Genomic DNA, 236,943 nt, shown 5'->3' on the forward strand with positions numbered 1-236,943 from the left:
AATACTGGGGGGTGAAATTGATCAAATTATATTTTTCTGTATGTATATACAGAATGTGTCACAGAGAATCCCACTATTCTGTATAATTAATATGCATCAATAAAAATTTAATCCAGAATAAAATATTTAGAATATTATTAAGTCAAATGTAGTAACTCTATTGGTATAATTTACCATGTTAACTAAATAAACGAGAATAATATCTATGATCATCTCAATAGAAGCAGAAAATGGACTTCATAAAACTCAGCCTCTGTTCTTGATAAAATTTTTAACCAAACTTGAAAAGGATGGAAATAATTCAATCTGTCAAAAGACTAACCTTTAAAAATCCAATCATGATGATTAAATATCGGTGATATTATGTTTAAGTAAAGAATGAGAAAAGAAACCAACTGATATTGTTTATGTTCATTATAGTACCAGAGGTACTATGTGAAGTACATGGAGATAAGAAAAATGAAAAAGTATTATTATTGGAAAAGAACAACAGAAATACCATAATAGACTAACAAAATAAGACAACTTGCAAATTATAAAAATCAAGGAGAGTTTATTAACAAGAGCTGGTAACATAACAAATAAGGGTAAGCTATTCAAATGGTAATGTGATAATTGATAAAGGATATTTTAAAATATATCAAACTGCCTCATTTTCTACACACACACACACAAAAACAATTCCAGATTGTTTAAAGTAAAAAGTGTGAGAGAGAAAATTCCTACACATTTAGAAGAAAATTTTGGAGAACAATTTTATGATATCCAGGTAGAGAATGGTTTTTCAAAGACAGAGTACAAAAAGCTCAAAGCTTATTAAGAAAAAAGTGATGAATTCAAAAATTAAAATTAAGATCCTTGTATCAAAAGACACCATGAAAAGGGTAAGAAGGCAGGACATATATATGACCAGCCAAATACTTATAAATACAATATAAAACATGCTTCTAAAATTTCAAATGAATACAACTACTTCAAAAAGAAAATATGGGCAAAGGTCATAAGCAGGGATTTAATAAATGGCTGATAAACACACAGAATATTTTCAATAGAAATCTTAAAAATGAAAACAGCTTCAATGTTATAAGATTTTTAACTCACTCAATTGGTAGAAACTAAAAATGTGAAAAAAAAATCAAGTGTTGGCAAGGGCATAAAACAACACAAATTCTTATTCACTCATGGTACAAAGTTTGAAATAACATTGGGATTTTTTTTTAATACAAGCACATGCATCCTCCCTATTTCAAGGGATTAACACTTAGAGAAACTCCTTTTGAATTTGCCTCTAAGACCTTGTATGGCCTCGTATTAGTAAAGACAAAAGGAAAATCCAAGTATACATAGAAGAATAGAAGAACAATTTGTGACAGAAACAAAAAATTGGAATGTTACACAGCAGTGAAAATGAATTATGGCTTCACATACAATTTGGCTTAATTTCAGAAACAGGTTATGAGTAAAAAGAACTCAAAAGACTAACTGAAAACCATGTGGTATGCTGCTCTGATTTCAGTGACTGGGGAGGCTGAGGCAGCAGGATTGAAAGTTCAAGGCCAGCCTGAGCAAGTAAAACCCTCAGCAAGTTAGTGAGAACCTGTCTGAAAATTTGAAAAAAACAACTTTAAAGGCTGGGGAGTAGCTCAGTGGTAAGGGGTCCCTGCGTTCAATCACAGTATTGAAAAAAGAAAAAGGAAAAAAGAATCATAAAACTCAAAAACAATAAGACATTTTAAAGTATTTTTAAATAAAGGCACATTTAGTTGATAAAACTATTATGTTTTAAAAACCCTGAACCTAAACACAAAGTCTAGGGTAGTTTTTACCTCTGGTTGAAGGAGGAGACAGAAAAAAGTCAATTTATTTTATTGGTGCATATTAATTATATGAAATGATGGGTTTCATTGTGGCATATTCATGCATACATTAAACATAATTTGATAATTTTACTCCCAAATTTCTCTCCACTCCCCTCCTCCTCCAGCTTATATACTCCCTCCTCTCTTCCTTCTACTTCTATGTCTTCCTTTTTTATTTTCTTGTTTTTTCCCTTTAGTTTCCACATATGAGGGGAAAAAATATCATGTTGGTTTTCTGTCTGGGAGAAGGAAGTTAGAAAAGGCACACTTCTACCTCAGGGAGTACTGGGAATGTTGTAGTGCCTGTACTAGGGATTAAATTTTTAACATTATTTCATAACCGTGCCTGATTTTGTACAGATTCATTACATTCATTAACATACATAAAATGTTACATAGTAAAATATTTAAAAATATTAACTGATTCTCCCATCAGGTTGAAACACAAATTCTAACCATTCTCAGTTAAATGTACAAAAGACTTTCTTCTGAAAGTTTATACCTCCTTAACCTCTGTACACTGGTAAGACACAAAACACACACACACACACAATAAAAAAAAAAACCTGAGTTTTGCAGCAATGTAATGTTAATGTTCTTCTGGTGGCTTTCATCTCCATTAACTAATATCAGTACCAGACTTTTTGAAAATGAGCTTGAAAAACATAAAAACTGCCATTAAATTACTCATGTAAAGTAAAATTGATCAAATTATGTTTTAATGTATGCATGAATATGCCATATGAAACCCATCATTTCATATAATTAATATGCACCAATAAAATAAATTGACTCTTTTTGGTCTCCTCAACCAGAGGTAAAAACTACCCTAGACTTTGTGTTTAGGTTCAGGGTTTTTAAAACATAATAGTTTTATCAACTATTTATGCCTTTATTTAAAAATAAATATGATCCCATGTTGATCATGTTGATCAAATGTGTCATTAAAGAAACCAAAAACCTTTGTCTCTTTTTAGCTCCCCCGTGTGGCCACCAAAGAAAAAGACAAGTTTTTTTGGTAATTAGAGATACATTATTACCTTCACAACTATCTCTATGGAATTTCCATGCACCAGTATCAGGTTTATTTGATAGGTGAGAGCATGTCTTAATTTCTTCCATTTTATTACTGAAGTTACCAACAAGAAAAAAAAAGTAAAGCACATTGCATAAGATAGAAAAGAAGAAAATAATTCTCAAGCAAACCAGTGATGCCTATGTTCCACAGAATATTTATGCACAAGATGTTCCTTGGGGAAGAAAAAATATTTCATGTTAAAATAAATTTGAAAAATTCATCATACTAGTCACACATTATTAATATTACAGTGTGAATAGTATGCTGAATTTTTCAAACTTATCATACTATGTGTAAGTGAATAGTATGATGAATAAATTATACAGCATACTAAATGGTAAAGTGTCTGAAAAGTCCTACAGTTAAAAGTTTGTTTAACTATTTAATTTAACATTATACTTTCAAGGAAAGTTCTGTGAAAGTACTTTTACACCTCATATCAAGATATGCTAAAGTAAAACTTACAATTCAGCGGCTCAATCGAAGGTATGGTAGTTCGATGAATAGAAGGATGAATCAATCAAGTGCAGAGAATAATGAAAACCATTTATGTAGAATCCAAGTCATCTATGAGACTTTTCTAATCCATTGTGCATGTTTTGGCAAAGAGCTATTTTAGTCTCAGCCACGAATCTCCTAGTTAGTAAATGATCATGATCATCTCTACCCTAGTAGCTATCAGCTAAATACAACAATAGTGATGTATTTCAGATCTTCTTCAGATTAAAGAAAAACCTGTGTTTACAATGTTTGAAGTTTATATTTGTGTCTGTTTCAATGTAAAATTGCTGTCACATAAATTACATAGAAATGATTACACATCTGCTGCTCACTTTGTGTGGGGAAAAAAAATGCACCTGTAGTAGTCCCATCTGCTTCCTTCTACAGTCATGTTTTAGAATACTCTCTGAGAGTCTTTCTATTAAGAAGTGAGTGGCTGGATCTGGTGGTGCCTGCCTGTTATCTCAGCTATTCAGGGGGCTGAGGCAGGAGGATCTCAAGTTCAAGGCCAGCCTCAGCAACTTAGCAAGACTCTGTCCCAAAATAAAATAGAAAATAAGAAAATGAACTGGGAATGTAGCTCAGTGGTATAGTGCCCCAGTACAGGGGGAAAAAATTAATTTCATCTTTCAAAGAAATGTTTGTTTTAAGAGTATGGTAGATTGACTCTCATTTACAAACCTACCTTATTATTTTCTGATATATGAAAATATTCTCTCTTCAAATATAAGACATTTTCTTGTATCTCTCATAAATTATAGTATATTTTCTTATTTTCATGTATCTATTCCACTAAAAATTTTTGTTAGATGATGAGCATTCTAAGTTGTCACAACAGCCTCTGGGAGGTAATCCCACTCTAACTCTTTGGGTTGTATCAATTGAAGGCAGGTTGCTCAGATTCAGGCAGTGAGAAATCAGTTATTTCAGTAAAACATTTATATTGCATTCTTTAAAATATTTCGGCTTTGATACAAAGAAATTGTATTAATCAAGATTCTCCAGAAGAATACAACCCATGGAATACATATAATTATACGAGAAGATATATTATAGGAATTGGCACAAGTGACTACAGAGGCTCAGAAGTCCCATGATATTCCTTCTGTATACTATAAAATCAGGAAAGTTGGTAGTATAATACAGTGAGAGTTTGAAAGCCCAAGAACCAGAAGCTTCACTATCCAAAGGCAGAAAAATGTCCCAGCTCAAGAAGAGAAAGACAGAATTCACCCTTTCTCCCCCTCACCTTTTGGGCTCTTGATAGACTGGATGATACTCACCTACAATGGTAAGTGTGGATCTTCTTCACTCAGTCTACTGATTCAAATGCTAAGCTCTTCCAGAAACACCCTTATTTCTGAGACATGCCCAGAAATACTTTATCAGCTATCTAGGGATTCCATAGCTCAGTCAAGTTGACACATAAAATTAACCTTCTTATAATGATCTACAAAGTATTATAGGTTCATCTTTGAAATTTCAAATAAGAGTATGTTTGTCAACCTAGCTGTCCTTCAATGGATAAAGATGAATGGATAAAGAATATACAATGGAATATCACTCGTCCATAAAGAAGAATGAAATAATGGCACTTGTCAGTAAATGGATGAAACTGGAAAATATCACAGTAAGTTAAATAAATCTATCCCTAAAAACCAAAGTCTGAATGTTCTCTCTGATTTGTGGATGCTAACTCAAATCAAGAGAGGTTGGGGAGGGGAATAATAGAAATCCATTGGATTAGATAAAGGGATGGGAGGGGGAGGGAATAGGAAAGACAGTATAATTAATTGGACATAACTTTCCTAGCCTTGTATTTGAATATACCACCAGGGTAAATCTGTATCGTGTACAACCACAAAAGTGGGATCATAAATAGAATAAGTTATACTCTATGTATATATAATTTGCCAAAATACAGTCTACTGTCATGTATAACCACAAGAACAAATTTTTTTAAAAAAGAGTAAGTTTGTAAACTTATCCCAGACAAGTATGGTAAGCTCTAACTAATAGTTAAAATGAGAAAATTCCTCACTTAAGGACTACATGTACTCCTAGAACAACATCTAGTTGTACCCATAAGTCTCTTTTTTTGCATAGAACTAGACTCCCTAAATAAGAATTTATTCATGAATAAGACTTTTTCAAATACAAAGTTGAGCACACAACAAGAAAAACCAAGTTTCTGAAGAAAACAGAAAGGACTAATAATCAAGGGGAAAGGTATTGTAGTAGGTTTTAAATAAAACAGAATAAAAGTAATTTAAAATAAGTGGAATTGACATTCTCAGAGTACTCTTAAAGAATAAGGCATTCTTGGGCTGGGGAGATAACCCAGTGGTAAAACTTTTGCCTAGCATGCATGAAGCCCTGGGTTCAATCCCCATAACTACACACAAAAAAATAAACAACAACAATAAAATTATTTTTAAAAAAGAATAAGGCATCCTTGAAAAAGAAATTACTAGAAACCTTGGAAATTTAAAATCTGATTGTTGTCCTCAACTCAGTCGTAGAACCAGGAAAGTTGGAAGGTAATTCAGAGTTTGAAAACCCGAGAACTGGGAGATCCACTGTCCAACAGAGCTCAAGAAGATGGACAGAGAAGGTGAATGCCTCAGCTCAAGAAGAAAGAACAATTCAGCATATGAGTTGACTGCATAGTAACTAAAAATGAAAAGCAAATCAGCAAGCTGGTCCATCAAACAAAGTAATTACCCCAGAATATTGTGAAATAGACAAAGAGATGTAAAATGAAAAGAAAAAAAAAAGACCTTTAAAGATACATTCAGAAGTTTCATTACCTGTACATATGTTGACAAGCATTTCACAAAGAAAAAGAGAAAATATAGATTTTAATCAAAGAAAACTTCAAAACTGTAGCAAAGCATACGTCTGCAATTTGAATGGCTCCATCAATGCCAGTCATAATGAATAAAATAATTTATACCTGGGCACATCATTGTTAAATTTCAAAATATCAAGAGATATTTAAAGAGAAAATTTATAAAGAAAATATATAAAGAAAAAATTATACAGGTTTCCAGAAAAAGGGAAAACGTTTTTTATAAAGGAAAAGTTTTCCAATTTGTATGAGACTTTTAAAGAGCTACAATATATGCTAGAAGACAATAGAATGATATTTTGAAGACCTGAGGGAAAAACTGTTATTTAACCTATAATCCTATACCCAGCAAAAGTAGAATTAAGTACCAAGGGCAAAAATCATTCCAGATATAAGAATTGAAGAATTCGTTATATCAGAAAAACTTTTCCTGGGGGAAAATAGAGAATGATGTGGTTTTAAAAACAAAATGCAGTGAGCAAAGATACAAATCAATCATGTGAGTCTAACTAATGGTTGATGAACAATGTTTAATAAAATTATTAGGATACATTTTTAAAATTCTAGAAGACTGCAAAATGTAAGACAGGAATGGAGATGCATTATACAATTTCCTTGCTTATAAAGAATATATAGAAATGAATTGATGTTAGATATAAATTTCTAAATGTATGCCAAAATATTAGGGGCTATAACAAGAAGAAGAAAAATAAAATATAAAGTCTGAACTAATAAGATCTAAAGAACTAAAAAGAGAATGAAGTAGAGAAAATTATCAACTCAACAGAGAAAGGGGAAGAGAGAAAGAGGGAAAAGAAGTAGGAAAGGGGCACCAATCAGAAAAAGGAGAGAAAGACGGAGGGGGGAGAGAGGGGGAAATCAAAGGGCAGAAATATGGTAAAGAGATGAAACAAAGTAAGTGGTTTACCTTCCCTTATCCTTCTACACTATATAGAGGTAATAGCTAACATTATGGTTTTTTTATATAATTACAGAGTTATTAGATGAAGAAGAGGAAGAAGGAAGAGGAGAAAAATAAATGATAGAATATGATATGATAGCTAGATAGATGATAGATAGGATATAGATAACAGGTAGATAGGTCTAGATTTTCCCTTTTGTTTTTTCTTTCTGTTATTCCTCTCCCCTGCAAGAGCTCAATCAAATGCACTTTTTAAAAATTCCTAGAGAAGGGGCTGGAGTTGTGTCTCAGTGGTAGAACACTTGCCTAGCAGGTGTGAGGCACTGGGTTTGACTCTCCATACTGTGCATAAATAAATGAATAAAGGTCCATCAACATCTAAAAATATTTTTTTAAATTGCTAGAGAAAAGATTACCATTTTATTCCAAATGTAGAAAGAATAATATATAAACTTACATACCCTCATTATCCATTTTCAACTATTATCAGCATTTTATCAATCCTGTTTCATCTATCACATGTTTTTATTCTGAAACATTTTAAAGGAAATTCTAGATCATCTACCATTTCCATCTTTAACCACTTTATTTGGCAACTCTAACTGATATGAAAGTCTCTTCTCATCCCCACAACCTATACATCTAACAAAATTAAGAATCTCCTAATCCCATCCAATATGCAGTCCATATTTAAAATTTCTCTAATTATCTTAAACATTTTCTTGTACATTGGTGTGTTTTTGTACATTTAGATCAGAGAAGGTCCTTATAACACAATTTTGTTGTTTTTCCAGACCCTCTGCAATAATGGATATATATTTAATACCTGCCAAACAACATGAAAAATTCATCTTTTGATTGTAATTTCTCCAATTTGAGGTTAAATATATTCTCATATATTATAGTATTCTTTTGTGACTTGCCTGACCATTTTTTTTTGGCCAATTCTAGTATTTTCTTCTCTTCTGGTAATTCTTTTTTATTTTTATTGTGTTGTATTTTCTCCTTATCTGCCTTTTGTTTATATGACTTTCTAATTTTCATACATGTATCCATTTTCTCCTATATGACCTCTGAAGTTGACTTATATTATACTAAAATGTTGTCCAAAACTACCTTTTCTTTAAGCTAGAATCAAGAATGTTGTCTAATAAACTCCTTCCCCAGATTGTTATTTGGCCTAATTTCAGACCTCAACAATAAGAAGACATTTGCAAATGATGTTAGACATACAAAGTTTTACCTTCTACGGCACACATAGAAAGATAAAATTCCTTAGCCTCATTTCTACATTGTCTACAAAAAAAAAAAAAATGACCATCTTTCTTTGACAGAAAAAGTAGCTCACTGAATACAAGCAGTCGGGAAATGATAACATTCCAGAACAACCCAAAACCATGTCAAGCAGGCTATGGAATATGCCCTAAAACGGAATGTTGGTTTTCCAGGAATATTCACAATGACCTCATGCTCTTTTTATCAGAAGAAGAGTTCGAGGAGATTATATTTAAGTGTATCCTTGAAATTTTACCTCATGAAACCTAGAGCTCTAAAAGTCAAGCCTGAGCCCTGGCTACTATCCGTGCACACAGGAGGAAAACAGCATGACAATTTTTGAGGCATATTTGTAGAATACTCTTTTTATGCATATTATTTCTAGTGAGGGTAGAACAGCTGCAGAGGAGAAAGAAAGAGAAGAGAATACCCACTGGGCAGTGAGTAAAAAAATCATCTCAACTAAGATTTGGGACAATTTATGCTTTTGTTCTTTCTTTGGCTTTAAGGAATAAGCTGTTAACATCTCCTCTCTATTTACTCAGACAACTGTTCTATTGTTTACTATTTGGATCAAGAGTTACAGCCGTACAGGGTAAGATTTCAAGGCAAAATGTGACACAAGTAAAAATAGCAGTTTCCCCAAGCGAGTCAGTGTCTTTCTGTTGTTCTTCTTCTCCCTTTGGCTTCTCTAGAAACCTCTCTCCCTCTCTTTCTCCATAGATTCCATGTCATAAGCCTTGAATCCTGGAAGCTACTCTTTGAAAGCATGTCATACACCCCGTGTCCAAGTACGGTCAGTGTGAGGGAGCTGTCACTGAGAGCCCTTGTGGAAAATTGATGGCTAACTACAGAGGGCAAAATGATAGGACAGATGGCTCTGTCACCACCGCCAGCCCGAAAAACTTAGAGAAATTCAGGGTCTGGGCAAATACCACTACATTTCATACACTTGCTCCTTTGTTAATCCAAGCTCCCTGTCAGCAGCTGTCCTTCATTGTTTGATTTGGGGGAAGGGATGTTTCATTTTCTACACATATTTTCTATTTGTTCCAATTTGTTAATGACTCATAGAACACATTTCAGAAATTCCTTGAGACATCTCGAACCAGAATGGGGTCTTCCCTTTGGCTTCTTTAAAGAATAGTGAAATTTCTATTTTTGTACAATATGAAGAAAATATTTTTATGGAATACTGAACTTAAATCCTTTAAGAAATTCTGCTGGAAAAAAAAATCAGCTGAAGATACTTAAAATCCTAAGGGTCTATCCAGCTAATACCAACACACAATTAGGTTAATATAGTAAGGTGTACAAGGGTCAGTATAGCAAAATGTACACTAGCATGATTGAGTGATTCATAAATTTTGTATTTTTCAAGGGTCTTGGTGTGAATTAAATTATCCTTTTGTGTTTTTTTTTTCCAGTTGAGCTTCCCAACCAAGAAAAGATGACATAAACAAAGTTGCAAGATGTTCACATAACCTTTTTATTCTTTCTCCATCTTCTTAGCCAGCTTTAAGTCTCATTTCCCCTTTGTCAGGACACCTCTAGTGTTAACAGCTGACTTCAGAAAAGAGGCCGAGAGGTTCACCTTCTCAAGTGGCAAGGTCATGCCCAAATTGAGCAACACAAGGCTATGACTCAGAAGAGAAACTCACCTGCTTTCTAGTTCCTTTATAAAAGGCTAAACATGTCTCCTTACCAGGAAAATTCTTTGACACATAAATTCTTAGGAGTTCCATCAGTGTTTGACACTCCTCCCTTCCCATTGCTTAAGTCTGATTTTTAACCAATGAGTTATAGTCACTCCTTTGACTCTGAACAAGGACTGACCATAGATTTCATGCAAACATTGCTGGAGCCTCAGTTTTCCTGTATAGACTTTTCTTATGTTTTTCTAAATTAACAGTCCTGGAGCTTTGGGAAGTCAGTTGGCACTTTCACAAACTTTTTGAAATGCTAAGAAGGGTCCTTACATTTGCATGCCTTCCCTACAAATGGTGTAACTAAAACAAATCCATGACTTAAAGTTGTCACATACTCCATAAAATACTACAGAGCTTTTCATTCCTATTTATAGGAATTTAGAGAACCTCTCCAAATCCACATATCCGGTTAGCAAGCCTCTCATCTGGCTTGTTAGAAGTCCATGTTGAAGGACTTCCTAGAGGGAAGAGCTTTCCCATTGAAACCTGGAATTACATAATCGTAACAGGATTCTCTCACCAAATGATCCGATTCATAGCCCTTCTGCAAAAGCCATTTGTAAGGGAGTTCAGGAATACCTGTTACCTGATATCCTGTCTTTTTAGACACTACATCCAGCCATACAAAATATGAAGGTACCCTAATAGCAAATCAACTTGAGATTTAAAAGTGATTGAAGGGAAAATAACTCTACAAGTTTTCATACCCACCTTGCAAGTAAGTCATGACTCATAAGATCTTACCAACTTACTCCATGATCCTGAGCCTTAGTATTATATTGACTGAACATATTTTATATTAATCCATCAAACACTGCCCCAAATCCATCCTCCTCTGCATTCTCTTAGGCTCTGCAACCCCAGCTTTCTCCTGCCATGGCACAGTGTAATGTAAGTGCTCTATATTCTTCTCATCCCTGCCCCCCCCAACACACACACACAAACACACACACACACATTAACTGCTTCACAGAGTAAACCACTGTACTTCTGAACTGGATGGAAATTGATGGGTTTCTGTACGTTTTTATGTACAAGAATAATGAAACAAAATCACAAGCAGAAGAATTAACCATTTCAATTTCTATGAGTAAATAAGTTTAAATTGAACATTTATCTGGAGCCCAGTACTAGGGGAGAATAAGAAGAGTATAATATGAACAAAGTTCTCAAAATGTGCTTCTGGGAATCCTAGGGTTCTCTGAAACCACTTCAGGGAACTCTGTGAAGTAAAAACTATTTTCTTAATTTTACTAAGATAATTGTCCTTTTCATTCTTACTCTAATATGATTGAACAGTGGAGCTTTCTAGGAAGTAATGGCATGTGATAGTGGCATAGATTAAATACAGAAACAGGTATAATGATCTTACTGTCCTTTGTTAAGCCAAATTTTAAAGAGACTTAGAAAAATGTAAAGCAATGCCATTCTTCTCACTGAAATAATTTCCATCTGGAAAATCAAGTTATATTTGACAAAAGTACATGATTTGTGTCAGCATATAAGGGATTTATTATTTTTAAGAAAATAGTAAGTGAATATTCCAAATTTTTCAATATTTATGTCTAGTATGATAAATATCAATAGATATAACAACACAAATAAAAATTCTTGGGGCTAGGGTTGTAGCTCAGCGGTAAAGCATTCACCTAGCACATGCGAGGCCCTGGGTTTGATCCTCAGCACCACATAAAAATAAATGAAAAGAAATAAAGGTATTAAATAATAATAATAATAATAAATAGATAAATAAAAGTTCTTTGGTGTTCTCAATAGTATTTAATAAAGTAAATGCATTCCAAAACTGAAAACCGAAATCAATGACGTATGAAAATAACTTCATTCCATGTGACCAGGTGTTGGTCAGTATGGTATACAGTCAAAGTGAAGAGTGTCGTAAAAGAGGAGGGTGGGGAAGAGATAGCAAAAATAATTAGAAGGAGAGGTGATATTCAGAATAATTTACTGATCTGTTTGTCAAGGGCACTGATTCATCTGACAGATTCTAGTTTATCAACAGTGGTTGGAATGGCCCGTCAGGGGCTTGAGCAAGGCCTTGAAAAAAAACCCAATGTCTTAAAAGGATAACAAAGATGGTGGAGATGGGGGGTGGGAGAGCTTTCCATGGCAGCAGAAACAGTCAATAGAGAAAATGTGCAGCTAGTGAAGAAATGGGCCTGAGGGAGGGAAGGCAATCTATGTAAAAGGGAATTGGACCAGTAGGATTGTTGTCCAAAAACATAGAGCACGCCAAACTCCTGAAATCCACTCCTGAACACTGGGACGATTTGCTTTTCATTCTGTTAATAAGTTTATGTGGATTACCAACATGAGCTTCTTTGAGCATCAGTTTCCTGAGTTATAAAAATGATATTCAAAATGTTTTACAGATAGTGAGGTTTAAATGACTATAAATATCAAAAACACTTCAGAAAAACTCTGAAATGCTGAATGCATCCTAAATAAGATTTCTTTTTTAAAAAAATAAAAATACCTTTTCAAGGCAACAACAGTCACTATTTTGTAAGAATTCAATTAATCAGATTCGTTTTTCTCTAAAATTCCTAGTTGAGAACCAACACAGTAAAGGAATGGAAACTCTGAGGTCAGAGGAGGACATTGTAGGGAGTGAGAGGCAATTTGGGGGCACAATACACCTCAGTGGCATAGAGAGCCAAGGTCATCCAAGGGCCCTGGTCCCAAGGGCACAGAAGATGCCAAACACTAATGGTGGCAGCACAGCTGGTGGTGAAATGAAAGACTCTCCTCAATGCCTGGCTTTGACATTTGATAAATACATGATATTGAACAAACTACTTAAAGTTTTCTAAATCTTTGTTTCTTTATCTATGATATGGAGATTAACAAAATAGTAGCTACTTCTTTGAGAAGAGGCCTTGCTCTTGCCCCATGGAAATCCCATGAAATCAGAGATAAAAACCTACCTGAAGAGTCTTGCCAGTTCTACTTCTGTATCCCCAATATCTAGAACAGAGCTTAGTGTGCACAGGTGCTCATTCATAGTCTGAATGAGTGTTGATACTGTGACAGCAAATGTGCAAGATTAGCAGAGAGAGTTAGACCTTACTTGAATGGTTTTATTAGATTTGCTTAGAATAACACATATGCCATTACAAGTTTCTCTCAAAACTCATATAAAATAATTTTTTGACAGCATAACTAGTTGGGTCTCACTTGGAGTTAGTAGAACAAATGTTAATTCATTGTGAGTTGGGAATTGTGCTTAGCATTGATATGCCACAGTGTTCAAGATGACATGGTCCCTGACCTCATATAAACTAAGAGAAAGGAGTCAAAGTCGGAGGATATAGAAGCCAATGGAAGAGAACATTTCAAAAAGCAAGGCTTGTCATCAGTTGAGCACTGCTGAAAGATGAAATAAAAAGTCAGGATAGAAATGTCCAGGTCATTTTCAACAGCAAGGTCACTGCAACCTTAGCAAAGCCGTTGAATAAAATAAACATCTTTTTCTTCAATATAGATACATAATCAAACTATGAAATGTTGAATAATGAGAGATGCTCAGGAAAACCTTGTTCAATTTCCTGCCTTACATTTCCTCGTGTATGTAAATAGAAACACCAAAATTTTAAAAACTGATGTTGTAATCCCATCATATTTAAATGTCTTCTGTCCTTGGTGCTCACTACCAAGCATGAATTAAATCCTCTAAATAATGAAGTATTGAAATAATTTTTGCAGACAGAAAGTATCTCCAGCCAAAAGGTCCAGTAGAACAGAAATGTTGGCACCTATGGAAGGTGCCCATTCTGAAACCTAGTGCTAGTGCTAGAACCTAGTGCCTGAGGTCTGGAGTTATCAGGAGAGAAGGGGAGGGTCCCAGCATTGGCCGAGTGGGAAGAAATCAACTATCATTACAAGACAGTGGGGTTTCTTTATTTGAAGTGATTATATTTGAAGGAGAGGGAAATCATTATTTGGTTGCTTTTGTTTTAGTTTGTGCTTTGGTCCTGTTTTTAAGTATTAGGTGATGAAAAGAGTGAACACCAGAGTCTAGTTGCCCAGGCTTGAGTCCCTGCATGGGTACTGATGAGCTCTGTGTCTTCAGGCTTTTTCTAGACTTGTAACAGCTTCATTTCTCAAGGAAACAGCTATATGCCTGCCATAGACATGTTCTATGTGACTACAACTACTTTCCTATATAAGTTTCCATAAAAAAAAACACCTCCATCTCCTTCAGCCCTCTTAAACTTTTAGACTCCTTGTTTTCTTTACGTCACTGTGCATCAATCTCCCTCTCCACACTTGGGGAACTCTCTTCCATAATCACTGAAATTGGAAGCTATAACTTTCTTCTAAATTGCTCTACAGAAGTCCAAATATCTCTTGTACAATTATTTCAAACTGTAGTTGAATTTTTTGTTGTTCTTTAATTTTTGCCATTTATTAATTGCCTCTTCCAATAGATCCTAAGGAGAGAAGAATTTGATTTCTGATTCCCCTGTAATACTGTGCCCATTGTGAACTGCCAGAGAGTTAGTAAGATGCTTGAAAAATTACACATAAAAGTATTTTTAAAGGTATATTACACAACGTAAGAAATCGTTTCTGTTCTGCTGTAGTTTTGATGACAGTCCTCTATTATGAGATGTTTGTCAAATAAGGGGTGTGTCTTGACTCTCCCACATCAAACTCATTCCCTCTATGATACACAAAATATCCAAACTTTAACATCTTTACAATGTAAAATTGAATTCCCCTAAAAGATATGGTTTTATCTGTTTGCTCTACTTTTCATAGTCCATATCAAAAGTTTGTTAGATTGCTTCTACTCCTTATACTTTCCTACATCTATGCATGGCCATTCACAGAAAAATTTGAATTTCTGATATGGCAATACCAGGAGTCTAGAAGGCAGAGTGCAGTCTAGTTAGTTGGTCTATTTTAATCCAGTTTCCGCATAATAGGAACAGTTTGCTAAGATACATGTGACTTACATTGACCTGTGGATAGATCCACTCTCTCTTAAATAGACTCTTCTTCTTTGTTGAAGATAAATACGTCTTGTCATAATTTGACTGCCTAATTTTAGCTCCAACTGGGGTTTGCTTAGCCACCAAGCTCCAAATCTAGGCCAGAAATAGGTAGGAGAGTGACGGTCATGTGTTTAACAAGATCCCAGGCCACAGGCCAACACACATTGGAGCTAGGGTGGAATTTCTTGCCCTGCGAAAATGCAGTGCTAAATCTTCCTCTCCTTCTTCTCTCTTTCTCTAGAAGTGGATCTCTTCTGTACAGTGAGCTGTCACCTGAAACTAACAAGGAGGATGTGTCTCCCAGCAATCTGAGCTACAGTTAAAAGTGCAGTGCATGACCTACAAGACTTGACATGCCAACTTGGACCATGATGTCTGGAATGGTTCAAAAAATATTTTAATGTGTTCATCTTGCTATACTATTTCATTAATAACTTCTAAAATTTCATAGGATACATCTTTAAAGTTCTTTGATGTACTTAGCATATAATACACAGTACTTCTTTTTTTACTGTAGAAATGAATTCCTTATTCTTCTTCCATTCTTTCCTCACCTTCCCATTTGAGAAGGTGTGTGTGTGTGTGTGTGTGTGTGTGTATCCCACTCACTGTTGTCTCTTCTTCTTCTGGTTATAATTAGTAATAGAAGTATATTTGCTGAGAAAATTATCTGTCAGCTTATAAACACATCAGGTATTTTGTAGATATCTAAATTTTGCTATATGTTCATGTCTCTTCAATTTTATGAGATCTTCATATCCTATCTCATCTACACTTTCTATATGTAAAGAGTCTATAGAGACAAAATAAAAATAGCATATTTGCAAATTTGTTTGTTCTCTGTAACTGACTCCTCAGGAAACTTAAGAAAGAAACATATAAGAATGAAACTGTTTCAAAGATCAGAAAAGACAGAATGGGCCTGCAACCTCAAACAGGGTAAAATTCTTAGATATTTGTTACCTAGGGTTGCTCAAATCAAAGAATCAACATGTATCATAAGATCGGTTTAATATTTTAAGATGTTATTAAAGTTATGAATTCTAATAAAATATTTTATCCCAAGGGAACTCTCAGAAAATGTTAATTCTGTCTCACCCAGGGGATAATGATCTTCACTCCAGATGTAGACAACCAGACCTGGGTTCCTCTTTGTATGTAAAAGGCTTTGATTTTAAGACCTCAGTGGTGGTAGAAATGGGTTTGGCATGATCTTTCCTTCTTATCAGTTTCCTGCTATGACCTAGACAACAAGGGTAGGGACACCGTCTCTGAATCTGGACCTAACTCATGCTCATCCACTATATACCCAAAAAGAACATTGGCTGTACAGACTAATTAATTCAGTGGACCAATAATGTCAAACCAAGGACTTATCAAATGATGTAAACTTTAGTAATGTTCTAAGTATTGTGTTAAGTATTTGACTGAAACATTTTATGACATTCTTATTGATGTAGAGATGGACCCTAAAAGCTTATTTGGTGGCCCTGGGAGGAAAGAGCAGCAAATTCCACATTCCTTCTCCTCTTTGAACAACAAAGCACCTGAATGAGGAAAGCCCCTTCAGTCACTATGTTCCCTCTTGCTTCTGGGCCTTTGCTCTTGGCATCCCTTCTGCTTTTGATACTGTGCTTTTCTCCCCTGTTCCATTTCATCAGGCTAACTTCTACTTTCCCTCTGGTCTTCGATTCAGTGTCATTCTCCAGAATTAAAGCAATAAGAGGTCAGGAACACTTGCAGAGTCAACCAGACTAATAAAGACACACTGATCGATGCCTCAGCCAAAGTAAACACATTTCCTCAGTATTAATTTTGTTAACTGATTTTCTCAATACTTTGCATTTATTCTCAATATACATTCATGAAACTTCCATAAAATATGGAAATTGTGGTCTTAGGTATTGAGGAATGGCAGCTGTTAAAGAAGCAGAGTCTTTTGTGTACAACCAAAGACATGAAAAATTGTGCCCTGTATGTGTAGCATGAATTGAAATACATTCTGCTGTCATATATAACAAATTAGAATAAATAAATAAATTTTTTTAAAAAAGAATATCCCCCCAAGGGAGAAAAAAAAAGTAGAGGTCCTTATGCTCAATGAGATCAGATTCTGGCAAAAAAGAGAGACATACAAATAGTTAATGATAGCGCAAAATGAGCTATGATGAATGTGTGGGCTAAGTGCTATAAGGATGCCCTCATATTTTTATGGGTGAAGTTGAGTATGAAAGGGTGGGTAAGATTCTTATAGGTGAAGAGCCAAGAAAGGGCATTCTAGCAGAAGATACAACATAAGTAAAGGAATGTTGAAATGGAAGAAAGAAGTGTGTATCTTGTGCCTACGTAGACGAGATGAGAGATGGCGGATGGGCTGGATAGGGCAGCTGTGAAATTTATAGGATCATGTACAAAATAAAAATGTAGGGCCCATACTTCAAAGAGTAGGGTGGAAACTTCAGTTAAAGGAACTGATCTATAAGCTTTTTTTCTTTTTAAAAACAATAAATGGAGTAATAGTGGTGTATGACAAACAACATAAACTGGTAACTTTCAAAAAATACATTTTTGGTGGCATGATTTTATGTAATACATAAAATTTATTTTGTTAATATGATTCTTCATTGATTATGTAATTTTTTCTGGCTTTTCTTTTTTCCTCATTTTTATTGGTGCATTATAGCTGTACATATTGGTGGGATTTATTGTTACATATATGTATCTGCATATAAAAAAACATCATAATTTGGTCAATATCATTCCCCAGTACATGCCCCCTCCCTCTCCAACTTTTTAATAAATTAATTTATCAGGTAAAAAAATGACAAATTTAGGGACTTCATTTTCCAACAACCTAATTAAAAACAACATCAACTGCTCATGGCAAATGCAAAATAACGAATAATTTTTGATAATTTTAAATTCTCAGAATGATCTTTCCTATTATGCAAACCTGCTAGAATTATTAAGGGTGTTTTGCAGGTCATGACAAGATTGGGATACATTTGTGATAAATTATTCAACAACATAAATTTTAGTACATCTAGAGCTGATGATTCTTGCAGAATAACTTTTTAAAGACTTGATTTTTCATAAAAATCAATTTCACAAAAATCTGATTTTAATTTTAATTATAATTTATACAATGACATTTTTGTGTTTCTTCAGACATTTTTTTAAAACTCACAGAGGTTTACAAGAAACTGAAATCAGCTTAATGCTTTGTATATGATTCAGAGTATCTGTTTATGGATTCCATCTCTGTGCCTTTAATTACAAGGAAAAATTACTTTTAAAATTGTTTTCCTTATTTCTGGTTCATGCACAGTTTCAGATGAAAATGGCATCCTATTCTGTCAAATGTGATGATTTTTAAATTTTATTTTCTTTTCTAAATTGTACATATTTACTTTGCAATATTGCAGTAGTTTTCAAAAATAGAAATTCAAAAGTTTTCAAAGAATTCTAATAATTTCCTGAAATTTGATATCCATGTGTACATTTTTTCTTTGCAATAATTTACTGGGAATGTCTAATGCCTGATCTCCATACTTCCTGACCCTGCACTCAAGCTTGAGAGTTCATATTTGTTCAGATGCACAAGGATAGGCTCCAAGGATTGGTCAGTAAACCCACTTTCTACCACAGTCCTCAGCAGTAACCTCATGCAAAGCTCTTCTGCTCCCAAGGCTGTGGTCACTACGGTCAGTGCTGCTGTTCTGCTTGTACCACTACAATTGCCACTGCCAATCTGGGTCTGGGTTCCAACCTTAGTCATCCCATTGCTCCCACAGCTCCCAGAAGGTCCCAGACATGTGTGCCAGGAGACAAGGCCATCAACCCAGGTGTTCACTGCCATAGATCTGAGATCACACATATATAGTTTGCTGCCTTGGGTGCCTCCACCACTCATGCCACAGTCAATTATTTCCTGTGACATTGTTTATAAAAACAAATCCAAAGATGAAGTCATTGAGAACTTCAAGAAGGGAAAAAAAAGAAGAATTTCAAGAAATCCATAGCAGAGCATTAAACCAAATATAGGGATCCTTCAGAGCAGTGGTTCTGTGGATATTTACTTTGCAATATTGCAACAGTTTTCAAAGCCAGAAATTCCAAACTCTAAAGAATTTTAGTAATTCTTGCATCTAATTTAATGCAGCATCCATGTATACATTTTTACTTTGTAATAACTTACTGTGCAAGCTGCTTCAACGTGAAGTTAGATTTGGGAATGGGGAATGCCAGGTAGGAAGGAGTCTTTAATGTAGTCAGTCTAAGGACAGATTTTAAAGTTCTTTTAATGTCTTAAGAAAGAGTTCATGATATTCTTTACATAGAAAATATTTTGAAGTGGAGACAGGATACTAATTTTGTTTTATAGAAAATTCACTCTGGTGTCTATCAATCAGATAGAATGACTAGCATAGATACAAGCCAATAGACTTAAAAAGTGATTTTAAAGGACTGGACTTAGGGGAAATAGCAAATTCAAGAAATAACCACAGTAGGTTGTGTACAACTGTATGGTGGGAACTTTAAAAACCTTGTTTCTAATCCCCAAACCTCTAAGGGGGATGGTCTCCTCATGTTGCAACGGAGGCAGCTGCAAGCCTTGGAATCTGGTTACCCAGGGTCACATAGTAGGTAGACCACAGCCAGCCGAAAGCCCTGAGCTCACCCACTGCATGCCACTTCTCAGCTCAAGGAGGACACCTCAGAATGTGGTGACAGATCTGTGAAAAGCTTTAGGGTGAAAAAGTAGTATCAAATTTTGTGCAGCATGTTCTCCTTCCTATCCTATACCCTCCAAAGTTTTCAGGCTTATCCATATTTATTTTGTTTGTATTTATAAGATGAACAAGTTCAGGGATCTAATTAATGTACAGCATGGTGACAGTATTAATAATACTATATTGAATACTGCAAATATGCTAAGAAGGTGGACCTTAAGTGTTCTCACCACACACCAAGACAGAGAAAAATGGTACCTCTGTGGGGTGATGAATATGTTAATTAACTTGATTTTGGTGATCTTGTCAAGTGATACTCCTTAAATATATACAGTTTTAGCTACAGTGAGATCTCATCTCATGCCAGTCATAATGACAGTCATTAAGAATAGAAACAGTAATAAATGCTGGGAAGGATGTGGACAAAAATGAACATTTTTACACAGTTGGTGGGATTTTAATTAGCACAACCACTATGAAAATCAGTGTGGAGGTCCCTCAAAAGGCACAGAACCACAATATAACCCAGCTATACTACTCCTTGGTATTTATCCTGAAGAATTAAAGTCATCATACTATAGTGATAAATGCATAGCATGTTTATAGCAGCACAATTCACACTAGCCAAACTATGAAATCAGTCCAGGTGTCCATCAACAGATGAATGAATAAAGAAACTTTTGTATATATACACATTGGAGTTTTATTCAGCCATAAAGAAAAATGAAATTATAGCATTTGCAGGAAAATGGATGGAACTAGAGACCATTGTGTTAAGCGAAATAAGTCAAACTGAGAAGGTTAAGGGTCAATGTTTTCTCTCACATTTGGAACCTAGAGAAGAAAAGGAAAAGAAAGATGGAGGAGAATCTCATGAAAATCAAAGGGAGATCAGTAGAGGAAAGAGATGAAGGTGTGGAAGGCAGAGAGGGAGGGGGAAGGTTCTAGGGAGTGATACTGGCCAAATTATATTGCTTTATTGTGTATTGTGTGCATGTACAAATATGTAACAAATCCCATTAGCATGTACAAAAATAATGGACCAACTAAAATGTGGAAAAAAGATTTAAAAGAAAAATACACACACACACACACACAGAGAGAGAGAGAGAGAGAGAGAGAGAGAGAGAGAGAGAGAGAGAGTTTTTGTCAATTATACCTCAATGGAAATGGAAAAAAAGACAATAAAGACACCCACATTCTAAAAGGGGAGCTACCACTGCCATAAACTCTTTTTAAATCCTATGTGAATGGTTGGTATTCTATAAATACTCTTTTCCTATCACCCCAATCAAGGTCTCAATCTCACAGTGTTCAAGCTGATATGATTTGGTTTAGTTTTTCATTATTTTACCCCAAGCTACACTGTCTACCCTCCCTCTCTCAACTTCAGTGTTGTAAATTTGCCTAAAAGTCCCTGGAAAGTATGTGTGTTTCCTAAGCTGTGGAGATATCACCCTCATTCAGTTCAGGAATAGCCCATGGGGAGGCATAGTTGAGAGAAATGAAAGATAAGGATGTAAATGAGTGAGGTGATTAGCACCCAGGCAGCATCCAATAAATGTCAACAGCCCATCAGCCACAAGAGAAAGATTTCTAAAGGCTCTTCTGTTACCTGCCACAGAGAAGTTGAGAATCTTTCCATCATGAACATCCCTGGGCTGCACACAGGGAAACGGAGTCCCAGCCTTCCTTCTGTAAATCACTGTGCATTCATAATTCAACAAAAATGTATTGAATGTCTATTATGACAAAGACATCACGCTTGGTATTTTAAAATTGATCTTTCCTATTCGTTTAACCATTATGGTCTTGGAAATTGATTCTGTTGGAATATATTGTATTTGGTCATACACGTAAAAACTTAGAAAATGATCTATTGAATCATTTAATGATGTCTTGGGTGAGCTTTTCATATTCAATGACATTCAGTTACTATCAGTTTAAGAATGTTAGAAATTAATTTAGAATAGAAAGTTCCATTCTCATTATACTGATCCTTGTGATATTCTTTTTAAAGAAATGAATAATGAACAATTAGTCATTTTTCAAAATTAAAAAGAAGTTCTACTATACATTCATGTCACATAATAGAAACTTATTGGTGGCGGAGGTGCTCACATTTATCTTGTAGTACACACAGAGAAGCCCTTTCACAAACATATTCTCATTTATAGTCACAATAACTGCCATTACTTCCATTTTACAAATGAAGACATTAAAACTCAGAGAAGCAAAGCAATTGACCATATATCATAGCACTTATAAAGTGAAGCCAGATTTAATTTTTCTTCTATTTGATTTCAAGTGACTTCCATGTATCAAAGTCAGATCAAGTGACATCAGGTCACTTGATTTAGTAGAACAAAAACTGGCACATAAGGAAAAACCTGTCCCAATCCAAACATGTGCACTAAACAAGTTCAGTGCTATCTATGCCCTTGTGACTTCCTCCTATCCTGCAGAGTTAATCATTCTTCTGTAAATAATAAACTCAATAAATGTTTGCTTCCAGAGGTTTGTGTAAAATTAAGGTCATAAAATGTAACTATCATTTTCATAAGAGGTCATCGAGACACATCAGCTTCTGTAGTAAGCTGGAAAAAATCATTGCTTCCCCCACTCATAATCCATGCAAACTGAGAAATACCGTGAATGAGCTTGGGTTAGACAGTTGGCCACAGTTGTGCCCTGTATACTCTGCTTAGCAACAACGGTCTGGTCTTCCAATGATGAAAGAGCCCTGGAAGCTGGGTACTGACCCCGTGGAATGTGTGGAGCGCTGAGTGTGCAGGGTGCTGGAAGGCAGGGATTAAAGGAGGGCTGGCAAGCGTGGGCTGGACGAGGCAGGCAGTATTGAAAGATGTGTCCTGTAAGGGAAAGAGAGTTGGGCCACACAGACGAATCTGAAGGATGAAGCAGAGGCAAAGGATACCTAGTTGATTTTTTGAAAGGAAGACTAGAGACTGTGGAATATATCTGATCCCCTAAACCATGCATCTAGGTGCATGCTTTCTATTCACCTCCTCCCACTCCTTATTTCTCACCAAACCCTATAAACTCTCTGCAGAGATAGTATTCTTGCATATTGGATTCCATATCTCCTTGTGTTGTAATTATTCCTGCTGATGTACTGTTACCTGAAGAGCATCAGTCATCATCCCTACATTGCTCCTCCCCTGCTCCCCCCACCCTCATCTCTCAGATGTTTCCTCCAGTTACTCAGATACAGTGGGCAGCAGCAGGACTCCAGCAGGGCTTGAGATGTGACCATGGCTGCAGTGGATAAGGTTCCATTTTAGGGCTATTTTCTTCAAACAAGCCCTAATTTCACTGAGGAAAAAGCCCATGGAAAAGGACAGTAAAAATTATCTATAACCTCAAATCACCTTAAAGAGACAACTAACATTAACATTTTGGTAATTTCCTTCTATCCTTTTACATATAACTAGATTTTTTTTTCTTTTATAAAGTTTGGATTTTTTATATCTATGTATTTCCAATAATTATACATAACTAAGTATATTTTAAATTACATATAATAGCTATATATAATTGGGGTTATATATGTAGACATACATATGTGAATATATAGAGATTTATAACTGAGGATATAAATATAGAAATAGATATAGGTATAGATAAATCATTATATATCTTTTTCACTTAAGATTATACAATCAGAATTTTCTCATGTGAATGAATATTCCTAAGAAGAAAGATTTTTTAACAGCTGACTGACATGCCATCTTATAAATACAACAATTTATTTAAACATTTCTGTATTTCTAGACATTCAAGTTGTCTTGGGATTTTATTATCAAAATTATACTTTAATAAGCATCTTGTATAAATTTACCTAGGAACTTTTGTTAAATTTCCTAAAATAATAACAACTAAGATATACCAGTTTCTTATTATGTGCCTAACCCCAAGATGAAAAACTTTATTCAAACAGTATCTTATTTAATCTTCACCAGTCTATCAGGTTTGTTCTATTGTTATTTCCATTTTGCAGACAATGGTTGGCACCGAGAAGTTATATAAACTGTTCAAGCTCACATTATAAGAAAATTGTAAAGTCAGGATTCAAATGCAAGCAGCCTGACTCTGGAGCCTGATCTCCAACACGCACTGCACTTATTAAACATGGAATCACATGAAATAAGAAGCTATGGAGATTTTACTTATTAATTCATGTGTTTGTTATAAATATAATTCTTGCATATACAACCAAAAAAGTCTATATTGCGCAGTCATATTAAATATAAAACAAATTCCACATTTTCTGCCTCCTGCTCCCCAGTCTGACCCCCTAGAGAAGATAGTTATTATTGTTATTTTGATAATTACCATTATAACTTTCAATAGAGTAGAAGCTCTTGGACCAGTTGTTGGTCAGTTATTTGGAAAAGCCAATTAGCATGGAGAATTATCACAGATGAGACATACAGGCCATTGATGTGTGACTAAGGTCATTCCTTATATTAGAGACAAAGCTACCAACTTAAATACCAGGTGACCTATTATGCATCAACCACAATTGGGAGGCCTAGTCTATGATTTCCAGTCTTTGTTTCTATAAAGTGGAATAAGGAGTTAAAGCCACTTACAAAGTTTCACAAACGATGTGGAAATTTGTTCTGTATTGTTTTTCATTTTCTTCCCATCTTTTAATACTGCCTTCCCAAACCTAACCAAAACTTTTAATGACTTGGCTTTAACAAAGCATTTTTATTTTTTTTCCACATTTTTATTGGTGCATTATAGTTGTACATATTGATGGTACTTGTTGTTACGTATTTATAAATGCACAAGATATAACAATATAATTTGCTCAATATCACACCCCAGCATTTTCCAGTTCCATTCCCACTTCCCATCCCTTGGTCCCTTTCTCCTACTTATCCCTTTGATTATCCTTACTTGTCCCTTTGATTTTCTTGGGCTCCACCCTCACTTTACTTTGCCTTTTCCCCCTTTAGCTTCTGCATATGAGAGATCACATATGACTTTTGACCTTCTAAGTTTGACTTACTTCACTTAACATAATGGTCTCTAGTTCCATCCATTTTCTTGCAAATTACATAATTTAATAAAGCATTTTTAAACTATTCAACTTAATTTTGAGACAAAAACACTTCTTATCTCACACTTACATTTGTTTGCTTAAAAGTTAATTCACTTTTACAAGAAGAGAATGCACTTTGTAACATATACAACAATTATATTAGTCTACTAAGGCTGCCGTAATGAAATATCACAGAGTAGGTGGCTTAAACAACAGAAATTTTCCTGCCATTACAAAAGGACTTAGCAGAAGGTGTTCATCCTTCTTTGTCCGGTCACGTGAGGACACAGCATTCCCTGCCTCTGGAAAACCCACGGGTCAAGGTGCCATCTGGTAAGCAGCGACGGGATCCTCCCCAGACAACAAACTTGCCAGTGCCTTGATGTTGGCTTTCTAGACTCCAGAACTATGGAAAATAAATTACTCTTCTTAATAAATTACCAAGGTATGTTATTTTGGTCACTGCTACACAATCAGATTAAGATAACTCCTCTGGGAATAGGACCCTTAAACCCACTGAGTTCAGAATTGTGGGGACAGGAAACAAACTCCACAACTGGGTCCTTAGGACTCATGCTAAGAAAACTCACTCTTATTTTCATCATCCATATATTCTACTTAGTGGAGACAAAGCGCCATAAAATACCCAACTATTGAGATACATACCTAGTTCTTGGAAATGATGCAGGTCCTCACAAGGTATTCTCTCTAAGCTAGCAACTTCTGGTGCAATACATGATAGGTCCAGTGCTTCCCTATTTACTGTCCCCCTTCTGTTGAAGAATGAGTCTCTAGGGCCCCTTAGATATTATGAGGGATCCTAAAGGGTAGTATTCACTGAGATCCTGTGGGCAGGAAAATCAAACTCACATACAAAATATGAGGTTATTATAAACAAGATGAACTTCTGTTTTTTTCCAGTGGAAAGGGGTTCAAAAACAATCCCTGTCACTAGTTGCAATTGTTTTGCTTAATGATTATTATTCTATTTAGGACCCAGTATTATTCTCTGTTATAGTTCTCTGTCTTAATAGTTTAAATGTTCAGTAATAGCAATCAGGAGATCAGTCTTGGTGAGAAAACCCATGTTATTTGGGCCCATGCATAATCCTGCATTATCGCCTCCATGTCGAATTCATTCATGACTGGCATAACTAGTGATAGAGACTGGTTAATATCAATAGAATCTTCTGTCTGATTATTTAGGATCTTTTCTGGGATAGATGTTCTCTGGAGGGCAATTAATATGTGATGTAAAGATCTTCATAGTTGATGCCTACTTTCACTGGTCCATCCACAAGCTCTTCTCTAAATGCCTTGCCTCTAATTTTCCAATCTTTCTCCTTTCAGACTCTTCACCAATGTGGCTAAGCTACTCCTCACTGCCCATGAGTTTGTATATATTCTAACCTTTAGTCACTTGTTTTTCCAAAAGGAAGGATGACCCATATCTTCTCACTGAGAAGATTTTCCCTTACTGCTGTTTTTCATGACCACCTCTAACTAGAGCTGTAATTCAACTTTGTTTCATTTGGATGTTGTACCCACATATTCATGAACTAAGTTCAGCCTTTTCTAAGCCTCTATCACACACTTTCCAACTGTATTTGTGAACTAAAAGAGACAGTGGTGAATCACATGGTACTCAAGGGCCACCTGGTTCATGACTTACTTATCCAGCTCTGCTCAAGACCATTTCAAATGTACCAGTTCACTTTTCTAATGAATTCAGGTGAGCATCTCTAACCTCATAATTTAGTGAATTTGACACACTCCAGCTCATGATGAGCAGAACTAGTCACATAGACTTTTTTGTTTTAGTTTAGTCTTTTTAAATAAAAAGACAAAAGTTTAATTTTTTTAAAACTGGCCCTTAATAGCTCTTCCTCCAGCCAGTCATACTGCACCTCATATGTACAAGCATACACACACATATACAACTGATCACTGAAACATTACCTAGTCAATAAGTATGGCTGTAACAATTACAGTTTTATATGCTGAGAAGACTGGAAAGACATGGGAAATATCATGTACTGAAACACGTGTTCCAAGAAAAAATTTCAATTCTAAAAATCTATAAAGCAATTGAGGGGGTCAGGGCAGACACTAAAGCACTGGACAAGAGGCTGTCATGGTGACCATTTCTGTTTTCTCTCCAAGAAAATTGCTCAGTTATTACTTAATGCCATACTGTCTTACCAAAGCCAAAGGAACATGAGGAGTAAGTCCTTTGATTCTCAGCATTGCATTCAATAGCAAGTCACTAGGTATTCTTTAACTGTACTTTTGGAGATTGAAATCTTTAAAGGAAATATTCCATGTTGGAACCAACCAGTGGATGGATTTGGGAAAAACAGCTAAACCACTTTATTTTAAACAAGTGAGAGAATGACATGGAATTTCAGAAGAGCCCTTATAAGATAAGAGTTCACAGCATACGAAAAATTGGCTTCTGAAGCTCCTTAATTTGGTTTCTATCCCTCACACAGAAAAGTAATCATGGTTATTCCCCGCAAAAAAAAAAAAAACTTAAAATTTAGATCCATCTAGTTTAAATAACCAATCTGAACTACTAGATCTAGGTTCCAGGCTCATCTGCCACTGTGAACTTACTGTCACAGAGAGAACAATTCCACAAAATCATCAGATTTTGTATGCTAGGTAAAACTCATTTTACTCAGACAATTAATGCTTAGTCCCCAGCACATAAGATGATGTGCGAGATTCCTTCTTCATTCCTTCCTCCATTTTCAGTTCTTCAGGGTAAATCTTCCTATCCTTACCCTAAATTCTAACCCTTGTTTCATCTGTACTGCTACCTGCCTTCAAAATGCCCTATCTCCATTTTTAAAGCATACGAGTCCTCACCATGGCACTGGTTTCTTCCCTGACCTGTGTGCTTGTACCCAGACAGAGGCTGGCCAATATCTCAGCTCATGCCATTCCAAAAGCCTCTGCTGCCTCAACCTCACAGGCCTTTTTTCTAGCTGCATGTTCCAGTCTATATCATAGACTTAGGCTAAATTTCATATACTCACATGGTTTTCTTGTTCTGCAACTTTGGGCCTTAAAATACCCTTCATCACTCCAAATATGTGACGAAACCCTGTTCCCATGCCTCCATTGACTTTCACAGTCAGGCTAACTGTATGCATATTTAACAATACAGTTTTACAGAGAATGCTAACAGCACTTTCCTGGATGCAGACTTGAAGCATACAGACTTTCTATTACTATTTATACTCATAGTACATCCATATCTAACTCCAAAATAGATGCATTACAATTTGTTTCAAATTTAAAAGCTTAATGGCAAAAATCAGGATAAGAAAAAGAGTATGTAAGTCTATTTTACATAACTGGCTAAAAAATAAATTTGAGATATAGCAAATAGAACTTAATAGAATCTCATACATCCAGAAGGAGATGGTGCCTGATTTAGAGGGATAATCACTACGTCTAAATATTCGCCTGTTTGGAACTTCTGTGACCACAAAATGTCATGGAATCATCAGTACCCTTTCTGTCAGACATGGCACTGCTAACTTCATAGCCAAGTCTTTTAAGATCCATAAAAACTATTGAAAAATTGAAGTGTGTTCTCTTTCTTCTAGCTTCTGGGGAGAACTTTTACTAAACCAGTCAATTCTCTCAAGTTGCATTCATCCAAGGGTAAATCTGCAGCTCTCTGGAGGGTATGCTTCCATGGGAGAACTCATCCATTTGGTGGCAGCAGTTCTTATTGATGGTAAATACCTGGTGCAGCAGCAGGCACATCTTCTCGAGGTCAATTGGCTTCTCTGGCTCTTTCTTAATTTCCTCCTAGGTAAGTCACGATTCCACCATCATCATCCCCCTTCCATCTGTGAAACACTCACCCAGGTCCCCGACCCCCAACAGTGAGCATGAGCACCAAGTCCCACATAGACATTTAATATTCCATGGTCAAGTTCTTCTCTTTATCAGGCCTTAGCAGCACATCAGAAGTTATTTTCAAAATATGTATGATTCTCCATTGTAGATGGCATGGTCTTAGTTTAGAATGCTCTGGGTTTGGGTTGTGATTCTACTATTGAGGTTTGCCATAAATTGCACATGATGTGTGGCTTGATCCATTTTGCTTCTTTATAACAGAATAAGCTAGGTAATCCAGAAACAATAAGTATTTATTCTCACAGTTTGTTAGCTGGGAAATGCAAGATCAAGATGCCAATAAACTAAGGTTTTTCTGCTTCCAAGATGGCACCTTGAATGCTACATCCTCCAGAAGGGAGGAACATTCTGTGCCCCCCAGGGCAAAGAGGAGAAAAGAAAGAGAACCCACATCCACAAGACATTTTTAGAGCAGCATCAATCCATTCATGAAATCAGAGCTATTATGACCTAAACACCTCCCACTAGGCTCCACCTGCCAACACTGCTGCACCAGGGATTAAGATTCCAACCTAAGAAATTTGGAGGACACATTCAAACCATACCTGCATCTTTTCTTACTACGTATGCATCTAATGATATAGGGTCTGCCAAATCATATGTCCCAAGAAGCAGAACTTCCTGCACTATTGTTTGGACCTGCTGAAAATGCTTTTCTTCTCTAGGCCCCATTCAAATTGGACAACATTTTGTGTTACCAATATGTGATTCAGAGCATTATTGCCATCTTGAGACCCTAAAAGAAATTCAAGACATTGACCTTACTTTTTAAAGGTGGGAGAAATAAAATGCAATAATCCCTTACCTTTGAAGGGATTCCCAGCATGCCCCAGACTCTGGACTCCTACATTGTTCAATAATATTATATATCCCTAAGCCTTCATGGTGTTTATTGCCACCCACTCTCTGAGGTAGAAGTTTCTTGCTAAGTATATTTGCCAATGATAGATCACAGGGCCTAAATTAACCAGATATCACTAATGCTGTGAACCAGTATGATGTTCTGAGAAATTTGTAGATGGTCAAGGGTTACAACAGAGAATAGAGAGTTACTTGATACAGTCTATGGAGCTAGACCATAAATTCATACTGTTGTCCTTTTTTATCCTAGGGACGAAAAAGTTCACATTCACCAAATCAATGACCACATTCCATGTTCCTGAGAATGATTATCTAATTAGCAAAAGCATCACAATTGAAAGTGCTGCTGCAATCAGGGCCCCACTAACTAGTGAAATTTTAGGTAATTGACTGTTATCTTTCATAATCTTCCTGATCTTTGTAGAAACGAGGCCGATAAATTAATGAGGATATAATGGGTACCACCACTCCTTGACCTTTTAAGAGGCAATAATCCCTGATGTTACTCTTGGATCCAAGCTTGTTTTTAATTTCCATCTAATCCAGAAGTTTCTACTTAGCCTGTTTTTCTATGATGGAGTCTTCACTCCAAGGTCAAGGAGAAATTTCACAATTGTATATGCACCCCAATTCTATATCATGGAACTGTGATCATTATTTGAACTCCACTCTAATAGGGGATCCATGATGGTACTTCTAGGCCTTTAGTGTCAATGTCACCTTGGAATCTATGTCCAAAAATATACACGTCTATTTTTTTAGTATAGAGATACATGAGTAAATGGCCCTGGGTCCCTTTGAGGAAAGACCTAGAAACCACTTGCTGTAATACTGTAGTCTTTCTCCCAAAGGCCTGACCTTTCCTTCAATCTAATGAATCCCACCCTGAAATCTGAATCATGGACAGAAGATGGGGCAAAGAATTAAATTTTTTTATTGGAGCACTTTCTCTTCCTCCCAATAATTCAGTTTTGATTTATTGTTCTTGCATAAATTAAGCAGCACTTTGGTGACTGCCCAAATATCTTGCTCTAAGGAACATGGTGTTTTATTAACCATATCTCTAGCTTTCTGCAGGTCAACTCTCTCTAGTTGCCAGTCTGAACTTGTTCATTACAATAACTGCACACATCTTATTTCTGATGGTTAAGTGCTATCACCTATACTCTATTACTTTGATATTCTATCATTTTCATTGCTATCAGTGAGTATTGTACTAATATAGCATTCTCTACCATCCATTTTGCCTTACAAAGGATTTAACTTCTCTTTGATGCTGGCAATCCTTTCACCATTTCATGCCTTGCAGCTTTAGTGGCATTCTGCATCCAAAGATTCAGCAATAACAGAGTGCACAGAACACAGTTCCCACTCCAAAAATTTGGACAACTCTGAAGGGCTTATTTTGTGGTGCTCTGGAGGAGTCCATGCAAGGCAGTCTGCATACTTTCATCCTGAATGTCAAAACAAAAGTAGATTTACTCTGGAGAACTAATTCCCTCTTAAAACCCTAAATTTTCACATGTAGAGTGTTTAAATTCTTTGAAGAACAGCCTTCTGTTTTTAATCCTGGGTTAGGGGAAGAGGTAGATACTGTCACTAATAGTCAATATCTATGTATAAGGGTAGTGCTAAATATTTTTAAGGATTTTTATACTTACTACTGAACTATTCTACATGAAACTTTTGTCAATTTATTTCCACCATTTTATCACACTCTAAAACCTCAAAGTGTTACTGTTTTAATAATGTTTGCCAGTTTTGTAAGCAAAAAATATTGTTCTCATTGAAATTTTCATCAAAAGTTTTTCATATATTTCATGTATTCATGAGATCATAGTTTTTAAACCGAAAGGAAGACTTGGGAAAGAAGACAAGCTCTGAAAATCATGGCACTTCTTTTTTCCTATTCACCTTTACATTTCAGAGAGGTCATTGCTAAAAAGAAAAAAATTAAAGATTTTATTGCTATGCCATTTTTTAAAATATTCACTCTTAGCCTGTTCATGGTCATTAAAGGGTTAATTAATTCTTTTTTTATCATCTAGCTTAATTTCTAACAATTTGTTTCTTATTTGAAATTTTCAACATTAAAGATATATTTAGGCAGCACTATGAGCTATACCAATTTGCCCAAAATAACACACTGACTCTAAACCACACAATCAGAAAATGTTAAGAAATTGGTATGTGATGACACTGTAAATACACATAATATTTCTAAATCTGAAAGTATTTGAACTAACAAAAGACTGACACCTTCATGTATTCCATCATGACACTGCAGGGCTTTCTCTGGCAAGACTCAGTAACAATTTCCTCACTTTTCAGTCAGCAGTTAGCCTATGCTATCCACAGACAGGTCCTGCACTCTTCCCATTGGCCAAGGAAAGAATGATGGATGGCAGCAGCTGCCACCCTCCGTGAGTCCCAGGCTCCACCTTCAGCTTAAAAAGATCTTTGACTGCAATGCATCAGACACCACTCAGCTGTTCAGTAGAGCCCACATCCAGTGCTGGCATCTTGTGCACTTACCATGAACTGAATCTAGCAGTGTCTCATTCATACAAGAACAGGCCCAGCCCAGTTCCCATCTACACCCAACTATGTCTAGCGTTCAAACTTGGTCTTAGAACTGCAGGGATATTATAAATGTGTGCACAAATCAGTGATTAGTAGGCCTGCCTTGGTTCCTGAATAAAACTCTTGTGAAGGCTAGAAAAAGGCAGAATGGAAAGTGTTTCCCCAGGCATCCTGGAGCCAAGAAAATACTACAACTGGTGTTGCACAAACTGGTACATCCAAGGCATACCTTAGGATTACTGCATTCATTAAATATGTGAAATGGAGTGCAAGTAGTAAGAAGAAAGTGAATATGTAGAAGCTACCATCCCACTGGTTGGTAGTAGACTCGTTCAGAGATTCTGGAGTGCGAAGATCAGAGAACTTGACAAATTACCCTTCTGAGAGTGCAGTCTTTGGGGAGCATACTTAACCTCAAGTTTTGAGGTGATAACATTGTAGATACTACAATTTTACAGAACTGAGTAGCTATTATCTTCTGAGAGCTCTAATATTCCTGGATATAGAACCCATATTGATTCTGGAGCTTCTCTAGTGAGCAGCTGACTGTCCTCTAATGAGTACCAATAATCTCTGGAGACAGAGCAATGGAGCTGGGCTGACAGCAGCATCTGCTGCTCGTCTATCATCTCTTCTGGCCAATAGAAACAGGCCATGACCAATGTGGCCTGGGAAGGCCCTCACGCTCTCTCTTTAGTGGCTGTGCCAGATGAAGAAGCCATTACTACTCAGGGCTGGAAAAGAAACCAAGGATGTCTGGGGGGAATAAAAGAATGAGAGAACAGGATACAGTCAGCCAGTTGGTCACCGAGGCACATTACATCCTCTGGGCACTCTTTCCAGATGCCTTGCATTTTTCAATGTGCAGCCACTTTCCCCATTCCTTCTCTAGGGGAGTTCAAGGTTTCAACAGCCTTGCACAACATGGTCTTTTCAAGAGTAATAGGGATACCCTATTACTTCCTGGCAGTCCAGGAAGACATTCAATGTTACCTCATTATCTTGAAATTAATTTAGGATGCTGAGGCAAGAGCCAGTAAAGGTCATTTAGACAAAGTGAGAAATGATCAGATAAGCAAATATTCAGTGCTTCTTCAACCACTCTCAACATTACCCCAATTCTCTGTGTTCAGGCTATATTGGTAACTTTTAGAGTTACCTCTCTTTTCATGTCACTCAAAACTCTTATGGTTTTTAAGTGAAAATAATACTAGTAAAATCTTATGAACCATGCATTGCATTTTCAAATGTTTTCCACATAACACAACTTCATCTGAAACACTGGGAAATAAGAATAACATGCTGTCATTCTGATATTTTGTGATGAACATGTGGAAAGTCAAAAGAGCTATGATCAGTCCCAGGTAGCAGAGCAAAGAGGCCAAGGTGGGACTTGACCCCAGATTTTATGTTTCCAAGTCCAGGACTCTTTCCATACCCATGACTCATATTACATCAGCCCTGTCCACATTCAACTAATCCAGTCAGCTGTGATCCAGAAGGAAGGACAGGTGAAACCTGGGAAGTTTGGGGATGGTTTTGTCATGTATCACTTCCATGAAGGAAGTCAAATCCATGCCATCCATATGTATATTTGTGTGTAAAAAAAAAAAAAAATTGTTATCTTCCTACTTAGCACATCAAAGACCTGAAGTCTCTGAGTAATCTCAGTCCCTTTGTGAAGAACATCCCCTCTCATTTGAGATCTCAAATCCTTTAGAACTGAAAGGAGACAAGTCAGTTGATTGATGTTGAGAAGATAAGCAAAATAGAATTTGTGCTTATGTGTAAGAAAGAGAGTTTTAAAAAATAATATAACTCCATTTTACTAGTCCATAGAAGACAACTATTAACATTTAAGAGTAGAATTCATACAGGAAAAAAAAAATCTTTAGATATGGCAGAGTATGCACAAATTATTGAAAACTTCCAATAAATGTCATGTTTTTAGTTTTCCTTCCTCCGGAGTCATCCTTATGAATATCCTTTTTCTCTTTTTAGGAAAAAATGGAATTATGATTCTGAAAATTTTTTCCTGCCCCCTCAAAAAATGTAAGAAAAAAAGCACTCCATTATTAGCTTAAATTAAATATAGTAAAACAGCATGGCCAACCAGTATCTCATTATTTTGAATACAGTCTTTTTGGTCTTTTGACTTTCCACACCAATTAAGAGATTTGGATTAGACTTGAATCTTGAACAAACTTTTACAGGCCTTCAGAGTACCTCTAGCAAACAAACCCTAGAATATGTAACAAACCACAAAAATAACCCACAAATCACACCACTTAAGAAGGAATAACAGCAATTTTTGATCTTTTTCAGATAAGGGTCAGAAAGATCAGGGATTTGAGACCATGAAGGATGTATAACAAAGGAAATTTCACTAAGTGCTAATTATTCTGTCTACCAGATTAACAGTGAACTTTGGCTCTTTCCATAACATGATCCCAAAACAGACTTTTCTCCCAACCTCAAATCCATTTTCTTCTCAAGTTTCAGAAGATAAAATAAAAAAGAGTAAAGAGTAAGAAAAAAAAAAACAAGGATAAATATAAAATCATAGCCCTGAAATTGGTAGTCATTTGCTGTGGCAACAAAATATACTGAAAAAAAAAAAAGAATTGAAACAATTGCATCATTTATTTTCTTTGAAAGGAGCAAACAGAACTATTTCAGGATAGTATAACAACTATCTCTGTGATGCTTTTGCTTTTTATGTGATTTTACCCTTTAATGTATATGTGTTGCTTTTTTGCAATTTATTTTTAATACAAATAATACATATGTGTGAAAATTCAAAAAAGGGAGCAAATAGGAGATCATTATTCTAATTTACTCTTTTAAGTATAATCAAATATTGTCATCATGGTGTTTATTTATTGTTTGTGGTTTGTTTTTTATGTATGGTTGTGTTGATTGCTGGGGATCAAACCTAGGGACCTATGTATGTTAACTCTACCTCTGAGCTACATCCTCAGGCCCACGTTTGATTTTTGAATAGCCTAAGGGAGAGTTCTAGTGTACTGTCTGATCAATATCATCCAAAAAAGAGTGAAAGAGAATTCTAACATTCAATGTATATTAAATACAAGTCACATTGAGACTATAAACTTAAGAATGGAATTCACAATACCAACTCCTATAGTACTTAGACAATGGTTCTCAAAATGTATCATGCCTCAGAATCACCTAAAGGGTTTGTGAGAATGGATTACTGGCCCCACCTTATGATTCTACAGATCTAGGATGAAGCCCAAGAATTTACATTCCCAATAAATGATGTCGATTCTGGTGGTCAGATGATGTCAAATCACTGCTGTAGTGTATTTAAGAAAATAACAAGTAATAAAAGACCTTTAGATTGGAGCAAAGAAATTTATTAATAAGCCAAAAAAGGTTTAGAATAGAAAGTACATTCCCTCTATAAATATTTAAGAACCTATTAGAGGCCAGTACCTGTTCTAGATACTAGAGATATAATGGTGAGCAAAACAGGCAGGGTCTCTGTCCTCCTGGGGCATAAGTTCTAGTGGGGGAGACACACAGTGAACAAGGAGTCATGTATGCTATATGGAAAAATAAAGGAGAATAAGGGAATAGAAAATAACAGGGAAGGGTTCTGTTTGATATTGACTTCATTAACAGCTGTTGTGAGGAACCATTTGGACAGAGGTTTGAATCAAGTGAGGAAATAAGTTGTGATGAGGAGGAGAATAGGAACATTCCATGCAGGGGAATAACAAAGTTCAAGGTATCTCGCTATTGCTGTTTTGTGTCTCACATCAGCCTTCAAGATCAGCTTTCTTCACTGAAGCTATTTTTGACGGGAAACATTTAGGTTCTTCATTGAAAGAACACAAGATATCACCTGCACTCACTAAACAGCACACATGCAATTTCTAGAACTGATAAAGCAACCATATCAATGAATATCTAAGCAATGGAGTTGACAAAGGAATTAAATGGCAGTATGGAATATTGGTGTAATGTTATTAATAAAATAATATTATGTGAATATTATTTAGACAGATGTAAGAACTACTCATAATATATACAGAAAACAATGGAAGAGGTCTGGATTTAATATAAAAGATTTTCACATGCAATGCTAGAAGACCTGAACATTTAAGACAGATATAAAATGAAATTAATGAAGTTAATGATTACTGTCTAGTGTAACAAATTCAAAGTAAGATTACTTGTTTAATGAGTAATAAAGGAAAGCAGGGAGAGAAAGAAAAGTTACTAGGGAATGAAATTAATCAAATTATGTTCCTGTAGGAATATAGCATGACTCCCACTGTTATGTATAACTATAATGCATCCATAAAAAGTCAACTGAAAAATGAAATATTTATGACACTTATCCAATTCAAAAACAAAAAGGAAATACAGGAAGTAAGATTTTATCACTAAAAAATAGCTGCTTCCTCTATTACAGTTTTCTTTACTTAAAAGCATGATTTTTTTTATATTTTTTAGTTGTTGATAGACCTTTATTTTATTTATTTATATGTGGTACTGAGAATCGAACCCAGTGCCTCACACATGCTAGGCAAGCTGTCTACCTCTGAGCCATGACCCCAGCCCAAAATCATGATTTTTAGTGAAAAATTTACATGTGCTTAGGATAAAAAAATCAAACGCTCCTGATCTTCATTCTTAGTCCTCATAGGAAGTTACTATGAACATTTTCTTGTATTTATAAAGACCATATTATGCGTGTATATCTCTCATTTTCATCTTTTTTTTGCTTTGACATTTTTTCTATAGTGAAAACTATGAGTATACAATATTAAAACCTGCCATAAAATCAAAAATAAAATAAAATTACCTCAGCTATGATTAGAAAAAGCAAGTTCACTTAGCTCAATTATATTGTGGCAGGGACAAAAGCCCTGTGGGAAAATTGGCATTGATTTCATGTATTGTTAAACTACTGGAGAAGAAACCAAGAATATCACAATTGGTATTTTATTGGTTGTTACTTACGTGAAGAATTAAAAGACAGCTTTCAATTTTAGATATTAGTTTAAAAAGTCTTCTAAGATAATGACATTAATGTTGATGGCAAAGAAAAAGGTGTATGAGCCGAATTTTAGTTGAAAATCTGAAAGTATTCTTTCTGCCAAGTACAATGCATACTTTGAATTTGTTACTAGGAGACATGGCCTCACCTTTGCAGGTCATAATGACTTGGGAGAACCATTTAACAATTACATAAAACATTTTCTGGATCTGCTAATCATGTGTATGAAACATATCAAAGGTGACTTTAAAGCAACTCTCAAAACTCATGACAGGAATTCTGACTAAAGTTGTTAAAGCAATTAAATTTAATTTAGTCAAGATATGAGATGCATGAGGAGATTAGCCAAACCACAGAAGATCCTCAAAGAGTGATTCATAGACATTGGCAGGAAATAAAATTAATTTTGAACTTCTGCTAGCCACATTTATTAGTATGAGTTGTTGCTTACTATGAGTAATATTAGCAAACTTGCCAAAAGATATAACTTCAGTAGTTTTTCCTTTTAAAATATTTACATTTTTAAAATTTAAAAACAATTTTAAATTAAGAAATACAAAATATGCTACAACAATAAAATCCAATAGAGTATAAGAAAAATAAAATATAGGAGAGGTTCATGTGACTATAAAGTTGAGGATTCAAATACAAAAAAAAAATCTGAAACAATTCACTTATATTATTTTCTGGCTATAGTAGATCAAATATAGTGCTTTTTACATTTTCTAGAGTATATTTAAATTAAAATTTTATGAGAAAAAGAATTTAAATACTGTATACAATCTAGATACTGCTTTTTTTGAACCCAGGGGCCTTAATCACTGAAACATATCTCCAACCTTTTTTTGGTATTTTAGTTAGAGACAATGTCTCAATGAACTGCTTGGGGCCATACTAAGTTGCTGAGGATGGCTTTGAAATTGACATCTTCCTGTCTCAACCTTCTGAGCTGCTGGGATTATAGGTGTGCACCACCGCACCCCGCTAGATATTGCTTTTAAAGATGGTGAATAAAAGTGCTAGCAAGTTATATAGTGAAATTAAAAGACTTGGTAATATTTTCTGTAATAATGGTAATTTCTCAATATGCTAACCCATAACAATGTATAAATATGATTCATAGAATTCATGGTTCTTTCCAAATCTAATTATCCCTTTAAGAACCTACTGGCAATTCCACTTCCTATTGCCTTGGCAGAGCAAAGTTTCTCTAAACTGAAATTAATAAAAATTATCAAAGAACTACAGTGATTCAAGGACAGGTGTTTAGTTGACATTATTGTTAGTAGAAAACATATGCAGAAACCTTCATAAACATATAACTAGGAATTTTGCTGAAATACAGGCAAGAAAAATACATGTTTTATCATATTTTACTATATTGTTACTCATTCACACATTACCAGCTCATCAACAAAATCCCTAAACATCTTCAATAATAATTAAATTCATTTCTTTATTTTTCTTGCCAGATCTACCACATAAATACAGCTTCATATGCATTTTTTATTTGTTGTTTAAAAGTTTATTTTCAAAGTAGGAAGATAGAACCTATTTTAGTTATCAGTTTGTTATCTTGATTTTTTTTAACTGTTGTGGGTTTCCATTTACCGTCTCATCTTGGCCTCCACAAATGTTCAAAACGAATGTGGTTTTACACGAGGGAATGACATGAGGCTGAGGTCTCAGATTTTTCCCTCTTTGGAGCTGTTTGAAGCTGACGGATTGCATAGCCAGTCTGTCTCTCCAGGTCTTCATCTCCCCTTTAGCCTCCACGCGCTGCCTCTCAGATCACTTTATTGACTGTTCCTCCTGTGCCTCCTGACCTACATTCCCACCAACATGCCCATTTAATCCAGGTTCTTTTAAACTCTGGCCATGGCTTGCTATGTGAGTTGGGAGGGAGGGCAGTAATATGGACTGATGACTTCTAGATTGTGAGACTTCACGTGTTTCTAGAATGAAGGCAAGCAGTAATTGGAGGAACAGAGAGAAAAGAGAGTATGTCAAGATACCAAAGGAATTAGAGTGGATGGAAAGGTAATAATGAGATGAGAGAAAGTATTCATTAGTCACGGAGGGATGATAGGTATTTCTTTCTCAGAAAAATATATACACAGACAGGCAGATAGAAGAAAAGTAAATAAATAAATAACCTTGAGATGTTGAAGAGATATTGGTTCAGAAATGCACAAAGGGAAATCATCTGCATAGAGTTATAGTGCAAGGATTTGATACATTCCACAGATATGTATTGGGAGCTAGTGTGGGCTCTGTATTGTGCTAGATCTCAGGGTTATTGCAGCAAGCACAGGAGACATGGTCCCCTCTCATGTAAATGGGAAGCACAGAAACTGATCAAATATCCACACTGTGGAATATATTATTTCAACCTGATTTCTAAGATAAAGACATGCTTCCATAAAAGGAGGATTACTGATATTGAAAATGTGTGGAAAGGTTTGAAAAGGCATTTTCAAGTGCAACATAACCCAGCAATTCTAGAACTTAATAGGCAAACCAAAGGAAAGTACAAGGAGAAAGGCTTAGCACCATATCCGAAGGCAGCTCACATTTGGACCTAAGGAGACTGTGGCTGGGAAATAGCATATGCAGTAATTTTACTCATGATATACTGTGGCTTACTTCTTTATTTTATATAAAATAAAAAGGGAAAATACAAAACCTGGAAACCTCCCAACTGTTCTTCAACAGGTAAATAGTAAGTAAATTATGGTACATTGTTACAATTAACTAAAACTTAGCAGTAAAAAAAGAACAAACTATTAATTCACACAGCTTGGATGAATCTCAAATGCTTACTGCTAAATGAAAGAAACTATTTCAAGAAAATATGCATTCTGTATAATTCCATTTATAAGGCATTCTGAAAAATGCAAAACTACAAGGGAAAATTGGGAATGAGGGGGGCAAGAGGTGACTACAAAGAAATTTGAATTGATAAATAGGTAAAACTGTTTTATATCTTGATTGTGATGGGGAATATAATCCTGCATGCATTTGTCAAAGCTAATAACTATACACTGCAAAGGTAAACTTTTTTGTATGTAAATTATACCTTAATAAAAAATTGTTTTAATGTCCCCAAAGAAAAAGGGAGGTAGACTTACCTCACATGAGTTCTAACTAAACAGTAATGTATTTAAAGTCTATAAATATTTCCTCCCTTACCCTCCCTGCTATTACTTTTCCACTTGCCTTCACCTGCCCCTCCCACTACCACATGCACATATCTTATCCCACAACCTAATCTTATGTGTGTGGCTCAGAGCTCCTGCCCCACTTTGATAGCAGGGACAATCCAAGTCCAGGCGCATTGTCAGAGAGCCATGTGGCACAGTTCTTGGTCATGAGGCTATGCTTTTTTTCCTGTTGCCTAGCCAGGGCAAGAACTTTAATAAACATATAGCCACAGCAACATGTCAACAACATCTTTTCAACCTCCTTTGAGGGCACGAGAGGCCCAGAACAAGCCTTGGTTTTAGGAAGTGAGGCCAACCTCAGTTGGCCCAGTTACCCAGCAGGAGCCAAGAGTCTGGTTGGCAACTTTCAGGCTACTCTGAGCAGGTGAATTTAAGGGCACTTGATTCCCAGACAGGGTATTTTAATTAACTATTCCAGTAAATGCATTATCTCTATTAACTAAGTTATGTATCATTGCACATCGAAATATGCAGTATTTATATCATGTGATAAAAAAATGAAAAGTTCTCATTTGGAAGCTTTAGATTTTCCAAATAAAAGATTGAGAACCTTCTGTTTCCAGGCTAACAAGATTTCAGAAAGGTTGGACTTTTATTTCTCAAGAAGCAGACACTAGATATGAGTAACATATGTTAATTTAGGCCTACAGAAAACAAATATAATGGGTAATTCTGCTTCCAATACTGGGTACCAGAGATCGAAACTTCATTCACCAGATGATTGGAAGACAAAAGTCTTAAGACAGGCAATTACATTTCCTTGGAATTCTAAAAGATCTCCGGCTTTCACAGCACACCTCACCCTGGAGAATTTGAAACCCAGAATTACTGCTTTTTAAGTAAAGTTTGTAACACGCTGTTCTAAAAGAAGGATCTTACAGTGGAAGTACCTATACTCATATTTAAAATGTTTATAAACATTACACACTGCTTTCAAATCAAATGTGAATTTGTTCCAGTTTCAGAGACTGATGCCATAAATGTCTTGAGAGATAATCTAGTCCTGTTTCTTCATTGAACAGATGAATAAACTGAAAGCTGAGAGGGTGACCCCATTTCACACCATGACTCAGAGCCTTGTGTCTTGATCTCTAGTCCATCAGTCTTCCCATGTTACTCCCAGCCTCCTCCATCTTTGAGAAAGTAGCTAAGATCATTTCATCAGATTGAAACTGTCTTGCTTTCCCAGAGAAGGCAAGGCAATGTCCCATGAAATGAGACCAATGGGCTGAGTTCCCAAAATATGTGACCTTTAGAGTGATGGGCACCCAGGGATCAGCTCTGCTGCTTGGTGTGTTTGAAAGGTGGCAATCAGCAGCAGGCAGCCCCCCCCCCTTCCCCTCGCCTTTCACATCCTGGAGGTTCTCTCCAGTTGTCCGGCTACTTGCCTACATAACTAGTTGACAACATGTGCTTTGACATGTCTTCTTTTTGTCACCTCCTATTGGGATTTTCTTTCTGCTGAGGTAACTCTCCATAGCTTTCAGGTTTTGGCTCAGGTTAAAGGATCCTTATTTCTCTTTAACTTGTTAGTTTGGTTGTTTCAATTTAGTCTTCATTTTATTGTTTTTAATTTACAAATAAAATTTCATACATTTATATACACAACATGTATACACACACACACACACAGAGAGACACACACACACACAGTGGAATGGCTAAACCCAGCTATTTAACATACGTATTGCTCACCTACTTGTGACTTTTATTTGTGTGTGTGCTAAGAACACTTTAAATCTATTCTCTTGGCAATTTTCAAGTATCCAGCTTATTATTAATTATAGCCACCATGATGTACAATCAATCTATTGAACTTATTTCTCCTATCTTACTCACATCTCTTCAATCTTTCCATCTTTTTAGTGCTTCATTTAAAATGCACAGAAATAGCCTATTTTTCTATCCATAGTTATTAAGTACTGGAGTTATTAAATAACATTATTGAAAGCCTGTTTTACCAAACATAATAAAGGGCACTGCCTTGCAATAGCCACTCCCCCAGAAGGAAAGCTATATACAGGGGTTGATGCAGGTTAGAGCTTCAAATCTATTTGCCACTGGTTATGCACAGGGAAAAAGAAAGCTAAGGGGGGTAAAAATATGTGGTCATTTTGAAGCATTTCAGAATCACTATCTTAAAATATTCACAAATACCAAAAGACATTACTAAGGTCATGGCCTCATTCTGAGCATATATGTTCAGAGAAATAATTAGCTATGCTTAGAAGAATAATCATTAGCTTGCTAATAAGAAAAAAAAAGTTTCCTTTGTGAAAACCTACTTTGCAAACTGTATTTTTCACTTTGATTTTTTTTAATGTGGTCATGGTTATCTTGTTTTCATTCCAAATTATCAGAACATCTGCCAAATTTTCATTTTGATTCACTTGGCAATACTCTGCAGGAAGCATATAAAATGATATATTACTTTTTAAAAGTTTACATTCCAATTTTATTAAAATTTCAGAAAATGTCATGGATTGAATTGAGTTAAAAATTGACCAATTCATGCCTCTCCTCTAATAAAGAAAGATGAAGGAATAATAACAACTGGTGAGGTTTGAATTTTTTAGTCAACAACTAGACTTTTACCTTAAAATATGATGTATCATATTTATAGTATGAGGTCAGGAACAAAAATTGAAAATATAGTCTGCTTTGCTGTCTAATAGGTTAAGTGTACTGATTCATCAAAACCTCATACTACATGACATATTGAAGGCATCACTAAAGTTAATTTATTTATATCATCATAACATTTATTTAAAAATCAGTTACAATAACCAAAGGAATTAAATACAGACAATGCCAGTGTAGCAGTAGGTGCTAAAAATTCTTTCATGCATGCCAAGAGAAGCTTCCTACCAGAGTTTCTAAGAAGCTGTTTCAAGACCTCTTGAAGCATGTGACAGGTCATCACACTCAGAGGGATATCTTCACCTTCTGTCTGTTATTGCTGTGGTCTCCTTTTAATCCCTTTAGCATTCTGCTGAAATGAAGTTTATAAACAGAAGTTTGGGCCTGGATCAACACCAATACTGTCAAATATCTAAGACAACAGTTTAAATCCTTCAGTCTGCTTCCACCTTCTGAATCTACAAATTGCTCTATATTCCTGTATTTTATAAAAGGAGTTTCACAGATGTGTTATTTTCTAGGCTATTTCTAGACCATGTGCCTTTAAAGAAAAAAAATGTAATAGGGTCAGAAATTAAAAGCAATTAGAGTGACTTTTCAATGCATAACAGATATGAAGAACCTTCTATTAATAAATACTTGCACATGCTCTCTGACTTAAGTTTTATAGATTGTAAATTTCTTTCTAATTTTTCCTTTTTTAAAAAAGACAAAATGTTTGATACATATCTGTTTCAATTGCCCCTTATGTTATTTATAAGCTATCATTTTTAAAGTTTTGAGTTATAGGAGTTAAATTTGTGTAATCATATCTTTGCATAAACTAATCCCTAGAAACTCATTGAAAAATGACTCATTTCTGAAAGATAAATATAGCATTTTTCTCAGTCTTAGAAATGGGCTTTGACATCAACATGAATTCAAAAGAAAAATCAATTCAGAAAGTTGTGACTGTCTTACCAAAGCTTAAGTTGACTTGCATATAACATAAAAACTGTTAAAATTGTGGAGAAGGCAAAATTTAACTTTTTTAATAATAATCAAATGTCAATAAATTATAAAGTAGTCTCACCTATTCATTTGAACTAACCTTGGATGATAATTTTGTATGAAAACAACCAAACCCTCTTTTTCCTTTTTTTTTTTAACTAAACTGTTTAATGAGGTTACAGAGAGTACATGGGTTTCTCCCCACCCCCACTCTTTTCTTTAAAATAAAACCCCTATTCAGATTCTCCATTGCCAAGAGTACTATTCCTACATAACATACCATGCCTGAAAACACTAGCTTTTGCACAAATGTTTTCAACTAATATTATTAACAGCTTGAATCCACAAAAAATCTTTTCAGCTGCTCTCCTAAATCCAAACACATTTCTCCACAGTTAAACAGGCAAGGATGGGTTTAGGGAGGAAAATCTATGAGATTACCATTGTGTTCATCCCCTTTAGTTGGCAGAATAAGGCAGCACAAAATGCCAACTTTCATGATCCAAATAAACCATGGACAATTGAGGGCCTGGGCTGGTTGGAAGTCAGTCCTCCAAATTAATTCTATTCATGGGTCCTTCCTTTGCAGTTTTCAGGATATGATGACACAGGTAACAGAAAAAAAATTCAGAGGTAAAGAAATCAGCTAGTTTATAAAAAACAAGAGGCAAATCTTTCTGAAGAGGAAACAAGACATTTCATTATAATGCTACCTTCAAACATATATTCACTCAAGATTAATTTTATTTTATTTCTTAACTTTAATAAACGTTATTGATTTTCACAATTTTAGATATTGCTAAAATTGCAGACCACAGCTAGAGTATTAGAAGGGTCTTTTAGTGGAATTAATTTTATTTTCATGTGGCTCCCTCCTGACAATTCAACAAATTGTCATGAATCTTAGAGTGGAGTTTGTTTCTAAAATAAGTTTTGATGCTCCCTCTACCCAATTAGGAAGATTAAAAGGCCATTTGATGCAATTGGTAATAGTTTCTTTCTCTTCCCGGGTTGATCCATTTGTTCCTAGGACCCAAATCCTGGGACATTTTAACTGCTTGGCAGGCTTTTTTAAGGAAATGAAGAAAAGCAGTGAAGAGATTGAGGGAAGAGAGAATTTTTCTCAATGCTCCACTTGTAATCTTAGGTTCTGAATCAAAATATGATTTCTTGGAGGGTGTTACTGACTTGGTGGTTGAATGTCTGCGAATGTGTTTAAATTTAGTTGTTACCTTTCTGTGTCATCATAGAAACAAGAGGAGCTCTTAGGTTGGGAAATACAACCCTCATGTAAATGACAGCTTTGCAGATAGGAAGAAAAGAATGAATATGCTCCAATCTTTGGGACCTGTTTTTAAAACTCCGAGATGTTTATTCTTCCTTCACTTTGGATTTGGGAGGTAAGGAATATTTTCCTGCCTAAATTCACACACACTGACCCAATTCCCTGTGTCCCTTTCAACTTGCATGACATCATAACATCCCTTCACTTCAACTAGATGTTGAAAAACAGTTGCAAATAAGAGAAGATTGGGAAATGTGAACAGAAAGGAGGCTTGGGCAAAGAGAATCGCATTCTCTTCATTTTCTTCGTACAAAATTTGCTCAATCCCTTTTTTCGAAAATAATTGATATTTAACAGGGCTTTGAGGAAATCTAAGAGGTTGTGGTGGTTTTCTTTGACTGGATGGACAAAGGGGCAGGGAGGGGGGAATAACGATGAGCCACACAGGGAAGGTTAGTGTAGACAGGAGCAGTTTCCAAGCAATTGCTTAGATGTGCGGTCCATTGCTTCTCACTCCACTTTTCCAGGGCAATGTTGCGTCCGCGGTCCACGCTGGTGAGGCCAGGCTGAGCGGAAAAGAGCGCGCTTCGCAATTGGAACTTCTGTGTTTAAGGATGGACCGCCCGAACTGAGCGAATGCAGTGCGACACTCGCGGGAGTCTCCCAGACTGGTCATTGCTAGTGGGCTCAGTGACTGCATGGCACCTGGGCTTCTGAGGTGTCCTTAGATCCATCCTAAGGCACCCAACCCGAGGCCAAACCAGGGCCGGGACTGGACAGAGCGGTCCCTGCCTGGGCAGCAAGAGTGCAAAGCTGTGTAGAGCGAGACTAGGGCCGGCACTCTTTACCTCTCTCATCCAGAGGGGTGTACAGTGGCCTTTCTGTCAATGGTTAGCTTTTGACACAGATAGACCGTTTTGCTTCTCCAGGCACTGGCGTGAAGGGTTGGGGTGGAAGGGAAGTTCTGTGCCACCTGAGCACCTGGACTGACTGAAACCGTAGGGGTGGGGAAGCTCAACCACCCGTCAGCCCAGCAACTAAAAAGAGGTTTGGGTAAAACTGCACTAGAGCATTGTCTTCAAGTTTTAATTTTCATTAAAAATAAATTACATTGTAATTAAACTTCAATCGCTCAGGAAGCTCACCATCTATGAAACCAGTTATAGACAAGGAGTCATTGTTCACTTATAAATAAGGCAAACCAAATATTCAATCTGGAAAGATTTGACTTAAAATATTCACTTTCTACTTTCAGCGACGGCGAGATGTGGCTCTGCTGAGGACGTCAGATCTCTTTGTCTTCCTCAGAGCTTTTTCAGTCCTTTCCTCCAAGCCACGCAATAAAATGATTTGATTTTTAAAACTGGAAATAAAATATTCACTTTTTAAACACAAGTTTCTTCAAGAATGCATTTGTTTGCATGTTTACAGCTGAGAATCTGGGATACTTTCAGTTGAATTTAAACAGAGGAGTAAATAATACGGTTCGCTTTGGTCTATCCTTACTGCCTCTTTCTTGGGGTTGGGCTCTCAATATTCCCAACTTCTGTGCCAGTCCCTAAGTCTGGCCCGCCACATTCCAGTAACCCTTTTCCGCCACCTTACCACGGAGACAGCCAAGTCTCAATACATTCCTAAACTCTTCAGACGGAAATTCCACTTTTACATTCTCTTCCCCAGGGGGCTGCAAAGAGGATAGTTGGGGAGGTGGAGATATTTGCAGGTAGGAGGTCCGAGTCTGCTGAGTTTTCCTGGCCAAAGACACAACCGCCCAGGGAAGGCTTAACAATTGGTAGTGCACACTTTCACCTCTCTAAAATGAAACAGCATCGCAGCTTTTGTCATTACCAGTCGAAGAAGCAGAAGAAGTCCTTTCTAGACTGTCTGCAGTTTCTAGGATACCCCTTAAATTCAAAGGGTCCATGTCCCAAAACATTATGTATATGTTAAAAGACGCGGGTTGACGAGGTCACCGCCTGCAAAGCCAGGTGTTCGGAGGCTGAATAAGGCCCCCTAAGAGACTCCTCGAAAGTTTTCCGAAGCAGGTGCAGCCAGAGATCAAGCGTGATCTATGCAGAACAAGCCGGTTTGGGTGATGGGCACCAAAGGGAAAGTGGGGGATTCAACTTTAGAGAGACAGAAGGGAGCAACCCTAGAAAGTGCAACTGGGGAGTTCTGAGGAGCGGGTTGGAGGAGGCGCAAAGGCGCAAAGGAGGTGAGCTCCCCGAAGTGGGAGCTCCTCTGTGTCCGGGAGGAGTCCCTGGACTTGTTCAATATTCCGTTTGCGAAGACCCAGATCCCTTAGGAATTCCAGGGAAACACACATCCCCCGGAGCCTAGAGCAGAGAATCTGCTGCACCTTGCCACTCCCCGACCCACACACTCAGTCTTCCGATGTGAGGATCAGCCTCTCCCACCAGAATTTTCCCCGACTCTCGTTCTCTTTAAATGTAAGAGTCTCAATTACTCTTTCTCTGTAGGAGCGCAATTCATATTCTTTCTCTTTCTTTCTCTCTCCCGGTTGCTCCTCTCTCCCTCTTACCCCACTCGTCTCCTCCCCTTTCCCCCACCCACCCAACTCCTTTTAGGCTAGGAAAGCCCTACTAGCGGTGCAAAGCTTCTGGCCCCAAGTTCGGGATCTCACAGTCTCTGGCACCCTTGGCCTCACGCTTGCGGAAAGGAGTTCTGAGAAACACGCCGGTGGCCCCTTGCTGATTGCCCTTGTTATCCATTGGGCCCCAGGTCCCCGCCCCCCACCACCCCTCCCCCTCCGAGACCCGGGTGTGGCGTCAGCACGTCCGCGGGACGTGGGGTTTAAATGCCCACTAGCGGGAGCCCAGGCGCTCTGTCCGGGAGCGCAGCCCGGGCTAAAATTGCAGGAGTGGGAGGGGAGCGAGCCAGCTGGATCCCGAGTCGCTGAGCTAGCCGGCCCTCGCTCCGCCGCAGATGACTCCGGAGCTCAGGCCCAAGCGCCGCCCATGCAGCATCCCTGAGCTCCGCCGAACCAGAGTTAATGAAAAAACATTTAACCGTCTCCGCGGCGGGGAGCCATGAGCTGTCTGGATGTTATGTACCAAGTCTATGGTCCTCCGCAGCCTTACTTCGCAGCCGCCTACACCCCCTATCACCAGGTACGTTTCTCCTTAGGGTCTGGACTCAAACTTGGAAAATTGATGACTCCCCTCCTCGGATCTTCCGAGTACCGCTGGTTCCCCAAGGTCCGAGGTGTTCCGGGTGTCCAGGGCTTCAGGCTAGCCCCCGGCACCGCCGGGATGTGGGGATTGCCCGCGCTGCCACCCAGTTGGCTGTTCACTTAGCTAACCCCGTTCGCTCGCCCGTTCGCTCTCTTGGGAAGACAGCTAAGCCTTGCTTATGTGCACCCGAGTCTTCCTGTGAATAATGAGATGAGGATCCCGGCCTAGATTTTCTTAGTCTGTCGGACTTAGGACTCCTAGTGCAGTGCGGGGGCTTCAGGCAGAGCTTAAGCGGGGAACACCAAACTTTGGTCTTGAAGGTAAAATGGCAACAAAATCAAAAGCAAAGGCCAGTCTCTGTCTTTAGGTCTGAGATGCAAAGGCCCCTTGCATTATTTTTTATGTAAGCTTACTTATCTCAGGAATAATTTCTTCCAGTTTAATTCTCAGGCAATTGAGCCAATTAATTCCAGAACCGCGAAGAATCTCTGCTTTGCTAGGTTCTAGAGAATATCATTAGGGTGCGCTTGACTGATCGAGCTTCATAGATAATACTTCCCATTTCTTAAGTCTGGGGAGCTGAATCAGGCAGTCTAGGCTTCAACAAACTCACTTAAAAGACCACTTGACCCCGGTCCTGCAAACTCTTCAAGTTTCATTTAATTCCACCAATTTTTCTTTTCCTTGGGCTGTATCTAGTCAATGACTCCATCTCCTCAACTGATCTAGTAGAAACCTAGGATACTGTGGGAAAAGAACAAAAGCACACACCTGGGGCCCAGACCAGCTTGGAAAATGTGTTCCTGGGCTTCCACTTTGGGGAAACAGAAATACACTATAATGATCCAGTCACCGTTTTCATCAGTTTTGAGTTCAGAATGTCTACTTTGAAATGGCCTAATGAATGATGGATTGGGTAGTTTTGCTCCTAGTTTTCTTCCGCATCCTTCCCTCTTTAAAATTTCCAATCTGGAGTTTGTAGTTTCAATGCTAACTTTAAGAATCATCCAAAGTCACTGAAAGCCAGGTGGAAAAATGGCCTTTAGGAAGTGGCAACATTGCTAAATAACTGAAAATTTTTTTTTGCTTCAACCTCTGAGATGCACTCCTTCTCAGGACAGAACTATTGCAAGGTGGAGAGAGGTAGGTTGGTTTTCTGTCTGGCCCTTTCTCCTCCTGGACCCTGAACCAATTTATTGCGCTAAGATCTCTATTCATTTTTCTATGGCTCAACACCCGCGCCCCAAGGCCATCTCTGCCTGCAGAATGCTTTAACAATATATTCAGGCCATTGCTCATTTCTAAGAAAATGTTCTCAGCAGCTGCACTTGGTTTTATAAACTCACTGTCAGACCTCATGATTTACCCAACCTCACAATCATGATGTTAACCTTCTTATTCTTGCTCCTTTTCACGAGATACTAAGGGTGGAAATATTCATAGAGCACTGCTTTTTCTTCACTTAAAAGATCTGTTTAAAAATGGAAACAGACTTTTAAATTGATAATTTATGGGTAACTAAACACATATCAACTTGCATTTATTAAAATGATCCATATATTTCCCCAATCACAATTTCATCTCACATTTACCCCATTCGTTACTAACTTAATCTCTTTCTCACTTCCTGTGGCAGTTCTTCTTTCACATTCCCGGTTGTGGGTAGTGTATTTTGTATTGGGTTTTTTTTTTTTTTTCAAAAAAAAATTTAAAAAGTATGAGGATGTTTAATCTTGTACCTTGTGCTTCTATTTCGGATTCTCAAGCAGGCAACAGTCAGGCCCTACCTGGACTTAAGTACTCTTTATCATTGGAGGCTGATTTTTAAAATGTGTGTTTGGGGCTCTGAGGTCAAACTCATCTCATAACCTGACTTTCTGAGCACTTTCTGGAACTATCACCCTCACATATTAGAGATTTCCCTGCAACCCAGTAGCAACTCAAGGGAGGCAGAGGTAGGAAGGATGACAGCCTTCCTCTAAAGAAGCCCACCCTTGCTAGGGTGCAGGTTGCAAGTCCTGCTGACCTTGTCCTATTACAGGTTTTATGTGAAGGGCACAAGGCAAACACACACATTTTCCCCATGGATACCTTAGGGGTTTGGATGAGGGAGTTCAGTCTGAACCCAATTTACCATCTGTTTTGAAACTGACATTCATTCATATTCTCTCTCTCTCTCTCTCTCTCTCTCTCTCTCTCTCTCTCTCTCTCAGCAGAAGCTAGCCTATTACTCCAAAATGCAGGAAGCCCAAGAGTGCAATGCTAGCCCCAGCAGCAGTGGCAGTGGCAGTGGCAGCTCCTCATTTTCTAGCCAAACCCCAGCCAGCATAAAAGAGGAGGAAGGCAGCCCAGAGAAAGAGCGCCCACCAGAGGCAGAGTACATCAACTCCCGCTGCGTCCTCTTCACCTATTTCCAGGGGGACATCAGCTCCGTGGTGGATGAACATTTCAGTAGGGCCCTGAGCCAGCCTAGCAGCTACTCCCCGAGCTGTACCAGCAGCAAAGCACCAAGGAGCTCTGGTCCCTGGCGAGGTGAGTTTGGGGGTCCTACTGGGAAGAACAGATGGAAGGCTCTCTCAACTTGAGGTTCACCTACAGGGGCCCAAGATTTGCAGCTGAAAGAACACTAGATGTCAAAGAAGTGGCAAAGAGGGCATTTGAGGAGAGTAGTAAGAACAATGATGGGGAGAAAGGGCTTGGGTATAATATTTCTTCTTAAAGAGGCAGAGCGGAGCAATGACCTGGAAATAAACACAAGCCTTGGAATTCAAAGGTCTGGATTCATGTGTTGGCTCTACCACTTCCTAGCATTATGACCTTGGGCAAGTCTCTTAACCTTTTTGAGGTCACTATTTACTAGTCTCTAAAATTAGAATAACACTTGCCATCCTAACCATCATCAGAGAAGGCTTTAAGACTGGAACATTAGAATGTATGTAAATTTGAGGTTTCCAACACCCTCCCAAACCCAGTGGCACAGGAACTTTACCAACAACTTAATGGGCATTTTTCCAGTTTCAAATTTAAAAAAAAAAAATTGCCCAGAAGTCCTGGACACCTTCTGCAAGCAATGTCTGCTGGAGAACATGCCCTAAAATCAACCTATGCCTTTTGCCATGTTTCAATTACTTAGGAAATCTTGAAGCAGAAAATGTCTTTTCAATAGCAAATGTAGTGCTTTTCCCAACACATCTCCTCTTAAAGATTTTTCTTCCCTCCCCATAAAGCACCACTTTAGTCTGAGACAATGATTACTTAAGTCAACCAAATCTCTCTTCTATTCTGAAATCTCAGCTTCCCTTTATTCACAATAAGACAAAGGTAGGAGAAAACATTTAATAAACTTGCTCACTGAGCTTAGTTTTTGATGTGTACCAAGTTGAGAAATGAGGACTTCATTGTTTAAAAATAATTGTCATTTTGGAGGAGATGAGGATGCTCCCTTTCCCCACCCCACCCCTCCTTTTTCCCTAAGAGTCTGGCAGTTTGCATAAACCTTGTCCTTAGACAAGACCCCCCCAAAAATAGTTTAAATACAGGACTTTATTATTATTATTATTATTCTCCAATTACCTGAATATTTTAAGGGCAACACTGTTTGCCATTTAGCATACATTTCAAGCAATTTGAAATTCTCTTGTATTTAGTACAGATGGCTTCCCCCAGAGGATGGGGCTTTGAATTAAATGTATGGCTTTCCTTTCCTACTAAAAGCAAAGATTTAATTTAATCGCTGTTCCCTTAAAATGCTACCATGCATTAGGGATTAACAGATAAAATGACTATTACTATTATTGTTGTTGTTGTTATTATTCCTGACGTCCTTATTTTGATGCAATTTGTTTATTGAAATTTAGGATTTAAAAACCTGTCCCTTAATGTCCCTCTTTGCAAATAATACAACAGCTCCTTTAATATATCTTTTACCCTTTTGCTTGAGTTCTTGGCGAAAAAACATTTGAAATAAGGTTTCTAAAAAGAAAACTAATAATAGCAAGACTTCGAAATATGTTGATGAACTGCGAGTCTATCAGAGACCTTGGAGGGGCACAATTTCTGGAATAAGGAAGACTGAAATGCGAGAGGAGGTAGTGAGATCGCTAGGCGGCCAACTGGAGGACGGGTCTTAGCTTGAGGAGAGCCTGTGGACAGAGAAAGGAAAGTCGCGTCTGCCCTGAGGCTGCCCAGGCAGCTTGGGCCGGGAAGTGGGGTAAAGCTTCCTGTTCCCCAAAACTTGTGCAGGCAGAAGGGACCTCTCCGTTCTTCCACTCTTCCACTGTCCGGTTTCTGCATTGCGGATACTTCTGGAAAATGGGAGGAATCCAGCAGCTGTGGTGATTTCTGGGTGCCGGGACCTCCTTTTTTACCGGCTGCATCCTTGTAAAGGTGCAGCTCGGAGACAGATGCTACCGGTCCGCCCCCCACACACACCCCGTTGCAGCTTTCCCGCCCTTACCGGGCCGGGCTGTTCAGTTCAAAAGGCAGTGTGGGTCAGCGTTCCTGTACAGCGGCAGTGACCTGGTCCTGTGTTTCCTCCTTTCCGCCTCCCCCGCCAGCAGACAGCTCCTTCCCGATGAACCAGCGCAGCTTTCCCGCCTCCTTCTGGAACAGCGCGTATCAGGCACCAGTACCCGCACCTCTGGGCAGTCCTCTGGCCGCGGCTCACTCTGAGCTGCCCTTCGCCACCTCAGACCCCTACTCTCCCGCGGCGCTGCATAGCCACCTGCACCAGGGCGCAGCCGAGGCATGGCACCACCACGCGCACCCGCACCACGCACATCCCCACCACCCCTACGCGCTGGGCGGCGCCCTTGGCGCCCAGGCCGCTGCCTACCCGCGGCCCACCGCTGTGCATGAGGTCTACGCGCCGCACTTCGACCCTCGCTATGGTCCTTTGCTGATGCCCGCCTCCTCCGGGCGCCCGGCCCGTCTCGCACCAGCTCCGGCGCCCGCGCCGGGCAGCCCACCTTGCGAGCTCTCCGCAAAGGGCGAGCCAGCTGGCGGCGCGTGGACCGCGCCCGGGGGGCCCTTCGTGAGCCCCGCGGGGGACATGACCCAGGGCCTGGGCCTCAGCGTGGACTCAGGTAAGCGGAGGAGGGAGTGTAGCCTCTCCGGGCCCCCTCCAGCGCTGTACCCGACCCTGGGCTAAGCCTTAGACCCCTTTAGTCCTGGGAGACTCCGGGACTCTGTGGTCAGTCTGCATGGATTGTGTTTGAGCTGATACAGAACCCTGTGCCATCGATGTGGGCGGGGTTAGAAAATAGGACCCTGCCCTAACCTGGCTATAAAATATTACAGAAGACTCCCTCCCCTCTTTTCTTTTTTAAATAAAATCTGGTGGAAAGGTTCTAGCTCTGCGCTGTTCAGAATTGTAGCCACCAGCCACAATGTGACTACTGAGCACTTCATATGTGTGACTAGGGCAAATTAAGATGTGCTGTCAGTACATAATACACACTGGGATTTCAAAAACATTGTGCTAAATAAGAATGTAAAATTCACCTCGTTAATATTTTTATATTGATTTTGCATGTTCAAATATGTTCAAAACGTTGCATATTAAATATATTTGGTTAAATAAAACATACTATTAAAATTCTTACTTGTTTCTTTTTTACTTTTTTTTTTTTAATGTGGCTGCTAGAAAATTTAGGATTATGCCTGTGGCTCCCACTGTATTCCTATTGGACAGCGCCGATCTAGAGTACCTGCTGAGAGTGTAGTTTAAAATACTGTATGACTTGCTTGGGGCTCTCCTAGTGACAGTCATGTGATTCTTAGATCAGCTTAATTGCCAAATTAAATAGGAATCTTAAAATGTAAAATTTACAGACTGTGATTTTAACGATAATTCTGAGATGCTAAATCTCTGACTTAATTTGAAAGGTATAAATGAGGATTTTTTTTTTTTTGCTTTCTTTTATTTTTAAAACAAATGAAAAAAAATGTTATATTAAAAGTGAAACAACTAGCTTGTAGTCTTGTCCACTCAGGTGAAGATTTACTTTTCTATTTGCTTTGATTTTACTTTCATTCACCATTCACCCTTTCCCCTTTAGATGAAGTCTGTGACTTTCACAATAAAACAGTGGTCTTTTGTTTTTCTCTTTCCTTAAATATCTTGTGCCTTCCCTCCCCCTTCCTTCTCTCTCCCTCTCTTTTTGTTCTTCCTTTCTTTCTCTCTCTCCCTCCCTCTTTCTCTCTCTCCCTCCTTCTCCTTTCCTCCCCCCTCTCATTCCCACCTTTCCTTCTGTCTTTTCCTCCCTCTCTCTTCCCCACCTTCTTTTTCTCTCTTTTATCTTCTCTGTTTTCAGGTTTACAGCCTCAGGACAAAAACAAGGATCTGTACTGGTTTTAGAGCCCAACTTCTTCCTTGTAGGTCTCTGCATAGTGCAATTGGTGACTCAGAGCTGAAATGGAGTGGGTTTGTAACAGCTTCTGATCTTGGTTTGCAGCTCCTCGTTATTCCCTCTGTGGTGCATCCCTTCTGAGCTGATCTGCTGACCCAGGGTTTCCCCTCCCTTTCCTTTCTGACCAGCCATGGAGGCTCAGCATCTGTGCCTCCCACTTCGTGGATGAGGACAAGGGGAAAGGCAGAGACTTCAAACTTCTCCATGTATTGAGAAAATTAAAAGGCACATTTACAGAAATCTCATCTAAAGTTAATCTCTTCCAAAAGAGCAGATCCAGAGACTCTGAATTATTTTCAATGATTTTGGCCAAATCACTGGAAATATCTGTGGTGAGATTGTTTAGTCAGGAGATATGACACCATAAGCTTTCATGGAATTGGAAAAATATTTTTTATGCTGTTGTGAATTACTTCATTAGGCAGTGTGATCATTACACTACTGATGTCAACATCCTCAGGTTTAAAAATGTCATTTACATCTGCAACAAAGACTGTGGTAGAGAAGTAAAAAGAAGCCAATTCTTCCTTCTTCAAGGCTCAGCCTCCAGCTTCTTTCCTGCCCATCTCCTTCCCACAACACCCACTCCAGACAGACAGACACTTTTTCCTTTGGACTGTGAACATGGAAGCCTCAGTCTGAATGTGAGTGGCAAGTGGCTGATCTGGAGCCACCTGCCCAAGTCTTACTGAAATGCAGCTGTTGTAGGACAACTGTTTAAAACTCCAGAAATACATCGACCAAGGTGGCACTTCCCAGTGTTTGGCAGAACAATTGCAATTGCACTGGATATATTATATATATATCATCTTTTTTACAAGGAACATTTTACAATGAAAGAAGAACCCTGCTCTGCCTTCTCTCCCACAAATCCTGTCCCTCCCTTTATCCTCCAGATGAAAGATGCAATAAAAGATTCCAACTGTCTCCATGGAAAGGAACAAGAAATCATCCACCACTAGGGGAAAAAAAAATCTATGGAGTAAACAACATCTCGAATATTTTTCTCAGTCTCCAAGGTTGTGATTGGTCACTTTTGTATTGGAACAGGGGAAAGGGTCTGTGTGTGGGCAAAGGTGAAGGAGATAAGGAAGAAGAAACAAACATTAAAGATGTCTATTTACTACAAGTTCACTGTCTTGTTTCATAAAAATAAATGTCTTAGTTTTTCTTTAGAATAAAATAATTTATACTAGTATAATCTAATGTCAGCAATATCATGAGCAATACACACACACACACACACACACACACCACATTTTTTGTAAGTGTTTGCTATATTCTGAAATCTGTTAATCCCTTTCCACTTCACAGCAAATCTAGAAATTGGCAGTTAGGTATCTTTCCCACCTCTGTTTTACAGGTGAGGAAATCATGGTCTGTGGAAGCACAGGACTTATCCTGTTAGTATTCAGGAAGTTAGACGCAGAGGCTGTACACAGAGCACTATAGGTAGGCCATTCAGTCAGATATAGATATTTTATTTTCCAGAAGGGAATTGCTGTTACTGTCTAAATTCTAGCCTCTACGACAGTGGTGTCATCAGTTGAAAGTGTTTTTCAAATATTGGTTATTTTATATTTTAACAAAGTAAGCTAAGTGACCAAAGCTCTTGCTAGGGGAAAAGACAGACAGACAGACAGATAGATAGATAGATAGATTGATTGATTCATGTCTTTTCCCCCCTATTGATGCTAAAGTTATTTGTGTTTTTTTTATTAAAGTGACCAGGAGAAGCCAGGCATGGTGGTGCATACCTGTAATCCCAGCTACTTGGGAAGCTAAAGTGGGAGGATGGCAAGTTCAAGGCCAGCCTGGGCAATTTAGTGAGACCCCATCTTAAAGTAAAAAATAAAAAAGGACTGGGGATATAGCTCAGTAGTAGAGTACTCCTGGGTTCAATCCCCAGTACCACACCATAAATTAATAAAAATAACAAGTAAAGTGCCCAGGAGAGATATATTATGCTATACCATAATTATCCTTTTACATTGTTGAAGCATAAAAATGTTAGTCCAAATCTTGACCTTCATTGTAATATGAGAGGCAAATATCATTTATCTTGGATCATAATCTCAAAGAGTTGGAAGCAGTTAAAGGACCTTACTCAAAGCATGAATTTGGCAGAGTTACCCATCTTCTATTTTTATTTTTGGGGGAACCTGTGAAGTAAATATGATCATTAAAAGAATATTGTTGGTTTTGCTCAGATGAAAGGTTCTGTATGATTATGCTCTCCAGATCTGATAATAATAATAACTAATGTTAATTATTTGTCATGGGCCAGGCAATGATCTAAAGACTTTATGAATAGATTTAATCCTCACATTTTTATGTGGCATTTATTATTATGATCTCTTTACTATGAGAAAACTGAGGCACTCAGAGGAAGAATAATTTACCCAGTCATAAAGCTTGTAAGTGGCGGAACCAAGATACAAACCCAGACTCCAAGTGCAGACACTTCCATGTTACCCTGCAATGTAATTGTCCGGTCATAATTTCTCACTTTGCTGTTCAACTTTGAATTTTTTTTCTTCTCCACGACAGATGTATAAAGAAAGGGGAAAGAGGCAGGGAAGAAAATACTGGCATTCACAGGATCCCAGGTCTCAGAGGAGCTATTATTGGACATTGTTCAAAATCCTTCATAAGATGGCATTACCATTAGACCAGTCAGTCGGATGCAGTTCTCTATTCTTCTCCAGGAGGGAATTATTGCTGCTTCTTTTATTAATTCATTTCAGTATTTAACAGCCTACACTGCTCTGAAGTTCTTCACACCCAACCTAACCAAGCCCTGTAATATTTAGCCTGAGATTTGGACATTGAAGCAATTACTAAAATTAACTTTGGACTTCTCTGTGGATTTTTTTTAATCCATGTTCCATTGGCATGGATCACTGGCATATTAAGGCATAAATAAGATGGATTAAGTCCCCGTGTGATTTTCAGAACCTACTAATAAATGTCATAGAAGAAGAAAGCATAGCAATGTACTCTGCTAGGCATCTCTTCCTAGTATTCCCCACTAAAAGAAGCTCTTTACCTGCTTCTACCAGTGTTAGCATTCACAAGGTCTGTGGTCACAATCCTCAGGGAGCATTTTCCCAGCCACGAGGTTCTGATTACCGAAACTTCTCCTAAGCTGCATCTGACCTGAATATCAGAGTGAGGGTGAGGAGACTCATTCACTGGAACTGGCCTTTGGGGTAGTCTTGAACACACCGTTCAGACTGCTGAGCCAGCCCAGGCTCCAGAGATTTGGCAGGGATGACCCTCGAAGTGCAGCATTTTGCTGTTTTATCCTTCCTAAAGTAGAAATGCAAGATGATCTAGATCTAAGATTTGGTTCTGTATAATAAAAGCATTGAAGACAACTTTGGGATCAGTGGTCTTAGCTGATATGCTCTAGGCCCACCCACCAAATCATATAAATTATGAACTCCCATACCTGCTTTGCTAATATTAGTGAAACCATGAAGATTTAAAGATTCTAGTAGCTGAATAAAGGACATTTGAGGAAATGAGGTATGACATTAGAAAAGCATGATGTTTATATATATATATATATATTATACTTGGTTGAGGGTCTGAGAAAAAGATTAGATTCCTGTAATCATATTACTTGGCCCTGGTGTCTGCCTCACCCACAGCTTTCCTTTTGCACTTGGCCTAAGCCAAGGAAGAGGTGATGAAAAGGGGAGAGACGTCTCTCCACCACGAAGTAATCCTCTTGCCCATTGCCCTCTGGCTGAGAACTCATCAGCCAGCTACAGGGAATTCTATCTGTTCTATTCCTTTAGTTGAAAAGGACTTGCTATCCCTGTCTCATTTCCCCTTTGAAGTTCTATTTCAATGCGTGGCAAATTCTAGCACTGCCTTAAGATTGATTGGGGCCTAGGTAGGAGGCAGAGTAGAAGTGATGGTGTTTGGATTCAGACTAACTGAAAGCTGCTCTGCCCACTTGTTTTGAGTAGTACTGTATTTTCTGTGCCCTCTTGCATCTGGTGAATCAAGTCTTAAGGTAACTTTAACTTCCTTGGACATTATTGGACATTGTTCAAAATCACAAAGCTTGCATTTCTACACAAGCACCCATATGTGTGCTATCCAAGAAAACAAAGAAACACTTTTTTAAGTGCTTAGTGAATTGGAGATTAAAAAAATATATAACTTAGGTAAACTTCTTTGCATATCAATGCCACTTCCATAAATTGTATTTTAATGTAATTCATATAATGATGTCAAAGCACAGGAGAGAAATAGGAAGATATTTGAAAGTGTTTAAAAATAAATTGAAAAACAAGATTTCTTTATAAAACTGCTTTATTGACAATTTGCATGCAAATAACTTATATTGTGATTGTGTTTGTTAAGGACTTTTCCCTGTATTCCATTTTTCCTTATTAGAGTTTTAGAATTTATTATATACTCCTAAAATCTGGAGAAAAGAAATAAATATCCTAAGAACAGTGCCATTATTACACTTGCCATTTGTAGGTAATTGAAGGCATGACATTTACACAAGCAATAGAGTTAAGCAAGTTTCATATTTTCTGAACTCTTCCTTATTATCCATAAATAAATGTGAATCTAATAATACAAAAACAGTATCTGCAAAATAAAATCTGTTTATCCCAAATCAATCTCTCTCTCTCTCTTTCTCTCTCTCTCTCTCTCTCACACACACACACACATACACATAGTACACGCAAGGCTAAAGAGAAATTAGAGACATCATGCCCTCAGACAGGCACAGACACAAATGATTATTCTCACTTGACAGACCAACTGTACCGCTCTTTCCTTGTATTTCACTCCAGCCCCAGAGGGCTGGATCAGGAAAGAGACACTCGATAGCTTCTGTTTCCGTGGTTGAAATATTTGTGAAGTTAACGCATAATCTGAAAGCAGAAGCTAATAAATTATAGGGTGCTAATTGGAGCTAGAGTGGAATTGTCAATCATGTTATCCTAAACACAGAGAGACCCTCATAACCTAAAAAGGCAAGGCAGCCTCCTAGAACAACTCCCAGTTGTTTCCAGCCATGACCTCCAAACTTGTGTCCAGGCTGAGTGGCACTGACAGCAGAGGTGATTGTGCTAATCCAAGTTGACTTTAAGAGAGAGACAAACCTTCTTGCAGGAAAAAGAATAAAATATCTTGCTGAAAGACTAATGTTTAGCCTTTAGAGAAATATATATTGAATTTACTAGCATAATTATGACTTTCATTAAAACATGTTATCTTCATCTGGAATCTTTTACTTTAAAAAGAAACAAGTTAACTCAAAAAGAGAGAAGTTAAGTTTTTCTATAATGGAGTGTCAGGTCTCGAATAATAGTATTTCTCAATAATAGTATTTCTATGAGTTTTTCAGTCTACTCTTGAAAAGCTAATCTCTAACTAAGATATCCAAATTTCCTCTGCTTTACTGGAATTCAATTGTTTCACCTAGATAAACAGAAGCAGCATGTTTCCCATTCCTTTGTTTTGTCCTTAAAATCTCTTAGTAAGCTCCAGTTCTACTTAAATCCCAACGTTTCAAAATGTCTAAGTGGAAAGCTCAAACTATCCTTCCTCTCATCATCATTTTCATTTCCTATTAAAAAAAGCACAAGTTAATCAATTATAATTACATGAAAGAAATTTACATTAAAGGTAAACTAAACTTTGGAAAACAAAAGAACTTAAAAATTTTGATTTCCAATCACTATTTGTAACACTTTACTGATGCAGTTACTGTTCAGAAAAATTTGCCCCCATTAATTTTTTGAAATTCATACTTCAATCTCTGCTTGTATTTACATTTAGGAAAGTATACTATTTACCTTATAATTTGGAAGCTTCTTTAGAATACTTTAAACAAAATTAATTTTCACTAAGGAGAGAAAAAAATTTAAGGCTTTTTAAATTCTCAACACACATTTGATAGAAACAACAATTATGATTTGATCATTGGTGAGAATGTCACAGACTCCTTTCTTTTATTGCTAATTCTCAAACAACAGCCTTGCCCTCATTTTTTTGGCAAATGTATTATCAGCCAATAATGGTATTGTTTATAAATAAGACGAAAAAAAAACAAACCAATGTTTATTTTTTGTTGTTGTTAATGCTATTTACTTTTACTATGTACAATCCTGTTTCCTTTTTCTTCTTCTAGTACATTTTGCTCAATGTGTCATCTATTCCAGAAAGCAACTGGATATTTTTTTCCATAGCATTTTATGACATTTTTTTTTCACGTTTGTACCTGCTGTTTTATGGAATTTCTTGATATCTCTGGAAGCACTGCGTAAAAGTGCTACATTATCACCATTGTTCCACCTTGCTTTATGGCATGTGAAATTTCATTTTTACCTCAGGGAGTTTCTTCTCTACTCTCAGAAACTGACAGAAGGGTGTTGACAGACTGATTTTGGTAAGAAACACAGAGAACAGAGGTTAAGATGTTTGTTCTTCCTTGTTCAAAAGCTTCCTTTTAAAAAAAAAAAAATTCTTCACTCACACTTTTTTAAAGGAGTAAGAAAAGGATCTAGGGAATTAAGTCCAAACCCTGAGGGAAAACAACTATGAATTTGCATTCAATTGGAATTAGATAGAAAATTATTCATGATCTTGTAGTTACCCATTCCAAATTATTTAGTTAATAAACAAAAATGGTAATGATGGACATCAAGATTTTGCATGAAAAACTTGAGAAGTTTAGTCATTTGGTGTTTAAAGAATGGTGATATTGTGAATGGGACTGAAATTTTTAAAAATTCCTTATGGGATACTGCCATCTCCCCCCGCACACACACACACACACACACACACACACACACAGATACAAAAATGTATGGAAAGTAAAAAAAGAAAAATAAACAACACTCCACAGCCACCATCTGCACTACATTAACCAGTTGGTATAGCTGAATCATCCTGTGTTGCAGGACAGCAGCAAACGCAAGACATTGACTATTTAAAAAGCTATACAGTTTAACAGTGTATGTTTTTTCAGGTCATAAAGCTCTGAATACATTTTTAGTGTTATTTTGGGGTGCATATTTAATTTGTGTCACCTCATTCATCAGAGAGATTTCTAACTTGAACTCAGTTCACACCCTTTATTCTTCTTATAAGAAAAAGAAAATGCTTTTCTTATAAAGAAAAGAAAATGGTTTGCATGATCTGCTTCTTGGCCTTTATGTCTGTATCAATGCTCTAAAAGATGTAAGAGCTGTCTTCTCAGTTTTCAAGAGGATATAAACTTACCATCAGATAAGATCTAGCCCAATGTTACACTATCTAGATATTACCAGGTCTAGCTTAAGTTCTGCCATTTCTCTGAAGCTTTGTCTCTATACCAGATCACAGTAAATGATCTCACCTGTATGAGAACTCTCAGCACTTATACCTAATGCTGCTTGACACTTGTATAAAGCCAACCTCTGTAATTCAGGACTTCACAGGCTGCAATAGTCCTAAAGTTTTTTTTCTTCACTCATTGACATAAGATTTTTTTTATCCCGCACTTAGTGTTAGCCACCATGAGCAGGTACCACCAATTATTGTGAAAACACAAACTAGTGCATTAAAATATTTTATTCAGTTATATACAAATAAATTTAAAAATATGTGTTGATCTAAGGTTTAAAGTACAAGTTAAAAAAAGAAAGTCTTCTGGAAACCTGCTCAATAAAGAAAATCCTAGTATTAAAATGAGTGGAGAGAGATTCTGTCACATTTAGTAGGAGCCAATTAGTGTCAAATATCCTTTTCCCATGCTTGCATCCTGAGTGTCAATCTCTGTGTTCTGCTCAAGGACATCACTTCAACAGTTACCTTTTCTTCTTTTTGCATAATTGTTTTTTCCTCCCCATTGGATCATTCCCATTAAGAGAAAAGAGACTGTAATATTTGAGAATAAAACAGCAAAAACAAGGCCAAAAAAATCCTCCTTGGACCGCACATCCTTGTTCCCTCTCACCCACATACATCCTTTTTTTCAGTGCTGGGGATGGAACCTGTGAATGCTAGGCAAGCACTCTACACCAAGGTACCTCCCAACCCCTTATTCTCTTCAAATGGCAAAACACCTTAAATGAGTCATCACCTAGCTCTTTTCAAGTACATTTTTATTTTCTCTTGTTTCCACTCTAATTTGGTTTCTATTTACACATTTGTCTTGGCCATTTGGGTCCCTGTAGCAAAACCTGAAATTCTTTTCTCAGTAGAATTTATTTCATCAATAGTGTGGATCCTTTAAGAAGACGCTGAGACGTGTATCATACACTCATATGTTCTAGCAACATATATATTCTAGACTGACCTAGCAACTGTCGTTGGGGCTAATATTAGGTTTAACTTGTCACTTTTCAGTCATTCTCCAGCATTCTTCTAGTTTCTTCAGGAACTTGATGTTGATTTTTCTTTATTATTTGGGCTGAGGTAGGGAAAGGAGAGAGGCGGTTTCAGAGCTTCACTTGACCTTCCACTGTGGTATCTTTTGACCTTACCCACAGGCCAAGAACCTGGTGAGAGGGCTACTGCAACCATAAAGTATGGAGATCCCAATTATACATTTAAGGAGCAGAGAAATGACCACTGGGTGGGGCTGTGGACCCAGTGGATGCATTGTAAGTTAGACTTTAGCCCCACAAGCCCCTCTGAGAGAGGGGTGATGATGATGCTATAGGTCTCTGACTCCCAGTGTCCGCTCAGATCCTGTATCCAACAGTCTGAAGTGTCTCAGAATCCTCATTACACTACATCTGCAATGGCATTACAATGTCCTTCAACCTAGAACCTGTTCTATAGTTAATGGGTTGTCGCTCTGAAAACAAGCTCAAATCTAGGAATTGAATAAGGATCATGATTTTTCTTTGAATGAGTGTGTGAGCCCCCTGCCCCTCCATTTTTTCCTTTGGATGGCTAATTTTAGGTGGCAACTTGACTCAAGAGAAACCAGATGGTAAAGCATTATTGGGTATGTCGGCAAAGGTGTTTCTGAAAGAGATTTGTCTTTGAATTAGTGGACAGAGTAAGGAAGATCTGCCCTCACTCAGTGTGGTAGCCATCATCCAGTCAACTAAGAGCTCAGATAGAGCAAAAAGAAAGAAGAAAGGTAGGAGAGTTCCTGTCTCCCTCCATGTCTCTCTCTCTCTCTCTCTCTCTCTCTCTCTCTCTCTCTCTCTCTCTCTCATCTATCTATCATCTACCTATCTATCTATCTATCTATCTATCTATCTATCTATCTATCCATCCATCCGTCTAGTCTTTAGACTCTGGGTCTTATAACATCAAACCCCCTATCCTCACCTCACCAATTTCCCAAGCATTTGGCCTTGGAATTAGTTACATCATTGGCTCTTCTGGGTCTGAGGATTTGGGACTTGAACTGAACCATGCTACCAGTTTCCTTAGTTCTTCAGCTTACACCTGGATCTTCACATAATCCATAATTTGGGGAGCCAGTTCCCCTAAAGAATTTCATATCTTCTATCATCTATCTAACATAGCTACCTATCTATCTATCCACCCAAGTTTTGGTTCTGTTTCTCTAGAGAACTCTAATAGCCTTCTACTAACCATGGATGCTCAAGACTGGCTTCCCATTTATTCTTCCCTAGGAACAAAGGGCTTTATTAACCATCTTCACAACTCTTTATGGACAAGGGCTTTTGGATGCCTCCCATAATAGGAGGTCCCCTGGCTTCTGGTAGTCAACTGAAGCTATCTTGTCTCCATTATTTCAATCTTTCATCATGCCCATGAGTGTTTATAAGCCCAGCTCTGGGACCAGCTATGGCAAGTAACCATTGCTAACTTCTTAGTGATGCTTAGAGATGCCCTCACATCAACATAGTCCTTATGACTTTGGTGAATAGGGGAGGGGGTCTTCTGGCCTCACATAACATGTCCATATCAGCATTCCCACATTCCCTCAACCATTTTATTCCTTCCTATAACTTCTTAGGGGGGAATGGAATCAAATTCATTGTCACCAGACATCCAAGGCCACTCTAAAAACAAATTTACTTCGACTCCATGGGTCTTTTTCACGTAGGTTAAATCTCACATTCCAGAAAAGTCTCACTCAGTTGAATGAATTCTTGCTTTTTTAACCTTACCTTCTCATCCCATAGTTCAGGCACCTTCAGAATGTAATTTCAATTGTACCTGGCTTCTGCCAGTGCATTTTAGCTAATGCTTGGAGCTACTTTGGGATATTAACTCTTTCCTTCTTTATCAGACTCAGAAAATCCTTAAGATATGCTGGAATTTAATTCTAGATATTGACCTGGCAGTCAGAAGGGGAGAGGGGTGCAACATGTAATTTCTGTTTCAGAAGAGGCCTCTCTGGTTACTTCCTCTACAAAGTGCTAGCTCTTATTGTACATGCTCTGAGGGATCAGAAGGGTCTACTGAGTCAAAATTCTTGGAACATTGTTATAGTTTGGATATTAGGTATTCTCCCAAAGTTCCCATGTTAATGCAGGAATATCCAAGATGAAATGATCAGATTATAAGAGCCATGGTTATTGGTCCATCTTAGTTTGAATAGACTAATTGGATGGAAACTATAGGCAAGGAAGAAATGGCAGGAGGAAGTGAATCTCTGTAGGCATACCCTGGAAGGGTTCATCTTACCTACAGCTCTTTCTCTACTCTTTCTGCTTCCTAGCCACCATGAGCAGAGCAGCTTTCCTTCACCACACCCTCCCACCACAATGTTCTGCCTCATCTTGGACCCAGAACAATGGAGTCAGCAGAACCTGGACTGAGACTTCTGAAACCATGATCCCAAATGAAATTTGCCTCCTCTAAGTTGCTCTGTTAGGGTATTTTGGTCACAGCAACAAAAACCTGCTGAATGCAGACATCCAACCTCATACCCCCATTCTGTTTTTCAGGATCCCAGGTTTTTCAACAGATCTCCCTTGACTGAAAGTTTAAACGTCTAGAACTCCACAACACTACTGAATGCTGAGTTTGCTCATAAGGATATTTGTTTGTTGTAAAGTCTACTCCCCTAAACAGCATACTAGAATATAACCTTTATCTATAGAAGGTGAGATGCACTTAAATAAGGGATAAAAATGGGGTAACTTGCTGAGTCTTGGGCAGGCTTCAGAACCAGGCTTAAAGGCAATGAAGCAAGGAGCAACGGCAAAGAGTAGACAGCAGAAAGAGTCCAGTACAGCCTGGATACAAGCTGCCAGAGTAGAGTCACTCTGCTGACTCTGCTGCCATGGACACTGGAGGCCACCTCCCACAGCACTGCCACCTCTGTGCCAGGAGTCAGACCAACTGCACTTGCTAACATTGCTGGAAATACTTGTTCTGGTTCTTGTTTCTTTACAGGCTTAACTCTCAATGAGAAGCCTGAGTGGTGGGGTCTGGGCATAAGGACCAGTGCACATGCCTGCCTTCTTCCTGAAAGAGGTGCCACGAGAGCAAATAGAACACAGCTCCCACCAGAACAGTAAAGATGAAGCAATTCCTTGATGAAAGAAGGGACTTCATTTTCTAGGCTAGCCCAAAGAATGACAGATGCCCATCAGAGGATCCCCAGAGCTGAAAGAAAACATCCTGCCATTATCAGAGGAGTATCAGATGTTGCAAGTAACAGTAAATCCTGGGCCTTAACTTAGAGGTTGTTCCCCTGGAATTCTGAATTCACTTCCCTGTGCTCACATTCAGCCCACCATCTCTTCATGTTCTCAGGTGGCAGGCAAATTAAAAGATTAATTATCCAAGGTGAAAGCAGACACATGGTCCTCTTCTACAGTAGTTTTTAGCAAATGTCATAATCAGAATGTTTTTACTGTATACATCCCGTATACAGCCACTGAATAACACAGAAAATAGTTAGTGGTATTGTTGATGCAATTGGTATTTTGAGATTTAAACAGGTAATTCCAAAAAAAAAATATCAGTTTCAAGGAAGAGTATTTCTCTGAAGAATTTTTAAAATAGTTCTCATGTAAGAATTTATTATTTTATACCATTGTTAAAAATCATGTAGTTTGAATTAACATTATATAATCACATTTCTTAATTTCAAGGATGATACTAGACACAACCTTAAGGATTTTATGCATAAAAATAGACATGGCAAATAAAAACAATTTTTTTCTTTCTTTTTCTTTTGTTATTGTTATATTTTTGTTCTGACTTGTTTTGGGTTTTTGCAGTGCTGGGGATGAAACCCAGAACTACACATGCTAGGCAAGTTCTCTACTACTGAGCCATACTCCCAGCCCTCCAAACAATCTTTATATTAGTTAATTTTCATAATAGCACACTAGTCACAGGACAATTTTTATGCAATCCAGAGATTGCAGAATGCTCAACTTTAAGACTCAAAGATCTTCATGGTCCTGTTTTCAATATGTCTGAAGCTACTCTTTTAAGCTTCCAAAATACAAAAATTTTATAGTCATGATTAAAGATAGTTTATTGGAGTGATAGCTTTCCAAATGATTCTTATATCACCAGTGCTGGCTCCTCCTGTATGTGTAGACATCAGTAATAATTTCCTCAGTTCTCTTTGAGACAATCTGTAACTGAGTGGGCCCCTCAGTGTGCTTCTTCCTTCACGTCCCTGAACTGACCTATTTCTGTCTCAAAATTTTTAACTGCAGCCCAGGCTGAAGGGTAGGTGATATCTTCAAGGACTGCATGGGAGAGGACAGCAGTGTTTTGTTTCCAGACTTAATGTCTCTTCCTGGGCTTTCCACACACATGGTTATTCACCCCATAATTCCACTGAAGGTTAGGCTGTTGGTATAGGGATTGCAGCAAATGAAACCAAAAGGCTCTCAGAACCCAGACTAGAACTAAGGAACTTTCAGTATTAAATTAGAGTCAGCCCACCACCACATCTACCATTCTTTTCTTTCTGTAACCACTCAGTGGGTGTGTTTCTCTCAACTCTGATTTCCCAGGCAGCACAATTAATCAGACCCATCTCCATATCCACTGTGAGCGAGACAGGCATAGTTCAAGCCTTCGAGCTTGCCAGGAGGGCAGTAAGCCACTTGTTTTTCTTGGCAGAAATCTTTGTCTGCATGTGGTTCCTTCTCTTCTTTCCTCAGACCACAAGATTCAGATTCCTTGGGGCAGAGAGGACCCTCTGAATTTTTTGCACCTTGACTGCATTCTGTGGCAAGGACCATATAGTTTAACCCTTCTTGGTTCTTGGTTTCCATTAAAGCAGCTGGCATAACGTCATCTGAATTCAAACTAGTTATATTGCCATCTTCACCTGTGAAGAAGCAAGAACGTTATGCTAGCACCTACTCAATTTCCTTTATTTGTAATAATGCACAGGTTGTACGAGAATTTTGACAACACCAACTTTATAGATCTGTTTAGCAAACATTTATGAGGACCATTAAGTGCTGGGAAGACAAACATAAACAAGACATTCTTCTGGCCCTTGAGGTTGCACCAGTCTAGTAAGGAAGCAGCTATATTACTATAGAAGGTCATGTGCAATTAAATAAAAGTCTATATTAAATACAGTGAGGGTGCAGAGGCAATTAACTCTGCCTTAACAAATGGAACAGGTCATGGTCTTTGTGCCAGAAATTAGGTGGCTCCCAGATAGCTCTTTGTCTAAAATACTTATCCTCCATCCAGCCATAGCAGCCAAAAAACTACCTTAAAAGCTTTATTCCTTTAGATTTAGCAATTTAATTACTTCTTAAGATAATATGCACTGAATGCCTATACAGGTCAGGCTATATTCTAGGTACTGATGATACAAAGTTGCTGCTCTTTGGTGCTTACATTTTAATGGGGAGAGGCAGACAGTGAACTGCCAGACAGCTGATTCTATGTCAGGTGTCGAGAAGCATGATGGAGGACAATTTGGCAGAGTAGGGGGCAAGAGAATTATGGTGGTGGAAAGAGGCTGCTATTTGAGATGGGGCATCAGCAAAGTGCTCTTTCATGAAGTGAAATTCTAGCCGAGACACAAATTAAGTACGGGAATTCACCATTTGCCTATCTTAAAGGATCATCCAAGGAGAGAGAAAGGCAAGAACAAGGGTCCAAAGGCAGGAACAGGCTGGTATGGATTGAAGAACAGCCAGGCAGCTAAAGTGGCTTGTCCTCCTCAGTCATCCCCCTGGGTTAAATATCATATGAAACTATTAACGCTAATTGGCATGTAAAACTGGCATGCTTATGACCCTAAAAGAGAACATATATAAACCTAGCAAATTTTGATCACAGGGTAGAGGGAGAAGGACAATGACGTGAAACATTAGTAACTGTTAGGATTACTACTGATTCTGTGAGCTCTTTTAGAGCACTTACTACATACAAGACTCTATTCTAACTATATTAATGTATGTTAACTAATTCTTCTCCTATTAATTAGGTTCTAGAATTGACCCCAATGAACAGATGAGGAAAATGAGGCATAGAGGAGTTAAATAATTTGCCAAAGTTCACTCTGCTGGAATGAGTCTGTGTCCTCCCAGCAGGGTGGGTAGAGTTGCCATGCTGTGTGAGGAGGAGCCATGTGGGCAGTGTGCCCTGCAGAAGTCCTTGGGAAGCACAGAGACTGGACACCCAAGGGCGAGGAGGAGTGGCTGTCAGCAGGAAAATGGGCAGTGAGAAGGTGACTGGCCTTCTTCACAATTATGCTCATATTACTTTGCTTTTGTCTACTTATGTCATACATTTTCAATTCTGTGAACATAATAAATACTCAATTATTGTTTCAGAATTACCACAGTAGTATACTTATTGCCTATTTACATTTTCGTAGGCATGCCCCAGATGAGACTATGGGACAAAATGGGTTAAAGGTGACCTCCTCTCATAAGGAAGTAAGAGGTCCCATAGAAACCTAACTACAGAGATTCTGAGACATATCACAAAATTATAAGGAATCAAAATGATACTTATGCAATATAAACATCAATATAGAAACATTAACTCTGAGAACTGCTTGTTTTTTTGTTTGTTTGTTTGTTTGCTTGCTTGCTTGCTTGCTTGCTTTCTTGTTTATGCAGTGCTTTCCACTCTCTGGGTATTCCTACCTGGATAAGAAATTTATAATCAGAAGCATTGCTGTCTTTTCATAAAGTATCGTTTTAAAAATCAGAAACGTTTCAGTAGACAGATGATAGCCCTTCCCTTTCTCCTCATCACCCTTTGAGCAGGAAGGGCATTCCAACATGTGCCCTTATTGGGTGAGGCCTGCTGGTCTGCCTACCTTGTGCACATAGCCCCGATGTGCACCCAGGTTTGGGTTATTTGGAATGAACTTAAGTTGATATAAAAGAAAAAAATGAAATGATTTCAAAGGATTAAGGGATATTGTACCTGTTTAGGGAATTCAATGGATCTACCTATTTATCATGCTCCAAATAAACTACAAAACTGATTGTATTATAAGAGGATACAAATTATATCCCCACTCTATATCATGAGGTGTGTATTTCTTTTGCAAATCTCCCCTGTTGCTGAAGAACAAGATGGCCAAGCTACAAATGGGGTCCTTGGGCATCATCTCATTTTGTTCAAAATCATCATGGATCACATGAATCATTTGAAAAATCATTTCAAACCCCATAAGTAGTCGAACAGTGTTGTAAAATATCTCCCCCATAGAAAAATTTTATCAGATGCCAATCCATGCTGGAAACCTGTGGAAGGACCCAGCTGCTATGGTTATTCCCAACATGGACTAGTAGTCATTGAGAAACTCGCAAGAATAACTTGCTAGGTGTGCTGGTAGCAATAGAAAATATTTTAAAATGTTAGGAAGAAATAAGATATTTGAGTAGTTCAGTGACCCATGATTAGGAAAATTAGGATTTTTTTAAAAGGGCTTAAAGAAATTAGGCTAAAGGAAAGTTTAGAATTTCAACAAATACTTACATCTATAATATAGGTCTTCCCACCAGCTACATCAATGTCATACCTTTAAACCACTAAATATTACATTGGAAAACTTAAACCAAAACATGATTTTAATTTTTTTTTGCTTGTTGAGGTTTTGAGAAATAATGTTTTATATGAGATAAATATTTTTTTTGGCAAATTTTGCTGCCATTTCAGAGGAAAAAAAAAAGATTAGCTAACTACTTCATTGGTTCCTAGCACTTACAGCAATATTTAGTAACTTGACCCTGGCAAGCTTTCAGCAATTAATACATCTTCTTGTTGCATAAAAAGCTTCTGAGAGACAGTGGTAATGGGAGCAGATTGTTTTGTTTATTTTTACGTAGAAATTATTTAATAGCCCACAGGTCAGACCTAAAGGCAGATACCCTGAAAAATGCAACGTGTGCTCAGTAACCTCTTTAAGAGGGAAATATTAAAATAAAGCCTTCCGAGTAAGACAGGGTATTTACAGACGAGACATATGCCGGCTGACTGGCTATGTTTAGAACAGCAGAGGAGCATTTAGATTTGTTTCCTGTGGAACTCTCTGGGACTGATGAGGTGATGTTTACACAAATGTTTGGATGAAGTCACTGGGATATTTTTACTAGATGCCCAGATATGTTACTAATCTTCTCTCTCTATCCCCTCTCTACCCCATTAGGTCAGTAGGACCATAGGATGGGCATGGCTTCCTGTAATCCTAGGGTGTTTTATTAAAAAAAAAAAAAAAAAAAAAAACACCTTCCAATGGCTTTCTTATCTTCTTACATATTTCCACAATAACAATGAAAACAGACACCTTATTGCTTTGTTAAATATATTCAACTGTCAACAAAGCAGCGTTACTAACATATTTTTATTTTTTAAAAAAGCAATTAAGTTTAGACTCACCTTGCAGGAACTGTTCCACTATTCCTATCCTTAAAAGATTGCAAACTCTTTCATTGTATTTTCTTTGTCTTCCCTGATTTTCTTGTTCCATCATGCTCTCAACTATCAAATTTTTAGTATTTTCATACCTCTTTTCTTTATTGATTTTCAGGATTTATATCCATTGCAAATAACAGAATGATTGTCACTTTTACTAAATTTATACTTCCCTTATGGCCCAGAACTGCTCGTTTCTTTCTAAGTTATCATAGCTGAATTATATTCCCTGTTAAACTCTTCCTATATCATTATTCTGAATATTTATGTCAGCTTCTGTATTTTTATGAATAAAATTTAGAATTTTAATTCTTTTTTTAATGTTTTAGTTGTAGATGGACACAATACCTTTATTTACTTAATTAATTTATTTTTATGTGGTGCTGAGGATAGAACCCAATGCCTCACACATGCCAGGCAGGTGCTCTACCACTGAGCCACAATCCCAGCCCTAGAATTTTAATTCTTACTGCCAACAGATGGGCACCTAAATAAACTTGGTATGACCAGGACAAAATGGTGTATCTCTTCCAACAGGCCCTGGGGTAAGAAGTCATTTCATTACATCTCGCTGTGCAGCACACTATTGATAACATCATAGGGGAATATGTGGGCAATTTCCTTACCACAGCCATGGCTATGTGATGGCTGAGAGCAAAGGCGCAAAAATGGAACCAAACTCTGGCCCCATCTCAGCAGTGTAATCATGGGAAAGTTGCTAAATCTCATTTTCACCATGAAAATGAGACTGATTATAATATTTCATACAGCTATTGGAGTATTTAAGAAGTGAATCTACATAGCATAGTGAGTGGAACATTAAAAAGTGCTAAAATAAAATTAACTAAGATTGCAATTAAAATACTTTCACAAAACAGATTTTGTTCTGTATCTTCAGTATATCATTTGTTACCTTTCTCAGCTTCATAGATCAACTAAGTGACAGGGCATGGTAAAAAGATTTCACCCCAGACCTCCAAGAGTCTATGGAAATTTCTGATAGAGTCTAAGATACTGATAAACCCTCAGGCCCATTGCGGTGGTCTCTGTGATTTTTATAAAAGGTGGTTTACATACTGGAAGGAAAGGATTCCGTGACCAAAGAGTTGAGTTTTAAAATGAAATGTAAGTCAACTGTAAAAATCCATACATCCCTCTGGAAAGCTGACTGTCTGTGCAGCATTTGTTTAATCTTTCTTCAAGAGTCCTTCTCCTTTGGGTTTCCATGACAATGCTCCCCTGTGGCTTTCCTCTTCCCTTTCTGCCTTCTCTCTACAAGCCCGCCATCTTTCTTAGTCCCTCACAGGCACACATACCAAACAATACACATTTTGCAGGAAAACATACAAATAAAAAGATATTCATTAAAGTAATTAGAATGGTTGCCTGGCCGGGGAAGGGAGGAAATAGAACAGGAGAGGAATATGGGGACAAAGGGACTGAACAAATAAACAAAATAAGAGAGAAGCCCCACATAGGCCAGTGATAATAATGTGCCATAAATGGAGAGACTATAATTAACCCAACTCTGCACTTGAGGTCCAAACTAGTCTAAGGCAGGGAGGAGGAGGTGAACAGATCTCATGAAAGCATAGCTTAGCATGTTAATTCTTTCCCTAAAATTATCTTACAATATAAATCCAGGGACCATAGCACTATTTAAAAAAAATTAGTCTACAAAACAAAATAATTTTTAAGGAGGAAAATTATTTCATCCTCATCACTTAATTGTGATGACAATGGTGACAGTATATTATTTCTTACCTACCCTAAAATATCTTCTGAGTACATTCCATTTAATCTTGATCAGTTCTCATTGGGAAAAAAAACTAGAAAATGCTTGAAAAATCAAACTTACCTTCAAAGCCTTCATTTAGGACTCCACTGGAGTTTGCCTCATCTCTGCACTGAGAAATACTACTTAAGGAAAAATTTCTGAATAACTGAAGCTGGTCTTGAATTTTCTGGAAAGTAGGCCTTTCCTCGGGTTCTTGAGCCCAGCATTGGGTCATTAAATTCCACCTGAATATGTGGATAAATACAGAAAAATAAATGATGATTGGACATCATTATTGGTAACCCAGGTAAGATCATTTTAGAAGTGAAAAACTTTGAGTTATTTCCAGGTTTTCATAACTTATTTAAGCGAACAACCAAAAACTTTGGATTCATATTTATGAGATGCTTGCAATACTACCTTTAATAGATAACACCTTTCTTTAAAATAAACTGACATTATCTTAATAGTTATTAATCCAAACAAATAGATGGAAAGATGTTGGAAATATCTACTACATATCATGAAATTAACAGCTTTAAAAATTACTGAAGAAGTTGAGGTTTAAAAGACATCATCTGTGAACATTGATATTTAAAACAAAATCTAAGCTCTTCTCCAGTCCACACATATCACTTAGTGGCAGAACCAAAGGTGGAAACCAGAATAGATTTCAGAGATTTTATTCTTTATTACACGAGAGACTTAGTTCCCCAGATATTCATAACTAGTTGATTAAATATTATCTTTTCCTTAATGGTTGTCTATGAAATGTCTGTGTAACACTCTAAACTAGTAATATGCTTCTATTCACTCAGCAAACATTTGTTCGATACTTATTTTACCCCAGTACTGCATCAGGAGCTAGGGAAGCAGCCATGGGACTCCTGTTCTTGTAGGTGACATGTACAATAAAAGACAGTGAGTGACAAAATTTATCATGCCATTACTCATATAAGCAGGAAAAAAGGATAACTCTTTTGTATTGTCTGTAACAAATTAGATCTTTCTCAGAGTCTCCATCAAGCAGAAGATAGTTAACTTCATTTAGTATAAAGCAGTTTATAACTTAGTCTAATTCACTATTTTAAACAATCTTTTAAGGTAATGGATACTAATTCAGTCTTTCATATTTCCAGTCTAATCCTGTCCCCTCTCCCCTCTTTTCCAAAATGGCATCAGGATATACACCAGGTAAGAAGCTTATGTGATGTTTAGTGACACAGTTAAGGATTCTTTGAACTCTACTGTTCTTTCCAGCTCTTTAGTAATCTCACAGGTTGATCTAGAAGTTGATACAGCAACTGAGCTGGTTCATTCTGTAGGTATTTGCTACCAACATCATAAAATTTTTACCTGCCCATTCCCACTGAACACTTCCTCCCTTGCCTCTCTAGGTGGAGGCCTCTGTGACCCTCTTGTGTCCTTTGACAAGACTAGGGAAATCTATGCCTGTATCTGACACATGCCCATGGAGTGCTTCTTGGAAGAACCTCTAACTGTCAACAAAATCTTAACAGGACATAGGGGAAAAAGGAAATTTAGAAGTGCAAGTTAGACTGTTTCCATCTGGACATAACATTCTACCTTCTTAATAATGGTAGGTCTCCCCCTGAAAAAGTAGGGGGTCCCCTGCTTAGTGACTTCTTAGGCTCCTTCCAAACTGGAAGGCAGTGGGCAGTTGCTCTATGCCTTTGGGGTTGCTCACCTGATTTGTCTGAAGCCTGAAGAGGACTGAGAACCTATTTACCCAATACCTTCACCCTCCCAAGGCTATCTATGAAGTTCTCTTCTTTCTACATTTCCACAGAGCTTGTAAGTAGTGAGGTTTCTATTGATTTCTCTTTTTTATTAGACTGTTCTTATATACAGTTGTCATTCACACCTGGTACTTAATACACTAATAAAGAACTAAAGGATTTTAAATAATTCTCTCCTTCTCCAAAACTTGGTTTTCAAGTCAACTAAATTTACAAAAATTGTCAAATACCTGCTCTAATTTTTTTATTTTTCTGGAGCTAGGAAGCAGATTGGGGCAGAGACAAGAAATATTAGTTCTTCCATACTGGAAGAAAAATAAATTGTTCAAATTATGTTAACTTCTTTTAAAAAGCACTTAAGAAAATAAACATGAGTTCTAATAGAAATGGAGCATTTTTGGTAAGTTGCTCACAGAAGGTCTCTCTGCAGAGATGACATTTAAGCCCAAGAACTTTGTAGGAAAATAAGATGCTAGTCATGGGAATAGGGCGTGGATAGGAAAGCACACTAGAAGAGGGAAAAGCATGTGTAAAGTCCTAAATTTGGAAAGAGCTTGGCACAATCAGAACCTGAAAGAAAGCCAGTGTTACTGAAGTACAGTCATTGAGGGGAGAGAATGAGATGAGATCAGAAGAGAAAGGTGAGATCATGCAGGTCTCCCAGACCAGGCAAGGAGCTGGATTTTATGTCACTACAATGAGAAGCTGTTGAAGGTCTTAAAGAAGGCATGCTTTTTACATTTTCCAAGGATTTCTCTAGCTGATAGAGAGACAGTGGGTTGAAGAGGGGCCAATTGGAAGCAATTAAGGAAGGCTAGAAGAAAGAGAGTGATGGTTTGATTTAAAGTAATGGTAATGGAACTAAAACAAGATTATACTCAACCACCAGGTGACAATGACCAAGAAATCATCATAGGTATTGAGTATAAAATAACTAGTATCTATTTTAGGATTATAATATTCAATCTCCTATAATGTGGCATATGAACTCCACTTCCACTTACTTCACTTCTTGACAAGCACCTCAGGTCAGAGTTAGCATATCAGGGTATGATAGGGAAATCTAAACATTGAGTTTTTGGTTTTTTGGTTTTTGTTTGTTTGTTTGCTTTGTATATTGATCTGATGACTTTTCATATGTATCACACATAATTTATAATCTGATCAGAAGAATACAAAACTTGGCTCCATTTTTACAAAATTAGAGTCATAGCTGAAAAATAACTGAAACACATCCTAATCAGTTGCATTTTTCTTTATAACCCTTGCCACTTAGAAACAAGGATGATACACAGATCACAATGGAGGATTATTAGACTTTGAGTAAGATATAAAAACTAATATCAAATCATGGAACTTAAACAGTTAAAGAAGAAGGTTGATGTCTAATCTCAGCGTTGTGTTGAGATTTTAAGAGGAGGAAGAAAAGCATTGTAATTATCCACCAGAAGCATATCTGAGAATAAATGTGATTATGTTTCAAAGATATCACCAAGGTACAGGTAAAATCTCTCAAGACTTGACATATTTAAGTGATGAAGACTTTACTTATATTATTTATTTATAACCTGCTTCATTCTACAAAAGTTTCCATATGTTCAGTAGACCATGAGGAAGGAAGGAAGGAAGGAAGGAAGGAAGGAAGGAAGGAAGGAAGGAAGGAAGGGAGGGAGGGAGGGAGGGAGGGAGGGAGGGAGGGAGAAGGAAGCGAGGAAGGGGAGGAGGAGGATGAGGACAAAGAAGTCATCCTCATGGCTGACACTTAGTCACCTACCCCTCATCTATACATTCACTGTACCCTTGAAAAGTTCTGCCTTTTGTTTCATTTAGTAATCCATTTAAGCAGTTATTCCTACTGTTTTTCATCTTTGGAGGTTTTAATTTACATTGAATCCAATCATTACTCTTTTTAAAAAATTTTTACACCTTTTTTTAAATAACTTCTTGATGGCAAAACACGTGCTCTGTTAGTATATAAAACTTTTCAGTTCCACCATCCAGGGACAAATGAAGAATAAGAAAAGAGGAGCTATATTTAATATCAATCATCTAAAAGTCAAGAATACAAGCTGTGCTTTCAAATAGCAATAAACTGTCAATGGAATAAAATAGAGAGACTTTTAAGAATTTCATAATACCAAGGACAGAATTTCTTGCCTTTTTCAGTAAACTTACAGTTTCTATAGCTGTGGCATAGGGGGAATTGTCCCTCAGAAAAGTGCACCTGTCATTGTTCAGTACCATGCTTTATACACTGCACTAATCACAGTTACAAATAATCAAAGGTATTACTCAGATAATAGTCTAAATAAACTTGCTGGTCCTTCAAGTTCATTAAAATTTACATGATTTGGCTGCACTAGTTCTACAAAAATATGCATTTATGCTTGAAGTATCTTGTTTGTCTAAGTATCCAGCTTCAAATTCCTCTACTCACTGTATGAACTCTTTGTTCCTCTTTGCCTTGATTTTTATTTTTCAAAATAGGATGGGACTCATTAGCTGTGTTCAATATTAATCTCTATGCTTATTAGAGTCCTTGAATTCATGAAGCCATTGACGTTGAACAAAGGAAAACTCCATAGCATCTTTTAGTGTTAAGGGGGCAGGTATTTAAACAAAGCTCATAAAATACAGATTTCAAAAATCCCTTACTCATTATACTCAGTCTTTGAGAGACCCAATTAGTATACAGTTGTACATATTTTTTCAGGAATGAAAAGAAGAGGGTGAGACTCCTGCTGCTGTGACACATCTGTCATAGAACCCCCAAGAGCTCTCACTTGAGGTAGACTGCCCTTTGATCCTGTTTCTTCTCAGACTGGTGTAGTTGTTGTGCAAACTAAAGCTGAAGAGAAGACTGATGGCTGGGCTTTTCCCCCTCCACACATCTGAGCCTATGGAGAGAGGGGCAGGAATGCTCTGAATCCTACATTCCACTAATAGCTAAAACAGCATAGCCATCTATGGGCTCACCTGACCCAGAGTGCATCCAGGTGCTGAGAATTTAAGCAGTGAATAGAAGAAGGTGCAGCGTGGCTCAGTGCAGACTTTCAACATCTAAGCTGGGCCTGTGATCTCAGAGGACTGCTTCAAATAAAAATCAGTTCCCTCTGTACTCTAAAGAGAGTAGTTAATCTTTATCATGACAACTTAAGGCCTTGACCAGATTGAATGGCATCACCAAGAGCTCCATTTCCTAGCACAGCTTGTTTTGCAGGTTGGCAGTAGATCTTAACCCTTCCTGGAGCTCTGCAGAGTCATGCATCACGTGGAAGTCTTGGAGCACTGCTCCCTTTTTTTTTTATTAATAATGTAGAAATGAACTTTAACACCCCCTAGTTAAAAATCTGGGTTTCAAGGAAACTGGATTTTCATAAAAATTAGGATAATAATGTATTCAACCAATGAATTATTCAAGAGAACACCAGATAGAATATTATCTTTTCCCACTTCTTATCAGGAATACTTTTCTAGAATTTTTGTAGCACTTCTTCTTCCTCCTCCTTCTAGTTGCATTTGTGCATACCTTTGGATGGAACAAAATTCATCAGACCTATATTTTTCTGCAGTGCAAATCAGCAATTTATTATTCATCTCCATTCTCCCCAAACAAAATAATTAAATAAATCTGTCAAAATTTATAATTCAATATCTATTACTAAGGTGCCTGTGCAGAAATATTGTATAATTATGAAGAGGCACATTACCCGCTCCTCAGGGGGTCATACCAATAAAAATTTAAGAGCATAAGGAAAACTCTGCAATTGAAATTCTGGGGGACATTTCTCAGTGCTTGAGAGAAGTGTTAGAATGCAAAATAGATTAATGGTTACTTAAACTTCATTTCATATTCAGGTATGCTGCGTTTCACCATAGGTGAAATTTTTTAAATTTTTGAATGATTTCTTATCTCTAATTTGCAGATTTTCCCCATCTCTCCCCCAAAGGCTCATGAATAACTTTTTTTTTTTTAGGCACTGTTACCAAATCTGATCAAGTGTGTGCATATCTGATCTCTTTAAAAATATTCCAGAAGTTGTAAAAGCTAAATTAGAAATGAGTAGTATTGCAGAAACATTTACCAGTAGAACACCAATCAAGGTGCCCGGCTCTTAATCATCTGTTGGCTCAGGGCTGAATAATCCTCTAAATAACACTGCATAGTCAAGGCAGTACAACCATGGTGTGCATCCGCATACTGCTAATTCCTTTTGCACTTGTCTGTACCACACAGTTTAGCACTTTATTACATGCTGGCTGGTCACCCAACTGCACCGTGTGTGTCTTTTCATTCAAAATACATTCCAAGATGCAGAAGAGCTGTGGTGCTAGTATAAAGACATTTGTACTCCACACAATCCTCGGCTTGGTATTGTGTATATAATTGAGATATTTGGTCATTTGTTCTTTCAGAACCTCTTAGGTAAAGTGTCAAGACTTGATATTTCTTCTGAGGTTCTTCACAGGAGGCAAATGAGTACCCAAGCATAATAACCTAGAAATTTGTTTTCACTCAGATTGAGACAAAAATTACTCTCTCTTCTGGGGATCACTATTAGAATTCTATAGTGATGAAAATCAATTTGATAGAGTCATTAATATTTAGTCATTTTGTGTTAAGTTCATAAACAGATCACAATATGTATAATTTTTAGTAATACTATTTCCCATGGAAAATTATCAGTTAGATTAACAAAGGCAATATGACTTTGAAAAAGTATATTCTTATTTAATAGGGCCTTTTAATTAAGATATTATCCAAATCACATCTCCCAAAATAAAATTAACAAATTCATGTACACACACACAAACATACTTATTCATACACACAAAGCTATGTCTATTTGTTAGAATTAACTTGACAGGAATATAAATAAACTCTACTGTCCAAATGTTTGTTTCTGAGTGAGCTGTCACATGCATATATAAATAAGAAGAAACTATAATGTGTTTAGTAAATTAAGTGTCACAATCAATCCACAGATTATGTGGCATACACAAATATATAAATTCCAGTTTTTATTTTAAAATGCCATATCAATGAGGCCTAAGATAATACACGTTTTTGTTTGGGGGATGCTTGTGTTAATATAATTAACTTACAGATCATCAGGACAATTTCTTGGTGGTTCCAGTCTCCCTCCTGTTTGCACATAGTTTAAAACATCAAGGTTGGAATGAGCTGGATAAGGCTGGTGACCAAGAGTTAAAATCTCCCAAATCAGAATTCCAAAAGACCTAAAGATATAAAGGGTTGGCTTTAATTATACTTATTAGAGATATCAGGTTTACAATAGCTTCTTCAACATAAATTATTCCTGTGACTATGGGGCCTACTTTTGTGGTTGACATTATTGGCCTCATAACAGGCAAATAGGAGACTTGAAAAAAGTTAGAACTTAAGAAAATGTAGCACAGTACACTGCATATGGAACAATACTTCAAAAGTAATAGGAAAACTTAGTGGGGGCACATGCACACACAGAGACAAACGCACACAGATGCACATGCACATATACACACACTCATGCATGCGTGTACACATGCACACACAGATGCATGTGTGTGCATACATGCTTGCACACTGTTCCTCCCCCAGCTAAAACTTTATTATGGATTCCACTGCACATGGCTTTAGAGCATCAGTATGTGGACACTCATGTGGGTAAATAAGAGAGCACTTCACTATTTCTCGCATTTGAGGGGGATAGAATACTGGTAAACATAGAAAGAATCAATTTTATCTCAACCACAATTTTGCCTAGGGCCAGCTCAACTTAACATGTCACTGGACAAATCTTTACATTTAAGCAACTCGAATCAAAAGTTGGAAGTCAAGTAGCAAAAATGAGGAATCTTATTCAAATAATAAAAATATGTCCAAACCTCCCCAATATCCTAATCTTTTTGCCATCTGTGATTTAAAGTCTACCTGTGAATCAATCACCAAGAAACCCAAAATAGCAGACTTTTGGGCACATATTTGGGTATTAATTCATAAGCACCAATTTGTATTTGTCATATATTTAAATGCCTGTGGAAAGTAATAAAACACTTGAAGTAAATCTCTCTCTTTAGTATATTATTGTAAAATAAAGGATCAAAACTGATTGGGAGAGGAAGGTAAGTGGCAGAGACCCAGGAATAGTTCCATCTTGACAACCAGCTTTCACATTAGCTTGAAGAAAATAGCTTAACCTCTCTGGTCTTCTGTTTTCTCACATTTAAAAGAAAAATGGGATTCGATGTTCTTTTAAGATCCTTTCTGACTCTGATGTTTGATGTTTGACAGTTCTGCCTGTGTTTCTCTGTGTCCCATTAGGCTCACCATACATCAGACTGAGTAGTGAAGATTCCATCCATCAAACTTTCTGGAGCCATCCACCGAACGGGGAGCAGGCCTTCCCCTCTCTTTCTATAATAATCATTTTTATAGATGTCCCTTGCAAGTCCAAAGTCCCCAATCTTTACTATCCGCGAAGGACTGGTATAGTCTTTCACAGACACAAGGCAATTCCGAGCTGCCAGATCCCTATGAGAGAAATTATATTTAATAATAAAGTTCTGGAAAACAGATGAGTAACACTTGTAGGTAGAATAGAAGACAGACTTCTTATAGAAATATTGCTGTTTTGAAGGAATGAAAATGTGTTAAGTATTTTGTGTGACGTGTCTAAACTACAGGTAATATGGTACCTGTAGTTGTATGGTAATATTGTTTAAAGGGTTCATAATAACCCTTTAAACAATATATTCCTCTTTAATAGAGTCTATACCTGTGAATGAAGTGCATCTGCTCCAAGTAGACACAGCCTTTTGAAATATCTACACACACATCTACCAGGTCAACCAAGTTGAGTAAAGGACCATGAAGCTGTGAGAAATTAAGGAAAAATTATTAGTACTTTTCCAATTTGCACAAAATATATACATATAAGTGTGACTATTTGGATACATACATATACATTCACATACACATCTATATATGATGTTCTGAAGGAATTTCTAGTTATGTTTACAATAATTCAAATAAGAGAAAAATGTTTTATATGCTTTCTATCAAAACATACATAAATGAAAGACTATATTTATAATAAGGAGAGCTGATATGGGATCTTTATTGGAAAGATCTCACACTATAAGATCAGACAGACCAACATTTGAAAACTAATTCTGTTATTAACTAGTTGTGTGATCTTGCTTAAATTGCTTAATTAACCAAGTAACTTTCTCATATGTAAAATGGGCATAGTAATACTGACCTTAAAAAAATAAAAATAAAATCTGTAATATTGTTGGGACACAGCAGGTACTTGATAAACAGTAACTGTTCTCATGAGTAGTAATAATATTTGACCAATTCTATTTGTTTGAATTATTGGCCCTGGCACTCTAACATATCAGTCAAGACTATGAACTAGTTCCTCATATGAGTCTCATAAAATTGTTAGTAATACTCTTGGAAGAAGGAGAAGGAGAAGGAGAGGAGGAGGAGGAGGAGAAGAAGAAGGAGAGGAGGAGGAAGAGAAGGAGGAGGAGAGAGGAGGAAGAGAAGGAGGAAGAGGAGGAGGAGAAGGAGAGGAGGAGGAGGAGGAGGAAGGAGGAGGAGGAGGAAGGAGGAGGAGGAAGGAGGAGGAGGAGGAAGGAGGAGGAGGAAGGAGGAGGAGGAGGGAGGAGGAGAAAGAAGAAGGAGGAGGAGGAGGAGGAGGAAGGAGGAGGTGGAAGGAGGAGGAGAAAGAAGGAGGAGGAGGAGGAGGAAGGAGGAGGAGGAAGAGGGAGGAGGAGGAAGGAGGAGGAGGAAGGAGGAGGAGAAAGAAGGAGGAGGAGGAGGAGGAAGAGGGAGGAGGAGGAAGGAGGAGGAGGAGGAGGAAGGAGGAGGAGGAAGGAGGAGGAGGAGGAAGGAGAAAGAGGAGGAGGAGGAGGAAGGAGGAGGAGGAGGAGGAGGAGAAAGCCAGCGCAAATATAAACTGGAGCCAGTACTGGTTGCAATGATTTCCAGGTGAAAAAAGTCAGTGAAAAATTTTATTCACAGCATATGGAAAAAAAATCAAAGTTCCTTCCTGAAGGACATGATCATACATTGTCTGTGCCTTTCCATTTTCCTGCAATTACCTGGTTTGGGCTTTTTTCATCCCTAATCTGATGCATTGAAAAACTTCCCATCTCTTCAGCTTCTTATACTTCCAGTAGATCGCCTTGTTGTGCCACTTCCTGTAAATTCCATTATAAATTCCTGATTACCTCCCACCCCACCCCCTGCCTGTGGCAGCCCCAGACTTCACCTGCCTCTCTGTATGTTCATTTTACTTCCTCTCATGATCTTTTGCTTCAGTCATTCTGGGATACATGTTGTTGCTTATAATTTCTCTGCATTTCTCAACCTCTCTTCTTTTTTTTTTCTCCTATGATATTTTTCCCCCTTGGGATGATCTCCTTGTTCTTGATTTCCATCAACATCCTTTAATGAGCATCTCAAATGACTCCCAACCTCCAAATCCCTCAATTCCTCATGCAGAGGTGCTTTTAAGCACCTCTAACAATCTCAAATCTTGCCCTGAAACTAGTGATAATCCTATTATTCCAGGATTTAGTGTTGCCATAGCCCCACACAACTACACCTAGGGCGGATTAGCTAGGGTCTAACCTTATACCAAGAATCATCCCGCCTCCAACCTTGCTCAGGTCCACTAGATGACTATCTCGTGGCCTAAATTTAGTCTTCTCCTGAGCATCCTGACTGCTTGACTGGTTCCTGTGTGTGAATGGAACTGTTTGATCTTGGTAAAATCTACTCTACTCATGAAGATTTTTTCTAGATTTAGAATCCTGCTCCTGAACTTCAGTCTAATGATATTGCCCTGTTCCTTGTACTGCTGACGAGATTTCCATAATGCTGCCTGCCTGCCTGCTTGGATCCATGGCTATTATCACCTCCTCTTATCCCTGATAGGGACACCTCATCATTCTATGTTGGGCCCCCTGGACTTTAGATGCTGCCCGCATCTACTGCCTGCTGTGTCTTGCTAAACCCTTCAGATGTATTAAACCTTCACCAGGTCCCATCCCTATTCAAAGCCTTAATCACTCAGGAGAAGATATGCTGTAACCATTATATCTCCTACCTTAGCTGTGTCCCAAACAGATGACCTCCACCATGACAACTTCCTTGCTTTTCTTAGTTAGGAATCACCTCTCTTTCCTCTTCAGCAATATATTCTCCACCCCACTTTAATGGGTCCTTCCTAATGGGTCTACTTGAGGGTAATATGTGACCTATGACAGCCATCCCTACCAAGTGGCAAGTTCCTTGAGACAAAGAACCACATCTTTCACTGTCATACAATAAATACCAACAGAAATTGAACAAATGAAATTGCTCTTGAAGACAACACATTTATTACTGTATATTTGTATTATTTTGATAGTTTTTCTTTTTTATCTTAATCCAATCCTAGAACATCAAAGCCAAAAAGAACCTTAGAAAGCTTTTGATTCAGTATTTCAGTTTATGGATGAAGAAACTGAGTTCCCCAAATCGAAGTTTCTAGACCTAGTTGCAGTCAATCCTTATTAACCAGTGTGGAAGCAGGACAAGGAGGTAACTTGTGCTGGTTCTTCTAGAATGTGTTTCTGAGCATCCCTGTGTAGAGGTGGCTAGTCTAGAATGCATCACCCTGAGGGGGGACATCATGTCTGGGTATTCCCTCATGGGCACACAGAACCTAACAGCATCCTGTCCTCTCTGGTGGCAGTGAGTGAGATGAAGCCCTGGAAACTTCCTGGTCAGCCTACAGGTCAACCCGTGGGAAAAGCAGCAAAAGAATTGGAATATAGTTGAAAATCAGCCATTATAACCATTGGGATCTTGGGTCAATAGGTAACGTTTTTAAAAAGTAGATCTATGTTCTTTTGGTCCGTCTTCATTCTCTCCCCCCTATGCCACCAAAGTAAAACATACAAATAAACATTCTTTGAATGTGTGCGTCTTTAGTTCTACTTTCTCCCTAACACTTAATAAAATGATGATGGGGAGGTGTGTATTTTGGAAACTCTCAAGGACAAATAGGTCAGGTGAATAGATATAAAAGATAAAACATTTTGGAAGAGGGTAAGCAGATGGAGGAATGGTTACATAAGGGAGCCAAGATTGGGGACAGCTGACTTCCAGCAGAAGGAGAATACCCAATTGACCTGTTTTTCATGATACAACCCCATAAAAGCTCTAGAATGGAGGTGGCAGGTATTTCTGAATGCAGGGATAAGGGTCAGGACAGAAAGCAAGGTGAATGTTTAGTTCTTTCAGGGTTAACTAGATCCCAGATACCCTAGCATGGCAGGCATCTTTTCTCTGCAGAAGAAGAAGAAGAAAATAGAAATCTAAGTCAGAATAACTCTGAGTTAAATAATAATAATAATAACAATAACAATAACAACAACCACCACCATATTAAAGCACTGGCTGACAATGAAGAATGAAACTGAGAGTCCACACTGAGCTTTGAGACCTCCAATCCTCTTTTGACTCCCTGAGCTAAAACATCAGGGTTTTATTGCCCAGGGAGAAAAGACCAGCAAATCCCTTTCTGTTGAAACCAATACACACCAGGGAAGAGATTCAGATGGGAGCAGCAGGGGCCTGCTTAACAACCAGAAGGAAACTTTCTTACACACACAGGTCCCAGTCAGCTTCTTGGGCCTCATATTAATTATAAAGACCAGCCAAGATTCACCAAATAGGAACTGGAGGTATGGCTCAGTAGTAGAGCTCCTGCCTCCATATGCAAAACCCCAAGTTTGATCCCCAGCACCAGGAAAAAGAAATCACCAAACATTTTGAGAAAACCTTCTCACATTGAAAACAGATTTCAAAACAAAGAGGAAAAAATGAAATCAAGAATTGGAAGCAAATTAACTTTTAAAAAAGGATTAGTATCCCAAGAAATACAAGACAAAATTTTGAATCTATGAGAAAAAACAGTCTTATTTTAAAATGCAAAGTATAAGAACAAGTTTGTGAAAAGTTGAAATATGATAACAGAAACTTTATTCTATAAAAATTTTAAGGGATAAAGTCTAGAAAGTCTATCAGAATGGAGAGAAAAAGAACAAGAGATAAAAAATAACAGAAAATAGCCAAAAGTAAGAGAATTTGAAACAAAGTAGCCCCCTGTCCAACTAAGATGATTTCTGTAACTAGGAAATAGAAGGAACTAAGAACTGTATTTATTATCAAAAAATAATATTAAAAAAGGAAAGGATTGATTTTTCAGTCATTGTCCAGAAAAGAGTATACCACACACAAAATTTCACTAAAATTTTCCAAAAAGAGGGGCAAAAAGCAGATCACCAGGAATCAGGAATCAGAATAGCATAAGATTTCCTAGTGGCAGTTGTAGAAGCTAGAAAACAAAGATGGTTTTATTTGGGAATAAGAGGATTTTTCAACATAGATTCCAACCAAGTTATCAGTCAAGTGTAAGGGAAGAATAAAAGATATTTTTTCAAAAAATGGGGGGGGGGGGCAAAAAAACACAAAATTTTGCCTCACATGCATGCTTCCTCATTCTTGCTCTTTCCTAAAACAAAAACAAAGAAGTCATGAGATAGAGGGTAAAAGGGTCCAGCATAAAAAGAATTGAGATCCATGACCAGAATACACCTGAAGGAAATCTCTGGGATAGCAGATGTGCAGGCAGCTTGAAGGACAAGCACCTGTGTGGCCTCAGGAAGGAGGGACCCAAAGAAAAACTGAACAGCTGGATTACCTGATGGACTAGCCATACTGAGAAAAGTGATATAATCCTAGCTTAACTAATAGCAAGCAAAGCAAAGGAAAAATAAATAAATAAATAAATAAGAGGCATTTAATAAAATAACCCAAGCAGGGATGGGGTGGGGGGGATGGAACCAAAATCCCAGCATTTGAGTAACTGAGTTGCATATAATAATTAAAGGCTGCAATAATGCAAAGATGGAGTACTGATGTATTTGGAAAATGTGACAAAAAGTTGGAGGACGGGAAAAGCAAAATTTTTCTGTGTCTAATGCTGGTGGGGTTGGGCAGATATAGGAGGAAATGTAAGTTAAATTTTCATCTTTCATAGTGGGACATAGATAGATTTCTTCCCAAGATCAATGTACATCAGTGTAAGCAGAGTCTTCAAGGATGTGGAATTAAACACGTGCAGAAGATAACGTGCAGGCCTGGGAGGTGCGAAAGTCAAGCAGTACAGGGCTCCTATCATACATTTTAATTTTTTAGTCATATAATGTATTTGATAGGAAAATATCCAGATTTAAACTCTAATATCTTGTCTCACATGTTTTCTCAACTGAAACATAAAGTAGATTCCCACAGGTGGTTACCTCCTGACTCTGTCCACTAATTCATAGTATCTCTAGAGTCCACATTGAAAAAGAGAAGACAGATCCGAGGCAGAACTGTAGAGCTGACAGGAGTTGATAGCGTGGATGTACGGGAAAAGAAGGCAAGGAACTGGATGGATGAAGCAGGAGAGGATTAGAAATCAAGAGGTTTGTATTGGCCAAAGCAAATTCAAGATGCCTAATAAAATCCAAATTGATCTGTCAACCTAGATAGATCTAAGTCAATAGATCTGACCTAAGGGTTTAGAATTTAATAAAGACTTTGGGACTGGAAATGTAATATGGGACAGACAGGCATATAGATAAGGTAAAGAGATGGGCCATTCCAACTGCACACAATCTCTATGTTCCAGAAAAAAACACAATTCTGACCATGAGGGACTTATTTTCCCATTAAATACTAAACAAAGGCTCAAATTGTCCCAATCTAATGCTAAAGGTTATCATGGAAACCTTGTAAGGTTCTACCACCAGCCAAAACTACAACCTGTTGAAATAAAAATTAATGGGAAGCTATAGGCATTGGCACAAGGAAATCAATGGTGTGGACCGTTCTGCCTACCGTTGTCATCCGGGCTTTACGCAAATAGGTTAAAAGGTCACCTCCTTCCATCAGTTCCAGGATAATGTACTGAGGTTCATTCAGCAGACAAACTCCAAGCTGCTTCAGAATGTTGGGATGATTGAACTTGCTAAAAGGTGGAAAGACAAAGACTAATGATATGATAGCAACAGGAGACCTAGCTGAGACTCCTTATGGAATGAACAAATTCTTTATGCATAGTTTCCTTCAGAATCCCTGACTTACTTTCTTTAATAGGTGCAAGCTTCCTTTTCCAACTACTGGTCTGTGTATGTGCCTTATGGAGGTAACGTGGCAACCCCTAGTGGCCAATGCATGTGGATAGAACAGGGTGGATTTTAGAAGAAATAGCATTTATATTAAAAAATTTTAAATATTTCTTGTTAAATATTGTTTTTAGTTATTGATGGACCTTTATTTTATTCATTTATTCATATGCAGTGCTGAGAATTGAACCGAGTGCCTCACACATGCTAGGCAAGTGCTCCACCACTGAACCACAACCTCATTTGTGACAGAAAAGAAAGCAATTTGACTAATAGCCTTCTTCAAAAGCTGTTTGGAATCTTTGGTGATGTTTTTGGTCATCACAAGTGTGAAATATATTCTTTCCCTTTTAGAGAAACAACTCAAGTCTACAGGTTTTGGCTGCTCTACTGGTTTCTTAAGACATCAAAATAAGCCCAGCCTACCATCTGGGACTCACAGTCAAGGATTCCCTGAACTGCTTCCTTGAATCTCCATTTTAAGATGTTCTTGATAAAACAGAAGTGAGATCAGTAGAACAGAGTTAGGGGATTGAGGAGAAGGCAGGGAATGGGAAGGAACAGGAATGAAAATAAATTATGCTATATGCATGTATGAATAAATCACAACAAATCCAACATTTATATATAACTATAATATAATAATTAAGGTATTTATCATATATACATTGTGTATATATAAGTAGAAGGGAAACGAGTAAAGCAGAGGCAAGGAGGGGATTATGTTATATACAAACATGAATATGTCACAATGAAATGAACTCCACTATTACGTATAATCATAATGTGCCAACAAAACATTTTTAAATGATGTCCTTGAGTACATATCATGGCCATAAACTGAAACTTTGCAGACAGGCTTACTAGAAAGGGATATCAAATAATGCTTAAGAGAACTCTCCCTTACAGGGTCTACTTCACCCATTATCACACATTTTAGAACACAGATGTGTTTAAAGTTGAACAGCTTCAGAATTCACTTGCAAAGAATCTTCCTTATCAAAGATAAAAGAAAGGAGAACCCTTTGCCTAAGGGCTGCCTGTACCCTGGCTCAGCTGACTGGCCTCCATAGAATTCTTATTAGTACAGACATATTTCCTCTCAAACTTTTCAGTCATTTTTGCTTTGAGTAAAATTTGTTACAACCAGTCATTTTGCATGTTAAAAATCCAATGCACAGAGACAAAAGCTTCCTACCCACATCGGTAAGAGAAAATTATTTTGGAACTACCCTGATACCTCATCAGATGTGCTTCCTTCAGGAATTCAATTTTCTCCTGGTCTGTGGAGCCCTTCTTCAAGGTCTGTGCAACAGAAAAACAAGTCAGTAATCAGTATAGCAGCCATCCTGTGAGCTCAGAGGGTTAATGCAGAAGGTTTTGTTTTTCAGTCTTCACCCTGAAAGCTGTAAATAGACCACAGATGCAGCATGTGAGTGTGACCTGTAAATCTCCTCTTATTGCTAATATAAGAAAATACAGTAGATAAAAGATCTAGTAATGTTTATACAACTTTTCTCCAAAGGATGGGAATTTTAAAAAGAGACCAATTTTAGCATTTAACAGGTCAATATCTGACTTTTCAAAATTTTCTACTCAATATGTATTTCCCTGATTTCTTTGCTAACAATACCCAAATTTATTTTTTAGGGACAAGGTGCCAAGTCTTAGGTAGCTGATGTAAGTTACTCATGAAAATTTGTCCTGAAATTCTCTAGCCTTCCTTGTAAATAAGTTTTAGTTCAGTTCTGGACCCAAGAAAAAATTGCTGAGCAGGAGAGAGGCTTGTGGGAAACATTTGCATTCCTGAACATATATATCTAGCACCATTTTACTCCCTTTTCCCTGGATTGAATGAAGATGTGATGCCAGGTTCTTTTCAGAGATACTGGCTCTTATAGGACATAGGACTGCACCAAAACAGCAGTCATCTCATTATGTGAGAACAATAAACATTTGTTTAAACCAATTGAGACTGGATTAAGTTAAAGTATTTTTAAAGCATATTATTTAGAAGTGGAGAGAATTTTGCCATGTTTCTGGTTGTACAGGTTACCCTCAGAGCAATAAATTCCTAATAAGCTGTAATCATGATGGTGCACAATTGCATTAACAGTTTCATTATCCCACTACCAAAAGAAAGTTTTACAAAAATACGAGAGTGTGCCCAGTGCTTCCTTAAAAATACATCAAGCATACCATGACAAACAATCACATGATACAAATTTAAATGTTCATAAATAAAGTTTTATTGGAACACAGCCACACTAAATAGAACATATACACTGTGGCTGCTTTTAAGCTGCAATAGCAGAGTTGAAGAATTGAGACAGAGACTGTGTGGCCCGCAAGCCTAAATATTTACTACCTGTTTATTTGAGAAAACACTTGTTGACCCTGCTCTGATTCTTTAAGAATGTATTTTGTAATTCCAGTTTTCATTTAGAATGATTGATTGGAAAAACTGTTCACCAGGTCTCAGCTAACAGCCTTAGAGGTCATGTAAACCCTGGAGATTTTCTGTTGATTATACAACCTATCTGGGAAATGGGAGGGATGGGAGGATAGTGACTTCTATAGCTATGTATAGGTTTCTACATTCTATCAGTCAATTTTTAAGTTAATTTTATTTTTAATTGACATACTTGTACATATTGAGATGTACAATGTGATGTTTTGATTTATGTATACATTCGTTAATGATCAAACCAAGGACTTTCATCATTTATTAGTGAGTACATTAAAAAATCCTCTCTTCTATTTTGAGAGATACATATACACTATTGCTAACTACATTCACCCTACTCTTGGTCCTCTTTTTAGCTAAAAGCATTCAACTTTTATTACAGTCATATCCATGCCAACCCATATAAATATGGTGACCTAACTGGTCAAGAAGTCCAGACATCCACGTTACCTTCACTGCCACTTTGATTTCTCCACTTCCATCTCCTAAGATGTCTACGGCTGTCCCTTCATACACTTCTCCAAAAGCTCCACTTCCCAATAAGAGGCGCAGGGTCAGTTTCTCCCGAGGGAAAGCAGGAAGATTTTCAATCTCCTCTTGGGTCGGAAGAGTACTGTAAAATAACAGCATATTTATTCTCACAAAATACATACAGTTTAAAGTTTGTGTTTGAGAGAGAAAGAACAATCTCAGGGCATGGCAGCATTGTCGGTTCCATGTGATATAGTGTATGAAATTCTGTGCTCCTATTAATACTTCTCGATTCCACCACCTTTTACAGAAAGCAAGTAACTTTGCTTCCAGGCATCTTCACTTCAACAGAAACATGCATGTGTATGTGTTGCTTTGAGATTTTTTTTAAACTAGTTCTATCAAAGTTAGCAGCTATGAACTTCTTCAGGTTGCTAATTTGTGTGAAAAATGATTAGAAATTAGCAATAGATGCATCTGAGTCTATGAGTTTTCATTTCAACAGTTTCATATACCTGATATGTTTTGTAAAATGGAATTTACTATGATCAAAAAAAAATCAACCCCATCACCATCTAACAGGTTAATTTAGAAAGCCAGTTTTCTCACTTGGACTATCATGAGATGGAGTCTCTAGATTAAAGCTTTGGGTTTGCAGGGTGCAATTGGCACACACCTGTAATTCCAGTGGCTTGGGAGGCTAAGGCAGGAAGATTTTTAGTTCAAAGCCAGCCTCAACATCTTAGTGAGACCCTAAGCAACTCAGTAAGATCCTGTCTCTAAACAAAATATAAAAAACAGTTGAGATGCGGTTCAGTGGTTAAGCTCCCTTGTATTCAATCCCTGGTAACTTTGAGATTTAATAGAAAAATCTTGAATATCAGATATGCTGAGTATTTTGTCAAAGAAAAGTCAGTTCCAAATACCTGGTTACCTCTGTATCTACTTTAAACCCTTTGTTTTCATGTCATGAATTATAAATTTCTAGAAGCAAGACCTAAGAACATACCAGTACCATTCCTTTTTGTATACACTATAATATAAAGAAACATGCAAAGAAACACTTAAGTATTTCCCTCAATTTTAATAACAAAAGAAGATCAAAACTCATCTGTCTTAAAGAGATTTTGAGGCAATCATCATGCCACTTCCGAAATGGGCTAAAATTGGCTTAATATGAGATGCTGGGAATTTCCTTTCATCTCAAACTCTATCTCCAATGGAACCAACCACATTACCATCTACTCTCTTCAATGTGGTATTTTCTTCTTTCATTTATTTTTTAACTACATGATAAAACACTAAAAAGCAATGGACTTTTCTGTATTTATTTTATAGGATAACCACATAATTTGCCAGTCGTCTCTGGTCACATCAGAGACTGGAAGAGAAAGTTATCAATAATTATGCCAGAATAAGGGGCATATTGTCACCCACTCTTTGCATTGGAGCTCCATAAAGAATGCCCAGACTACATACTGTATTGCATAGCAGGCGTTAGCCAGTCCCACCCCAGCTGCCAGGCCTCGCAGCTCTGCCAACTCCTTGTCTTCGTTTAGGAGAACTGTCAGGCCTTCCTTGGAAGTTTTTGGATTCTTGAACTTTCTGTGCCACACTTTAAAGCAAAAAAATAATTTAAAAAATAAAATATTGCTTCCTTTTTCCTTCAGGACATGCTAATACACTTTAAATGCTTGTGTATAAGAATACAATTCACAAAATAATAGAACTTGATTAAAAAATGTGCCCACAGTATTAAATCCAGACAAAATGTCCTAAAAATATACAAGTTATATACATCACTTTTATCTCACTTCTCAGAGTAAAGCTTAACATATTATTATGAATAAATTGAAGCATCTTAATATTAGAATTTATTTCTCAAAATGACCCAAAATAAATCAAAACATACTTGCATAGTAACTATTAGTGAAACATTCATTTCTGACTCCAGACATATTCCATTTAGTAGACCTGAGGGAATGCTTTCAATAGAATGGCACACTAAAAAATGCTTTCAATATAATGACAGAATGCAAAATTATTAAATCTATTGTTGTTTATATATGAATATTCAAATATATGGAAAAATAACTGGAATAAAAGCCACCAACCATTAGCAGGTTTTCCCTTTCATTTTGGAATCATGAGTAATTTATATTGTCTTTTTATAACATAAGCAGATATAATATAAAGTTTATTTTTCAAAGATTAAAATGCAATTGTAGATCTCCAATCTACAGTGTAATTTTGACTCAGAAGTTGAAAACTGCAAAGGTGCTTTGGGAGATGATAGTTAAAATGTGGACTTCATTTCATAGTAGTTTCTATATCCAAGAGGGTTAGAGTTTTATTCACATGAAATTCCTCTGGAGGCACTATAAAGGGAAAAGTTGCAAGTACCTTTGCTACTGCAGTTTTTCAACCCTGAGATGTTTTTCATGAGCTTTCTATATTTTTAAAGACCCAGGGTAAGCCCTACATTTTTGGTGACATCATCTGAGACCTCTGCAAACTCTGAGGCTCTCTCATCTCTGAATTTCAAAGACCAATTGTGTCACTGTCTTGTACATTTCATGTTATTTAACACAGGTAGTGCTCTTTTCATACTGGTACATCTTACCACCCTCATTAAAGGGCAAGTTCTAAGGTCAGTAATTGTATTTTTACAGCTTTTTATTTCCTTTCTATTCTCAAGCATAAGGCTAATGTTGCACATTAGATAAAACCACTCACCAACTCAAAGGCTGTCAATGCTTATTTTTAAACCGTTCTTTCAAGTTTATAAGTATGACCAATGAGAACCCTCAGCACAATACAAATTTTAAAAGAATTGCTACTTCTCACCATTTTAATAACTCAGCCTTTTTTCATGCACTCACACACTACTAGCAAAACCACATGCACTGCTAATGAAAGCAAAAACTGGATTAGCTTAGCTACATTCAAAAAACCATGAGTTCCAAACAGAATAAAGACCTTTAAGTCCTGAGAAAGTCAGAGATCCATAGAATATCTTGAAAGCACACAATAGGTTGTCTGAAATTATCTCATGTTCATCCACTAGTCATGGGTTTAAACAATGGTGATGTACAAGCAGGAAAACAAAGGTCAGATGAAGGGTTCTTCATGTAATATCCTTTCTAGCACGAAAGCAGACAAGCAGTCAAGTCTATATGCCAACTGCCAAATATACTGCAGTCATATGTGTAACTGTGGAGGGGCCGGCTTAGTGGCACAAACATCAGCTGTGCAATACTTAGACTCCCTGGAACCACAGGTTAAAATCCTAGCAGTGTCAGCTGAAATTTTTAGCTTTCCCACTTTGCTGAAGGAGTTTCTCATATTGTCTGAGTGGAATCTTTGAAATGAAATCTCGATTCAAGTTCAAAGTGCTCTCTGATACCTTGTGACTCCCAATCAGTTTAGAGAAAGAATAGAGATTTAGAACACTGAACGAAACATTGGCTTTCTTCATCCTCAGAGAATCAGCTTTATGCTTCCAACTGTCCCTTCAATTTTCTCTTATTTATAATAAAATAAGCTACAGGTTCCTGACTATGCGCTTGAGTTCCTTTTCTGGAATTATGCTTTCCTCACAATGTTCCAGCTTGTCAGCAACAGAGAATGGGACCATATATGTTAGAACCCAAACCAACAAGACATTTTGAGAACTGAAAGAGAGTGCTATTGATTTTTACAATGAAACAACAGGAAAAATCAGAACATATGATCACTAGGATCACCTTAAGGGCCCTATCTCTGACTGTCTGTGTTGGGGTTGCTACTCTATTGTCTCATCACTGAACTAAATCTTAAAAGAGGGTGGGGTATTTTAAGACTAGCACATCCACTTAAAACGAATAATGGGAAGTAGCTAACTCACTATCTACCTACACTACTTCTTCTGCTTTCCTAGTCATTTATAATTAAGCAGGGTTTTGAAATAAGCCAGTCAGACATCTGAAAGTGAGCATGGATCCTACAAGCCAGAAATGGATCTCCTGAGAAAGAGGCCCTGCTCATTCCAAACCAGGCTGTATGCCTGGAGACCAAAACTATCCTGACCAAAAATTGTCACTGGCCTCCCAATTAATCCTACACTCTTTTTGTACCCAGGGTTATTTTTCTTTTATTTATTTCAATATTAAAGCCACAAAACACTTGTTATAGCCAATCAGAAACAAATACTGCTTTAAAGAAAGCTAGAAGATGGTGACGTTGAAAATAGTTTTATCTAAAGTACACCATGAAGTGTATACACAGATATATTTTTCATAAAATAGTTACCCTTGCTATGGTTTGGATCTGGAATGTCCCTGAAAGTTCATATGTTTAATGCTTAGTCCCCACCTGGACACTGTCAGGATGTGGTGGAAACATTAAGAGATGGGGCCTAAGGAGAGGTCTTCAGATCACTGAGGGCATTCTCTTTAAGGGGAAAGTGGACCCCATCCCCTTCCTCTTCCCCTCATTCATTCCTAGCCATGAGGTAAGGGCCTTGCTTGGTCATGTAATGCCATGATGTGTGCCACACACTCAAAGAAACAGGGCCAGTCATTAATGGACTGAAACCTCTAAAACTGTGAGCTGAAATAAATCTCTAGAGTAACAGAAAACTTACTAACACATCCTTTGATTAAAAAAAATTCACAGAAATTATTCATTATAAAAGGATGGCCAAGGGTAACATTGAATTATATGAATATATTTAATCAGGTAATGTCTCATGCAGGAGGTTAGATAAACCGCAAGATAAATCAATCAGTACAAAATCAAACAAACCATAGTTTGGTACCTATTTTTAAAATTTCTGACACTTACCAAATGTCAATGGGATTGTAACAACCAGAAATACTCCAACCACAGTGACAAGTACAAAACTTGCTTCTGGTATCCAATAACCATCTAATGAAATAAATGAGAAAAATAAATTAATTCACAGAATAAAACAAATTGTCCCAATTTGACCCAACTACCTACAGAGTGATTAGCTAGAGGTAATTTCTACTTGATTTTTGTAAGCCAGGTGGTAGTTTGAAATCATCTATGGTGACAGTGTATACACCATGGAAAATCAAAATAAAAGTCCCAACACCCAACTGAAATACACTCACCCAACTCGCTATTTTAAGGTGACAGAAGAAACATGTATGATCTTTTTAATGAATTCGGGACAAAGAAATCTCAGTCTTTATATATTATATAGTTGGGATTATTATTTTTTATTCATATACATCTAAATTCATGGATATTAAACTGAGGAGAGCAAACGTGAAAACACGGTGTCTTCTCTTATGGATTTTCAGTTGCATAGAAGAGATAACATGTAAACCAGAGGTTGGCACACAACAGTTTGTGGGACAAATCTGGCTACAGCCTTATTTTGTTCTTCCCATGAGTTAAGAATGGTTTTTATAATTTTAAAGTATTACTTTAAAAAAAGATATGCTATAGAAAGCAAATACAGTTTGCAAGGTCAAAAATATTTGCTATATTTGGTTCTTTTCGGGAAATGTTTGCTAAGACCTTATATAGATAACTAACCATAATACAAATAAGGATAAAGTTTTATATGAAAGGTGTGCACAAAATGAAATCATCAATTTTGCCTAAGGAGTGTCAGTCACACATCAGGATGGATTCTTTCAAGTCAAGTCTTCAAGGATGAAAAGAATTTCAATTGGCAGAAAATTAAGGAAAGGCAATTCCAGGTAAGAGGTACATGGTAGGGGGTGGAGTCCCACCTTCTAGGCTAAAGAAGACACAAGGCTAAGGATCTAGTGACAAAAGATTTTCTAATTAGTCTAGTACAGCTACAGCACAGGATTAAATAATGGGAAAAATTAACTACAATTGGAAGATAAATCATGGAAGACTTAATATCCCACATAGAAGTTTGTAGTTGATTCTAAAGGCAGCAAATAAAGAGCCGTTTTGGTACATTAAGAGGGTTAAGTGAGCTAGACTGTGCTTCAGCTAGAATACTGTCAGCAGCATGATTAAGCCAACAGCCCAAGCAAGAAAGAAAACCTTAAATCAGGAAACCCAACATGAAAATTGGAAAATACAAACTCATCAGAGAGAAATCAAGATGGTAAAATCAACAGAACCTGGTGACGGCACAGAGGAAAAGATTAAATATGGTACTGAGACTTCCAGCCAAAGTGATTAGAAAGTTAAAGTATTGGAAACTAAAACAAGGCACACAGTACAAGAGGTAAGTATTAGAAAAGAGACAAAAAAAAAAAAAAAAGTGGTTCTAGGATTATTGCATGTAAGAAGGGAGTGCCAGGAACAGAATAAAAGACTGAGTAGTTAAAGACCACATTCTGGATGCCTTGGAAGCCTACCCAGGAGTTCATGTGGTAGTCATTAAGGAGTATTTGGTTATTATTGAAGAGTAAAATGACATGGTGATAATGATGTTTTATATAGGAAGACCACGTCAGATGAATTGAATAGTTCAACAGTTTGAATAAGCTATACAATCACCATAACTGGTACTAAAGTTAAGGATGCACATATCTTCATCACTGAACTTTTATGTAGTAAGCTAGTGTGTAGGCAAATATGGTGACATACCTCCAACTAGTATAATATTCTCACTGATTCCACTGTATTCACCAAATCCAAGACTATTTGCAGCTACTACTCTAAACTGAAAAGTTCCTTTCAGGTTTTTGGACTTCCATGTGCAAAGGCTACTGCAGGATCCATTAAATGCCATCTTCCACCTTAAATTTTGGTTTTTTGAATCATTTGAAGTGTTCTCCCTGCAAAAGAAACACTAAAATAGTAAACACAGAATATAAACATGACAATATATGTGTTATTTCTGGTTACTCAGATATCATTTTAATGTAGAACTCCAGAGAGTTTCATTGTACACTTTACCCTGGATCTCATTTTTCCCACATGGTATGGCTGCAGAACTCAGCATGGTTTAAAAAGTCACCCTACTCATAGATGAGCCAAGCAACTCAGCCCATCCAAAAAGTTTTGAGTAATCAGTGGACAAGAGAAAGATAGTAAACCTTTTTTTGCTGGTTAGAATGTGTAAAATTTCTTTAGCATTTAAACAATAAAACAATTATTTCATAATTTTTAACAGAAAAGTTTTAATTATTCTTAATTTTTAGTTTCTTATGATATTGGGAAAATCACTTATGCCATATCTGGATAAAATACACAATATAAATTGATAAGGAAGGTGCGATATTTCAGTCACCAAAGTTGTTATATCTGAGATTCTAAGGGTCCTTGCTTCCTTTTCTATTAGTCTACACTCTACCTCAAAGCCAATCCACATTGAAACAGAAAAAGAACACAAGTTCTAAGTTCAAAAGATGAAACTAGAATGACTTTAAATGAAATCAACGGAAGGCAAGCTCAAGATCTTACATCTTCTCTGACAATGAAGAAAATTTCAGATCCTAACAGTTTTAGGATGTGATACTAAGCCACACGATCTTAGGGGTATGTAGTAGAAGCTATTTCTGCTTCTGATAATTGAGCGGTTCTGAAAGAACAACAGGATATGGAGGGCTGAGCCTCAGACAGGGCAGGGAATAGACAAAAACATCAAGAGCATCAGGGAAGTGAAGTTGGTCACATCTGTTTACAGGAGCAGGGTATCCTCAGGACCTTCCTGAGTAAAGTATTATGACAAAGTGCTTTTATACACTTAGTGAAGTCTCTTGTTAAGCACTGGCAAATTTATTCTTTAAACAACTTTGATCCAAAAGAAACAAGTCCCTAGAAATTTAATAAGTGGCAAAAACAAAGTTCTAAAACAGAAAATGAGCAAGGATTTAAACATTGCCTATGTACTGGATTGAATAATGTTTCCCCCCAATCCATGTTCATCCATAGCCTGTGAATTTGATGTTGTTTGGAAAAAAAAGGGTTTTAACAGATATAATTAAGTCAAGATGAGATCAGACTGAATGAGGCCAACTCCTTATTCAATGACTGGTGCCCTTATTAGAAGAGGAAAATTTGATACAGACACACATACACACATACACACACACAACATGGTGTAATGAAGGAGTCAGAGAATGGAGTGATACATCTACAAACCAAGTAATACCAAGGATTTCTGCCAACTACAAGAAGCTAGGAGGCAAAGGAGGAGTTTTTCTAGAGCCTTTAAAGGGAACATGTTCCTTCTGATGTCTAGATTCCAGACTTCCATACTCCAGAATCATAACAGTACATTTTTGGTTATGTTAAGCCAATTAGTTGGTGTTACTTTGTTATGATAGTCCTGGTAGTCCTAGGAAACTACAAGCCTGTTCAGCTCCCAAGTTTATACACTTTGCACAACCACTATACCATCAGCAAGCACACAGTCTAACTAGGGTGTCCTGACTAAAAAACTAACTTAAAGATACTGAAGTTACAATTCGTCCTGGAGTCCATGTATTCATAATGGAAAGCTGGGACAAGGAGCATACAAACTATTCAGATGAAATCATGCACTAAAGGTGTTGCTGAAGGGACCATAGTAAAGAAATCCCATCAGGAACCATAGTGTGGACTGGTTGATGAACATACAGGCCACTGTGATAATTCTGCAGGTCAGAATGTATTTCACTGTGCATGGAAATTAGTAACAGAACTTTCACAGAGGTTTCAACTAGAGATATGGCCAAGTAAATTCTCTAACATAAGCAGGAAAACTTTTTGAAGTTATGGGAATGTCACAGCAAGATGATGCAAAAATAGATCTAAGCTTGAGTCGCCAGAACTATAATTATGGAAGTGACTTTTGTCCTTGGAGCTTCTTAAAAGATGGTTTCATAGTCCCGTGAGGGGAGTGTCTTTGGAATTTGGAATTCTCCCTCCAAGTTGGCATGAAATCCGTCCTGCTGAGCCAGTTATGGTTCTCTGAGCTCCTGGTACTGGCTAGGTCTGAGGTTTCATGTGCACATCAGCTGCTGGTTTTCATGGACAGCACATTTTCAGTCCCTGGGAACACACTATAAACTGTCATTTTCACAATGGATAAGAAGCCTGGGTGATTATAGGCCTCAGACCATTTCAGCCCCTCCTCTAATTTTACATTCTGAAAAATACCTAGCTCATGATCAGTCCTCATTAGAGAGTGTTCTATCTTGCCAAAACAAATGATCAAGAATTTACATACCTACCATCATGTAACATCAAATATCAGCTTAGTTCCTTAAGCAGAATAGATATTAAGTAAATATCAGTTGCTTGAGCCTATGACTGAATAATTTCTCTAAGGATTATTGAGAAGTTTCAGATTTCTGAGAATGATATGATAGGCCTTATAATTAGAATGCTATGGGTGACCTCTAGGAATTGACGAAAGAACATAACAATGTACCCAAGGTCCTTAAACTGAAGATATTTTGTGTTTGTGTATAAATATAATTTCATAAATATTATTACTTTTGGTCACCTAATAGTTAACTGCTTAGCTCTTGTAGTTTATAAAGCACTTTTGCAAACAGACATACCTGATCTCAAGGATGTAGTACATAAGTCTACTTCCATTATCTTCAGCTTTTTCCCACTGTATTGAATCTTTACTTCCCTCTAATAATTTGGGAATGCCTGGTTTACTTGGGACTCCAGCTTTTGGGGAAAAAGAACATGTTGATTAATATGTTAGAAGAATAAACTAGTCTGCATTGATATCTTTCTATAAAATATTCTGAGGAAAAATAAATACATTTAGGAAATATTCAGAAGTTTTCTGATATAAGTAGATTTTTTTAAAATGAGTATCAGAAGTTTTATTAGTGATGGATTATATGTATTAGTTATAATATTAACAGTGTAACCTAGCTTGACACAAAATAAGTGATAAATGCAAACTTTAAAAAAATCATAAGTTTTGGAGCATTTTCCCTCTACTCTCATAGTGATCGATTGGGATTTATGGTATATCTTTTTAAATACTAATTAGTTTAATAGACTTTAGATTTTTTTCCATTTATTTAACATCTGGAATATAAAATTTGTTTAATAAGTATTTGTTGAACACTTAGTTACCCTTTTTTCTTGATTTAGTTCTCCCTGAAAGATATCATAGTTGGACAGGAAATCAGAATGCTAAAAGAAGAAATAATTGTGCTCTACTCAGGATCTTACAAGACCAGGGCAGTGTTATCTTGTTACTGCCTTTAAAGACTCCTGACTTTCCAATTTCTTCACTTAGGTTCCAGCAATAGTAATATACTCTTTGTAAAGCAAAGATTTCAACCTCTAAGATTGGTGAATAAGAAATGAAAAAGATTTGAGACCTTGTAGGCTTTTTTTTTTTTTTTGTACCAGGGATTGAACCTAGGGTCGCTAAATCACTGAGCCACATCCCCAGCCCTTCTTAATATTTTTATTAGAAACAGGGTCTCACTGAGTTGCTTATGGCCTCGCTAAGTTGCTGAGGCTGGGTTTGAACTTGCGATCCAGATTACAGATGTGCACCACCATTCCCAGCTCCTGGTAGACTTTCTGAGTGCCAAGCCAGTTAATACTCACCTTTTGTCTTGAAGTTCTCTGGAAGTGAGGTGCTGTTTTCTCCTGTCGTATAAACCACCACTACTCGGACATCATAGGAAGTATGAGGTTGCAGATCTGTGATGTTACAGACATAAGCAGGACCTTTGCTGCATGAAGCTTCGACATGGTAAAACTCATTGCATCTCCACTGAAAAAGAAGTCTCAACTAACATTTTTGTTTCTTTAAGAAAATCTTCTTAAACATAGAAATGTATAGTCCTGTGGCAAGTGATTAGAACTCAAAGTTTACTTTCTACTAAAGAATCATAGCTTCTTTATGAATGTTTGATTCCAAACATTATTCTCACCATCTATAGCCATTTTTTTCCTCATGACAAGCTCTAAATGACCTGAATGACGATTCTTAGATAAAGTCAAAAAGTGAGACATGTAAACCTAACTATATATCATGGGGAACATTCTGAGCTGAGATTCTCCCATTATCCCTAAAAGTGGACACCTAAATTAAATCAGATGGCTGAAAATACAAAATCACAGCTGAGGAGCAATGAATGAACAAAGATAACTTCAATTCTAGGGATTAGTTCATTTCAAATAATAAATTCCACTTATTTCAATTCTTTGAAGAAGTCCATAGTGACTAACAAATTAAAACATTTAGGGTTTTCCCTCCTACCACCCTCTTCAAACATGTGACCAGCATCCTTTATATTTATACATAGGAAGGGTAAATCTTTACAAAAAGGAAAGTTTTTCCCACCATCAGGCAGCTACTAAGTAGCAAGGTTAAAAGTTAAATATAGGAAATGTTGCTTTAATACTGCTTTAGATACTGGTTCTCTAATTAAAGCTATCTGAAGCTTATTTCTCTATGATATTTCTTTCCTTAAAAGCTGTGTATTTGGATTCTTAAAGTCATTATTTGAAAATGAGTGATTTATTTCAGTTGTACAAATAGGACACCAAGGATGTGGCATATTGTCAAGGGTTCTTGGTGTATTTTTCCTAGTAGAGTTTCCTAAGAAGGTCAGTTTCCATAAATAAACTTTACTTTGCATCTCCTTTTTCATTTAGTACTCAGAAGGTCACATCATTTCATCAGATGCACATTTCATATTAGTTTTCAATTAAATTAGGAACATTCTCTATTGCACCTTGGGAAGTAGGCCATCATGTTACAAAAAGAAATGTGGGGAAAGGAAACAGAATGCAAATTGAGAAATGCTGATGTTAGGGACATTGCCTGCACTAAATTCATAAATGTATGAATGCCTAATGAAATAGATGCACTGAATATGCAACATTTACTCTGAACTGAATGTGTATGTGTGTGTGTGCATGCATGTAAGAAAAAGAGAGATTAAGAGAGAAATTCCTAGATAAAAAATATTAGAGTATTTTGGCCTTGCCTCCTTAATGATTTGGTGTAGAAATAACTACACTAGATGATCCAACGTTACACACCATCCAGAAATTCTCAGAACTCCTGCAACATAGGGGAGGTGCTTGCTTGAGAGCATTTTCTGGAAAATGGCAGTGTGTTGGCATCCCTACAGCACTAAATGCTATGGGCAGGCCATCAACTCTGAGAAGTGCTGTCGACTCTGCCAGAAAGTCACAAGGGAGTCAGAACCTTCCACTTGTCAAGAAACCAACAAGTGCAAGAATGAAGGCTACCCCAAAGAGATTTTCAAGTTATTTAGGCAGTGTTTGGGAGGTTGTAGGATATAATATCTCAGAGACTGGCACTTCAGAATTTTTTGATTCTCATAGACATTTGTCTGTACTGATGAGAAAAACATTTTTAATGGATTTCTATGAAAAAAAATTATCAAATTAAAAGGACTTGTTCCTTCCTAATCTTAAATTGAAGACATCCTTTCCTCTTTGGCACACTTGTGATTTTTTATTATATTGTTATTGGATTTTTTAAAAATTAAAATCTATGTAATTCAAGATCTAATACAAACTTAACTTGTGTTCTAAATTGCTCCATTTTTCAGACAACAAAATTGTGGCAGAAAAGACAAAGACAAAGTTTATCGTATTCTTCCTCTTTCTTTTGTAAAGCAAACTTATTAATTATGAAGACATCCATCTCTCTCACCACTCACCCCTCAGAGTTTCAGAATTCTGAAATCATTCCCAGCTGTCCTGTCATTATGAGGAAGGTTCAAGTTGCTCAAAAAAAAGCTTTCTGACTAGAGGTCACTCATCAGCCCTCTCAGAACCACTGTACTCATCCATTAATGCTTCACTAGAGATGGTCATACATGTAAAAGTGACAGTATCCTGCATTTTCAGCTTCATGACTTTCTAAATGGTCTACAAGAAATCTGTTGAGAAAGTGTGAAAATAGGAAATATAAAAAGAAAAGCATTTCTTGATTCTTGGTTTTATTTCTTGAGCTTTAGGAGTCTTTTTAAGGAAGTCAGTGCCCTCAACAACATATTGAAGTTTTGACCCTTTGTTTTCTTCTAGCAGTTTTAGGGTTCTAGGTCTTTAATGTACTTTGAGTTTTGTGCAAGGTAAGAAACAGGAATCTAGATTTATTTTTGTACATATGAATATCCAGTTTTCCCAACACTATAGAATTTGTTTAAATACTTTTGTATCTTTATTTTTATAAATATAAAAATTAAAAAATAAAGAATAAACATATTTTTATATTTATTTTATAGTATTTGTTTAAAATACTATAATATTTGTTTAAAAAGCTATATTTTCTCCAACATGTTTCTGGCAACTTTGTCAAGGATCAGATGACTGTATCTATGTAGACTAGTCTGTGTGTCTTCCATTCCACTGGTCTTCATGCCTGTTTCCATGTCAATACAATGCTGTTATTGTTACGGTAGCTCTGTAGTATAATTTGAGATCAGGTATTATATAATGTCACCAATATCACTATTATTTCTCAGTATTGTCTTGTCTCTTGTGAATCTTTTATTCTTCCATATGAACTTAATGACTTTTTTTCTAGTTCTGTGAAGAATTTCATTGGTATTTTATGGGGAAATAAAACCAAGAATCAATAAGTGGAATGGTTACAAATTAAAAAGCTTCTGCACAGCAAAGAATACAATTTAACCTAGAGAATTAGGAGAAAATCTTTGCCAGCTACTCTTCTGACAGGAGATTAATATCCAGAGTATATAAAGAACTATAAAAACTTAATACAAAAAAAATAACTCAATCAAAAAAAATGGGCAGATGAACTAAGCAGACATTTCTCAAAAAAATACTAATGATCAACAAATATATGAAAAAATGTTCAATATTCTTGGTGATCAGAGAAATGTGAATCAAAACAACATTGAGATTTTTTCCCCCAATTAGAATGGCAATCATCAAGAAAACAAAAAACAATAGTTGGTGTCAAGAACATGGGCAAAAACATGGCCAAGTGCCCCTGAGTTCAATCCCCAATACTCACCCCCCCCAAAAAAAAAGAACAGGGGCAAAAAGGTAAACTTATACATTGTGGGACTTTAAATTGTACAACCACTTTGGAAAATGGTATGGAGATTTCTCAAAAGAGGAGAAATGGAACTACCATATGACCCAGCTATCCCATTCATTGGTATTTATCCAAAAGAACTAAAATCAGCATACTATAGTAAGATGTGCATACCAATATTTATAGCAGCACAATGCATAATCCCCAAGTTATGAAACCAGTCTAGGTGGCTGTAAACAGACAAATGGATAAATAAAATGTGGTATATATACACAAAGGAGTTTTACTCAGCTATAAGAAAGAAGGAAATTGTCATTTGCTAGTAAATGGATGGAACTGGAAAACATCATGCTAAGTAAAATAAGACTAACTCATAAATTAAAAATTTAAAATACCCCATTTGAAACAAATGTATGATATATGATATGTCAAGATCAATGTAATGTTTTGAGCAACTAATAAATTTCTGATGTCTAAAAAAAATTGAAATATTTCTTTCCAATGCAAAAGTTAGAGACAGAGAAAAAAATATTTTTAAAAAATGGAGGGGAGGATCTCATGAAAATGGAAGGAAAACCAATAATATTGAGGAAGAAAATCAAGCAGATGGGAGGAGAGGAGGACATGGGAAGGACTGGAAAGCAAAATCTACCAATAGGTTATGTCCATGTATAGATTGCCATGTTGAGTTCCACATATACAGATAATCATAATGCACTAATTAAGATAATAATAATAATAATAACAATAAAAGGGAGGTCAGTAGACTAGAGCAAGTAGATCAGGGAGAGGTAGGGAGGGAAAGGGAATATACTGGGGAAAGAGATTGAGCAAATTATGTGTACATATGAATATGACATAATGAATCTCACTATTATATGTAATTATAATGTACCAATTCAATTTTTTTAAAAAAAATCATTGCCTGAAAGTCATGAGGACTGGACCCAAGAGGTCCTTGTCTGCTGTTCTTTTTCCCAGATTTGAATGGGATGGGTGACTTAATGATTAATAGTTCTCTCCAAGATTTAAATTAAAAGTCTACCTTCTGGAGTTCAAACCAAAATCTAATGAGGCTAACATCAGGTGGAGCCTTCCAATCTAACTGCAAACTGGTGTTTTCTGGGACCAAGGCATACGGTTTCTCTGGTGTGTCAAACATTTTGACAGTGACAGGATGACTTTCAGCACACCACATTTCCTTGGAATGGCAGGCCAGAACCTTTATTAAAAAGAAAAGAAAAGAAAAACAGCTGCTTTTCAAAATTTTGTGCTGTAAAATGGCAATAAAAAGTGCCCCATACACTCTGTACCTTTAACACATATTGTTGTCCACCAGACAGTGTAGTGACTAGGAGACAAAGCCTGGCACTTGGAAATTCACTTTGTCTTAGAGGAGTCTCAGGAATTAGGGCCAGATGTGAGATTTCCAGTTGATAGCGGACTGACTCTTCAGGTCCATTTGGCTTGTGAGATTCTCTCCAAGATACAAGGAGGCTGGTGTCTGACAGCACGGTTGTGTTAATGAGCCAAACTGCCTCTGGCACTGAAATAAATAGCAATGAAGGATAAGGGATGTTGCAACAGCATGGAAAGGTGCAAAGAAGAGAGGAAGTCTTGGTTGAGGATCGTGTCATAAGAGCAGAATGACTAACAGTGTCCAGAAGGAAAGTCAGTCTATTACATAATGGTAAGCTAGCAGGCTGCCTAAAAGCCTCTTGCCTCTTTCTCCCAATGACTACAACTTTACCTGACTCCAGCTCAAGGATAGGACCCTTCATGAATTACCCAATTTGGATGACTTTTGTGAAAATCATCAGAATATCTGAAAAAAAATGATCATCACCTCTTAGAACACTTTTTTGGATTATAGACTTTTTGTCTTTAAGGTAGAGATGTTATGTGACTTTAAATCTCAGTGGGCTCAGTGCAATACACATTGAAAAGAAGTCTTGGTTTTCCTGTCTCATGTGTACAGAGAGCTATGAATACATGGAAAGAGAGCGACACTGTGTGGTGAGACCAAAGAATGAGTTTCTTTGTGGAGCACTATTGATTTTGATGTTTCACCTCCTGACTGCTTTCCATTTTGATGGGTTATCATCTTCTTCAGTGGTTAAAATAAGGTCCAAGTTATCAAAACATTTTCTACAAATTCATTTTCCTTATTAAACTTAAAAAGGCTCACATAATAATTATTGGTTAGCATTTAGATCAAGAAAAACATAAACATACACATCATAAAATTTCACTCTAGAAACCCACACCAAGTTCACTACTCACCTATAGAAACCCACACTCACCTCCACTTTTAGTTTTTCCTGAAATTTTTTTCCCCAGAGGTAAATGTTCCAAAGGATCCAAATAATAATTCCTTACAGCTGTATGTATCGTATATGTTGAAAATGGTTGTAAATTTTCAATAACAGCTATATTCTCCTGAGACTCCTGAAATTAATTCAAAAATCAATATCTGATTCTTATATTTTATATAAACAAGCAGAAATTATTTACACAAAGATAAAAAAGCTGATTTATTTTTAATTCTGGATTGTTCATGATAATGCCACATCCCAATCTACAAAGACCTGAGTTAATATCTCCACAAATAAATGCCAGTGATTGTCATTTTGTGAAACAACTCATTTCACATAGGAAACTATTTCATAAGTATGACATTAGAAATTCAGCAGGAGGAATAAAAGTGAATACAGTAATCTAATCATTCTTAAAAATAAATTTTAAGAGGGTAAAAAGACATCCCTTAATGATTCTCAATTTTGATTATGCTTTGGAATCATCTAAAAAATTTTAAGAAAATACTACATCTGTGTTTCACCCACAGATATCCTGATAGAATTGTGTGAGGTAAAGCCAAGATTGAGAACCCATCTTAGTCAAAGTGAAGACAATAAGACTAACTCCAATAACGGAAATCTGTTCAAAGCCCAATTTTGATCAGCCAAATAATTCAATCTCTTTCTGAAACAACTTTTTAAAATGTGTAAAAAAAAAAAAAAAGATTAGAACACAAAACAAAAAAAGTAACAAAGAATCGTGTATGAATGGCAGAGCAGACAGTTTTGAATATCCAATAGAAGAGGATCACTTTGACCTCTTGAACTGGTTAAACCAAGCCAAGCACGAAGCAATTATACATATTGGGTATGTATAATGTCATCACTAGAACTATTGAAACACTAATGCCAATTATGGAATAAATATTGCCTATCAATTCATTCATTCAAGAAATATTTACCAAATGCCTGCACAGTGCCAACTCTTATGCAACTGCTAAGGATACAATGGCAATTTAAAAACAGACATAATTCCTCAGATCACTGCATTTCATAATATGTAGGATATATAGACATAAATATTAAGTACAAGTTTATATTAGATAAATGCTATGGAAAAGAAGCATATATGGCAATATTCTTTCTGTCCAATTCATTTGTTACTCCTCAATCTTCAATCTACTGTGTAGACCACAAAATCAAGTCTCTGTCACTCTTTGGGGGTGAATAATCAGGGAGGGAGCAAACCCCATTTTTCAGGACACTCAGGAAACTATTACTATGACAATCCATCAACTGGCCAGAATTAACACATTTCCAAGTAACCTAACTTATTCCCAGACAATACATTGTTTTGATGAATCATCGACAGTAAGAAGTTGTATATGGGAAATGCTTCACTATAGCTAATAGTTTTAAATTTTAAAAAGGCATCTTGTGCAAAGCCCGAAGCCATTAGCTCTAATCTTACCAGCATTTTATACACCAGGTCAGAGCTGTTTTTCCTGCCATTAACTTCTGTATAGTAAACCAGGTATGTTGGTGTAGGACTGGTGATGCCATACCAAGTAAGATTTGTCTTGGCTGGAGGTAATCTGATTGTGAGACTGGTGTTAGTGGCATTAAGTATAGTTGGTCCTGAAATATCTGAAGCTATAGACAGAAATGCTTTATCTAAAATAAAAAGAAAACAAAGATGAGATATACGTAGAAGAGAAACAGCAGTCTTATTTAGCATTAAGGGTAATATCAAAGGTTAGAAATAAATTTGTAGAATATACATAACTTTTGTTAGGAAGGATAAGCATGAAAATGCTTTGGAAATAATGTTCTCTTTGAAGAAACAAAAAAGGCTCCATCTCAATACTGTGTATGGCAGACACTGCTAGATTCTACCCAATATCATCCTCCTTTTCTTGAAACTCACCCATATAAAGTTGTTTAAGGTGGCATGCCCAGAGGGAAAACTCAGTTTCTGAATCTCAGTAGCAGCCTGGGCAAGATCTGGCACACTCTAACCCTTCAGATGGAAGATGGGCGTCTGCTCTATCGGTCATCCAGAGCAGCAGTTATCTCCGTCACAATAAAGAGTAGGCATGCTGTTACATGCCCCTGCCCTTCACCTTCTCCCTGACCAGGATGCAGATATGATACCTAGAGGAGCAACAGCTATTTTGTAAGAACTGACTAAAATTCATGCTAAAGAAATCTGTGGAAAGACAGAAGTCCAGGTGCTTGATAGCATTGCTGCCTGAACACCACATACAACCAAACATGCTATACCCTGAATAACTCTGGGAAGCACCATTCATGGAGACTACAGTGGGAATGGGAATGATATGCTCTTGACCAGTGCAGTGTGGCACAACTCCATTGCAAACTCAGTAGAAGCCTAAAAATATCATGTTTCCAGCTGGGAATATAATTCAGTTGGTAGAGTGCTTGCCTCACATGCACAAAGCCCTGGGTTCAATCCCCAGCACCACCAAAAAAAAAAAAAAATCATGTTTCCATAACTTGCAGCTGAATGCAGCTTCTAATCCAGCCACTTTGATTAATATGTAAATTTTGATTAAGACATAAAATGCCACCTAAAAATACAGTGTGATAAAGACAACACAAATGCAAATAACTCCAAATAAGATTTTATATAAAGAGTTAGCTAACTGTTTGACTAATGATCCATGGCACTTTGTAATCTGGCTCCTGGCCTCTGTTCTACCCTATATCTGATTATGCAAAGTCATTCTTCAACCCAATCACATTATAAATAGTATGGATCAGTGATGAACTTCCACCCAGAGAGTCCTTCATATTGGCTGTCTCCTCAGTTTGGAAGGAACTTCCCCAACTAGGAACCCTTACTTTGGGCTCAGTTCCTACATCATCTCTCATCTCTCCTGGGAAGCCCTGTCTGTACCCTCATTCAGTTGAGAGTCTCTCTCTTCTGTTCCCACCACACCCCTTATATTCTTCCACCATAGAACTAGCCACATTTGCTTTGTTTTGCTTTTCCTTTTGGTGTTTTATTTCTTGACCACTAGAATGTGATGTTTCTTGGACTAAAATTGTATGTAATTTATCTTTGTCCCCAGGATGGTGCTTGGCATATATTGGGTACTTAATAAATGCTGTCAATATCTATGAATTTGTGTTATCAAAATATAAAATGCATCCTTTACATTCAATAAGAAAATGAGGGGGGTGAGGGGAGTGTTTAAGTGCCAATAACTTGATCAAGACTGCTCCTTCACTTCCTAACTTTTTGACCTTGGGAAGGTTACTCTAGCTATTCTGTAAATGGGTGATTATCTACTCCATAGATACTTATATATTGCTTTATCTCTAAACATTGTGGGGATTTTTAATAAATGGTAGTTATTATTATCTTCATCATAAGCTATTAAAAACCAGAGGAACTAATGCTAGCCTGATCTGGGGATTTCAAATACAACTCCCAAAATGCAGAAAAGAGTGTGTAAAGTTAAAACTATCTCAAAAATTTCCAGGAATAGGGGATATGTAAGAAATCTGTGAACTTAACTTTGAGAACAATTGGAAGGCATGGGGATTCAAAGAAAGATAACTTTATAAAAGTTACAAAATGATCCATTATCCAATTCAATTAATATTTATACAATAGTACTTATTCATTTGTGCTGATTTCTGGTCTAATCGGGGAATGGGATATTCATGTTAGCCACCAGAGTAATAATGTTTCAAAGGTGATGGCTATTTTTGTCATTTAAAAATTTTTGTTTTAAAACATGGTGGTACATACTGAAGTGTTTTAAATGTCATTCAGGACCAGAAAACAAGTAATTCCTGTTCATTTTCTTTGTAACAGGGATTGAATTCAGGGACGCTCAACCACTGAACCACATCCCCAGCCCTATTTTGTATTTTATTTAGAGATAGGGTCTCACTGAGTTGCTAAGCACCACACCATAGCTAAGGCTGGCTTTGAACTCAAATCCTCCTGTCTCAGTCTCCTGAGACACTGGGATTATAGGCATGCACCACCGCACCTGCTCTTCTGCTTTTTTAATCCCATACATTTTGAAGATATGAAATGCCTCAAGCTCAAAAGGAGCAAAGGAACTGGTAATTGCTTAAAATTTCCAGCAGATGGAGATAAAGTACCCTTAATTATGTACCAGGAAAGTAGCAAAACAAAGTTGATGCTTTTTTTTTCCAAAGAAAATAATACATCATTATATTAATCTTATTTTAATGAGTCCTAGTAATAAAAATTCATGTTACATTTAAGACTGTTTAAGTGTAGGTGTGTGTGTGTGTGTGTGTGTGTGTGTGTGTGGCACGTGTTATTCAACTTCAAACAGATATCACATGTACTTTTTAAAATAGACTTTATTATTGAGTGCAGTTTTAGGTTCACTGTATGATTGCAAGGAAAGTACAAAGATTTCCCAGTATATGTCCCCACACATGCACAGCCTCCCCCATTAGAGATACCATGGGTAGATAGTAGTTTTATTGTCCTAAAAATCCTCTGTACTGTCTATCTCTTCCTCCCTCACCCCTAGCCAGCACTGATGTTATTACTGTTGCTATAGTTTTTACTTTTCCAGTAAAAACATACAGTTGTAATCATACACTATGCAGCTTTCCAGATTGACTTCTTTCATTTCTATGTATATAGCTTTTCTTCATGTCTTTTCATAACTTCATAGCTCATTTCTTTTTAGCTCTAAATATTTTACCTTAAGGCCTATGATCTATTCTGAGTTAATTTTCATGAAGGGTATAAAGTTTATGTCCACAGTCATCTTTTTGCTTGTGGAAATCCAGTTGTTCAAGCAGTTTGTTTAAAAGACCATCAGTTCTCCACTGCATTGCTTCTGCCTCTTGTCAAAAATCACTTGATCATATTTATGTGTGTCTATTATCTGGGTTCTCTGTTCCTGATTTATTTGCCTATTCTTGCACCAATACCACAGTGTCTTGATTACTTTAGCTTTATAGAAAGACTTGAAGTTGAGTAGTGTCAGTCTTTCAACTATGTTCTTCCCCTTCATTATTGTTGCTAGTCCAGGTCTTTTACCATACCAAATAAGCTTTAGATTCAGTTTATCTATCCACAAAATAAATGGATGGAATTTTAATGGGATTGCATTGAATCTATGGACCAAATTGGAAGATGTGCCATCTTGACAACATTGAGTCTTGCAGGACATGAACAAAGAATATCTCTAACATTTCTTTAATCCTCCTTTGATTACTTTTATCAAAGTTTAATAGTTTTCTTCATGTATCTCTTATATATATTTTGTTAGATTTTTACCCAAGTATTTCATTTTGGGGTATGTTAATGTAAATAGTAATGCTTTTAATTTCAAATTTAACTTGTTTGCTGCAGAGGAAAACAAAACTTATATTTTCATATAATGTCCTGCAAACTTCATAAAATCACATACTAATTCTTGAAACTTTTTTTTTAACCAAATCTTTCAGATTTTCTGCATAGGTGATCTTGTCAGAATTATCTTTTCCTCTCTAATCAGTTTGGTTTTTATTTTGTTTTCTTGTTTTATTGCATGCTGGGTTGAAAAGAAGGAGCAAGAGGGGATTTTCAAATATCAGATTTGAATAAATGGGATAAATCCTATTCGTGTCATATGTTTGTTTTATATATCATTAGAGTTAATTTTCTAACACTTTTTTGAGGATTTTCCATTAATATTCAAGAGAGATATTTATCTGAAGTTTTCTTTTGTCTGGTTTTAGTGTGAGGGTAATGCTGACTTCATACAATAAACTCATTCTATAATATACATGAAAGAATTCTCCATTTCTATCTTTTGAAATAAATAGTGGGGAATGGTTTAACTTCTTTTTCTTTTATTTTTGTATTTTATTTTATTTTTTTATCTTCTTTCTTAAATGTTTGGTAGAATTCACTATTGAAACTAACTGGGTCTGGTGCTTCTGTTTTCAGTTATTATTGATTCAACCTCTTTAAGAGATATAATCCTATTCAAATTGTCTGTTTATTCCTGTGTGTTTCAACAGATTGTGTCTTTAAAGGAATTGGTCCATTTCATCTAGGTTATTAAATTTGTGGGCATAGTCCTTCATAATATTCCTTGGTTATCCTTTTAGCATTAAAAGGATCTATAATAATGTTCCCTCCCTCATTTATTTCTGATATTAGTAATTTGGGTCCTCTCTTTTTCTTAGCCTGGTTAGAGGTTTATCAATCATTTTATTTTCCTGAAAAATTGACTTTTGATTTAATGGATTTCTTGTATTTATTTCTTGTTTTCTGCTCTAATTCTTTTTATTTTGTTTCTCCTACTTATTTTGGATTAAATTTTCTCTTCTTAGTTTATTAAGTTGGAAAGCTATTGTTTTTCCAAATCTCTTTTCTTCTCTAAAATAGACATTTGATCCTACAAATTTTCCACTAAGCACAGCTTTTTCCTGATTCTCACAAATTTTGTGTAGGTTGTGTTTTTATTTTCATTTAGTTGAAAACATTTCAGCATTTCCCTTGAGATTTCTTCTTTGGCTTGTACATTATTTAGAAATGCATTTTTTAATCTCCAACCATCACTCTGTTATTGATTTCTAGTTTAATTCCCTTATAGTGTGAGAATAGATATTGTGTGATTTCTGTTCTTTTAAATTTGTCAAAAGTATGTTTTATAGCCGAGAGTGTGTTTGATCTTGATGAATATTGAATGTGAGTTTGAGAAGAATGTATATTCTGCTGCTGTTGAATGTAGTCAATAAATGTCCATTATATCCAATTAATTGATAGTGTTGCTATATTTAAATCTATACTTGCTGATTTTCTTCCTAGATCCATTCATTTCTAATAGATGAAGACTGATGTCTGCAACTGTAATATTAGGTCATCTATCTTCCTTTGTGATTCTATCAGTTTTTGTCACATGGATTTTTGACATATATACATTAAGGATTGTTATGTTTTCTTAGAAAACTGATCTATTCATCATTCATTATTCAGAAATGCATTGGTTAATATCCATGTGTTTATACAGTTTCTGTACTTTGTGTGTGTGTGTGTGTGTGTGTGTGTGTTGATTTCTATTTTTATTCCATTATGATCAGATAAGATACAGGGTATGATATCAATTTTTTTATTTGTTAAGAGTTGCTTTGTGGCCTAAAATATGGTCTGTTTTGGAGAAAGTTCCACGAGTAGCTGAAAAGAATGTGTATTTGGCTGTTTGGGGATGAAATGTTCTATAAATGTCTATTAAGCCAAATTGATTTATATATATATATATATATATAGAGAGAGAGAGAGAGAGAGAGAGAGAGAGAGAGATCTGAAGAGTGTTTACTGAGTTTATGTCTGAAAGACCTATCTATTCATGAGAGAAGTGTGCTAACATTACCCATACTATTGTACTGGGGTCTATTTGAGTCTATAATACAAATAGTGTGTGTTTTGTATATTCAAGCGTACCAAAGTGTGGGGCATAAATAGTTACTATCTTTATATCTTTTTACTAGATTGTTCTCTCCACCAGTATAAAGTGACCTTCTTTTTCTCTTCTAATTAATTTTGGCTTGAAGTATGTGTTGCTAGATTTGTGAGTAACTGTTCCTGCTTATTTTGGGACTCTATTCACATGATATGTTAATTTCCATCTTTTCATTTTCAGCCTGTGGCGCTCTCAGTGTTGCAAACAACATATGGTGAGATCTTCCTTTTTAAAATCCATTCTGCCATCCTGTCTTTTAATTAGAGAGGTAAAAGCATTTACATTCAAGGTTCATATAGAGAAATATGTATTAATTTCTGCAATTTTTATTTATTTATAATGTTTAAATTGGTCCTGTTTCTCATTTTCCTAGTTACTCTTCAAATGAGATATGTTGATTTGTGAGTTCTGGGTTTGGTTGTTTGTTGTTTTTTCCTTCTGTGCGAAGTATTTATGTTATTTTCTGTAGTGCTGGTTAGGAGTCATTCATTCTTTTAGTTTCTGTTTATCTTGGAAGGTTTTTATTCCATCTTTGATTTTGAAGGATAGCTTTGATGGTTATAACAATGTTGAGTTCTTTGGGGGCTTGGAACACATTATTCCTATCCTACTAGATTTTAGAGTTTGTGCTGAGAAATCAAAAGTGATTTTGATTGTCTTGTTTCTAAAAGTGAACTGACATTTTTCTCTTGAGGCTTTTTAAAATTCTATCCTTGTCTGTTTGTGAGGCATTTTAGTTATAATATGTTGTGGAGTGTTTTTTGTTTGTTTGTTTGTTTTTGTTGTTGTTGTTTATTTGGAATTCTAAATGCATCTTGTATCTGAATGTCCACTTCATTACCAAGGTTTAGAAATTTTATTATTTCCCTGAAGAGATTATCTCTGCCATTAGCCTGCATCACACTCTTCAATTCCAATGGTTCTTAAAATTTGGTTTCTTGTTTCCAGATGTCTTGTGTATTCTGGTATTGTTACTTATTTTCTTTTCTTTTGTACTGTCTGAATGTTCAAGACCTGCTCCAAGAACTTGTGTCTTCAGCATGGTCTAGTCTACTAGAGAGACTTTCAACTGAACACTTAATTTGATTTATTATGCCTTTCATCTCCAAAGTCTCTCTGTTTGGTTCTTTTTAAATATCTCTATCTCCTTATTGAATTTATCTTTTATATCCTGAACTGACTCCTTAATTCATTCAGTTGTTCTCTGTGTGCTCTTGGAAATCACTGATCATTTTTATAATAATTCATCTGAATTAATTATCTGATATTTCATCCACTTCAATATCTTTGGAGTCAATTGTTGGTGAATTATGAACTTTGGGAGGTGTCATGCTACCTTGTTTTTTCATCTTTCTTGTATTCCTGTATTGGGTTTTAGGTATCTGTTGAGATGGCGTTCTCTTTCACTCTTGTGTGTGTGCTTTTTTAGGACATAATCTTCTTTTGCCAAAGTATTCTAAAATGATCTAGATTAAAACCCCTCATACATGTGTCATCCAAATCTTTTTGTTAATTCTGTTTTTGCTATAGGATTGAATGGCCACAAGTAGAACCTACTTGGGGCCTGATTGTTAGTCTGGGTTTTTTGTCTTGTTTATTCTTTGTATTAAATTATCAGTGAAGTCTGAGTGTGGTTAATTTGTTTGTGGGGTAAGGTGCATTGTCACTTGGCTGAGTTTATTTCAGCAGTAGAGTTTCTACTCTGTGAACTTGTAGTGTCTCTGTAGATTCCCAGAACTTCAAGATACAGGGGAAAACAAACAATAGCAACAACCAAAGCAAACAAGTAAAAATGTCCTGTGCCTACATCTATAACATTAATTACCACAGAAACAGAAATGGTAAGGTCAGCAATTGCCAATAGCAAAAATGATAAATAGCTATGAAATAATCTCGCCTTAAAGTAAACAACAAGTGTCAACTATGTGATGCATAGTACTAATAAATGCATCCACATGAATGGTGGGGGCAGGAGTTATATAAATCAAATAGTTCTAAAAGATGGTAAAAATACTGTTCATTAAAAGAAAAGAAAATGTTATGGGAAGGTAAAAGAAAGTTCAGAATGTTCAAATGTAAACAGAGAGAATACAGAAGTGATGTAGCAAGTGGTGGACATAAATTAGAAGGAAGAGGAAAAATAGAACAAAGTAAAAAGAAAGAGGAAGCAAAAATAGGAGAATTTTACTGTCAGCAAGAGAAGAACAGAGAGAAAGAGAGACAAACAAAAACAAAGCAAAACAAAAATAAGTAAGAAAACAAAAAGCCATAATCCTCAAAAGACAAGGAAAAATAATATTTTAAAAATGCTAAAAATGAGGAAAAAATTTAAAAATACGTATATGGAGATATATATATATATATATATATATCTCCATATACGTATTTTTATGTGTATATATATATATCCACAAACCAAGCAGCACAGCAACACACACACACACACACACACACACACACACACACGAGCAACAGTAGGAAAAAGAAAAGAAAAAATATTCTTAAAGAAAAATGAAAGAAATGTCTTCACTGAGGTGGTCATAATTGTTAACAAGGATGGATGGTCACTGCTTGTACCCAATTGTCCTTCTTTCCATTTCTTCTTGGGTTATGCACTAAGGAAGGGGAAGCACAAGGGGTAGAGACTGTTGATTTCTTCCTCTTTGTGTTGCCGGTTGAAGGAGCCTAAAACTGAAATTGGTTGAAATAGCTTTCAACTCCCCCTTCTCACCAGAGTAAGAGTGGAATGGGAAGTACTATTGATTGGAGTTTTGTCAAGAACCTAAATGGACTCCCCGGGTGGGATTGCTGGGGAGTTCTAAGATAGGAATTCTGGTGGCTGAGGCTTACCTCAACTCAGGCCTTAGGGACTTTGTTGAGTGATACCTGTTCTGGAGAGACTATATCAACACATCCCTAAGGAAAAGGAGATGAAGATCCCTGCTCAGAGTCTAAATCTCAGGAACATCCAAGAATTCTACTCACAGGGCAGGGGAGACAACTCTCCACAGGTCTTACACACCCTGCGCCCATGAACACAACTTTCTCAGGCTTACACCAGGAGTGTGTTCACACTGGCCTGTTCAGTTTCTAGATCCTCTTCAGCTGGTCATAATAGCCACCAGACTCAAAGGAAAGCAGGTTGTATTCCCCTCTATTTTTCTGTCTTGAATTCTCACCCCCACCCCAAGTACAATCTCTGTCCCTGTTTTAATCATGTTCTGCTAAGCAGACCCTAGGCCCCATCATAGGAGCTTCTCAGGACAGTATGTTTGCTAGGATCTCCCAGGTTTCTGCAGCAGCAAGCTGCAGTGTAGCCTCCTCAAGATGCTCCTGCCTCAGCTCTCCACTTTCCAGTTAAGAAACACAGAGAACTTCACAAACACTTAACCATGCGGCCTCTGGATCAGCTAAGTGCAGGCTGATTTTCTGATCTACGTGTTTTTCTGTGCTCGATTTATCTATTGTGTTTCTCTCTGTTTATATTGCTCCTCCCCTCTGCGGTGAACCAGCATTGCCTCTGCTGCCACAATTGGTTCTCTCCGATGTAGGCTTTCTTGTTCTTCATGTAATGCATCTGAATTTGTGAGTCTCTAAATCTTGTCTGATATTGAATTTCAGTGAATTCCCTCTTTCACCCACCTTGATGAGAAACAATATTCCCACTGCTTGAATTCAAACCACAGAGCAACTGGAAATGCAGTCTTCCTCTAATCTGCCCTCTTGAACGGCTCTGTTTTGGGGGTTTCTATTGAGAACGCTTCAAGCTCAGAGTTTCTTTCCTCAGCACCCTGTCCAGTCTATTAATAAGCCCTTCAAAGGCATTCTTCACTCTGTTACAGTATTTTTATTTTTTTATCTCCTGGCATTTCTTTTCTTTTTTTCTTAGAATTTCCATCTTTTTGTTTACAATGATCATCTGCTCTTGTAACTGACTATTTTGTTCATTAAAACTGTTAGCATTTTAATTATAGCTTTTAAAATTCACAGTCTGATAATTCCAACATCCCTGCCATCTGAGTATCATTCTGACTCTCACTGTATCTTCAATCTGTATTTTATGCCTTTTAATTTTTTTTTCTTGATAGTAAGACTTGATGTACTGTGTAAAATAAATTGCTATAAGTAGACTTTTAGTAATGTGATTTTGAGGAAGTAGAGAAGGCTTTTCATTGTCCTAGATTAGGTTTCAGACTTTGGTGCCTCTGGACTGTGGGCTTTACAAGTTCTTCTTAGTCCATACTCTTAAATGAAATTGCATGGCTAAAGTGGGCTGAATTGAGTACTTCCATTTTCCAAGGTAAATTATATTCTGATAAAAACCCAGAATGTTAGACTGTGGCTAAATAGTTTCTCTTAAGAGCCAAGCTTGTTAAGAAGAATAGAATGCTCTAGTGTATTCTGAAACAATTCCTTTTCCCTTCCTCCTGCTGGCAACACAAGGAGATGTGCTAAGATCTTCACTGTGAGAACCAGGTCAAGTTCCTAGAGAGAAAACTCAGAATAAGTGTGGGAGCTTCCCCAACTACATGCCCCTAGAGTTTTTTTAACTCTCAGAGTAATCCATGAAGTATCTAGCAATTCATCAGTTCTAGTTCAGAAGTCCTTACCCTTGGCACCAGTTCCCACAAGGTTTTTTTCTTAAGGATTTTTCCTCCAGTAAATTGCAATTCTCTACTTTTACCATCTTTCTTTCCAGTTTGTGGGGCTGCGACCTCATTTTTCTTATAGATCTAAAAAGAGTTGAGTCTTCCATTTGCTTTTTACTTACTGAAACTGGTTGAAATGGCTTTCAGCTTCCCTTTTCACCAGTATAAGGTAGAATGGAATAGGAAGTACTATTGATTGTAGTTTTATCCAGACAGATGAGATCAATGGAATTCTAAGGTGGGAGTCTTTTACTCACAATTAAGGAAGAATGGTACCTTTCAAGCTTCTAAAATGCTGGGTCAGAAACCATAAGTCCCATAAACATTTTAAATCTCTTAGTATTCTTATAGTAAAAAGTGAATTATTTCACCAAAATATGAAGTAAACCTATTTATTAATTCTTACATTTTTTCAACTTACATATTTTAAAACAATATATTTAAGCACAGGAAGGTTATTTCATTCATTTTTGTTACTCTCTAAGAGAGATTTATGCTTAATTGAGGAAGACACCTGAACCTTAATGGCAAGGAGAATTTGATTAAAAAAAAAAAAAAACTCAAACTGCTTGAGATTTGAATGTCACTGGAGATGATGCAATGCAGTTTTTGTTTCTGTTTGTTGGTTTTCAGCTTTTTAAAAGTTTACTTTTACTCCCAATATAAAATATTTAGTTCTGCTTTAATATGATACATACATTCCTATAAATAATTCCATAAATTCAAAGAGGTCATGGGAAAAGTAGGACTAGAGGAACAACACTAAAAATTTCATCAGTGACACCTTTAAAAAAAAAGATAAAAAGTTGGGGCTACAGCTCAGTGGTAGAGCACTTGCCTAGCATGCATGAGGCCCTGGATTTAATTCCTAGCAGAACAGAAAAGGAGAGAAAGAAAAAGGGGAGGGGGGGAGAGAGAGAGAGAGAGAGAGACTTAAGTAAAAATGGCAACACCAATTTACACATATTAAATGGCACTATATATTACCCCAACATATTAGCACATAACACTTCAATATATAATGCATACTACATCATACTGCAACAAATATAGCACTTTACCTTGAAAAATAACTGGGACTTTATGAAATGCTTTTACACACCACTGAGAAGCCGAAAATATCAGTAAAGTAGAAAAAAGACAGAAATAAGAGAAATTTGGTGATTGAAAAGAGAAAAAAATAGAGACAATTCAGGTCAGAGGTTTCCCACATCTAAAGTTGACTCTGCAACCCAAGCTGTGAAAACACACAGAGGTAATTTGTGACCAGGGCAAACCTAAAGATTTATTGGTTTGGAACACAGTTGAGAGTATAACAAAGTGACTAGAAGGACAGCCCTAGAGGAGGAGACAAGCTGATTGTGACTTTCTTACCTGGAAAAGGCTGCATAACTGAACTGTAAGCCAAGATACATTTACTCCATCGGGCCTCCACCTGGGAGAGGATGGCCCCAGTTCTTTTCTTTGCTTGATAAATCTGGGTGTTTTCTTTTGTTGTGATGATCCAATATATAAATTTCCCACCCACAGTTAGGCTAGCCAGTGTCTTTTCTGCTGAATAAAAACATAAAGAACAAATCATACATTTCTTTAGTTTTCTACTCTAAACTTTTCCTGTAAGTGCTAAGTTTTGAGTCTTTCTATTTCTCAATATTAAAAAAAATACTTTTATACTACTTGGCTAAATGACGTATTCTCTCATTTTAGCTTCACATAAAGTCAATAAATTAGGTAAATGCTATTATTATCAGCTTCATTTTGTGAAAATGTATACTGAGATTTGTAGGACTTAAATAATATACTCAGAGCCATAGTTAATTAAGGTCAGAGCCAGGATTTAAAACCATTTATGCTACTCCAAGTCGAACAATAGCAATCTGTAACAGTAATAGGCCCAAGGCTCAGTGCTTTACTCAATGTTTTTTATCCATAGTTTGGAATGAATGCATGATAAACATATTAAAGATATTTTCAGATAATACACAATTATCACTGTCACCAGTAGGTTCAGTTACTACCTTGAAATTCTAAAGTATCACAACAGAATCAGGAAATGAATTGAAATGTAGTAGAAACAAACATAAAATCCTAAATTCAAGTTTAAAATAAACCCTATAAATTAACAAATAAAAGAGACCTGGTTTACTAACAGTTTATGTGAAAAAAAACTATCAGTTTTTTAAACATTAGAAAACTCAAAGATTTGATGCTACTTTTATCTTCAATAAGAAGACATAGGAAGTCAGAGTCCCCCTGCACTGATCGGGACATGTTAAAAGGACAACATATTATTACGGGGTGACATTTAATTAACTGGAGTTAAACAACAGGAAGATAACTAAGGCAAAGAAAGTCCTAGAAGCTACGTCACTGAAGAGTAGTTATAGATATACATATAGATATACATTTTTCTTCTAAAGAAAATGTTTAGAATGGACTATGACACCATCTCTACATAGTTAAATGGCAATCAAGTAAAAAGTGACTAATTTATTTTTTATAAATTTATAGATTAAAATCAGTGAAGAAATGGAGAAAAGGTTTTGGCTAAATATCAGGAAAAAAATCTAATTTCAGAATTGTTCCAAAATCGATTTTCTTATAAAGTAGTAATTTTTTTATAAACCTGTGTTCAATAAAGGTTATTTTTATAGAGGGGCTTTCTTTCAACATGACAGCTAAATAATCTTTAAAGGCATCTAATTTTCTGATTTTAGGATTATGAATTCTAATCATGAATTTATGAAAGACTGTTCTTTATATAAGGGCTTACTGGATAATCCTTGTGTATCTGATTTTAGAGAAAAGATTTTTCTGACACTTGTTAAAATAAGAAATACATTTTTAAGACTAGCACAATATTGTAATAGGGAAGACAGATGTTGCAATACAACAAAGATAGGTAGGGATTTATAGCCAACTAGAACTAGGGAGTTAGTGGGAGGAAAATTACTGAGGAGACATCAAGGGTAAGAAGATTCTTGATACACTAGTTTAACAGGATTCTTGCTAAAGATCAGCCAGAGCCTATGTATCAAGAGTAGGGATGAAGAACTTGATCAGATATCCAGGGGAGGGTTTTCTCTAAACTAATTTGGTATTATTTTTGCTAAAAGTAGACTTGCTAAACTACGGACATGTAAGGCCAAGGTAGAGGTGTGGGAAAAAAAGTGCTCAAAGTAGTATAATTCCTTTGATCAAAGAAAGAGTCTGTCACAAAAAGCAGAAACAAGAAGAGAAATTCAAAACATCATCTCTACTTTTAATCCTACTGAGAGTATATAGAATTGTTTCTAAAAGACTCTGGGAGACATGTCTATAAAACCAAATGTACAATAACAATCCCCACCACACACACACGTTTTTAATGTCAAAACTTTTAACTTTATATTCCAGCATTACCCGAGAGAACTTTTCAGTGACAATGGAAAGGTTTTATGCCCACATTGTCCAGTACAGTGGCCACTAACCATTTCTGGCTTTTGAAGCACTTGAAATGTGGGTAGTAGAACTAAGGGAGTAAATGCTTAATATCTTAAATTTTAATTCATTTAAATTTAAATCATCACATGTCACCTGTGATTTCTATATTGGACAATGAAGAGAAGACTGTTAACAGCATATGGGCTAGAGTCTATTTTTTCTGATGGAGTTACTCCTAATTAGGAGACTTCCCAAATCATTTTAGACTTTCAAACATTTCCTCTGTAAGTCTGAATTTCAACAGATAGATGCCGCATATTGACCGACTCAACTGAAAGTGGAGTCAAAGAGGAAATAGAGTAGGGTGCTGGTAAGACCATGGCTATTGTAGTTGGCCCTGTTTTGACTTCTCTATTAACTGTGACCCTGGAACTTCCTTTCTCAGCCTAAGTTTTCTCATCTGTAAAATGAAGATACCAGTTCCTACCTCACCTAAGAATTAGAAGATTAAATGGGGCATGCATTTAGTAGCATGTTTAGAATATATAGTTAAGTTTGTTAAATTTTAAGTCTATTGTTAATTACAGATCTTTTTAAAACACTGATTTAGAAAATTATGTGAATGCCTACATACAATTTCCCTGTATACAACTTGATTTGAATTCTACAACAGTTGGCATAATCCAGAGCAAATACCATAAGCATATTCCTTTAAGTATATGTGGAATGCAAGCTCTTCTTAATGGGACAGGAAGAGTTCCTGCTACTGGTGAAGATCTATGTGCACACGTCAGTATATTACCAAGCATGGCAGGCACCATGACAATTCTCCAACACTGACATCCTTCCAGATCCATGGCCCAGATCTCTTGCCCTTTAGCAAAGTATATTTGTGGCTTCTCTAGTTCAGAGGTATCAATAGTCATCACTCCACTTAACTCAAATTCAGTCACATTACAGGAACATTGACTTCTTCCATTTTGTTTGTTTGTGGCTGTGGGTTGCAGAATGCGGTGCAAGGTGTGATTGATAATACTGTAGTAGAACATCTGAGAGCCCAAATCGGAAACTTCTGTCCAATACAAGCGACTACAGGGGGGGAAAAAAAAGTCCCTCCAAGTTAATGAGCAAAGTATATAATTTCAAATAGTAGTTTCTAATGAAGATCAATCATTTGTATAATTGGAGGACAAATGCAGCCTTAGGAGAGAGCATGTCCAAGAGTCTAATAATGTTATGAGCTGGGGAAGACACAAGAAGTCCAACTCATACCATTTTCCAATGATTTTTCAACAAGTATATTTACAACTAAAGCCTTGGTGCATAATTAACTTAGGTGCTTATAGTCCAAGTGACTTACATGCCATTAATGGCTGTAAATTTTCTAATTTTTCATTATACCCATCTCCATTATTTTCTTCATTTGTTCCTATTCTTAATACTAGTATCCTAGTGAACAATCTAATTTGAGAATAGCCTAAACTTTTAAGGGCACAAATAAAAATATGCCTTTCCAACCTGGAAAATTGCTATTCAGTCGCTGAATAGAGACCTTAAAATTCATTTGATGAAGACATTAATTAAGCCAAGATGGCTGAGCCCAGGGTAGCTTTTGCTATGCGACACCTGTTGTACACCTGTTCCTGATCATCTGTCACTGTCTCAGTCCTCTTTGTGTCCTTACCAACTTATGATATTATTAGATCCATTAGTACAAAACTCTACTACTGGTTTCCTCCTGGTAATTAGCCTAACTTTAGGTTAGTCAAATTTTCTGTATGGATTAAAATTACGTATTTGTGGTTATGAGCTCATATGTAAAATTATGGACTCTAAGTTAATGTAATGAACCAAGAATGCTAAACATCTCGTTTTCTAATATTAAGCCAAAAAACATTACATTAAATATGTTGACATTGGTTTCATCACAACAGAAAAAGATAACATACCTTAAAAGAGGAGATACAGAAAAAGAAATTATTGTTGAATTCCTTTTGCACATCTTCAGCTCCCTGGGATACTTCACCTTGTGTTCAAGATCCACATCAAATATTTGGATTCCATCTTGTGATTCTTTCACAAAGTAGAGATGTCTTGAAATCCAGTCAATTGTGATAATTGTGATATCAGAAACCAGTGCATCTCGGAAAAGCTTAAAGTTAGGTAAAGAACACAGCCAAAAAGATATTATTAATTTTTTTTAATGTGAAGACTTTTCTGTAATTATCCATATCACTTATTTACTGCACTCCTCCTTTGTAATCCAAAGCCTCAATAATTCTGGATTGTGTAGTATTGTAACATGAGCCATCCTCTTATTTTGTGTATTTTTCCTAGGTAATTTCAATGATCTTGACTTCAACTACTATCCATAGACCAGAGCTAAAAATTCGCATTTTCAGCCAAGATCCCTTACCAATTCAAATATCAAACTACCTACTGAACACCTCTACATGGATGACCCCATAAAACAGAATTTATTGCCATACCCCAAAATCTCCTTTTCTCTTGCACTTTATATGTTTATGGATTTCCAATATTCACCCGAGGAAACAAATAGGACAAACGTGGTTCCCCTTCACTTTTTTTTTCCTCACAAATCTATACACAGTGAACTAATCTTACTTTAAATATCTCCCAATGTGTCTCCACCTTTCTCACTTCACTGCCTGGCTAACTCAAGCCCAATATTTCCTGCCTGGATTTCTGAGATTTGTTCCTAATTGTCTCAGTTTCACCTCTCCAAGTCATGGCATACACTGCTGACAAAGAGGTCTTTCTAAAATATAACTTGTCCAAGTTAATGACCCATGAAATTTCTTTGATGGCTTGTTGCTGGCTGCCAGCTTGATACCAGACTCTTTAGCATGTTAAAGGAGGTTCATAATGCTTGGGATCCTGCCTACCTCTCCAGCTTTGCCGCCTGTTTACTTTCCCTCCACTTTCACCCCCTACCTGCATGTTCCTTCTGCATGTTCCCCCTACCTACAAATGTAGCTCCTGAGCATACTCTTTGGAATGCCTTGGCACTTGCTTCTCTCTCTGCTTTTCTCTACCTTCCCTTGGCTCATCTTCCTTGTGCCCAACATGTTTTTCCATTCTACCCACACCACCACCACCTCAGCCTGGATTGACGCTCGTTTCTGTGATTCTTCTATATTCTGATCACAACCTACCAATTACACTAGTCTGATTTCTATATTAGCTAATTATTTAGTGAATGCCTACCACATTCCAGGCATTGTGCTGTGTTTTAATAGATTCTCTCATTTAATCTTCATGGGAACCCTATGATGAAGCACTATTTAATCACAGAAGTTAAATAACTTGTTGTTAGTCACAGAATGGAGCCAGAAATAAATTCCAGCTAGTCAGATCCCAAAACTTGCCCTCTTAATTACTGTGAAGCAATGGCTTCCTGATGTCAGACTAATACTAGACCAGTTTTGTTAGGAGCAAAGCCTGTAATTTTTTTAATCCCTCCCCATAGTTTGGATCTGGAATGTCACCCAAAAACCCATGCATTAAAGTCTTGGTCCCAATTCACAGTGCCATTGGGAACTAATGGAATCTTTATGAAAGAAAGGGGGACTAGTCGCAGGTCTTTAGGTCACTGGGAGAGCATGCTCTCAAAAGGGATTGTGGGACCCTAGTCTCTTCCTCATTCTCTCTTTTGGCCAGGAGGTGAGCTGACTTTGATCTACCACATACACTCCAACATGACGTGCTGCCTCACCACAGGTCCAAAAGCGGGGGTTTGGAGGGGGATCTTGTGGAGAGGGCAAATGACCATGGACTGAAATCTCCAAAACGTGAGCTAAAATAGGTCTTTTGACTTTATAAGTTGATTATCTCAAGTATTTGTTCCCATAACAGAAAGCGAACACACTTCTCTATCCTCAGATTCTAAAACAACACCCCAAACACAGTAACCAAAAATTAATCCTGAATGACATTTGCCCAAATCTATAGTCTTTGTAGCTAAATAATTACACAGTATCTGTCCTTTTCAGTCACTCTAATCCTAGTAGCTCAACCACTGGCCATTTATTTTAATTATAAGGTAATATGATATGTAAATAGTCCACTTCCTTCATTTCAAAAGAATTACAGAGCAATGTACTTCAGAGCTGGAACGATTCTGCAAATTCAGGAGGAAGAGTGAGTCTCCTTGAACATAATAACCCATCTCATTATCGGCTGTGTAGCCTACGGCACTGATGTTTCCTTCTGCTGAAAATGTCCACACAACTTGATTTTGATCCATATCTAAAAGCACTATCTTGTTGCCAAGAAGAGTTATGAGGTAAGGAAATGGGTTGATTTCTGAAAATGAAAAACAAATAGATATCATGTATGAGAAAATCAGATTAGCAAAGTCTCTTGAGCAAGTATGGGGCAGTTTTTAAATCCACTGGCCTCTTTTGGGTTCATCTAATAGTTTCAATGAAGACTTTTAAGCCTTCTAACCCTAGATTCTTCAAAAATATTTTGGTGATGAGAAAAATTGATTATTTTATTTCACCTCAACTTCAGAGTTGCTGTTCATATCTCTAAAGACATCCATGGGGGTAAGGGTGCTTTTAAATTGTTACACAGATTTAGATAACAAATACCTGATGTATAAGACTTTACTATGTCAGAAAATGGTCCAGGTCCTTTAGATGTAAAAACTCGAACCTAAAGGAAAGAAAAGGAAACAAATGGATACATTCAATAGTATTGTCTGTGGGAATAAATAACTTCTGAGACTGACAAATTATTGAATGTCTTATTTTCACTCCTGATACACGATAATTTCAAATAGCTGCTTAAGCCTAAGTATATGGCAATAAATAAATATATTGTCCCATACTTACGTTGCTGGGTTTTTTATTTCTTAGTTTTTTGTCTTGTTTTGTTTGGGGGTATAGAAAAGTTAAAAAAATAGCATAATTTCTATTGCAAAGAAAGAAAAATAAAAACTAATTTCTGAAAACATCTGTGAATTTAATGTATAGCATGAGTGGTGATAGATGTGTAGATCAATATGATTCTGATGGTCATTACCCAACATAGACACATATCAAATCATCACATTATACACCTTGAATATGTACCATCTTTACTTGTCATTTGGACTTTATAAGATAACTAAGAGATCTTCAGCTAATTCCAAGATTAGATTACATAGAACACAACAGAAATAAAACTATACAAATTATGATAAATTTCTACTTATCTTAAATTCAATAGCTAAAAGTATCATATAACTAAATTTACTATATTTTTAAAAGGACATTTATAAAAGAAAACAATTAAACTTATATTAAAAAATAATGCATTTCAAACCATTTTCACATATATTATCTCTTTTGAGGGGGATGGGAAATACCAGGAATTGAACCCAGGAGAACATCTTCACCCCTTTTTTATATTTTTTATTTAGAGACAGGGTCTCACTGAGTTGCTTAGGGCCCCACTAAGTTGCTGATACTGGCTTTGAACTTGTGATCCTCCTGCCTCAGCCTCCCCAGCCGCTGGGATAATAGGCATGCACCACCATGCCCAGCTATTATCTCTTTTGATCCTCACAACTACTAGGAGTAAAAACTGGACCTGGATTATAATTAAAGTAATTCATCTAATAATGACAAATGTAGAAAGAGGCACAACAACCAAATCATCCAAAGTTTGCATAATTTTCTTTCCGTTGTTTCACTCCACATCCTAACAGTCAAATTTTTATTGAGTAACAAAGCATTACCATTTTCAAAACTTGTATATGTGCTATCTCAATCAACAGAACTTTGGATTGCCTTTATTATAGTCTAGCATTAAATACACTTTATTATGCTCTGCATATTAACATCTGTATGATTTATAATGGTACATTTGTATATAGCAGTCTTTTTATACAGAACAGTGTTATATAAAATTCATTCATATCCATTCATACATATCACTTTGCACATTTTATGGTGACTGAAATTTGAAACTGTCTACATATAGACATACATACTTAGCCAGAATATTTATTTAACTGGAATAAATTAAATAATATATATTATCTCTAATCTTTTTGATTAGTATATGTAAGCTTAATTATCAAAATAATTATTAAATTAGAATTTTACCAAAAGAAAAAAGATCCATAGGAAACTCAAATCTTGAAAATATCATTTCTCCAAAAAAAGAAATGGAAATTAACTCTAAATATGTATAATTGTCACAAGCATAGTAATTGATGAAGATATGAAAATCATCAAGACTCCTACTGTAAGTGAAAAGTTATTTCATATTAAATATTTAAATTAGCAAAATGCAATGACAATAGATTTTTTTTCTTAACTGATGTTCTCCTTCTGCTCTGTCAATAGACAAGTGGTAACTGTGAGATATAACTATGCAGAACCTCGGCTTTTATTTTTATTGACATTTACCAAGTCAGGGCACCTAGACGGTTCACAGGGGTGTTTTGATGTGGTTATAAAGGAGTCTAGGAGTTGAATTATGGTATATCACCTCCTAGTCATACAACTTTGATAATTGACACTCACAGGGTTTTTCTTCAAGAATGAGATCAAATGAGATTAAGAATATAAGAATACAATCATGGTGCCTGACCTATGATGAAGACATTGACAAATATTGCTTTATTCTGAATCTGAAAAGTACCCTTAATGCCAGAAAGTTGCTGAGATGTTCTTTACCCAAGCTGTTTTCTCCTTCCTGTACATTTTTGCTGCCCACTTGACCCCTCTGATCACAGTGCACTTCAAGTTATTACAGAGTAGGAATTCTCAACTTAGACCTTTAATTAACCCTCTTTGGCACTAGGTAAGACTCCCATATTTTAGTTTTCTCTCTCGTACCTGGAAGGCAACAATATACCCAGGACTCATGCCCTCCAGTCGAAAGGACATCACTGAAGGAATTAAGTTGACGGCAATCCATTGTTTAAATGTATCGTTCAAGTCACTTTGGTTGGATATATGATAAAAAATTTCAAATCTTGTTAACACACCATTTTCATGCTTAGGTTTATTCCACCTAAATTCTATCACAACTTCATTCTTATTGAGGTGTTTTCCACTTGGTAATGTAAATATTCTGGGGTTCTCTGGTGCTGATGGAACTGAAAAACAGAGGCATAGATAGGGCAGAAAAGAATATAAGCCTTTAACCACTCGTAATCAGAGTATGTATATCTTAGCAGTAAGTATTTCTCTTCTCAGGCAGTTGAGGTACATGTCTCTCATTCTTAAAGATCTTCAGGAGAGAAAATTCCATAGATTTCTTCAGGAATATATCCTGATGTTTCAGCAAGTCTTACTAACAGGAAAGGTTTCCTGTGTCCAACTCAAAATCCCTCCTACTACCACTTAAGCCCATTTTTTCTCATCTGTGCCCTGTATAGATCGAAAATTACTGGTTCTCCTTACAAAATACAACACTCACTCTCATCCTCATAGAGCAATTTAGCTGGAGGTAGAAAAGTCAGAAAGGGAGACAGTAACTTTAAACAGGCTTCAGCCAGCTCAGGGTATAAAATACAGCATATTAGGGATCCTCTCACCCTAAACTCCCTAGGAGGCAGAAAGTTTTGGAGAAAGCTGATAACATCCCAAGGATATGACCTGTTTGCTAGAAGCAAACCAAGCAGTTCAATCTCTTAGTTCTTTAATCAAGAGAAATTCCTCTGCCTGATTTCTAAGTCCTTCTACCATAGACATCCCCTTCTTTCTCAAGACTCCTCCACGAGTTTCCACACCTGCCCCCATTCCAATGGCATTGCTCCTTAATTTTCACCACTAACACCATCAACCCCAGCCATACTGTGTTTCTCATATGGGGGGGCCTCTTCTTTCTCCATCTCTCAGAACCCAGCTAAAGTTTCTGATACCCAAAGACCTTCCATGGTCATATCAGTCCTTGTCCTTCTACCTCTTCTAAAAATATCTGAGGCAGCTTGAAATGCATGAAGGTTTCACAATGTCATCTACTCACTTACAACATTTCTACTCAGTTTTCACTGTCCTGTTGCTATTATGCTAGCAGTGCATGTGTTTATCTCTACACCATCTTATGAGCTCTGTCATAGAAAGCATCTTTTCTTATTCCTTGTTAACTCTCCACCAATCTGATGTAGGACTGACACAACTAAGTCCTTAATAACGGTTGGTCAATTTGAATAATGTGTTGCTACACTGTAAATATCCTGAAGGTGAGAACCAAACCCTATCTTCTTTTTTATTACCCCCAACATCCAGCAGATGTTGAGCCTGTCCCACTATGGGATCCCTTGATGGACGCAATGAAGTTCATTTCCACAGAACAGTGCCACCAAATTTGATATCCCAAGAAAAGAAGAGTCCAAGGTGCACTATGTTTCTGTTCTGAGACTCATGGATAAATATTGTTGAACGAATTGCAACAGTAAAAAAAATGCAATGGTTAATGGATATCTATGTTTATTGAACTCTTGCCACCTGCCAGGTCCTAGGTTAGGAAGTATATGTAAATTAAATTAATATGAAGTTATTATTTGCCAACATTTGCAAAAGTGATTGAATGGAGACTTGCTGAAACTGGAATATAAATTCTGAATTAGGTCCCAGCCCCTCCCATGGGCAATTACTAGGCTTCCATTTCATATAGATTATAGAATAATCTATAACACCTGTCCTATGCACCTTAGAGCTGTGTGAGGATCAGATGAAATGATCTTTCTGACACATAATGGTTATATAATAAACTTTTAATAAAGGAATGATACATATGAATTGCTTTATACACTTTAAAGTGGTATATATACATGCAAAGATATGGCTAGTATTCTTTTGGATACATTTGCAAAAGACAAAAAAACATAATATTTAGGCATAAGTTATTCACCCATAAAACATTCTGAGTTACCATGTTTACGAACACCTGCCTTCCAAGAAATTTTCTCTGCTTTTAAATGTTCATTTTCCTAAGGAAAATTTTCATAAATTGCCTGAAACAATTTGTGGTTTTGCATCTTGTGCATCACTACAACAAAGTGAAACAGTCTTTGAGAAATCTTTGAAATTTACTTCTTCTGGAATAAATTATGCAGATTTATTTCATAAGGCTACTCTAATCTCCAAATATTTATTGGAAGGGTAGTGAATCTGAACATATATACAAAACTGAAAGTTATTTTAAAATATTATTAACTACCCATTCCAAACAATGGGAACTGAGATTCTGCCTTTTTTTTTAAAGAAAGATTTTTACCCCTATACCTGTTTCAGGTGCTCGAAGTAATAGAGATGTTTTGAGGCCCTTTCCCCAGTAGGTATAAGGAGTGACAGAAAGATTAAATAAGGCATAGGGCTCCAGCCCTTCCACAGTAAATACAGGTAAAGGATGTTGTTCACTAGCCAGGAACTAAAATAAAACACACAAAAAACATTTTCTCAGGGGAAGAATTAGAAAATTTTTCATTCCTAATTAACTAAAATCTCAAAACTTCAGTTGACATGTGAAGTCAACACTTGCAATTTTGGAAATGTTCATTTTAGTAAATCCTATATTTTACTGTATATTCCAGTTAAAGTGTATCCAACATAACAGTTAACACAAAGTGAGCAGAGAATGGCTATAAACCAGTGCTCTCAGGAATAACCCCACTAACCAAATGTTATGGAAGTAATAGGAAATGGGCTTAATTGACAAAGTACATATCAGTTTGCATAGGGGCTGATGCTGATGGTACAGACTGTTTGGAAAATTGAACTTACTAGAACCAACACCATACCTTTGAATGAGCCCTGAATTCCACACTGTAGAAGACGATGCCCCAGTCCAAAGGAGGAGGTGCTTTCCATAAGATTTGAAAATTTGAAGCATTTCCTTCAATCCTAAATGAAGACTCTTGAACAGAATCTGGGATAACCTTCGGGGTAGAGGAAAAGTTCCCTTTGGGATGGAGAAAGAAAGGAAGGAAGAAAGGATTTAAGATGATCAATCTATACAGAATCACGGAAAATCAATACAAATCACTATTAATTAGAACTAAAACAAAATTTTTTCTTTAATATATCTGAAAACTATCTTTTTTGTGACTTTTTCAGACTGAAAAATTTGGATTCAAATTAAACAGACTACAAATAAACCAACAGAAATTAACTCATACCTTTCTCCTCTTACAACATAATTCTTAAGAGAAATTCCCAACCTAAACGTTCATTTAACAGAAGGTATGGGGATAAAGGGTATACACAGAAATAACAAAATAAAGTACCTGGCAGAGGCTTGAGAGATGTCTGAATAATTGTGAACTGATTAAATTTAGCTGGCTCTGAAACAGATACACTGGTTCTCTGACCTATTTCCTGAGCTGTGATAATCCTAAAGCCATTGATCCAGAAGAGTCGACCACTATAGTACATGAGTGCATTCTGGGATATTTCAGAAGTACTCCAGGCTGCAAATTCTGTGATGATGATATCCTCAGTCCTGCTGAAACAATGCAAATCAGTGCATGCATCTGCAGTAGAGGAAGAGCTGGTACATGCAAGTACTCATGAAAATATGTTATAAATACATGTGTATAGGAAAATATAGAGGACATAGTTTGCAACAATAATTGGCATACTTTTACTTCCCTATTAAAGAGATTTTTTTGCATTTTTCTTAAAGTAACAGACATAAGCCAATTTTTCTAGGTTTTTTTTCTTGTTAATGTGATATTGCATTAGCAGGATCATTTACAGAGTTGCAGCTTTTGACAAATGCTTGTGATTTTGGTGATACTCTACATCAAAGGTGCAACTTGAATTCCCATAACTTTATCATAACAGAGATCACATCTTTGGTTTATTCCATGTACTCCTACAACATTTGCATTAACAAAAGAAAGACATGAGGCAAGGTACTGATAGGACCAGAAAATACTGATTTAAAAAAAAAGTGAAACCAGTAAAAACCAATGCATCAAGGATAAACTTGCCATCTGTACAAAAGGCTCAAAAAGCACTGACAGATGTGAGGCAGAGGGTTTTGAGACCAAACAAGAACAATGCAATAGACTAGTGCTATAGATAGTACAAGCTAGATTTCGGCTATAATTTTACCTAAAAGAAAACAAAGGAAAGCCTATTATGTCTGAGAGATTTGGAAAGAAAAAAAAAAGGAGATTACCAAAGACCAAGAATTTTCAGGAATTTATCCAGAATTGACAAGAATAACGGTTCCTGACTGTGGTAGCCATGGGAACTCCAGTCCATACAGGCACAGAATAGCTCTGCGTGAAACAAACTTTGCCAAGACCCTGTGTGGTCATTCTTCCTGTCTATCCATCAGCTTCACTCAAGAAACCACTTCATATCTAATCTGGTTCACATGACACCAAGCAGGAGTGGCCTACATGCCCTCATGATTACACCCATTCCTGAATATGACCATGTCCCACTGTGGATTAACAAATTTGCAGTGTAGCCAATACTTCAAAGCCAAACAGAACTGTGTGGAATCCCCAGTTCAACCAACTATTAGATATGCAACTTCAGGCAAATCATTTAAACTCTCATTTGACCATGTATAAAATGCAGATATAATAATACCAAAAATTCTATGTATGGAAGAAAGTGATCTCATTTTATCATGACTTTCTCAAGAAATAAAAAGACGGATTAAAACAATTCTATGACCCTCACCACCCCATCAAGAACAGACAAACCCAACAAGATGAACAGTGAAAACCAATTCAGAAGGCACAGTCCATTGAATGGCTTCTGCTCATTGATTCAGACCTCTCCCCTACTCTTAGTCATCTTATTTACTTGTCACTCATTAGCCTGTGTGATCCTTCTGTTTTGTGAACATTTTTTTCCTGTTCACAAATATCTGTTTCTTCAGTGATGGTTATCAGCTTCTGTGGTTTAGTCAAAACACTCCTTTTCCAAATAAGGAATTCAAAGAGACTATTGTTCAACTTGTTTGTAGATTTTTTTCTCAATGAGAGAGAAGTTAATAAATGACTTCTACTTTAAAAATCTGTATGGTTGTTTATAAACTTATGCCTGTTGCCTAGAATTCCATGTAAACTATCTCAGAGATTCTCAGTGTTTGGGAGTGGTGAATTGATTTTTTAAAAAATAATTTGTGTAAATCATTTTAGAGTGTTGACATTCTCCTCTACAAAATTATAAAGTATAGCGTTTTAAATCAAAATAATTTTTTAATTTTTTTTGAGAATTTCACTATTTTTCCTTGAAAAAACAAAAGTTACCTTGGAACATCATAGCTGGGAACTGTGAATCTTATGATGAAGATGTATAGTCACCAGTATCATTCCTATGGTTCTTTTTCTGGCAAGACACTATTTTTCCATTCCTACAGAAGTATGAAGGCTTTGGACTTGCACCCTTTTGTCCAATTTTACATTTTGTTGTTTTTACTTCTCAGTGGCACTTTCCAGTGACCTTCTAGAAGAGATATACAAAACCTAACTCCAGGTGGAAGAACACTCACCAAGCAGTATGCACTTGGTCTGAGAAAGCTTCTGGACCACCCACAGGGCTGTTGCAGCCTTCAGTGGGAAGGTGTTTAGTCAGCCTTGCTCTCAGGTTTTGTTATGTTTCAGCATTGTTAAAACGGTCCCTAGGATAGAGAATTTTCCTGCAGGACAAGACCAAATCTCTTAGTTCACTGACTTGGATTGTTCCTTACTTCCAGGTGAAGACTCCTCCCTCATGTGAAATTCTCCTACATATCTGGGTTAGCCCCCAAAATTCTTAATATCTAGAGTTCTGCATAACTTCAACACAATTACCTTACTTTCAGGAGGTCAGTACCCCAAACGCTTCATTCCTTAACAAGTTAACTTGAATCAAAACTTAACTAAAAAAAAAAATCACAACATAGCATTTGCACCATAAAGCCTTCGATAAAGCATAAGATGTATGAGGCAAGTATTCTACTGAGAGTTGGTTCATTCAATAAATGTTATGTGTATTTAGTTCTATATTAGCCATTAGGAATACAGTGGTAAATAAGACAAATACAATCGCTGCATTTATAGAATATTCAGCCCTGATGAATAGGCTAATAATTTTCAAATAACTACATCATTGAATGGATTGTAAGAGAAAAATTAAAGTGAGTTCCTTAACAAGGAGATCTAACTGGACCTGGACAGTCAGAGAAAGCCTCCCTTAGGAAACAATGTTTGAGCCAAGTCATGCAGACCGAACATGAATTACCTAGGGGAATTAGGCTGGGGGAACAGTTCAGTCAGAGGGAACAGCAAAGATGTAGGCTCCTCTGAAGCAGTATAATCTGCCCTGACATAGCTAAATATATCTGAACTCTCATGACAAGTGCACCCTTTTCAACTTCTAAGTCAGAAATGTTGTTACACTATTTATAGGTTTATTCTTCTATAAACTAAAAGGAATGGTTGTACATAGGAGGGGGAAGAGCAATTTGAAGGGAAACTCCATTAAAATTCACAAGTGCAGATGTGATGGATAACAGCTGATCATCTTTACTCCCTTCCTGAGCATCCCTCTAATTAACCATGTGACATCAGGCAAATGTATGAATGTCCTAGATATCAGCATCTTTATCTATGAAAAAAAAAAATCATCCCTAAATTTTCCCTCTAAATGTTTTATATGTTATATTTTAATTCCAAATGTGTAGCTAATCGGGTAAAGTTAAAAACTTGACTGTTTAAGCTAAAATAACAAAAGTATATGTATTTAATAGTATGCATAGGATTAAAATATATGATACTAAGAACACAAAATGTGGGAGGATAATAATTGAAATATATAGTCATAAATTTTCCAAATTATTCATGAATAATATTTTTGAATATTCACTTAATAAGTTGAAGATTCATAATGTAAAAATGCTAAAAATGTGCATTTTAATTCTAACACAATGTGAAAATATAGACATAATTAAAATTTCACTAGAGGAGACAGTTTCAGAGTATTAATATATTCACAAAAGAAGCAGAAACATAAGAACAAAGAAACAAAGAGCAGAAGATACAAATGAAAGTCAAACTTCAACATAGTAGGCTTAAATCCAAACATATTAATCATTATATTAAATGTAAATGAACCAAACACCCAATTAAAAGGCAGAAATTATAACACTGCATAAAAAGCAAAATACTATATGCTGTTTACAATTCATACACTTCAAATTAAAAGACACAAATAGATTAAAAGTAAAGGAATGAAAAGAGATGTATCACATAGACTTTAAGGAAAGTTGACCAGGCTATATTAATATCAGACAAAGTAGTCTTTATGCAGAATATTTCCATAATGAATAAATGAATAAGTTTAGCTTACAGTAATAAAAAGGAAATTGATATTGTACATACTAAATACAAAGCACTTGGATACACAAACTAAGCAAACCATAGGCAAATCTAGAACCACAGTGCAAGACTTTAACACCTCTTTCTCAGTGATAGATAATACAGACAGATAAAGATATTTTAATAACACTATTAATGAACTTCACCTACTTGACATTTATAGACCACTGCAGAAAGTAAAGCAAAGAAAACATTCTTCTCTAGTTCACATAGAATATTCATCATAATATATCACATGCTAGTACATAAAATACCTCAATAAATGTAAAAGGATTAAAATTAAACAGAACATGTTTTTTGGCCACATGGTATTAAATAAAAATTGACATAAATAATATTCTTAAAATTACAAATACTCCAAAATTAAACAACATACATTTTTTTCTAAAATCTGAAGAATAAAATGGAATCAGGTACAGGAGGCTTACAGGACACCAAATGTACAAAATTACAACAGACCCACACCAAGGCACATTATTATGAAAATGCCTACAAACATACAAAATAAGGATAGGATTTTAAAGGCTTTGAGAGACAAACAAGAGGGAAACCAATCAGGATCTCAGCTGATTTCTCAACCCAATCAAAGCTAGAAAGTCTTGGATTAATATACATCAAGTTCTGAAAGAAAATGGATGCCAGTCACGAATACTATACCCAGAAACATTAAGCTTCAGAATTGACAATGAAATAAAAACTTTCCACACAAAAAAAACGAAAGTTGAAAGAATTCACAGTGAGAAAGCTTGCTCTACAAAACATACTCAAGAAGAAATGAAAAATAAAAATGAAAACCATCAAAGGGAGGAACTACACTAGAAGAAAAATCAATCAAAGGAGAAAATAATTCAAATTAAAAACTAGAAATAAATCAAAATGACAAGGAATAAAAATTGTATTTCAATAATAACATTGAATGTAAATGGCCTAAACTCATCAATTGAAAGACACAGACTGGTGGATTGGATTAAAAAACAAGATCCAAGAATATGCTTCCTCCAAGAGACTCACCTTGTAGGCAAAGGCATCCTCAAACTGAAGGTAAAAAGATGGAAAAAAAAAAAAAAACATGTAATTCTCATGAATCCTGTAAACAAGGAGGGATTTCTGTATTCATATCAAATAAAGTGAACTTCAAGCCAAAGTTAATTAGAAGGGACAATAAAGGACATTTCATACTGCTTAAGGGAATTATACCTCAACAAGTTATGACAATCACAAATATTTATGCACCAAACAATGGACTATCTATGTACAACAAACAAACCATTCTCAATTTCAAGAATCAAATAGACCACAACAAAATAATACTGGGTGACTTTAACACACCTTTCTCACCACTGGTTAGATCCTCCAAACAAAAACTAAATAAAGAATGTATGAAACTAAAAAAAAACATACAATTAATAATTTAGACTTAGCAGACATATATAGCATATTTCACCTATCAATGACTGAATATACATTCTTCTCAGCATCACATGGATATTTCTTTAAAATAGACCATATCTTAGGCTACAAAGCAACTCTTAGCAACAACAACAAAAACAAAATAGAGATAATACCTTTCATTCTATTGGATCATATGGAATGAAACTAAAAATCAATGATGAAATAAAAATATAAGCTACTCTTAATACCTGGAGCCTAAATTAAAGCTATTGAATAACCAATGGATGGGAGAAGAAATCAGGAATGTAATAAAAAAAAATCCTGAGAGATAAATTAAAATAGCAATACAACATATAAAAATCTCTGGGACACTATGAAGGCAGTTCTAAGAGGAAAGCTCATTGCATTGAGCTCATTTATTAAAAGAATAAAAAGTCAACAAATAAATAACCTAACAATATCTTGTAAAGCCCTAGAAAAAGAACACATCAATACCAAAAGCAATAGAAGACAGAAAATAATTAAAATCAGAGCTGAAATCAATAAAACTGAAATGAAAGAAACCAACCAAAAAATCAACAAAACAGACAAAAAAAGTTGGTTCTTCGAAAAATAAACAAAATTGATAAATATTTAGCCAAGCTAATGAAGAGAAAGAGAAAATTTAAATTACTAAAATTTGCAATGAAAAAGGAAATATTACAACAGACACTACAGAAATACAGACAATAATGAGAAACTATTTTGAAAATTTATATTCTAAAAAAATAGAAAATCTTGAAGACATCGATAAATTTCTAGACACATATGACCTATCCAAATTGAAACAGGAAGACATAGAAAACTTAAACAGATCAATTTCAAGCAATGAAATTGAAAATGCCATCAAAAACCTACCAAGAGGGGGGGGAGTTGTAAGATGAGGGCGAATAGAGTGCATCACCCCTGTGTGCCGCGTCACTGTACAGGTGAATAACGAGTTAGAATGGCCAAAAGCTATCTTGTTAGGAATTTCCAGCAAAACTGGGGTGCACTGAAACCTAGAGGAAGGATTTCCATCACCCGAGGATCAATTACTGGGGCTCAATCACGAGTGAACCGTGCGCCCAGAGATTCAGGCTGATTGATCGGCAGCCCGCCCCGCAGCCAGAGACTGCGGCGCGCCGAGAAACGGCGTGCCAGCAACACAGAGAAACGGTGCTGCAGATTCTGTGGGGTCCTGCCAACTGTGCCCTCACTGTGCTCCAGGCTGAGTTCTGGGTTTGAGACAAGGGAGAGAAACAGTCCAGATCTGTCCTCCACACCTGAAAACCCACCAAGGAAGCCAGCGGCCACCATCTTGGAGAGCTAATGTCACCATCACCAGTTTCTGACAGATCGCAGCAAGTTCAGCGATAGAACAGGTATGTGACATTTAGCCCATCTCCCATACATCAGGGAAATTGCATAAAATCTGTCCCCGGCTTTCCGGGGGCGTGATTATCAGAGTGAGCGTGAATAGAGGCGTGGGGAAAGGTAAAGGCACCTGACCTCCAACTCCCCCCTCCCACCAGTGGCAAAAACAAAACCTGTCTCACCAGCTCTTGGAGGAGTGGCTATCAGAGGGAATCAAAACAACAGGGGGCCAGTTCCCAATAGCCTCACTCCACATCCAGAAAGCTGCAGGCCCAGAGTGTAGCTTGAACTGCGGAGAGATATCACACTGGGGAAGGCCTGTCTGGCAGGAGAAGCGAGGAGACTAGAGACCAGGAATAAACCTAAGCTAACAAGTTTGGAAAGACACCAGGTGGGGGAGGTGGGAGCGGCCTCACGCAGATTGTTTCCTACAGCAGGAGGGCAAAATCTTGGCCCGGAAGGCATAGCACCACCTACTGGAAGCGAAGAAAATAGAAGCCTAACAGTGCCTTTTTTAAAAAAATTTTTTAATTTTTTAATTAATTTTTTAAATTATGATTTTTATTTTATTGTATTTTATTATTTTTTATCATTTCTTTTTCTTTTCTATTTTTTTCTCTTTCTTTCGTCTCTCCCTCTCTCTTTCTTGGTTTGCTTCCTTACCTTTTCCCTATCTTTCCTCTTAAGCATGACCACCCTGATTATGTATAATTTACTAAATGCAAATAGATGAATACTACAAGTCGGTCTATAGTCCGCCTAAGCCCTTAACTACCCCCAAGTACTCCTGTCTATTCTCTTGTTAATATCTGCCTGCATTTGAGCAACCCCCCAAAGAAGCTAACATATACTAACCTCCATACTATCAAATCGCCCGACCTTAACATAAAATCCTAAGTTCAAACCTCAATTCTCTATATGCCATCAAAATCTGTAGGACTTTAATGAAACTAATGAATTTACCTTAAATCACAATTAAATCCAACATCTCTAAACATTGTCTCCCAACACAAATGAGAGATCTTGGAGCTATAAAAACCAAAACAAATTTATAGGAGAAAACAGAAACACAGCAGTCAAACAGAGTTGGAAAGTAATGTGAGCACCATGAAAAAAACAAGGGAAAAAAGGATTACAAACAATGCAGGATAACTTAAAATCACAGGAGAACCTAGAGGCATCAGAAAAATGGACAGAGAAAGAACTCAAGGCATACCTGACTCAGATGGAATGGAATCTTAGAGAAGTCATTAGTCAGCAAGTCCAAACAATGAAAGAATACTTTGAAAATGAATTACATAAGCAAATTCAAATTGCAAAGAATGAACTCTACCAGGAGATAGAGATTTAAAAAAAAAATCAAACAGTAATCCTAGAAATGCAGGAAACCATAAACCAAATTAAAAACTCAAATGAGAATATGACAAATAGACTAGATCAAATAGAAGTCAGAACATCAGATAATGAAGATAAAATGTATCAACTCGAAAATAATATAGTCATCGCAGAAAGGATGTTAAGAAATCACGAGCAATGCAACCAAGAGATATGGGATGTCATAAAAAAACCAAACTTGAGAGTCATTGGGATAGAAGAAGGTATAGAGGTTCAAACCAAAGGAATGAACAATCTGTTGAATGAAATAATCTTAGAAAACTTCCCAGATATAAAAGGTGGAATGGATTGCCAAATCCTGGAAGCCTACAGGACCCCAAACATGCAAAACCGTAATAGACCAACTCCAAGACACATAATTATGAAGATATCCAACATACAGACCAAGGAGATAATATTAAAAGCTATGAGAGAAAGGAGGCAGATTACATTCAGGGGTAAACCAATTAGGTTAACGGCTGATTTTTCATCACAGACGTTGAAAGCGAGAAGATCCTGGAACAACGTATTTCAAACACTGAAAAATAATGGATTCCAACCAAGAATATGTATCCAGCAAAATTAAGCTTCAGATTTGACAATGAAATTAAAATATTTCACAATAAACAAAAGTTAAAAGAATTCGCAGCCAGAAAACCAGCACTGCAAGGCATTTTGACCAAAACACTACAAGAAGAGGAATTGAAAAACAGCACCCAAAACTAACAGTGGGAGGTATCTCAGTAAAGGGGGGGGGGAATAACCAAAGAGGAAAAACTAGCCAAATTAAAATAAATAAATAAATAAGCATGACTGCAAGTACAAACCATATATCAATAGTAACCCTAAACGTTAATGGCTTATCTCACCAATCAAGCGACATAGGCTAGTAACTTGGATTAAAAAAACAGACCCAACAATATGCTGCCTTCAGGAGACTCATCTGACAGGAAAAGACATACACAAGCTGAAAGTGAAAGGTTGGGAAAAACCATACCATTCATATGGTCCTCGGAAGCAAGCAGGAGTGGCCATACTCATATCGAATAAAATCAACTTCAAACCTAAGTTAATCAAAAGGGATAAAGAAGGACACTATATACTGTTAAAAGGAACCATTCACCAACAAGACATAACAATTATCAATTTGTATGCACCAAATTATGGTGCTGCAACGTTCATAAAACAAACTCTCCTCAAGTTCAAGAACCAAACAGACCACAACACAATAATTATGGGTGATTTCAACACACCACTCTCGCCATTAGACAGATCCTCCAAACAAAAGCTGAATAAAGAAACTATAGAACTCAATAACACAATCAATAACCTAGACTTAACTGACATATATAGAATATATCAACCATCATCAAGAGGGTATACGTTCTTCTCAGCAGCACATGGATCCTTCTCAAAGATAGACCATATATTATGCCATAGGGCAACTCTTAGTAAATATAAAGGTGTGGAGTTAATACCATGCATCTTATCTGATCATAATGGAATGAAACTGGAAATCAATGATAAAAGAAGGAAGGAAAAATCCTGCATCACCTGGAAAATGAACAATATGTTACTGAATGATCAATGGGTTACAGAAGACATAAAGGAGGAAATCAAAAAATTCTTAGAGATAAATGAAAATACAGACACAACATATCGGAATCTATGGGACACAATGAAAGCAGTTTTAAGAGGGAAATTCATTGCCTAGAGTTCATTCCTCAAAAAAAAAAAAAAAGAAAAAACTAACAAATAAATGATCTCACACTTCATCTCAAAACCCTAGAAAAGGAAGAGCAACACAACAGCAAAGGTACCAGAAGGCAAGAAATAATTAAAATTAGAGCAGAAATCAATGAAATTGAAACAAAAGAAACCATGGAAAAAATTGACAAAACTAAAAGCTGGTTCTTCAAAAAAATAAATAAGATTGACAGAGCCTTAGCCATGCTAACTAAGAAGAGAGAGAACTCAAATTACTAACATACGGGATGAAAAAGGCACAACAGACACTACAGAAATACAGAAGACAAATAGAAATTATTTTGAAACCCTATATTCCAATAAAATAGAAGATAGTGAAGATATCGATAAATTTCTTAAGTCATATGATTTGCCCAGATTGAGTCAGGAAGATACACACAATTTAAACAGACCGATAACAAAGGAGGAAATAGAAGAAGCCATCAAAAGACTTCCAACAAAGAAAAGCCCGGGACCAGATGGGTATACAGCGGAGTTTTACAAAACCTTTAAAGTAGAGTTAATACCAATACTTTTCAAGTTATTTCAGGAAATAGAAAAAGAAGGAGCTCTTCCAAATTCATTCTATGAGGACAACATCACCCTGATCCTGAAACCAGACAAAGACACTTCAAAGAAAGAAAACTACAGACCAATATCTCTAATGAACCTAGATGCAAAAATCCTCAATAAAATTCTGGCAAATCAGATACAAAAGCATATAAAAAAAATTGTACACCATGATCAAGTAGGATTCATCCCTGGGATGCAAGGCTGGTTCAATATATGGAAATCAATAAATGTTATTCACCACATCAATAGACTTAAAGATAAGAACCATATGATCATCTCGATAGACGCAGAAAAAGCATTTGACAAAGTACAGCATCCCTTTATGTTCAAAACACTAGAAAAACTAGGGATAACAGGAACTTACCTCAATATTGTAAAAGCTATCTATGCTACGCCTCAGGCTATCATCATTCTAAATGAAGCAAAACTGAAGGCATTCCCTCTAAAATCTGGAACAAGACAGGGATGCCCTCTCTCACCACTTCTATTCAATATAGTTCTAGAAATATTAGCCAGAGCAATTAGACAGACAAAAGAAATTAAAGGCATTAAGATAGGAAAAGAAGAACTTCAATTATCACTATTTGTGGAAGATATGATTTTATACCTAGAAGACCCAAAAGGGTCTACAAAGAAACTACTAGAGCTAATAAATGAATTCAGCAAAGTGGCAGGATATAAAATCAACATGCATAAATCAAAGGCATTCCTGTATATCAGCGACAAATCTTCTGAAATGGAAATGAGGAAAACCACCCCATTCAAAATATCCTCAAAAAAAAATAAAATACTTGGGAATCAACCTAACAAAAGAGGTGAAAGATTTATACAATGAAAACTACAGAACCCTAAAGAGAGAAATAGAAGAAGACCTTAGAAGATGGAAAAATATGCCCTGTTCATGGATAGGAAGAACTAACATCATCAAAATGGTGATATTACCAAAAGTTCTCTATAGTTCAATGCAATGCCAATCAAAATCCCAACGGCATTTCTTGTAGAAGTAGAGAAAGCAACCATGAAATTCATATGGAAAAATAAAAGACCCAGAATAGCAAAAACAACTCTAAGCAGGAAGTGTGAATCAGGAGTTATAGCGATACCAGATTTCAAACTGTACTACAGAGCAATAGTAACAAAAACAGTATGGTACTGGTACCAAAACAGGCAGGTGGACCAATGGTACAGAATAAAGGACACAGAGACCAATCCACAAAATTACAACTATCTTATATTTGATAAAGGGGCTAAAAGCATGCAATGGAGGAAGGATAGTATCTTCAACAAATGGTGCTGGGAAAACTGGAAATCCATATGCAACAAAATGAAACTGAATCTCTTTCTCTCACCATGCACAAAAGTTAACTCAAAATGGATCAAGGAGCTTGATATCAAATCAGAGACTCTGTGTCTGATAGAAGAAAAAGTTAGCTCTGTTCTACATATTGTGGGGTCGGGCTCCAAATTTCTTAATAGGACACCAATAGCACAAGAGTTAAAAACAAGAATCAACAAATGGGACTTACTCAAACTAAAAAGTTTTTTCTCAGCAAGAGAAACAATAAGAGAGGTAAATAGGGAGCCTACATCCTGGGAACAAATCTTTACTCCTCACACTTCAAATAGAGCCCTAATATCCACAGTATACAAAGAACTCAAAAATTAAACAATAAGAAAATAAATAACCCAATCAACAAATAGGCCAAGGACCTGAACAGACACTTCTCAGAGGAGGACATACAATCAATCAACAAGTACATGAAAAAATGCTCACCATCTCTAGCAGTCAGAGAAATGCAAATCAAAACCACCCTAAGATACCATCTCACTCCAGTAAGATTGGCAGCCATTATGAAGTCAAACAATAACAAGTGCTGGCGAGGATATGGGGAAAAGGGTACACTTGTACATTGCTGGTGGGACTGCAAATTGGTGCAGCCAATTTGGAAAGCACTATGGAGATTCCTGGGAAAGCTGGGAATGGAACCACCATTTGATCCAGCTATTGCCCTTCTTGGACTATTCCCTGAAGACCTTAAAAGAGCGTACTATAGGGATACTGCTACATCAATGTTCATAGCAGCACAATTCACAATAGCTAGACTGTAGAACCAACCTAGATGCCCTTCAATAAATGAATGGATTAAAAAAATTGGCATTTATACACAATGGAGTATTACTCATCACTAAAAAATGACAAAATCATGGCATTTGCAGGGAAATGGATGGCATTAGAGCAGATTATGCTAAGTGAAGCTAACCAATCCCTAAAAAACAAATGCCAAATGTCTTCTTTGATATAAAGAGAGCAACTAAGAACAGAGCAGAGACGAAGAGCATGAGAAAAAGATTAACATTAAACATTAAAAAGATTAACATTAAAAAGATTAACATTAACATTAGAGGAGAGGTGGGAGGGAAAGGGAGAGAGAAGGGAAATTTCATGGAAATGGAAGGAGACCCTCATTGTTATACAAAATTACATATAAGAGGATGGGAGGAGAAAGGAAAAAAAACAAAACAAAACAAGGGAGAGAAATGAATTACAGTAGATGGGGTAGAGAGAGAAGATGGGAGGGGAGGGGATGGAAGGGGGGATAGTAGAGGATAGGAAAGGTAGCAGAATACAACAGTCACTAGTATGGCAATATGTAAAAACGTGGATGTGTAACCGATGTGATACTGCAATCTGTATTTGGGGTAAAAATGGGAGTTCATAACCCACTTGAATCTAATGTATGAAATATGATATGTCAAGAGTTTTGTAATGTTTTGAACAACGAATAAAAAAAAAAAACCCTCCCAAGAGGGGCTGGGGTTGTGGCTCAGAAGTCGAGCACTTGCCTTGCATGCATGAGGCACTGGGTTCGATCCTCAGCACCATGTAAAGGTGAAATAAAGGTATTGTGTCCACCCAAAACTAAAAAAAAAAAAAAAAAAACCTACCAAGAAGGAAAAGCTCAGGACCAAATGAATTCTCAGCCAAATTCTACTAGACCTTCAAAGATGAGCTAACACCAATCCTCCTCAAATTATTCCATGAAATAGAAAAGAAGAAACACTTCCAAATGCATTCTATGAAGCTCATATCACTCTAATACAAAACCAGACAAAGATAATCAAGGAAAGACAATTTCAGAACAATATCCCCAAGGAACACAGATGCAAAAATTCTTAATAACTTACTGGCAAATCACATACAAAAACATATTTAAAAAATAGGGAATCATGATCAAGTGGGCTTCATCCAAAGATGCAAGGTTGGTTCAACATATGGAAATCAATAGACATAATTTATCATATCAATAGACTTAAAGACTAGAATTGCATGATTATCTCAATGATGCAGAAAAAAATTGAACAAAATACAGCACCCCTTCATGCTCAAAACATTTTTTTAAAAAAACTAGAGATAATAGGAATACCTCAACATTGTAAAAGCTATATATGCTAAATCTAAGGCTAACATCATTTTAAATGGAGAAAAATTGAAAGCATTCCCTCTAAAAACTGGAACAAGAAAAGATGTCTTCCTTCACCACTTCTATTCAATATAGTACTGAAAATCTAACCAAAGCAATTAAAAGAAGAAAGAAGTTAAAGGAAGATGAATAGAAAAAGAAGAAAAATATCTCTATTGGCCCATGACATAATTCTATATTTAGAAAATTCAAAAATAAATCCACTAGAGAACTTCTAGAACTCATAAATGAATTCAGCAAAGTATCAGTATATAAAATTAGCACCCATAAATTAATTGTGTTCCTATATGTCAGTGATGAATCAACTAAAATAGAAATTAAGGAAACTATTCCATTCATAATCGCATCAAAAAAATTAAAATATTTGGGAATCAATTTAACAAAACAGATAAAATATCTCTGAAGTGAAAACTACAAAACTCTAAAGAAAGAAATTGAAGAAGACCTAGAATTTGGAAAGATTTCCCACGTTCTTGGATAGGCAGAATAAATATTGTCAAAATGGCCATACTACCAAAAGCACTATTCAGGGCCAGGTTTGTTGTTCAGTGGTAAAAAATAAAATTAAGTTCCATTGACAAACTAAAAAATATTTTTTAAAAAATGCTATTCAGATTCAATGCAATTTCCATCAAAATACCAATCATGTTCTTCATAGAAATAGAAAAGGTGGTCATGAAATTTATTTGGAAATGTAAGAGGTCCAGAATAGCCAATGTAATCCTCAGCGAGAAAAGCAAAGTAAGAAGCATCACAATACCAGACCTTAAATTATACTACAAAGCTACAGCAAGAAAAACAGTAGAGTATTGGTGCCAAAACAAACATGAGGACCAATGAAACATAATAGACGATAAAGAGACAAACCAACATAAATACAATCATCTCATACTAGACAAAGGCAACAGAAACATGCATTGGATAAAAGACAACCTCTTCAACAAATGATACTGGGAAAACTGAAAATTCATATTAAACAAAATGAAATTGAACCTTTATCTCTCTCCCTGAACTCAAAGTGGATAAAGAACCAACACATTAGACTAGAGACCCTGTGCCTACTAGAAGAAATGTAGGGTCAACACTGCATCATGTCAGCTTAGGAACTGACTCCCTCTTATTGAGGAAGTTTTATTGACTCCTAAAGTGCAAGAAGTAAAATACATAATAAAATAAAATAAATAATCAAGAAATGGGACAGAATCAAACTAAAAAGCTTCACAGCAAAGAAAACAATTAAGAGTGTGAAGAAAGAGCCTACAGAATGGGGGGGGGGGATCTTTGCCACCTGCAAAGATTTAATCAGATAGAGCATTAATCTCCAGATGTACAAAGAACTCAAAAAACTTTAACACCAAAAAAACCAAATAACCCAATCACTAAATGGGCCAAGGAATTGAACAGGCCTTCACAGAAGAAAAAGGAAAGAGGGTTCACCAGGTTAGACAGGGGGAGTCAGGGGAAGGGAGGGGAGATGGGAATGGGAAAGATAGTAGAATGAATCAAACCTAAACTGTCTTATGTTCATTTATGAATACATGACCAGTGTAACTCCACATCATTCACAACCACAAAAACAGGAAATTATACTATGTATGTTTGATATGTCAAAATTCACTCTACTGTCATGTATAGCTAAAAAGAACAAATAAAAATTAATAATAAGGAAAATACTTTAAACTGAATGACAGTGAAATTTATAGTATACAAATAATATAGTCCTCAAAAGAAACTTATAATTGAAATATTGAAGCTATCATATCAGTATTGAAATATTGATGAGTGGAATGATATGAAAATGATGACCTTTTCTTTTGCCTTAAAATGTTAGGAAAAGAAGAGGAAATTACACCCAGAACAAATTTTTAAAATGTAAGATTGGAAATTAATGAAATAGAAAATAGAGAAAATTAACACCACCAAAAGCCAATTATTTGAAAAGAATAAATTTAATAAACACTTGGCAGGAATGATCAATAAAATGTACCAATAAAGGATATTACTACAGATTCTATAGGTATTACAATAATAATGGGAAGATGCTATTTGCCAACCCACACAAAGTGTACAAATCCATGGAAAAAGGAATTACAAAAGAAGAAATGAAAACCTAACTATTCCAAATACTTAAAAGAACTGAATTTATAATCAAGCAATTTTGTACAAAGATAATTCCAGGACCAAATGAATTCACTGGTGAATGCTAAGGAAGATTAAATATCAATTTTATACAAACACTTTCAGAAAAAATGAAGAGGAAGAAATGTTCCCTAACTCTTATTATGCGACAATTACGATACTTTAGTAAAGTATTCCATAAGAAAATGAATAGAACATATAAATGAGTTTACAATGCATCAAAATGTAAAGCCAGTATACAAAAAATCAATTGTATTTATTCAAATTAATAATGAACATTTACAAAATGGAATATTTTAAATATATAAAACTTCAAAAAACAGACACTTAGGAATTAATTTAATGAAAGATATTTAAAATTTGTACACTGAAAACTATAAAACACTATTGAGAGAAATAAAAGAAAATCTAAATTAAATGTAGAGATACCATTTTCATTGATTGGAAGACTCACTTATTTTAAGATATCCATTCTCCCTCAACAGAAAAGAGATTCAAAGTTTTATAAGGCTTTATTCTGAATGATTTTAAAGTTTATTTAGAAAGGCAAAAGATTGAGAATAGCCAAAATAAAAATATTAGGAAATAATAAAGTTGGAAGCCAGGCATGGTGGCACACACCTGCAATTTCAGTCGCTCAAGAGGCTGTGGCAGGAGAATCTCAAGTTCAAAGCAAGCCTCAGCAACTTGGTGAGGTAGTCAAGACAATGTACTACATAAATATAGTACAAACACTTTTAAAAACTGGCAAATTCTTAAGACTATAAACATATATCTGCCTTATCTTCCATTAATTTCACTTCAAAGTATTTATCCAAGTATGCATCCATAAAAAGCCTTTTATAGCAATATTCATACAGTTTTGTACATGAAAACCAAATTTAGAAAGCAATCCAAGTGTTCATTAAGAGAGTAATAGATAAGCAAATCATGGTATGTTCATGCAGTGGATTACTACTCAGTCATTAAAAGAAAAAACTAATATATAAAACAACATTGATAAATTGCAAACAAAAATAATATGTCAAGTAAAAGAAGACAGATACAAAAATGTATGTATTCAGTGGGGCAGGAGGATTCACTGATAAGGGGCACAAGGAACTTTCTGTGATGACGGACATGTTGCATGTTTTATAATACTTCCATCAAAACTGGTATAATAGAATATTTAAGATCAGAATGTGAATATATATTATGCCCAATTTTTTTAAAATATGTAAAGAATATATAGGAAAAAACACTACTAATATAGAAGATTTAGAGATGCCAAGAAGAGTCATCTCTTAGTAGAGTTGCTTAGTTTGAGGACACAAATCAAGAAGTTATTTATGTGGTTCTCTCCACTCTTAAGATTTTATTTGGAATATCACAAGATGATTTCTGCCTGTACTGAATAATGTGCAGTCCTCTTTGTTAATAAGCAGAACATGTGTCTATACATTTCCTGGGCTCTTGATTCATATTCTCCTCAGTGTCTCATAACCCATCCCAGCACTTACAATATCGTACTGTAAAAAGTTGTTTATAAACCTATCTTTCCTCATAAACACGATGCCTGCAACACAGTGGGTAATTTGTAAATACTTGTCAAATGAATGCAAGAATTCTCATACAGTATAGTTTGTCACTAAGGCTCAAGTCATCATTTTCTTTTCAATTATTGTCTTTGAGGGACACTTCTTACCCTTGTCCTCGAAGAACAGCCGTGTACAGGTGAATACATTGATTGTCCTGAACCAACCAATATAGGAGCCCATCACTGAGGTCTAAAGTTAGAGCAATTACCTACATAGAAAATAAAGTAAGAAATTGAACCACACACATTTGAAGTATAATTTTGTGATCACACTTCAATTTTAGATTTCTCTTTAACATCTTTGTAATAAGAAATTCAATGATTTCCACTTTTGTTGAATATAAGATTTATATGATTATTCTTCTTGCTATTGTATTTGAATGTAATGGTGGTTTTCTAAAATTCTCAAAAAAGCAGGAAGTATCTGTTATTCGCCTTTATATATTTAAGCTCCAGTTGTTATCAAAGTATGATTCTCAGACCAGCAGCAGTTACATCATCTGGAAACTGGTACGAAAACAAATTCTTAACCATGCTCCAGACCTCCTGAATTTGAAACTTTGATCCTGCGTCAAGCCTTGTCTAAAACTAGCCATAACTTTGGACTTTTTAGCCACACGAGGCAATGACTTTTGTTATTGCTTAAACCAGCTGTTCTCAAACAGTGCTGCACATTAGAATCATCCGTGGAATATTTTAAAAAACTATTCCCAGGCTGCATCCTATTAAATTATGATTCCTGGGGATGAAATCCAGTTTCCATTAAGCTTTAAAACTCCTCAGGTAATTCCAATGTGCAACCAAGGGTGACAACCAAAGGTTTAAACCATTTTAAATTGTATTTTTCTATTAATTACAACCAAAAACATCCTGATGTACTTGGCAAGGATAATACACTAAGGGTGTTTATGTGTTATAATTAGATGATCATGTGTATGTGAAGTGCCACTTCTAGAAGACATCTGAAAACCACTTCTTACTACTCTAGTCTTCTTGTTGTAATCCGTATCTTAATCTTAAGTCAGTTGCCTAGATGAGACCAGAGGAAAGATTACTTCCGCTGTGAAATAGAGTATAGACAATAAAAGTTACTATCAAAATGGCCTCCTTTTCCATTGCTATTGTTGTTCTTTGGCTTCACAGATATTTTTTAAATAAACTGAGATTACCAGGAGCCTGACCTCAGGGTAGTGAAGGTCCCTATAAAAGACTCAGAGACTGAGAGGTATCAGAAGGAATTAAAACTGATGACTGCATGTTTAGAAAGTTAACAACAGCCTTTAAACAAAATTAATGAATCAGTGAAAAAGAAATACAATAAGGAATTCAATAACTAAAAATACTCTTGTTAGGTTACCCTGCTACAAAGAAAGTCATAAGGCACTTGACTGCAACAACCCTTCAGTTGTCATATAAATCACAGCATTCTATCTTCAAGTGAATTAAGCCAACCCAAAAGGTGAAAGTCTATTCTGGCAGTTACCAGCCTTTGGGGAGTTGAATCATGTCCTTGCTTCATGCTAAAAGTGATTTATGGATTTATTTTTCTCAGTTAAAGTGAAGTCAAGATAATTTTGTTTAGTTATTTATGACATACAGAGTTTTCTAAATTACAAATTAACTCTCTGTCTCAAAAAAAAAAATCTACAAGTCCGTTTGTTAGGGACTTGCAAAGTATTCAAACCATAAATAAATTCAGGTATTGGGCCATTGCCATTCCTCTGCATCCATCAGCAGCCCCATATTTAAACAGAGTCAGATGTGTTCCATAAATCTTTGGTTAGCCATCATTAGGTCTAGTGACATCCATACCTTGAAAACAAACTCTTTGATCTAAAACTAAAACCTTTATGCTGAAATTTAACCCCATGGTAAAATGTACTCTACACTAAAAGTTGAACTCATCAGATGTAGTAAGAAGTATCTTTTTCACTTTAGATGAATCTCTTACTTCATTCTCCTTTTTCATCACACAGATAATTGTTTTTCTATTAATAATTGGCTGACTCTATTTCCTTATATTTGCTGGAAGAAAGTATCTTGTGTCCAAGTGATAAATCTGAGTGACACAAAGGAAGGGCAGAGAGATGGAGAGCTTTGCTGGGTGCAAAAGGTGTTGCTTCAAAATGTCCTCTAGCATTCATGGAGCAGATGGTCAGACATCAAACCATGGAAGCAGAACACAGATTTATAAAGCAGCCACAATGTGCACCAGCCTGGAGGGAGGGGTTTGGAGTGGGAATTTAAAGATGCATTTTCCCAATATGTTAAGAAATTTAATGATTCACTCATTTATGGAAACATCCCCACGGTCACTTCAGACCTGGGAGAAGAGACAAGATACTCTTAAAATATTATCTTAAACAGGATTTTGCAAAAACAAAAGTGCTTTTCCTTAGCAATTACATAAAACATGAATGTGTGTGTGTGTGTGTATTTTTGAATTTAGACTCAAGTGTCTCAAAAATAGAACTAAGGGACCTTTCAATTAGTTGACTAGATTGATCAGTCTTCAGATATGATGTGTAAATTTCTGTCTCTTTAAAATATCTGGCTAAAATCTATATATACAAATTAGATATCTTTAAATATTCTAGGAATTGTAACTTATCTATCCTAAGGAATTGGGGATCATTTGACTCAATAGTCTGCTCATATATATGTATATTTTTAATGATCTGCTATATCTTCTTATAAGTCTCTACAAAAAAAGAGTCAAAAATAAGAAAAATTTAAGGGATTATATTAAATAAAAATGGTACAAATGTTTTAGTTCTTAATTTTTTTTGTAATTTCCAAATTTTCTATAGTGGACATATATTACTTTCTTGATAAAAAAAAATAAGATTCAGAAATTTAAATAGATACCTAGGGGTTAGAAAAATAGATTTTTTAAAAAGTAAGTTTTACTTCTAGAAGTTTAGGATATAAAAGTAACATCTATTTTTAAATATTCCTTTATCTGGTGTATTTTTCAAGTTGCGTTACAATATTAAGAGCTTCACATTGGGCATTTACCACGTGCCTGAGACAATCCCACTACAACACATGGATTATCTTATTTAATCTTTAAAATAATCCTAAGAGGTAAAATAATAATAGTTCTATTTTTCATATTAGGAAACATATATAGAGAAGTCAAATAATTTGCCTTAGAGTCACACTGTTACTACTCAAAACTGATTAAAAACAACAAAATACCTAATCACCACTAAGAAGCTCTAAAACACTCAAAGTCATTAAGATGATAAAAACACCAAAAAGTTAAGAAGATATTGAACATGGGTCCATTCAAGACAAAAAAAAAAACTACAAAACTCTCCATACTATATTTGAATTTGTATAATCAATTATGACATCAAATAACACAAGAAAATTTTTGTTTACACCAAAATCTTACTATGGCAGTATTTCCTTTAGGGTTGTACCTCGGCTACTCACAATAAGCAGAGACAGTGTTATAACTACAGAACACTACCATTAATATTAAATAATCAGATCTTATTTTTAGCTTGTCACCTTTTTCCCAGAAAACCAAGGCTGTGCCTGTAATATAAGGGAACTTTCTCCATTTAGTCTGGTGCTTTCAACAGAGTATAGTGTGGTCCAATAGAGATAGCCACCAACTGAATCCACCACCATGTCATTCACCAGTAGTTTCACATGAGTCACAATGTCTGTGTGACCAGTCAACATTGACTGTCTTTGTATCTAGAAAACATAATGGTAGGTCAGTTAATGATTTTTAAGTGACTTCAATATTTTTGAATAACTTATTGTAATCATTGTCAAATTGTCCCATTCATCCATCCCTTTATTTATTCAACCACAAATATTTATCAACACTGCATGCTGGGTTATGTGCTAAGCCTTGGAAATATAATAACAAACACACACAAATCCTGCCTTTGTGGATCTTATTTCCTTTCATGTATCTAAAGGGAAGGGAAATAAATTTATTTTGAATTAAAATATTCTGTATTCCCAGTTATACATCCAATCAAAACACTTAGGTATAAGAACATATTTGATTGGATTCCTGAAAAAGATGTATACATCCTGATAAATGACCTCTTTCCTTACTCCTCTCTACCTGATATTAATTACTACTATTCATGAGTAACTATTATGTGACAGGCACTGTAGATTTATTTTTACCTTTAAGATATTCGCTCCTGTAATCTTCACATTAAGTATATGAGAAATTTTTTTCATATATATTTTTTCCTCACAAGTAAACTGAGTTAAACAAAGTTGAGCAATCATTTGCCCTGGAGTTAAGCCATTTCAAAAGAGATAGAGCAAATACTTGAAAACAGTTTTTATATCTACTCTTTCACTCCTTCAAACCTATTTTTAAACTCAATTGTTTTAGAAAGCAATCTCTGAATAACCCCTCTCAACTCTATTCAGCTTGCCTATGTCTGGCACCTGTGAATTTCCCTCTAAATACATACTTTTTATGTTTATTATTATTATACATATAATAATATATATTATGTGACCATTGCCACTTGGCCTAGCTCTTTGAGGAGATGAAATATATCTCATTTTATATATTATATATTTCATCTCCTCAAAAGAGCTAGGCCAAGTGGCAACGGTCACACACAATGCCAAACATAGTAAAAACCCCTGAATTTTACTCAATAAAAGGATGAATTTTATGGTATGTGAATGATAGCTCTTCAAGCCGTTTTTCTTTTTTAAGAGCAGGGACATTTCTACTATTGAATTTATATTTCCTACTGTGCCTTCTCCCAAGACTATCAACTCAATGGTAATATATAAATAATTGTTGAACAAATTAATGAATGGACAATAAGAACCCTCCTAATTAGAAAACAATTTCAGTCCCATATTTTTGATCTGTCAGGCCAGTGTTCTCCTCATTGACCATCATCCTTTTTCTGCAGTGTGTCTCACTGCAAACATGTGCTGAATGTTTTCATTTTATTGCAGGTCTGTTCTCCATCCCTCTCCACCCTCATCTGTGTTCCTTGGGGCTGACTGTGTAATCTGCTATATCTTATTCTCTGGATTCTAGTGAGGTTTGGCCAATGGAAACAGCAGATCAGCAGGCAAGAGGAAAGACAGTTGGACACTAATTCCCCAGCTCACTCCTTCCCAGACTACACAGCTTGATAGTGGCTGGTTTTCTACGTCTAAAGTCACAGTTCATGTCAGCAACTTTCCTACAGCTATAGACCTCTCCAAGTTCTTCCCCTTCTTCACACCTGGGGTTTTATCTTCCCACAATTAGCCCAGGGGATGATTTGCTAATCCTTATTCACTTTACCTATCCTCATCTACACTTTTAAGAATAGTTTTTTCACTTAGTTTCCTTTAATCAGTCTTTGGAGTCTGCTATCTTACTGCCAAGATACTGATCCTCAAGTGAGCATTTTATTGTATATATTTTAAGATATCAATAAAAATATATAACTAGTACACCAATATCTATTCTTATATCTACTCTTCCACTTTCTTCAAAATTATTTTTAAACTAAACTGTTTTAGAAAGCATTCTACGAATAACCCCTCTCAACTCCCTTCAGCTTGCCTGAATGAACTTGGCACATAAATGCACTTTAAGATTGAGCAGGTATAGAGACAAATATCACATAAATGGTAGCATAGGTGGTACCTGAGAAGGAAAAAGAGTTTAAAAAAACATGCTAGTCACTAAAGTGGGTAGGCATTTATTAGAGCACCCAGGATGCCATGCTTTAACGTACCACATATGTCTTTCCAGCCCAGTAGAGAAAGTGACCCAGCCACTCAAAAGCTAAAGCACTTGCTCCTGTAATGTTGGGTATGTGATAATTCTCAGAGATAACCGTCCCACTCAGCAGCCGCACATAAACATCACCTTTCACATCACTGTAGTAGAGGCTGTTGTTATACCAATCCATGTCTCCAAACAAAGACAAAAAATCATTAGCAGTTATTTCTCATCTATGCCAAAAAAAAAAATCAGGTGAGTCAACAAATCACACAGACACTGCAGTATAATTTTAAAGCACTAGAATTTCAGAGATCTGTCAAGAATATTAATGTAAACTAAGAATCTCAACCCCTAGAACTGGGCTAATATACATTGAGCATCCCCTTTATGCCAAATATTGTCCCAGGATCTATACATGTCCTAAAACAAAGCTATGAAGTAGGAATGACTCCTATGTTTAAGATGGCAACTATGAGATAGGGCAAGATTAACTCTTCTGTCTGAATACTCACGGCTAAAAAGAAAGGAAGCCCAGATTCCAGCCAACTCCAAAGTATCATCCTTTCCATTAGCAACACTCTACCTCCTAAATCCAGATCCCATGTCAATAAGAAACATTGTTGTGCTTTTAATAGCCAAGCCATTTGATAAAATAATTAGGTAATTATAAAAGACATCATCTTCAGGCAAGATCAATGTTATATCACCTTAGGATGATGAGTTACTTTTCTCCTAGTCAAACTCCCCATTCTTTACTTAATAATCATCTTTGTCCACAAATTCTTTCTTAAACCTTATTGAGAACTCTACCCAGCAGTTCCTTGCTGCAGTCCTACAGGAAGCACATAGCATATTAATTCAAGAATAGCTGTTGGAGTGGAAATAGGCTGTTCCTATGAGGTGACATTTATTGAATAAAATACAAGAGCAATATATCAAAGACTTCCTGAACTGGTTATACATCGATAAATAACCTCACATTTTGTGAACACAATATCCCTGGCAGTATCACCCAGTCAATATTTTTTTCTTTTCACTATTGACCTAGTAGCAAAACCCACAATTCTTTTCACTCATTGAATCACTTAGGAAGCCATATGAGGAGAAACTTGTCATCTACATAAACAAGGGTATTTACCTGACACATTTCCTATGTCAGAGGATAAGAACTCTCCTGGGCCAAAATTATTTAAAGGTTTACTCCAAAGCCTATCTTCTTTCACAGCCATGATGAATGGTGGTTCAGTAGCTATTTGATGAAATAAAAAGAAAAGAAAGAAATATCACAGAAACCATGTTTTCTAAGGTAAATGTCTTATAATATTTCTTTTATAAAGTAAAAGAATTATCAGGATTTTTAAAAATACTATGGAGGAACATCAGTAATTCTATATTCTTTCTAGAATTATTTGTCTATCATATTAAACATACCTTCTGATTTTTACATAAAGATTTGAAATTGAATGTGAATAAATTTGTGTAGCAATGTTGCCTCTATGATAGTGTCATGGTCATGACAGAGTTTTGGTCTGTGGCTACTATCTAAATGGTTCCATTCCAAGTGCCCAGAAGTAATTGTGATAACAACAGCAGTATAAGTGATACAGTTAGCCTTCCATTTCTTTCAGCTAAGAGGATAGAATTTGACATAATTGACAGCCCCTAAACTTCTCCCTTAAAGACCTTCAGAGTTCAGAGATGCTATGGCTTAGTAAGCCATGAGAAAGAGGAAACTCATGAAAAAAGAAAATTATCCTGTTTCCTCAAATATATCTTGTAAAGTTTAAAACAGAAAGCTAGAAGCACAAATTTCACACTGTTTTGCTTTCTTTCCTGATCTCAGGTATGTATGTGAGTGTGTGTGAATCCTCAAGAGTTGACACATCTTCATTCTAATTTCTTTCAACATATTAAGGGCACAGAATTTTAAAGGACTCTTGGGCTAAGACTCTTTTTGTCAGAATCGATTCCTGTATCCAAAACAGACTCTCACCTGGCACCAAGGTAGTACCCACCGAGGGTTCTGACCAGGGGCCTGGTCCCTTGGGAGAACTTGCTCTCACAAAAACCTTGTATTTTGTAGCACTCTGCAGCCTGGGCACATTGAGCATGGTCCCACTTATGTCTGAGAAAATGTGAGTGATCTCATGAAGGTCTTGTGATGACACTTTCACCTCATAGGTCCAGTTCTGCCATGCAGAAGGGCCTAATAAAAAGAATTCAACAATGTCATTGACCAGGATGACAACAATAAGGGCAAACCACGGATTGTCAATAAATTCCTCTACAGCTTCATCTGGAATGAGGAATAATTGGGCAGTAATGCCCATTACTCATCTAACCATGAACATCAATATGACAAAAATACTGGGACAGTGCTCATTCCTTCCATGCCACTTACTTTGCTCTACAGATGGGGCCATCATTCCCACCAGTAAAACTGTCCTTCAGTCAGAGCTATATTGTTGGCCTCGTAGGATTGCAGAAGCATTCTCTATAACACTACCGGATGTAATCAGGCTGTTAATAAAAATGTCTATTGATGAGTCTCCAATATAATTTCTATGTTTGCATAGTACCTCCAAGAAGCTCAATCAATATGGGGGGAAATTGCCCATTGATTCTCAACCATTTCGGAGATATGCAGCACACAGTAATAATTAACTTTGTATCAAAGTAAAAACATAGCCAATGTTTGCTAAATTTTACTACTTAGTGGACCAGGGGTTGGCAAACTAAATAGTCCACAGGTCAAATCAAACCCATTACCCATTTCTGTAAATAAAATTGTACTAAAACACAGCCTCAGTTATTCCTTTACATAATATCTATGACTGTTTTCACACCACAGGGATAGCTGAGTAACTGTGACAGAGACCATCTGACCCACAAAGCTCAGATTACTTACCATCTGGCTCTTCCTTTAGTGAAAAGTTTGCTGAACTCTGTGCTAGATACAGTTCTAAGTGTTCTCCTTCTGTCTCTTAATTTAATCTGTCTGGCAGTCCCATTAAAAGATATCATTAAAAGTCTCATTTTCTAGTTATAGAAACCAAGTCACAAAGTGGTTAAGTAATTGCCTAGAGTCAAGATCAGCATTTGAATCAGACTGGCTCAAGAGCTTTCCTGTTTACCCACATGCTACAAGTTCAAAGAGTTTCAGAGACTTGCTCAAATTTATGCAAGATCTCAACCCCAGTCTTCTATCCTCTTGGCTAGTAAATTCCCTCTGACCAGGGTGTCAGAGTCTACCTCCTAGTAGATGGTCAATAAATGGCCAAATTGTTCTGTTAGGATCCACCTGGGAATTATAGAGATCATCCTATTGGAAAAGTAATAAATGCAGAACAATTGTACAATCACCTTTTCTTAGCTAAGTAGCAGTGACTAACAGTATGTGGGCTCTCAAAATTGAATCCCAATGCCAAGCAATTCAAGCCTCCTCTCCTTCCAATAAGGCCAGTAGCCACCCAGTGGACAGTGTACTCACTGGCTCCTATGGCGAGGGCAGGAGGCTTCCATTGAACAAGGGCTTGGTGAGAGCCAAATAGCACAGAGATCTCCTGCGGACGGCCTGGTAGAGGGTGTGGCTGCGTGGATGAGCCAAAGATAACCAAGTTACCAAACCCAAATTCTTCTATGTGACTTAGGTCACATCCCACAATGAACTCATTAAAAGAGAGAGTGTCCTGTTGGAAAATGGCCTTGCCATCGGTGACAAGGAAGTCATTGTTTTCACAAGCAAAGCTCTTCACATCATCAAAGGGGACCTGAGGTAGGACAAGATGGGAAGCCGAGCCATCCAGAAATGTTGACATGAAGACTTGGGCAGTGTCATTGAAGTAAATGATTCTCTTGGACTGTGGCTTGACAGCAAAGTCTTTCAAGGCACTACTCGCCACGATGTGCACAGCTTTAGCATCCCTGCCAGGTGGCTCAGGGAGGTCAACTCTGTAAAGGCCATCTCTCAGGAGATAAAAGACATACCTGACACGGGAACAAAGAGGCCTGGTGTGATTCAGTGCAAGGTGACAAGCAACCTCCTCAGCTAATTGCTTTAACCTTTTGTACAATCAGAATCATGTATCTCTGGAATCACTAAGTACAGAGCCCCAGAGGTACAAAAGGGTAAAGGTCATTTCTAAAGATATGCTCTATTCATTTAAGTTTGCAAAATTTCAGCATTACTTGTAATACTTCAACTTTTAATTATTTTAAGTGTTTTTATAAGGTATCATGAAATTGAAGAACAGGAAAGATCCTTCAAAGGAGAGCATGTTATATAAAAATTACATGGATAAATATGTTATTTACTATAAAACATTTTCTTCCAAAATACACAAATTTTTTGTGTGAATTAAGGGTAATTATCAGTTAATTTTTTATATATTGTAAATGATAAATGGAAGAAAGCAAAACTTTAAAGAAAACACACAATTTGGAGACAAACGTCATGGTAGCAGGCAGGTCATCTTTCAATAATGAAAAAGAAAACACACCACCAAAATATTTCACTGATCATCAAATGTGTAAGTGAAATTTTAACTAAAATGTAAAATCACTGATTGGCACTAAATTGGCACTAAAATGTAAAATCACTAAATAATTTATTTAGAATTTGTGACCATGAAGACAGAGGCTAACAAAAGTGCACTTGTGCTTGGTAAATTCTTCTTATCACAGCCCCGTGCACTAGCAGCATTCCAACCTCCATCACAACTGTCAAGACCATTTTCCTTGTCATTGCTCAGTTTGCTCTTATTCCCCTGTTCCTATTCTTTATTGATATGATAGAGTAACACCCTGAGATATAAACTGCCTTTTGAGATCATTCTTTTTCTCAAAGGAAGGTTCATAGCAGGCCAAATGCATGGCTCTTAACTTTCTGCTTTTTTTCCCAAAAAAATTTTAGAGGAATTCCAGAGTAGGTAAGAGGAAAGATTTGTGGAATAAAGACAAAACAATTCCACTGGGAACAGTGGTGCACACCTATAATCCCAGCTCCTAGCGGCTCCGGAGGCTGAGGCTAGAGGATCACAAATTCAAAGCCAGCCTCTGCAACAGTGAGACACTAAGCAACTCAGTGAGACCCTGAATAAATAAAATACAAAATAGGGCTGGGAATGTGGCTCAGTGGTTGAGTGTCCTGAGTTCAATCCCTGAATACCTGCCCCCCCAAAATGAACAATTCCTGTATTGAAGCAGGAAAAAGTGTGGATCTTGAACTCTGATCACAACTTCAGAAGAAAAAGAGAAGGAAGGAAGGAGAAGAGCTGGGGAGTGGGAGAAGGAGGACAGAGGTAGGAGGAGAAAAAGCAGAAGCAGGAGGCAAAGGGAACCAGGGAGGGGAGATGGGCAAAGGTTTATAACAAGTGCACACTCAACTAGGGAATAATTCAATGGTACAGAAATAACAGCATAAAAATATATTGTTAATACCAGGAGAGAAAACTGCTTCATACATCAGGTGTCCTATAGAAGATTCAATACAAATTATGGCTAAAAGTTACATGCTGATTTTTACAGAAATTCTCTCATATGGTATAGAGAGATGAGAAGACAAGGCCCCAAATTGGTTACATCACAAAATAGCTGTGTGACCTTGGACAATTACTAAATCAACCTGTACTTCACTTCCTTTATTTCATAAAAGTACCTACCTCATAGGGTTGAACAAGGATAAACAGAATTATTGGAACTAATATACTTAGAAACACAAGTATAAACAAATTTGTATAAATAGTAGTTATCATGATCATTTATAGTCACATTTCAAAATCTAAGCATAAATCAATTCTATCCTAATTGGAAAAAAGAGCTACCAATATACATTGCATTTAAGAATTGACTTGGTGAAGTTCATTATCCTCAGAATGAAACATTTTGTGTAACTGCCAACAATGTTAGATGTCATAGGTTTTTAAACTTTTACAAATGATAAAAATAAGATCTAGAGAGTTCAAAGAACTTGCCCTATATCACAGTGTTTTTTAAAATACTCTTTAAAATTCAGTGATTCATTCAAACCTAAAATCAAAAATAAATCTTTAATAAATTTTAAGAGAATATGAATAGAAAAGTTTGATGTTAAAGCAATAATAATCAATCTTTTTTATTGTGGTGCTGGGGATTGAACCCAGGGCCTTGTGCATGCAAGGCAAGCACTCTACCAACTGAGCCATATTCCCAGCCCAAACAATCTTTTTCAAAAAATTTTAGTTTGTGTAAAATATATGTTATGGGCTATATTTTTTCATTCAAAATGAAAACAATTTTATTCCCACAGAAAAAAATAATGTTTAATCATATCCACATTTACCTGGCTTATTAGTTACTAATCTGGTTAACTGGATATACTTAAGAAAAAAAAACCCAAAATAAAAATCTGTGTTTTCATTTTTCACACTTGTGTTCATTTGGAGTTCACAAAATACATTCATAGTGAATACAATGAGATACTGAGTCCCACCATAGACAAATTGTTATGGTTTGGATGTGAGATATTCCCCAAAAGCTCACATGTGAGACAATGCAAGAAAGTTTAGAGGATGGGGTTATAAGAGTCTTAACCCAATCAGTGAATTAATCCCCTAATAGGGATTAACTGAGTGGTACTTGGCTGGAGAGATAGGAATTGGGGTGTGGTTTGGGGGTATCTGTAACTGCCAAGTGAAGACCTCTCTGCTTCCTGATCATCATGTGAGCTGATTCCCTCTGTTACTCTTCTCTGCCATGATGTTCAATTTCACCTTGAGCCCCAAGGAATGGAGCCTACTATCTATGGATTGAGACCTCTGAAACTGTGAGGCCCCAAATAAAACTTTCCTCCTCTAAAATTGTTCTGGTCAGATCTTTTAGTCACAGCAGAAAAAAAAATGACTAAAACAGAAATCAAGAACTATAACCCAGGACTCTGAGCCCCAGACCAAAGGTCTTTACATATACCCATATTTCAGAAGTAGAAGAGGAGTCAATAAAGTTTGAAAGAAATGTTCTCCTGGATCTATAAATGAAAAATTTACCTGGAAATGTAATCAAACTTATCTAAAATAAGATGTGTAGACTGGCTCACCCAGTGCCACAGAGCAGTATTCCATTACCAAGTAAGAACCATGAAGATTTTTGCCAATGGGTAAGAAATCATATTTATAAGACTAAACCTTACCCATTGTAGGAGTCAGCCACAATTTTTTGAGGTGCAATAATAGATGGTGGAGTAATTTCCTCAAAGTTTGAGCAGTTTTCTAAATCACAGACACATACCTATAGAACCAAAAATATATCAGTAGGATTAATGTCTGTCTGTGCTCAATCTGGCCAACAAGTATTTTCTGAGTCCCTGTTCTATGCTTGGAATTGTGCTACTCACTAAACACTTTACAAAATAAAAGAAGCCCTTAAAATCCAGTTCTATATCCTATATCCTAATGAGTTCATATTCTATTGGTATCAGTGAAATACAAGTACCTATTTTCCAGGCTTGTGAGACACCAAACTATTTTTAAGGTGTAAACCATATCCAAGCTTATGTGCTTCCAGGCATAGTGATATTCTTGGCTTGTTGTGACAAGCCTGTACCTTCCAAAGAAATATAACTTGAAACACATCAAGATTATATCTTCTCTAATGCTTTAGTACTACTTATTTTCAGAGGCCTACTACAGTTGCCCTGGGTTATAATATAATTAAAAATGCCTCCAACTGACTTTGATCCTGATGGATAGTTTTATCTAATGATAATACAAGTACTGCCACTATCTTATCATGGATAAATTATCATTAGTATTAACTCACAACTCTGGAAAATCATAAATTAAAATGTTCTATTAGTATGGCAAGACTAGTACTAGGTAAAGGCTAGATACTCTTGCAGACCAGATTTAGGATTGATTGCTACTTTAATGTCCTAAGTAAGTACTAAGTGAGTATGTATTGGATGAGGGAATTGTGTTTACTTTTAAATATACCAAGATATGTGTATCAGTATATATCTACGTTATTCACTTTAAATTCTGAGACTAACCAGTCCATCCATGATGAAATATATTCTCTGGTAGAGCCAGTCTATAGAGATGGAAGAAATTAATCCTGAACCTCTATAAAAAATTCTCAGGTCAGACACATCAGACATGTTGGCAGCTTCCTTCACCCAAATGAGAGCTCCTTCAGAGAAATAAACAACTTGCTGGTGGACATTAACTGATATTCCTAAAAGAGCCACACAAATACATGCACATTATTACATAACAACCAGGACAAAAAAAGAGTTTACATGATATTTATTTCTTTAATGTTTAATAAAGTAATCAGATTCTATTTTAGAAGAAAATATTATTGTAAATTATTCTAATGTGTATAGAATAGATTATAAGAATTTAGAAGAGTATATACTAAAAATATAAAAAATGGGGGGTTTTTGTTTTATTTTTTTTTTTGTATTTTGTTTTTTATTATGTTTGTTTGTGGTGTTGTTTTTGTTTTGGGTACTGGAGAAAGAAGCCCGGGCTCCTTCATGCTAAGCACATGTTCTATCACTGAGTGCTCCTCCAGACCCAAAAATAAATTTTTAATATTCCTCCATTCTAGAAGCATTTCCTCTAGAAATTTCAAGTCTTTCTTTTCACCTTAAGGAAACATTTCTTTCTATGATACTGACCTGTAATATTATGGTGTATAGCATCTGACCAAAGGCAATGTGCTTCATCTACTAAGTGCTTTAAAGATCTCTTTCTTAGAGAAGTTTTTCTGGATAAAAAGAGCCACTGTTCTTCTTCTTGAACTGAAAAGAAATATGATTTTTAGGTAAACAGACCAAACAAATGCACACTAACACACACCAAAATAACTATATATATATATATATATATATATATATATATATATATATCTCAACACTACCATTCAAAGCAAAGGGAAATCATGCTTAAAAGAGCCCAAATATTCTCTGAAGGCACTGGGGCATTTCATCTATGGTATAATCCACATTTTTCCATGGTTAGAGGTAAGAAGCACTGTGGCAGCCAAGCGGGTCTTGTGTGTGTGTGCCCTTAAGTACCCCCAAAATTATATCACATGAGGTATTACCATTCCCAACATCCTTGCCCCAATAGGAGCTCCACTCACTGTCCTCAGACAGGAGCATTGGTTGGCAGAAGTAATCCATTCACAGCCAAAACAGGTTGGTGCATAATACACACACACACACACACATAGACAGACATTGGTTGTATCTATGTTGTCTTCAATATCCCTCCCTTTGAGGCAGAAGAGACCAACGCAAGGTCCATGGCTGATGAACACTTTTAGGCCAATTAATGATGTATTGCAATAATCACATAACAACCTTAACACAGATCTATATTTAACATGCCCTTTAGATATACTTCTTGCATAACAAAAATACCTCTCCTTTCCTAGAGTCTAGGAACAGCCAAAAAAAAAACTAAATGCTGGTGATAGATGACATTCAATACCCTCTGGCATAGGCATGTGCAGATGAGGGTAAGGGGCGGTCAAGTCAACAAATGGAGTTCTGGTGAAAACAGCAGACTCCTAGAATTAGAAGTCCTAGACTGTTGTTCCAAACCCTTTTACTAATACTGGCCCCAAATGTCTAATGCTTCTTAGAAAGCATTTTCATTTATTATTTTGCTCATATAGGCATAATACAGTAAAAATTTAACCACTCAGGGCCATGGTTAAAATATTAAAGCCAAAAAGCTATCCTTTTATTTTGTTGCTACAAAACAATAAAAAAGATGATTTGGTAGATTAAATATTCTAAATGGCAAAATATAAATTATTGAACTCCAGATATACTTAAAAACTTATGGAGACTGCAGAAATAAGATGTCTGATAGGACTCCAATAACAGCACATAATGTAGCGAGTAAGGAAAGAAGGCTATGTGCATCCCTTAGGTGTGTAAAAATAACTCACAATCCTTGTGATTTCAATTGAAACTAAGCATTTGAGACTTTTTTTATTCTTAAAATTTAAAATTCTGTTTTTTAAGTTCTTAACTTCTAACATGAAAACTTCCAATTTAACCACTTAATTCTATTTGTCAAGTACTTAACCACTTAAAATCAAAAGTTTAAAGTACCCAAAATTGACATACATTTGGGCAGAAGAGGAGGGATCTTGAAGTCTACCAGATGACTCAATACCACTGAATTCTGAACCTACCTTTGTCACCTTTCACTTCTATGTAACAAAAGCGCGACCCTGGGCCATACCTGCTAGAGATGATGTGGTAATACTAGATTCTGCTTCTGGCCCCTCACCAACTTCATTTACTGCTGCAATAGAAAACCTATTCCAAAAACAATTTGGAGAGATGTGTTTCACATGGCATGGTGTGAACATGAGATAAAAATAGAAGAAGCAATAACATTTCTATTTAAAGGACTGTATGGCAATGCATATATCTAGTTACTTAGTGTCACTGCTCAGCACTAAAATGACCATCAATCACATCCTTGTTTGCATTTCCCACAGAAGAGTTCAGGGTCATTGAGGTCAAAGCTGAACTCTACTATCTGCATAACCCCCATTCTTCCTCTAATTTAAAGATCCCTTAGTAAATGCCACAGAAGCTAACAATGATAAAATAATCCCCAATGGTAAATAAAAATACCATTACCAGAATTTTTCCTCCTTACTTTGTTCATGTTGGATCTAATGAAGAAATGTCATTTGTGGTATTTATGATGTTTTTATTAGCTTAAACTTATATGGATCCTCTAAATAAAATAGAAGCACTTGAAAATATTTTTGCTGAGGATTATGTGATCTTATAAGCATAGAAGTTCCAAGACTGGAACCCAACAGCATGGAGTTAGTAATACTTCTCAAAATATATTTAAACTATGTTAGTTATTTTTTAAAAAATAATTATGCTTGCAGCCATGTTGCCTACATTTTCCCTTGCATCCACTGAAATCTTACCTGTAGGTGGTATTTGGTAGAGTAGAGTAAAACTGGAAACTGGTTCTCTGTGTTCCTGAATCTAGTTTTTGGTTTTTGCTGATCAACCTTAAGTTATAACCCAAAATAGGTCCACCTGGGAATTGGGGTGGAGCCCAACTGACTTCCACAGTATCCGGACTTGAACTTTCAATATTCTTAATGAATGGAGCAGTTTCAGGAACTAGAAGAAATAATGACATAATGAAAAATGGAAATGTACAGGACTTATGATCTTAAAATAGTACAGGAAAAAAATCTCAGTTTTTAAAAAGTTAACAGAATTTTTTTTATGGTACAGGAGATAGAACCCAGGAGCTCTCTACCAATGTGGTACAAGCCCTTTTTACTCTTTCTTCTAAAATAGTGTCTCACTGAATCACCCCAGCTGGCCTTGAACTTGTAATTCTCCCACTTCAGCCTCCTGAGTCACTGGAATTACAGCATACACCAGAAGGCCCAGCCAGAAATAAAATATTTTGACAAATACTCAAAATATGTGACAGAATATGGTAAGAATCCATGACCTGCAACTCTGGATCACTAAATCATACCAATTAAATATTAATGTTTACCAAAAGACTCCTTCAAATGTTATTTTCTTCACTTCTAATGTATGACATAAAATTAAATTTTAAAGTATACAAATAGAATAAATATTCTAGCAAAAGGGTTGTCAAAACTCTCTAGAGACATAAATGTATTGAATCCAGGATGAAACCAAGTTAAGAAGGAGAATCTGAACAAACTAGAGTCAATGATTAACATGAATTGAAAAAAAAAAGGTCCTGGGATCTTTCACTCCTGTTGCTGTAGTCACACTGGTTTCAGCTGAAGATGTGGATTCAGATAGGCCAGAATTGGACCAGTCTACTTCACTCTTGTGGCCATCAGCTCTGGTGATCCAGACAATACCTTCCTTATCCCCTCAAAGTCCCTGAGAAACCAGGTGACTTGGCCACAACAGTGCCCCCACCCTTGCCAAGAATAAAAGCACTAATTAGATGATTAAACATTCATTCACAAATATCTTCATAACACTCTGTGGCTCTATGTATTCATTCACATTTGTGAACAGAAAAGAAGGAATCATCTCTCACTGAATTAGAATCAAACTGTCAAAAAGAAACCTAACCCATTAGGGTCATTATGCCCAGATACGATCTGTTCCACTTCAGGCAAGTTATATGCCACCAACATGGCATGATGTGTAATAGTTCAAATGCCTCCACAACAAATCCCCCAAGAAAGGGTGGCATTCCTTATCTAACCACCATCTTCCTAATTAAGGAATTGTCTCCTAAAAGGCCCCAGTTAAAGGCAAACACAATCTAAAAATCACACAATTCTCATAGCTGTAAGAGAATAGGACTAGAAGACAATGAACACAGAACAGATAAGTTTCTAAGTTTTGATGTGGCTAGAAAAGTGAGGGAGAATCTTAAACATGAGATGCTCTGCATGGAAAAGATCCACACCAGGTGTGGAAGACTTGGAGGGAACATGGGTTATCGTTTCCAAAAGAAAGGCGGAGAAATGGAAAGCGAAATTGGTCTTCTTCATTACTTTAGCTTGACCAGCCATGAGTCCTGAACCATGGTAGCTCTCCAACTCTAGAAAATGTTTCAGCAATTTTGGAGTACATGAGGCATTGCTTGGAGCAGGGAAGAATCCATGTATTACATTCTGATCTTGAACTTTACAAACATGGCCCTAGACCAATGTCTACTGTTCTAAGCAGAGATGGTCAGAGAATAATCAGCACAGCAGCCACACAAACCCTGAGACTTAATAAGCAAGAACAGGGCTCTCATCAGGGAAGGCAGGGATGCCCCAACCAATTTCATCAGCTGCCCAGCTCTGCTGAAATCCAAGACCAAGCTCCACTTGAGGCTCTCTGGACACAGTCATATCTCTGGGACTGAGAGGCAGGGTGCCCATGCATTCTGAAACAAGTCTTCCTGAGCTGCCTCAGCTAACTCTAATGTATCAAACAAGTCTCCCTGAGTGTGTGCCCTAGCGTCGCTCACTGCAAGGCTTCAAGGCTGGAATCCCTTCCCTGGTAGAGAAGTCAGATATTCAAAAAAAGAAATCAAAAAATACACCCATATACATACTGTTTCTTTAAACTTGTCTTTGATGAAATGTTAAAAATATTAGAATAGCCTCCCAGTTGGTCTCAACTTTCCAATCCCCCTTATCCCCTCAATTCATTCTATGTAGTTGCCAAAATTCTTTTTTTAAAGACCATATAAAGCAATTACTCCTCTGCTTTAATGCCTTCCATAACCCCCAACTGCTTTCTAAATAAAGCATTCCATTCAATGTTTTTGGAATCTGGACTTAGTCTCTTTCCCACTGTTATTCTGTTTCTCTTCCTGTATCCTATGGTTCAAGTAGATGGAATACTCACTTTTCCCCCTGATGCCTTAGAATTCAATCTCTATAACTCTACTCATATAGTCAGCTGGGTCTTACCTAATGTTCAAATCAACAAATGAAAACCTCTTCCAGAAAAATTTATTTGATATTTTGTTCTAGAAATATCTCCCTCCTCTGAATTTCCACAGGAATTTGTCAGTGCTTCTGATTAAAATGATTTTTATTAAGAGTTATTTTATTTCAGGGTCATTTAAGCATGTGCTTGATCTCCCCTGTAAGAGAGTAAGCTACTTAAAGACAGAATCAGATCTATGCACATATAGATACCCCATAAATATATTTTAAATGTGACAACAGCAGCATTTATTTAGAACTAGTTGGGGCTGGGGTTGTGGCTCAGCGGTAGAGTGCTTGCCTTGCATGTGTGAGGCTCTGGGTTCCACCCTCAGCAATACATACATACATACATACATACATACATACATAAATAAATAAATATATTGTGTTATGTACAACTAAAAATAGAAATTAAAAAAAAAGAACTAGTGTTGCTTTAAGAACATAGGAGCACTCCAAAGAGAACAGTTTAGTTAAACTACATTTTGACAGAGCAATATTCTAAACAAAGTTGGGAAAAATAATCAGGCAGAAAAGATAAGCTTGGTTACTTTCCAGAGATAATAAAACTGTGTCATTAATAACCCTCATTTCTGAAACACTTTATCACTTAGTTATGAGACCATGAGCTCCAGAGTTTCTTCCTCCTTACTGGCTTTGGTCTTCCTCTTCTTGACCTTCTTGCCAAATATTGGGATGCTCCAGGGTTAAAACTTGGCCCTTTCCTCTTTTCAACATATATTTATTCTTAGCCTATAACCTCCAGGCCCATGGTTTGAAGTCACATCTATATGTGCATGAAATATACATTGGTATTTTGGGTATCTCTAACCTACCCCCGGAGTTCCACGTTCACACATTTAATTGCATCTTTGGCCACTCCATTTGAATGTCTGATAGGCATCTCAAATTTTACTTGATCAAAACAGGCATTTGATTTTCCCTAGAAAAGCTGTCCCCTCACCAGTCTTCCCTCCATCTAAGCCACATGGTTCTCAGGCTGCTAAGCGTGCATCCGGCCTTCTGGTCCAAGCTAGGAAGCGGTCCCAGAATCATGAAGCAGCAGAGTGGCAACCTTGGTGTGTTGGAACACAGGCAGCAAGCACCACTTGTGCTCATGTGGAACCTGCCAAGCAGGTATGGTGATCCTGAGGCACTGGGAACCAAGGTACACTGACTTGTCATCCTTCGGTGACTAGGCCTGGGCATGGTACCTCTCCTGGAGAAGCCCACTCCTTGCACCTCTATAGCCAGGGCCTGCAAACAGATCATCAGGACCTCAACCTCCCCCTTCCTGAGGGTAGAAAATGGAAGTGGGGCAGACCTGAATGGAAGTTGGGATTCAAGAATTGACCAATAGCATTAATAATTTTCCAAACCCGAATTAGCTTAAGTTGGGACCAAAAGCAGTGACTCAAGTGCTATATAAACCCCTAGACTAGCACACTCAGGGGGAAAAAACCTGCTCTTGAGTTCTCTTCCTGTTTCTATTCTTCAACAAATCCTACTCTTACACTAACTCATCCTGATCTATGGATTTCTTTCTTCGAATTCACAACACAACAGCCCTGAAAGAAGGATTTGATGGTGAGCTCCTGGGGTCTGCTGCAACCCTGGAGAGAATAGCCCACCATTAAGAGCTGCAACACTTCTCAGCCACAGAGGCCTGTGCCTTACTCAGACCCCACCTTCGAGCAGAAGAGAGAAACTCCAGTCTCACCTGCTGGGAGAAGCAGGGAATTAAGTTACATCTCAAAACTTCATCAGTAGTTTCAAAGTTTCATCACTAAATGGCAATACCCAGGTGTTCAGAAAAACTCTAAGTTATGGAGATTGATCCTCCATCCTCCTCACCAAATCCATTCTTCAACTCCATCAGCTCTATCTTCAAAATATATGGCAAATTTTTCCACCACCTCCATCATGACCACCCTAGTCAGAGCCACCATCCTGACTTGCTTGGACTGTTCCCTCCTCCCTTGGCCTATCTCCACCCACCAGTCTCCATGCAACTGCCAGAATGAAAATTTTAAAACTTGAATCAATCCTAATCCCCTAGTTTAACACTCTCCAAAGACTTGCTGTCACACTTAGAATAAAAGCTACATTATTTATGACAGACTATGTGGCCCCACGTGACCAGGCCTCTGACTACCCTGTTGTATCTCATCTCCTTCTCTCCATCTTACCCACTGCCTTCCAGCCTCATCAGTCATTCCTCAAATAAACTCAGCTCATTTCCAACACTGCTCCTTGGTCCTTGCTCTTCCTTCTTTCTGGGAAACTCATTCCTGGGTATCTGCATAGCTTCTTGCCTCTTGTTATTTAAAGCCCTGAATAAATGTCATTCCCAGAGAGGCCTTCCCTGACTACCTTTTCATCCAAACTAGGTCTCCTCCTCAGACATTCTTTATCATTTATCCTATATTATTTTTCTTTTTAGTCCTTACTCCTACGCAAAATTATACTGTATTGGTTATTGAGATATTTCCTTATTCCTCCTGCCATACCTATTTGAATCTTGTGTAAATACTCCTGTCTCTTACCCACCCTAGTTCTCCTTACAGAGAAACACGAGTTCCTATTCATTGGTAACAGCCATTGCTGTCAGGTGGAGGTAATAATTCAGAGATTTTTTTTTTTCTTTTTGGTACCAGGGATTGAACTCAGGGGCACTCCACCACTGAGCTACATCTCCAGCCCTATTTTGTATTTTATTTAGAGACAGGGTCTCACTGAGTTGCTTAGTGCCTCACTTTTGCTGAAGCTGGCTTTGAACCCGTGATCCTCCTGCCTCAGCCTCCTGAGCTGCTGGGATTACAGGCATGCACCACTACACCCAGCAAGTTCAGAGATCTTGAAAGAAATGTTTTGGTTTCTTTATCCTTTCCTGTCTAACAAAATCAGCAAGAGGCAGCAATTAGTCAGCTTCACACAGTCAAACTTTCCCTTCTAAAGTCTAAGCTGGGTCTAAGCAGGTTGTTAGCAATTCATCCACTTTTTTTTTATGCTAAGCTACATCATCCAACTTAGACTTTATCAGAAATAATGATGATATTCCTGCACCCATCCACAGACATATATGCATTATCTTTCATTAGTTGAGAACTCAGGAAGAAGGATGCTATTTATTGAATTCTCTCACAAAGTCAATAAATACGTTTGCTTAATTGCTTCTCTGCTTTCTCCAGTAGCTGGATTGTAAATCTTTCAAGTATTTGGACTTCAGCTGCTTTGGTTCCTAGAACAATAACTGATATGTAATAGGTGTTTGAAGAAAATTTGTAGAATGAATGAAAAGAATAACTGATCTTCCTCTGATGACATTAAAATTATAGTACCCAAATAACCAACTTCTGAGGGGAAAAAAATAAGCAAGGAGCTTAATCTTTTCAGATATAATTGCTACACAGCCCCCCAAAATACTATAACCTAAGTAACAGAAACACTAAAAAATATCTCAAGACATAAATATAAAACCAAACACTTCTTAACACCCCATGGGCCACTGTAACAGCCACCTACTAGGTCTGCCTGCTTCTACCTACCCCAACTGTCCATTCTCCATACTGCCTTTCAAAATGTAAGAGAGGTCACGTCAGATCACATCACTCCCCTGTTCAAAAACCAACAGCAATCTCCTTCCACAGTCTTTACAAAGGTCTCTGAAGCTGACTGATATTCTACCCCTCCAACTCTGTGACCTTATCTGTTATTCCTGCACCTTCTTCACTTTCATCCAGCCATGCTGGGTGCTTGGCTGTCCTTTGAAATGGCCAGGGATACCCTTGCCCTAAAGCCTCTGTATGGCCATTTCCTGCCTGGATTGCTGTGTATCTAACATGTCTTCTTGACTGACTCCCTGGATTCCTTTGTTCAAATTTAACCCTCCCACCCCCAACTCAATGAGCCTTTTTCTTACCACCTTATTTAATACTGGAACAGCCTCCCCCTCTCCCAATCCCACATTTCTAATCCTCTAAAGCACAAACTCTGGTCAAATGTTTATTTTATGATAGTACACAGTACCATACTATTTTATAATATCTTCATCTTATTTATTGTATATTACAGAAAATATTGCTCTTATACCAAACTGTTAGTCCTATCAGATCAGGGGTCATTGTTCTGATCACAAAGGAATAGATTTATTTTATTACTCAAAATAAAAACAAATTAAACCAAAGCTTAGGAATAATGTCCTTATTCCATAAACAATGTATGCGTGTCATACCTCCGTAAGGATGTGTCCTGTAACTGGGACTTGGGGGAGAATACAACTGCAGCTGGGCTGTGAAGATCCAAACCACTCGAAAAATATATTCAGTGAAAGGATGCAGGGACTCTACCTCATAAGAGAGCTTGGACACAGCCTAGACCCATGAGAGATCAATAATCAGCATTTATTATATCACCACCATACAATGTGATTTAAGAGAACAGGTTAATTTGTAGAAGTTGGATGGTCTTTTGGATATTGGGCCACCTAGATCCTGCCAGATGGGATGAAACAGAGGGCTGGAGCTTAGAGAACTTAGAACCAATCTGCAAATTCACACAGAAATTGTCTTCTGAGAATATAGATTCAATTATTTGGCACTTTCTTCAAAAATTTACATAAATATTTCTGTATTATTAAACTTGGTGTTGTGGGACTATTTTTTTCTGAATTTTCCCATGCTTTTATTTTAAAAAGACAGTTTTGAATGGTTATGATAGACAGCATTTGTAAATTGAAACAAGTGCCTGTGAAAATCTTTCTCCTGCCCTTGATCCTAGATGTAGTCATTTAGGAGGCATGGTCCGATAATGACCAATGAAATAATTGCTTATGTGATTCTGGGCTGAAGGAATTTAATATGTGGCCAACATTATATATTCCTCATAAAATAAAGGGTTTACAGAGTAGCCAAATTTGAAGCTCATCTACTCCAACCACTTATGCTTAAATCTTTTCTAGAATGCATTAGCACCTATATGTAATCTCCCCTTATTCATGGGGAGACTACATTTAAGACCACAGAATATACCTAAATCCTCAGAGAGTACCAAACTCCATATACAAATACTGTAATATAAATACTGTGAGAGTTCATCTGGTAACCTAGGCAGCTACTAAAGGAATAACAGATGGGTATATGCTGAACAAAGGGATGGCTTACTTCCCAGGGGAACAGAGCAGGAATCCATGAAATTTCATCATGCTACTCAGAATGATGTGCAATTTAAAACTTAACAATTCTTTATTTCTGAAATTTTTCATGTAATATTTTTGGAACATCATTGACTGCGGATAACTTAAACTTCATAAATAAAATTTACAGATGGAAGGGGAACTACTATAATTAGATGTAATATTTTGGCACTTGAATAATTTGGGAGTTTTTATTTAGATACAAAGGCAGTTTTTCATACCTCAGTGTAGGTCCAGCTTCCTGGAAGTTGCTCATATTTCCACTGAATGATGTATTTTACTCCAGAAATGTTAGCAGATTTCCATCGTAACGTCACACTATGGTTTCCAATGGAAGAAGCAAAAGGTGCTGTAGGAAGGTCTGTATTTTCTGGGGAGAAAACAAAGTTTCACTCACCATATACTCCTGTCCATCAAAGCAGAAGAATATAGGAATGTTTAATCCAGTGTTATCAGCATTCTCCTGATCCAGTCACTCACCTGAACAATAAGTGGTGTACATTTTCAAGACAGTCTTCCCTTCTTTTAAAAGGCAACTTGAAGTGTTCTGAGACCGTCCAATTTTCTCTTATTTTACCACTTTCTTAGTAGCAAGAATGGGAGGTACCAAAAACATGTCATAGCACAGCAGAACCATCTACTGCCAAGGATATATACCCCAAGGCAGTTTTTAAGTTTTATACTATAATTTTGCTGTTACTACGCATCTTGTCAACAAAATTTTTATATATACAGAGTTACTGCATTTATGGAAAAGGACTCTACATCCCACTGTTTTGCATTATAAAACATTTCATGATTTCTAAACATTTAGACAAATTACAATATGTAGGATACATTTAATGGATGCAACTTGCCAGGCACTGTACCAGCGGTTAGATTCCTGCATGGTATGTACCACTGGGATGAAATTTTTTTATATATATTTTTAGTTGCCAATGGATTTTTTACTTTATTTGTTTATTTATATGTGGTGCTGAGGATCAAACCCAGGGCCTCACACATGCCAAGCAAGGGCTCTACCACTGAGCCACAACCACAGTCCTGGGATGAAATTCCTTTACTTTACTTTTTTTCAATTTATCCAAAATTGTGATGAATTTCCCGCTTCAACTTTGTTATAGAAAAAAAAATCACTACTTTGTTTGAGAAAGCCTGGTAGGTTTGGTAAGAAGTTTAAAATTCTTAAATACAAATCCCAAGACTAACAATCTTTCTTTGAAAATTCTTATCCCTACAGGTAATGGATATAGACTAATTAAAATCCATACTCTCCAATCAAAAAAAAATTAAAGACATTTTCATCTGAGGGGCCAGTTCACAAAAAGGTCTAGCATAACCCTTCTCCTGCTTCATCTACTTGTGGTTCATTTTGGGGGTATGAAAGCTGTATAAGCAAAGCACACTCCTCATCCGCAAGCCTGTAATGGTCAAACACTGAATACCAAGGATTGGCAGGTGCTACAGATAACTTGAAGAGGATTTCAGTAATGGAGTTATCAGCAGACAAAGAAGGAAAACTGGAAGCATCAGAAATCACAAACAGGGTACAGGAACCAGAGTTATGTAAGTATAAGTAAATTTAATTTTACAGCTAAATAGAGACGTAACGTGTCAAAGTTTTGTGATACATATGAAAAATCAGAGGGAAGGAAAGTTTATTCTAAAATACCAAGGCAAGAGTGATTCAAATGAAAAAGCAAAGCTGACTGTTACACACTACTTTCATTAAGTGGAAGTCATAACAGCATGACTGCAGTCAGAACCGGGTTGTAATTCCTGCTATGTCTCTCACTAGCTTTAGGCCACCAAGAACGTGTTTAAACATTACTCCTCAATTTTCTCATCTGTCAAATGAGGTTATTTATAGTATTTATTCATCTGAAGACTAAAGGAGCTAATATTTATAAATTAATGAGAATAGTACCTGGCTCATAAATACTTAATAAAAAATAGCTATTGCTATTTTGATGGATTGTTAGCTATTTTCCCCCAAATGAGAAAGTATCTAAAATTGTGATGTGCTAGAGACAAACAGAGTCTTAGATGCATAGTCTTAGGTCATCATAACAAACTAAAGATACAGTCTCTAAGCTTAAATGCTTTTATTTACATTCGGTACATTTTATTTGTTAGTCACGCATAGAAATTGATCAACAGCCCATGAGAAATTAAATAAAGCATTGATTATACTTGTATTCTAATGGAATTAGATAATTAAATTGGTAATATAATTTTAGAATGTAAGAAAAAGGTATAAATCAAAGGTTCCAGCTTTCTCATGTCTGGAATTCTTAGCATCACAGTAATTTTTTTAGACTCTTTGGATCAAATAACTACCTAATAGTTCCATTTATTAAGTAGTGTTAACAATAAATGTGTATGTCCTAACAACTTAATAGATGCTTTAAAAATAATACATATATTGATGGGCAAAATCATATATTTATTTCATCCTTAAATAAAAACTACTTCGTAATAATACATCTGTGTGCCCTTTGGGCACTACACAGCTTCTCTAGTCTTATAATCTGATTAGGTATCTCCATCCTTATTCCTGTTTCATGTTGAGTTTCCTGTGGTACTTGCTTGTTACTCCAGAAATTACCCAAAACCCCAGCATTGCAAAGAGATAACGTCATGGAAAGGACTTCAGTGCAACGTGTTGTTTATGTCATGAACTTCCCCTAATCAACAGATCCATCAGTGTCCAACAGATGTTGACCATCCTTACATTTCTCTCGTGTCTGAATATACCCTAAGGCTCCTCACAGAGGCCCCTGTGGTGCCCTGGGGCATTTCAACATACAGTTTTAAAACCACAAAAATATAAATTTGACCTACAGCTAACTTTCACAACACAGAAGGAAAAACATGTTTTAATGTGTCCACTGTCTCTCCACAGAAACATTAAAGTGGGGTTTTTTGTTTGGTTTGGTTTGGTTTGGTTTGGTGGGACACTAAATGAGGACAACTAGGTGACAACATCCTTTTGATTTCCATCAGCCAAAATGTAAGGAAGAAATCAGTGAAACAAGGGCTTCAACATATGGAAGAGCCAAGCATGCCCCACAATGGAGGGAACTGTCTCTCAATGGGAGGAGACCCCAGTGATTTTTGCAAAAGATAACTGCTAACATCCAGGCTATGACTTATCAAAGCATTGGCCCTTCAGAAACCAATGGAGATTTAACACATTATGGCCAAGCCACTCACAAACACTCAGTCTACTTTGAAATCAAGCAGAGAGAGATGATGTACACCCAAATTTTCTACTTACTCAAAATCTAACATTGAGAAGTATAGCTTCTATACATTTCACAAATTCCTAGTGCCTTTTAAGGGAGCCATGCACATATTGGGTACTCAACTGAATAACTGTTAGCAGAATAATGTAATGCACATTGAATAAATAATCCTATACTTTTAGATATTAAAACTATGGCATTTTCTAAATCAAATCTGCTCAGAATATACATTTCTCCCTCACTAAGATAGAAGGGACTATGTATACTGATCATGAGGGCAAAATATGGTCCTAAACATAAGTCATGTGCCACATTTCCCACTATGTCTGGAAGAAGAGTCTTGCTAAGTCTCAGAATGTTCTCAACTTTTGAAATAATTTAATTTTCTCTATAAATATATTTTTATGCTACTGAGATGTAGAAGTCTTGATATTTTAAGAAACTTTTCACTATACTTTGATAATAGCAAGTCACTAATTGGTATAGATGCGAAATAATGGTCAAGTGCATTTTCTTACCCAGTACTTCCTCTTCATATGCACCTTCTGCACTACTGCAACCAACTTCACAGAACTCTCTCTATGGAAGACAGGTAGGACACAATTCAGTACAGTCTTTGTGCTGGTTTTGCTAATAAACTTCGAATTTGAATTCTGAGGACCTGTGTATCTTTATAGCAACTATTTCAACTGTAATAAAGTTCCCTCTTGCTAGTGAAATTAGATCAGTCCTTTCAGACTGTTTTTGAACATATTCCACAGTAAAAATAATAATAAAGAATAAAATTTTTTAAAAATCACTTAACAAAACAACCTAGGATACATATACATACTGAAAAGATTCTTAAAACCAACTTACTTTCCCCCATTTTAGCAGTTTTATTGAGATATATTCACATACCATAAAACTCACCCATTAAGAGCATAGTTTCAGTGGCTTTTAGTGTTATTTACAGAGTTGTGCAATCACCACCACAACATAATTTTAAAACATTTAAATCAACCCCAAAAGAAACCCTATACCTATAAGTGTTATATATTCAATTCTATTCCATTTTATTGTTTCATTGTTTAATGTGACTCTTGATTTGCTGAATTGATTTTATGACCCTCTAATGGATCCTACTCTACAGTTTGAAAAAGCACTAAGCTTGACAATGCAATTATATGTATGCCACCCTGGTCAAAGTTGTATGAACTAGAAACCTAAAATTCTAGCCTAAAATGATGCTTATAGATTGTCTATTTCTCATGTTGTCCATGTTCTCCTTGGAAAAATTAAAAACTGACATTTATATAAAAATTTTATAATTGCTAAAGATTTTAATGGATAGCTTAATACCAATGTTAAATTTTAAGATCTACTACATAATGATGATTAACATCTTATCTCATTAATCAAAAACAGAGTATGGATCTGATGAAAGAACACAAATCTGCAACTTTTAACAGATGCATTAACATTAGCTACAGAAAAAAGAAAAAAAACTTGGAGAAAGAGTACACATCATAAAAGCACAATGCAATCATGATCAATCTTCCTGCTTGCCTTCAATTTATAATTATTCCTAGGACAACATGCTATTGTTTCTCATGCTGATAGTGGAAACTGTGGCACACTATATTTACCCTGAAAAGAAGGGCTGTAACTTGTAAATACTAACTTTTCAATGTTTGATTTGTGCACTGAAAGGAAGTGGAGTCTGATAAGCCCAGGTTTGCTTAGTTAAGGATTAATTTAAATACCTTGGTTTGGGCTCAGGATGATTTAACTTAAAAGTTTAGTGTACTTTCACATCCTGTTTGCAAATTTCAGTAAAACACATTCAACACAATCCATTAACTACAGAAAAGAAACAAACCAAGCAACAACAAAAAGTATTACATAACATGAGGTTTTCTTTTCTAATAAAGAAAACCAAGGAAAAAAAGAGAGAAATTGAAATATAGATTATTTAGAAATATAGCTAATCCTGACAATCAGGGAAAATGGTGGCCCTGTTTTTTACAGGGGGAATATATAGTAAATTTTCCATCCATCTGAGAGTTTAAATGTTATCTCAAGAGGAGGCAAAGCTATCAACTAGCCTTCCCTTCCCCCACCTCTCAGTTCATGGAGGCAATCCAGCATTAGACTTCAAATGAGACTATCCAGTGTTCTTAAGCTCAAGTTATCTAGAGAAAATCTAGATTGGATCTAAGCAATTTATAGCATCTGATCTGTAAGCCCCCAGATGGAACATTAATACAGCACATTCCTGGTTTGTGAGTTGCCATTCCCACTGTTTACTCTGCCTGGGGATACATCAGTCTGCTGTCTCAATTCCCATTCCCACTTCCATTTTTTCCGTAGTATTTGAGTTTCCCTTTTGCTCCACCCTTGGTTTCCCAGGCTGCCAGGTACCTTTTCTAACTTCTGTCACACAGGAAGACACACCCCCAACTCACCATAAGAATTGTAGCATTGTTTCCTAAAGCATTCATTCCTTTCAGAATAGTTAAGTATTGGTGTTGATTTTACATCCAGCTACTTTGCTGAATTCATTCATTTACTTTGATGAATTCATAATTTGATTTCTTCTTTTCCTATCCATATCCCTTTAATTTTTTTCATCTGTTTGATTCCTCTGCCTAGAGTTTCAAGAACTATGTTAAATAGAAGTGGTGAAAAAGGCATTTCTATCTCTCACTATGCACAAAACTCAACTCAAAGTGGATCAAGGACCTAGGAATAAAACCAGAGATGTTGCGCCCAAATCTCCATCATGTCAGATTAGGCCCCAACTTCCTTAATAAGACTCTTATAGTGCAAGAATTAAAACCAAGAATCAATAAATGGGATGGATTCAAACTAAAAAGCTTCTTCTCAGCAAAATAAACAATCAGTGAGGTGAATAGAGAGCCTACAAAATGGGAACAAATCTTTACCACAAGCATATCATATAGAGCACTAATCTCTAGGATATATAAAGCACTTAAAAACCTTAACACCAAAAAAAAAATAACCCAATCAACAGATGGGCCAAGGACCTGAACAGACACTTCTCAGAAGAGGATATACAATCAATCAACAAACATGAAAAAATGTTCAACATCTCTAGCAATTAGAGAAATGCAAATCAAAACTATTCTAATATTTCATCTCACTCTAGTCAGAATGGCAGCTATTAAGAATACAAACAACTAAAAGTTTTGGTGAGGATGTGGGGAAAAAGGCACATTCATACATTGCTGGTGAGACTGTAAATTGGTACAATCTGGAAAACAGTATGGAGATTCCTTGGAAAACTTGGAATGGAACCACCATTCAACCCAGCTATCCCACTCCTCAGTTCATATCCAAAGGAGTTAAAAATAGCACACTACAGGGACACAGTCATATCAATGTTTATAGCAGCACTGTTCACAATAGCTAAAATATGGAGCCAACCTAAATGCCCTTCGGTAGATGAATGGATAGGGAAACTTTGGTATATATACACAATAGAACTTTACTCAGCATTAAAAGAGAATAAAATCATGGCATTTGCAGATAAATGAATGAAGCTAGAGAATATAATGCTAAGTGAAGCAAGCCAATCCCAAAAAACTGAAGACCAAATGTTTTCTTTGATATGAGGATGCTGACTAATAATGGTGAGGGGGGGGGTGCATGGAAGGAATGGAGGAACTTTAGATAGGGCAAAGGGGAAGGAGGGGAAAGGAGGTGGCAAAGGGGTAGGAATGATGGTGCAATGAGTTAGATATCATTACCCTAAGTACATGTATGAAGACACAAATAGTGTGGAAATACTTTGTGTACAATCAGTGACTTGAAAAATTGTGCTCTACATGTGTAATATGAAATAAATTGCATTCTGCCATCGTGTAAAACAAATTAGAATAAATAAATAATCATATAATATAAAAGAATAGTGAAGTATTTTTTATGTGCACTGTTTTAAGCTTAAAAATATGTCAGTTCTGCCTTTGTGAAACTTACATTCTCAGGAAAAGACAGACAATAACCAAGACATGTTTAGAAAAAAAAAAGTGACAAGTTTTTTTTTTTAAGTTAAGAAAATGAAAACTGCTATGAAGAAAAATAAAGCAAGTATGGGGCATGGTTAGACAGGAAAGAGGCTTCTTCCATGAGGGCGATCAGGAAGGACTGTGAAGTGACCTTCAAGCCAAGATTTGAGAGATGAGAAGGAGTGGATCTTTCAGAGATCTGCATGGTAAGGACAAAAGCCTCAAGGCAGGAATGTGACTTCTGTGCAAAAGGAAGAGGGAATTGCCCACTGGCTGGCACGGAGAATAAGACAATAAAGACTCATAAAAAAATTTTCAGAAACAATAAAATCAACTCTTGATCTTAGCCCAAAGGCTGAGATGCTGTGTTTCAGATTATCAGGGACAAGCCATCTCACTTGCTATTATCATTTTCCAAGTTGTATTTCCTTAAACTTTCACTTCAAGGATGTTCCTCCAAGAAACATGAATTGCAAAAATTTCAAGCTTCCTAGGTGGAAACATTAGTGATGAAAGAGGATGATTGTCCAAAGCGTGAAACACTGAGTTCAAATATATCTATCTATATTACATGTATGCCTTTCTCTTCAGTCCTACTTTATTTAAATTGTAATATTTTTAAGTGTAAAATATAAAGTATAAACAGATTATATTAGTCATAAAATCAACAGAAAGATTACTATCTGTAAGTACAGACAATTGAGCAGTATAATGATTAACGAGGAACTGGTAACTCAGGCCACACAATCCTGGGCAGCTTTGTTGCCTGTGAGATGCTCTTTCTCCCTGATTTTCCTCACCCCGGCACAATCTCCTTAGGGACTGTTCTTTGCAAATGATTTTTCTTTAATCACATAAAAGGTCCTCAGGAAGCTTGCTTTTTAAAAACTCAATCAGGCAAGATCTTTAATTGTCTATTTATGGGGCAAATTCCCCACCCATTTTATTTCTTCTTAGCCAGCTGCCACCTCTACCTATTCTCAAGGACAATTTGAGAAAATGTTCCAATTAAATATTTTTTATTCTTGTTTTTGTCCTCTGTTAAAAGGAAATTTTCTGCTTTACTAGGGATGATAATTTCTACCCCCTCCCCAGGCAGAATATGATAGTCCTCTTCTCTGGTTACCAGGACATTTAAATAGAACATAACAAGGTTTTGAAGTGAGAAATAATACTGCTATTGTCAAGTAACCTAATTCTGACGTGATGGAATCCAGGGCAGATAAGTTTAGCTGAAGAAGACTCAGTGGAAAGAGATCAAAATCCTAAGGTCTCTTAGAAGAGGTGAAAATCAAGTGCAGGAGAGAAGAGCCCGGAGGACAATAGAGACCTGCATGGAAGCTCAAGCCAGTGTGAAGTCACTCATTATCACAGCAGAGAGAAAAATTGTGTTTCAAAGTGTTGGCAAAGGATTATGTTAAATAATAAATCTGCAATTGCAAGGTTCTCTTTTAATGTGGTGAATTTCATGGTAGCACACCATATGTTTAGGGGAAGAAAACACCATTGGCAGAGATATCTCTGGACGTGCCCTTCCATTCTCCCCTCCCCTGCCAGTCCCAATACCCTCGCCCTCTGCCCAGAGTCCAGGAATTATACATTTTCAAACCACAGTACAATAATATACAGTTAGCACTCTGTATTGGTAAGTTCCACACCTGCAAAAAAATTTTCTTAAAAACTTAATCCAGACTAAACTTGTATAGCAATTTTTCCTTGTCTTTATTCCCTAAGCAATCTAGTGTAACAGTTATTTACACAGCATTCACATTGTATTCGGTATTGGAAGTAATCTAAAGATGATTTAAACTGTATATAAACTGGTTATGTGAAAATACTATACCATCTGGACTTAAGCATCTGAGAATTTTGGAATCTGCAAAGTTTCCCAGAACTGCCTCAATCACCTTCAGATACTGATACATATATATTTTGTGTGTTTTATGTATATTATGTATATATATATATATATATATATATACACATGAAACACAACAAATGTTTGTTGTGATATATATAATATATATGTACTATATATTTTATATATATATATACTCTGACATAGCATACATATAGAATATATAGAATAGTGTATATATATATATATTCATATATATGAATGTACATATACACATATATATTCACACATATATACATTATTATATATGTACATATATACACAAAACACAACAAATATTTGTTCCCCAAAATAGAATTATACCTTCATTTTTATACCCACAGTAATAACACTTCCAATAAGATTAATAGCTGTTTAAAGACTGGAGATAAAAACATGAGGTTTGATGACATCTTTTTTTATATGTTATTATCAACTCACCTCACAAACGGTGGCATAGGTATCATTCTGCATAGAAAAAAAATGAAAGAAAAAGTACTTAAAATTCTTAAAGTTGTAAATAATTTTAATGATGCTTAGCTGTACATTTCTTCCAAATTAATTTCTTGTCCCACCATTAATAACCAACAAAAAACAAAAAGGATCCCAGAGCTGGACCTTCTGTCCAGGCAGGTCATTGTATGCATGGCTCTAAAAATCATGTTATTTGCATAATTAGTAAAAATGGAAGAGTATGATGTCTGCAAGAAAACCTCAGTCAAATAAGAGAGAATCTGTGAACAGATTAGGGAATGAATGAGTGTCTGCAGAGGTCTAAGAGGAACAAACTTGTTAGAGTCTGTAAACAAGTCAAAATAACACCTGGCATTTTGCCAGGGGAATGTTAGAGTTCGTAAACAAGTCTGGATGGTGCCTGGCAAAATGCCAGAGGGAGTGGTTTGAGAAGTAACAAAAGCGAGCCATTAAGTGTGGAGATTCCTGATTGGTTGACTGATGTATCTAGTTTATGCTAATTAGATAAGCTGTGCGGAATGTATAAATACTGCTCCTGTCCTGCAATAAACAGCTCCTACTCCTGCTGTATCAAGTACACAAGTTATTTGTCACCCCCCGGTTATTTTGCTGCAGCCATACTGTGGCACAAACTGAAATGAAAATCATCACCCATAGCTCTGGATAGCAAAGGCCAGCAAGTTCTTATGCTCAGACTGACTGCTCCATCAATAACTCTGCTTTTTGAATTGTTTTTGTCAACAAATGGTACTTCCCATTAATTCATTTGGCAAGTATTGATGATGGAACAGCTACTTTGTAGTAGTGAGTTCAGAGAATACAGTCTGAAAACTGTCCTCCCCTGATCAAGCTTATATTCTGGAGAAAAAATATTAAACATACACCTAGACAAATAATTACATAAGTTGCAATTTGTGAGAAGTGTATGGCAGTTACCAAGTCCAGAGGACAAATGCTTCTCTTTTTAATCACTTCCACTATATGAGGCCCACAACTACAAATATGGGGATGGGCAAAATAATTCCTGTAACAGAAGTCTTCAAGGATACACTAAATAAGAAAAACTGTAGGGAATATATATATATATATATATATATATATATATATATATATGAAGGGTTTAGTGTCCGTATTTAAACTTTGCTGCCATAATCTACTCATTAATATAAAATAATATTAGTATTACCCAACATTATTATGATTCATACTGATTTAACCTCTGACATGAACACCTAAACAAATGACAAAATTCCTATCCATGATACCAGAATACTTATAATGTGTCAGTAACCATCCTTAGAAGAAAGATTGTATTATTATCCTAATCTACCTATGAGAAAAGTAAAGAATGAAGGAGTTAAGTGCCTTAATTAAGTTACACACTAAATGACAAATCCAAGTCAAATGAAAAATAAAGTCTTTGAGATCAATTTCTTAAATGAAGTGGAGTGTTTGCGACCTCTGGATTAGATTGCTATGCTACCATGTTTTCTACAAAGAAATTTTGAACATGATCTAGTGCCCTCCTATCCAAAACGCAGTTTGGGGACCACTAGTGTCTTATCACCTAGAAACTTGTTACAAGTGCAGAATCTCAGGCCCCACCCCTGATCTACTGAATCAGAATATGCCTTTTAGTATACTGTATATTAAATACCTTTTAGTATTCCAGTATACTGGAATCTTGTACATTAAACTTTGAGAAGCACAGGGATAGAAAATTTAATAAATACCTAACATTCTACTAAAATGTCTTTATAGTGAAGCATTTGGGCATCCCTGGTTTGCATCAACCTTCCTTGGATGATACATTTATAATGCTGATCTCAGCTTTTTTCCCATTACTACTTATTACTCAGGCTGTCATGCTTTTTCTTTAGGGTTAAGAAAACTAGCTGGAAATGGGAACGCAAATGGGAATCCTCTTAGACAACTTTTCTCTAAAGGGAGACATCAATATCAAAATTAAAAGATAGCTAATACTTACACACTTTAAAGCACAGTTTTCCTGTTCTACAGAGTTCCAAAAATGACATCCTTGGATGCACTGCAAGAGACAATAACAGATGATAATGACTGAAGAAATGTGACTTTTTCTTGTCATCTGGAAATGCATAGTAACAAAAAGTATCTCCCATGTTTTGGAAACAAAGCTACTAAGAGGTTGAGGCCTCCAAAGGATCAGGACCTTTTGGATTCTAATTAGAGCTGTCATATCTACAGACAGACAAGGGCTTGATGTGGTTCCCTGCAGGGCAGCAGGTTGCCGAGGGGAGTTAAACCCTGGGCAAGCCCTGACCCAGGAAGCACCCAACCGTCCAGAACACACTGTCCACTGGCAACAGGTGGAGTCCAGGGAAGCATGGCATCAAGTATATCCTGAGTCCACAGGCCATTCTCACTTAACAAGCAAAACCCAACACTAGGGACACAAGCAAAAGGTAACATGCTAAAACTTAGTAGGTAGACCATTTGGGAAGTCAGCAGCCTACTTGCTGGCTTGTCTTCCACAGCTGCCCTGCAAACATCCTCCCACAGCTGCCCTGACCTCCTATTGGGCTGAGTTGGTACAATTCTTCTTACTTGCTCTTTCTGTGCCTCTGACTGTATTGGTCATTCCTTCCACAGGTCACATGTGGATAACCCCCAAATTAATAACTGCTCCTCTCTAACTCCAGATCCACATATCCTCTTGCTCTTTGGACATTTCTACTTGAATCCCCCTGCAAACACCTCAAATGAGCATATGAAACATTAATTTCCTTGTTTTTCACCCTCATCTCTTCTCTTTCTCCTGTGTTTCTTGTAACATGGCCCCAATTTAATGAGTTGTTTGAGCCAGGAATCAGGGCTCCTTCTCCTCTCATGCACTATCCCCCATCCTCATAGACAAGCCATCACCAAGTCCTACTGACTCATCTAGTCATTAACTGAAATCCATCCAGGTTCCTCACTCACTGCCCTGATTTTCTGCTTTGCCCTTCACCACTTGCCAACAGCCTCATGAACTTGTTTCCCTATTTAGAGTGATCTTTTTAAAACCAAACCTGGTCACAACCTTTGCTTACCTTGAATTCTGTCTCTCCATTATTTTCTGGATTAAGGCCAAGTTACCAAGAATGATATACAGCGCCCTTCATGACCTGGCCTCACCTAACTTGCCAGTTTTCCTCTTTCACATCCCTCCCATTCCATACAAATTGCATTTTTTCAAACAAACTGAAAAACTTTTACTGTTCTGAACAAGTTAGGCTGTTTTGCACCTTTGTTCCTTGAAAAAAAAAAAAAAAGCCCTTTAACTGATATGCCTTTCCTTCATCTTCTAAAAATCTCTTCCTCTTTCTAATTTCAGTTTAAAGGTCTTTCAAGAAAATACAGAGCCTTTTTCTTTTTTCTTTTTTTCTCTTTTTCCTTGTATGTAATCCTTTAACACCCATCCACCCACACCCATACAATACATCACTATTCTGGTTCTCAGATGCTGTCTGGCCATGGTTTTATGTATGTCTCAAAAGGTTGATGATCCTCTTAAAAAGAGACTGTTTTATTCCGTAAATCTCTGCTACCTAACTCAGTGCCTGCTTCAGACCAATACTTCAAGTCACTAAACATTTGTTTATGTTATGGTTGGATGAGTTGTCCCCCAAAAGCTCACGTGTGAGACAGTGCAAGAAGGTTCAGAGGAGAAATGATTGGGTTGTGAGAGCCTTAACACAATCAGTGAGTTAATCCCCTGGTAGGTATTAACTGAGTGGTAACTAAAGTATTAGGGTGTGGCTGAAGGAGGTGGGAAAGGGGCATGGCTTTGGGGTATACATTTGTATTTGGTGAGTGGAGTCTTTCTCTGTTTTCTGATCACCATGATGTAAGCTGTTTCCCTCCACCACATTCCTGTCCCCCCACACACCCTTTTCCTATAAAATGTAATTTTAGAAGAAACATTGGAGACTATCTAGCCCAACTCTCTCAAACAATACATAGTAAAACTAAGTCTTAGAAATAGTAAGCAAATTATCCAAAACCATGCAGCTACACAGAATCAAAAATCACAATCTTGGGTTACTCCAGTGCTTTTTCCATCTTAACACACTTCATTTTTAAACAAATTCCATAATCCAGACTCCTCACTATTTCCATTGATCACTTTTTAGCAGGGATATTGTTAATGGTTTGAATGCAAAGTGTCCTCCAAAAGCTCATGTGTGAGACAATGCAAGAAAGTTCAGAGAAGAAATGATTGGGTTGTGAGAGCCTTAACCCAATCAGTGAGTTAATCCCCTGGTAAGTATTAACTGAGTGGTAACTGAAGTAGTAGAGTGTGGCTGGAGGAGGTGGGAATTGGGGAGTGGCTTTGAGGTATATATTTGTATCTGGCAAGTAGAGTCTCTGCTTTCTAATGTGAGCTGCTTGCCTCTGTCACTCTCCTACCATGATGTTCAGCCTCACTTTAAGCCCCAAGAAATGGAGGCATCCTTCTATGGACTAAGACCTCTGAAGCCCTCAAATAAACTTTTTCTCCTATATAACTGTGCTGCTCAGATCCTTTTAGTCACAGCAGTGAGAAAGCAGACTAAAACCGACAGGTAAATGAGATTTTATTTAGTAAATATCCTTATTGTCACAAAACCTGATCGTTGTCCCTGTTATATTAACACAAACAGGGTGAAGCTCTTGACAAGGGAAACAGTTACTCACTGGTTCACTCAGGTTGTATGGTGTGCCAATGTCAAGCTGCCTTGCCTGAAATAGAGAAGGAGGTGGTAAGTACCAGTATCAGTTGGGCTCAGCATAACTAACTGCACCTTTTTTTATTAAAAAAAAAAAAAATCCTGGAATCATATTGCCTCCTCATTGTTTTCTAACTGTAAGTAGAGAAACCAAATGTTTCCAAGTCATTAAATCCATCATGAAACTAGACAAAATGCTTCTACAATTTATAGATAGAATGCCTAAGTGTTCTGCAGGAACTACCAAGGTGGAAGTGAGTGTGACTCTAAGGAGTGGTGAAAGATGATGAAGAGAGTCTCATAGAGACTCAAGTAATTCGGAGGGTTAGTCAATTAATCAAGTCAGATGAATTATTCTCAGATTTTTCTTTTTTGCAATTACTCGTTAGAAAGCAGAAAAAATACAAATTCATAATGTCATACAAGTTATGTTTATTTCTCACAATTTTCAATTTTTAATAAGAGAAGTTTCAATGGGACAAAATAAAAGGAATAGGCAATAAAGGGGAGGGTCTCCAAATTTCTCATCCTTTCCTGGTCATTATTTGAATGGAGTCCTTCATCAATAGAAAATTGGCAAAGCAGGGAAATGGATGGCACTAGAGCAGATTATGCTAAGTGAAGCTAGCCAATCCCTAAAAAACAAATGCCAAATGTCATCTTTGATATAAGGAGAGCAACTAAGAACAGAGCAGGGAGGAAGAGCATGAGAAGAAGATTAACATTAAACAGGGATGAGAGGTGGGAGGGAAAGGGAGAGAGAAGAGAAATTGCATGGAAATGGAAGGAGACCCTCATGGTTATACAAAATTTCATATAAGAGGAAGTGAGAAGAAAGTGGGAAAAAAAAAACAAGGGAGAGAAATGAAGTACAGTAGATGGGGTAGAGAGAGAAGATGGGAGGGGAAAGGAGGGGAGGGGGGGTAGTAGAGGATAGGAAAGGCAGCAGAATGCAACAGACAATAGTATGGCAGTATGTAAAAACGTGGATGTGTAACCGATGTGATTCTGCAATCTATATACGGGGGAAAATTGGGAGTTCATACCCACTTGAATCAAATGTATGAAATATGATATGTCAAAAGCTTTGTAATGTTTTGAACAACTAATAATAAAAAAATAAAAATAAAATAAAATAAAGAAAAAAAAGAAAATTGGCAAAGGATGGCGGTACTGGGCCTACGATAATGAGATAATACCTGAATAGTGTCACATGGAAATGGACTAATTTTCAATCATAAAATCAATCATATGCTCCACTGATTCACTCAGAGACAGAGGCAACCTAAGTAAATATTTCTAGTAATTCTAGTTGGTACCTATCAGAACCTCCTCTTAAAGCTTTGATGATATGAACCACTGAATTGGAGAAGTGATTAATCCAGCAAGGTACATGGCATCTGTCCTTGGCTGACCCAATACTACAAACAAGATATGTCACAGGAGATGACAGAAAATCCCAAGGAGGTTCTGGAGGTGGCTTAAGTATCTGATGAGGCCTCAGAACGGCCTGTGTTGTTCAAAGGAATGATAGAAGACATTCAATCACTAAATTCACTGAATACTCTCCTCCTTTCCATCCATTTTGCTCTCACTTTATCCCCCATGCCAAGAACAGTGCACGAGGGACGACAGATCATCAATAAATACCTGAGGAAGGAATAAATCCATGAATTCACGTGGTCTCCCACTTCATAATGCTCCAGAAATCCCTTGGAGGCATTGTTCCATGGCCTAGCATTGTGTGGGTTAAATTCAAAAGTAATCAGACACAGAAACCAGAAAAAATAAAGGTTGTCTTTTTTCCCCTCTCATTTGATACGCGAACAAGATTTCTCTAAACTCTATTCCCTAACCACTTATATTTTGGGGGAAAGAAGAAGTTTGCTTATATATTTTTTATTTTCATAAGATCTAAATAATAACAACATTTTGTTTTTAGAAAGGACTAAACGATTAATCTTTTAACCAAGTGTTTAGTAATACCTTGCTTCTACAAATTTGTTCAAAACAAAGTTTTGATTCCCCCTTATATGAATCAATCTCAATTACATAAACTCAATTGAAAGACAATGAGTTCCTAATTAAATTTTTTTCCAGTCCCTTTCAAAATATACATTAGTTCATAAAAGCAAAAAAGTAGATGATGGGTAGTCTTTGAGTTGTGTTTTAAACAATAAAACAACAGAGATATTTCTTGGCGAACATAAAGTCACATCGTAACAGTAATGAGTTTTTCTGGTACTTATGGAGATTAAATTTAATGGGCTGAATGGAGTGCCTGTCAGGCAGTATTGGAAAAGGTATCTTCATGAGTCAGGTGTATGAATTTCCAAAGGAACATGTTTTGTCAACATCTTCCCTATTTTCCACTCATTTTCCATCCTTCTCCTCATAATCATCATAGCAAACATTTATTGAATTATTCTAGTGTTCCAGAAACTCTTATAGGAGTTTTACACTAAATCTTACTCAGCCATCTCAACAACCCTATAAGGTGGATGCTAGAATTAGTCCCATTTTATAGCTGTGGCACAGAGGGGTTTAGTAAACTGCCAGAGTAAGGATTTGAAAAGGGCAGGCAGATTGCCTCCAAAGCCTGTGCTTCTCATGAATGTACAAGCCCTCCTACACTTAGCACCAAATTCATATTTCTCTCTTTGGACCTTAGGATCTCCCAGCAATTTACCTTAGTTCCAATGGCTCCAATTATCTGTCTCAAAGAGAGAAACTCAGGCCCACATCTCAGACCCTTTTAACTTGATATCCACTTATTGGCACAAGCCTTTCTGTTCTGCCCACCTCAGTTGAAAATAATCTCATTATTTGATTCCTACCCTTAAAAACAGAACAGAGCAGAATGATCTGCATTTTCATCCCACATATTATACTTGCTCTCAATATGAAATTTTAAACTGACTGTTCTCATCTGACACACGAATAGGATTATATATTATTCATAAGGTTCTGTGAAATTTAGATTAAACAATGTGTTAACTATTATTGTACAGAACAGGCCTTAGAATCCTATTATTAATATTATGTGCAAACTTGCTATAAAGAGCCCTTTGCATACATATCTTTGGTTAGTTATGCAATAATCCCATTAGATAAATCTCTTGAGATGCAGGGTTGAAGGTATATTTTCCCTTTCGATTTTGGTATTAGTTAACCCATACCACTATTTTCTAGATATTTATCAATGTACATCCCAACCAATAGTAAATGTAAATGCCAGCCTTCTCATACCTTTGCCAAATGTAAATGATTTTATCTTTGCCAACCTGATAGAGGAAATAAAAATTCATTTTTACATTGCAATTCTGAGAAGTTTGATTATCTATCGCTCAATTTTTAGCTATCCATACCTCTTCCTTTTTGAAGAAGTTATTCAAGTTCTGAACTTATTTTACACAGTTTTTATGTATTTTGAGATTGGTAAAATTTTATGTATAATAATAATAAATAAACTTTATTTGTAATAATTTATGTAATATCTTTTTTTCATCCTTTTTTTTTATACCAGTGCCAGGGATTGAACCCAGGGACACTTAACCACTAAGCCACATCCTCGGCCCTTTTTATTTTTTTATTTTGAGACAGGGTCTTGTTAAGTTGCTTAGGCCTTGCTAAATTGCTGAGGCTGGCCTTGAACTTGTGATCCTTCTGCCTTACTCAGCCTCCCGAGCCACTGGGATTACAAATGAATGCCACCATGTCAGGCTCTTTTTAAACTTTTTGCCTTTGTTTGTATTGTATTCTGTTTATTGTCGAATAGTTTGAATTTAAATAGTCAAATTTATTGATCTTTTAGGGAGACTGGATTTTTTAAATCAGGCTTTTCAAAGCATTCCCATTCCAAATAGAAACATTCAGCCCTATTTTCTTCTAATATTTTAATGGGAAAAATTAGGTTTTTATTTGTTATTTGTGTGTATTCCAATCATATCCTTTGCGTAATTACTTCCTGGAATTTATTTGAATCTGATAGTAATGTAGGTATTTATTTTTATTAAAAATAGATGGTGCCTTCTTGGCTTGAATTCTCATCTTTATTATATTCCACACTCCCTTATAAGAAATGGACTTATTTCTGGAATATATTCCATTTTATGATCCAGTCTATTCTTATATCAATATAAACTGTACTAATATCTGGACACTTGATAGAAGTTTTGGATTGTGGTTTTGTTCCATTACACTATTTTAATTTTACATTTTGATGTACAAGAAAGATAATGATATTTGTACATGATTTTTTAAAACCAGACAACTCTCTGTGTCCTATGGTTCCTAATAATCTCTCAGTTGATTTTGGAAGATTCCTTTGGAATTTTAGAAGAAAATAAAAAAGTTATTATCATCATCCTCCAATATTTTAAAACCTATGATATAACCTATTTGTAGTAGCTTTTAGCTGTCTAGTGTTGGAAGCCTTAATATCTTAACATGCTGTAGCTTCCAATAGGGCAGAAATTGCATAATCTTTTTATAATCCCAAGTGGACTTACCACAGAGCTAACTGTACATAGATACCCAGGAAATTTTATTGGGTTGAACTGATACTTCCAACTGAACACTTCTCAACATTAGTTCCTCAGTTGCTGGGATTTATCACTCAAAAAAAGGATTGTATTGCCAAAGATTAGAAAATTGTGATTAAACAAATCCTTTATACTGTGCCTATAGATCTACTAAAAGGGTGGAATAAAATGCACTTCCTCAAATTATGTGACCATCAATTTTGTTTATTATTTTCTTTTTTATCAAGAATCTCCCATACTGGTTTTCTGAAGAACATTACTTATTTATTCTGCTGCAGATGACATATGGAATTCAAGCATACTTGCCAGTTAATATACTCAACTAACACGTATAGATCCCTTAAATAATGTAAACACCCATCTTCGAGCACCAGAACTCAGACTTGTGCATTTTATGTGGTGCTGAGGATTAAACTCAGCGCCTTGCCTATGCTAGGTGAGCGCTCTACTGCTGAGCCACAATCCCAGCCCCTTGCCCAGCAATTCTAACAACCTCTTGTTCAAGACTGTTTCTTCATTAAATCAAAAAATGCTTCAATATCAAGAATCACTCAGTGAAATCAAGGATGACCTTACAGCAAACATCCATGTTAAGAGGATGGCCCAGGACATAATAAGCCACACAGCCTCTGCCCTGATCCAGGGCTATGCTCACATTCACCCCTCCAAGTCCTGGGTGGGCGGCCCTGATCAGATTATTCTTATCACAGTCTCTGGTCAAATTGGCAGGCGGTGTCTCTCCTGCTGTCCCCCACCTCATCAGCTGTGCCATTCCTGTAGGTGGGGAGCGGAAGGCAGCTCAATAAAGGAACAAGCTGTCCACTCTCATAGCCAAAACCTGACCCAAGCAGCCCACACAGAAAGACAAGAATAAAAACAACTAAACCAAACCAAACATGGAGCCTGCAGTGCTGAAGAATCACAATTCGATCCAATAGCAGGGAAATTAGCAAATTAGAGTGATGCTCAGGGTTTAGGGGGAAACTCATAATACAATATGAAATGAAAAGGCCTGGTGCACAACCGTGTGTAGAATTGTATGTAAATATATATTTGAGGATATATTTGGGAGAAAACGCTAAAAGAAAATACAATTAGAAGTTAATAGTAGTGTGATTATATGGTTCTTCTCCCTTCTCCATTTCTTTACCTTAAAAATATTTTACAACATATACATAATCTTATTATAACCAGAAAATCATTTTAGAGATAAAATAATTAATAGTTCCATGCTTCTGCTGTTTTCTTTGTTTTTGTTGTTGTTTATTGTTGTTTTGCAGTACTAGGATCAAAGCTAGGACCTTGCACCTGCTAGTGAAACACTGTATCACTGAACTACATCCGCAGCCCAACCATGCTTCCATTTTTAAGTTTGTATTACAATTATAAAAAACTAAAGTCAATTATTCAACATTAAAGGCAATGAGATCTTCAGCAAAGATTTCTATAAAACATGGATCTATTTTTAAAATGCTATTATCTATAGTAAGCTTAAGTAGTGTTTTAAACTATAATTTAAATCAAACTAAAAGTGTGTAACACGAGTTTCTTTTTTAATCTGCCACTGAATTCTATCTCTAATGTTAGCATAATAGTGATGAACATATTTGGTACTTCATTATTTTTAAATATATGACAATGTGTCATATGTAAGCTCTCATACTATTTCCTTAGTCTTTAGATAGTAAAGTACATTTTTCTTTAGCCAGCAAATACTTGATTTTTAAAGATGATTCCATGATTGTTTAAGGCACAACTAAATTGCAAGTGAAAAATATGATGCAACATATGCAGAAGGTATAGAAGGTGTAAAAAACAAGAAATAAGAAAACAAATTTCCATATGAAAAAATTCATTAATTAGAAATTACTTACAGCCAGAAATAAGAGAATTTACAAATAATTTTTTCTTTTGAAGTGAAGTGTTTTACATGGCATCTGCATCTACTTCTGTCATCCGGCTCCCTGTACTGTGATCCACCCATGATACAAATATTACTGTTACTGCAGAACTAGAAGATTTACACTGTGGCCAAACCCCTTCATATTTAAGACAAATATGAATCATATTGTGATCAATTAAATGAAATATTTTTAAAGTGTGCAAAATTAGGCATCCACTTAAGCCTCCTTTTCCCAATCCCCACACTACCATTCCCCCCACCCCAAAATCTATGACCAGAAGACAAAGAAACAAAATTACCTGACTTATCCTCTACAATCATGAATATTCCTGACTTAGTTCAGGGGGAGAAAAAAAAAAACAAAAACCCTACCTTTCCTTGTTTCCACTTCTCATGAGAAAAGTTCTCATAAAAAGAAAACTGTTCTATCAATTGTAACAAGTGGAACTCATATTCCAGTCCCTGTAAAGACAAATCTGCAATTGTTGAAACTTACCAGGCTGGATACACACGACTTCAGGCAGCTGTTTAAAACTGTACACTGCACCACAGAAATCCATATGCAGCCAAGAGTCACAAAATTGACAAATTTCAGGATAAGCCAGTGAATGTTCTTCATCACTTCACCAGTGGAGGATTTTTTAGATGGCTGGTCTTCTGATTTTCTCCATTTTGCTATATGAATTCTTTAGGCTTCATCACTTCAATTGAAAGAGTGTCGAGTGGATTTTTTTGTTGTTGTTTTTCAACGTTTGAGTATCTTTGCCTTTTTGAAATAATATTTCGACCCTATAGTTTAGACCTTTGAATCCTAGATAGCTTGTAACAATCACATAGCAGCTATTTCATGACTTAGCTTCCTTTTACTCCCATAAAGAAAGTCACTCACCGACTAAAAGGTTAGACCTTAGCGCTTCTCATGGAAAGTAAACAAAGCAGAAAACATAAATTGCGTGTTGGCAAGCTTGTGACACTTGCACAGTCTGAAAGTAGAAGGCTCCCATGGATCATCTACCACTTTACTTCTTTGAGGTTGGTTCAGTTATGCAGGAAATTGGGTTTTGGCCACCTCAGCTTTAGCAAACAGTAACACTATTTTAATAATTATTTTATTTAAAAAAAATAGAAGCATCTAAGCCAAGTATTGCAAGAGAAAGGGAAAACAGAACACTTAAAAACTAAATACTTGTTTTAAAATCAAAGAGCAAACAAAGTTGAAATTAATAGACGAATTCTCTGAGGTTAGTTATAGACAAGGAAGTTTGTTAGAACACTTGCAGAACTTTACTACATATTAACTAAAACACTCTTATCAGGCCTATTGAGACAGAAACCAGCCACCAGAGAGACCTCAGATATGAACAAGTGTAGCTGCCCTGAAGAGGAAGTAATATGCAGAATTTCAGTTAGCCTAGCCTCAAGATAAAGTTAAGTCAAATTCTAAAACAAAGAATTTGAAATCTATAAGGTGCAAAAGGGATCCTGGATGGCTATTTTTTTAGATTGTGGAGTGCGAACTCTTCAAGGTCAGATATTTTTGTGATAATGTTCTTTTTTTAATGATAATCTGAAGTGTCAAATAAATTTCCTTGTTTTATTAAATAAATTCTAGCAAATATAATTAACCTTGTTTTAGGGGTATGAGGTTCTCATTGTAACACATGCATGAGTTTTTTTTTTTTTTTTTTTGAGCCAAATATCTTCACTAAATGCTCACAGATTGTATGCAACATAAACGTAAATAGAAACTGACCCCAACTGACCCCCTAAAACTTCTTTTCTTGATAAAATTCTCTAATGTTCACCTATTCTTTGTTCATTTTTTGCATTTTCAGGAATATAAAGAGATCATCTAGCTACTCAATATCTTGGTTGGAGGAATCTGACCATCTTTCTACAAAATATGCTTTTAAATCAGGGAAAAAGTATCTTGCATAACGGATTTTATCATTCCAATAAAATTTATCTTCTCGGGGTTGGGGTTGTGGCTCAGTGATAGAGCACTTGCCTAGCATGTGTGAGGCACTGGGTTCGATTCTCAACACCACTTATAAATAAATGAGTAAAATAAATGTCCATCAACAACTAAAAAAAAATTTTAATTTATTTTCTTCTTCACTATGGTTCTTTTGGTGTGTTTTTTGTTTGTTTGTTTGTTTGTTTTGGTACAAGAAATTGAACCCAGGGGCATTAACCACTGAACTACATCCCCAGCGTTCATTTTTTATTTTGAGATAAGGCCTTGCTAAGTTGCTTAGGGCCTCGATAAGTTGCTGAGGCTGGCTTTGAACTTGAAATCCTCTTGCCTCAACCTCCTGAGCCACTGGGATTACAGGCATGTGCCACTGTGTCGGCTTATTGGTGCCTATTGCCCTTTTAGCACAAACAACATTTGTAACTTTTACTTCATTAACAAAATGGAGCACCAAATATGATCCACTGAAAACTTATATGCATTCTTTTATCTCATTTCTTTGTTCTAACTTTATTGGTGAGGTGGGAAAATGAAATATCCTTCCAATTTCAAGATTTTGCATTTATGCTGGTTTGCATTTGTGCTGGTTTTTGGGATTCAACCAGCACATAAATTTGCATTTGTGTGAGGTGAAATGTGTTCAAGAACATTAGCTGCAGAATTACTTATATCAGTCTGTCTGTGAAAGGTCATTGCACACCTGATATTCCCTTTATGCACATGCAGCAAGGCATGTAGTTGTGTTGTCTTTTTGCCCCTCAGTGGTAAATCCATATGACATTTTGCAAAATGAAATTTTGAAAAATGGGTAATTGAAAAAAATGAATTGCCCAAAAAAAGATTAAATACAGCAGAGTGAAAAAAATGGAATTTGAATCAAATGTAAACAAAATTAGAGAATTAGCAATCATTAACCATGTGTGTTAACTTTCTGTTATTATAACAAATACCTGAGATAATCAACTGATGAAGAGGAAAGTTTATTTTGGCCTACAGTCTTGGAGGTTCCAGTCCATGACCAAGTAGACCACTGCTTTTAGTCTCTTGGTGGGGTGGCAGACATCATGGGAGGAGCATGTGGTGGAACAAAGCTGCTCACCTCATGGACAAGGAGTAAATGAAAAAGATGAAGGGGCTGGAGTCCCACTTTTCCTCTTGAGGGTGCCCTCCCAATGACTTTCCACTAGGCTCCACCGTTTAAAGACTCCACCACCTCCTACAGCACTTCTCTGGAGAACAAACTTTGAACCCATGGGCTTTGGGGAAAATTCAAGATACAAATGATAGCACTATAAGAATAACGATATTGCTGCATTTGAGACTTTAGACCTGCAGCCGAAGGAAATAAGTGAGGGTAAATTACAGACATAAATGAAGAAAGACATTGTGATGAAAAATATATCCCAGAGGAAATCATGCTGGCAAAAAAAAAGCCACATTAATAAATCTCTTGGAGATATTTCAGAATATCTGAAAACACAAAAGATAAAATATCTAATATTGATCTTAACTTAGAAAGAAATTTGACAATTTGTAAAAGCATAAAAAAGAAGATCTCTTAGGATTAAGTTGCAGGATGAGAACAGGAGGGTAAGAAACAATTGTAATTTTTCCCAGTCATTATTAAGATCACTTTGCACATTTTCAGATTACATAGTTATTTTTATGGTCCTGCACTACAAAGTAAAATGAGGATTGCCTGTATAGTAAACCACATGGGTGGGAGGGTCATAGTCAGAGGCAACCACAGTTGTCTTCTCAAGGGAGAAAGAAAAAAAAATTCTTTCCTGACTACCCATTTGTAATGTCTGAATTTTTTACTCTGAACACATATTACAGACTCAAAAAAATTGTTTTAAAACAATAATTTTAAAAACAGTCTATTCTAGCATTTAAAAAAAAGAGAATTCACAATCCTGCCAATTCATCTCATGTTAAAATAGGATACCCTAAATACCCAAAAAGCTCAGATCAAGAAAATTCCTCCAAAGTGACTTTGAATAAAATCTTAGCTACAAACAATAAAATTTTATCCCCAAAACAGGACTGAAACTGCTGTTTAATCCCCTACAATAAATCAAATTTCCCATAAGGTAATCTCTGTAATTAAGAGATAACATTCTGAAACAATGACCTGGGTTAATAGATTGACTCAGGTAGCATTTATGACAGAAGTTGTTCAAATGTTCTCCATGTTCTGATCCTTCTTCATTGGAATGATCTTCACATTAAGTTACGAATGGAAATGACTTGATATCATCAGAAGTTATCAGTTCTGAAGTTATATTTATTGAAAATATACAGTACCTGTGTAGTCAAACTCAGTTGCTCTTTTGACAACATCATATAATTCAAGGGAAGTGAAATTGTAGAGTCATCAAAAAGAGCCCCAAACATGGATCCACTACCATTTTACTATTAGGCTAGAGGAGGGTCACGTCAACATTCAGGACCTATGAATGTGCCATGCAAGAAAATTCTTACTCAAGCATATACTTCTGCCATCAAATTTTACTGCAAGTATGGTCAGAGTGTATCACAGTACATAAGCTGAACCTTGAAATTAGCCAAGATGCACTGAGCCTCACCAGGGCTATCATTGTTTCTCTGATGGAGTATGTTGTGACATCAATCTATGAAGCACTATCCCCAGTTAAGTTCCTTTGACCCAATGCATCTCATCCTCGTGCCTTGGGAAAGGGATTATACTACAGAATGCAAAAGACAAAAGTATTAGATAACTGACTTTTGAAACTCAAAAGGTCCCAGCCAAGAGGAACAGAAGTGAAAACCAGAAATTAAATTTAGTTTCTGCTCTGCAATTTGTTCCTGCTATATTAATCTCAAATTAAATTTTTATTTTAGGCTAGGACCTTGGTGGTTGAAATGCAAAGGTAGGGTGCTTGACATTCTTTGCATTAACTTTGCTGTGATTTAAAAATGGAAGGGGTTATATCACCAAATGCCTTTTACTTATTATAGTAAGAGAATAAAAATAATAATGTCAAGATATAATTTGGGTTTTTTTTCTCTCTCTTTTCTAAATATTTACTTCTGAATTCTTAAAGGACTTTTGTTACTATTATCATCATGTTGTTGCTGTCATTCAGGGCATTTTTCCATGACACTTCCAAGTCTGGAGGTTTTTCAGAAACCTAAAGTCCTAAAGGGTTGGTATTTATGTGGTTGCTCTTTTAAGAAGTATACTTACTTCTAAAATAATAATGTTTAAAAGACATTGTGTTTTGTTTTTTTAATTTGTTTTTTTTTAGATGCACATGACAGTAGAGTGTATTGTAACATGTTATAATACATACATGGAGCATCATTTATTCTAATTAGAATCCCATTTTTGCAGTTGTACATGATATGGAGTTTCACTGGTTGTATATGACATTGTGTCTTAATGGAAGATATTTCCAGAAATTGGATGACCACTTAAGCATTTTACCTAAAGTTAGCCCTGAAGTAAAAACTACTTTAGGACTAAAAATAAAAGGTTTCTAAAAGTAAAGGCAGGCTCCTGAGATGTTACCTCTTCTAGCCTCCAGAATAGAGGAATGAGAATCTAAAATCCGTTTGTTTGTTTGTTTTTTTCTATCCTTTTCCTTCAAGAATGTCCAGTCTTTGTTTCTAATGCTGTTAAAACAATCTGAGGCACTGAGGCCAGGGAATCCCACAGTATCCCACCACAGCACACAGCATTTCATCTTACAGACTCACCCACCCACCCAACCCCCACTGCTTGGGCCAGAATTGCTACTGTTTCAAATCTTCATTCTAGGCACAACCAGATGGACATAAAATAGAAGGCTGCTTCCTAAAGTAGCTGATGGGCAAAGGAGACAGAGAGAACAATGATGGCACTTGCAAAGGCAGGGAACTCAATAAGAGATGGGAGCAGTCAGGGTGGGGGAAATTGACCCATGAGAAGCAAACCCATCTTTTTATTAAGTCATGCACTTTAAAAAATTCATAATCATCATTATCATTATTAAACTGGAGAAAACTTCAACATTGACCTTATTACAGACAGCATAAAACCAATAAAAAGGGAAAAGGAAAATACAAAAGGAAACCCTACTAATTATAATCCCTTATGCCCGTTTACCATTTAAGACTAATTAGTCTGAGCACAAAACCAATTAATTTTTAATAGACTTCAGACTAAAAAAACCTTCCTTCCAAGTATAAATAAAAGTTCATCTAGGAATGAAAGAATGGGAATCTTTCAGATTTCTTTGCTTAAAAACTAATTTGAGTGCAAAGTGAATTTCTAGAACTTTAGCATGTGGAGAGTTTTATCAGGAAGTAGAATGTGGCATTAAGGATTCAATGCATTTTATTCCTATAAATCCCTCACAGCCCTGCTCTTTTAATTGCTAAAAGAAAGAAAAACTTAACAGTGTTTTCTTTAGTTATTTATATTTAATAAAAAGATTTCTTGATATATAGAGTTTCAAGATGGCTGAATAGAGGAGGTCACTTTCCTGGCTTCTCCATGACATAAAACCAAGAAAGTAGATAGATAGCTTCTCAGCAAGGTGGGTGAAAAAAAGGGGGCAGAGTGTCTTTACTGGGAATTAATACTAGACATTCAAACAGATTGGGGACTTAGGACATTGGATACAATAAAATAAGGAAGAAATCCCCAGCACCATTGCCACTGCCACCAGCATCCACCAAAGCAGTCCCTCCATGAGCAGAGTGGAGAGATAAGGGAATTAAAGGAACCTGAATTTTTAAGGGTCCTATGGTTTGTCTGGGTATGGAGAGATCAAAGATCAAAGAATTAACCTGAACGGCGTGCTACACAATATCCTTGTGCAGAAAAGAAGCTACATATCTCATGGTAACCTGCAGAAGACAGAGGAAGAGTAATTTTGCAGCCATGGTGCAGAGGTCTGCAACTAGGGGAGTCAATTCCTGGCAAACCCACACTACAAGACACAGAGAGTACCTAAGTGAACAGGAGAAATGTGAAGAGGGATTTACACAAGTTGTGGAAACTCACTCAGGCCCCTGTTCCGCCTTGAGTTTGGTGGCTCACAGGACTAGATGGGAGAGACCCATCCAGTAGGAATTTAAAAGGGCAGGAGTGATTGAATTTGAAGACTGAACCTGAGAACCAGGAAATGCAGGGTCTCTGGGTAATGGAGGGCACTAAGGATTGATTGGCTCCTCCACCATGTGAGTGGAACCCCAGCATGGACTAGCAACTCCTGGGCCCTGGAGGTGTACTGAATTAAAATCTTCAGACCAATTGTCATTCAACAAAGAACCTGGAGCCTTAGGCCTAAACCCTGCCTCCAGGAACTCCACATACTGATCTCCTCTCCTACTCTAGCAACTCCACCCTGAGGGTGGAGCCACTTCACATTCCTGCCCATCCCACCTAACACTGCTGAAAGGAGGCCAAGAATTTTTTGAACTCCAGTGGAAACAATTCTTTAATTTTACATGGAGACCTTTTTTTTTTTTTTTTGCCCCCTTTTTTCTGTTCAAATATGACCTGATGGTTCATGGACATTTATACATATACATATTTGTCTCTCTCTTTTTTTTTGCATTTGTTGCAGTCACTTCTTTTTCATGGCTCAGTGTTTCAGGGCTAGAATGTTAAGTCAGTGTATTTTGGTATTGTTTTGTATCCTTTTACTTTTATTTTATTTATATTTTTACTTTTAATTTTTTAAAAATTTTTATTTTATGTATTTTTTTCTCTCACTCATCTACTTCCCTTGATTCTCTTTCTTTATTTTCTTCTGCTAACAGCCAATCTCTATTATGCTCCCTTTCACTCTACCTTTAATTTTTTTACTTCTATTTTCTTTCCTCCTCCCTCAAAATCATCATAAAATACATGTCTTTTATTCTTTCCCTATTCATCATTTGAAATTGTAAACCCTTTTGCAAATGTATCATTTTTACTATGGGTAAAAACTGATCACATCATTTCTGTGTATTGTGACCATTGGCCACTAATATCATAGATATCATAGCAGAAACCATTTGGTTTAATGTTGTATATTGTTTTCATTGGTTGTTATTATTTGTCTCCCCCTCAGCTGTGAGGTATTGGAAACCTTCAGGGACACTCTACATCCATAGGGCAGAAACTCTACTACCTCAGATCCATACTGTTAGATGGGTAGACCCACAAACAACATGAAAAAGCAAGAGAAAAAATAGACCCAAACAAAACAAACTTCAATAACAGAATCCATCACCACTACAGTGGAAGAAATGTCAGAAAAAGAGTTCAGAATGTACAGCTAAACAGATCTATGAGATAAAGGTGGACATAAGGAGTGAAATTGGAGAGAAAATACAGGAAGTGAAAAATCACTCAGTAAAGAGAGATTCTAAAAAAAAAAAAAAATCAAGCAAATATCCTTGAAATGAAGGAATCAATAAACCAAACTGAAAGTCATTGGAGGGGCTGGGGCTGTAGCACACTTGCCTGGCATGTATGAGACACTGGGTTTGATTCTCAGCACCCCATATAAATAAATAAAAATAAAGGTCTATCAGCAACTAAAATATATATTTTTTTTTAAAAAAGTCAGTGGAAAACATCACCATTAGACTAGAACACATAGAAGACAGAGGTTCAGGCAATGAAGCCAAAATATATAATCATGAATATGAAGTTGACCATGGAGAAAAGATGTCAAGAGACCATGAACAGAACTTTCAAGAAATATGAGATAGCATGAAAAGACAAAATATAAGATTTATTGAAGTCGATGAAGGCTCAGGCATACAAACTAAACAAATGCAAACACATTTTCATTGAAATAATATCAGAAAATTTTCCAAACCTTAAGAATGAAATGGAAAATCAAGTTCAGGAGGCTTAGAGGACCCCAAATATACAAAATTACAACAAACCCACACCAAGTCACCTTATTATGAAAATGCCTAACATACAAAATAAGGATAGGATTTTAAAGGCTGCCAGTGAAAAACAAGAAGTAACATTTAGAGGGAAATTAATCTTGATCTCAGCTGATTTTGCAAACAGACCCTAAAAACTATGAGGTCTTGGAATAATATATACCAAGCTCTGAAAGAAAATGAATGTCAGTCAAGAATACTATCCCCAGCAACATTAAGCTTCAGAATTGACAATGAAATAAAAATCTTCCATGATAAACAAAAGTCAAAAGAATTCACAAATAGAAAGCCTATTCTACAAAACATACTTAATAAAATATTTCCTGCAGAACAAATGAAAAATAAAAGAGAAAACCAGAAAAGGGAGGAACTACACTAGAAGACGACTCATCAAAGGAGAAACTAATTCAAATTAAAAACCAGAAATAAGTCAAGATGACAGGGAGTAAAAATCATTTCTCAATAAGAACACTGAATGTAAATGGCCTAAACTTATTAATCAAAAGACATATGGATTTTAAAAAAGACCAAACAATGTGCTGTCTCCAAGGGACTCATCTTATATACAAAGACATCAACAGACTGAAGGGTTATAACAGGATGGGAAAAAAACATCATTCTCATGAATCTCATAAACAATCATGGGTTTCTATCCTCATAACAGATAAAGTGGACTTCAAGCCAATATTAATCAAAAGATGACAAAGAAGGTAATTTTATATTTCTTAAGGGAATTATACATCAACAAGATATAACAATCATAAATAAATATTTATGTCCAAATGATGGAGCATCAATGTACATCAAACAAACCCTTCTCAATTTCAAGAATCAAATAGACCACAACACAATAATACTGGGTGACTTTAACACACCTCTTTCACCATAACTAAACTTTATTTAGTTTTTATTCCTCCAAATAAAAACTAAGTAAATAAGCTATAGAAATAAAGAAGCTATAGAATTGTAAGAAATACAATTTATAATTTAACTTAACAGACATATATAGAATATTTCATCTAACAATGACTAAATATATTTCTCAGCAGCACATGAATCATTTTGTAAAATAGACCATATCTTATGCCACAAAGCTACTCTTGGAAACAACAAAAAAATAGAGATAATACTTTGCATTCTATGAGACCATAATGGAATGAAATTAGAAATCAATGATGAAATAAAAAATAGAAACTATTCTATTACACCTGGAAATGAAATAATACACTATTGAATGACTAATGGATAGTAGCAGAAGTCAGGAATGTAATTCAAAATTATTTAGAGGTAAATGAGAATCATGACACACCTTATCAAAATATCTGGGACACTACAAAGGCAGTTATAAGAGGAGAGTTCATTGCACTGAACACATTATTTAAAAGAATAGAAAGTCACCAAATAAATAAACTATTAATATATCTCAAAGCCCTAGAAAAAGAAAAAGAAAGCAACACTAAAAGAAGTAGAAGACAGATAATAATTAAAATCAGATCCAAAATCAATGAAATTGAAACAAAAAAAAATTTTAATGAAAAAAAAGTTGTTTTTTTGAAAATAATTAAATAAAATCAATAAAACTAAGAGCCAATCTAAGAATGAAAAAGAAAGAAAACTCAAATCACTAGAATTCACAATTAAAAAGGAAATATCACTACAGACACTATTGAAATACTGAAAATAATCAGAAACTACTTTGAAAATCTATACTCTGATAAAATTAAAAAATCACAAAGGCATTGACAAATTTCTAGAGACATATGACCTACACAAATTGAAACAGGAGGACATAGAAAATTTAAACAGATCAGTTTCAAGCAATGAAATTGAAGATGCCATCAAAAGCCTACCAAGAAAGAAAAGCACAGGTCCAGATGGATTCTCAGCCAAGTTCTACCAGACCTTCAAAGAATAAACACCAATATACCTCAAATTATTCCATGAAACAGAAAAGGAGGAAACCCTTCCAAACTTATTCTAGTATCACCCTGATACCAAAACCGAAAATACTCAAGGAAAGAAAACTTCAGACAAATATCTCTAATGAACATAAATGCAAAAGTTCTTAGTAAAATACAGGCAAATAACATAAAAACATATTATAAAGATAGTGCACCATGATCAAGTGGGTTTCATCCTAGTAATACAAGGTTTGTTCAACATACGAAAAATCAATAAATATAATTCACTACATCAATATACTTAAAGACATGAATCACATGATTATCTCAATAGATGCAGAAAAAGCATTTTACAAAATATAGTATCAAGTTCAACACATGAGAAAAACTAGGGATGGTAGGAACAAACCTCAGCATTATAAAAGCTGTATAGCTAAACTGAAGGCCAATATCATTCTAAATGGAGAAAAATTTAAATCATTCTCTTTAAAATCTGGAATAATAGAGGGATGACCTCTTTTACGACTTCTATTCAACATAGTCCTTGAAACTCTAGCCAAAGCCATTAGGTAAAAGAAAATAAAGGGATAAAAATAGGAAAAAAAAGAACTCAAACATCCCTACTTTCTAGTGACACAATCCTGTATTTAGAATACCCAAAAAAACTCCACCCCTAAACTTCCAGAACTCATAAATGAATTCAGCAAAGTAGCAGGATATAAGATTAACACTCATAAATAAATTTCATCCCTATACACCAATGATAAATCTGCCAAAGAGAAATTAGGGAAACTATCCCATTCATGATACCCTCAAAAAAAGAGAGAGGAAAAGAAAAAAAAACCTGGGAATCAATCTAACAAAAGAGGTGAAAGATCTCTAAAATGAAAACTGCAGAACATTAAAGAAAGAAATTGAATATCTTAGAAGATGGAAAGATCTTCCATATTCTTGGATAAGCAGAATTAATATTGTCAATATGGCCATACTACCAAAAGCACTATACAGATTCAGTGCAATTCCCATAAAAATTTCAATGATGTTCTTCATAGAAATAGAAAAGGCAGTCATGAAATACATTTGGAGGCATAAGAGGCCCAGAATAGCTATTTTATTCAGACTTTTCACCACTGTGACAAAAGAACCTGACCACGTTGGCTTATGAACTGACTTCCTCAACAAGACTCTTAAAGCACAGGAAGTAAAATAAATACTCCTAAAGCACAGAACAAGTATAAAGGAGGAAATGTTATTTGGGGGCTCATGATTTAGAGCTCTCAGTCCATAGATAGCAGGCTCCATTCCTCAGGACTCAAGGTGAGGTTGACCAACATGGTGGCAAAATATGGCATAGGGAAGCAACTTATATGATGACCAGCAAGCAGAGAGAGAGAGAGAGATCTCTACTTGCCAGGCACAAATATATACAACAAAGCCATATACCCCAATTCCCACCTCCTCCAGCTATACCCTACCACTCCAGTTACCATTCAGTTAATCCCACGCAGAGGATTAATTCACCAATTGAGTTAAGACTCTTACAACCTAACCATTTCTCTGAACCTTCTTGCCTTGTCTCACACATGAGCTTTTGGGGACACCATAACTAAACCTTACAATAGCCAATGCAATCCTTAACAAGAAAAGTAAATCAGGAGGCATCACAATACCAGACTTAAATTATACTACAGAGCTATAGTAACAAAAACAGCATGGTATTAACACAAAAACAGACATGAAGACCAATGGAACCAACTCCATCATGTTGGCTTATGTACTGACTTCCTCAACAAGACTCTTAAAGCACAGGAAGTAAAATAAATATTCATTAAATGGGACGGTATCAAACTAAACACAGCAAAGGAAACAATCAAGAGCGTGAAGAGAGAATGGGAAAGAATCTTTGCCACCTGCACCTCAGATAGAGCATTAATCTCCAGGATATTTAAATTTAAATTTTAAAAAAATACCTTAATACCAAAAAAAATTAACCTAATCAATAAATGGGCAAAGGAACTGAACAGATACTCCACAGAAGAAAAAATACAATTGGTCAATAAATATGTGAAAAAACGTTCAACATCTCTAGCAATTACAGAAATGCAAATTAAAACTACACTGGTATTCCATCTCACTCCAGTAAGAATGGCAATTATAAAGAATACAAATAACAAGGGGCTCAGTTGTACCTCAGTGGTAGAGCTCTTGCCTAGCATGTGTGAGGCATTGAGTTCAATCCTCAGCACCACACACATATAAATAAATAAAATAAAAGTATTGTGTCCATCTACAACTAAAAATATTTTTTTTAAAAGGAATATAAGTAACAATAAATGTTGGTGAGGCTGTGGGAAAAAGGTTCACTCATACATTGCTTGTAGGACTGCAAGTTGATACAACCATTCTGGAAAGCAGTATGGATATTCCCTAGAAATCTTGGAATAGAACCACCATTTGACCAGTTATCCCACTCCTCAGTATATATCCAATAGACTTAAAATCAGCATACTACAGTGACACATCAATGCTTATAGCAGCTCAATTCACAATAACATAGCTATGGAACCTACCTAGGTGCCCTTCAACAGATGAATGGATAAAGAAAATGTGGTACATATATACAATGGAATATTATTCAGCCAAAAAGAATGACTTTATAACTTTTGCTAGTAAATCTGGATACTATCATGCTAAGTGAAAAAGAAATCCAATCCCCAAAAGACCAATGGTCAAAAATGTTCTCTCTGATATGTGGATGCTAACACACAACAAGAGAAGAGGGGAAGAATAGAAGTTCATTGTATTAGACAAAGGATAGAATAAAGGGAAAGGAGAGGGGAGAGGAATGGGAATGATAGTGAAATGAATCTGACATAACTTTCCTATGTTCATATATGAACACACACCACAGTGGAACTTCGCATCATAAACATCCACATGAATGGGATCCTAATTAAGATGTTATACTCTGCATATGTATAATATGTCAAAATATACTCTACTGTCATGTACATCTAAAAGGAACAAGTTTAAAAATTAAAATTAGTAAAAAAAAAAAAAAAGATTTCTCAGTGTCTCTTACATAACTTTACTGAGAGCACTTCGACCACTTAGAAGTAAAGGTCCACATGAGAGCAAAGTGTTTTTATTTTAGAAGTTTGTATTGTTGTTATAATGATAGAAAGTACTGTTTAAACTCATAGAAGATAAAGAACTAGGCAGCCAAGTCTTCAAGTTTAGAAAATATCTGCATTTGCAAATATTGCAACATATATTTCAAAGTTTCCAATTGTATCCTTTAGTCGGAAAAAATTTCACCATGCAAAATGATTGTGAAACCCTCTAGGATAGAACAATGCAATATTTACTTTGCCATTTCAAAGACTGTCCTTGGAGAAGCCTACTGGTTCAACCACAGGCAACAGAGCATTAGTGGGTGAAGGCACAGTCAGTGGTGCAGGGCACAGAGCCGCCCTATCACCAGGGACAGGAGCTTACATGCCCATTACCTGCTTTGTGAATAGGAAGTAAACTGCTTTTGGGGTATCTATCAGGGTTCCTATTTTAAAAGATTGTCATTATGGAGAAAAGAGTCTGCAATAAAATTTTTGAAGATATGCTATTTTAATTTTTATATAATACATCAAAGTTTAACCCCTGTTTGAAATTTACACTCAACTAAGAATGATTCTGATGGCCTCTGCCAAGAGTTCACAGCTGTTTTGAAGCAGACCTGCAATGTATTCTCTTACCTCACACTAACAAGCGCTGTTTATGTGGTATTTATTGGAAAAGGGTTTACTCTTAAGACTCAAATAATTGTTAGCATATTCAGTTTGCAATAGAGAAAATTGAAGCTGAGGAGGTTTTAAAGTTTCTCAGACTCATACAGATAGAAGGTAGGAAAATGGGGCTGAAACACACAGATTCCAAAATCTGTAACTTTATCCTTAACATCAACATTAAATTGCCTTAATCCAGGTAATATTGTAAGTGGGTCTTCAGTACATCGTTCATTTCTCTGGTCTGGAATAGACCACTGGAATAGTGTGTTTTATTTATATTTATCAATTTAAAGTTTAGAAATACCTACCCACCCAAACCAACAAGCAAACAAACATATAATCAGATATAGGAGAGAAATAATCCTTGGACCATAGTAAATTGTATTACAGTTGCTGCTATGACTAATCATATCTCAGTTTTAGAATTTTAATCAAATTATTGGAGGTAATGGGAATATTTTAAGCCTATTACTATCAGTTGTAATTGTAACATTCCTTAAATAAATATTTATATCACACTAGATATTTCTCAAACAGATGAGATCTATGACTGGGGATGTAGTTTAAATCATCACACTATTATTGCCTGGTCTCTAAAATTCTGAAAAGTTTATCCTACTAAATCACTTTAGCATGTATGAAAAAAAACTAGACCTCAGTCATGAGGTCTAATCTTGAAGACCACTATGTTCCCAGGATCACTGGGCCCTAAGTGTCTAAGTCTTCTCCCTGTGAAAACCCTGACAGCAGGGGAAAATTAAGAGTTAAGTGGGGCTGATGCTCTCTGGACTTGGGCTTTGAGTTTCTTCTTGTCTCCAATGTGGCTTTAAAACTTATGCAAATTTAGCATTTTATTCCATGCATGTTTTAATGTAAAAATCAATTAAAAAATAAAATCAGGCCTTTCTACTTCCATCCATATTTAAGTGAGATATATTTGTATGGCTGAAGACATTTTCAGTTTCTTATTCTGATTCTTAGTCAGAAACATCTAAATTGATACACTATAACAAAAGCAAGAATATCAAATGTTGATGACAACAGATGAAGCCCAGCACCCTGCAGGCCAAAGGTGCTCCAAAAACGTTTTCTAATGTTGACTAGATAGATATCAAATGGGAAATGTTTTAATATCAAAAAATCAAAATAAAAAGTCTATATTTTTTCCTGGTTATGTATTTCACTAACACGTGCAGGATGGGCCTAATTAAATCTCAGGAGCACGGTGTCTTTATATACTCCAAATATTTGTCCCAGATATTAAACGGTCTTACTCAGCCTCCATGCGCTCTCCACCACCACAATGGCTTTATGTTGGAGTATTATGTAGTGTGGGTTATGACACAAAGCAGCCACCCTAGTTATTGGTGTGCTTTTCTTAGTTGCATTTATATTTGCCCTGAATTATTACTGAAATATTTACTACAAAACAGTGCTCAATTGTTTTTGAGGGGCTTTCTTAACAGCCGGTCTTCAAGTTACAAGACAACCGGGGTATCTGTATCACCACCCCCTCTCCATAATGAAGCTCTACTTTCATCTTTTTCTCCAATACACCAATTGCTCACTAACTTAAAACACTTGGTGCCTTCATATTTCCCTTAGAACTCTCTGAAATCCTTAAAGTTGATGTAGTTCACAAAATCTTCCCCAACTACATTCTCAGCTTCTCCCCCTCTGCTCTCCTCCTGTGTTACCCCAACCAGCTAGGACCTCTCTGGTTCCTTCCCTCCCAGAAAGGCCAGCTCCCATCAATCTCCACCGCTGAAAGGCCCTACCCTCTCTCTGCCGCAGCCCGGCTGGCTGGGCAAACTAACCAGGGGGTGACGAACGACTTGTGTAGATTGATACAGCAGGAGTAGGAGCCATTTATTGCAGGACAGGAGCAGTATTTATACATTCCACACAGCTTATCTAATTAGCATAAACTAGATACATCAGTCAACCAATCAGGAATCTCCACACTTAATGGCTCGCTTTTGTTACTTCTCAAACCACTCCCTCTGGCATTTTGCCAGGCACCATCCAGACTTGTTTATGAACTCTAACATGCCCCTGGCAAAATGCCAGGTGTTATTTTGACTTGTTTACAGACTCCAACATCTCTCCATATGGCTCCTTCTACCTATCTCTCCCATACCTTCCCCAGGGGCCCCCTCTCTGACCCTCAAGACTAGGCCTGGCTTCTTCAATATATGGTCCCATGGCTCCTCCTATGTTTCTTTTACTTATATCTGGCACCCTTACTATTATTTACAGATTGCTCTCTCTTTAATTATCTGTTTAAAGGTGTATTTCACAATAGTCTGCCAATTTCCTGAGAATATGAGAGGTTTCACTGCTTACTCCTTCAACTACTTTGGCCAAAACGTGCAACCATATGATATTCAAATATCTTAACCTAAAAATAGTCAATTTCATGAGTCATCCTAATATGTATTCAATAAATACTTATTAAATTTTAAAAGTCATTCCCTGTAGTTTTAGACTGTGTGAGTAAGAGAGGAGATTATCTACTAGTGTCAACTACAATTAAAAGAATTTCCTTGAGTTCTACTAATTTTCTTATTTCATTGGGTTTCAGAGAGATTTTTTCAAAGTCAAACACAATAGCAATTTGGTTTCGTGAAGAATTTTCAGTTAAATACAATAGCAAATTCTCCCAACAGGTTCTATTGGAAATACAAGTTCAGCAGGTTTCCTCGGCTGCTTTGATCTTAGGTCAATTTCTATTCTGCTGAATGTTCTTTCTTCTGTAAGAATAAGCTCAGTCATCCCTTGAGTTCTCTGATTCCCTTGCAGGTGGGTTCTGCATGATTTCCTTCTGACCTGTGGGGTGGGGAATCAGGACCATATCTAGATTTTGCACTGCCATCCCCACCATTCCCCATCAGCATGAGCATGATCAGTGGTGGCCAGAGCTTTTTTTCATTTTCCCTGCTGAAACTGACTTAACCATTTAAAACTTTCTGGTCATTTCATCCAGGAACTCCTCTCCAGAAATGCCCAAACTCCCCTAGCATTTATAACCCCATAGGACTCATCTGGTTCAAGCGCAGCATACAAAATGTGTGGTGATGAGTGGTGATGCAGAGTCAGGTATCTGAGTTGAGACCATGCTAAGGCATTTTTGAGACGTTCAGTTGTATTTTTGCAGATTCCCCACCTCAGAGACTTTGAATGAGGGGAATATTTAGATAAATGGGAAAAGACAGTGGTAGGGGACGTGACAAACAGTACATGGAATTCTGTTCCACATCTCAAAGTGTCATTGTTATAAATCAAATGATTTACTCACCACAAGCCAGCATTCATCAGGCACGTCCTGTGTCAGGCCACATAATCAGTGCCTTAGAAGTGCTGGTTTCCTGGCTCATAAAGCCCAAGGAAAGTTAAAAAGGTGATTTGGTGATATAAAGAAAACCAGGAATGAGAAGGCAACCAAAACAGTTTGTCAAGAAATCTGTAAAAACCTTTGCTAAATGCCCATGCTTTGTACTAAAAGTAACACTAAAAAAAAAAAAAAAAAAAAAAAAAAAAAAAACTGCATTGAAAATATAGGATATAATAAAATAAAATGGTATCCAGTGATGGTAAGAAGAAAACAAAGATGAAGGGAGAATAAAAGATGTAACAAGAAAAAATCGGGTCCTTCAGGAAGAAGGTTCTTGAGAACATCACGCCCTATCTACTGTCTACCTGGAGAATTGCCTGAGGTTTGGGCAATAAAGCCCCACCCTCAGAGATCCTGAGGCAGAAAGCTCTTCCAGGTGCAATCTGCCAGTAAGGATTGCACCTGGTCATCTCACCCAGGAACTTCTCTCCAGAAATGCCCAAACTCCCCTAGCATTTATAACCCCACAGGACTCCTCTGGTGGAAGCTCTGAGAAGCTTTCAGCATAGCCAGACCAGAGCCACCTTCCAAAAGACAAAGCTGAAGCAGGGCCTGAGCAGAGAAGCCTTCCCTCCTTCACCCAGAGTCAGCCCTTAGTCAGTGCCTGGCAACGAGACAAAAGAACCCCAATAATAAAAGAAAAGCAGGATATGAATGACAAACAGCCATGAAATTCTGCAAGACCCCTCCTTTCTTCTTGCAATTCAAATCAGTGAACACTACTATCAAAATCATTTTACAGATGAGGAAACTGAGGCTTTAGCAGTTATGTGATTGAGCCAGGAGTCAAAACCCAGATGCATCTGACATTAAATCTAGATTTCTATACAAGTTAAGGTTGCACCCTAAATGGATGGCTTCCTTACACTCTTGAACCATTTCCAAGTTAATTGATTCTATAGTTTGTAGAACTGAAAGGAGTTAATCATAGAAACTTTGACACGTAAATTAGCTTTTCATCTATTGCCTTCCTACTCATCATCTTCTCTGCTACAGTGAGAGCATGACATCAAGGATCTGCTCATTTTCTCCTTTCCACATTTTTTATTGGTACATTATAGTTGTAAATGATGATAAGATTTGTTGTTACATATTATTTTTAAATACCTTTATTAAGATATAATTCACATACACACACAATTCACCTATTTAAAGTGCGATATTCAGTGGATTTTAGTATATTTACAGAACTGTACAACCAACACCACTACCTAATTCCAGAATATTCTCATGACCTGAAAAGAAACCCCTATCCATTAAAGGTCACTCCACATTCCCCTCCCTCCAGAAACTGGCAACCATTAACCTACTGTTTGTCTCTATGGATTTACTTATTCTAGACATTTCAAATCAATAAATCATACAACACATGGTCTTTTGTGTCTGGTTTCTTTCTCGTAGCATAACGTTGTCAAGGTTTATCAACATGATTGTACATGTCTGAACTTCATTCTAATTTGTTGCTTAATAATATTCTACTGTATGAATATGCCATATTTTATTTATCTACACAACAGTTGGGAAATAATTGGGTTGATTCTACTTTGGGGGCTATAACACATAGTGTTGCCAATAACAATACATCCATTTATTTTTGATTCATCAGATTCTCCTTTTAGCCTAAAAAAAAATTCCTGTGATCTCCCATAAGTCTGTCACAAATTACTAGAAACAAATAACGATAAAATCTCTGTGCAAATCCTGAGTCCTAGGAACACTTCTGGTCCCAGGCCAAAAAAAAAAAAAAAAAGACAGTCATCTTGAACTGGGACTGAATTCAGAAGGTAATTCTAGAAAATCCACTTCTTGGGATGAGTTTTGTGTTCTCTGATGAAGTTCTATTTAAAGAAACTGCCTTATGTAGTAACTGTCATGTGATACACTTTCATTTAAGAGAAAACAACTCTTCTTTTAATTCTTACATAATGAACGATACCTAGAATTTTCACATGTACTCATTTTGAAGTTATAATGGCTAAAGCTATTTGTCTTGCATGCTTTTTAGGCAGGGTACTAGTTGTGAAATAAAAAAGGAGTAAACAAAGGGGAGGAGAGGAGGAGGATCAGAGAGGAGAGGGCATAGGGAAATAAATACTAGGAAATGAAATCCAACAAATTATGCTGTGTGCATGTATGATTACACCACAGTGAATCCCATTTTTATATATGATTATAAAATAATAATAATAATAATAATAATAATAATAGGAAGATCAGTAGAGTAGAGCAAATGGATCAGAAGAGGGAAGAGGGAAGGGAAAGAAGAAGTACTGGGGAATGTGATTGATAGTTTATGTGTATGTACAAATATGGCATTATGTATCTCAATATTATGTACAATTAAAAAAAATGTTCCAAGGGGGAAAAAAAAAATAGGGCTAGATAAAAGCTGAAAGACCTCATATCCACAGGGTGGCAGTGCAACATACCACAAATCCAAATAGAATTAAAGGAAGTGCAAAATTAATAAATTCCACCTTTTGCTTGAACTGTGTGTGATTTTATGGGAAAACAGATAAAGCCAATCAACTATTTGCAAGATCAATGGTTGGTAAACATCAATGATGGTAAACAGACACACAGAACTCTCTATTGATATCTCCAAACCACATGCTCAACACAAGAAGTATAAAATGTACCAAAGAGTTCAATGGCTATTGATTCAGACCTTTTATAGACGGTCTTTTTTTTTTTTTTTTTCATTGCCTTTGACAGAATCATAGAATTCTAGAAGCCTTCAAAATCACAAAATTTAATATTTTCAGCCTTATTTCCACCAAAAAAAAAAATACCCACAAAAACGCAGGTTGCTTTTTCTGGTATTACACATGTGTTTGCCATTTCGTGTACTGGAACTTCACCTCTTGCCTTTTATTTAAGAAAGGATATTGAAATTCAGGTGAGTGTCAGGGACATTATAAGGATAATCTTGAGTCTTTGTTTTTAAGTTAACCATTCACTAGCTTCAATACTTGATTTTTAGGAGTAAATTACTTCAGTATGCTTTACTCCCCGTCTCAATACGTGAGTATGTTAGAGTTCTTAAACTAAAAAATATCCTAGTTCAATCACTCATTGAATGCTGGACCTGTTTCTACAACATTCTTAACAGATATCAGCATTTGCGAGACTAATTTTTATTTTATATATGTATATGTCCCTTTTCACAACTGAAAAACAACATTGAAAACCTTTAAGAAATAGTTTCTGTTGAGGTTTCTGACTTGTGCACCAGACCAGCTTTCACCTTCTGTTAATAATGAGGCACTATAGACTCAACGGCTGAGTAAAGAAAATTAGCAAAAGAAAAACCAACACAGACTGACTATAAGCCTACTGGCATACATTCACATTTTCTTCTTTTGTAATGTCAGATCACAATGTCATGAATTAAAAAGCAATCTGATCTTTAAGGACTCTTTATGCTGTGATCTGTTTTCTTCCAGTAATCTTCAGACTTAATCTTAGTTGCTTGTGTTTCATTTGCCCATGTTGACTAGGCATTTATCATAGCATTGCTGAAATTCAAACATGTAGGCAGTAAAAATCTAAAAGAGGAGAAAATAAAGTTGCACTTGTTTAAATTCTCTACCCTGTTCTATGAACTTTCATTTTAGTATTCAAAATGCCTGCTTCTACATTTCTCTCAACAGTGCTGAATAATTCTAATTGGATTGAACTGAGACATTTTTGTTTCTAATATTAATGAGTGCCCTCTAGGACTGTGGAGAAACTTTGAGGCACAAAATGTATATCTTAGGTGTGTGAAAGTTGCTGTATTAGTATGGATTAAACAGACTAATACACTCTCTAAATACTATTGCCTGACAGGTGTAAAGTGATCTGCCATAATTATTTGACAAAATTACTTTCTCTTCCTCAGGAGGCCAGTCAATTCCCACTTAGAGCTTTTCAATAGCTCCTATGATTTCCTATTTAATAGGATAAGCAGTAGGAGCACTCATCTGATATGCACATTGCTTCTAAGAACTCTGTCTTTGATGTTTCTTTTAGGGATGGTTGCTCACCTTGTGACAGAATTCAGATAACTTCCTGCTGCTGTTGCATTGGAATGCAATACAGGCTTTCCAAGCATATGATGATTTGTCACCAGGAGCTACTATTGGACCTGCTGTGCTCATCTCTGAGAATCTAGGTTGCTGCCAGAGAGGCCCTGATGTTCAAACTAGAACTGCCTGATGGTAAGCAATCATAATAGTGACCACTTATCAAACTCCTTACTGTTGGACTGGATGCCTAATCCTTGCAACGTGCAAAGTGGTTTCATGCACACATGCAGATGAGGAAGGTGAGATTGGAAAGCTCAAAGACCTACTCAGTGCTGCATCCATCAGTCCTGGGGCTCAACACAGTAGAAAGGACAGCATCCTGCATGGGAAATACCTGGAAGACCACCCCAAGACACAGCATGGTAGTGACACTGGTCCTACCTCAAAAGTTAGAAAGCTGCAGAGCTGAAGCCTCAGCCCTAGAAGTACTGAGGCAGAACACTTGGCCTTTATCAAAATTGATTTTTATTATAGATATCCTTGACTCTCATTCTTCCATCACCTGTCCTATTTCAAGGCTCTTACTGCTTTATTCATTTCTGTTTGAAATTTCTACAAATTTATAATTTTTCAGGCAGATTTAGGGAAATGACCTTGGCCAAATTATATTGTTATATTGTGTACATGCATGAATGTGTACCAATGAATTACATCATTATGTACAATTATAGTGCATCAATAAAAATATGGGGAAAAAGAAAAATAATAATGATTTTTAAGGCAAAGAAGATAAAATTTTTAAAGCATTGCAGAAAATCTAAAAATCAGCATCACAGATGCATTTGATAGTTTTAAGAGTAATGCATATTACTGAGCACTGAGAAAAATAATGAAACTGAATTATGGACTTTCTGAGAAGTTTGAAACTGAATCTGGGGGATCACAGTGTAGTTCAAATATTCCTCCCACCATCCTCTGTCTTATTGGCATTGTTATGAAGCTTAGTCATCTGTGTCTGTAATTTTCATTGCAATTTTTCATTGAAATTCTAATGCATGCATGTTTAGCTTCTTGGTAATGTCACTGATGTTTGTTCTATGTTTGTTTGTTTAATATCCTCCACAGGGCCATACCAAGAAAGGGCATTCAAAAAAGTACTTTTTGAAGGGATAGGTGGGTAGAAAGACGAATGGATGAATGAACAGATGATTAGAGGATTGAAAGTACAAAGCCGAGTGCAGTGGTAATCCCAGAGGCTCAGGAGGCTGAGGTAGGAGGATCTTAAATTCAAAGCCAACCTCAGCAACTTAGCCAGGCCCTAAACAACTCAGTGAGACCTTGTCTCTAAATAAGATATTCAAAAGGGCTGGGATGTGGCTCAGTAGGTTAAGCACCTCTGGGTTCAATCCCCAGTACCCACCCAAACACACACACACAAAATAACAACAACAACTAAGCAACAAATGAGTGAGTTAATTTGTGTTTTTAGTTATTGATAAGAAAATTTTGCAACATTCTTATTAGAGCCACTTGTTTATCCATTTGCTTAATAAGTACTTTTATCCACTTATTTAATTACTCTTCTACTTATTCAACCCTACTGATAAGCCAAGAGTGGGTTACAGTAATTAAAATCATGAAATGACAAATTTTTCAGTTTTTGTATCTATTGAAGCTCCAAAGACCTCATCATAACCATCCAAAAAGTATTTCTTGATTTGTCAGAGACAGCTATTGTTTTCATCAAAGTTTAAACTACATTCCAGTACAAGCTGACGTTTTTCCTACAAAGAAAAAAAGGTAGAAAATTAATTTTGTCCTAGATTTATTAAAAGTAAAATATATACAGATAGTCCAGAAGCAAGTGAGTATGTAAACATTTTGGGTAAAACTGTACTGAGCCAGGGAGATTGTAGGAACCAAGAAAAACAGGCCTAACCAGCTTTTCTTGTGCCAAAGAATGGACTGTGCAGTGAGTCCTGTCTAACAAAATGATTCGTCAAAGTCCTTATTATAACTTTATATACATTAAACCAAATTTTACCAGCATTTAAAAATTGTATCTATGTGATGGGCAAGATAGTCATGGTGTAATAATTATATTCAACTAATAGTGTTCCTGTAACAAAAATTAAAGCTCAGTTTTGGAAGCTCTGGGGGAGTTCACATGAAATGTAAAAAATATTATCTGGGTAGAATGAAAGAAAGTCAATTAAACAAGACTCTGTTCTTTACTTCTGAAATGTCTCATTGTTTCACAGTAATCACATATTGCATTTTAAGCAAAAATAATAATAATTTTTTAAAATTTTTATGTTCTATTTCTGGAGTTTATGGGATAGGTAAATAATTCCCAGCAGATTTCTACTCTGTACTATAATGATGTCTACTCATATTCATATTGATTCCTTCCAAGTCAGCATGAGTGACTGACATTTGCAGAGATCAGGTTTGTGTTTCTAACACACTGAAAGATATGTGCTATTAATGAGATCAGAAACATTAATGCAAGCCAAGGTTTTCCTCCAACTGGAATTGAAGAAATTAAAAGTTAAAAGGTATTATTATTATTCTGAGACTGGAAAGAAATTCTGTAACATATATATGTAATATAAATTTATTACAGATTAATATTTAACTATGTTTCTTCTGATCAAAGTCTACAATTGCTTAAAATAAAACACACATAATGCAAATTCACACCATTCTATAAAGCAAGGGGGCATTCAATATAATGATTCAATTGAAGACTTCCTTGTTTAAAACACATTTAACTGGTTTTAGAAAAGATCTTGAAAGTGTAAAGAATCTATAATAATGGCTTTATTACCTAGATAACCACAGAGAAGGATAAGGTGTACATTTTTAAATGAACATAAAAGTAGACTTTATATAAGCATAATTATTTTAAAATAGTAATACTAAGTCATACTTCATTTATTAATAAGACTAGGTAATTAGGTGTTGTACATTACTCATTTCTCAAAAAACTGAAGTTAACCATTTCAAATGTTTTTTTTTAAAGTGATACTGTATTGAAAATGTACTTGATATTTTCTCCCTTAATGAGCAAAATATATTGAATAAAAAATTACCTTTGTCCTGAGGTTAGGGACATCAGCCATTGCATTGTAGGAGGTACTTCTATGATTACTAAGTTTCTTAAATGTTATTTGGTTCCCTTGCTATCTCTTTTGCTGCCTGTGTTCCCAGCCTGCCCACAACCCCCTTTTCATTTTTCTAGTATCCCACACCCTGGTTACATAGTAATAATTAAAAGCATCCAGCAAAGGCCTGATAAGCAAGTTTGATCTGTAAACGTAATTTTACACACAAACCCTAGTCAACAGGCTCTGATAAGAAGCTCCAACTGCTTCACTCCTCTCTGGCAGCCAGAACAAGACATTCACTCCTCATCTCAGTAGGCTGATTTTGTTCAAGTCCAGGCTGTACTTGATCCAGACGGGTAAGACAGTAGGGAAACTGGTTGCCAAATTATAGTAACAATACAGTTTAAGTTATCAGCAAGACTATGGAAGCTGCATACCAAGAATTACTCCCAATAAACAGCACCTTCTTTATTCATCCAGTGGTAAGCAATTGAGTAATAAAGAATGGAAATCACTAATAACTCATTGGAAATATGGGACCCAGTCGGGCCTACCAGTTAAACTACAGAGGGGAAAATTTGCCCTTCCAATTCTAGGAGCCCTGAACCTAAGCCGTCCCACACAATGGAGGCTTTTTCCCCAAAGAAATAGAAGGTACTCAGCTGTTCATGCTTTGTGTATCTTTCCAAATTTACCAAAACCTCTTAGTTGATTTTTACATTAAGTCTGTTTGGCTTTCAATTCCATATAGCCAGCCTTCCCTGACTTCATCGCTTCTTCTTTTAATTACCTTAGGCACCAAGGTTGAGCTAACCATATCAATTTCATGTCATAATATCATCAAGAATCCATTTAAAGTCTTCTATTATTTATTTACATTATTAACACACTATTTATGTATCATCCCTGTTCCCTTTCCCATTATAGGCAACAGCTATAATGTGATTTATAAGTTTTCTTGAATTTTTATGCATCGTGCAGCTTGGAAAAAAAATCATTGATGTTTGAGTGTATAATTTAAGACTTAATGTAAATTTACCTATACAGGATCCATTCTGGGTCTTACTTTGTTTTTTTACTCTAGACCGTGTTGGTAAGGTCTATCTGTGCTGTTATACATACAAGTTCATTGCTTCTAACAATATATACTGCCTCAAGATGTACCTTTACATTTCTTGTGCTCTTTGTAAATGACGGATATCCCAATATCTCCACCTCTTGTGTGTGTCCCATTAAAGTCATGGCAAGGTCATAGCGATATATCTACCTAGTTTGATTAAGGATAGCCAGATCATCATCCAGAATGGCTGTACAAGTCTACATTCCCTCCAGCAGAGCAGTTCCTGTTACCCAAAAACCCCACTCAATTTAGTATGTCTTTCTATTGTGACCATTCTCATGGATAGAAGCTGGTATTTCATTGCATTTTATTCACATTTATCTGATTACTACAAGTTTGGACAGCTCTTTATATGCTTGCTAGACATTTGGGGTTCTGGGAATGATTGTAATATCCTTTGCTCACTTTTTTTTTTTTTTTTGCAAAATTTTCTGTATTGGGGGGATTTGTGGATATGCACATATTCCCAATATTTGTCCTTTGTATGTTTAGGAGTTATAAATATCTTTTCCTAATCTTTCATCTATCTAAACCTTTTGTCCATTGTGTTATTTGCAAAATATAAATCCTTAATTTTTTGCAAAAAATATTTTTAAATTAGGTTGCCTTGTTGTTTTACTTTTGTTATTTCTGACACCTAATTGAGTCTGCATTTTTTTTTTTCTGGTGATACTTTAGGATAGGCTACTCATGGGGTTTTTTGGTTTGTTTGTTTTTTGTTCTGGAGTGGTACCAGGGATTGAACCCAGGGGTGCTGAACTACTGAGCCTCAACCTCACCCTTTTTTATTTTGAAATAGGGTCTCACTAAGTTGCTGCCAGCCTCTCTAAGTTGCTGAGGCTGGCTTTGAACTAGCAATCCTCCTGCCTCAGCCTCCTGAGACACTGGGATTATAGCCACCATGCCTGGCAGGTTTATGTTTCCCATACAATCAAACTGTATGATGAGTTTATCTACAAACTTAATAAAAGATATATATGACATATTTTATCTATATAAAAATAATACCTTTTGCTTTCAGTAGGAAAGTTTGTTTTGTTTTAGTCTCAGGGTTTTGTGGATAAATAGACTTGGTAACTACTGAATGGAAGTTGAATAAGAATATCCTCATCTAACTCCTTCAGTGAATATGCATAATATTGCCCTAGATAGTAGAATGAAAAATGAGAAGAGAGAGAAAAATGAGAAGAGAGAAGAGAGTTGTCCATACCTGAGCAGAAAAACTCACAAATCAAGTCAAGTTTAAATCAAGCCAAACCCAAATCAAAGGGCAAAGGCCCAGACTAATTTAGCATCTGCAGATTAATATGGAAGGAAGTTACAAGGTCTTCCATTAGAGCCTTGCTTTGCTATGGTCCTTCCAGTGCAGTATATATTCTCAGCAGCTTTTTTTTTTAACTTTTTAATTTAAGATCATTTTGGATTCACATACATTGAAATAATGGGTAGTGAGCTGGTGTGCTGTTGGCCTAAGTTCCCCCACAGGTACCATCATCAAAACTATGCAGCAATGACACAACCAGGTTATGGACATTAAAACCGACAAGATATAAAGAATCTACATGATCATGAGGATCCCTTATGTTGCTCTTTTATAGCCTCACTCACGTCTTACCACTACAACTCCTCTCCTTAACTCTTTGCAACCACTAATGTGTTCTCTGTTTCTATAATTGTATCCTTCTGAGAGTGTCATAGAAACGGAATCATACAGGCATTGCCTTTCAGCATTGGCTTTTTTCACTCAGGGTAATCTTAAATGAAACTGTATTTTCATTCAAAATGTTGTGTATATAAGTAGTTTGTGCCTTTTTAAAAAATTTTTATTTTTTGCTGAAGAGTATCTCATGATAGGGATATAGTGCTCCGTTTGTTTAACCATTCACTCATAGAAAGACATCTGAGTTGTTTCTAGATTTTGGTTATTGTGAATAAAGCTGATATAAACATTTGTGTACATTTTTTATATGAACATAAGTATTCCTGTTTCCGGAGTAATTACCCATGAATGTAATTGCTATTATGTAGTTTATGTAGTAGTTGAAAGTCTAGTATTTCAATAAATCACCAAACTCTTTTCCAGATTGGCTATACATCACATCATCCCACCAGCATTGTATAAGTAATCCAGTTTCTCCATGTCTTTACCAGTATTTGGTGTTGTTGCCATTTTTATTTTAGCTGTTGTGATAACTAGGGCTGATAACTCTTTGTAGTTTTAACTTGAATTTCCTTAATGGTTAATGGAGCTGAACATCTCATGTGCTTATTTATTATCCATATAGCATCTTCTGTATAACTACTTCTTGGGGTTTTGCCTATTCTCTAATGTGACTGTCTTTTAACTGTTGAATAAAAAAAATTTATTTATACATTCTAGAAACTAGTCCTTTGTCAGATATGTGTTCGCAAATATTTTTCCTTTCTATAACATATCTTTTCATCCTCTTAGCAGGATTCTTGGCAGAGTAAAAGGTTTTTACATAGAGTTACTCTAATTTACCAACATGACCTTTTTGTATTGTGCTTTTTGATATCCACAAACTAGGAACTTTCTACCCAGCCCCACATTCTGAAGATTGGCTCTTTTTTTGTCCTGAAATTCCCTAAATTGAAATTTTACATTTAAGACCATAATATACTTGAAGCATTTTTTATGAAACATGGGTTCTTCTCTTTTTTGTCTTCTTCTTTTCCTTGTCCCACTTCTTTCTCTGACGGTGGATGCCCAGCAGCCTCAGCATCATTTGCCAAAAGTCTATCTTTCTTCTGTTGAAATGCTTTTGCTTTTTTTTTTTTAACAAATAACTTGGTGTATTAGTATAGGTGTATTTCTAGGTTTTATGTTATGTCCCATTGGTCTATGTATCTGTTTCTCCTCTAGTACCAAACAATCTTGATGACCATAACTGTTCATTAAGTCTTGATGTGAGAAAAAAACTATTTTCCCCACTTAATTCAACTTTTAAAAAAGTGTGTTAACTATTCTAGCTCCTTTGCTTTCTATGTAAATTTTTAGATAATCCTATCTATATTTATAAAAATATTGTTGAGATTTTTATAGGAATTGCATTTAACTCATATATCAGTATTATATCACATTATACAGTATTATTATTTTTGCTTCAATCATTAAACATAATTTATTTTAAAAAAATATTTTTTAAGTTTTACATGGACACCTTTACCAGGTTGAGATTTCCCGATAAAATATAACTCAACAGTTATTTAGATCTTCTTTGGTTTCTATCTACAGAGTTCTAGTTATAAGCATTTAAGCCCTGGACATGTTTTGATAGCTTTATACCTAAGCATTTTATTTCTGAGTGATTTTAACTGATATGGTACTTTTGCTTTTGATATCTACATGTTTACCACTAGTATATAGTGCCAAACAATCATACCAAGTTTTAGGTTGCTCTTCTTTTTCTAAATCCTTGAAGTTTTTTGTTATTAATGTCTAGCTGGATTCCACTCTAATAAAAGAACATACTGTATGAATTCAATAATTTTAAGTTGATTTAAGTTTATTTTATGGCCTGGCATATAGTATATGTACTTAAGATGATCGAAAAGAATGTATATTCTGCTTTTTTAGGGTGAAGTACATGGTCTTGTTGAGTTATGTGTAATTTATGATTTCCTGCCTAATTGTTCCATCAATTATTGAGACATAAATCTCTAATCATAATTATGTATTTTCTACTTCTCCTATCAGTTTTTTTCTCATAAATTTTATAACTCTGTTGTTGGTATTTATACATTTAGGACTGCTATGTCTTTCTGATAGATTGGCCTGATTTCTTTATCATGTCCTTCTCCGACTGATAATCTTTTTTTGCCTTGAAGTCATTTTATCAGACAATATAGCCACTCCCACTACTCTTTGGTATTTGCATGGTATATTTTTACATTCTTTTACTTTCAACCCGCCTCAATTTTTATATTTGAAGGAATTTTCTTATTGAAAGAACAAGCTGAGCTTGTGAAATACATTTAAGTCTGCCATTATGGTTTTTCTGTTTTCTCTGGTTTGCATATTTTTGTTTTCTTTTTCTTGACTTTCTATGCATTTCTTGAACATATTTTAGAGTTCTATTTGCTTTCATCTAAGTGTTTTTGAATATGTCTTTATATAGTGTTTTACATTTTTTAAAAATTTTGTTTGTTTTGTGACACTGGGGATTGAACCCAAGGACCCTCTGTCACTGAGCTACATTCCCATTCCTTTTAACTTCATACTTTGAGACAAGGTCTTGCTAAGTTGCCCAGGCTGGCTTTGAATTTGTGATCCTCTGTCCTAGCCTCCCAAGTAGCTGATATTATAGGTGTGCACCATCACATCCAGCTACAAGCCTTTTTTATTAGATACTTTAGGTAGCTATGTAATGAAGAGATAGATATGGACATATAGATCTTTTTTATTTGTTCTAATTACTTATACATGACAGTAGAATGCATTTTGATACATCATAAGTAAATGTTATATAACTTCTCATTCTTCTGACTGTACATGTTGTAGAATCACACCAGTCACATAAAGCCATGGATATGTTTTGATAGTTTATACCTAAGCATATATGTACATAGGGTAATAATGTCTGATTCATTCTACTGTCCTTCCTACCCCCATATCCCCTCCCCTCCCTTCACGTCCCTCTGCCTAATTGGATGTATAGATCTTAATTATAGTTTATTGCTGCCATTATTTTTCTTTCCAATTAAAGTATAGGAATCTTACTAGCCTTGAGTTATCCCATTAATAATAGAATTGTCTTATACATTAGTTCTACAAACATTTTAACCACATTATACAGTATTATTATTTTTGCTTCAATCATTAAACATAATTTATTTTTAAAAAATATTTTTTAAGTTTTACATGGACACAATATCTTTATTTTGTTTATTTATTTTTATGTGGTGCTGAGGATCGAACCCAGGGTCTCACATGTGCGAGGCAAGTGCTCTACCACTGAGCCACAACCCAAGCCCCAAAGCATAATTTAAAACATCCCAAATAAGAAGGAAAGTTTATTTATTTGCCCATAATTTCGGATACTCTATTCTTTTTTCCTTCCTAATTTTACAAAGTTTCTTTTTTGTTGTTGTTATTTCCTTTCTGATTAGAGAATATCTTTACCTCTTTATTTACACAAATCTGCTAGAGAAAAAATCCCTCTTTCTTTCTTCTAAGAATGTGTTGTCTCTCATTCTTGAAAGGCATTTTCTCTGGGTATAGGATTCCAGGTTGACTTTTCTTGAGGTACCACCCTTGCAACTTCCATATTGCTTCCATGATTTCTGGTGAGAAATCTGACGACATTTTAATTATTTTCTCCCTATACACAGGTGTTGCCTTTCTCTGATTGCTTTTCAGGGTTTTTTTTTTTTTTCTTTCAGTTTTAAGAGGTTTTATTATGATGTTCTTGCCATGTATTTCTTCGGGTTTATCCTGCCTGGGGTTTGTTCATCTTTTCAAACTGTAGTGTTTTTCTGTTGTTGTTTGGTTTGGTTTGGTTGTTTTTGTCTCTTACTAAATTTGGGAGCTCCAGACAGTATTCCTTCAAGTATCCTTTCAGCCATGATCTTTCTTTCTTCTCCTAGCACTCCCAAGGCACTAGTTTCAGACCTTTTGTTATAGTCCCACAGGTCCCTGAAGCTGTGCTAATGATCTTTGTTCAGTTTTGTATATTTGCTTATTTTTCTCTCTGTTGTTCAGATAAGGCAATTTCCATTGTTCTATTCCAGTTCACAGTTCTTTCCTTATTCCCTCACATTCTGCTATTCAGCTTATCCACTGAGTTTTTAATTTCTGTTATAGCATTTTTTAGTTGTAAAAATTCTAATGGATTCTTCTTTATGCTCTTTATTTTATTGCTAAGGCTTTCTATTTTGTTGCTACGGTTGTTTCAAGTGTTTTCATATTTGTTCCTTGAAGTATTTTTATCATGGCTGACTTATAATCTTTGTCTGATTTTTTTTTATTCAGTTTCAGGTTTTCGGGTTCTTGGTATGACTGACTGAAACCTGGACATTTTTCTATTATGCTATGAGACTCTGGATTTTATTTAATCCTTCTGTTTTAGCTCTCTTTCTCTAGGCAGGGTTCTTTGATGATATGAATGAGATCAGGGCCACAGCTTTGCCTCTGGTCCTTGGATGGATTAGACTAGTTACTAGTTAAAAGCTTTTTGCTTTGCTCTGCTGACCCTTTTCTGGCCTTTGACTAGAGAGAATAAGCTTTTGTTCTTTCTTGTTATTTGGTTTTGTTCTTGTTTGGTTGTATCCATTGGTGTTTGCTGGTTACAGTCTTTTTCAGCTCCACTGCTGTGATATGTAAAGCAAGAAGAAAACCCAGGGAAGTCACTACTGTGTCATTCCTCAGATACCCATATCTCTAAGCAGTCTGCTCTCTCTTTTCCTTCCAAAGTCTTCTTATGTTTGTTATACAACACTAATGTTCTGAATTTTTTAATTGTACCTAGTGGAAAGAAAAGAAAAAAAATGTCTACTCCATCTTTGCAGAAAGAAATCCAATAACTTTTTTCTATCTTTTTCTATTTTTATATGGGGCTGAGGATTGAACCCAGTGCCTCACGCATGTGAGGTGAGTGCTCTCCCTCTGAGCCACAATCCCAGCCTCTAGCTTCCTTCTATATGATGTATTTTGATCATAGATCACATAGTAAATTTCTAGAGCAAATTTTCTGTGGAGTGGATTAAGAGGATTATGAAATTTCTGTGATAATACATACAAAAGAACAAAGGGGAAAATAAGCTTAAGGTTATAAGAGCCAGGCAGGTAGAAAGGAAAAGGCTGTTATAAGATGATCTCATCAATCTTGTCCACTAGCAGAAGCAGCCCAATACACTGTGTAAGAGTACTTGAGATCCCAACAAAATTTCAGTTCCACAACCTATCATTTCCACTCTTGTACTCTTTCCACTCTTTGAGCATTGACATTTAAAGCATAGCAGGAAACATACCATACTCTGAGTGAGTAGATTCTGTTTCCAAAGTAGGTGGTTTTGTTTATTTGTTTCTGGAGATCCCCATCCTAATCCTAAGGCCTCATCTTGACCTTTAGCTTGGTCTCAAAAATTTTCAACATTGTGACATTTTATAATGTGCTTTGTTATTTTAATGGTGCTCTGTTGTGTCTCTAATTAGAAATCAACTGGACTTACTTTTCTAATGAAAATCAGGATCAGCTTGGCCTCCAGGGAGGGTTTAGTGATTCAGACATCCTAAAGTTGCTCTCTGAATCTCAGATATAGTTAGTAACTGAGGGAAAAGGAGACTTGAGAATGTGGGTATAGAGATGGGATGAGTCATCAGGACCCAAATCTGATGAATGGTAAATAATTCCAAGTCCCATTGTTAGTTGGGAGGAGAGTGAAGTGTATCCACCTCACAGAGGAAGACTTAGGAATAAATGCAAACTGGGTTCACAATCAAGTGGAACAGAAAACCTTGGCTTAGAAAATAAGACTAGATTAATGCTGTTTCTGTTCAATAGCTCTTCTTAAAAAGTAAATCTCTATTAAGATGTGTTTCATTAACATTTCAAAGAGATTTATGGAATATAAAAATGAAAAAGCTGCCAGGGATGGTAGCTAGCACATGCAGGAGGATCGCAGGTTTGAAGCCAGCCTCAGCAATTTAGCAAGGCCCTAAGCAACATAGTGAGACCCTGTCTCAAAATAAAAAATAAAAAGGGGCTGGAGATGTGATTCAATGGTTAAGTACCCTTTGGTTCAATTCCTGGTACCAAAAAAAAAAAAAAAAAAAGGAAAAGCTTTGTAACATGGTTCATAAAATAAGAATGGAAGATCCTTTAGAACTGCAAAGAGGGACAGGTAGAAATGGGGTGGAAGATTAACTATTTATTTCATATTTTAACACAGTCTGTCAAACTGTAGGATTAAAGATCTTATTTGGTTAAGTTTGAGAAGATAGAAAAACAGAGTGGTAAGAAAAAAGGGGGGCAAGGAGAGGGAAGGTAGAAATAGATGATCTGGCTTCCGATGGGACTGCTGCTCACCAAGGATGAGGTACTCTAGATTTCCTAATCCTACATTCTCTATTCTAAGAAAAGATCTATTAACCAAGAGGTTTTTCTGGATAAAACACTTCAGAATTTTTTTTTTTATTATTCAACTTCTTGATTTCAAGATTTTTCTTTATTTTCTTCTGACCTATGATCATCTCAATTTGACCTAGAGTCATGTTCATTTCAAGTTCTATGACAGAAACATTAAGATTTTCAGAGAAGATGGTGGAGGAAATCCTCTTGGAAAAGCTAAAGTTTGTCTTTCCCCAAACGTGGCAAGATTCAATTCTTCAAATATTTACAAAACAAAGACCTTTCTTGGGATACAATTTGTGAAAGTAGGAGGTAAAAGACTTTAGAAAAATGCATGGTTGCTCTTTTTTTTTTTTTTAATCAGTAAAATTTACTTTTAAAGCAGTTTTAGGCTCACAGCAACAGTGAGGAGAATTTACAGTTCCTGCATACTCCCTGTCCTTCATGTACAGGACCTCCCTCCTTACCAAAAACTCCCACCAGAGAGTCTTGTACATGGCAATTTGTACTGTGCATCATCACTTCCCTACTGTAGACACTGCAAAGCATTCCTGGGTATTTCCCTGGGAGTCTTCCCACCCAATCCACAACAGATACCTATTCTGGGGTAACTTCAGTCCTTAGATCTGAATATCAGACCATCAGAGTGGGAAGCCAGGGCACTGGAACACTTCTTCCCAAGAAGCTTTTTTTGTTGTTGTTCTTTCTATTTGGTTTAATGTTTTAAAATTCCAGTAATGTTTTCCAGAGACCCCAGGAGATTGCCTCTTCTTCCCCAGAGGTTCAAGTGAGCATCAGGATAGCATCTCAAATGGGCAAGCAGGAAGTATTGTGGATTTTCCAGTCCAGTCTCTTTTCTGCATAAATGAATAAACTGGGCCTGAGGTTGTGGCTCAGCGGCAGAGCGCACGCCTAGCAGATGCAAGACCCTGGGTTCGATCCTCAGCACCACATAAAAATAAATAAAAATTAAGGTATTATATCCAAATACAACTAAGAAATAACTATTTCAAAAAATATATAAATAAGTGAATAAACTGAAGAACAAAGTGGAAGAGGGATTTGTACCAGGGAACAGTGTGTGGAGCCAGGCCTAGATCCTAGCTCTCTGACTCCTTGTCTAGGGCCTTCCCTGTGCCATATATTACATGAGCTTATGCCGGTTGGGTACTGGGGTAAAGATGTACTGTGGGCTGCTTTGCTCTTCTATCCCCTCCTCTCAACCTCCCCAGCTCAAAAACATTGGTTTTAATCTCTCACTGGTCACAGCCTAAAGGTTTGAAGATCAAGCTTGGCCTCAAGTGTTGGAGAGACTAAGCTTTGCACCCTAAAGCCCCTCACCCCACATATGGCATTCCTGCTTCTGTCCTCTCCCTGTTGACCACTTGCTTCCCAGGCTGCTTCTCCACGTCTTCCTACTTCTTTCTAGGTTAATATGGAGGGGCCAGAGCAAAAAGGGTATGGTACCTGAACCTTTTAGCTGACCCTCCTGAGACCTGGCCCCTGGTCTTAATCATTTGCTGCCCCTGTAGGTGAAATGAAGGGTTCTTCTGCTTTATCTTGGGGGACCCAAATGATAGTTGTGCTGCTATAAACATGCATAATTATGGGAAGATTTCCCAGAGTTATAAGGACCCTGGCTCTGCCTGCCAGAGGGAAGTAAGCCTTTCCAAGTTCTACTCCTTCCCTCCTCACCCAGGCCAATGACCCAGGGCATGGTGAAATCCTGAGTCTCAAGAACTAGAAACAGGAACATTGAAGACAGCAAAGTGTGGAGCTCTCCTCTAGCTGCTCTACTAAACATTCCAAACTCTCCTCTATCTCAGTCTCACTCAGAGTTAGAGACAATAGAAACAAGCCATTGGAGTTGGTAATGGGAAGTCAAAAGGATAAAACCATCCCACCCTGATTCATCTCTGTCTTCACTGAGTATACTTGCAGAGGCGGGGGGAAGGGGGGACATATATTTACCCACTTTCTTTCCACACCATTCAAAAACAAAAATGAAAACAAAATTTCAAATACATTTGGAAAACAATAGGTTCAGTAAATAAGTTTTGTGCCATTTCAAAACATAGTATTTGAAGAACTTTCATGTATGTAATCTGAGTTAGTTCTTAACGACAACTCTAGGACAACTGTTTCCAAATCGTGTTCCCAAGAGTAGGTATAGTCTCACTGGGCTATTTATAGAATACACTAAAGGCTGGAAAACCTATGAGGCAAAGTAACATATTGATGTTATGTTATGTAGTTATGTAGTTGCCTCATCTAATTAATTTTCGATCTCTGATCCCCTCACTCTGCCCATTGGTTGGAAATTCCTGACTGTTTTTGAAGAACTGAGCTCTTACCTGTGGCCCTAGCCTTAACACCTATTACAATAGCCCTGCATAAAGTCTGGATTCCATGTTTACAAATATCAAAATAATTTTTTATTTAACAAAGGTGAGGAGTGGGAAGGATCCAGTGAGAAGGATTCTCTTACTTTGTTACCTTCCAATATCAGAACCACTCAAATAATTGGCCTTGCTTTTCTTTCATGTTCATCTAATAAACGCTGAGATTGAATTCTAGCTTCCAAAGTTGTTTTCAGGCTAAGGAGAATGTTTACTCTTCTCACTGTTAATTCTTAATAGACATTAATACCAGTTTATATACTTGTGTGTGTAAATTGATCACAGAGCAGTATCCCCAAATCAAACACATTGACATAAATCAAGTTTCTGGGCCACAAAAGAGAGGATTAGAGGATAATACCTTGACACAGTGAGCTACAGCATTTAAGAAGAATCCTTTCTGGAACTTAAATGACATAGTTACTTGATGAACACCAGCAACAAAAGTTTTTAAAAAATCAATAGGAAGCTCGAGATGAGGAAATAATGTAGATGATTCAAATTAGTTTCAGTGTTGCATTTACAATTTAAACCTTCTCTCCCCCTGCCTATACCCTAAGATTAAACATGTCTTGGTTTTCTATACTTTGTCTCTCAGATATGACCATGGCTTTATCCTGATCTGTGTTCATATTAAAAATGCAGATTCTCAGGGCTGGGGTTGTGGCTCAGTGGTAGAGTGCTTAACTAGCATGTGTGAAGCACTGGGTTCAATTCTCAGCACCATATAGAAATAATTAAAAAAAAGGTATTGTATCCACCTATAACTAAAAAATAATAAATTTTTTAAAATGCAGATTCTGGCTGGGTACAGTGGTGCACACTTGTAATCTCTGCAGCTTGGGAGCTAAGGCAGGAGGATAGCAAGTTCAAGACCAGACTCAAAATTTAGCAAGGGGACTGGGTTTGTAACTCAGTAGTAGAGCACTTGCCTTGCAAGTGTGAAGCACTGGGTTTGATCCTCAGCATCACATAAAAATAAATAAATAAAAATAAAGATATTAAAAAAGAAAAACTTAGCAAGGCCCTTAGCAACTAACTCAGCAAGACCTTAGCTCTAAACGAAATACAAAAAAGGATTGGGGATGTGGCTCAGTAGTTAAGCACCCCTGTTTCAATCCCTGGTACAAAAAAAAAAAAAAAAAAAAAAACAGATTGTGATCAAAGGTCAACAAGTAGAGTTGGAGACATGAGTATTCCTTTCTAGCAAGCTCCTAGGGGATGCAGAGGCTGCTGGTCTGGGGACCCCCTTTGAGTGTAAGTGATCTAGGTTCTATCATCTTCAGTCTGGAGAACTGTGACAGACTCCTAATTGATCTCCTACCTCCCTTTCCAATCTATTACCCAATCTGCAGCTAGAGTGATTTCTTTAAAATGGACATTTGAATAAGTTCCTTCACTTTCTCTCTTCCCAGCGGTCTCAGATCCTACTCCTGCCTCTCACACTGGTTCAGACTCAAGCTCACTGATGAATTAATGTACCAATCTTTATAAACACCCTATGACCTCTATTTCTGAGTTTTCTCACAAGTTCAATTATCTGACAAACATTATTTTTCTTCTAGTTACTATCTTATTCCCTCCTGGACCCTTCCAGACTTTAAAAATCCAGATTTATATGCCCTTCCTCTGTGATCTCATAGCACCCTGAACATCTCCTATCATTTAACTTATCAATCTATTTAATTAATTTTCTTTAATTTTTATTATTAGATCATAAATGAGTGGGATGTTAATTGCATTTTTTTTCATTATACCTTCACCATGTTGTTTTGCAAATGGAAAATGTTTAAAACATATGCACTGAATTGAATGGAAAAGAGGAGAGTACTCAGAAAGTAAATAACCATAAGAGTTTCAATTTTATATCTCAGATCTCTTTTTCATGGAGTCAAAATCAGAGTTACTAAATGTTGAGGATAAAATTGACAAGGTCATCAAGTTGAACCACAAACTGTTTTGAAGCTTTCTAACTATTTTAGAATCATACTACATTTACAGTTCTGCTTGAATTGTATCTTACCATATCTTAATTTGTTATCTTAAGCAAGATAGAGCACATATTTTATATATAAAATAAGGCAGGCCCTGACCAGCTCTTATCTTTACAGAAGAGCTAGCAAATATAAGCATAAATTGCAAAGAGATATGCAAAATAAAGAGTAGATGATAAGTGGTGAAAGGATTAAATGTGAAATAGCTTTATAAAAGATTTTTCCCTAAGGAAGTTTTGCATCTTAGTGAGATGTTTGTGGATAGATTATTTTTTCTTACTGGAACTTGGCTTAGAGGTTCCCAAATGCATTATTTTAAAAACTCAAAATGGAATCTTCTCAAGATTAAAAGTCACACAAGCTTAACAAAAATCTATGTGAATTATGTATATTAATTTAATAAGCTTTATTTTATTATATACAGAAATAGAATTGATCATGTATTGTATCTTCACGTTTTTCTTTTACTATGATTTTCTTAACTAAAAATTTTCTTTTATATTTCGAGGAAAGAATAGTATATGAAAAACAATAGGATCCAGCTGGTCTTTTTGTTTCCTCATTATTACTAGATCCTAAATCTCTCCCCTTATCTGACTCAGGATTTTGGTGTAGCAAGATAAGGCCATTCCTATCAAGATATTGGCTGAAATGGGAAAGGTCATCCCTGGGAGCCCACCTGCTGCAATCCGGAGTTAGGAAGGGATTTCATGCCCCAAGGTGTCTTTTTATGGTGTATGTATGTTGCACACAAGGACATTCAAAGACCATTATTTTCATGGAAATAAATTTACTTTCAATTTAAACATGATTAAGCCTACTATGAATGTACCTCCTTCACATACTAGAACTTTAAATACATACTAATTTCATCTGCAACAATCAGGAGAGTTAAGTACATTCCCCAATAAAACTGAGGCCAAAAAAAATCAAATTCCAGTCAGTGGCTGACCCAGGATTCATCACTTGGTTGGGTTTCATTTCTAAAGGACAAGGTTTTGTTGTTTGTTTCCCTCTCTAAGGTCGCTGCCTCTGGGAAAGCAAAGTCCCAAAGACAATTCTCATTTTCAATTTCAAAAGTTAAAAAAATAAAAACAGAAGCAAAAAGAACAGGATGTGTGAAAGCAGATCCTCGCTGTTATCCATAGATCACGTGATAGACCAATACTCGGCCTTGGAGAGGCTGCTGCTTCCTCTCCGCCCTCCCACAGTACACCCTCTCCCTGCACTCCAGGTGTAACCACCCCAGCACACCACCGGGCGGTGCAAAGTTTACGAATTTGCGCAGTGGAAGTGCTGAGAGACCACCAGAAGTTTAGAGAAAGCAGAGTCCTTAAAATGAGTATTTAATCGCCCCTCGTCCATTTACACTGTTACTACCCCCATTCAACTACTCGGTAATGGGCTTGTAATTCACTCTTCCAAGATGCCTTCCCCTAGCCTTTGTCAGTCACAACCCAGTGAATCAAACCGTGTCACTGCTCCGTCTGAATCTTCGGTGGCTACCGAGCACCAAGTTAAAAATC

General features: G+C 36.3%; 2 protein-coding genes across 7 annotated transcripts; one reads left to right on the forward strand and one right to left on the reverse strand.

The window, feature by feature from the left end:
• Positions 1-48,483: 48,483 nt before the first annotated feature.
• Positions 48,484-55,258, forward strand: Vgll2 (vestigial like family member 2). 2 transcript variants are annotated; one of them, XM_046426400.2, is made up of 4 exons: positions 48,484-48,699; positions 50,979-51,294; positions 53,322-53,846; positions 55,218-55,258. In XM_046426400.2, exons 1-4 carry the CDS (start codon positions 48,619-48,621, stop codon positions 55,256-55,258), a joined length of 963 nt encoding a protein of 320 aa, XP_046282356.1. In that variant the 5' UTR covers positions 48,484-48,618. The 2 variants fall into 2 exon arrangements, with proteins under 2 accessions (XP_046282356.1, XP_046282357.1); XM_046426401.2 differs by lacking the exon at positions 53,322-53,846.
• Positions 55,259-67,122: 11,864 nt separating this feature from the next.
• Positions 67,123-197,817, reverse strand: Ros1 (ROS proto-oncogene 1, receptor tyrosine kinase). Of its 5 annotated transcripts, none has more exons than XM_046426423.2 (44): positions 197,236-197,817; positions 190,261-190,305; positions 187,553-187,612; positions 185,533-185,559; positions 179,703-179,763; positions 176,158-176,306; positions 174,977-175,115; positions 168,226-168,427; positions 167,514-167,590; positions 165,932-166,054; positions 165,299-165,483; positions 164,441-164,538; positions 160,766-161,262; positions 159,269-159,481; positions 158,414-158,524; positions 157,286-157,464; positions 155,067-155,258; positions 151,656-151,756; positions 133,773-133,990; positions 133,287-133,447; positions 132,772-132,916; positions 130,375-130,637; positions 128,137-128,200; positions 127,644-127,846; positions 125,470-125,672; positions 124,323-124,609; positions 121,472-121,648; positions 109,442-109,644; positions 107,977-108,121; positions 106,987-107,219; positions 106,719-106,895; positions 102,232-102,400; positions 101,208-101,325; positions 98,302-98,492; positions 96,541-96,624; positions 93,196-93,331; positions 91,696-91,858; positions 90,019-90,083; positions 88,492-88,621; positions 82,319-82,416; positions 81,871-82,074; positions 80,646-80,780; positions 73,861-74,024; positions 67,123-68,433 (listed from the first exon to the last, which is right to left on the reverse strand). In XM_046426423.2, the coding sequence occupies exons 1-44, from the start codon at positions 197,356-197,358 to the stop codon at positions 68,123-68,125; spliced, it is 7,029 nt and encodes a 2,342-aa protein (XP_046282379.1). In that variant the 5' UTR covers positions 197,359-197,817; the 3' UTR covers positions 67,123-68,122. The 5 variants fall into 5 exon arrangements, with proteins under 5 accessions (XP_046282379.1, XP_046282377.1, XP_046282380.1 ...); XM_046426421.2 differs by having other exon boundaries at positions 121,472-121,651; XM_046426424.2 differs by having other exon boundaries at positions 133,773-133,987; positions 197,236-197,816.
• Between the last annotated feature and the right edge of the window lie 39,126 nt (positions 197,818-236,943).

Source organism: Marmota monax, unplaced genomic scaffold (genome assembly GCF_021218885.2).
Source record: "Marmota monax isolate L192 unplaced genomic scaffold, Marmota_monax_Labrador192_F-V1.1 WCK01_AAM20220418_F8-fsc00174, whole genome shotgun sequence".
NCBI lineage: Eukaryota > Metazoa > Chordata > Mammalia > Rodentia > Sciuridae > Marmota > Marmota monax.

Excerpts from the sequence above, each read along its gene's own strand:
- Vgll2 (XM_046426400.2), top strand. The coding sequence starts at position 48,619 with ATGAGCTGTCTGGATGTTATGTACCAAGTCTATGGTCCTCCGCAGCCT. Across the intron at positions 48,700-50,978 it reads CCTACACCCCCTATCACCAG|AAGCTAGCCTATTACTCCAA; the intron begins GTACGTTTCTCC and ends CTCTCTCAGCAG. Across the intron at positions 51,295-53,321 it reads GAGCTCTGGTCCCTGGCGAG|ACAGCTCCTTCCCGATGAAC; the intron begins GTGAGTTTGGGG and ends CCCCGCCAGCAG.
- Ros1 (XM_046426421.2), bottom strand. The coding sequence starts at position 197,358 with ATGAAGAACATTCACTGGCTTATCCTGAAATTTGTCAATTTTGTGACT. Across the intron at positions 190,306-197,235 it reads AGTCGTGTGTATCCAGCCTG|GCAAGGCAGCTTGACATTGG; the intron begins GTAAGTTTCAAC and ends TCTCTATTTCAG. Across the intron at positions 161,263-164,440 it reads GTGGCTGACTCCTACAATGG|GTATGTCTTTTATCTCCTGA; the intron begins GTAAGGTTTAGT and ends TTCCCGTGTCAG.